Here is a 288,358-nt window from a genome sequence, read left to right on the forward strand (position 1 = left end):
ACAGTTTTACATGCGTTTGTAGAGGCAAGCAGCAAATTTTCCTGTATTACAGACCTTATTTTAAAAATCTAATACATTAGGTCTGCAAATTATATTGTTTGTTAATTTATATCACAATGATGGCATTTCCAGTACAGATATTGCAGTAGATGCCCTCTTGCCAATCACAATGTTTCTTTAGCATGGACGATATTGCGAAAACACACTACAATGCTATGAATATATTTTTTTGTTCAGTGGTTCACACACTGTGCTGCACTATATCCAATCAAACAAGACAAATCAAGACAGTATTCTTTAAGTACGGTGTCCAAAATATGCTCAGAACAGCATAATGTGACATAATATGACATTATTTATCAGGTTAATAATCAGTATCATTATATTGCTCACACCTAATCCTGGCAAATCTTTAACAATGCCACACGATTGGCAATTAGACATTTCTGGCAATCACAGTTGCATCACTAGTATACAACCATTCATAACTGCTGTTCAGAATGTCACGTATGAAATCATTACATCCAACTTGAGAAATGACACTGCTGGCAAGGCCAACTGATGAGAAAAAGCAATAATAGGCCTTTGAGGCAACAAAGACACTGAACACGCACACTTAGATGTATGGCAAAGATAGGGCACAAATATGCTCGGGGGAAACTGTTCTTGTGAACTGCATGCCAGCATTCTTATTCAAGTCTATCTGATTACTTCAGATAAGTCAAATCGCCACTGGCTTTTGGCGACAGTCGTCTGGCACTGCGTCATTCTACAAAACTGTTTTTTTTTTCTCCTCCCAGATGCTGAATTGTCAAGGCATGACAGGGTTTTCTTATGACTAGAGCAGCATCTTTAGAACTGAATTTTCATTGAGGCCTGGGGGCAAATGTCTTCTCACCTGAAATGCTGAAGATACGAACCTCCTAAATATTTGGTTATATTTGCATTAAACGTGTACTCCAGCCCATTGGCTTCTTTTGGAAGTGAGTTTCAAGCCAACAGGTTTTTAGTTCTTTTCTCAGTACAAGGAAACATTATGTGGCAGGTTGAAAAGATGAACTTCAGCATCTTTGTTGGAACATATATGTTGGAAGGTGAAGCATCTTCATGTGTCAATGTCAGTAAACTGAATATAAACAAAAATAAACAGGTAAGTTGGAAAAAAAAACATTAAATCTTCCTGACTGTGACCAGGTTTTCTTAGGATTATAGAGTTTGGGTTGGATGAAAAGGGGTCTGAAAAAGCCCAACTGCATTCTTGATGAGCAGTCTCGCTTTATCAAGCATTTTGCGTCACCAAAACGTAAGTGAGGCACATGTGACGGAAAGCCACTTACATTTACAACACAGAAAATGGTTAACATGGGCTACTAACACACAATAAAAATCAATGAAAATCTATTTACACTGAGAAATCATAGCACTAATGACAACATACTTAATAACCTTACATTAAGTGCATGCCTGGGGTTCTGTTTTTTTTTTTTGTTTCTTTTAAATAAAACAGAAAGGCACAATGGTTGTGCATGCTACACACTTGGCACACTTAAATAAAAGTGAAACGGAGAAAAGAAAAAAAAAAAAGAAAAATTCACAGCAATAACATTTATGAAGAAACCAACAGAGGCTCTCGATTTGTTACTGACCAGTTTCAAAACTGTCTTGTCAGTCTGAGTGCGGACACAAGCACAGTTCAGTGTGTCCACTGCTTTGTGCTGTCTATTCGGAGTCCATCTGCTAGAATAACAAACTTGTAATTGCATGTTTTGACCACAACGTCAAACGTCTAAGGTAGGCTACCTTTATCTACAGGCTAAAGACTATACGCTATACACTGCTTTTATATTCTGCAAAATATATCATTAATAATAAAAAGAAAACTGCAAAAAGTAATATGAAAAAAGAACAAATTACCAATATAATTTAAAAGAATACAAGATCAACAATGAAAAAATAGAAAATAAAAAGATTTTACACAATTACTGATTATAAGAAAGAACAAACTATATGATAAAAATGAGGACAACTATCAATATGTAAAATAATAGACAAATAGTGAGTAATCAGATGACAACTAAAAGAAACAACCACCAACATTAAAAGAATGGTGGAAAACACAGGTTTATTGTTTGCTGGAAGGCAGCTGATTCATGACTGTTGTTGTCAGCCCAGTTTCTGGCTAATGCAGTGGAAGCCCACGATTCCAAGGAAGCACTGTATAAGCCAAGCATGGCATGATGTGTGGAATTACAAGAATGCATCTGGTGTCCGAGCAGGCTGGCAGGTATCCATGTTTTCATAAGTATGCTGTACATTTGAATAAGAGAGACAGAGTCTACATAGGAAAATATAAAATTCCAGCACTGAGTGCTTGGACCCCTACAAAGATGAAAACAGAGGTAAAGAGAGACCAGACAGAAAAACAGAAAGTGTAGATCCTCTCTTTAAAAAGTTGAAAAGACTGTTAGATCACCTTGACCTGCACATGGGAATCTAAACTATTTCAAAAAGTGGTCAAATCAGTAAGAATAGTGAGGCTCATTGTTCCAATAGTGTTTTTTTTAAACCGGCCAGCTGCTTGTGTGCTTGACTGTATAGCTATGATCTCAGGTCCGATGCAGTTTCTCGTTGAAGCGGTGTATGGTGATGCAGCCATGGTAGGAGATGGGGCGGGGCATAGCAGCCACTCCTGTGATGATGCCAGAGGCAGGGTCATAGCACAGAATGCTATCAGAGGCTTCACCATTCTCTCCTCGTCCACCCAGGATGAAAATCTTTCCATTACACACTGACATACCGCAGCACTCCTGAACATAAACATACACATCATGATGAGTAAACATAGCAGCACAAATTAACGTGATAATACCTCACACAACTATGCTTTTAAAAGTAGCCCTAAATTCATAAATAAAACACAAAAATTCACAGATGTCAAATAATAAACTGTTGAATATGTTTATGTATTATTGTTATGCCCAAGCCCTGTGATGGATTGGCAACCTGTCCAGGGTGGATCCTGCCTACTGCCCAATGACCTGTGACCCATAAGGATAAGCGGTTTAGAAAGTGTGTGTGTGTGTGTGTGTGTGTGTGTGTGTGTGTGTGTGTGTGTGTGTGTGTGTGTTATGCCCAAGAAACTATTAAAATGGCATAGGTGTGTTCCTAAACTTCAACACTTAAACCTGTAAATGTAATTAGAAAAAGTGTCTTTCTGTCACTCCAGCACAAGTGCCCAGCAACACGGGCGCCAGACAATGCCATTCAACCTTGGTAGCATTGCAGTGGTACATGAAGGCTTGGGCAAAAGGGAGAGAAGCAATAAGTTCTCCCTCTTGGTTCATGGACTGACCTTACTGTGTTAATAATATGATGTATAATACCAAGTGTCTCCATATACAAGTCTTTTTTCTTTGTTTGATATGTTGCTTCCGCATTAGTAAAATAGAATACTGCACAGACTTATATAGAGATTCACCAGATCCATGATCCAAACTTCCATTTGCAGATATTTCCACAGGTTTAACTAGACAATAATAAATAAGCACAATACTAACGTGAATCTAGGCACAGAACAACCCTAGATATGTTCTACATATTATTTTCAACATTATTCTGAGATCCATTCTAATACATGTAATGGAACTCATTATCAGCACCTTCAGGTTGCATCAGGTTGTATAGTAAAGGAAAACTGGAAAGACCCCAAGATGCCCTGTTCTAGAGGCTGTGTTCTTATAAAGTTGTCTGATGACCAGCATGGTCAGAGAAGTACCTGTCTGCTGAAGGTGTTGACCACAGGCATCCAGAAGTCCTGCGCTGGGTCATAGCAGTAGATGCTCTTGGTCAAGCCTCCACACACATACACCAGGTTGTTCAGCGAGACAGCTGTGATGTTGCGCTTTGCGACTGGAACGCTGGCTCTTAGCAACCAGCTGTCCGCCTCTGGGTCATAACATTGTACCTGTAACACATGACAATTATAAGAGTCACAAAAACATCATGTGTGGGCCAAGACACTGTACCTGAGACACACAAATTGGCAAGATAAATATATGCACTTTGAGTCAGCAGTACTGATGAAAAATACTAGTTGTTGCCAGGGGTAACCAAGGCAAAGTGTGGTTTTATATTCACTCAAGTGCAGAAATTCTAGACACATTTGTGTTTGTAAGTAGGAGATTACATGCTGCAGTCTAGGAAATTTTAATTTCCAGAACGTTACACCATCAAAGTATGTCCTAATCAGAAAGATTGTTGGAATACTGAGAAATGCAGCCTACACTGACAATATGAGGACTCTGAATATCCTTCATAGTCTTTTGCTGCCCATTATCCTTTGTGCACATACACAATATTGCCAAAAGTATAAACCTCACCCATCCAAATCACTGAATTCAGGTGTTCCAATCACTTCCATGGCCACAGGTGTACAAAACTAAGCACCTAGGCATGCAGACCGCTTCTACATACATTAGTGAAAGAATAGGTCACTCTCAGGAGCTCAGTGAATTCCAGCGTGGTAATGTGATAGGATGCCACCTGTGTAACAATTCCAGCCATGAAATTTCCTCACTACTAAATATTCCACAGTCAACTGTCAGTGATATTATAACAAAGTGGAAGTGATTGGGAACGATAGCACGAAGTGGTCAGCCACATAAAATGACTGAGCGGGGTCAACGGATGCTGAGGCACATAGTGCGCAGAGGTCACCAACTCTCTGCAGAGTCAATCGCTACAGACCTCCAAACTTTATGTGGCCTTCAGATTAGCTCAAGAACAGTGTGTAGAGTTTAATGGAATGGATTTCCATGGCCGAGCAGTTGCACTCAAGCCTTACATCACCAAGTGCAATGCAAAGCGTCAAATGCAGTGGTGTAAAATTATGGTGTGGGGCTGTTTTTCAGCAGTTGGGCTGGGCCCCTTAGTTCCAGTGAAAGGAACTCTTAATGCTTCAGCAGACCAAGAAAGTTTGGACAATTTCATGCTCCAGACTTTGTGGGAACAGTTTGGGCATGGCCCCTTCCTGTTCCAACATGACTGTGCACCAGTGCACAAAGCAAGGTCCATAAAGGCATTGATGAGCGAGTCTGGAGTCCTGACCTCAACCCGAGAGAACACCTTTGGGTTGAATTAGTGTAGAGACTCTGAGTCAGGCCTTCTCATCCAACATCAGTCTCTGACCTCACAAATGCTTTTCTGGAAGAATGGTCAAAAATTCCCATAAACACACTCCTAAACCTTGTGGAAAGCCTTCCCAGAAGAGTTGAAGCTGTAATCCATATGGATTAAGAATGAGATGTCACTCAAGTTCATATGTGTGTGAAGGCAGATCAGTGAATACTTTTGGAAATATATTGCATCTAACCCAAAAAAGGTTCAGAGACTGTACATTACATCATTCATATCAGTGTCTACATCTTTACACATTTACATTTTGTCCACCAAATCTCGTGCTGCATGATGTAACAAAGACTGTTCCATTTTGCATTATGTAACATAAAGGAGTCTTCATAGGACAGTCCTACCGAGGACCCTCCTCTCTCATCTGTAGTCTAGATTTTGGAGCATCATAATAGAATCTCAGTTGTAGAGGTTAAACAAGTCAGGAATTTCTAGGTAGGAGGTATTGTATTTGAATTTGATGAAAGAAAGAAAACACATGAAGAAAAAAAACATCCATGCTGGGTGTAATTCACTGTAACTTACTGCGTGAAGTAAATACGTAATTACTTTTGAACAGAGTAGCAAAATGAAAGTAGTAACTCAAATTCTGAAGGCTGAATGGAAGTCTGTGCTTGAGACATGGGCACTGACTACACAGATGAGTCAGTTCTATGCTCCTTTGTCATTACATAAACATACAAGGTGTTACGAGAAATACAAGAAGCACACAGATCGTCAGGTAATACGTATGAGCACAGTGCAAAATGCACCTTGATACTACTGCAATACCCACCCACAACATGGCTGAGTAAGATTTACTAAGAATGCAGATTATCATGCAAATTGTATAGCTCCACCCACTAACTACTTACTTGTGAGGTGCAGGCTTTAAAAGATTTAGTGAAATTAATGGAGGTGTCAACAAGCTTGAGACAGAAAAAAAACAAACATTGAAGCTAACTGTGTTAATAAATACAGCTGTGCCCCATCAAAACCTCCTACAGGGGTGATATTCTACTCCGGTTAAGAAAAAAAGGGAAATGATAACACAGACTGCTCACACACACACTGCAGCCTCACTAATGCATATTAATTCTTCCCGAGAAGTCTCAAGAGGTTTAAACCATGTTATTCTGATAGTAAACATTCTTTCATCACTATGCATTATTCATGTCAATTTTTATTCATTTTATTACTGTTGCATTTGTTTTATTGCTTTAATTAATCTGCTTGTGTCTACTGTCTACAGCTTATGTGCGTAGTATTTATGTGCATGTCTGGTGTTGTGATTTTATTCTGCAGGTTTCTAGGTATAAGAAAAGCATGTTACAAATAAAATATATTATTTTTCTCCCTTTTTTTCTTCCTGTTACTACAGCAAAAACAGAAATACAAGGAACAGAAGCAAATCTGGTATGCGCATTTGCAAAGGATATCTTGGTTAACAGTCACTAAATGCTTCAAAAATAAAAATGAAAAATATGATGCTGTGAACATCATAAGCCTTTTGTCAATCTAGTGATTATCTTGCTCTAAAAGGCTCATTGCTGTCACGGTATGCCATGAAGCTACTCTAATACCATCAGTATGTTTTGGCTTGATCAGATAAAGGCACATTTTAATTTCCACTTTAGTAAACTGCTACCTGTTGTTTTTCGTCATGCTTTGTAGCTACAGCCAGACACGAGCATTTACGCATTTATTTGGCAAATGCATTCCCATCACAGTTTACCTCGTTTCTGTTCTCAAGAGAGTGTATAAACTTTTAACCAATGGAAGCCTTGTTGCTTTCACGGTGCAGACAACTGCCTGCTAAAGTATTTCATTTGTCAGACTGATAAAAACTGATGTACAGAAGTTGGAACTGCCATAATCGCGTTAGCTGTGGACAGCTTAGTGCAAAGGAGATCAGGTGGTCCATGGGCATCGGCTTCTGACGCTGAGCCTCGAGGACATATAACTTACTAGTAATGCTTTATACTTCGAAAGAAATGTTGTTCTTTGGAAAAGTGTAACTGTTTCTACAAGGACTGCCTGTGAACAGTGAAGACGCCCCAAAGCACAAAAAAGGATGGAATTAAACGGAATATGATCCTGGCTGTGGAAGGATTGACTGTCATATTTACTATAAGCTACTGTAGGAATGATGTGGGAAAGTGAAGAGTCAAATGAGATGACACTGAATACACATGCATACAGACACGTATTGTTTGAATATATCATATTATATCCATTAGAAACAGCTAGACAGAGACATGGCAAACACACATACATACGCTGGTCTTGGAAAACATATCACTTGACAGACGTTACATTGTAAACAAAACTGGGGCGAGAGACAATGCCCTTACATAAGGGAAGCAGGAATGTTCTGGGAAAAAAAACCTAGCAATCTGAAGATGTGATCTCTGTCCTGTAAACAAAATGGTATCTCTTTAGTGGAAATTGTCCATCTCCTTTCAATGCCTCATTTAGCGTGGCCCTATCTCACTCCATCTCTTGTTTTCTTTTCTCTAATCCCCTTACTTACACCTGCTGTCTCACATGTACTCATGTCTTTCCTTCCTCTCCTCAGCATTCATTAGTTTTCCATCCAGCTGTCAAAAGTCAGGTGTGTACAAGAAAATCCCTTTACGTCACATTTCTGAAACAGGCTTCAGGGATATGGAAAAAGATTAATAGAATTGTTGAGCAACTTTTTTGTTTAATTTTCGGGCTGTATTTTACATCATAAGAGTGGAAAGGTAAGACACACTGGCAAATAAGAGCAGCAGGCAACTTCATGTCTGTATACCTTCTAATATCACCACATTGTTTTTTTTTTTTTTTTTTTACCTCAAGCAAACGTTACTTTTTCTCAAGCAAGCGTACAAATGTTTACTCAAAGTCTGATTATCATCAAGTCTTTTTTTTTTTACACTTTTGATTTGTCAAAATACCTAGTGGGCAGCCTGGCAACACCCTCGGCAACATCCCCCGGGGAGTTATTTTCTGTTATACAAGAACAGACTCCTATTTCTATGAATGGGGAGAGACCCAAACTGAAACTGGAATGCTACATTAATGTTTCAAAAACATATTTGAAATCACTGATGAAATCTGACAAAACAGCCTAAAAAGTTTGTACTGTGCAGAAAAAAAAAGTGGCTTGTTCTGTCGCCCCAAAGAGGGAAAGCTTTTCCTGCTTGTGGCTTCTCCAGCAAGCTGATTGGCCGTTTTGACTGAGGGGCAGGAATATCTCTGGAAACAGACGGCATGCTTAGCATTTCATGCTTTACTGATCATCTGTCAAGCAGTGACTGGTGTCTTCTCTTCCTTTGTAATGTCTCTGGTGTAGTACAGCCTGTTTGGCGTATGTGGATATTTTTTTAAAGCATAGTTTTGGCTTTTCCTCCACGCACAAATTGTTTTAGGCCACTGAAAACAGAGCTTTAGGAAAATGCTCTTCAGGGTGTGGATTTTCTTTAGCTTTTGTGTGCTAAACATATCTTATGTTCTAACATCATACTGTCAACTTGTGCATGGGTTCTGTTGTACTGCTGTGCTGAGGGTGCTTCTGACATGATTTACAGTAACACGTTTCACTGTTGAAGATTCTGTGTATAAAAACCTTGAAAAAGAGTGAACTGTTTTGAAGTGATGTGGGAGGGTATGGACTTATGGACTCATGTTTCACTTTGGGAGGCTGTGTGTGTTAAAACTAACCCTGCTGTGTAGAGGCGGTACTATAGCCTGGCTAGGTCAACAGTACAGTTGTGTGTCTGTGATGTATACACAACCCAACAATCAAAAAATACTTATGAAGAAATTATTTGCAGACTTGAATCTGTGTAACTAAAAAAAAAATCTTGTTACTTTTTACCCCCCAGTGGTTTATGCCCTACTCTACCTTTCTACATCTTTACACCATCATGCCACACATATTAATCCCTTTTTTTGTCACACTTCATTTGGTTAAAATCTTTAGACTTGGCCATTGGGTTGTTGCTGTCTCTGAGTTTGTGCTTCACATTTTGCACAACACACATGCTCAGAACATTTTTCTCAAGGTGTTTGATATCAGATTTTAAAAGGTGCTAAATGGACAACGTGTTCTTTGGAGTGATGCTCCACAAGGACAACTTTTAGTTCCCTAAAGAACATTTCAATGGACAGCTCTTTAAAAACATTATTGCAAATGAGATTTGCGATTGTGAAGAACAGTTTTTTAGAGTTTAAAGAGTATACAATTGAATTGTTTCATAAAGCTAAGAAGCAATGATGAACCTGGTTTTGTGTGTGCAGAGAGAAGCTAAGCGTGGGGATTTTTAGTGTGGAGGGTAAATGCAGTTTCAGAAATATGTAAATGTGTGAAGGATTTATTTGCATATGTTTCTAAACCAGCAAACACGTAAGCCTCCTCAAGGAGATCTACCTTCATTCAAGTTTCACCTCCAACCTAAATCTAACACTTCTCATTCAGCTAATCATGGTTTCTGAAAGCAATCATTAGATGGATCAGATGGGGTGAATAAGGGTTGGGGTTAAAATCTGGATTTGAAAATCTAGACAAAACTCCCTCTCTCTCTCCTTTTTACCGTGTCCCTTTCTCTCTCTTCCTCTCTGCAGCAGATGGCTGGTAAAGAATGCAGAAATTAGATCAGAGGTGAAACAGGAGAGTCAGTGTGGGAGACATTATTGAAGACTGAGAGGACTCAGTGTGTGAGGTGTTATTTGATACCTGAAAGAGACAATCCAAGAAAAAAAGAATTCCTATCTGCCATCAATCACACACACACACACACACACACACACACACACACACACACACACACACACACACACACACACACACACACACACACACACACACACACACACACACACACGCCAGTCCTCCATATGCCATGACTGGGCTTAAATGGGATGTGTTCAGCTCCTGTTACAGAGACAGGTTATAGCTGAATAGCTGCTTTTTCCACAAACCAGTGGAAGTGAGATTACTTGAAAGAGCAGATGGTCCAACTGACTCAAACCAATAAAGCCAACTTTCAGCAAACAAATGACTGTATGGGGTTTGTGTGTTTACTTTGTCTACAATGACTTATCTTGCCTTGTGTCTTCACCTGTGCTACAATATGTACCATGGTAATATAGTAGACATTATTTATTATTATCATTACTGGTATTATCATTATTATTGTTATTATTATTAGTAGTAGTAGTAGTTGTAGTGATGATGGTAGAGTAGAACTAGTATTATCACTACTACTAGTATTACTATTACTACTGCCATCAGTAACAAAAACTGGAAACTGGTTTCCTATGGAAATCAAATGATTCTGATCTTAAGTTCATGTAAACTTTGCATTCACATGATGAAAACCATGTTATGAAAATACTGAAAGTAATAAATACATACTGATGAGCTTATTTTGTCCACCTGTACAGCTATAACCAAAAGCACTACTTGAATGGGGAAATAAATCTTTCTTTAGGTTCAAATTTGAGCACTAGATGATTAAATTTTGATCAACTACATGAAAGAATGACTCACTGCTATTTATTATTATTATTATTATTATTATTATTATTATTATTATTAGTAGTAGTAGTAGTAGTAGTAGTAGTAGTAGTAGTATTGTGCTGATATATGATTAGTGTTTGCCTTTTCTATCCTGATGAGAATTACACTCTGATCCTGATTAGCGCTCCAACTCTTAGAAACACGATACATCCAGGTCTCCAGCCCATCTGTTCTGGCAGGCCTAAATGTGACCATTTTGCTTGTCCTGAATCCTCTAAAAATAAATGCATTGCTAAAAAGAAAGCTCAGAAGCTTCTTGCTCACCATCTGCCTCTTCCATGGACAACAGAATACGAACAACAACCTGAGCTGATAAAGCGAGTTTCAAACAGATGGGGGTCTGTTTAAATAGCACACCGATGCTGAATGGAGCAGTGAGGTTCCCCTCGACTGATTGTGTGTAGGTTGCTTCATTCAGAGGAAAGGTGAAAGACAGAAAAGCTCATGCAGCAGCAGCTGTGTGTGCAAGCCGACATGGTGACGTAGGCTGGACCTCTGTCTGCTGTTACTGCAGTCGACAGCAACAGCATGAGTTAGTTTGATTTCCAAAGCAAACAGTTCTGTTTCTAAGATCTGATTGGCTGAGACATGGTCAAAGTTAAAATAAACAAGCATAAAAACTATTACCCCAAGTTATTTGAGGCCACGGTGCTGTTAATGCAATAATCTTTGACAGTTATGTGGCCAACAATGTTGCTAACAATTGCTTAGCAGAAGAACTGCTTATTGAGAATATTATTAATGACCAACTGAATTGCTCACTGAACATGTGTATTACCATATTGCATCTTCTTGTTTTGTCAAACCAGACAAGCTAAATTTTCATCTTGGAAGGTGATCAAGAAAGTCAACATTTATTAGCGTTTTTATAGTGTTTAAATGCTTTTTTGCTAGACTGCCGTCATACCCTACCAACACTACCAATATAAGGTTAACAATAATGAAAGAAAGCAGATTGAAACACATCATAGGTGAAAATATGATGAAATAACATAGCGGTGAGTATTTGCATTCGAGGTCGAGCTGTGTTTGACTTCAGGTGGATTTCATTCCTTTATCGTGCTGTTTAAGCAGCTTTATTTAGCTATTTACTCTTCCAGGTGATGATCAAGTCACCCAGCATTATGTGTTGACTACTACATTTAGAACTATCAGTTTGCTAGCTTTGAAGCTATAATGCCAGTGCTCTATTAGCAGGCATGCTAGCAGCTAAAGAACAAGTGTTTTTTTTGCTCAAACTTTAGTGTACAGTTTTGCTTGAATCTTCTATGTGATTCCCTTCTGTGTGAGAACCTTTCAATGGTTAACTCTTTAGGAAACAGAAGTGCAAATGAAACATATGATTGTAAAGAACTGTTTTAAATAATGGTAGTGGTTTTATACAGGTTTTATAAAGCCAAAAATCATTTAGGAACTTTTTAAAAAGTATATTATTAACTCCTACTTGGCTGGCATTGTTTTGTGAACAGTTTTGTGTGAACAGAGATTTTCAAAAATGCTGGGTGAGGATTTGGTGTGGAGGGGGAAAACACAGTTTCAGAAAAATCAGGATGTGTGTAAATGAAGTCTTATTGCTATGTATTCCTAGACCAGTGGTCACCAATCCTATACATGTGATTTATCAGTGTCTGAAATCATCATCTGTTAGATATGTTAGTACACTAATAACAGACTGTTATTATTCTGATTTAGACCTATCTGAAGACATAGTCAAATCTGTCTTCATAGGTTATCTCAGGACACAGCAGTAGACACCATTTGAGAATCATTAAATTAAATCAAATAATCCAGAGATTTATGCACTACTACTCCTTTGTCAGCACTGGATGACACTTGTGTAGCAGTGCTTTGTATGCCACTGCTACCATAATAAGAGTCCTCTATACTTGTACTGTTTAAATAAGGTAACTTGACCTACTTGAACAATTACTGAACATTCTTCTTCTTCTTCTTCTTCTTCTTCTTCTTCTTCTTCTTATCATCATTACAGTAGTAGTAGTAGTTGTATGATAGAAAAATGGTGCCTTGTCAAAAAGCATCTGGTAAAATTTGGGCTTCCATCAGTTTGAGGTGGACTAAAACAAAATGACTGATTTCCATTCTGCTGGCGTAATGGCGATTGGTGGGCCTTTGTAACATTGTAACATTATAATTGTAAAATGACCTGGTGTGGCTTACTGATTTAATCGATTATTTCTTACTAACAGTTCAGTGACTAGGCATATGCACAGACAGACCTGTCATCGGTATGTCATAGCAGTTTCTCTTTAAGAAAACACCACATTGCTTAATGTCGATATTTTGGATGACAACCAACCAAACAGCAGTAAGGGAAACCATTTCTTCTTATTGTACAAACAGGGATTTGTACAAGACTCTGAGAAGCTCTAACAGACATATAACTCTAAGGGTCATGCCAACTATATAGTATGGTGGGTAACATTACAGCCTGGCATGCTGGAGAGTGTGATTCAAATTTCTGTTTGGTCAGTAAAGCTAGCTTTTCTTGCCGCCTTGGGGGAAAACTTGTTCTCTGAAGCATGATCGGAATGCTTCTCTTGGTAAGAGTGTATGCTATATGCGGTTTATGATTACTTTAAATTGAATCCACATTCATGTTGCCTCCCATTCAAAATGCCTCTAGCGTAGTTTCCACATAGGGTTCATGAAGACAAAGCAGTTTACAAATAAAGATTGTAGTTGGGTTTAAGTCGGAGATGTCTACATCATATTAATTCATATTTTTGTATCTAAATTAGCCATATAAAAAGTAGAAGTTGTATAAAAATGCTTTTGTTCTCTTATCATATAGATGGATGGGCAGGCCAAACTTTGGCCCATGGGCCCCATTTTGGGAAGCCCTATACACTTAAAAATGATGGTTCTTCAAGGGTTTTTTAGTAAAGAAAATGGTTTTATATAGAACTATGAACACTCGGAGAACCCTTTGTATGGCTAAAGGGCTCTTTGCATCCCGAAATGGCTCTTCAGATTACTGGAAAATGTGCTGTAGATGGCTCTACAAAGAACTTTCTGGAAACCTAGAAGGTTCTCCATCAATCTGAAGAACCATTTCATGATGAAAAGAACACTTTCATCATCAAAAGGGTTCTTTGAGAATGTATGGTTCTATATAGAACCTTTTTCTTTACTTAAGTGCCCTTGAGGAACCTTCCTTTTTTTTGAGAGCATAGCTTTACATACTACAAGCAAGAACAATAAATTCTTTCATTATAAGGGTCTCAACATTGTTTGGAGTATTTTTTTAAAACTTAATGTATTTTAATCCAAACTCCAGTCCACTGGAATCGAAGCACAGCTGCATGAGAGCATAACAACAAGTGAGGATTGACAGACCAAAGTGGTCAAGCTATTTTCCCACAATATTCAGTCACTGCCTTAATTTACATTCATTATTATAAAACTACTGTGAATTTCCATCACCATCAAATGCAGCATGACCACTTCAGCAAGCCCTCTGCTGTGTTATTCACCCCTCCAACTCAACAGACTTGTTCAAAGAACATCAAGTGTTCTCTGTTCTTACCAGTCATCCTTTTAATCTTTTAATAATAGGGCCTATCTCATGACTAACAGTTCTTTTATATTCCAGCAGAGCAAAGCAATTTTCATTTTGCTTTCCATTGATTTCTATGGAGATCAGCAGCAGTTGTGCATGGTGGGAGTTGGAGTAGACTAAAGACGATTCAGGTGAAGAGAGATGAAAACGCTGAGAATTTCTGAGCTAAATCAGATGTTGATATGTGGTGTGGTTATGAGTCACATCCATATTCAAAAAAGACACTGTAATGTTTGTTGAGGAGATGGAAGAGATTGTTTAAAAACAAACAAACAAACAAAAAAAAACCCCACAAGGTTAGGCTATTTCTTACCTGAATTTCAGCAGAGCACTGGACTATAACTCCGCATTCTCTTTAACTCTGGACAACCAAATTTGCATTTTACACACCACAAAGCAACCAACGGTTGGGTGAGGTGAGCAAATCCACAACACCACAACAGTTTCCCCCCCTCACCTTGTCTGTGCAGCTGTTCTCGTCTGGCTCGCCACCGATGACAAAGAGTCTCCCTGCACAGCTGGCTACAGCTGGAGAGCTCACAGCTTCCTTCAGAGGGGCCACCTCCGTCCAGCGGTTGGAGAAAGAGTCATACACCTCCACATTACTGATACAAGACTGACCATCATATCCTCCTACTGCATACGCCTGTGAATATAAACACATACATAACATTGCTGTCATTATTTCGCAGAACTACCAACATATAAGTCACATGAACCTGCCAAGTTGGGAATCTGATGATCAGCAATTGGCCAAAATGTTATTATTATTGTGCATTTTTATGATGTAACTGTATGACCCTGTATTCAAATGCTTCTGCTACAACTGTGCCAACATGTTGTGGCATGATTATGTTTCTTACTTTCAATGCAGCACTTTATTTTACTTCATGTTATTTGAGGGGGCAACTGTTTGTTTTTTATTTAAAATGCCAGCTTGATCCATAAAAAGAAAATAATGTTATTCATGTTTAACTTTGGCTAATAGAAAGTAGTGTGTCTCCTGGCTGTCATAGTGGCCCTTATTTATCAAAGTTGCATATGGTCCAATCTGATTGTAAAAAAAAATGCAAAACACAGTTACTGCAAATGCATCTCACACACTGCAGTAATACAGCATTTAAATGTTATTTTAGGAAAATAATCACACCACACTATCACATCATTCTACTGTTTCTAAAAGACTAAAGTTCCATCCATCCATCCATTTTCTAAGCCGCTTTTCCGTCAGGGTCGCGGGGGGGGTGCTGGAGCCTATCCCAGCAGTCTTCGGGCGGAAGGCAGGATACACCCTGGACAGGTCGCCAGTCCATCGCAGGGCAGACAGACAGACACAGACAGTCACTTAAAAGACTAAGTTGTTTTATATATTTTACTTTCTCTCCAGTCACTTACTTTTACATTATAAAGTTTGTTCATTAGGGACAGCTGTGCATTTACTGCTCAACCTCAAACTCCACCTATGAGCTTAACCAGTGGCTCACAAGCTGCTAAAACGTTGCCATTTTACTGGCACCCTACAGAAACATCTGCATTGTGTGCACCATATAAATAATATGTAAATGAGGTCCTGGCAAACTGGCACTTCATTTCACAAACCGAAGCTTATTCTTCATTTGCAATCAAATCTCTTCTTCTTTCCAGTTCATAAGAAAGTTTCCTGAATCAGAGTAGCACTTATAGCATTAAAGTGGTTATATGCGTACTCTTTTTATGCAACTTTTATGAATAAGGGCCTGTGTGCAGTGACTAGATCAGTGCACTTCTAAATCATCTATTGAAATCTCAATATCTCAAAGCTCAGAAGGCAGTCAAACCTCCTATTTCGAACTATACACAGGTACATTCCAGAGTTGGCACAGTACTAGCATTTGGCAAATTCCAGATATTGGAAGGAAAAAAAAGAATGAATCTGATCCGATGCTTTAACAAATATAGCCCGAAATATCACAAAATTGCTTGTAGTGTAACGTAAAGCAAAGTAAATCTGTAACAACAGCAGCCACATACAACCTAATGTTACAGGTTACAAGTGGCAAGCTAAGCATCATACTAGAATTATGATTTCTTTAAGATGGTCTAATGTAAATGCTCTCATTGAGGAATTCCACATATTTTTTCCAATAATTAAGCTATTCGTACTGATTCCACGTGAAATGGTTCACACTCAGATTTCTTTAGAGTGCTGATTATAGAAACCAGGATCTGCTCAATCAGAATTTTTATTTTCATGTATTTCGTTTACTAATAACCAGCAAACCTGTACATGTATTCTATGTTTTTATATGTTGCTGGAAAAAATATCTGGTTACTATTTAGCCTCACAACAACCTGCATGTACCTTTCAGCCATGAATGCATTTCAAAATATACATTTTAGGTCAAAATGTTATCTGGAAACTTTTGCAAAACAATGTATAAGGCACTATATGTATACCCATTTCCTGTTAGAACTTTCTGTGAGGTAGTTTTTAGAGACATTCAACTTTTCAGACATCTGTTTCCCATTACCACCACTGTGAACAATGCTGACTTGGTCACTCTCTATAACCGCGTCTTTCACTTAATAATGCAGAAGTATGGAAAAAGGTGGGGAAGAGAAGCGCTTCAACTGAAACAGCTCATTTTAAATATCACACTGGCTTTGATATCCACTAATGCTGAAGGTTTCAGTATCACTTTGGGGAGAGTAGAAAATGGCATTGTGCCATTTCTGGTACGCACACATGCTCATGTGTCTGCATACAGACAAAAAACACAAGCAAGTATGAGATCTGATAGCCATCAACCACTTCTTGCTCAAGCCCTGTAGTTATTCATACTGCTGTCTGTCAAAGTAACGTTCTTTTCATCTATTTATGCTGTTTGCGTTTTGTTAAAGCAATTCCAAAGCACTAAGCAACTGGCTGCATTCCAGCTCATGAGTGCAAACACGCACATACACGTATTTATACAAGAATGCAGAATGAATAAACACACATATGCACACAGAGATATGATCTGAATGAAGCTCTGGAGAAAAAAATCTCAATTCGAAACCACAGGAGCACGAGGATACTGCAGATCATTTTTGTCGGCATATGAAAAGTTTAGGTATGTATGTAAGACGAATTTCACCAGACCCCAATAAAGTGGTTTAAAAATGAATAAATAAAATTAAATAACGAAAACAATAAAATATTTATTTAGCTATTTTACATTCATGTTGCCCCTTTGGTACCCTTCGGCTGCCTGTGAATGGGCCTGACTGAAACAAACTGCTCCTACCAAAGTCCATAAACAAGGCCCATAAAGCAAAACAGAGAGAAAAAGACAAAGAGATAAAAACAGAGGAAGGAAAACGTGATGCCTTTAAATCCATCCATCCATCCATCCATCCATCCATCCATCCATCCATCCATCCATCCATTATCTTCCACTTCACCGGGGTTCGGGTCGTGGGGGCAGCATCCTAAGCAATGAAGCCCAGACCTCCCTTTCCCCAGCCACTTACACCAGCTCTCCAAGGGGGATTCCGAGGCGCGTGTCCAGCGTGTCCTGGGTCTTCCCCGGGGTCTCCTCCCAGGTGGACTCGCCTGTGACACCTCCCGAGGGAGGCGTCCAGGAGGCATCCTAACCAGATGCCCGAACCACCTCAGCTGGCTCCTCTCGACGTGAAGAAGCAGCGGCTCTACTCCGAGTCCCTCCCGGATGACTGAACTTCTCACCCTATCTCTAAGGGAGAGTCCAGACACCCTGCGGAGGAAACTCATTTCGGCCGCTTGTATTCGCGATCTTATTCTTTCGGTCATTACCCAAAGCTCATGACCATAGGTGAGGGTGGGAACGTAGATCGACCGGTAAATCGAGAGCCTTGCCTTATGGCTCAGCTCTTTCTTCACCACAACAGATCGGTAAAGAGCCCGCATCACTGCTGACCCAGCACCAATCCGCCTGTCAATCTCCCGCTCCCTTGTACCATCACTCGTGAACAAGACCCCGAGATACTTGAACTCCTCCACTTGAGGCAAGAGCCTATCCCCGACCCAGAGAGGGCTCTCCACCCTTTTCCGCCTGAGAACCATGGTCTCGGATTTAGAGGTACTGATTCTCATCCCAGCCGCTTCACACTCGGCTGCAAACCGATCCAGCAAAAGCTGAAGTTCGCGGCCTGATGTCCCCAATAGGACCACATCATCTGCAAACAGCAGCGATGTGACCCTGAGGTCACCAAACCGGACACCCTCCATCCCTTGACTGCGCCTAGAAATTCTATCCATAAAAATTATGAATAGAATCGGTGACAAAGGGCAGCCCGGACGGAGTCCAACTCTCACTGGGAACGAGTCTGACTTACTGCCGGCTATGCGAACCAAACTCCAGCTTTGTTTGTACAGGGCCTGAATGGCTCGTAGCAAAGAGCCATGTACCCCGTACTCCCGAAGCACCTCCCACAGAATACCCCGGGGAACACAGTCGAATGCCTTCTCCAGATCCACAAAGCACATGTGGACTGGTTGGGCAAACTCCCATGAACCCTCCAGAATCCTGGAGAGGGTGAAGAGTTGGTCCAGTGTTCCACGACCAGGGCGGAACCCGCACTGTTCCTCCTGGATCCGAGGTTCGACTATAAGCTGGACTCTCTTCTCCAGTACCCCTGCATAGACCTTGCCAGGGAGGCTGAGGAGTGTGATTCCCCTGTAGTTGGAACACACCCTCCGGTCCCCTTTTTTAAAAAGAGGCACCACCACCCCAGTCTGCCAATCCAGTGGCACCGCCCCCGATGTCCACGCAATGTTGAAAAGGCGTGTCAGCCAAGACAGCCCCACAACATCCAGAGCCTTGAGGAACTCAGGGCGGATCTCATCCACCCCTGGAGCCTTGCCACCAAGGAGCTTCTTAACTACCTTAGCGACTTCGGCCTCAGTAATGGACAAGCCTATTCCCATGTCCCCAGACTCAGCCTCCTCACTGGAGAACGTGTCGGTGGGATTGAGAAGGTCCTCAAAGTATTCCTTCCACCACCCAATGACGTCTTCAGTCGAAGTCAGCAGCACACCATCTCCACTATATACAGTGCTAGTGGCACACTGCTTTCCCCTTCTGAGTCGCCTGACGGTTTGCCAGAATCTTTTCGGAGCCGACTTAAAGTCAGTTTCCAAGGCCTCACCAAACTCCTCCCATACACAGGTTTTTGCCTTGGCGACAACTGAAGCCGCAGATCGCTTGGCCTGTCGATACCTGCCAGCTGCCTCTGGTGTCCCACAGGCCAACCATGCCCGGTAGGACTCCTTCTTCAGCTTGACGGCATCTCTCACCTGGGGTGTCCACCACCGGGTTCGAGGATTACCGCCCCGACAGGCACCAACTACCTTACGGCCACAGCTACAGTCAGCCGCTTCAGCAATGGAGGAACAGAACATGGCCCATTCTGAGTCAATGTCCCCCACCTCCCCCGATATCTGGTCAAAGTTCTGACGGAGGTGTGAGTTGAAGATCAATCTGACAGGTTCTTCTGCTAGACGTTCCCAGCAAACCCTCACTATACGTTTGGGCTTGCGTGGTCTGACCGGCATCTTCCCCCACCACCTGATCCAACTCACCACCAGGTGGTGATCAGTTGACAGCTCAGCTCCTCTCTTTACCCGAGTGTCCAAAACACATGGCCGCAAGTCCGATGACACGACTACAAAGTCAGTCATTGAACTGCGGCCTAGGGTGTCCTGGTGCCATGTGCACTTATGGACATCCTTGTGTTCAAACATGGTGTTCGTGATGGACAACCTGTGGTTTGCGCAGAAGTCCAAAAACTGAACACCACTCGGGTTCAGATCAGAGAGGCCATTCCTCCCAATCACACCCCTCCAGGTCTCACTGTCATTGCCCACGTGAGCGTTGAAGTCCCCCAGTAGGACAATAGAGTCTCCAGGAGGAGCACTTTCAAGCACCCTTCCCAAGAACTCTAAGAAGGCTGGGTACTCTGAACTGCTGTTCGGTGCATAAGCACAGACAACAGTCAGGACCCGTTCCCCAACCCGAAGGCGTAGGGAAGCTACCCTCTCGTCCACCGGAGAAAACCCCAACATACAGGCACCGAGTCGAGGGGCTATGAGAAAGCCCACACCTGCCCGCCGCCTCTCACCATGGGCAACTCCAGAAAAGAATAAAGTCCAGCCCCTCTCAAGGAGATTGGACCCAGAGCCCAAGCTGTGTGTTGAGGTGAGCCCGACTATATCCAGCCGGTATCTCTCAACCTCGCGCACCAACTCAGGCTCCTTCCCCGCCAGTGAGGTAACGTTCCAAGTTCCAAAATCCAGTTTCAGCAACCGAGGATCAGAACGCCAAGGCCCACGCCTTCGGACACTGCCCGATCCACAACGCACCGAACCCCTACTACTGCCCCTCCGATTGGTGGTGGGTCGATGGGAGGGGGGACTCATGTAACTCCTTCGGGCTGGGCCCGGCTGGGCACCATGAGTAAATACCCGGCAACCAGACGCTCGCTGGCGAGCCCCTCCCCCAGGCCTGGCTCCAGGGTGGGGCCCCGGTAACCCTGTTCCGGGCAGGGTACACAAGTCCAGTTTTTGTGTCTTCATAGGGGTTATTATGGATCACACTTTGTCTGACCTGTCACCTAGGACCAGTTTGCCATGGGAGACCCTACCAGGAGCTTTTGCTCCAGACAACATAGCTCCTAAGATCATTCAAGCACGCAAACCCCTCCACCACAATAAGGTGGTGATCCAAGGAGAGGTGCCTTTAAATCATTCAAACAAAAACATAGCATCAACTAATTATTCTTTGCTGACCCTTATTATAATGTCAAAATGCCTCTGACTGGTCACACTACCAGTAAAGTGCAAAGATTAAAGCATCACAGTCAGCACTTTGTCAGAACACATAAACAGTTCTGTTTACAGGAACACCTTTTATTCCATTCATTTTAGAGCTAGATCACAATTGTTGATAGCATAGCTGCTGTTTACAAATGATGACTATTCCTGAGGACAGAGGCATAGATGTGATATGCAGACACACCACTGTTCCTAAGTTCAGAATCATAATTCAACATGGAGGAATCACTGTTTTCAAGAATAGAAAAAATCTTTTGAAGATATGTGTACGAAACGATTCTATTATGCTGCTACTACTTTACAACTTCATGCATTTCAACCAATTAGCAGGAAGCTATAAAAATGAAGTTTTAGATGTGTTTAATATGATGCACTAGGCTGTGGAGGATTTTGGAACGACTGAGAAAGCAGTAAAACTTTAGAATGAAATGAGCATTCACAGTCATTTAAAAACTTCTTGATAATTGTAAAAACCTTCTGGCGTCTAACAAAGTATATCGATCTACCCTGTATAAGTTATTATTAAATAAAGCACAGCAACTTAGCAAGTGATTCCAGCCTTTTGAATGGTAGTGTGTACCATTAACTTCCATTCACATTTAAGAATGTTTTCCCTTCTCCTGTGAAGTTTTCAGTTTGGAGACGCCTGATATTTTTAAGATAGTAACAGCATGCTATATACAAAGTAGGCTTTGTGTATGCCCACTTACAAAATGCACAATGGGCTTTATGATGCATTACTACCAGTGCATGTAAAAGGCATACCATTAAAAATAAATTAGCACAGAAACAAAACTGAACGGTCACAGAAATCAAAACCTTCCTCATTCCATGTCAAGCTACCTGAACTGAAATCAAAACCAGACTGCATGAGTCAAAACTGTGAATCAAACAGGCATTACAATGAGTTACTGCAAGAAAGGCTTCTATGATAACAACAACATTTACATTTACATTTATGGCATTTGATTGACGCTCTTATCCAGAGCGACTTACAATTTGATCATTTTACACAGGTAGGCCAAGGTGGTGTTAGGAGTCTTGCCCAAGTACCTTAATTGGTATACTGTAGGGTGCCTGCCCTGGTGGGGGATTGAACCCCAGTCTACAGCTTAGAAGGCAAAGGTGTTAACCACTACACTAACCAACAACAACAACATGTTTTGCTGTTGCCAGAAAACACTGGTGGATATTGCTTGCATGGTCCCTTACAGTGTCGTTAATGTTAGCTACCAGTAGCTACGTTAACCAGCCTTGTAGGCTGCAGCTTCATTTGCCTGGTAAAGAAAATGAACAGAACTCAAGTAAATGAGTGCAAAACATTCAGAAGTGAAAAGTGAAATTACACCTTGAATTTCACTGGTTTTAAATATTTATACAGGTACATAAGGGTGTGGTATACATTGCTATGCTAAGGCTAAGCTTGCTAAGTATAGGCAACAAGTGACTGTTGCCTTTTGTACATATCTACCTTTGGGCACCTAGTCACAGTATACAAACTACTGCCACATGCCACAGTGACTGGCCATTAAGTTCATGTCAAGTTTGCAAAAATAAAACGAGGGGCAAATAAAATAGAATAAAAACTGGAATTATATAATTACACAAATAATTCTCACCCCTGCTCTTGGTGTGCAAAACAGTATTTCTAAATGTGTTCAAATTCATTTACTGACTTTCAAATAAATCACACAAACAAATCATTCTCGATATGTAAAGGCATTTAGTCTTTCCACTATCAAAGATTAGAAACGATAAATGTGAAATTAAAAAAAAAAATTGTTGCACAATGTAACCGGGTTTTGGAGGAAAAACTTAAAATGCATTTAATGTCTTAATTTATTTAGTTGTAGTTAAAACTTTTATTGAATAAATGCAACACTGACTAATTTTCTCTATAGTCATGTTTCCTTTCATTAGCACTGTTTTTTTCCTTCTCCACAGGTTAGATATTTGTTCATGATTCATTCATGATCTTTTGGATACTCCAATATCAAAATCAGTTGGCCTGCTCTACAATAACCCGGAATGTTGCGCTAGATGATAATATTTAGCTCATGATATGAGCCACAGTGTTTTTGTCAACAGTGGTTCGTGATGGACGCCCAAAATAACCTTATCAATATTCAAGCCACAGTCTGACACCAGATGTGTGTGTGTGTGTGTGTGGGTGTGTGTGTGGGTGGCACTGTTCATGTTAGCAGGGCAGGGTGGCACAGACAAAAGGTTGCACAAGGACGTACACTCCTCACCCTGCTCAAAACAAACGAGGGCTCTGTTAAAGCCTTGCATGCTGAGGTCATGAACTTTCAAGTTCTCAAACACACACACACACACACACACACACACTGCCCTCATATTGTCCTCTGTTCTGAGCACGTGAATGCAGTTCATCAAGCAGCTCTGAGGGGAAAAACAGCCAGCTGGCCCACATTAGTCCATCAGACAGGAAACCAGTCCAACAGGAAGAGGAGAGGGGGAGGGGATAAGGGAGATGGGTAAAAAGAATGGAGGAGAATGAGAGCAAAAGAAAGAAAGCAGAGAACATTTAAAGTTTTGAATTTTTTCAAAAATTGTGAAAAGACTGATTAATAGTAAAAATTATCATCTGATTATTTATATTCAATAGTGAGCGCACAAAATGAACCCAATTAGAAAAATGACTTACAGTAACCTCTAGGATTTCTAGTAGTATGTCAGTACTGAATTGATGCTTGTGCACATGAATATTTTTAGCTGTTCTAGATTGAACACTGAACACATCTGTAGCTGTTTTACTTTAAGCTTCAAACAGACTTTATCATTTTATCCTACAGCAGTTTTACAGTGACTTTCAATACTATTCTTCACACTCAAGTCAGTGACGTATCTGAGACTTCCAGAAGGCCTAAAGTGATGTTTTTCCTACACTCGAACCAAAACATGATTCTCCTGTTATTTCCTAAATATGCTGGTAGTTAATATAAGGGAGAGAATGGAATAGAGAGACATAAAATCAGGGGAAGAATTCACTGTAGAGTGCAGTTGGAGTGCGTGAAGTGTTTAGAACTCTGAGGTCAGGCTTGCAAAACCATGCATGTCCTTTTCCTCTGCCCCGTACAGTCACCCTGAAAAATGTTGCCCTTCTAATGCAGAGGATGAGCGGAAGCTTTGGGCAGACCAGCAGGAGAGAGGAAGGAAACAACAATGTTGGATGATGCCATGCCCATCCTGCTGCGAGGATCATCTAAATTAGAGGCGTCCAGAATTTAGGCATGAGGCAAATAATGAACTAAAATGATTCTAAATAAATAATTGCAGCACAGCATTTGTCATTTAATAACTCCTGTTGTTCCAAAATACTTAAAACAATATTGATCAAACAATACTGAATGTCTTAAAATGAATATTTTGGTATTAATAACATGTAAACCTACATTACAAATAATTTTTTATAGTTTCCATCCAATAAACACATCAGCTAATCAATCTTTCATTAAAGTAAATCTGGTGCTGATGGAATTGAGAAATTGTAGTTGCTGAGTCCAGCAAGAAGTCACGAACCAGACCTACATTCTTCTAACTGTTTCATTCATTTTACAGTATTAATGTATACATTCTAATGCTACAGGGTGTTTTTACTCACTTGCATCCCTGATCAAATTACATGCTTTGTCGATTTTCTGTGTGAAATTAAGTTGACATGTCTACAGAAATCACACTTAAATAGGTCAGAGATTAACATATTGGTTAAAAGTAAAACAAATATATAAATATATAAAATATGCTTTAACATTCACATTATTTAGGTTTTATTTTTCCACCAATATGTCAAATTCGGGAAATAAATAGTGACTGTGCAATGTTCAGAACTTTTTTTTCAGTTTGAAAATCAACAAAATGTGTCATATACTATTTGTAGGTCTCTATTCAATTGGGCAGATTTGAGTCATTGACCATGTCAGGACATTCATACAAAAATGTCAGATTTTTTTCTACTGAAACTTGTGTCCAGACCACTCTCGGGGAATTAGATCTACAGGGTGGACCATTTATATGAATATACCCAAATAAAATGGGAATGGTTGGTGATATTAACTTCCTGTTTGTGGCACATTAGTATATGGGAGGGCCCACGACGACCAATCCACTTTGGAAACTGGCACGTTTCCTGAGTTTTTCCAGCAAGATGGTGCACCACCATATTATGGGTGTCAGGTCCGAGCATTCCTAGATGGATTGGTCATCGTGGGCCAGTTGAATGGCCCCCAAGGTCTCCTGATCTGACCCCCTTAGACTTTTATCTTTGGGGTCATCTGAAGGCAATTGTCTATGCTGTGAAGATACGAGATGTGCAGCACCTGAAACTACGGATACTGGAAGCCTGTGCTAGCATTTCTTCTGCAGTGTTGCTATCAGCGTGTGAAGAGTGGGAGAAGAGGGTTGGATCCTAAATGGCCGGCTTCAAAATGGATGCAACCATGGTCACCAGCCATCTTGAAATATTTTCCCCCTCCTTCAAGCTTCAAACTTGGAGCACACAGAGCCGGGACAGAGAAAAGATTAAGTGACCCTTATTAGCCACACAACAGGGAAATTTCACCTCCGTGTTTGACCCGTCTGTGAAATGAAACACCACATACACACTAGTGAGCACACACACACTAGGGGGCAGTGAGTAAACTTGCCTGGAGCGGTGGACAGCCCAATCGGCAGTGCCCAGGGAGCAGTTGGGGGTTAGGTGCCTTGCTCAAGGACACCTCAGTCATGTACTGTCAGCTCTGGGGATTGAACCGGCGACCTTCTGGTCACAGAGCCGGTTCCCTAACCTCCAGCCCATGACTACCCCAAACAGCGTGTAGTTGTTAGTGTATAGTGGAGAGATGAGGAGGCTGAAGAACAATACTCTTCATTTTAAGACAATCACAAGGGAATTTCTTAACCCGAAATGATTGATGTTTTTACTAAAATGCCACTTTTTAGTTTTAAATGAATCAAAAGTCACATCAGGCTTCTGTTGTCTTTAGATTGTCAAACCCTGTACATTTCTTCCAAAATGTAAACCTATGCAATTATCGCAGTGGTGTCACTGATAAAAATAATAACGGCATTACCAAGCTTATTATGAAGAGAGATGGGAAAAAAGGAAGCTCTGTATCTTAGACAGTTTATCTTTTGTATCAAAAGCAAGTCAGAGATGTCTCCAAGGACCTCAGTAATTGTGTAAAAGAGCACCAGAGTGCTCTAAAAGTACACATGGCACATCTGCACAGTGGCGTCATTACTGAAAGCCAATGGCCAAAGACAATGTTATTAGTACAGAACAAGGAAAAAGAACCCTACAACAATGGAAAGACAGAGAAAAGTGACCAAGCATTTCAAATTCAAACAGATTTTTAGCACTTATTTCCCTGAAACGGTGCAATAGTCACCCCTAGAATTAACATTTACAAAATAGCACTGCTAGTTGCCATTATGGGCCATGTGACACTGGATAGACCGGCCAAAATGCACTTAGAGGTTTTCACTCAGAGGGAAAGGCATTTTAAACAGTGGCATGGGGGGAATTGGGTAAGAGTTAGCACGAGTCTCGAGTAGAACAGAAAGTCATGGAAGAGACAGAAACAAACAGGACCGTTCCAGGAACAGGCCTTCAGAGGACTGACTGGCCCACTGTTTTTACATGTATTAATAAACCATGATGTATTCAGACTTTAGATATAGAAGACTAAGCTTTTGGTGCTATATAAGAGATGTTATTATCTATTTCAACCCTTTCTATTAAATTGTGAAAATAATATTTCCTTTCTGTGTTTATAAAAAACTAAATAGTAATCAAAAATGAAAGATTTAGATTTTTTATAAGTAACATTTTTGAACAGAAATTTTATTTTAAAAACGCATCAAACATTTTCATGTTGCTACCAAACGAACCTGCATTTTAAAACAGGAAGTGAGATTGTATTCCTGTCCCTCACAGCCACAGGGTGAGCGGTTAGATCCCACTTACTGAAGCAAATGTGTGCCAAATATGAACATCAGTGTGTGATACTAAAGAACTTTCAGTACTTAAACGTTTTCCGCATTTTAAACATGTAAACATTTTTTGTTTGTTAATGAAAAACATGACTTGTGTGCAACTGTCTAGGTGTGTAATGTTATGTTCAAAATTAGCTTAAATTATTAATACGCAAACAGTCACTACCAAAACATGTCGTAAGGTTTTAGTAATGTCATGATTGTTTTGGTAGTGTTACAATGGAATATTCAATCATTCGATAATAGAGGAATAGGGTCACTCAAAGCAAAAGGATTTTAAAAGTCCAAGTCAGTTAAAAGGTAGGAAGATCCATATATATTACTTTCCTTTACAACACTGAGCAATCCCAACTAGTAATTTTCATGTTTTCTAATTTAGTCATTAAGGCTTTTGTGTAATTACCTGTTAAATATGTTTTCTACTTCTATTTCCTGATGCTGAAATGGAAAATGGCCATTTTGACTGGAAATTGCACGCATGCATTCTCGGACCTTTGCGCAGTAACGCATCACCCATATGTTTTTGTGACTTAATCCAACAAAATCCTCACAACGTTTCTACATCTAGTTTAAAGTCTTCCAAGAAGAGCAGATGCTACTACTGCAGCAAAGGTGGGACGAACTCCCTGTTAATACTCTTGATTTCAGAAGAAACACTGGAAGAGCAGGTGTCTACAAACTTTAAGACTCTTAAAAAAGTGGCTCTTCAAGGTTTCTTTGTTCAAGCAATAATTATTTACAGAACTATGAAAACTCCGATAACCAATGGTTGCATGGTTAAACTTGTCTCCTCTATGACAGAAAACCTACTGCATATGGTTCTATGCAAGTTCTTCTCCTATATAGCACCAAAAGAGTTCTGCTATTGTTAGAAGTCACTTTATTTGGTTCTTGAGCATGGAGCATGGCTTATGTTTAGTCATGCGGCTTAGTTACACACACACACACACACACACACACACACACACACACACACACACACACGTGCCATTCTGTGTGGGAAGAATTTACCAGTGTCCGCAGATTGTAGCAGAAACATGTAAACAAAACATCTAGGGAGGGACTGCTGTTGAAAAATTTTGTTGCATTACAAGCTGGCAACAATTTTCATAACTAAAACCACAAAAGGGTGAAGGAAAGCAACATGGGTTATATTACACAGATTAGCTCAAAACAATCAGCTCCCTAAAGCTTTAGGCAAACAGAAATGAAAAAGAAAGCATGCTCGGGACAATCCCAAACATGGATTAACATGAATGAATATTACCCAACCCCAGAGTCCACAGGGGGTTGGATCATTTCAACATCCATTCCACAACATTAACAAACAGCTTTTATATTATATTCTTGATTTACTGTTTCAACCAAATGAAAACTACACTGGCAAACATTTTCTGTAAGCAAACACAAAGGCAAATTTAATTGTGTGCAATTTGACCGGTCCCCAGGGACCCCTGGGTGGTCCATATATATTTGCTCCAGCATATCTCAATACAGATCAGGGTATAGGAACAATGTGGACCATCTGTGAGACCCTGAGGACAAGTTTGAGAATCACTGCATTAGCATATCTAAAACACATGGTTGAAGAGCTTTATGCTACAACATATTGTGCTGTGCAAAAGTCTTTGCCACCTAAACACACCATGTAAAACCTTTTATCTCAGCAGTAAGTGTGAAATTTATCACTAGAATATATAGAAATAAACAAATACAGCAAAATTCAACACTGTTTGTTTTCAAAAAAGTCATTGATATCTTGTGAGCTGGTCAGAAGAATAAAATTTGGTTTAGAATTTCTCCTGAAGGCTTCCAGCCATCTCATAGGCCTAAATAGGCTTCATAACAAGAGCATCTGATTTAACTTAATGAACCAATCAGCCAAACCAAACACTGGATGATAACTACAAATAATAGTGGGTCGCCATGAGGACCGGTTTAGAATTGGTTAAATAGCACACAGACATACATAAATCCAGAACTTCTATTCATGTATTAAGTACTTCTGTTCTAGTGTTCTATTAATATCATAAATACATAAATAGACCAATATAATTTTCTCAGGTGCCTGAAACACAGCTCTGTATAACCTTATGTTCTTAGAAATGATATAATCCACTTTGCATTTGTTTTGAACACAGTCTAAAGAATACGTGGCTATATTGTGTTTTAGGGCTCAACTGCTTGATGTGTATGAAACCAGCTTAAAGGGGTTAAAACCTCTGATAACAAAATCAGCTGATACAGTTTTATATTTACATTTTAAATGTATATTTCAATAGTTTTAGTTAAATAGTGACTGACAAAACTGTCACACTTTCTACAAACAACAGAAACTTGCAATGTTAAATACCATGTAGAAATAATAAATAATATAATTACTGTAGCACTGGGAAGGAAGCCTCCCATGATTCTTTGTTAATTACCTCTTATTTTCCTTAATATCTATTAGTTCTCTCTATAAAAAAGGCAGCTTGTGTTAGTCATACTCATGTTTAATGTTACATTTGACCTCTTTTTGTTGTTCTAACAACGATAGTGTTTTGTGTTCAGATTCACAGGTTCAGCCTGCATTGCTATGATCTAGCTAAACAGAACGTGACTTATATTGACTCTCAGGGGTCTGAGGTCTAAGGCTTTGTCTTACCATCAAAAGCCTGCATGTTTGAATTACCGGCATGTTACTAACAATACTTTTGCAGATACTGTTAAAACCACAGGTTGTCAATATGACGTGATATTTTCAGCCAATTCACATATCGTTTGGGCTCTACTGTGTGTAACCGTCTCACTGTTGTCTTTCTTTTCCTAACATGCTGAATGCGGTCATGTTTTAATAAGTAAGTTACGTATTCTATTTATTTATTTAACATCTAAGTTTTGTATCAATAAAGAAAGAGACTGAATTTGAACATCATAGATGGACCAATCTGAATGTTTTGATACTCTTCTAGTATTAAGCATTGTGATACTACACTTGACATCAGTATGAAAGTGAATATCCTGATATCGTGACAACCCTAAACTCTTGAAAATAAGGTTCTTTTGAGTGATGCAGCAAAAGAACCACTTTTGATTCCCTTAATTAGCGTTTAATGGATGAATCTTCTAAAACGAAACAACTCAATTCACTCAACTGAAGGGCTCATTAGGGAGCCAACAGGTATCCTGCTACATATCAGAAATTCAAGAGTAGTGCCAGTCTATACCTTCCCAAGCAGCACAGACATCTTGTGTCTCCAGCGGCCCTTATTCAGTGAGGCCACCCTGATCCACAGGTTCAGCTGAGAGTTGTACATCCAAACGTAGCTGCTGTTGATGCGCCCGCCTGTAAAGAGCAACAAAAACAACAAGAAGTTAACAAAAGCAGATAAGCATCTCCCAGGTACAAGTTAAAAGTTCTTGTTGACAGCTCAGCTTTCAAACAGACTAAACTCTCAGGAACTTCAAAGTAATGACGATGCATTCCTCAATAAACACCAGTGTAGCCAAGAGCTTGAAGTGTACTTGTTTCATGTGACCACAAAGCTGGCACCAGTAATTGTACAGGCAGGAAATGCATGCTATTTAACTTGTCAATAAAGTGCTTCATACCAGTGACACAAGATTCTTTCACATTGTTTCCTTTTCCTAATAATTTTGAAGCTATGAAGACAACCCATGCTCTCTTCTTAATAAATAATTCGGGGGTTGTTCTGGCCTTTTAATTTGGCACAGCTAATTGATCTATTCATGCTTTGGAAACCACTGATGCTGGGCTGGACAAACTTCACGAAAAATCCAAAAGAAGCTAGGAGATTTAGGCTGGATTTTATACCTGTTATATCTGGTTGTGTTACCAGTTTAAAAGGCTACTCTTGAGGTGCACTACTAGCTCTTTGATACTAGTCAGGTTGGAAACAAACAAATTTGCCACCATGCCAACATTAATTACACTCAATTACACAGCAAAAAGAAGAAAAACCATCCTAATGCTGTGACCTTTCATGGACATAAAACACAACCCCATTTCCAAGGTGGGATGCTGTGCAAAATATAAATAAAAACTAAATACAATGATGTGCAAATCATTTAAACCCTATATTTGTTTGATAATAGTACTGAGAGCATATCAAACGTTGAAACCGAAAAATTTTATTGTTTTGTGAAAAATATGCCCATTTTGAATTTGATGCTAACAACACGTTCTCTCTCAAGTTGGGACGGGGGCATGTTTACCTCATACACCTCTTTCATACACCTCTGTAAGTGTTTGGGAACTAAGGAGACCAACTGCTGTAGTTTCGAAAAAGAAATGTTTTCCCATTTTTGCTTAATATAGGATTTCAGCTGCTCATTTAGGGTCTCCTTTGTCAAAATTTTCATTTAATTTCTTTTCAGTTTTCATTTCATGCACCGATTATTAATTATTTTATTTTAATTATTTTATTTATGTAAGTGTTTGTCAGATACCGTGCAGTGTGAGCTAGTGTAACCAAAACCAAATTCCTTGTATATGTAAGCATAACTGGCCAATAAAGCTTGATTCTGATTCAAATGTTTTCAGTGGGTGACAGACCTGGACTGCAGCCAGGCCAGCTTAGCGCCCGGATACAGTGCCATGGTGTTGTAATACATACAAAATGTGGTTTGACATCATCTTGCTGAAATAATCAAGGTCTTCCCTGAAAAAGATGTCATCTAGATGGCACACATGTTGCCAAAACATGTATATATCATTCAGCATTAATGGTGCCTTCACAGATGTGCCAGTCACCAATACCATGTGCATTAATGCACCACTATACCATCATGTACACTGGCTTTTGAACTGCGCACTGACAGCAAAATTATTTTAAAAAAAATTCAAATGTTGATTTGTTGGACCACAGAATGCAGCATTTGTGGATGCAGCGACAAACTGTTCTCAAAGCGTTTTTCAGAAGTGTTTCTGAGCCCATACAGTGATTTTCACTAGAAGGTCATGTCTGTTTTTAATGCAGTGCCGTCTGAGGGGCCCAAAGATCATGGCCAGCAAATACTGGTTTTTGCCCTTGTCCCTTGCATACAGAGATTTCTCCAGATACTCTGTACTGTAGATGATGAAAGCTCTTGACTATTTTATGTTGAGAAACTTTATTCTTGAATTGTTCATGCATCATGCACCACAGAGTGGTGAACCCCTCCTCATCTTTACTTCTGAAAGACTCAGCCTCTCTGGGATGCCCATTTTATATCCAATCATGTTTCTGACCTGTTGCCAATCAACCACCAGTTTTTTTTTGTTTTTTTTTTAAGAATTACACAACTTTACCAGCCTTATGTGGCCCTGTTTCAACTTTTTTTGGAATGCGTTGATGGCATCAAGTTCAAAATGAGCTTATATTTTTCAAAATTAAACATTTTTAATTTTCATCATCTGATAAGTTGTCTTTGAAACATTTTAATGCAATATAGGGTTTAAATGATTTGCACATCGTATTATTTACATCCCAACTTGGAAATGGGGTTGTAAATATGATTTTAAATTAATAATGCACTCAATTTTTTAAAATTTTGATTGGAGACTGAAAGGGATTTTTGCCAATATCCAATAATACAGCTTGTCTAAGCTTGGTAGGTCAGCTAGGTCAGTTATAATCTAGATGCTGATGTAACGGTTCTCTCATTTGTTCAGATGCTAAAGAGACTGTAGAGTCAAAAATCAGCACTTAATAACAATATTATATCTACTTCTCTGGAACAAGTGGTTGCCAGAATATTTGTATATGAGAGTGTTTTATAGATACAAGCTGAAGCTTTGCGTTTATCCCCCTGTAAAAATCAGCCTATGTTCGTCATTTTTCTATACTGGATGAACTTCCTTGTCATGTGCGCTAGACTGAGCGTGCCCAAGTGCTGTTTTTCCCCTCTCCTGCTACTTTGCTGAGCCAACTAGATTCAAACAAGCCCTGACACTATTCTTTTCACCCCTCCTTCTCCCACTCTTTCACCTTATTGCTCCCTGTTTTCCTCTCATAAACATGCAGTCTGTTACTAATAGCACTGTGACGAAATCTGCTGTTTTGGCTTAAGCACGGTAAATCTGAATATGTCACTGGAAGCGAGTGCCCAGATGTGAGTGCGTAATGTCAGCTTATTCTGAACTTTTTCTCAACATTACAGATTCATTAAAGACCTCCTACAAATGTCATGTAATATATATATATATAGTCCCAGACACCAACTGTCACTCCAACTCTGGTCACTGAACTTTTGCTCTTGAGACATTAGTTTTTATCGTCAACGTTATACCTGTTTCAGCAGAGCAGCAGGCAGAATCAAACCTGTACTTTGGTGTGAGGCAATGTTTGGGTCCGCAGCCTGCTCGCTAAGCTAGAATTAAGTTAGCCAAGCTAGTCAGGCTATGGATCGAAACACCACAGAAAAGGCTTCATTTCACCTCCCTTCAGAAGGAGTTGCTCGTTTTCACTCCCTCGGATTTGAATCATTATCCTCTAAACTTGTGTCAATGCCTTAGGGGGCTTTCTCTACCTTGTCTGGTCCAGAGATTTAGAATTTTTTGTTTGGCCCGAACCAAAACAGCAGCTATGAAAGGTGCCTCGGACTACGGTGCAGACCAAAGGAGCAATTTTTGGTCAGATTTGGTCCAACTAAAAGAAGTTGTCTTGGTCCAAATCAAGTGGTTCAGCTTTCAGCTTGAAATTTTTTTTTTTGAATGGTTCAGATTTTCTGACCAAGTACAGTGAAACCAAAACTAACCAGATCAAATGCATACAATGTAACAAAAACATGAACCTTAGTTTGCCTCTTGGTCTGGACTTTAGTATTTACCATTTAGTTAATATTTAGCAATTGTTAGACAGTCATAGATAAACAGACATTTATTAAATGATAGCTCAAAATCCTGCACTGCTGTTGACCATATAAGCAAAGTAAACTTTCTGGTTCATTTCTGATTGTGGAATAACACACGTTGAGACGGAACAAAACTTTAATATTTTTATGAAACTTAAGACACATTTATGCTTTATACCCCCAGGTAATACTGTATAGTCTGGTATTATTTGCAGATGGTTGAAAGCTATGCAATAAGTGGATACCGCCGGATCTTAGTGAGACGCACTTTGAAAAACTTTAACAATGCTTGTATAATACACAAAACTCTAATGTAAAACAGGCAAGGGCATTTTGGTGACATGGGCCCTTTCATTTTATGGCTCCTGTTGCTTTGTGAGGCTCATGTGAGATAATGATAATGAACTGTACAGACAGGATGCACTGGCTTTGTCCATTAATCTAGAACTGACAAGAAGAGTCTTTTATATGTAAGGCTTTTAGCTCACTGATGCTGGTCACAGCTAGTTCCAGAACAAAGACAGCAGGAGCAGAATGACCATCTGTTACAGGGCAGCCAGATCAACAGAGCACCGCAGAGTGTCACAGTGTCCATTGGTTTCATGCAATTCACACCTCACAAAGATATATATTGGGCTATTATATGCAGAGGAAACACACCTGTCAAAGATGTTTATAACATACGTGGTCACATTCTAACAGTATTACATATATAACAGTAAAAATGCAGCATTTTATGATGCATCTCAGCACTTGCAGCTCAGCTGATGCGTGTTACGTTACAAGAGCTACGGGTTCCCCGTGTACACTGTATCTGCACCTTATCTTTACTCTTTCAAAGAAACATTGCAGTCTCTTTACTGTTAACTTGGTACACTCATGGAATGTCAACTAGATTTTTCACTCTACTGAAAAATATACTGTTCCTGCATCTTATCTCCATTCTTTCATAGCCAAGCTTTATCTTTAGCTTTACTATTGTATGCTTGTTTAACATGAACTATATATTTACCGATTTATTTTTGTAACATACAGTGCTGTACAAAAGTCACAGAGCAGTCAAGATAAGTACAAGTTTTTCAGGAGATATTTCTGAGGAGACTAGACATAAGACAGTCCACTTGCGTAAGGAAGCGGAAAGTCAAAGAAAAATAAGTGAAAAAACAGAACTGTCAACACTATTTAACATCAGGACTGGAACTGTGCACCACTGCTATAGCAAATCTATCCTAAAATATCACGGACTCAAATTGTGTGCTGTGATGATGTTAGCTGTGTATTTCTGTGCTGTGGAGTAGTAGAGTGTTTGAGCAGGTGGAGCATGGTTGTCCACAGTCAGTGGAGCGATATGAGCGGAAAAAGCAGGATCAGTATTGTAATAGGCCAAAATGCAACATTACACCGCTGGTATTAGTATCGGAGAGAAACAGTGGTACTGCGCCATCTCCATTTCCAAACTTCTGAAAAGTATGAACACATGTATGAGGCACACAAGATCCAGGGCCAGCATGGATCTCCTGATTTAGTTAGGGTTGCTCTGTTTTTCTGCCCGAGGGCCTTCACACATGCAGCAGGAAAGATGAAAAAAAGAAGAAGAAGGAAAAAAAAAAAGAGAGATAAAGAGTGAAAAAAAGAGAGAGAAACGTGACATGAAGGTTACGCAGAAACACTACACTCTATTCATGGAAAGCACAAGCACAAGCATGTACACACACTGATACACTCAAGCAGAGTTCGGTGTGCACACGTTACACAACAGAAAGTTTACCACATTTTTATCAGAGTCTCATATCTTAACTATTTCTGTGAATTTCAGGGAGCTGGAGTTTCTTTGCAATCAAATAAGAGGCCATACATCAGACAGGCGATATAGATCAACAGCCGAAACTAGAAGCGGGGCAAGGGGGAGGTGTTCAGGTATTACTCAGAACTGGAATGTATCCATCAATACAAACCCAAAAGGAGGAAACATCAGAATAATGGACAATTTTCAATTTCCTCATAGCTCTGCTGGAACAGTTTCAAGCCACATTTTCAAACAAATCAAAAGAGCCTTGGCAGAACACATGGCAGGAAACCAGTATTCGGTCTTTAAATGATTCGGACGCACGTTATCGAAATTTCTAAATAAAAAACTCATACAAGTGTCTTTCTTCCCTGTTTAGAGTCTGACTAGGAGCAGCATGAATCCTTGAAAGTCTGGTGATGCTGTCAATTTGCTTTATATCTAAATTCATATATTGGTCATTGACATGACGCATTTTTTGTGTTCATTATTTCCAAGCAAAATAATTGAATAAATATGACATTTATCAAATAATTCAACAATACCTCCATTATCTGACAGAATTTTCAGTTCATGCACATAAAATTTATTTTATTTGCTTTTTGCCTCCAAATGTCTAAAGACTGTCCACATGTTGTTTAAGTAAAATATCAAAAAAGGTAATTTAGTTATACAGTAATTTAGTAAGATTTTATGCTTGAAAGCTTTAAAATAAAAACCTTGTTGCAAAATAAAGCAACTTTAAAAGTATTCCACTCACTGAAAAAAAAATCCTAAAAGTTCTTACTCCCTCACATGTCATGCAGCAAAACAAAGGTCTTTTATTTTGGCATGCTTTTAGGAAAGACAGGCCAGCATACTACATCATAAAGATGCCATTTGACCTTTATGGTGCAATCAAGCCAGTAGCCCTTTTATGAATTTTGTAAAAAAAAAACAGTTATGGTTAGAATGGTCAGTTGGTGTATGACCTCAAGCAAACAAGACTGCAACACAGTGCTTTCGAGAGAATCTGTCCACAGAAAAAATGAGAAATAATAATTGTATCTTGCATTGTGTTAAAATAATACTAAGGAACTTCACTGATGCACACATAAACATCTGAAATCCGAGCTTAACTAAAAATGTTATAGCAATATGGGCCAGAATGCGGTTTCACCCCCAGAATGCAGGCATGATGTGATTTGCTGATTCCTCTCCAACACACGCTGCCAAACAACTTGCTTGGAATGCTGCTGGAATCGGCCTGGAACCCAAACCTCTGCAAAACTCCACTGGCCAATCAGAGTTAACTTTTGTCTGACTCTCAACCAATACGACACCTGGACTTGCCAAAGAGGACTTCCCCGGGTAACCCCTTCTGAGTTCACAGAAACAGATGTGATTTCCTTTTTTCCTCAAACTGTGCCTGAAAATCCTGAGTGTAAACAAGCCATGGAGGCCCAACTTTTTGGAAATAGTCAAACCAGGCTAACCACTAAACTGGAACTTGACTTACCACAGTTCTTTTATCCTAAATTTCAAAACAAGAGTACTGTAACCTACTACATTTTTGGTACCTACAGACTCAAAATACAGATACACAGACAAAAATGTCATTTTATTAAGTACAGGAAAATGTGTGGAAAGTGTTTTCAACTGATTACAAGTTACGCTGATAAATACTGGAGTATTCCTGTAACATGTTTAACTCCTACTCTTGCTCCTATAATAATTACCTTGAAGGGAAGCATAATATGGGTAATATCTGTGCTAATACACAAACATGGCAGGCCAGGTCTTTCAGGGTTCACTCAAATAGTAGTCATTACATTTCACCTGTGCCATCATTAGTTTTTGAACAACAAGGCCAATTTAGCTAATGAACAATGGAAGTTTATACACTACCGGTCCGATGCCTTGGACATTTAAATGATTATTTCAGGCTTTACAGGCCACTCACAGTAGCACACACACAATATATTAGCATGTTTTTTCTCCAGCAATGCTACTTCTTTCAATTTTAACAAAAAAGATCTTACACAGTGGCACTTTAAACGTGCCTGTGCTTTCTTCTGCTCCAACTAATCAAACCTTAAAAAAACAACATATCTTGATATGTTGCGCATTACGAAAAAGTCCTTCAAGAGTTGTGATACTGTAATGTTGTCATATTGCCCCAGTCAAAACTGTTTCACACAATCAACCAAGCAACATCAACTTTGACAGAGGATAACTACAACAAATGGCCCTTCTTGTCATCATTAATTCATTACCACCACTACATTTCTACCACGTTTTTCTGTTGCACTGGATCAAACCTTCCTTCTTGAAATCGTATCCAGAGAATGTCCACAAAATGGTCCCCAGGAACACAAAAACAGATTCATATCTCTACACAAAGCTCAATAATCATAAAATAGTCCCAGGTTCAAATAGACAGGGTACACTTTTATGTTCAGCATGGAACTCTACAGTGCTCCGAGTGCTTCAGGAGCTTACCTGAGACGAGGATGTCGTTGCGCAGGGCACACACTGCGTACTCTGACTTGGTGAATTCTGGATGCTTGGCCAAAGACTTCCATTCACCCGTAACTGGGTCATAACACTCTGTGTAGGGCAGGTTGAAACCCCCTAACCTCTCGCACCCTCCCACCACCACAATCACCTCTGAAAAACCAGTCGACCTGCAGCAGAGAGAAAGAACAGGGCACAACAGATTACTATCAGAATATACTAGAACTGTGTAATAGACTGTGCCAATTGTATCATTGAAAGCAGAAAATGAAGTACAAAAAGGCATTTATGAGCTATGGATGCACTGACGTAGAATACATGGACCAACAACAACAACCAATAACAATATTAAACATGTTTTGCATACAGGTTTACCCTTTAATCCATATAGGAAGTGTACTGAGAACATCAGGTCTTTAAAGATGGATCACTGATTAAATTTATAAGGTTATAATAAAGCCAAATGAGACAAGTTAGTGTAAACATCTCTATACTGAACAGACACTCCAACCAAACTCATTTATCGTACAGCAGTGGTGTGCCTGTCTTTTTGGGAATCAAAACACAGTCTGTGTGTGGCTATTAAAGAAGTACCTGATTAAAAAAAACTTTCTCCATAAATAAACTTGGTTCATTATTTGAAAGATAAACAGGGGGTCAGCGGGTCTGCAGGTCATTACATAGCTATGTTCAGCAGATTCTCCACAGGGATGTGCTATTAGCACTCATTTTTGTGAACTCTCTGAAAAAGAAGAAACCCACACCAGCAGGATCTCACAAATGCATGTATGTTTGTAATCACAAATGACATGTTAATGATGTAAAATTACAGTATATTGACACAAACTGCACATACATAAAGAATTCACTGTAAAACTACAAATTAACATATACAAAGAAAATCTTGATAAATATAATCAATTGTGACAGCCTGCAAACTTTCTCCAGTGAACATCAAATACTCTAATATTAGCTGTTAGCTTCAGACAGTACTGTAAAAGAATGGAAAGGCTAAATTAAGTAGTGTGAACAGGGTAAAGAATCACAGGAACAACACTCACACTGCATTGACACCAACCCAGTGTTATGATTCGTGGTTCACTTTAGGGAAGTAGCTCTTAATTTGTTCTCTAATACCAACAATGGATCGAACAGAAAGACAATTATGTGACAAACACTTCCTCTTTAAATAATGACCCCTGTGTGGCCTTTTTGGACAAAACCGAACACCACAAGCAAAACAGGAGGAGATCACATGCACCTTCCTTTGTTTATTTGAGAGATGAGATGAGAAAGATGAGGGTGGGAATGAGTGTGTGTATGTGCTGTGCGGGTAGTTCGGACACATCAACTAATGACAGGCAACAGGAACATAAACACTCAACGAGATGTAGACCAAAGTGCTGCCTGCCAAGAGACTGAGGAGATGGTTACGTCACGAAATAAACAAAGGAGAAGGGAGAGACACACACACACACACACACACACACACACACACACACACACACACACACACACACACACACACGAACAGACCTAATCTGCCTGGAAACTGCCTTAACCAGAGTTGCTAGCACAGTGTGAATGCTAATTTCAAATCACTGCCAAACACAACAATAACAAAGAACAGGTTCAGTGCAACTGACTGACAGATGCTGTTCGTTTGTGTGTGTGTGTGTGTGTGTGTGTGTGTGTGTGTGTGTGTGTGTGTGTGTGTGTGTGTGTGTAGTTGTTGCAGTTGTCAGCTTTCACAATCCTACGTTTTTGTCACGACAAATAGTGCTTTCTCACCAATCGGTCAAGGCAAACAAATGTAAAAGAAAACAGAAAATGCATTTATTGAGACATGTCATGGCTCTCAGGTCACCATCGTTTGTTTCTTTGACATTTGTGAACATTTGTTAATGCCACCCTTGGAGGGCAGCAGTGAGTAACCTTTGTTTATTTGAGCTCCAACTCTTTCTGTCATCAGTTGTACTGACAGCTAAGAGGCAAGACGGCCAATTACGCCATTTTTAACTACTTTATCTGTTCACGAACTCTTATGGATACTCTCATATCAAAAGGTGGAACACACATCCTTATATTATATCATTAATAATTGCTACATTTTCCCAGCTAACAGTGAATAACATAGTAGTCACGAAATTAAGAAAGCCCAGTATTTTGTGTAGCTATCATCCAACACCTGATTTGGCTAAAAAGTGTGCTGGTGACAAAATTCAACAAATCCATGCAACAGCTGGGCTTATATCAACTAGCTTATATCATTTTTAAAAAATTCTTGTTACTTTATACTATGTTTATAATATTTAGTTATATTATATAATCACCTGACCCCAATTATTTGAACTTATTGCAATAATGTAAGCTGAATTCTATCACTTTCAGTTGTGAGCCGGTACTGACAGCTAAAAAGTAAGACAGCTTATTAGGCAATTTAGCCACTTTAATGCTATTTAAATGTTAGGCGCAATTATTTAAAAGGCAATTAATTGTCAGATAAAATGTTATGATTGTGACAGGGAAGTGTCCCGATAAAGAACCATACAAATACAAACTATGTCACTGTTGAAAGGAACAGTATCTTCACTGCCACATCAGATTATGAAGAGTCTTTGACAGAGTCACACCTGAGTGGCTCTATTTGCGGAAAACACTCACGCAGTGGAAACAAGCTTTTCTGATAATATCGGTCACTTATGCTTATCTACATTTCTCTTTCGCAAAAACAAGGAAGAGTAGTTGTACATGGTTCTGTATGGCTGTCATATTAGTCTATGCAATATATAATAAAGAATCACGCATAAACGTAATCATAATTAAATACTTCTTCATTATCTTTCATGTTACCATAACCTTAGAGTTCAGATGATACTGTACCTGCGTGGTCTGGTTCGTGGTGACATCATCTCATTACCGAGCACATGGTAGCGCCGAGCCTCGTGCAGCAGCTGGTAACATTCCGGGGCATTCTGGATCAGCTGATCACCCTCCACCTGCAAAAACATTACAGACTGTACGTTATACATTGTAACACTGACATTACACACTGTAACAGGAACATCAAATACTGTAATAGAGAGATTATACATTGTCACATGACATTACACATTGTAGAAAAGACACTGTAAAGAGGACTTCGTACATTGTAACAGGTACACTACATGCAAAAATGTTACACACTGTAGTGCAGACTTTACATTGTAACAGTGCCATGAGATGCTCTAAGAGAGACATGACACATTGTGACATGAACATTAAACTACAGGGACATGCACCTTAAAAATATACACAGTACTGAGAACACCGGTTAATTAATATTTACTAAAAATTTGAATGGGTCATTTTTCTTTAGAAAAAGTCTTTTTAAAGAATTACTTTTTGTTCCTGTTTATATGTAAATGTAACACTGCACATATTTCAACGCTGACTTCGTACACTGTCATTAGGACTATATGCCGTAACACTGATTTTATACATTATGAATAGGTTATTATGCATTGTCACAAGGATATTAAGGACATTCTACTGACCCAGGTATGTCACATACACACAGGGATAGCTGGTCCATATTTTTGCTCACTCCCACACCTCAACCAAACGTCAAAAACGAAATACCTAGATCAGGTGTACTTTTACCTGGGAGTGAACAAATACATGGACCAGCTACAGGGTGTATTTTGTTATTTAGTGACGTAATTAGTTCACCCACCGTCTGTACAAAGTAGTTGGGGTGCAGGAGTGGTAGCCTCACATGCTGAAGGAGATCCTTCAGCAGAGGCCTGCGGCAGTCCACAGCATGGTAGACCCACCTCATCACAGCTTCAAACACCACCTCCTCCCTGCCTACACACAGCTCATCACTGGCTATATACTCCTCCAGTTCCTCCCTCCTCAAGTCCAGGAATTCCTCATGCTGGGCAACTTCTGGAAAGTTCTGCAGGGCATAACCTCGGCACCGGCTGGCCAGTTGTTTGAGGGAGTGGGCATCAGCGAAGCGTTGCATCCCGAGGCAGTTGCAGGGGTCCAGCTGGTCCTCCAAGAATTTGGCACAGGCATCCCTCAGGATGGCGATCTGGAAGAGGCTGGAGGTTTCAAAGAGGTACTGGACATTCTGAGTGGTGATCTTGGCACGTCCAGTGTAGACATACTGCAGAAAGACATCCATAGCATCAGCCTGGATGCCATTGATTTCCACCAGCATCTGCCGGCTCTCACGGTGGTCGTTGCAGAACATGGCACGGAAGTAGCCACTGCAGGCGGACAGGACAGCGCGGTGGCTGGGGAACTCACGGCCCTGCACGCTGATCACTACGTCTGTGAACAGCCGGGTCTCACGGAACTCGTTGAACACCTGCAGCACGCTCTCGGAGTGTGACGGCCCTGAGGAGAAGTCGAATACGTCACCTGGGTTCTTGGGCTCCATCTCAAACACCTTGCGCTTGATGGCAGGGGAGTCGCGGATGCCCGCTGACTCCTCGCGGTTCAGACGTCGGCCCAGAATCAACACCATGGCTGCGTCTGCAGAGGACCACTCACAGCACTGTTCAATTTACAGCCAAAATCTATGGATAAACACATCAACACTCAGTATGATGATGGTAATACCTAGAGGTGTAAAACCTTCAAATCGATGCATCTCGCCATGCTCTGAAGGAGGTTATCTGCATCAATTTTAGAAAATAAGAGTTGATCAGAATAAATTATAATTTTGGCTAAAATAACATTTTAAAAGGCTATTAACAAGCTCCCAACTTCCTCTGCTTTATGAGAAAAAAACTGGTGTATTGTTTTTACTCCATTACTGTGTAAATATTTCCTCAGTCACATTTATATTTTCAGGGTTTCATTGAAATAGTCCATACCTCAACAATCAAATCAATTACGGTGAAACACATGATTTAATGATGCACTGAATGTAATGTACTACTAATGTGCTATTGATAGACATTTTAGATCAATTTATACAGATCTTTCTACATACTGCAGTCTAGAACTGAGACAGAACTGATAAGAAAATAGGAGATAAATCTTACTACCTAAATTATATTATCTAAATTACTATGCCTACTTTTCTAGCTGTACAAGTTGTTTAACTCAACATATTTCCAATGTTGATGTATCCATGTATTATACGGTTCACTTCTGTTCTGTTCTAACTCCCCTGTTTCCACTTACGATGCCATCACAGCTACATAATGTACTGAAGAGGGCATGTTTGAGCAGGGAAACACTGTCTCAGATATTAAATTGCTGAGACTGGGAAAGAATTTCTCAAACACTAAACTCAATCCAAACAAACTCCAGGTACAATCTGAGTGTAACCCATCTTGTGGCATCCTTACTTTAAAAAATTACGTATTGTGTTGCTGTGAATTGAAATCAAGTGTTACTGCTCTGCATAGTTTTCTTCTCTGAGTTCTACTGACAGACTAATATTTTATAACACAATATCAATATATTTTGAGCCCAGTGTTGTATACTTGTGTCTTTAAGCATCTTATCACTAACCCAACACTCTTATGACTCACAGTTATCTAAACAAATAAGAACACAATGTAACCTGCAGTTTATTGCATCACTAAAGTGGAATAGACCTGTACGTTAATTGCGCAAGCTTTTTTATTGTGCCACTGTTTTGGCTTTTTAGAGACGATCTGTCCCAGGAACTTGCAGTTGCGTAATATTGACTACCTGCCACAGACTCAGACACATTTCACCAGGGGGTATTCCACAAAGCAGGATTCCTCATTTTAGAAAATTTTATAGAAAAAGAGCTGCCCTTTGGGGACAGGACAGATCTTTGGGCTCAAGTAATCTGGCTAACTGAGAAATACTGCTTTGTGGAATAATGCCCAGATCAGAGTCAAACCATCTGGATTGCAATTAGCTTCACTAAGAAAACACAGCAAACGATACAGACATAGTGTATGTGCCATCTGCCACTCTCATTTAAATAAGATACATGTAGAAGAATGAGGATGGTGATGGTATGAATCAGTATTAGTAATACTTTGTATATGTACAGTAAAATGTTGTACTTAAGCTCAAAATTGTTGTAACAAACTATATCCAATGTCACATCTCAATGCAGGCTGGAAATTTCAGAGAAAAGCATAAGATGTAGTAGCAAAGCAGCTTCCTGTGAAAAAGTACTAGCTACTCAGCATTCATGTTTTAAGACTTGTCATGAATCAGATTTCCTGAAACTCTATACACCAACTGCACATCAGCTGGGGACCAAAAGAGGCAGAGCAGCACAAGTGGCTTATTAATGAAACTACATTATAGAGGAAAAGGCAGGTAGGAACCAAAATATGGAAGCAGAAGTGGTGCTTTTCATTAAGCCGCAACGTTAAGGGTCCATAAACACAGAGCGTAGGCCTGCAGGGCATAACGTCCTGCCTAATAATGCTGTTCTAAAAGCATCACTTTTAACTTGATTCCAGTAAATAGCCGAACTGCTTGGTAGACAATCTCCGTGAAACTAAATAAAAGTCCGTCAAACATCGTTGGGACCCAATAACATCAATTTATGCTTCTTCCAACAGATGTAACCCACAGCCACCTGTTGAGACACAACTTGATACTCTTTAAATTCACCAGGAAAAGACAGAAAAACAAACTAAAAACGATAGTTCATATTTGAGAGCTATTTAGAGAATATAAAACGTTCAAACGTGAATATTTCAACAGTAGATGAAACAGTTCGAGTTAGGCCTCGAATAAGACTTTGGACTTACCTCACACAAAGAAGGCAAAAGTCCACATTAGCACTTAAAAAAACAAAAGATGTCTGAGGAAAACATGGTTCGTCCATATGCCATAAGAGAAAAGAGACGTAATTAAGTAAGTTTAAACTATTCTAACTTTTAAAAACAACACCTTCGTTAAACCGCTGTGCAACGTGTAACGCCGGTGCTCACACAAAGAATTCTGTTATTGTCAATATCGCACCGAGTGTTTAACGCCACATCCTAAAAGAATCTCAACCGTCAGCTGTTGGGAATAGGCGCCACTGGGTAATGTAGTTGACTAGAGTTCCGACAGGGGGGCTGATCGCGACGTCAGAACTCCATTTCCCACAATTCTTAACAGTGTGTCTTTCCATGTGACAGACTTTTGTTTGCAAACAAAACAGGGATAGCCGGACTTTTTCCTTGTGCACATACGTAGGTCTGGGTTTAACTGTCTGGAAGTACATATACACTTTATATACGTTCAACTTCTCAGTCCTTCTAATATTTCAAGTTTATAGAGCAATATTTTTGAAATAGTTCGGTTTCTGGTCGAAGTTTATAACTTTGAAAGGCTAGGTGTCCTTAGTTGCTACGAGACTGAATCTTCATATTTGCCAACCTGAGGCGCCAGAATGCTTCACCGTTTAAGGTGGAACGGAAGAATCTCGCGGAAGCGTCGTTGGTTTACTGCGAAATAACCGCAAACAGGCTAAAGAGCTTATATAATGTGGCTTATTAAGATGTCTTCTTTTCTTTACACATTTGTCAAAAAAGTTGGTTTTATATAACTGGTCCTAAACCCGGTGGAATAGTTGCATCTGGCGTGAAGCTGTAAAAGCAAAAATTGATTAAAAAGAACTTAACAAGTTGGCTAAACACAAAATGCTATAAAACATACCAGCGTTGAAGTGTTTAGAATCACTGTTCTCATTACAATAAAACCTCTTTTGTTGAAGATAAATGAACAAAATCATTTTACTGTGATGCTACTTTACTACGGACATTTCAACTAATCAGTAGGAAGCAAATAAGTTTAAAACAGTTTGGAAAAAAGGAAAAACAAACTAAAACGTATGAAACGTTGTTAATAAGTTAATAATTACTTTGGGTGTCAGCCCCCGCACCCCCCCCTCAATCCCACACGTTCTGCATCCCAAGACAGTACTGCCCTCTGGTGGTTATTTAAAGGCTTTTCTAAGGAATGCTGTGTTATTGCTCAATGTGAAATATGCTAATTTATGAACACTAGCGCGGGCGTTTCATTTTTACCCGTTTACTCGTAGATTACATTATTATACATTAATCAGCTCGATTATTAACATATTATTAACATGGCAATACCCCTATCTGGCAGGATAGGTTATCTTATTTACATTTGATTTAAAACTGCTTAGACAAACATCAAAAAAGTATAACATATTAATTTAGAGAAATTATAACATGATCAGATACTTTGCTTTTTAAGGAATTGGCCCCCTGTGCTGCTAATTAGTGAAGATTGGGGACGGATGTAACAAAGTTGTAAAAGGCTTATAGACCTACTACTGGAGTTTTAGATGATTCCCTTACTGGAAAATCAATCCAAGACTTAAACAATACCTCCTGGTGAAGCAGCCAGTCTGTGATCCAAATCTGGTTTAAAAAAGCCTATGACGACACAGATCTTGACAGGAGCCCCAGTGTCTTTAGAATAATCACACATCCACCACCATACTTCACAGAGCATATTAGGTGTTTTCGACATGTCACGGAATGCTTTTGCACCAAACCTACCTCTGGTTCTTCTTGCTAAATAGCAACACTTTCGGTGTTGTTTAGTGAGCTGCAGGTGTTTACGGCTCAAAGGACATCTCATTTTGGGCAGTTGTGGGCTGGTGGTTAGGAGACCAGCCCTGTGACCAGAAGGTGAACCCCTCGGCTAACAGTCCATGACTGAAGTGCCCTTGAGCAAGGCACCTAACCCCCAATTGCTCCCTGGGCGCCATGGATAGGGCTGCCCACCGCTCAGGGCAAGTCTGCTCACTGCCCCCTAGTGTGTATGTTGTGGGTGGTTCACTGCACAGATGGGTTAAATGCAGAGGTCTAATTCCACAGTGTGCAAACACAGTTGGCTGATGGTTATCAGCCTGATGGTTAAGTCAATTTATGCTTTATGTTGAACAGCTGTCAATAACAGCAACAACAACAAAACGTCAAACTCAATCGTTTGTTGGCATGGAGGTTGCTTTTAGTTCAACTCCTGCAGTAGTCCCAATGTCATCTTTGGAGGAAGAAGAAGAACCATTGAGATCGCTTTGTGTGGGGCAAAATACACTCATATCCACTTCCAGAAAGATTCATCACAGCTCCACTTGTAATTGTGCCCCAGTAATGGATATGGGTATTTTTCCAGCTGTGAAACTGTCTTGTTACAGAGGATAATTTCTCATTTCTATGCTTAATTGCGACAATTTTAAGAGGGGAAAAATATCTACATTTTTTCATTGACGTTGCATTTCACTCATATATGCTCAGTATGAAAGTGAAAATGAAAGTATTATGTTTCAGTTTTATTCAAATAAAAAAATGATAGTAAAATATCTGTTTATATTCTAATTGTTTCATGCTCATGTTACTATAGCTCTACCTTTTCTTCTGAGAGATGTTGTGTATATGTTTTAGTGAAATTCCTCAAACCCCAATTAGCTTTTGGCATACACGGTTTATTTTATAAATAAAAAGAAAAAAAAAAGATCAGATGATCAGACAGTTTTCCTCCTTCTCCACTATATGATGATTAGATGCTATTGGATTTTTCTCCATTATCACATCTTTTTCTTTCATTGTTATTGGACATGTAGGAGCCAAACTAGATCTCCTCACTAGACTTAACATGCTCAGAATGTGAAAGAAAGCCAGTTAAGTGGCTTAGGTTAGTCTTTTCAGTGTGCAGTTCATCTTGCTGATTTACCCGAGAGGTCCATGTAAAACCAACGGTCCATGTAAAATTGATGGGAGCTTACACAGCTGCTGACACAGATGTTTGTAAAACAATAAAAAAAAATCTCTAAAATTTGTATCAAAACATACAGGGTACATGGAAAACAAGTATTCAGACACTTTTGTTTTTGTTATTTAATATACTTCCAGAGCATATATCCACTTTAAATGTACACACATAATATCTTATACTTATAAATACACACACAAAATGCACAAATAAACAAAGATATATATGTAAAGGTTAAACATGAAAATTTTACATATTCTGCAAAAAATAAAAACATTCTCATGCAAACCGCACCTGATGTTATTAAAAAAGACGTTGCCATTGGTGGGGAACATTCCATGCAACAAGAAGCAAACATGGTGAAGGTGAAGCAGTTTTCTAAAGTTCTCAGGGACAAAATAGGTTAAACAACACTTGACTGGACTAGGTTAGAGCCAAAGACCTTAAACATCTCTATCAGCACAGGTAATTCAATAATAATTTGTGAACAGGTGCGGCATCCAAGATTTCTTTCAAACTATAATAAGGAAGGTAAGAGAAGCGAGTAGTCACTTGAAAAGAGGTTGCAGAATGACTTGAAACCAGTGAGAACAACAATTATACAGAGAACAATAAGGAATGAACTGCACATCTTCATTCGTACACCATGTGCAAAACACTTCTGCTAAAAAAAGCCTAGAAATGCATGTTTACAACTTAGAATCAGAACTCTGATTCTGGAACGGTTTACTCCAGGCAGACAAAACAAAAACAGAATGCTTTGGCAACAATTCAGTACATGATGTTTAGAGAAAGAAGGGTTGCTCATATGATCCCAAGAACACTTCACCCACAGTGAAGTATGGAGGTGGGAGTATCATGATATGAGGCTGCTCCTCTGCAAATGATGCTGTGGCAATGGGCATTGATGCACTTGGACATACTGGAGGAGAATTTGATCTCATCAGCCAAGATACTGAATCGGGGTAGGAGATAACACAATACCTTTGCCTGTCTCCTACAATAACCATGTTTTCAGTAATCTCCTGACAGTCAGGATACAGATGTGTCTAAGTCTATGAATTTTAAGATATATATATATCCATCCATTTTCTAAGCCGCTTCTCCGTCAGGGTCGCGGGGGGATATATATATATATATATATATATACACATATATTTGAATTTTCTCATTTTTTCCACAATCTCACAAGAAATGTTTTATCAGTTATCTATACCAGATTATTGTGTCCAAAATCAAACCAACTAAATATTTCTAGGATCACTTAATGTGGTATTTTTTTCAAAAATGATCAGAATTCTAAATATTCCAAATAATTAAAAAGCTAAACAATATTTTGGAGCGTTGGTGTCGTGTCTTTGAGCACAGAAATAATGCTGCCTTTGATGTTCGCCAATGTAACCTAGATGCTGAAAGCCACTGTAGATCTCTGTAGAAAAAGAAAACTACAACATTGTTTTACTCTTGCGTGCATTAGGTATGTTCAGTTCAATGGAAAGTAATTTCATGCATTTCTTTGTGCTTACAAAAGAAACATGTAAATAGAAACAAGAAAAAAGCCCTTATAGTAGAGGTCATTGGGCAGTTGCTAAATTCCACAAGTAAACCTTTATGCACAACATATTTTTATGGAACACTTTTATGAATCAAATCACAAATTCTTCCAGCAAATGCTGTTTGTAAATTAGGCTATATCTGTTCATCTGTATAATTTATACTTTCTGAGATGGGACAAGTTGTCTAGAGGTAAGAATCTGTGTTAATATTTTCCAAGTGGAGACTTCTGACTCCTTTACGAATGCAAATGTAGCCAGAAGTGTTTTACATTGTGTTCAAACACTGGATAAAAAACAGCTTTGCTAAGAGATTCTCATGATTATGCCCATCTAACAATTGTTTGTTTTAGAGAGCAAAGATCATAGTTTTCTATTTGTGTTATATATATAGTCATATGAAAATATCTGGACACCCCACTCAAATTCATGTGTAATTATTAACAGATTTTTCAATGTAACAAATCCTCTACAGTAAAAAACTTAAATATGGTATGTTTCTATGAATTCCAGAGTACAATTTATATATTGTAAATTTATTATATTGAAAAAATAACATATAACATTACACATACTATAATTTTCCATACTATATTAGTTATAGATTTATGTTGTTTATTGATAGAATGCCACAACCCAAGAAACACATGGATATGATCATTTGTAATCAACAAAATGAAACAGATGAAGCTGATATAGATGACGTTGAAAAATGCTGTTGTATTACTTGGCCCTAAACCAGAACCCTAAACTGATCCTTGTGGTCCTCCAGACACTCCATTCTTGCTTTGCCCTAGCTCCTATTACACCTGAAGTAAACAGGTGCTTTGATTTCCTAAACCTAACCTAATACTCTATAGGACGATCTGGTCATTAGGACCAAGTGTGTTGGATCTGAGCAAGAACTAAAATCTTCAATAGATCACTTTCCAGGAACACAGATGTGCATCCCTGATCTGCACAGCCTCCAGCTAGTAAACAATCTATCTCCGCAGTTACGTTATAGGTGTGATAGCCCTTGGTTTATTCAATCCAAAGAAATCCAGCAGAGATCCTCGGAGGTCTCTGTACCTGAGCCCATAAAAGTAAGGCGCCAGGCCTTTGGGTAGGACCACCAGTATGTTGCACACCACTAGAGAAACCCAAAGATCAGCACTAGGGTTTAGCTGAGTGCTGTTGCTGTACAGCAGCAGCTCAATGAACAGCAGCAGCATGGGACACACTGACAGGAACAAGTGGAGGTAGTGAATGAGGAAGGTTCCTTTAGCGCGTGATGCCTGCTGTCCTCGCCACACCCCAGACTTTCTGCTCTGACAGTACAGTACCACATATCCAGAAATCACCAGCAGTAACATGACCAGGATGGTCGTAACTGTTAGCAACATGCAGACTTGCAGGGGTCTCGAGTGGCTAACGGTTAGTGCTAGCACCAGAGGCAGAGAGCAGATGAGCTGGGTGCAAGGACCTGTGGCATGGTACCACAGGAAGGCACCCACAGATACAGAAGGAAAAACAACAGACACAGCCCAGGTAGCAGCGATAGCTCCGTAGGTTCTGGAGATGGGCCACAGTGTAGTATAGCGTAATGGTACTAATATAGCCAAGCAAGTGTCCAGCACTATGGCGGTGGCACTGAAGACACCAACACTGTACAGCAGTCCCATCAGGAAGAGTATGGTAGCACAAGTCCTGTTTGACATCAACACAGCGGCTGCTTTCATAGCTGTACTTAGCAGAAGTACAGCCACGAAGAGAAGGTCACTAAGCAATGCGTTGGCCAGGAGAAGGTAGCGTGTCTGCTGCCGCAAGTGAGCTCGGGTTAGGATACGGAAAAGGATAATAGGTGTGGTCAGAAACACGGCTATAAATCCCAGGATGGGGCAGATCTGCAGTGTCCTCATATGGCGAGGAGGTAAAAATACCTCCCACTCCTGAACAAACAGCTCCATTGCAGCATAAGAGGAGTTAACCTGTCGTTCATGATGCTCTGCCTGTCCAGAGCTGGTGTACCAGTCATTAAACATACACAGGAGCGAGAGCAAAAGATCTTCCCCAGCCACGAAGAAAGCCTGTGATCTCTCCTGAAAAAGAGTCTCCATCGCTGCTTGAATCTTCGAGTTCTCAGCCTTGACCCAAACGTGCAGATAGATAGCCCTCTCTACTCTCCACAAAATGAGAGCAGAGATGTGAGCAAGGCACCGGATGAAATCTAGCAATATTGATTGTCTCTGTCATGTCCGTTCATGGTTTCCGCGGAGATGGAGATGAAGGTAAACATCACTTTGCAGGTAAATGGAGTTGAGGGAACTCTCTCACTCTGCACACAGGTATCAAAACAGACAGCTTAGCTGTAACTATGTCTGTTATACAACTTAATCTACTTCTGTGGATACACTACTTTAGTTTGCTGACATCTTTATTAAAAAAACATTGTAATTATCAGAAGAAGGAGATAAGTGTATTATATTGATACTATAACTACCAAGACATATTAGTTTTGCCAGGTTCAATGAGGGAAACCGTTCCCTGTAAAATATTCTCATGGTACACAAACGCAAGCAAATCAATATAAAAAAATTTGACTGAATACATTTGAATCTGATTTGGTTACAGCAGAAACAGTACTCCATCCATCCATCCATCCATTTTCAAAGCCGCTTCTCCCTCAGGGTCGCAGGAAACAGTACTCCATTAGGAAAATTATATGGTTACAAATAGAACTTTTAAGTACAAATGGTTTATGTTTGTTTAAAGTCAGTATCCTACTGCTGACATACTGCTGAGCATTTTTATAAATGCACCTGTACATTCTAAGAGCGGCTTCTCTGACTCCATACGTGTCAAATGTTATCTTGCATTGTTTGTTGATGAACCTTATCTTTAAAGAGCACATTCTTTAAATCCCCATTGGAATTAGAGGTGCTAGCATGTCTATTGAGTCAAAGAAGTACTTCACGCGCACGTTAATACATGCTCATAATGAATCAAGGTATGCGTTACGAAGCATAACACAAATGTTAATTCTTCCCCATATAACCTCCAAACAGGTTGCCCACTTGACTAGTAGCAAAATTTAGCAGGGCCAGAATCCCAGCACTAACTGCCACTTAACAGATTAGCTTGCTAGCCAGCTTGCTATTGTGTCGCACCGTGTTACCTTACATTTATGCTTAGCCATGTGAGTATTTTTATCCCTTTATGAGGCCTGGGCCTGTTGGCTCTGTGTTACTGAACTAAGACATCTTCTCCTCAGCAATACTTGCACTGTATCATAGAGCTTACGATACCGGAGGCCATACAAGTAGGGAGCGCAAGCGCGTGGCAGCAGCATCAGCACAGACAAGTTCACAGTATTGAGCCATACTTTAAATGTAACATTTTTGTCAAACAGTCCCAGCTGTGCTGTATAAATTAGCCCAGGTACAAAGTACATCAGCAACATCAGAGCATGTGCGAGCAGAGTCAGCCGTGCTCGTGAGTAGCGGCTACTCCATATTCCTGAGCTCTTGGTGATGGTGTAGAGACGGATGTAACAGTAGAAGATCAGCACCATGCAGACAATCACCCATGAGTTAATGTAAATGTACAATGGTACCTTTACATTGTTCCCCAAGGAACCCAGAGTGATGAGAACCACACACACCTTCAGTCTCTGGGGGATGCCCTTTTCGCTGACCTCCATCACCACCAACAGAATGAGTGGGTATAGTGCAGCAACTGCCCAAACAAACCCAATGAGCTTTATCGCCCGAGATGGTGGCAGAATCTGGTTGTAGCGCAGCGGCCAGCGCACCGCTAGAAATGTGTCGATGACCATCAGTGTGACTGTTAACACTGAGGAACAGTATGTTGTCATTGTGGTGACAGTGATGACCTCACAGACTGTAAAGTGCATCTCCAAGTTTGCAGCGTTGGATGACAAATTGGCGAGGTTGAACACGAGGAAGAGCGCGTCTGACAGGAGGGTGTTGGCGAGTAGAAGGTAACGTGTTTCCTGACGGAAAGATTGGTTGCGGAGGATGCAGAAGAGGAGTAAGGGGTCAATCAGTAGTGTGACAGTCGTGAAGACAGTAGCAGGGATGAGGAAGAAATCCAATCTTTTACTCTGCATCATATTATGCCACTCCATGGAGGTCAGAGCTAAAGAAGAATAATTCATCTCTGTATGCTGATAATGTGTTACTGCCTATAATAAAAGCCTAGGATCTTCTTTGAAGCTCTTTTGAAGCTTATTTCATGCCTTCTTCTTTCACACACGAGCTTCTAGGATGAACATAAACGCTTCACTACCTACAAGAGAGATAAAGAGCTACATTTACTGTAGGGATCAAAAAAATAACTGAACTGTTAAAATTTTTCATTGCTTTGGCTCCACACTCCAGGAAATTGGATTTCAAACGGCAGGTTAATGTGTAGACTAGCTGCAGTCATTTTAAATTAAATCATCTGGAAGATCACCACAGCTGGAAAGTTGGACAGGGTCGATTTTAAGCCTAGTCCTAAACTATGTTAAATTTTCAATGGAAAATCTCTTTTCAGAAAGTTATGTAGTCCAGGACTAGGCTTAATCCCTGTCTGAAGAACACCAAACAAGTAAATCTCTATGAAGTGTTAGAAAATAGACCATCAGACTATCTGAGTTGCAGTTTGCTAGAAAAAACAGAATGAAAATGGTTTAAGGACAAATTGATGGCCCACATTAACCTCTACCACGGTGATGGCAAATGTGGGGGAAGGAAGGAAACCATGTCATCAGTGAAACATACTTGTATGGCCATGGATGAGTGCCACTGTGACTGAATGACCCATCTCTTAATGATATGATTATTGAAAGTAGCAGTAGCCAGTAAAAAAAAAAACATCAAAGCCTGGTGTCTGAAAGGAAGTGGATATTGTTTAGTACTGCAAGAGAAATATATAGCAATATGGCAATATACTCTAACTGGTCACTTTGTTATGTACACCCCCTTGTAGCTACACTCACTGTCCATTTTATCAGGTCCACATACCAATCGGTGCACTTTGTAGTTCTACGATCACAGACTGTTTCTCTGCATACTTTGTAAGCCCCCTTTCATCCTGTTCTTCAATGATCACGCCACAGAGCAGGTATTACTTGGGTGGTGGATCATTCTCAGCACTTCAGTATCAACTGACATGGTGATAACACAACTAGTACAAGTAGACACATCAGTGCCGTTGGAGTTTTTAAACACTGTTCACTTTCTGTTTATTAGACACACTTCCCTTTTGTTGTAGATGTAAAGTCAGAGTTGACAGCTCATCTGTTGCTGCACAGTTTGTGCTGCTTATCCTCTAGTTATTCATTAGTGGTCACAGGACGCTGTTGACTGGACGACTATTCTCAGTCCAGCAGTGACATTGAGGTGCAGCACTGCTGTGTCTGATCCACTCCTACCAGCACATCAGTGTCACTGCAGTGCCGAGAATGAACCCACCCATATAATACCTGCTCTGTGGTGGTCCTGTGGGGGTCCTGAACATTGAAGAGCAGGGTAAAAGAGCGCTAAAAGTATGCAGAGAAACAGATGGACTACAGTTTGTAATTATAGAACTACAAAGGGCACCTGTATGGTAATTGGGGCTAATAAAAGGGACAGATACAAGCAGGTGTATTTGATTTAGAGGCTAGTAGCCATATATGATATGCAAAACATCTGCAACCACCAGTTTCTGCATGTGATATTTGCCTGTCCAACAACTCAGAGCTCTTTTACTGCCTTTGTAACTCTCTACAAATAAGTCATAGAGAAGACTTACTTACAGAGGTAAGACTGCATCCCAATATCTACATTTGACAAATGTTCATGTACTGGCAATGGCAGATGTGTACATAAAAATATCAGACATAGGCATTAGGCCATGATTATCACAGTGGTGCATAACTGGTGCACAAGTACCATTTACAATCCCCTCAGTGGATGAGGTCTGTAGATAGAAGAACGCATCCATGCAGAGAATTAATCCATTGAAAAGAGAATGAAAATTCATGTTCAACACTCGCGTTTATGGACAAACCTTCGTACCACTCGAAGCGACACTCATTCACTTACCTTTGACTCCTCACAGGAGGCCGGTGAGCTAACCTTAACCCTCTCCTCGGTCCGTCGCGCTGAGGCGGTGGTTTTTCCCGCTCTAACAGCCTTTATTGACGCGCGCGGCAACACGCGGGTCTCAACCTCTTCAGCTCCTCGTGACTACCGACCGGATCACAGCCGCTCTCATTCACAAACAGCTCCCACCGCGGGGCAGAGACCCCCTTCACCGGCGGACGCCACTGACCCGCACACGGTGAGAGTCATTCAGCATCGATACGGTCTCTAAACCCTCCGCGCTGAAGGTTACAGCACCTGCTCAGCGCCCATTTGAATAAAGTTTCCGTGGACGCGAACGCCGCCTATTTCACGCAAGAGTTGATCTATCACGACCACCTTCTCCTGCAGGTTCCTGCTTTTTTTCTTTTTTGTTTACATACCTGATTTACATGCAACCACAAACAGCTGTGAAAACATAGCACATAGCTTTTATTTGGAAAATAATTCTCTGATGCAGTGGCTGAAGATGAAGGTGCTGATTCTCTTTTTCGTTGATGCAGTTATTCATCACTATTACACTAAATGGGTAAATTAACAGCAGCAAAAAAACAAAACAAGGAATATTCCTTTCTATCATATATATATATGACAATCAGAATTTGGGGAATAGAAGTATAGTGCAAAGCTGAAGATACCTGAGAAAAGTGCTCATCTTGGCTGTATAATATTTCGTTTCTATTTTAAAATTTTTTTAGGAATTGAATTAGAAAATGTTTTTCTAAATAAAATGCTTTGCAAATAAAATTCAACAACAGTATTAGAATTTATATAAAAACAAACATCTTTAGGCTGGTGAAATTTTCAGCAGTAACACATCAGAGTGGGTCATAACGCTCCATAACATGACGGCAGCATACCCACATAACTGACCCACACCTGAGATTAGACTGTATATTCATACCACTCTTGACTCTACAAATAGAAAAGCTGTGAAAACAACTGCGAATCACTAGAAGTGCATTTTTTAGTCCATTATATTCATTTAGTTATTGCCATTGTTTTGCCACCTCCTGCTGAATAAATGGAAAAAAAAATACAGAACTGACACACTAAACCTCTGATTCACACCCTGATTTCCCCAGTTATATCCATCTGCAGAACCGCTGAAGTGCAGCTTTAGCCCCCCACACTTTCAGACCCTCACTCCCAACTCCTGTGCATGTATAAAAAAAAAAAACATTGCTGCACTTTCAGCTCATGAGTGCACCCGATGTCCATTTTATCAGCTTCATTTGCCATGCAGGTGCACTTTGTAGCTCCGCAATTACTGACTGTAGTCCATCTGTTTCTCTGCATACTTTGCACCCTCTCATCTTGTTCTTCAAGGGTCAGGACTGCCACAGGACCACCACAGAGCAGGTATTATTTGGGTGCTGCATCATTCTTAGTAACACAGTGACAGTAAGTGGATAACACACAGCACAGCTGCTGGAGTTTTAAACATCTCAGTGTCACTGCTGGACTGAGAATAGTCCACTGCTCAAAAATATCCAGTCAACAGGGACCTGTGACCACTGATGAAAAGACTAAAGGATGACCCACACAACATCAGATGAGCTACCGTCGCTAACTTTACAAGGTGGACCAACAAGGTATGGGTGTCCAACAGAGTGGACAGTTTGTAAAAACTCCAGCAGCACTGCTGTGCCTGATCCACTCGTACCAGCGCAACATAAACTAATACACCACTGCCATGTCAGTGTCGCTGCAGAGCTGAGAATAATCCACCACCCAGATCGTCCTGTGGTGGTCCTGACTTTAAAGGACAGGGTGAAAGGGGGCTGACAAAGTATGCAGGGAAACAGATGGTTTATAGTCTGTAATTGTTGAACTACAAAGTGCACCTATAAGGTAAGTGGAGCTTAAAAAAAAGGCAGTAAGTGTGGAAACAAGGTGTTCCTAATAAAATGCTCGGTGACATGTAAATGAACAGTGCTATTAAACATGCCATTTATATTCAGCCATCAGCTGCAGGACTTCCTGTACTTTATATCTGGGTCTGAGGGTGAGGTACTGTGGCTCTGCAGTGTCCGAAACTGAAGGCAGCTCTCTCGATGTCTTTATGCCCATGCTGTCTTATATGTCAGTGCCTTTGAAGGCAGCATTGTCCACTTTATCAGTTCTGGTGTTTTCTGATATTTTTTTTGAACCGCATTGGCACAGACTTAAAGGTTTATGGGATATGCAAGACACTGAAGGACGCCTCTATGCTGCCTTCAAAAAAAGGGCGGAATGGAGGAACCTCAGCAGCCAGCCATTCTCCACAAATATTCAGTTCGGACATGACTGGCTGCCTTCCTGCCTCAGAATACCACACATGTAGGCAGCGTTTATTTCCACACACAGCCAATTTCTCTGCTCTCTCTTTTTCTGGATGAACTTCCAATGAGACTGCGTGGCACAGTAGCTGATTGCATCACGCCCACAGTCGCACACTTGAATGCCTTCTTTGCACCTCAACCTGTGTGTGTTTTACGACATGCACCCAAAGTAGCCTGCAGGGGGCGAGGGAAGCGATTCAGCTGACTCTAAAACTAACCGAACATACACCATCAATGCAGACAGTGTGGCTACTGCAGTTTTATAAATATATAAACTGAAAACTAAAAACAAATCTAAAACAAGCAGATATGAGTCTTTACTATGTTTAAATTAGTCTCAAGTTCAGATATTATTATTAATTTTAGCTGTTCCAACTAACCAACCCTGAAATCTGGGGGTGCTGCCGTTCCCTCCTTCTTGCTTTGATATACTAAAATACATATACACTGGCTCTCAAAAGTTTGGAACCATAATTCAAACATGGGAGATTAAAGTATTTTATGATGATGCAATGTCTCTACAACTAATTAGCATGAAGCTGTAGTTTTGAAATTTATACCAAACACCTTGTATTTGATACATGATCATTTCAGGCAAATAATGAAGAGATTACTACAAATAAAAAGTACAGTGTGTTATATCCTTTAGTACATGATATAGTACATAACACATATGAAATATAACAGCAATTACTGATTCCAATCATTTGAACACTAATAAAATGAGAAAATTAACAGTATGATGCTGATATTTACTTATGACTCTCTTCTTTGTTTTCTCTTCTTATTGTAACCAGCGTTCTGACCTTTGTCCCACTCTTCCTCCTCCTCCTCCTCCTCTCCATCAACATCATCATCATCATCATCATCATCATCATCATCATCATCGCCATGCTCCTGCTTTCTCTCTTCCTCCTGCTCTCTTGCCATGAGTTTCCGGAACACGTCAAACTCCTCCTGAGTCGCCATGGCGATTTTGCTAAGATACGTTTCCTCGGAGATGAGCAGAAAGTCTTTGAGCCGAGGGTTAAGGATCAGCGTCTGGCCCTTCTTGTCAGGCGTTTGGTAGAGTCCTCTGCGCTCCAGGAAACCATGGCGACACTGCAGCTCCTCCATAGAAAGCCGGAAAAGTTTAGCCTTCACCATCTCGGCCTGCAGGCAGCCCATGCGGAAAAATGCATACTGCAATGAGATGAGATGGCAGAGGATAGCAATAATCATAATGAAATACAAAACATAGGTCAACAATCCTGCAGCTCAGAGCTATATTTGTGTGTTTCCCTGAGATACACTTTTGCATAAACATAAAAAAAAACCCTTTTATTTCACACAAACTACCAGCCATACAACTCCTATAACAGTGGCAGCTTACTATCCAGGGCCCTGTTTGTCCAAAGCATTGCACTGTAGATTTGAGATGAGCGTAAATACTCCAGAAATTATTTAGAGAGAAAAGAGGGAGCTTGAGTGTGAGTGAAGCAGTGTCTCAAGTAGGCCTGGGTGATAGGGTGATGCAATCGGATATCATCGATGAATGACAAGTAACTTCATAATGATGCTTAAAAGGCGATGATCACCATGTTGGGAAGCTGTCAAGGAACTAAAGGGGACAAATTAACCATTAAACAGCTTGCTAAATATACAGAGAAATCGGAGGTTCACGTTCATTTAAAAAGTGTGTGGGTGTGCGCCCCAAGAGTTTGTTAAAAAGTTGCCTGTTATTTCTCTCTGCTACATACTGTAAGCTAGCTTTACCTTGACCATGGCTCTTGCCCTTATACTCATTTTACTTTTTATTTTACATCTAGCTTGAGTGCATTCAACTGTAAATAAATGCCAACATGCTGTGGAACTCCAGTTTGCTTCAGTCTGACTCGCTGCAGAAAAACATCCACATTAAAGTGACTGAGTACTACCTTCAGTCAAGAATCAGAAAAAGGTAACAAAGAAAGTGTTCTGGTGTTTTAGAGGAGTTAAACTACTAAAATTGTGAAAATATAATACTACATGCAAAGGCATCTATAGCTGAATTCCAGAGTGACTCTGCGGTAACAGAGACCACCTTTTTTCCCCCCATGTAAAGCAAATGAGCATGACTTTGGAAATCACTTGCAGTCCGAAGTTTCTTGAGCAAGGGACCGCTAGAAGCATGCGCGTTGACATGAACCTACACCAGATGGACCTTATAAATGCTCATTTGTAGTAACATCTGTTAAAATGGCAGGTGAAGTCGTTTTCAAAAGATGGTAAGTTACTTAGTATTATATTATTGTGATATTTATTAAAATTTTTCATTAAAACCTTTAATGTAAAAAAAAGTATATAAATTAAAATAGAATAAAAAAGTAGGTCAAAGCTGCAGTGGACTGCTTGTCCCGGATCATGTAATCAATAATCACAATTTTTTCAATGAAAATATAGAGCTAATTTTTAGATATTGTGAAGACCTAGTCTGTAGACAGTTCCTTTAATCCTTAGAAGCCAGTGATAATAAAAGCTTTATTTCATATGAATTAGTTCTCTCTCATGAGAGACGGCGGGCAGGTGTGGGCTCTCATAGCCCCTCGACTCGGTGCCTGTATGTTGGGGTTTTCTCCGGTGGACGAGAGGGTAGCTTCCCTACGCCTTCGGGTTGGGGAACGGGTCCTGACTGTTGTCTGTGCTTATGCACCGAACAGCAGTTCAGAGTACCCAGCCTTCTTAGAGTTCTTGGGAAGGGTGCTTGAAAGTGCTCCTCCTGGAGACTCTATTGTCCTACTGGGGGACTTCAACGCTCACGTGGGCAATGACAGTGAGACCTGGAGGGGTGTGATTGGGAGGAATGGCCTCTCTGATCTGAACCCGAGTGGTGTTCAGTTTTTGGACTTCTGCGCAAACCACAGGTTGTCCATCACGAACACCATGTTTGAACACAAGGATGTCCATAAGTGCACATGGCACCAGGACACCCTAGGCCGCAGTTCAATGACTGACTTTGTAGTCGTGTCATCGGACTTGCGGCCATGTGTTTTGGACACTCGGGTAAAGAGAGGAGCTGAGCTGTCAACTGATCACCACCTGGTGGTGAGTTGGATCAGGTGGTGGGGGAAGATGCCGGTCAGACCACGCAAGCCCAAACGTATAGTGAGGGTTTGCTGGGAACGTCTAGCAGAAGAACCTGTCAGATTGATCTTCAACTCACACCTCCGTCAGAACTTTGACCAGATATCGGGGGAGGTGGGGGACATTGACTCAGAATGGGCCATGTTCTGTTCCTCCATTGCTGAAGCGGCTGACTGTAGCTGTGGCCGTAAGGTAGTTGGTGCCTGTCGGGGCGGTAATCCTCGAACCCGGTGGTGGACACCCCAGGTGAGAGATGCCGTCAAGCTGAAGAAGGAGTCCTACCGGGCATGGTTGGCCTGTGGGACACCAGAGGCAGCTGGCAGGTATCGACAGGCCAAGCGATCTGCGGCTTCAGTTGTCGCCAAGGCAAAAACCTGTGTATGGGAGGAGTTTGGTGAGGCCTTGGAAACTGACTTTAAGTCGGCTCCGAAAAGATTCTGGCAAACCGTCAGGCGACTCAGAAGGGGAAAGCAGTGTGCCACTAGCACTGTATATAGTGGAGATGGTGTGCTGCTGACTTCGACTGAAGACGTCATTGGGTGGTGGAAGGAATACTTTGAGGACCTTCTCAATCCCACCGACACGTTCTCCAGTGAGGAGGCTGAGTCTGGGGACATGGGAATAGGCTTGTCCATTACTGAGGCCGAAGTCGCTAAGGTAGTTAAGAAGCTCCTTGGTGGCAAGGCTCCAGGGGTGGATGAGATCCGCCCTGAGTTCCTCAAGGCTCTGGATGTTGTGGGGCTGTCTTGGCTGACACGCCTTTTCAACATTGCGTGGACATCGGGGGCGGTGCCACTGGATTGGCAGACTGGGGTGGTGGTGCCTCTTTTTAAAAAAGGGGACCGGAGGGTGTGTTCCAACTACAGGGGAATCACACTCCTCAGCCTCCCTGGCAAGGTCTATGCAGGGGTACTGGAGAAGAGAGTCCAGCTTATAGTCGAACCTCGGATCCAGGAGGAACAGTGCGGGTTCCGCCCTGGTCGTGGAACACTGGACCAACTCTTCACCCTCTCCAGGATTCTGGAGGGTTCATGGGAGTTTGCCCAACCAGTCCACATGTGCTTTGTGGATCTGGAGAAGGCATTCGACTGTGTTCCCCGGGGTATTCTGTGGGAGGTGCTTCGGGAGTACGGGGTACATGGCTCTTTGCTACGAGCCATTCAGGCCCTGTACAAACAAAGCTGGAGTTTGGTTCGCATAGCCGGCAGTAAGTCAGACTCGTTCCCAATGAGAGTTGGACTCCGTCAGGGCTGCCCTTTGTCACCGATTCTATTCATAATTTTTATGGATAGAATTTCTAGGTGCAGTCAAGGGATGGAGGGTGTCCGGTTTGGTGACCTCAGGGTCACATCGCTGCTGTTTGCAGATGATGTGGTCCTATTGGGGACATCAGGCCGCGAACTTCAGCTTTCGCTGGATCGGTTTGCAGCCGAGTGTGAAGCGGCTGGGATGAGAATCAGTACCTCTAAATCCGAGACCATGGTTCTCAGGCGGAAAAGGGTGGAGAGCCCTCTCTGGGTCGGGGATAGGCTCTTGCCTCAAGTGGAGGAGTTCAAGTATCTCGGGGTCTTGTTCACGAGTGATGGTACAAGGGAGCGGGAGATTGACAGGCGGATTGGTGCTGGGTCAGCAGTGATGCGGGCTCTTTACCGGTCTGTTGTGGTAAAGAAAGAGCTGAGCCATAAGGCAAGGCTCTCGATTTACCGGTCGATCTACTTTCCCACCCTCACCTATGGTCATGAGCTTTGGGTAATGACCGAAAGAATAAGATCGCGAATACAAGCGGCCGAAATGAGTTTCCTCCGCAGGGTGTCTGGACTCTCCCTTAGAGATAGGGTGAGAAGTTCAGTCATCCGGGAGGGACTCGGAGTAGAGCCGCTGCTTCTTCACGTCGAGAGGAGCCAGCTGAGGTGGTTCGGGCATCTGGTTAGGATGCCTCCTGGACGCCTCCCTCGGGAGGTGTCACAGGCGAGTCCACATGGGAGGAGACCCCGGGGAAGAACCAGGACACGCTGGCGCGACTATATCGCCCAGCTGGCCTGGGAGCGCCTCGGAATCCCCCTTGGAGAGCTGGTGGAAGTGGCTGGGGAAAGGGAGGTCTGGGCTTCATTGCTTAGGATGCTGCCCCCGCGACCCGAACCCCGGAGAAGCGGAAGATAATGGATGGATGGATGGATAGTTCTCTCTCATACTTTGTTATGCAGAGAAATTCAGTTTAAAGAAAATGGTTTTTGTTTAGACTTTGGGGCTGATTTTCTTAGCTAGAACAAGGTCAGTCAGCCAAGCCATGTAACAGACTAAAAGACAGCAAACATGCTAAACAACCCCATCATTAATATCTCTGGCCTGAGTTAAAATGCACAATAAAGTGTTAAAATGCACATATCATAAAACTGTAGTACAAAAAACTAAAGAATGTAACTTGAGTGGATAACAAACTCATGCTTCAAATGTCCATGTTTTAGTCACACCTGCCTGAAGTAGCATCAAATCCAGGCTGAATGTCAGATAGCTCTGTACTCCTTAAACAGCATGTTATGTAAGTTTGAAAATTCTAGCTTCTTCAGCCAAAGAGTGCACTATTCGTCGAGTATGGATGTGGCTGAATATCAAATGCCCATGCTTTAGCTATATTATGCACTGCTGGGGAGCAGGAGCCAGTATTTATATTTCTACGTAGTGCACTGTGTATGGAGCAGGGAGCCATTTAAGATTTAGCCCAGGCATGGGAAATGGGGCACAGCATTTAGCTTGGTGCTAAATAAGACTGGAAAGATTAGCATTGTCATTGCAGTGGTAATTTGGTGAGCTCAAAGTACTTATTATGCAAAGGTTTTCGCATTAAACAGTGCTATGCTATGACGTTCATTATTATATGAAAAAAATTAAAAGGTTAATGAAATGACCACAATATACAGTGATGGAGGAATCAAACCACCTTCTCATTCATCAATCCATGGCTGCTTGGTAAAAAATACCATAGTCTAAATGAATAACGTTTCCTATACCCATTTACATTGTTTATTAGAAATAATTTTAGGCACTCCACTTCACATCATGCCTAAGAGCACCCTTTGCCATGATAAAATCGCAGTTAAACCTGACCTCTTGTGGCTTATTGCTTAAGTAATTAATGTTTGAATAGGATCTTTTTTTATTTATTAATTTGCATTTAATGAAAAAAATATTGCTGTTCATACAGTCTTTACTTTGTCCATCAGAAATGAAACACAGAATGTAAATCAGGTATAAACTTTAATATGCAACTACCTACGTAATTATCTAACTTTGCATTTACATTTGAGTAATGTAACGTAAAGCTAACATATATTAAAATGACTTTTAAGGGTCAACATATGTTGTGACGGCCTTAGTATTGGAAACATGGACCTTCAACCTTAAACGTTAAAAATAATGTAGAACTCCACATACTTGAAACATATACTCCAAACGTGTGTGCTCTTCCTGCACAACGTGAGGGGAGTCTCGGAGGACGTCAGTCACCTGCTGAGTCGTGAATTGGCACTTTTCTCTTAGGAGCCGAGAGACAGCGCTCACTCTCTTCACAGGTAGAGTCAGGATCTGAGGGTAGTGGCTTATCACCCTCTGCAAACTGCCTGATGATAGAAGACCAGAGTTTAGAATCTGCTTAAGCAACATAATAGAAACAAAGACCCAAACACTGCATCAAATATCTGCGTAACACTCGCAATTACACACCCTTCTTACGAAATATACCAATGCATCAATGCTTCTTTTGTTAAAGGTTATCCAACCGTTAGTTCCACAAACAGAAATCAGCCTCTACCAGCGTTACATCTGATAGCATGACTATGTGACTACTCATATCATTCCCCTGACTGCGGGTCACTCGTCAACAGCAGCAGCAGCAGCAGCAATCATTTTTGTTGGAAGGACTTGCAAGTATTGAAAACATATTGGAAGCAAAGTGCAGAGCTTTTTGTTGTAGTTGTGGGCTACAAAAGTTAACCAGTGTACTGCTTGAAATTCTTTATTAGGTACGAGTTTTGTCATAACTGTTACACTAGTATGCCACAAATAAGCACAAAGCACAGATAACACGATACACAAACAGTTCGTTTAGCTAAAGTCATTGGTGTTTGTCACTTTTCAAATGAAAAAAAGTAGCAAACCCTCAAGTGCCTTCTGCCACTGTTCTGTCCAGTTAGTTGTATCTAAAGTAGGCCACTTTGTTTTTAAGGCAGAGGACATATAGATAGGAATGGCTGGACTTTTGGGATTAGTCTGACATGAACACCCGACCGATAAGGACGAACTGTGGACCAGCAGTTACTGAAACTTAAATAACTTATATTTTCCACATTCTAGCAGTGCCTGACAGTCACAATGCACATGCTCCCACAGTGATATACACACGTTGTCAGTCATTTTAATTATACTGTCATATAATTTTTTAGCCATACTGCCCACTATTGCTTTGTTGTGCATTTTTTTTTACCTTTGCAAAATTGTACAAAGAAGCAATAATATTTAAGGTTGTGCACTTGTGCCTGGGACCAAATTACAGCATTGATGTTAACATACATTCTGTTACTTAAACTACTAATTATGAGCAACACCTTGGAGTAAAGAAACTACTGTTGCTTCATAGGTACTGGTGTTCAGTGTAATGATACAGGTATAGTTTAAAAAAAATACAGCCCTGCTAGGAAACTTTTCAAATCTTCAAATAAACATGTAGATGTAGGTCACGTGGACAGACAATACATTATAAAAATAAACGTCTCCTGTGAGAGAAAACCAGCTAGCTAACGATAGTGTTTCACTGGCTAGATTGTTTTGCTTGTGTTATTGATTGTACACCAGACATCAAGAGTGCTAGAAGACTCCGGGGTGGGTTTTATAGGGGCACACCTTTGTTAGAGGGTGATTTTGCAGCACCAAAATTCAACCAGTTGTCCCCAGATGTGTATTAACTTTACAATTCAGCATTTGGCTTACAAGACTAAGCATGGACACTCCCATCAAGATGATGAAGAGCTGCAAAACCAAAGCAAAGTTTTTTAGGATTTTACAAAATGTAACAGATATACTCAGTGTCATTTAAGAGGTCATACAAAGTTTTAGCATAACTCTGTCTAGCATTAATACACAAGCATTAGTTTTTCCTCAAAACAAATTCTCAATTTTTTTGAATTAAAAAAAAGTTAGTTTTCCCCCACCCATTGATTTCTGTGGGGCAGAGAGCTGCTTGTTTTCTTGTTTGCAATGCTCTTGTGGAGGGTACCCAATCCTGGTTTAGGAGATCTACTGTCCTGCAGAGTTTTGCTCCAACCCTGATCTACCACACCTAATCCAGGTAATTTGAAAGCATCTGAACATCAGTGCCAGGTGTACTAGATGTGAACTCACCAGGATGGTAGATCTCTAGGAACAGGATTGGGCACAATGCACAATGGCAAGCAGTAAAACAGTTCAACAGCATTATGTCCTGAGGTTACTGTATGAATTATGCATTAGTATTTAAATGTATTAAAATCTTTAGCATAAGATTAGAATTATGTAAAAGCAGGGACTATGAATACACTGTGTGCACAATTATTAGGCAAGTGAGTATTATCATTTTTAGGCATATTTTCTAACTCCAAGCTGGATAAACTTGAATGCTTAATGGATTTAAGCATAGCAGGTGATGTGTATCAGTGTAATGAGGGAGGGTGTGGCCTAAGGAGGGCAACGCCCTATATCAAGATGTGCATAATTATTAGGCAGCTTTTTTCTTTAGGCAAAATGGGCCAAAAAGAGATTGAACTGACTCTGACAAGTTAAAAATTACCAAAAGTCTCTCAGAGGGATGCAGAACTCTTGAAATTGCTAAGATATTGGGGTGTGATCACAGAACCATCAAATGTTTTGTTGCAAATAGTCAACAGGGTCGCAAGAAACGTGCTGAGAAAAAAAGACGCAAATTAACTGCCAAGGATTTGAGAAGAATCAAGCATGAAGCTACCAGGAACCCATTATCTTCCAGTTCTGTCATATTCCAGAACTGCCAACTAGCTGGAGTATCAAGAAGTACAAGATGTTCAGCGCTCAGAGACATGGCCAAGGTAAGGAAGGCTGAAACCCGACCACCAATGAACAAGACACATAAGCTGAAGTGTCTAGACTGGTCCAAGAAGAATCTGAAGACAGATTTTTCAAAGGTTTTATGGACTGATGAAATGAGAGTGACTCTTGACGGACCAGATGGATGGGCCTGTGGCTGGATCAGTAACGGGACAGAGCTCCACTTCGAGTCAGACGCCAGCGAGGTGGAGGTGGGGTACTGCTATGGGCTGGTATTATTAAAGATGAGCTGGTTGGACCTTTTCGGGTTGAAGATGGGCTCACAATCAACTCTCAAGCCTACTGCCAGTTTTTAGAAGACACTTTCTTTAAGCAGTGGTACAGAAAGAATCTGCATCTTTCAAAAAGACGATGATTTTGATGCAGGACATGCTCCATCACATGCATCCAAGTACTCCTCTGCATGGCTCGCCAGTAAAGGCATTAAAGATGAAAAACTTATGACATGGCCCCCTTCCTCACCTGACCTGAACCCAACTGAGAACTTGTGGGCAATTCTTAAACAGGAGATTTACAGTGAAGGAAAACAGTACACCTCTCTGAACAGGGTCTGGGAGGCTGTGGTTGCTGCTGCACAAACAGTTGATCGTCAACAGATCAAGAAACTGACAGACTCCATGAATGGAAGGCTTATCACTGTTATTGAAAAGAAGGGTGGCTACATTGGTCACTAATTTTTCTTTATTTCTTAGAAATGTTCTCATTGGAAAGCTTTGAGTTGTTTGTTTATAATTCTCACTTGAATGGATGAAAATAAAGTGAGATGGGAAAATGTGTGTTTTTCATTTAGTTGCGTAATAATTCTGCACCATTATAGTTGCCCAATTAATGTGCACATATAGATATTCTCCTTAGAAAGCCAAAACCTCACTTTATTTTTCTTAAACATTCATGTTTGAGGTTTATTAACATTTTGGATTAACCGAGAGCACTGGAGTTGGTCATTAATAAAAAATAATCCTCAAAAATAAGACTTGCCTATGTGCACACAGTGTACAATTCCATGGTAGAAAGTGAAAAATCCTGATTGGACCAATAGGACAGTGTCTGACCATGAAAAAGCCAAGCGTAAACTCAAACAAGATGCGGAGGAGTGGGAATGCTGTCTATTTATTCAGACCGCTGAAGGTGATTCTGCTGATCTGAGATGCACTGACGATCACGTGTAAACATTTGTAGGTAATCTTTACTCTTACAGCTCCTAATACAGCTCCTTTACTCCTAATGCTAACTGCATTTTCTCAGGTGATTCCCGAAAAGAATTCTTTGGATTTGCATGTAAGGGAAAAAGCAGCGCTCATGCAAAATTAGACTGCAGTCTGTCTAACACAGGTGTATGTGTGTTCAGATATAAATAAAAATGTGGTCAAACCTTTTCTGGATGCATATTGCATGACAGAACAGACTTTGTAAAAGCATTCGTCATGTTCTGGGGGGAGGGGGAGGGGTGTTACAGAGGGGGGGGGGGGTTATTATTTTTGTGCTGTATGTCACTTTAGAAGTGGCAGTTTCAAAATAAACATTTCAAGCTCTTAAAACAAACAAACAAAGAAATATTAAGTCACTTCACCTTCATGTAGACCAAGTTTCCTCAGATTTGTAATTCGCTGCTGTAACTGAGACCCTTTCACAGCGTACAGCTCTGGACACTTCTCCAAGATCTTGACCACACTGGTGGGGTTTAAGTCAAGGGCAAACAAACCTACCAGTATAGGTGCATCATGTTTGCATCTGTGTTTTTTTGCACCATCATACACCATCTCAGCCTGGGTCTCTGAGAAGCCCATTTCAGCCAAAGATCGCAACGTTAACTCTTTTCCAGGATGCTTTATGAGTTGAGGAGGCAAAGGAGTGGAACACAGCGCTCGACAAAAGCCCACTAACGCTGCTGTGTCTGACTCTTTCGCAGGAAGAGTCCATCGTTTCCAAGTCCATCGTAGAATCTGTCACAAAAGATAAAGAAAAACACTTACTGAATAGTTGGTTTCCATTATTAAAATATTGCAAGACCTGGACAAGTGTATGGCCTCAATAAATGGCCACTTCCTCTCGCCAAGCAATCAGCCATTCAATTCAATTCATTTTCGGTCCCTGTCAGGGAGGGCACACCATGATTAGTCAAATCACAGTGGCACGAAATAACCTGCTTTTCGGACCAAGATGGATCATGCAAAAAATGACGAGCCTGTATACTTATGACTACATTCAGTTAAGTCCAGAAATATTAAGATGCCAACAGAGTTTTTGTTGCTTTCTACCACAGCAAATTAGAGTTGAAATTAAATAATGAATATGAGCTCAAAGTGTCGACCTCCAGCTTTAAAGGTATTTACATCCAAATCAGGTGAATGCTGTAGAACATACGACAAACCTCCCACTCACATTTTTAAGGGCCTCTAAAGTAATAGGACAAACTAACAATCTTAATTTCAATCGGTCATTTTTAATACTTGGTTGTCAATGACTGCCTGAATCTGAAACCCACAGACATAACCAGATGCCGTTTCTTCAGTGTTGATGTTCTGCCAGGCCTTTACTGTAGCTGTCCTCAGTTCCTGCTTATTCTTGGTGTTTTACATTCAGGTTTGCCTTCAGAAAGTGAAATGCATGTTTGATTGGATTGAAGTCAGGTGATTGACAGCCATTGAAGGACAAAAGTCTTGGGCTGCTTTCATAGTATGCTTCAGGTCATTGCCCATCTGCACTGTGAAGTTCCATCCAAGGGGTTTTGAAGCACTTGGCTGTTCTACTGGCAGCCAAACATGCCCTTGCTGTAACACTACCTCCATCATGCTTGACAGATGAGATATCCTTTGGATCACTTTGGATTAGCATTTCCTTCCTTTCTCCATCTTCTTCTCTTCCCATTATTCTGGTAGAAGCCGATCTTTATTTCATCCCTCCATATGCTGTTGTTTCAGAGCTGTCCATACATTTTTAAAAATGTTTTTGGCAAAATCTTTCTGTTTTTGAGGCTTAACAATGACTTACATTTTTCAGTAAACACTATCTTTTGTTTAAGAGGCCCAATGATTTTTCAAAACTTCTACATAATTAAATGGCTAACGTTAACAAAATCATTCAGAGTCGTTTAAACTCTTCATTGTAGAGAAACCTACAGCTGTTCACAGCAGCAGTGATAGGAACCAGACGTCTGTAGTGTTTAATGCCTTCAATCATACAGAAAACTATTTGATGAAACGGTCGGCTGATTTGATGATTTGTAGAAGACAACACACCTCTTTCGTCTGTCACATGATTAGTGCAGTATTAGACTACATTTTGGAAAAAGTCACTCATGGTATATGGCAGGCTACTACAATAAAGTTTGCTGAATCAAATTATACCAGTTGCTGCTCATTGTGTAGCGTTACAGCCCACATGAGGCAGTCAGTCTATCTTTGCACTCAGTAACTCTGCTGTTTGTACTATGCACATGGTGAACGAGGCAAATCTCTAACCAACATTAACCTGGATTTAGATGGAGGCTAGAGATGCTTTCACGTTGATCTAATTGATATAATTATGCATTTTACATGGCTTGCAAAACTGTATACCTGCTAATGCATTTATTTGGTTAAATTCTGATTAATCTTGACTTTTTTTTTCATCAGATTTCAACCTGGACTATGTCAGAAAAAAGGACTTTGAATAGGCCTAATTTTCATTTAAACTGGAGGAAGAAAAGCAACCTATTCGCAAGAATTGGCTTCAAAATTAACCAACTGTTTATTTATTATAGATAGTGGTGGACAGTAACTAAGTAAATGTAATTTGTTACTGTACTTAAGTAGTTTTTTGTGTATCTGTACTTTACTTAAGTATTTCCATTTTGGGCAACTTTTTACTTTCACTCCACTACATTTCAAAGTCAAATCTCTTACTTTTCACTCCACTACATTTTGAGAAATCTGTCATTCTGTGTGTATAAAATGTAACATGTCAAAGCAAAAGAAGTGCAAAGCAAGAACACCAATCAGGGCACAGCGGTCACTTTGTTCTGAGCTTGTTTTGACCTGTTGGTCATGCAAACCCAGTGCAGCACACAGTTCAACGTCAGTGCAGCAGCGTAAAAATTTGGGAGCACATACGTCACCTAAATGATGAACTACCCTAACTTTGTGTAAATAGACCACAATATAGAAATATGTCCACATATTCACTTTTTTTCTGAATTCATACAAACACTTTCATTTTATAGTAAATTAGTTTCGGTTAGTTTATGTTTATGAACAGAGACCAACAGATCAATATAGTAAAGAAAACCTTTTGTGATTCTGAGTTTAAAGCCAGTTTTTATTCAACTTGTAACTAATTTACAAAGTAATCTTAAACTGAAACTTTGCTTGTGTGTAAAAAGTGATTTCAGAGCCACTCGGTTCTCCCTGATGGAAACTGCTTGCCTTCAGTGTTTTGTGCTTATGATCATTTTAATAGACGTCAGCGTCACTAATTAATAACATTCTATTAAAAGACTGCTTTACCAAGAGAGACACTGGAGGATTTTCACCTGAAATGAGTTCATGAAGCGAGTCTTGTTACAAAAATGATAACAGGACATCAGAGCCAGAATTACTCTTTTAGTACTTTTACTTTCGATACTTAAGTACATTTGAAGCCAAATACTTTTGTACTTTTACTCAAGTTGAGGTCTGGAGTAAGGACTTCTACTTTTACTGGAGTAATATTTTACTTTGGGTATCTCTACTTTAACTCAAGTACATGATTTGTGTACTCTGTCCACCTCTGTTTATAGACAGATAGATATGTATACTCGATATTAGGACTAGTAAAATTCCACGGTCGAATCACAGGTTTTACTAGAAACTGCATTACAGATCTCTCGTATTTGAGTTACAACTTGTATCGCTGGTGTCATTTTAAAACGCCTTGCCTGTCACCATGGCTGTAACATGAGTTTCTCTATAAATGAACCAAATTCATCAAATCATCTCAACCACCGAGTTACGCAAATACTTAGAAAAACTGCTGAAACGGCCCGTCAAAAGGTTCTCTACAGACGGACTAGTCCATCAAACAGACAACAGGGCAACACTCCTCTCCAACAGGACACAGAGCCCGTGACGTGCTGAACTCCGAGGCTCACAGTGCGGGTCCTGTTTCTCTGCCAAACATGAGAAAAACTAAACCAGCGGCTCACTCATAACACCTTACTCTATTTTCAGCTGTGCATGACCGACCCCGCAGTGAGGGAAGCCCCCCACAGAGTAAAGACGTTGAGAAAACACGTTTAAACTGTCTAACCTACCCGTAACGTTACCCCACAACCCTGGGCGGTCATGTTCGTGCGACTTCAAACTGCTCCCCTGAACACATCGGTGTTACCATAATGGTTCCGACCACAATCACGGTGTTGCCTCTTGGAGAATTGCGCGGGTTTCTCGAAATTTCTCCATAATTAAATGGACAATGTGTAAACAAGGTCTTTCAGAGTTATTAAGCATTGATGTGAAATGCTCTTTTTCAAAGAAACTGAGAATCAGAATAGGGTCCTGATATTAGTGTTGGTGTGTCTGATTCCTCAGATGTGGTTTAATGCTAGTTTTGAGATAGGATTTTGGCCTAACATGTATTTTTAACATCACTTCATAGCCATATTCGCACGGTCTCTTTCACCTACTTGGTAAACGTTTAGGAGCTAAAGAGTCTGTTGTAGTTCTGAAATTGAAATGTTCTCTCATTCCTGCTTGATAAAGGATTTCAGTTGCTGAACAGTTCAGGGTCTGCTTTTTTGTATTTTTTTTCAAATGGGTGACAAGTTTCTGGATGGCAGCTTATGTCACTCCAAAAACCTGTATAGATCGTTCAGCATTGATTGTGCCTTCACAGATGGGCAAGTCACCCATGCCATGTGTATTAACGCACTCCTGCACCATTCACGTGTGCTGGCTTTTCAACTGTGCACTGATAAGCCAGGCAGTCCTTCCCCTCTTTAGCCTAAGGACGCAGCGCACATGATTTCCAAAAAGAATTAAACATTTTAGATTTGCCAGAAAACAGGGTGCTTTTCCACTTCGCCTAAGTTAAACGAGCTTGGGCCCAGAGAAGGTGGCGGCGTTTCTGGATCTTGTTCATGTATGGTTTGTTCTTTGCACAATAGAGTTTTAACTTGGTGTGTGGATGCAGCAAAGAACTGTGTTCATAGACAGTGGTTTTTGGAAGTGTTCCTGGGCCCATGCAGTGATTTCCAATACAGAATCATGTCTGGTTTTAATGCAGTGCTGCCTGAGGGCCTGAAGATTGTGACCAGCCAATATTGGCTATGAGCCTTGTTCTTTTCTGCATCATCAATATTATGCATCATAGATGGTGAAATCCCCAAGTGTTTTTACTATTTTACATTGAGAAATGTTGTCCTTACAGTCTTACAGAGTGGCGAACCCCTCCTTTTTACTTCTGAAAGCCTCATCCTCAATGGGATGCTTTTCTTGCTCCCAATCATGTTACAGACCTGTTGCCGGTTAGCCTAATAGTTGGGAGATGTTGCACCAGGTGTTTTTTTTTCCTCTAGTCTTACACAACTTCATCAGCTTTTTGTTGCCCCCATCCCAACTTTTTTGAAAGGTGTTGCTGGCATCAAATTCAAAACGGGCATATATTTTTCAAAAAACAATAAAATGTCTCAGTTTTGACATTTCACATGTCATTTTCAATTCGATATTATGCATTAAAGTAATTTGCATATCATTGCATTGTTTTTATTTACATTTTTGCACAGCATATCAACTTTATACATTACATATGAAAATTTACACAAAAGTGTAGCTTCACTAGCCGTTTTGCTAGTAAATAAAATGGCTATATCTGTGTTTAGACTTTCCATTTTAAGATTTGGAAGCAAAAAAAGCAAAGAGACATGCTCTGTTAGATTTCTTTTATTAAAAGTTCTGCCTTCTGAAATATTTCAAGATACATTTCTGGCTTTACAAAGCCCATGTTTTATTTTGGAAAATAAAAAGTAACAAAATTCCAAAACCAAAATAAATCAATGCTAAACACTTTATTCGTGTAAATACATTGCAATCAAAATATTTAAAATGTGAATAATTTAGAGTTTAAAAATCAGCTTAGAATTTGTTGTTTACACAACATTCTTTTAAATTATTTTTGTCCAGGGTTCTTCATTAAGAGGTCAGAGCAAAACATACAAACAGTAGATTAACATCTGAAAACAGCAAAGCTTTATTAATTGCTTTTATAATCTTACTTATGTATTAATAAACAATTACGTTCAAAAACGAGTAACATCTTTAAATATGAAAATACAACATTCTGATAAGCAAGAGTGCAATGTTACATTTAAGGCCTCTTTAATTTGTAATTTAGAGACATTTCACTCACACCACATGATACAAGATCCTTTGACATTCACCACAGACAGGATTTATAGTGTTTAAAGAAACAGACAGACAGTTTTGTTCAAGCAAGACTTCATTTGAAAAGTAAACAGGTCAACCAACACAACTTCATGGAAGAAAAATGAAGATATAATTAGTGCAAAGTGCAAATTTTCCACCTTGTTTCCTTCTGTTGCCACTTTAGCCTGGTGAAGTTACCTCAGCCCAAAAGTACTTCCCAGCTTCCCCAGTCTTCATTCATCATTGAGATACTTCAGAAGTTCAGATTTCAGTGCTGCCATCATTCTCCTCTGTTCTTCATCTTCTTCCTCCTCCTCTTCATCATCTTCATACTGCAGAGATTTCTGGTCACCAGCCTGAGACTTAATGTCCCCCTGCTGAACACCTGGAACGCACTCGGCATGATCAGCAGAATCTGTATTCACAAATCGAAAAAGAGATAAAGCAGAGTTAATATTACAGCATGCGTCTTAACAGAAAGCTGGAGAATGCTTGGTCAATACTTTGCTGTTTAAGCTGTGTGCATCTTTTAGGGGTGTAACAAGGCACTGTGATACTGTAACACTGAAATGCGAAACTGACATTGTGGAGAATAGACAATCTGTTAATTACAGCATCTAATGCAAAACTAACACTTTTAAAATGACCATCTACTTCAGATATATTCCACAGTCCTTGTTACAGTGGATGTTTTCACAAAAACAGCTTTATAGAAATCTGGGCCCCAAGCCCCAGCTGAGAAGCCTATTTGACAATTAGAAATGGATCTACGAAAATCAGTGACCACGGTCAAGAGCTCAAGAGTGAGAACGAAAAATAAATCTATGAACACCAATGACTACTGTTAGAAGTATCGTGATGACATGTCACTATGAATATGTAGAGAATCCAGTGTGCGGCAGGTGAATAATAACTAGGACTGAACAGTTCTAGTTTGAGTCTGTGCAGGCTCCAATCAGGAGCATGAGTGGGATACAGGAAAGGCTTTCTGGCACAGCAGAAAGATAAATGGGTCATGCTTTTGGCTACAATGTGGTGGAACTGGACTCCAGCACCTGTCTCCCAGCTCTGGTGTCACTGTGCAACAGCATAATTACTCTAATAATTTTTAATATGAATCATCATGAGAATATCAAATAGTGCACCCAGTAGCATGAATCAAATCTGGAGCTGAGGCACTTTTACAGCTATAGTATCCTTTGTGCTCACCGTGGCTGCCAGGAAACACTTCCCACCAGCTGTACTCTGCCAGGTTAATGGGCTGCCGGATCCACGACTCCTGGAGCAGCTCCTCTAGAGTGATCCTTTGAGTCGGCACAGGATGGAGCAAGCCAACCAGCAGACCATACAACTCTGACAACAGACACATATAGACCCATCATGTCAGAACTAACACTCCTCTGATCACTCATCACTAGTTTACACATTTCAGCCCATTGCTGCTTGAAGAACGGGGTTGAGTTGGCGCTTAATTAGGTCAGGCTGCTTATGTCCAAAAAACAGGCCACTGACAGATATTCAAGCTCAGAGGCAGAACCAATTAAAATCTTCACTTCAATTTTGTGGTGGGCCCAAAAAACAACCAACCAAGCAAACTGTGCAACCACTGTGCATTATATATTAAATCACAGTTGCAACATTTCTTTCTTGCTAACCTAGGGTTTAATATTTTTCACAGATTCTAGATAGCAAAATTAAGCTACACTCCACACTGACTAGCCACTTCATGAATTTTTCTTAATAGAGGCAAGCCCCTCCGTGTGCAGCTCTTCCACCTTCTCCATCCAAGTTATACAGATGGTAACCAAACCATTTTGACCACTTTTGAAGATGTGTACCATCAATGTTTCAGCAAGCCATTTACAGCTGTGATGCAACACAGCACCAGAGATTTGAACATCACCTTCTGTCACTTATGACAGAACTTATGTCACATGTTAAACTGAAACTAGTTTATAAATTGGGATGAAATGTTGCCCATACAAGCACACAGAGCTCTCAAGTTGCATGTCATTCTGTAGTCAGCATGAAGCCCTGGTCTAAGCTGGATTTCTTTATGGCAGAAAATTCATGAGCGGATTTTGAAAAATCACTTATCTGGAGAACAAGGGTTCCAAACCAAACTTGTCACCTGAATTTCACCGGATTCTTACAAGGTCATTAAGGCGTTGAAATATGAACACTGCTGTATCTGTGCTAAAAGCACACTTAATGATCTTAATGCACAAGTAACTACCCTAATTGACAAAGTCTGCTGGTTTTGTTCTGTGTGTTTTCGTGAACTTTAATGTCTTATGATGTCAGTTCAGTGTACAGCGGTGCTAGATCATATGTAGTAAACTCATTTTCTGTTTAACGACCTCATAATTCAGTGGATTCAATGGCATTTTGTGGAACTATTTACGAAGGCTAGAACGTATCGTGTTTGGAACCATTTTGTTGCCCACAGGACATGAAAATGGCGATTTTCAAAAATGCCATTTAGTTTTGCTCTTGAGAAATCCAGCTTACACAGTTTTCCAACTTATTATGCAAATTGGATTTAAGTGTCAAAGATTACATTTTTTGTTTTTCAACTAAACCCATGGATGCCATTGTGTCTCAGGGATCTTTGGATCACTGAAATCAATTTCAGGCACCTGTGTTTGCCAGGTGAGCCCAATTAAACAAAAACTACTTAAGAAGGACATTCGACATTATTAAGCGGGCCACAGGTTTCAAGCAATATGGGAAAGAAAAAGTATCTCTCTACTGCCGAAAAGCATCAGATAGTGCAAAGCCTTTAGGGTCCCCGATTGCGTGAAAATGACCTCGGCAAAGTATACAGAGTTTCTGACTGACCACTTTCTTCCAAGTAAAAAGAAGTACAAAAAGAAGGACCGTGCCTTCCATAGCAAAATCATCTTCAAGCATGACAACGCACCATCTCATGCTGCAAAGAACATCTCCGTGTCATTGGCTGCCATGGGCATAAAAGGAGATAAACTCATGTTGTGGCCATCATCCTCCCCTGACCTCAACCCTATTGAGAACCTTTGGAGTAACCTCAAGCAAATGATCTATGCGGGTGAGAGGCAGTTCACATCAAAACAGATAAAATGTTTTGAAACTCTGGTGCATAATAATTTGGAAAAGTCATTTTGAGTTTTTTTATTTTTGAAAAGATACTGTTATCATTGTGAGGTTTGTTCAGTAAAATTCAATTTACACTGCAACGGTTGAGGACTTTCAAATTATACTGTCATTTGCATCGACCATTTAGGAAAAATCAGAGAAAAATACCATTTACATAATTTGGAATGCGGTATAGACATGAAGTTCATTGTGCTATTTACTAGGCTTGTCAATAAAATTATTGTGGCATCAAGAGTCCTGCTCAATGTTACAAAAGTGAGGCTTTGAGACAGAGGGAACTGCAAAGGAAATCGCAACTTCTCCCACAATGCAAGCTGTTTCTTTTAAAGATATATGAGAACATCTGACCATGAGCAGGTGTTGAATGAAACCATTCAATGTCAGTGGGGTTTTAATAGATTTATATTACTTTTCTATTTTAAACGAGTGTCTCTCTTGATAATGATATTTACATCTGTCCCACACACACACACACACACACACACACACACACACACACACACACACACACACACACACACACACACACACACACACACACACACACACACACACACACACACACACACACACACACACACACACACACACACACCTGTCGAGATGTCGCAGGGAGGGTTGAGTTTGGCTTGCAGAGTCTCCTCCACACTACAGAAAGGGTTCTCACTGAACAGCAGCGTATAGAGAAGCACTCCCAAAGACCACATCTCCAGCTCTGGTCCTTCATACCTACACATGCAAAATAGTCTTAGACCAGCAAGTATCTACAAAACACCATGGAAGCAGGCACAATGAATCAATACAATTTCTATGAGCCTGCCTGTTCCACTGTGTTCCAATATAATGTTATAATGCAGTAACTACCTTAAACAGTTAATGTAAACAGTTTGCTTTGCACCACTAAGAGTACAACAATAAAGACTGTAGAAGGAGATTCAACAGCACTGAATTTTAGAACATTAGAACAAATGATGTAGTTTTGATTGACCACTTTATAGAACCTTTTTGAAAAGGGTGGCACTAAAGCACTAAAAAGTTACTATTGTAACAAGCTCAACATCGTAACCACCTACAGTACATTCCCCTAAACCATCCGTCTCATCTTTCAGTGATTGCTTGGACGCTAAACTACAGGCAACTACCTCAATGTCATCATACAGTCTTCACCCTGACTTCATCTGGAAGGGAATGAAATGCTGTCTGGAGGAGCAGGTTTAGTGTAGAAGTAAAAGTAGAGGTTAATGCTTCAGTACATACGGGTTTCCCTGTAGCACCTCAGGGGAGCAGTACTCCAGTGTGCCACAGAACGTGTGGAACAGCTTGCCTGGCTGCAGCTTGGTGGCAGAGCCAAAATCGATCAGTTTGATGTGAAAATCCGTGTTTATGATGATGTTCTCATCTTTTATGTCCCTATGCAAAACACTTTTCCCATGCAGGTAAGTCACCGCCGACACCAGCTGGAACACAAACACACACTTCACATTAGGGGTGTGAAGATGCATATCTTTTCAAATTTGATAGGACTTTCGATTCTGACAAAGTCTGGGTTTCTGATATTTTAATGTGGTTATAAAAAATAAGTAAAAAAAAAATAAAATAAAAAAATTACAGTGCTCTTATTATACACACACACACACACACACACACACACACACACACACACACACACACACACACACTACACTGATTGGTTTGGCTCAGATAAAGTTCTCAAACAGAACCATCTTCGGTGCCTGGCACTCAAAATATTATGGCTGGGAAAAATAAATTCTTAGATGCGATTCATGATTCGCTATTGAAAGATTGTCAATCAATTTGCAAAGCTTCATAATTGGGTTTTTATATAGACTCTGTGTAGTAGTGGGCAGTATATCGGTTGAAATTCCACCTCAGGTATGAGTTTTGACAACCTTTATACTGGTGTGCCACAAAAAGATGGATATAACGCAGCATACAAACAATGAAAACCTAACATTAGCCTGATTAGCTGAGTCAGGGATGTCAGAGAAGTTTAAGTGAAAATGCAGCAGACCCTCTGTCATCTTCATCCATCTCATGAAAGACTCTCAGAAGTGAGAGGCATTTCAATGATACAGTTTCACATTTTGAAACACTTCAAATTCGATTTTTGCCAGTCTAGTATATTTTGATTAACTTATGAGCACCATTACTTGGTTCTCCCTGGACTAAATTAAACTCCTAATTCCCTGGTTCAGCCAAGTTGCAATCTACTACAAAACAGAAATCTGGCCTGAAGACTGCATTGAAAATGTCTAATGTTTATAAGAACACTTTAGCTCTTTTTCATTGTGAATTTTGTGAAATACACTAAATAGTATTATTTCCTTCTCTGGCAGTCTACTCCTATTTCCAGGCAACTATACCTCAAATGCACAGACCTGTCTAAAGATATAGCTGGCCAGGGGTTCGTCCAGTCTGGGTTGCATGTCGATAAAGTCAAATAGGTCAAGCCCATCTCCGTGTTTCTCCATCACCATCTGGAAGAAGCTCTCATTCTCAAATACCTCCAATACCTGCCCCATAAAACACAGCAGGTTGAGCATGTCACAGTCCATGATTCCTTAATGAAACACTGCATTTCTTCACAAGCACCATATTATAAATGACAAGTCGATTTCATCTCATACATTTGGGCACTAAAAAACATTCAGTACTAGGAGTATTCAACCACTGTTTTAGCCACAGATTACAGTTCATACCATACCATACATATCAGTGCCAGCTTGGCCTCAGTTTCAGTCTTAAGCTGAAAATTGGTAAATACACTAAGAGAAGAGGAAACTATCTAGAACAGCATGCATACCTTCACAATGTTGGGATGGCTCAGTCGGGCAAGTATGGCTATCTCCTGAGTGACCCGACCCAGTTCAGGGTCCTCCACCCAACACTCCCTCACCACCCTGCTTTTCCTGATAAATTTCACCACCACCTGAGACAGAGAGAAAAGAAGAAAGAAGGCATATAAAAGAGGGCTGAACTCAAAGTAGCTTTGTGCAATATCAATGTGAAATCTACTATTCTTTGATAAAAGGGAGAAACGGAATTATTATCTGTCCAAAAATAGCCAATAATTACAACTTGAGAGTTATTGCCTTATTTTTAGCATTCGCATCCACTGTGTAGTCACTAGAGATGGGCACTTCCATTCTCGCATGAACAGTGTAGTGTTTAACTATATACTTTAGACACTTAATTTCTCGCCTAATCAGAAACGCCATGGCTATACAAACTCAGAGCAGTATTCGCTTGTCTGCCTTCACACGCATATGAACATGGGTGACAGCCCACTCATAATTCACAGGGTTTAATATGTTTTTGGCCACCCATTGCAGCTATAACAGCTTCAATTCTTCTGGGAAGGTTTTCCACAAGGCTCAGGAGAGTGTTTATGGGAATTTTTGACCATTCTTCCAGAAGCACATTTGTGAGGTCAGACACTGATGTTGGACGAGAAGGCCTGGCTTGTAATCTCTGCACTAATTCATCCCAATGGTGTTCTATTGGGTTTAGGTCAGGACTCTGTGCAGGTGTTCTTGAGCTAATCTGAAGGCCAAGTGAAGTTTGGAGGTCTGTAGCGATTGACTCTATGCGTCTCAGCATCCGCTGACCCTGCTGTCATTTTACGTGGCCGACCACTTTGTGGCAGAGTTGCTGTCGTTCCTAATCGCTCTCACTTTGTTATAATACCACTGACCGTTGACTGTGGCATATTTAGTACAGAGAACATTTTACGACTGGACTTGTTACACAGGTGGCATCCCATCATAGTACCATGCTGGAATTCACCAAGCTCCTGAGAGTGACCCAGTCTTTCATAAATGTTTGTAGAAGCAGTCTACAGGCCTAGGTGCTTGGGTTTATACACCTGTGGCCATGGAAGTGATTGGAACACCTGAATTAAATTATCTGGATGGGTGAGTGAATACTTATGGCAATATAGTGTATGAATGTCAATTTTTGCATTCATGACAAGAGTGCCTGTGAAATAGCTACATCAAATAATGTGTGTTTACAGTAACTGACCTGGCTATGCAAAATTAGGTAATGTTTGTTTGCGCTAATCAAATTAAGAGGGCGAGTTATGTTTATTTATTTGATGCTTGTGAACACATTTGGTGGGCTTTACTGAGTAATATTTAGTTATTTCATGTAAATAACTAAACAGGGCAGCAAAGCGTAATTTTTTAGCTCAAGCTCAATGTGGACCATTATGAAGCAAGATAGCTAATCAGTCTGGCCACTGTAACTGTACTGTAACTACTGTAGCACAAAGGCAAACTGTCAACTGCAATTACTTACATGACAATGGTCAGCTAATACTTCAGGACTGTGAAAATACTACATATCAGTTCAGCCATACAAGGATGTTTTTCTGACAAATCTGTAATTAAGTTTAGAAATCACAGATTAGGAGTCCTCAATTTAAATGACTGGAGTCTCTGATGACCCTGCTCCTGTCTCTCACCTCCTGTCCATCACAGCGTCGGGAGGCGAGCCAGACAAAGCCGAAGGCTCCTTTTCCCACGGTGCGCAGCGGCTGGTAGTCCTCCTCAAACTGTCCTTCACATGCTCCAGACTGCTCCAGGTCCACTGAGGAGCACAAGCCCTCGGCTCGGGCTGCCACGCTTATTGCCTAAACAATGTTCAAATATAAAAAGGAGAGGTAGTCAGTCCAAATTCATGGGAAAAACACACTGCATAGTAGTCACGCATGCACCAACACTACAGATATAGCTCACAAAGAACTTCATTTCATACCTTGGTGTGTGAAAACAGGAAAAGGAAAAAAGGTACAGTGAGCTTAAAGTGTTGTGAGTGCCAGACCAGTCGCAGACACAAATATTGAAGAGCTAAAAATACAGACAACCAACACCAGCTGATATCATTTAGATTGTGAAAACACCAGAATTGGACCAACTCCAACAGTTGCGAAATGTTTCAGTTCTCAGCTGTCAAATTTCTCAAGTTAACATTCACAGATTGAGAACCAATTCCTTTAATATACTCAAGTCAGGGGATATAGAACCTAAAACAAAATGATTGTTTGCTGTAGTCAAAAGCCAAACTGTAAGGCAATTTGCCAAACTAAATGTCAACAGTGGCCCATGGCAATTCAATTTCTTCAGTAAGTTTGTTTTGACAAACAATATTAAAATGAATCAAGAAACACAGCAAAAATTAAGAAACAGCTAAATTAGAAGTGGAAGTAAAGAAATAACTTTCATATTGCATTTGATATTATCTATCACTCACATTTTGCAGGCTGGAATGGCGCATATTTGATTCAAATCAGATTTGAGCCACTTTCATTTGCGGTCCTAATCAGATACCAATCAGCTTTGATTCCATGCAACCTTAATGAGAATGGTCAGATTTTTTTTCCCCACTGTGTATACCCCAAACTTTGTGTTAACGTGGCAGCAACACCCAAGTTGAAGTAAGTGTTTACTGCAAAAATATTCTTTTCTGTTAATTAGTTTGGTTGAACAGTGTTGTGAACGACATTCACGTGACGTTGTGGACTTGGAGGTGCAGATGAGGTTCATTTCAGGGCGCAGATTAATTTGTGTTAATCCAAAATCGAGCAAAGAGACTTGCAATGTGAACGTAGCCTTTGACTCACCTCTCCCAGGCTGTAAGCAGAGTTGTCTTGAATTGAGAACTCTGATGTGGGGGACTGTGTACTCTGCAGTGTCTCCTGCTGCTGGAGGAGGAGATGACTCCCACTCAACCACACACAGTACAAAGCACGTCCGCTGGAGAGAGTGGCTCTGCGCACGTCATACTGCACCTCTACAGCAGAACACACAGAGACAGACATCAGACCTGACTAATGATCAAATATGGGCTGTTTGATGCCAACAGTTCAGATTAATATGACTGCTATACTCAACTAGTAGGGGAGTAACACTAAACCTTGATTCGACTCTATTCATGATGCTGGGCTTAAGGTTCTGTATTTTCACAGTATTTTGAACATGACTGAAAAATGAAAACAAATCAGGTTCTGATTTTATGCCATTTTTAAACTTAACAGTCCTCTAAAGGCTAAAAGCAGGTAAGGGTTCCATACCAATGGGTCTTCCATCCCTGTGATAGCAGTTGGCCTGAAACATGCCCTCCTGTATGAGGGGTAGCGGAGAGAGGGGTGTGGAAGGAGCATTCTGTGGCTTCTTTGGAGTTGAGGTCGCTGGAGTGTCACCCAACAACAGCATTCCACCACTCTGGGGATCGAGAACATGGCCTTTACTGAACTCTGAGAATGGAGTCCATGGTTCTGGATTCCAGTGATCTGGATTCTTCTCTAGGCGATTCAAAACTGTCTGCTGGGGGCTGATACAGCCTTCTTGATCTTTCAGCTTAGGGAGCGCACATTTTGGAGGGTTAACTGTCTCAGTTTCAGGGTCTGACTCCACGACGTAGGGTGAGGGTGTGCGCAGCAGCTCGGCTGTGTCGCATGAGGTCAGTGATTGGTCAAGGCCACCAGGAGGGTCTTGAATCTCCACACTCTCGTTCAGGTCCAGGTGTGCTAGGGCCTGTGCAATCACCTCACCATTAGTGTCCAGGTGCAAAAAGCAGCTGCCAGAGTCCAACACTTCTGCTTGTGTGTCGTCTGGCCTCCCAGGCCCTGCCCACTTCTCACAGAATCCAGAGGAAGACCGACTTCCGAGAGAGATCACCTCAAAACTGGAGTCCTGAAGGCCACCATCTGAACACAGGCTGCCCACTGCTGTACACTCTTTTCCTAAGCACTGGTCAGACCTGACTGGGTCCTGGATCTCATTGGAAAGCTGGTGCCTGGTTTGGAGTGAGGAATCTTGGGACTCCACCAAGGTGAAGGTCTGCAGAAGGGCCATGGTGGACTCAGCTGGGACAGATTCACTGCAGTGGGCTACTACTGCAGCTGCCTCTGCACAGAGATCTGCTGTGTCCTCCAGTCTGCATAAAGAACATCATTAATCATTAAAAGATTCGGGCCAGGCATGGAAAAGTCAGGCCCTGTAAGGCAACAGCAGTGTAACTGTTTAGTGTTAAACCGGCACTAATGGCTCCAGTTCAACTCATCAAGGCTGCGTCCAGAAATTTTTGCTACATTCCTTTGCCTCCCTTCTCACCAAGTACAATGTACACGATACAATGAATATATAAGCATAAATTTAACAACATTTAAATTATGGTTGAACTATGTTTGTGTCTGCAGTGAGGTCTCTCTAAAATCTGTTAAATGTCTCCCTGGGTAGCTTATACCTGTGTGACTTCCACTGCAAACCGCTTTGACAGGTATTTTAAACGGCATCTCTCGTGTCCTCTGGTATTTGGACAGCTAGTAAGACGAGGTCACAAAAAGGTTTCCAAGTCATGGAGAAGGAAGAGCAGCAGGAAAAAGCAGTAACATTTAGGGTTCCTGAACGCAGTCTAAGAGACAAGTCAAATGTCCAAAAGAATATCCACATACAAGAACACAGTAGAATCAAACTGATCTTCCTGAGCACTGCTGTTCCTGCGTTTACTGAACCTGAACCATTACGGTAATAATTTCTTATTAGACTAGCTATTAGACTTTTCTTATAAAGACTAACTGACTAACAAATATACTTTCAAAAATTGGACTTTCATGTTTTTGTTAAAAATATTTTTGCTTACCATGACATAAGAAATTTGACAAATCTACTTTCGTGACCCCATATCTATTATAAACCAAGGCCATTCTAAAAACTTTGTGCAACAATAGTGTTCTACTGGTTCCATAATGGTGCACTTTGCTTGGACGCTGGTCATTGCTTGTGATGTACATGGTCACTATGCTCTCATAGCGGTTATGCCAGCTCACAGAAATCAATTAGTTCCACATAAATTTCAGACAAAATTTACAGAAGCAGATCATCTTATTAGCGAACATATACAATTGTACACAACCAAAATGTTACACAGACCTGTGAAAAAGTATTTCTTCTATTTTTGCATATTTGTCACACTTATGTTTCAGGTCATTAGACTACTTTTAATATTGGACAAAGATAACCCAAGCAAACAAAAAAATTCTGTTTTTAAAATGATGATTCTATGGGTTCAATTTCACAAGCCACAACCAGGCTTATGCCATGTTCTAAAGGGATTCAAATACAAATGTGAAACAATTCATTGAAATCTACCAGTCTGGAAAGGGTTACAAAGACACTACTCAGGCTCTGGGACTCAGTGAACTACAGTGAGATCCATTATCACACACTGAGAAAACAGTGGTGTACCTTCCCAGGAGTGGCAGGCCTACCAAAATTTCTCCAAGACCATATCTAGAACTCAGAAGTCAGAGAACAAGGCCAAAAGCTAAAGAACTGCAGGCCTCACTTGCCTCAAAAAGAACACAAAGGCTCACCTTGCACTTGCCAGGGAAAAAAAAAAAAAAAACCCTCAACAGATAATATTGCGTGGACTGATCAGTTAAAGGTGGAACTACTTGGAAGACATGGGACCTGATACATCTGATGTAAACCGAACACTGCATTTCACCATAAGTGCATCACACCAACAGTAAAGCTCCTGTGTGGTTCCTTTTCTTCTGTATTACGTGTTATAATTTATGGAACCATTCTGTTCTCCAATAGAAAATCCTGAAGGAGAATGTCTGCTCGTTAGTTTGAGACCTAATGCTCAAGTGCAGTTGGGTTACGCAGCGGGACACTGATCTGAAGCACAAAACCAAGTCCACTTCTGAACGGTTCACACACACACACACACACACACACACACACACACACACACACACACACACACACACACACACACACACTCTAAAGGTACTGAAGAAAGGAAACCAAATATGAGAAAAACATGAAATGGGGCTCTTTCGTAGTTCTGATCGTTCAGCCAGCTCACAGATATAGTGTAGAATTTTTATGAACTAAAGTCTGAACTGCTGCTGTGCTTAAGGGATATTCTCTCTCCCTCAGCATTCTCTGTTAGCATTAGACCTTCCTGCATTCTAAAATCAATCAAACTTGTTAGAGAAATCTATGCAGCACCAGCTGCACTTTTACCTGTCCAGAGGCATGGAGGGGACTGCAGGGGAGTTATTGGTGCAGGGAGCTTTGCCTTGCTGTTCCAGTTTAGCCCGGACCCCAGCAAAGGCTCTTCTCGCTCTGCCAACACCTTCTCTCCTTTGCATGGCATGGTACTTGATGCTGTCACCAGCCAGCACTGGATTTAGATCTGCAGATGCACACATTTTCATTTAATTTCTATATAATACACTGTATATTATGAGCTCAATGACCAATCACCTGCACAATGCTATGCTGCTGTTACAGTTTACGTATAATTTACACAGTAAATCTACTCAGGAATGGACTCACAATTCAGATTCTAATACACCTTATTTTCTGTCTCACAGTCTTGTTTGCAACATAATCTAGGTCTTTATGACTTGTACTGTATGCTCCTGTAAAGGCCATGAGGGTATGTTTGTATACTGTACACTCCCATTCCAAAAAAAAAAAAAAAAAAAAAAGGCCCAAGTCCAAAATACAGATATTTTTCACTAATGGTTCTGGCCTAGTCAGAGTCAAGATTTAAACTGCATAGAGAATAATTGGTCTGGACACTAGCTTGGCAATGTTCTTCAACCGTTTGAAGCCACCAGTGCTGAGTGGAACAATCTGGTCCCTCCTTTCTGTCTGCAAGTTTGCTTTGTTTAAATCTGGAAGGTTTTGTTGCTCAATGTGGCCAAGAACTGACTACTCTGCCAGGAAGGGGCCATTTGACCTCTTTTTTTTTTTTCCTAACAACTGCTTCTTTTGAATAACCTAAAAAAAAAAAAAAAATATATATATATATATATATATATATATATATATATATATATATATATAAAATACTGAGATTTTTTTTCTTCCAGTCCAGCACACAAACCAGGACAGCCCAATACTAGTGTTGTCGATCTGCTGCCATGGAGAGCTCAGATCCGATGCATCTAACTCAATATTCATATGAATGTACCCATGAAGGCCTTCATTACCTCAATCAGGTGTTACATTAGGCTTGGATGTAAACTCTGCAGGGTGGTAGATCTTTAGGTTCAGGATCAAGCACCCCTGGCATAAACAAAGTTTGTCCAAAAGACAACTGCTATGTCAACATTTCTTTATAAAATCAAGGACAGTAATAGCAAATTTGACCCTGACCTCCCTTGGCTTTGTTATGGTGAGTAATTACCTCAGAGTAATAAACAGTATACAGAAGAATTCAGATAGCTGTGGCCACCATGATGTACAAAAAATATCAGATCAGCCAAACTGGCCACTATAGGCTCATACTTTAATAGCTGCATACAAACATTTACAAAATTATTTACAATCTTCTCTGAAAGTATTGGAAAGTATTAGAATGTTGCTTTGCCTGTACATTAAGGCAGTTGAGCTTGAGATTAAAAAACAAGTTAAACAAGTTAAACAATTTAGAACATGGTGCTTAAACACATCTAGATGAAAATATCAGAATGTTAGTTTTTGTTTCCTGATCTCTCTTATCTTTTGTTTTCAAACATTAATGTCTTCAGTGTATAGAAAAAATAAAAGAATCGGCCTTGCCGATGTAATATTTACGGATGTATTTGGTGATTAAGTTCCAGCTAAATTTTCACTAAAACTTTGTGCCCATGTGCATAAACATACATGATGTCAAGTACTTACCACACGTATCTTGCTGATCCTCCTTTGCTGACACAGCATCTGCAGACAGGCTTGAAGCACTGCCTTCAACATCATTAAGGCATTTACAGGAGTCTGAGAGAATAACAGAGACAATTGGAGCAAGAAAGAAACCATTTAACATTGGCACTTTATTATGAGTAAAGAACAATGTCTACAGTTTGTTGTATGGTATAGAGTGCTTTCCCAGCTCCGATTCAGCAAATGAGGAGCTTAAAGGATGGTTCAGTGAAAAATCAAGATTATATCACTTTCCGTCTGGTTCAGATATAGTAAATCAAGCAAGGCATGTTTGGTGTCCAGATTTTGCCTCTGTAATTTAGCACTAGGACTACAAGGCTAACAAACACTTTGTCAAGAGCCACCCAAAAATTTCTGTAAATACATCTGCAAATCCGCTTAGAGGTCTGCATTAAAGTTGTGTAGACTTGACATATCGGTTTTATACACAATATGACTTATAAAACAACCAAAACGTTTAGGTAGCCGAAGGTTGTGGGCCTTCACCTTGGACAATATGCGTTGCAAGTGGAGACATTTGTAGACCTGCATTTCCAAACTGAATCTAATGTCCATGTGTCTGCGTGACGTCTGTGCATGCGAAATGGAGCAAGCTTCTGCCTAGATGTGTTCTGAGAGTTTTGGGGAGGTATTTATTTAAAAAAAAAAAAAAAAAAAAAAAAAAAAAAAAGGACTTGTGTGACTTAACTTTTAGTGATTTGTAGTAACACTAGCCATGCAGCTCCAGCCCCAACATAAAGAGGTAAAATTAGGACACCAAACATTTCTCAGCTGATCAACTGCATCCTTTAATAATGCACTGATGGCTTATATTGTAGATTCCTGGCAGAGGCTGACTGGACAGAAAGAGCATGTACCTGTGTTGGAGTGGTTGGACACAGACTCATCTTGTGAGTGAGGTACAAGACTAGTGCTTCTGTCAAAAGCACACATCCTCTCATAAAAAGCTGGTATCAGGAAGGTGATATTCTAATACAACACACACACACACACACACACACACACACACACACACACGATAATCAAAAACAATTTCTCTGAAGATGTGTATTCTAACAGTTTGTTCATGTAAGAAATCATTCAGAATTAAAGCATATGACATGGCATAAACTGCATACATAAAACTAAAACACGTGCCTTTATTTGAAAAAGTTAGGGTTTTAGGAGAGTACCTTGCCAAGTAGCTGGGCCATGCTGTAACCCAGCAGTAGGGGGCAGTAAATGCTGCTGATGCTGTTAATGGTGCCGTTAGGATGGAGAGTCAGAAGGCTGCTCGAAGGAGCAAATGCCCACAGTGATCCAGTATACACCACACCCAAGCCAGGTGAGCAGACGCCATCTCTATTGCCCTCTTTGCCACCTGCAGAGCAAGAGAATGACTTGGTGTGATGTTTCTGTACTGGGCATCTTTAACAGGTTATTGACTAGCACTCATCTGAAGACCTTCAGAGTTTGAGATCATGCTACAATGCTCATATGGGCTTGAAAATTAGCCAACACCACAAACTTGGTAGGCCTCCAAGACTGCAAATAGGAAACACCGTCTTAGATTTAAAGTAGAAGACTGGTCTGAATTATATGTATACCTATTCGGAATGTTGGTATTTGTTTCACTATTTGGCTTACTCTTATGAAACCACCTCAAAACATGTTCTTCTGTTGCAACACATGCAGAATGTGGCTTGGTTTTGTCTTGTTGAAATAAGTATGGGTGTTCCTGAAAAAAGACATCATCTAGAAGGCAGCACACAATGCTCCAAAATGTGTTCAGAGTAAATGGTGCTGTCACTGATGTACAGGTTACCCTCTAATACACACCCTATGCCATAACAGAGTATGTCATTTCATTTTACAATAGTACATATCTGGACGTTCTTTTCTTCTTTGGCCTGGAGAACACAAAGTTCATAATTTCCATAAATAATCTGAAAAGTCTGCATTTACCTACTGTCTCAACTTTAACAGTATACAGACCATGAAAGAAAAAGCTGCAAAAAATATACACATACATGTTCAAATCTTACCACGTTGTGGTCCCATAAACAGGAAAATGTTCTTAAAACTCAAATAATTCAGGTTTACTTTTTATCATTAAAGTAGGCATCAGTATAATGCCTTTGGGTACATCACAAAAATAAATGCTTAAATCAATACTTAAATAAATCAACCACTACTTTTTACTCATTTTAATCTCTTACGTTTTTTCCCCCGGTATTTGTATTATATATTTGTGAAAAATAACCAATTTACAAATATTGACAAAGCTGCCTTAGTAAAGACGTTTTAGTTGTTGAATCGTAATACTTTGTAGCAATGAACAGGCAGACCTTAGCGGGGAAAATATTGAAACTACAAGAATATCTTAAATAGAACAGCTATTATTAATATGCATAAGAAATATGTTATAAGAACGGCATCTTGGCGAGTTTAATTGAATGCCTCATAAATGAATGCCATAGATCCATGTCTGCTTGCATAAGAGCACAATAAAATGCGCTTTCCACAAGTCTCCTGAATTTAGAAGTGCAAAGAGGTCAGTTTCAGCACTAATCTGAAGACCTTTGATGCACACCTGTCTCACCCTGTGAGACCCCCTGCACTGATCATAAGGGATTGAAAATGAATTAGGAAATATGTGGTCAAAAGTATGTGGTCACCTGATCATCACACCTATATGAGCTTGTTGGCCCTCTCTTTCCATTACATGAGCATTAATGTGCAACCTCAAACTTTGTAATGAGTGATGCAACAGAGGACAGGCATTTTAACATGCTTTGTGCTTCAGCACTCAGTGGCCCCGCTCTATAAGTCTACATGGTCTACCACTAAATGGCTGAGCTGCTGACACTTCCACTTCACGTAAACGGCATGGGGGCAGAACCAAGAGTACAGAAACTGTATGACTGTGCCATGTTTAATGTCACATGTTTAAAGTTCTGTACGATCCATTCTACATCCATGCTTATGGAGATTGCTTGGCTATGTGCTTGAATTCATTCACCTGTTAGAAACAAGTATGGCTGAAACACTGTAATTGGAAGGGGTTTCCACATACTTTTGCTCATATAGTGTATGACTTCAGTGGAGAAAACAAACTTGCAGTGCTACAGGCCTTCAGGACTGCATTTAGAAAACACTGACCAAAACTAAACATGAATTAAAGCAGAAGACTGCCTACTAACATTGATATAATAATGTAGGTTATTCTAAGATGAGGCTTAAAATCTAGAAGCCATGATGCAAAACAATCTAAAAAGAAATGCATGAACACAGACCTGGTCCAGCAGGACTGTGTTCTGTAATGTCAGCAAGTGAATTCTCATTGAGATCAGCTTTCCCTGATCCGTTTATTCTTCCTGAAGGGCTCCCACAGGATACAGCAGCCCGCAAACGGACACACACACGCAGTGCTGTACTGCTGCTGCCTTGTACACACAATCTCTGCACACGCAACATCTAAGAAAAGACACAACACACATATGCCACAACATAAAAACAGTTACACATTCATAATCATAAACCCAACAAGACTGTCATTTGTCATAGCAAAGCTGCATTTACGTTCTGTACTACATAGTGCATTAGCTATTAGCACACATCAACACTGCAACCCTACATGAAGTACTTTTTTCCCAGTCAGTGTGCAGGCTATAAATCAGCCTTCATAAGACCCAGTAAGGGTTAGTAGGAGTAGGAGTGAGAAATATAATGGAATTTAGCCTAATGACAAAGCTTTTCTGAGCATATAACAGATATCAGTACATAAAGAACACTGAAAAGCTGCATGCTTAATACAAAAGAGTCTAAACAGAATTTACTGAAGCGCAGCATGTAAAATTGTAAATTATTTACTAAACTGTTCATGTTTTAACTGGGACCTTGTGTTGGTTCCAGCTTACAGGGATATGCAAAAGACTTCCAGTGAGATCAAATGATTTGTTGATTTTCTCATAAAAAAAATTCTCCACAGGGAACACACTCAAATGTGGCTTTATTTCTGCTAATTTTAGAGCACAATTTAAATTTATTTGCTGTTGAGTTTAACATACATATATATATATATAAAATTTTTGCAATCATTTTGCACAGGCCACATTTTATTTTATTCTCCCAACATGCTAAACTCAGCGAATTCCTTAATTGTGCATTCAAATGTGCAGAAGCGTGTTCTCTTAAAAGAATGCATTAACTACTTTTCTTTTACTTTTAAAAAAAAAAAAAAAAAAAAAAAGTCAACGTATCACTTGACATACAAACAAATGTATTAACCTCTTTATACTCATGTATGATGGAAATGTCTTCAAACATCTCAATATCTTTGGGCCATGTTGCCTACTCCTACATTTGAATGGTGTGATACAGACCTTAGGTACGGTCTTGCAGTGCAGTGGAACATGCAGTGATGGCATCAGCAAAGTGACCGACAGCCCAGTCACCTCATCAGGGTCACAGTAACCATTGAGATGAGCAAAGGCAGAATCACAGCTGAGGATCCCACCCTAAAACAAAAAAGGAACATTAAGCTTAAACCTGCCACAGGAACAGCAAGAATTGAAACTACTGTTAGAAAGTCAGTTTTCTCTGACATAAGCTCAATAAAGGTAAAGTCAAGGCTGCACTGACCTCAAAACGAATAGATTAGGATTCTCTACAACCCAACTAAATAAATTGTCAAATCACACCACAATGTGGTTCATTTAGAGTTATGATTATTTTAAAACATAAAACATGATTTATTTAAACCATAATGATCATACAAGTGGAGGAGCTATTTACACATTAGGTAAATTAAGACAACAGAACATATTTTTTGCATATTATTAGAATAAACTGTAACATTACTTAATCTATGCAGTCATTGGTTGTGATGATTTATGTTCCCTTGTTCCCTTCCACACATTCACAAAACGGCACACTGGAGATGTGTGTCATAAAGGTGTCTGTGCGGTCTCTGGTCCCCAGAGGGATGACTGGATCCATTCTATACGTGTTTTATATTTTTATAATATAATATAATATACATACATACATACATACATACATCACACACACACAGTCTGTGCACTCAACACTCTTAAGTTCAATATGTTGTATCTGAAACCAAATTTGCAAATTTTAGTACCTATGCTTTAAGCTATGCAGTGGCAGGATTCTCCTGTTCCAGAGCTGAAGAATTAACTACTTTAAATAGCCCCCATTTCTTCTGTTTAATGAATTCCTTCATCAACAATACTCTACACAACCCATTTGAACTGAGAGACAGTTTGCACCAACAAAATGCTTTGAACTACCCCACAAACATCAAGAATCTGACCTCCTGAGAGAAGGAGAAGTGGGCTGATATCCTGTCCACTCTCTCCAGGAGTAGCACACAGGTGTGGTGGTCACATGACAGTGTCCACACAGACACAGGCAACTCTGCCCCAGTCTTACTTACTGCATTTACCTGCAAAGAGAAATAGGTAGGAATGTCTTAGTTCTACAGACAGTGAACTAGATCGTTGAATCGTTGAATGTCTCTTATTGGTTAAAACACAAGTTTTTGTACCACTTTTCCAAACACAGTGAACAAGTTCCCAGCAGAGTCAAGATTTTCTTCACCCAAGACATCCTCAGTCATTTGATGGGTCTTCAGGATAGATGTCAGCGATTGACCAATGAGATCACTGCGATGACATTCCAACAGCCTGCAAGCTTGCTTGTTCACATCCACCACCTACAATTGAGATACATAAACACAAAATTGCTCCAAACTGCTGGTGGCTTGTATGTGAGCAAAAATACACATTTCAGCCTTAACACAGAAATCATTTCACACCTCTCATTCATGTGAGCTGTTACATTTCTACTGAAGTTCAACAGACTGGTAGCATTTTTAAGATCTAAAACAACTCTCAGCTACCCAGGTTTTAAAATTAAATTGCAAATCCTTGGAGGTATACCTCTGCTGTGTTCCAATCCACAGTCACAGTGGCCTTATTAGGGTTGTGTATAAGCTGTGAACCCTTCTTTCCAGCGCAGTGACTCTGAGGAGATCCAGAGACCAAATGCCTGAGCAATGAGCTCTCCAGTCCTGCAGAGGACAAACCTGGAGCCCGGCACCGGCCAGGAGAGCTAGGCAGGCCGGACATGACAACGTCTTTCACTACTGATGGGCTTGTTTTGGCATCGCCTACAAATAAAGAGTCACGTTGTTACATGTATATATGAATACTGCAGATTAATTCTGTACATTCAGAATTTTCAGCCTGTATTAAAAACACAATTGTAGAATTCGGTAACTACTGTTAGCTAGCTTTTCTAACTTATCTTTCCGATAAGTCAGTCAACAGTCAAAATAGTCTTAGATTGCAAATAGGTACTAAAAACCTTTAGGGCATTTTTTTTCATATCTTCATGCTTAGGCATGCTAAAACAACGATCACTACAGCTAACATCAGGACGTTATCAACAACAAGTAAAAGCCAGTCCTGTTCAGTCTCTCCGTCTTCTTTTCCTGCTAAAACATCTGCAGTCTTCTGGCAGCCTCTGCCATGATGTCCATCCTGGGAATAGCGAGCAGGCTTTTCATGTCTAGCTGTAGCCATAGTTGTTGATGTGTGACGTGGTACCGTAAACCATCACGTAATTCTCGTCAGAAGTTTTGTGCCCACTCCTCCACAGTTACAAAGCACTACAGCAGGCGTACCGAATCAGAAGTGGCAATGACAGAGATTCTGTTCTATTATTCTATTATAAATCAGTGAAACATCAAAATGATTTTGAAGCTTGTCTTTTAAGTTAAAATTGACATAAATTGTTGAACTGTAGAGAAAAGCAACTGTCAAAGATTTCTTCACAGTGGTGGTGACAGGAACCAGGGGTTATGTCTACAATGCAAATACAGTCATTTTGTTATACGATTCAAAATGACCAGTGAACCTACATGTGTCATCTGAGTTTAGAAGTGTTATACTGATAACAATTAAATGGTGGTAAAGAAACAGGGAAAAAACTATTTTCTTTGGGCAATGTGTTACTTTACAAGACTCTGCATGTACCCTTCAGTCATGAACTGATCTTTTAAAATATGTTACCATAAAACTACATATCAAATATAACTAAACTACATATGAAATAATATAAAATATCAACTATAACAGTAAAATAATGTCCCAGGCACCAGGAAGCAGATTTGTATTCGTTTTGTGTAATAATTCAATGTGAATAATTAAATGGCTTTCATGGCCATCAAGTGCTTCGGATTCCCATCAGCACCACCTATAAGACTTCTGTTTCACATCAAACTACTCTGAATGACTGAGTAATCGGTGGAGTTCTCCTTTGAAAGAAACCCAAGCAGTTCCTTGTGATGGGACCACAGCTAAACCGACAGGTTATTGGTGATGAGCGTAATATAAACAGCATGTTTATGAAGAGCTATACAGACAGAACTTCCGAAACGTTACATGTTACGACTGTTCTTGTTGAAGCAGCAGATGATCTGCATCTTGTCTCACGAGGGCTAAATCTCTAACCGTTCAGCGTCTTATGGGAAACTGTGATCACCATCGCTACTAAACTTCTTTAAAGCAACAAGCAAGCGGTTACCTGCAGCAGAGCGTGGACTGTGCTGGCTGAAGTTCCTCTTTGCTGTAGGTCTCAGACAGGGATGAGTCTGGCTCGTGTTTGATGAGTCATCTCCCGCTAGGCCGGAGCTGTCGTTGGGAACCGAACACACACGGTCGCCCTGGGCACCGCCAGCACTGCCAGCACTGCCCTTCTGTTTATCAATGATGTGGCGCCACAGCGACATCGTCTGCACTCGGAACGCACAAGAACCACACGAGTATCATTTTAAAGGGAATCCCACCGATTTTCAGAATTTCTTTATAATGTAATCTTAAAAGGTGTAAACATAGCCGTTCAGACTGCTATGGTGTGAAATAGTCAATTCTACAGAAATCTGCTAAGCTAGTTATGTGAGAACTGTTCACTGTGATCGCTTTAATGTCTCAAACTCCCTCACATTAAGCTTCTACCTGAAATAGCGACCAACATGTTACCCGATGCCGATAGGTTGAGTTACGGTTTTGGTCTAAAGTGTGTTTTTAAAATACATACAGGACGGGTATATAAATGCAAGGTGTTGTAAGGCAAAAAAGGGCGATTTTAGTGACTTTACATATAAAAGCATATAAAACACGCATTCACCGGTTGATTTGGAAAAGTAAATAAAACTGCCATATTGGTGTTGTAGGCATTATGCCTCTCGGTCGGGAAGTTCCTCAGCAATAAACCACTCTGAATGATTTATGTGGAAATGTTGAAGAATCGGCGGAACCTCGCTTTAACCACATTAACTAGCTAGTTAGCTACTAATTCTGGCCTTTAACGCTCTATTGTAAATATTAAGTTACAAACACTATTTGAAACCCGTAATGTTGCTTCAGAGCAGATTTTATTTCTGCTAGCTAACTGGTTGGATACTTGGGCTCCGCTACGTTAACTGAAAAGATCTGACAAACAGAAAACGCCAAAAGCAGTGTTGCTTACCAGCGCCGCTAGTTAGATAGCATGTTAGCTAGCTACCAAACAAACAAGCGGATCTGAATGAATCCGGAGTCAGATTTTATTTCCTCTAGAGAGTTCGCTCGACTCACCTGCTGCTGTATCTTTACTTAAAACCGAAAGCTCCTCTGCCTGGCTGACCGTTTGTCTGCCAGGCCGCCACGACACGACGACCCCTTGGAGACACAAAACAAGCCGCTTTACTCCAAACTTAAAGCTATTGAAACGGTTTCGCAAAAGCGAGAGCGTTTAATGGAACGAGCGAGTGACATAAAGTAGCAAAAGTAATACGTTAAGAAGTTTGGTCAAAAGAGAAGTGAACTCAGTTTCTCTTGTGTTGAAAGCTGTTTTTTTCCGTGTTTGGCGCGGATGTAATTGAATGAATGTGACGTAGAATGAGCAGCCAATGAAAAAGCCTGTTTTTCAAGCGGGGCGGTCAATTCGTCCAATGACGTTTCAGTAGGCGGGACCGTCCTTGTTAGGATTGTAAACTGAAGTATCCATGGAAACAGGCATCGGGCAGCATATTCGTAACCATGTGGTGTAATAGCTTTCTGTGAAGAAGCTTTTAGAGGCGTTAAGCTCTTAAGATGTCTGGTTCCTATCACCACCACTGGAATAATCCTCTAGAAAGGAGCATTCCACTCTATCGGAGTTACTTAGCATCATGCCATTGGGGCAGTCGTGGGCTGGAAGTTAGGGAACTAGCCCTGTGACCGGAAGGTTGCCGGTTCGATCCCCAGTGCCGACAGCACACGACTGAGGTGTCCTTGAGCAAGACACCTAACCCACAATTGCTGTGGATAGGGCTGCCCACTGCTCGGGGCAAGTGTTCTCACTGCCCCCTAGTGTGTGTGTGTATTCACTAGTGTGTATGTGGTATTTCACTTAACGGATGGGTTAAATGTGGAGGTGGAATTTCCCTGTTTGTGGGATTAATAAAGTATCACTTAACTTATTGATTTAATTATACAGAAAACTGGGGGGATAACAGTGGAATGACCTTTTATTATCACAACCTTCTTAATCTGCATAAATCACTGAAGGCACAAATGTGTGGTGAGGAGCCGTTTTATTTCAGCGCTAAAAACAAACTCTACAATGATGTATTACAGCCTAATCATTTCACGAATTTGTAAACCCTGACCATTTCATCTGAATGGTCAGCCGTAAACAAATTGCATAATCTATGCATCATACCAAATGCCAGCCTACCACAACCCTTTGCAAGTATATATTTTTTTTCATTTTCTGAAGCTCAAATGCTAGCGAACACAGCAGCATGGCCATTGCTGTCCATAGCAAAGCCAATGATTAAATACAAAGCATACAGTCTTAGGATTTAAGCTTCAAACCCAACAGCAGAAATAGCAGGTTCCTTGGAACAGGTTCATATCCATCTATGGTAACATAGACCACAGTACAACTTTGATCAGACAACATGTTTACAATGGGTAAAGGACACATTTCTTGAACTGAGAATATTGGTTTTTCTGTGGGGGAATAATATTTGGAGCACAGTTTGTAGAACACAGTAACAGTCCACAGCACTGTTTGCATGTTTTTTTCCATCTTGTTTGGTCACCCACCGATGAATCCAGCTACCACAACTCAATCCCATAGGCACTGCACCTGCTAGATTGATGCTTTATTTTGTCAGGCTAGACTATTCACACAAACCAGTTTCAACTGCCCTTTGAGGATAAGTCCAGTGTGGTTAAAGAGTCAAAAGAGGGTTGACTTTGGTATATATGGATGACGAACCGCTAATTGTGTCTTAATATACCCATTAGCATATTTAGAATATGGGCTTTCACGGTTCAGGTGTTTGTCCACAGGGGTCTTCACACATACACACTGACACACAGTAGATCTTGGGATTGAGGGCTAGAGGAGGCATGCATGGCTCTGTTGACTGGCCCTGAATACACCAGAACGCTGAGAATGACACCTCTGGAAGAGCAGGTGAGGGACACCCGGGTTGAAAACAACAGACAGGTCCATCCTCCTCAGTCCCAGAAATCCAGGCGTCAGCACTACTGGGCCTCAGTGGTGGTAGTCTTTCTTACTGTGGGGTTTGTTACCCAGGATTTTGTCGATCTCTGAGGCAATGTGAGGAGTAATCTTTGGGAGAACCTGAAAAGAAAGGTAAAATCTTCTGAATATTTGGTACATATAAACAAAGTCAACAGACTTAAGTTTAAGGTTGCTGCTCAATTGAGATATATGCATGACATAAATTTAAGGGACTTTTGACTTCATCAGTTCTGTCGTCGTCTAGTTCTTCATCAGTGGTCAGTTTCTGATCCTGTCAGCTGGATATATTTGTTGGTTGACGGACTGTTCTTATCTTTTTTGTGGGTTGAACATTTTGTAATGTCATTTGTGAGGGAACCCTTCCCTCAAAGTCAAAACTTGGTAAAAGACGTGTCTTCTGAGGATGTAAGTGAGTAATCTGCTATTATCATCATGTCTTCGTTCATATAATGTTCCTTTTGTAATTGAGGCCTAAACATTAAATCAGACCTTCTTTTTGAGTCTGTGTGTGCTACATTAATAAGTAAAGATGTATTACATGGTCCAAAAACCCCTGCGAAATCCAACCCAACGTCTCTGATTTTTACATTATTATTTCAGACTTTACAAGGTAGCTCACTGCTGCTCACATGCATGATATTTTAGTGTTTTTGTATTATTCAGTAACACTACCTTTCAATTTGAACAAAACGTCTAACACAGTGCAGCTTTGGCTAATAAAGCTATTTCTTTCATTTTATAACTCATTTAACTCATTTCCCATGACCATTTTTCAACCTCATTTTTTTATGTAGAATGATACAGGTTGTAAACTGTGCCTTAAGAAAACCAGTCAGTATCTGGTGTGAACATCATATGCCTCACATAGTGCAACATATCTCCTTTGCATAGAGTTGATCAGGTTGTTGATTGTGGCCTGTGGAATGTTGATCCACTCCTCTTCAATGGCTGTGCGAAGTTGCTGGATATTGGCAGGAACTGGAACACACTGTCATATACGCTGATCCAGAGTATCCCAAACATGCTGTCTGGTGAGTATGCTGGCCACGCAAGAACTGGAATGTTTTCAGCTTCCAGGAATTGGGTACAGATCCTTGCAACATGGAGCCGTGCATTATCATGCTGCAACATGAGGTGATGGTCGTGGATGAATGGCACAACAACTGGCCTCAGGATCTCGTCACGGTATCTCTGTGCATTCAAAATGTCATCGATAAAATGCACCTGTGTTCATTGTCCATAACATATGCCTGCCTATACCATAACCCCACCGCCACCATGGGCCACTCGATTCACCACGTTGACGTCAACCAACTGCTCACCCACACAATGGCATACAAGCGGTCTTGTACAGTGAAAACCGGGATTCATCTGTGAAGAGAACACCTCTGCAACGTGCCAGACACCATCGATGTGAGCATTTGCCCACTCAAGTCGGTTACGACGACAAACTACAGTCAGGTGGTGACCCCGATGACGACGACAAGCATGCAGATGAGCTTCCCTGAGACAGTTTCTGACAGTTTGTGCAGAAATTCTTTGGTTATGCAAACCAATCGTGGCTGGTCTCAGACGATCTTGGAGGTGAAGATGCTGGGTGTGGAGGTCCTGGGCTGGTGTGGTTACACGTGATCTGCGATTGTGAGGCCGGTTGGATGTACTGCCAAATTCTCTGAAATGCCTTTGGAGATGGCTTATGGTAGAGAAATAAACATTCAATTCATGGGCAACAGCTGTGGTGGACATTACTGCAGTCAGCATGCCAATTGCACACTCCCTCAAAACCTGCGACATCTGTGGCATTGTGCTGTGTGATAAAACTGTACATTTTAGAGTGGCCTTTTATTGTGGCCAGCCTAAGGCACACCTGTGCAATAATCAACATCTTGATATTCCACACCTCTGAGGTGGATGGATTATCTCAGTGAAGGAGAGGTGCTCACTAACACAGATTTAGACACATTTGTGAACAATATTTGAGAGAAAATGGCCTTTTGTGTACATAGAAAAAGTCTTAGACCTTTGAGTTCAGCTCATGACAAATGGGAGCAAAAACAAAAGTGTTGCATTTATATTTTTGTTCAGTGTATATTGCTGCTGTTGGAACAAAACCTCCAATTTTGTTGTTTTTCAGTTTTTGACATAGTTTGAAAATGCCCATTGCTCTTTATATTATGTATACATTTCATCATGAATGGTCCAAAAGAAATGGCCTAATATAACTTTGAAAAAAGTCTGGCTCCATTGACCTATTTTGAAAGTAATGTAAGTTTTTTATTTCTCCTGTACAGCTAGCATTTTGGAGATAAGAGGTTTTGTTTCGACAGCGGCGACTTTTAGTTTCAGTGCATCTGTACAGTGCTGGCCGAATCATAATAAGAGCTTGTCGTGCCTGTATTGCACCCAGGTTCTCTGTGAGCTGTGCAGGGTTGGACGTCCCTAAAAGAACTGAACTGACTCCCTCGTTCCGTAGGCACCAGGCTGCAGCAGAGGAGAAGAGAGGAATGTCAGTGAGTCATTAATGTTGTTAAATAATGCAGTAACAGTTCTGTGAAGTATGTGAGGCAAAGGGTTTGTGTTTTGGACTCACCGACGGCGAGTTGTGGCAGTGTACAGTTGAGTTTTTCAGTGATATGTCTCAGCTCCTTCAGCTTAGCCTGCTGTTTCCTCCCATCCTCACTCACTATCTTATCCTTCAGCCACTGGTACGACTGCACACACACATACACACACAACAGAAACAGCACAAATTAGTTTGGTTTAAGTTCCAGTGAACCTGATTTCTTTCTAATTAGATTTACATTACACAAAGGGTATCCTATGAATAACATTCTAAAGGCTAATAGATGGCTGATTTCTCCTCTCTCAATGTAAATTGGTCAGCCCTAATCTTGGGTAAAGCTTATGTTAGCATTGCACGAACCAATCACAATGCAGATCTGGTTTGTACACCCAAACAGCGTTAACAACATCATGCATTCCTCATAATCTCATAGGTAGCAACAGATACAGTGGGGGAAATAAATATTCAATGTGTTGACAATGTTTTTATGAAACATATTACCAATGCAGCTATTCACATTAAATTTAGGCCGGACATTGGTATGAACTCAATGCTGCCCAGCAAAGTAGAATGACACAGGAAAAAAGTATTGAATGTAGTAAGTATTATATCTCGGGCGGCACGGTGGCGTGGTGGGTAGCGCTGTCGCCTCACAGCGAGGAGGGCCTGGGTTCGATTCCCTGGCCGGGTGACCAGGGTCCTCTCTGTGTGGAGTTTGCATGTTCTCCCCGTGTCTGCGTGGGTTTCCTCCGGGTTCTCCGGTTTCCTCCCACAGTCCAAAGACATGCAGTCAGGCCAATTGGACATGCTAAATTACCCCTAGGTGTGAGTGTGTGAGTGACTGTCTGTGTCTGTGTGTCTGCCCTGCGATGGACTGGCGACCTGTCCAGGGTGTATCCTGCCTTCCGCCTGAAGACTGCTGGGATAGGCTCCCCGCGACCCTGACGGAGAAGCGGCTTAGAAAATGGATGGATGGATGGATGGATGGATGGAAGTATTATATCTCCCACCTGTGCTAATTAAAATCAGCTGGGTTAGTGTGTTGGTAGGTCAGTACCTCCATTCTTTGAAAACAAAATCCTTTGTCACCAAGCTGTCATGCAAGAAACATCTCATGATGTTCAGAGATAATGAGCTCACTCAAGACGTTTGCACAAGAGTGATGAGCAGCATAGCAATGGCACTGGTTATGGATGGATTTGAAAACTTCTAAATGTTAATATGAGCACCACTGAGGCAATTATCAGCAAGTAGAAAGAACACCACTCGACCATCAGCTGGCCACATGCAGGAGTTCATTTCATGTAAATAGCTGCATTTGGAATTATGTTTCATAAAAAAAAACATGTTAAGATTAGTGACTGTCAGCGGTTGTTGCACTCTAGCACATTCATAAGACATACATTTATATACATAGTTACTTATCTGTCTGACTATCTATGAGTCTATTTATCAGGGCTGGGCTTCTCAAAAGCATCTTAGCACAAAGATCATTGGTAAATGATAAAGACAGCATCACATCAAACACTCTCTCTACCAGTTAAGATGATCTTAATACTACAAAACTTTTGGGAAACTGGGCCCTGTTCTTTTGAGCTTTGTGTAAAGTCTAAACATTGGACCACTGGTGCAGGCCAACCTTCATGGATGCCCTGGAGGATTCTGGGACACCGTTCTCGTATTTTCCTGTGATGATTCCGCAGGCCAGAGGAGACCAGGACACCACACCCACACCTACAATGGAAACACATAGAAAACAACGATGCAAGAGCATATCTATAGCAGTGCCTGTGTATTTTGGCATGTCCTTTGCATGCTTACATGCTTTATTGGTCATGTAAATCATAGGTGTCAACTCAAACACCATTTTGGAGGTTTACATCCATATAAGGCTGGTAGATGGGAAATCCAGTCTAATCCAGGTTCCCATTAAACTCTGGCCAATACATCTTTTATGCTTGCCTTTGTGTTTTTTACCTTCTGTTTTTTAAGACTTACTGGCCTGAAAAGTAATTTGCTCAAACTCTGGGTTATGGTATAGTAGCATATTAGCTAATGACACTGGGCAAAGACCTGTGTTCCTGAGATAACACTGTGCAATACGTGTCAAAACAAACTTCACTGCTGTGAGACTGCAGCCAAAGCAAAAAACAAGTCTCTCACTTGCTGCTCTGTACAAAACAATCATTTGTGAAAGTTATGCAGGTTTGTTATTTAACCGGTTAGTTAGTCTTCTTGTGACCCAAGTAGGTTCATTTTCTCATGATATCCTATTAAAATAGTAGTGCTTGATTTTTCTAGTGCATCCCACACATTTTTATTTACACACAACAAATACGTGGTTAGCTAGTCAGGTCAAAATGTTTTCTTATGCACGTGGGCCTCAATCAAAATTCTGCTCACATTTCTGAAAAAGAAAGAAGCAAAAATATTGCTTTCACTGTAAAAATAGATTTATTTCATCTACAAAAAACGGGAAGTGCTTTAATAATAACATATGATGTATCATTTAAGGATGGATTGACACAATGAATTTGCATTTTCTCTTGTTTTGTCAAAAAATAGCTTTTTAGCTCTTGATCCCTTTGACTGACCAAGGGAAATGTAACATTAATAGATTAATTCACTGCATTACTTTGTCAGTGGGGGCTACATATAGCCGTACCTATCTTATGATAGAGCTCAGGCAGCTGCACCTCCACTTTGTCTCTCTGGAAGAAATGATACTCAGCCTGCTCGCACACTGGAGGAATCAGGTTAAACTGCCTAGCCACAGAATACGCCTCCTGGAGAGACAGAGAGAGAGAGAGAGAGAGAGAGAGAGAGAGAGAGACACAGAGAGAGAGAATAAATCTAGGGTTTGTGAATAATGTTAGTGCATAAAAATATGCAAATAGGGCGGGCAATATCTCACTATTTTATTGTTATCATGATAAATGATAAACATATAGTCGTATGCAAATGTTTGAACACACCTGCTCAAATGAAACATTTTGTGGATTATCTATGCAAAAATAAGTGAACACATCCTTACCTGCACTTTTTCTATATCCTTTAATCATTTTTATTTTTTATTATTTCCACACAATGTAAAGACAAAGAACTAAAAATAGCAAAAAATGGAGATGCTTGCTTTTTTAGATTGTAGCATTATGCAAGTGGGTTGCCTTCTATCTAATCTCCTGAGAAATATCTCCTGAAAAATGAATGACTTGTACGTAGTGGAAATTTGGACACAGTATGAACTTTTGCACAGTATTATATGTTAAAGTAGATTTTATTCCAAGTGATTTTAGAATATTTCTGTTCGTCCATTCATCATGAAATGTTCACACAATGGAAATGGCAGCTGACTTTAAAATATACAAAACCATTTATGAGGTTTTGATGTGACAGTGATGACATTTTCACACAAATGAATTATTAATGCACATTTTGTAACCAAAATGTATGGCACTCATTACATAACTTTATTACATTGAGGTAAACTGACTGACAGATAGTTAGTCATATGCAAAAGTTTAGGCACTCCTAGTTTAATGACACGGCTGTTTCTTTGAAGTGAATATAAATGAAAACATCCTCTACAGAGAACACACATCTGCACATTTTAAAGCACCATTACTGTTTATTTGCTGAACATATTGGGAAATAAAATAAAATATAAAATGTGTCCAGTGCAAAAGTTCCCTAATATATTAAACTCATCCAACATATAGAAATGTATTACTGTTTGCTCATACAGAGGAAGTGTTCATTTATTTTGACTTAGAAATGCAACAAATTGTAATTTGTAAGCAGAAATGCCCAACTTTAGCATATGACTGTATACGACAACAAAAGTATTATAAAAATAAAATGTTCAACTGACCATGATCTCCATGGCGGTCCAGCGTGACGTCCCCCAGTACATGGCCATTCCCTGGTTAATAGCGTGAGTCATCGCCCTCACAATTTCTGGGAAAAAATTACAAGCATCACCGTATATACACAGCTCTCCAAATGATGACCGCAAGATAATCCATAACACACACAACCACTGTGCTCACTCTGTCTGCAAACACATGGTTTGTGTTTATGGCTTTGCCATTTATATTCAACACATTGGCAATTCATTATAATTATATTCCACTTTCATATGGAATATAATGGTAATATCATCATGTAATACATGTAATTCATATTTTCAACTTGTAAATCAATGTCGAAAGAGTCTGACTATTTAAGGAATTTTCCATGTGCCACTAAAATGATATATGCTAAAAAATTGGCCAAATATGGACTATAGACACTTCACCCATCCCCTTTGCCAGAGAGGTTGAGGTGTGGGCGAAAGGTGTGGGCGAAAGTGAGGTGTGGGCGAAAGTGTGCACTTGCACCTTGTTCACTACACTTATCTAGTGCACTTCATTAGAACGTCAGCAAACGTACATTCCCTAAAATGAGGACACTACATGAGCTTATGTGATCCACTTAGGCTACTTCAGGATTTAGCAAAGTACAGTTTGACTGCTCTCTGTGTAGAAGCAAGTGCTCTGCAGTCAAGGTGATAATCTGTGTGATTTTTACTGATGCAGTTAATTAAAATGCTTGTAATGACTGAAGTACCTGGGATGGGGTCAGTTAGAATGGAGCAATATGTAGCCAAACTGTTCTCTGGGTTTAGTGTTTTTGGCTTGAACTACTATTTCGTCCTCCTGTTTACTCTCTCTTTCTCTCCCTCTATCTTTCTTGTTTTCTCTCTCTTATATATGTATATACACACACACACATACAAAATTGAACTACTGAACATATTTGCTGAATTTAACCAATTGAAAAAAATAAAACATGTGGCCATGTGCAACATATAGGGTCCATTTTTTATGTTATCTGTGAAACTCAGTAATTAAATAGAAATTGTACACAAACATTTGAGAGAAGTGCCATTTTTAAGTCCCTGGTGAGGAGCATACACCCCTTCTAGTCAGTATTAACTTATTTTCACTCAGAAGCTGTCAAAGTTGCTGCTGGAAATGCTTGCTGTAGGGCAATGACAGGTCCAGAATTTGCTTTCACACTCTTCTTCAGAATCTGACCAAACAGACTACAGGTCAAATATTATCTTTTACACATCTTTAGTAGTACTTGGGATTAGTTTTACATGGGGAGGTGAAGTGATGTAATTTGTACCAGTGTTTCTCAGTGATTTTAGTCCCATCTGAATATCAGTCGTTTTTACGCACTGTGTGCTGTCACATCAGTAGAGATTCTGACATCTTTTACCTTCTGAGGTTATATTAATCTCCTGCGAATCGATATCCAATCATATTCTTAAGTTTCTTCAGCATGGAGGCACTCAAAGAAGCATTTATTTGTGTTCTCTGTGGCAAAAGTCAAGCCCATAAGTACTGTTCCACCTCAAGCGTACAACTCAGAACTTGAAAACGTAAAAATCACAGAAGAAATGTTTGATTTGTACTAATGTTGACTGTTAGCTGTGAATTCCCCAGTTGATGATTATGCTAGTGACACTATATTCACTTAAGACAGCAAGACAGATGAACAGGGTAAACTAAATAATGTCTTGCATCAGTGCAATAGTGCTTAGTGGATATACTGGGCAAAGAATGTTGGAGATGGAGCTGCCGGGTAGAAGGAGAAGAGGTAGACCTCAGAGAAGGTTTATGGATGTAGTGAAGGTGGACATGGAGATGGTTGGTGTAAAAGTAGAGGAGACAGTGGATAGGGCAAGATGGAGGCGGATGATCCGCTGTGGCGACCCCTAAAGGGAGCAGCCGAAAGAAGAAGAAGATCAGTGCAATAGTGCTGTTGTCTAATCTATCATTTCTGTATTTGCGTGGGATAAAGTAGGAAATTGGTAATGATTCGCTGTGTTTCATATATTTATTTGTTTTTATTCTAATGTTATATTTTTTCTAATGTGTTTTTACTTTACACACTTAAATAATTTGTAACCCCTTAAAATCTCAGGCTTATTCTTATTATAGATAGATAAAGGTGTGTAATACAACTTTGGGCCTACTGGTGGGCCCTGGCCGTTTAAGAGGTTAAACAATTTTCATGGCTGCCTGACTTTTGTAGACTAGTTACGCAGTCTCTGTCTCTCTCTCTCTCTGTCTCTCTCTCTCTCTCTCTCTTACTGTCCCTTTATATTTACACACATACATAATAATATTAATTATAATTACACTTGCAATTCTAAAAATGAATTTGACTTGTGAACGACAAAAAAACCCAAGTCTTGTTTTTTTTGTTAGGTGCTCTAGATGGCGTATTTTCTCAGAATTGAAGCTGCTTGCTCTGCAGGTTGCTGACGCAGTAGGGATAATGCGGGAAGTCCCGGTTATCCCACACACCACGTACACACAACACACTAGACTAGAGCTGAGTAACAGCACTGGTGATGAAGAGTGACACTATAAACAGAACTGCTCAGATTTAGTCAAACATAGTTATTGAATACCAAATAAAAAACGCAACTACTAGGGTGAAAATTCCTGTGTGCACTGAAAGTGAACACTGCAACTACTCCACTGCAAAGAAATACGAAATAGAACAGATGTTGAGTACACAGTGCAAATGCATCCTCTTATGTTGGTACCTGGATCAGAATTTCGTACCGTTTTGTCTGTCTATGCATTTCCCGGAGGACCTCTGACACCTCCCTGCAGTGTTTTCGGAAAATTAAGTGCTGGCTTGCCAATTTGTTATGAAATCTGTCACTGCGACTGTACTGCGGAAAACAATGAGCTGTGCATAGACTCACACATGCATCCGTCACTTTATTAGGAACATCTACCTTGCAGCTTTTTGGTGTACAGTTATCTTATTTGTATTAGACTTCCTGTAGCTCTTGACTGAATGTTTGGGTGGTGTGGTACACCCATACCAGCACCACACACACTTTTATTTCACACAAATAATCTGATCAACAAAGCCACTGTAGTCAGAAACTGACCACTGATGAATAGAATAGAGAACAAGTGACAAATTACATATGACAACAGACAGTAGTACTCTTGCAGTACTGGACACAAAGTCAGAGACAACCTTTTTTATTTCTAGTCAAAACTGCCAATAAAAGTTATTCATTTTTCAGTGTTGGGAATAAGGCAGGAAACATATAATTAACAGATAATTACACAGGAAAAAATCATCTCAAATCTATCAGTATTTAACTTATTTTCTCTTGACTTTTGTACATTCTACTGCCACTTCAACTCTTCCATTCTCCCATCTTTAAACTTAACCAGTTAGTGCTTTGTACTCCCAACAAAAGCTGTTCCCAAATCTACCACTGACATTATGTTCCCCTTCAAAAAGACACTTAGAGTCACACAAGCAACTACCCAAACTCATCATAGCAGCCTTACAAATCTCTTTCTCATGGGCATCTAAATTGGAGCTATTTCTGGTTAGATTAGATGATTAGATTTAAGATAATCCATTTGCAGAAGGAAAAGAAAAGGAACAGAAAAAAATAGAATTTTCAAATCTGTAAAGAAAACAATAATGAAAGCTATATAGAAAATGGTTCTCCTAACAGACCTGATTGTTCACTAAAACTAAAAACAGCGCTTAAAGCTGTCATCTTTGAGAGATAAGAGAAAATAAAGCTTCACTCTTACTTTAGATCTAAAACATTTTTTGGTCTGTCCTTCGTTTTGGTCTGTCCTTCCACTGTGAGAAGACAACTCAGCACTATGGGTCTGAAAGGATGTGTAGCTGACAAGAAGCTGTTACTGAGAAAAGAAGAAATATTGCACTAGAAAACCAAAACTGGAGATTTGAAGGAACTGACATATGGAGTAAGCTTATGTCCTGATGAATCAAAATTTTGAATTCTGAGATTGCCTTGGATTATGATTATCTTAAAATGCAACCAATTTCTAAGACTGAATTTAGGAGGCGTGGAAAAATATCCTTGCAGACCTCTTTAAAAAACTATATTTAGTTGTTGAGATATAAATGTTCTGCTTTTTCCTGATACTGAAAAATGAACATTTCATACTTCATGGCTGTGGAATTGAATTAAATGAAAGAGTGGTTTTGCAAAGTATTGTACCTAAAGGGCATATAGGGTCACTGTTTCTAATAAAGTGGCCAGTGAGAGGAAGTACACAGTTGGTGTTTCTAATAAAGCAGACAGTGTGCATGAGTTAACAGACCACATGCTGTGCGCTTAGTGTAAAATAATTAGTTCCTTTTAATTACTTCCAGAGCCGTCAAAAGAGACTCTAACAAAAGCTGTGATCGTCTCAAAATGCCGTCAGTCATTTTGATGTCAGCAAGCTTGTGAATGATGTAACTGTTTGTGGCCATCTGTTCTTGAACGGTTCCAGCATTTCACCTATGTCTCTTTTTCACAGCAGTTTGAGTGATCCAGAACTAATCATCCAACATCATTGCATTAATTTTTTGTCAAATAAACTAATATATTCAATATATATTTGAATACACTATTTACACTATAGTAAGAAAATAAGTAACATGCCTAACTGCAGCAAATGCTCTATCAAGTAAATTTTCAGCATCCTCAAAAGTGACAAGTACAAACAAGTGACCTCAACCTGAGCGCAGCAGGACAGTTGCTGAAACTGTTGTACATAGGCCTCTTGTGGTGCTTTTTTCAAAATTACTTTTCTGTAAAATCTACTACACTGAAGGAAATCCTACCTTATAAATATCCCAGGATTATTAGCTACTATGCTACAAAGCATATAACTATGCTAGAAAAAGTCTGCTACCTCAGGCAAACCATTCAGTTACATCAAACAAGAACAAATTTCTGCCTCTTAGCATTACTTAGCTTATACAATTACCATCTATCATCCCAGTTTCCAAAAAAGTTGGGCAGAAGCTTGGCTGTGTCTGTGAATGAGAGAGAAATTCTGATGGTGCTTTGGCGTTATATGATTTTAACTCTTTTGTTTCCAAACAAAACTTAACAATAAGGGTATGACTACAATGTTTAAAATTTTGCAAAATATTTGTGTATGTTCCCAGAAATCATTAGGGCTTCCTTGTTCCCTGAATATTACCACATTTATTAAAGAGTTGAAAAGAGTTACTTTATTTTATGACAAAATGTGCTGTATATCAGCTATTATTCTTTTCATACACACACACACACACACACACACACACACACACACACACACACACACACACACACACACACACACACACACACACACATACATACATACACACACACACACATATATATATATATATAAGAAACGTGCTGAGAAGAAAAGACGCAAATTAACTGCCAAGGATTTGAGAAGAATCAAGCATGAAGCTACCAGGAACCCATTATCTTCCAGTTCTGTCATATTCCAGAACTGTAACCTAGCTGGAGTATCAAGAAGTACAAGATGTTCAGCGCTCTGAGACACGGCCAAGGTAAGGAAGGCTGAAACCCGACCACCACTGAACAAGACACATAAGCTGAAGTGTCTAGACTGGTCCAAGAAGAATCTGAAGACAGATTTTTCAAAGGTTTTATGGACTGATTAAATGAGAGTGACTCTTGATGGACCAGATGGATGGGCCCATGGCTGGATCAGTAACGGGACAGAGTTCCACTTCGAGTCAGACGCCAGCGAGGTGGAGGTGGGGTACTGCTATGGGCTGGTATTATTAAAGATGAGCTGGTTGGACCTTTTCGGGTTGAAGATGGGCTCAAAATCAACTCCCAAGCCTACTGCCAGTTTTTAGAAGACACTTTGTTTAAGCAGTGGTACAGGAAGAATCTGCTTAAGAATCGGCTCGCCAGTAAAGGCATTAAAGATGAAAAACTTATGACATGGCCCCCTTCCTCACCTGACCTGAACCCAACTGAGAACTTGTGGGCAATTCTTAAACAGGAGATTTACAGTGAAGGAAAACAGTACACCTCTCTGAACAGGGTCTGGGAGGCTGTAGTTGCTGCTGCACAGAAAGTTGATCGTCAACAGATCAAGAAACTGACAGACTTCATGAATGGAAGGCTTATCACTGTTATTGAAAAGAAGGGTGGCTACATTGGTCACTCATTTTTCTTTATTTCTTAGAAATGTTCTCATTGGAAAGCTTTGAGTTGTTTGTTTATAATTCTCACTTGAACGGATGAAAATAAGTGAGATGGGAAAATGTGTGTTTTTCATTTAGTTGCGTAATAATTCTGCACCATTATAGTTGCCCAATTAATGTGCACATATAGATATTCTCCTTAGAAAGCCAAAACCTCACTTTATTTTTCTTAAACATTCATGTTTGAGGTTTATTAACATTTTGGATTAACCGAGAGCACTGTAGCCTAATAATTGTGCACACAGTGTGGCATATAGGTTTGATATTTCTACATTTCTATAATAATGGGATATAATAGTAGGACTATTCATAATATAGGTTTGATATTCAATGTAAAGCCCAATGCCAACAACGACAATGCATCATGGAAAAAAAAATGTATTTCAAAGGAAATGAAAAATGAAATATAATGAAAGTGAAATTTCAAGTATTTGTTCTGGGAAGGAAATACATAGACATGAGCTTTAGATTCGTGTTTGATTTGGCTTTTAGATCAAAATGTCTTCGCATTCAACAACCCTGGCTGGTTCTGTACATCTGTACATGTTTGAATGCCCTGCCTGTATAAAGCAGTCACTCTGTGTCAGAGAATACCGGCATTGCATTTCTCGGTGCCACTGCTGTGTTGTTTATTTTGGTACACTGGGCACGCTCTAGGCATTCTTTGCCCATTATTCAACTAGCAGCAGAGTCCACTGACTTCACCATCCATCTTAAGGACACAATGCAGGAGACAAGGACCATTAATGTTTTTTTTTCCATCTCTCAGTGCTGTCATGATAACAATGTTTAAGAGGAGCATTTCAATATCAATGACATAAGAGGTAAGGGAAGTTGATGAAAACAGGCTTTGTTGAAAAGCATAATGAAAGTCAAAGAGACATTAACATTTGATGCTTTATAGATTTCTTTCTCATATGCATTGATGGCTAAAGTAGGTTAGATCTAAGATTGTCTAGTTAAGGACAGGGAAAGCCAACAGAAATTATGTAAAGAAACAGGAGTTCAAAAAGTGATGAAAAGATTTAGAGACAATGTGACTCATGCAGGGCCTGGCAGACCACTAAACCTGTCACTATCAGATGAACACCACTTAAAGCTCTTATCTTTGAAAAATCCACAGGGTTTTCCGTCCATCCTTCTGCTGTAAGAAGGCAACTCAGAGCTATGCATCTGAAAGGATCTGATAGCTGCTTAAGAAACTGTTACTGAGAAAAGAAAACAAAAAAGAAGAAGAATTCCACTAAAGCACCAAAACTGGAGAGGTGAGATGTATCTAAAGGTTGGATTGTGGGAAGCACAAAATGAAACCAACTTCAAAGACTGAACTGGACGTGGAAAGCGCTGTGGTAAGACAGTATATAAGTGGAACATTTGAACATCAAAAAGTGTGAGGGAAAAAAAGAGAGAGCTGAAAATAGCAAGCTTTGTTTTAAAGTGTAATGAATAAAAGTCCTCTACCCACTCGTTCATTAGCAAACGTGTGTGTGTCCAAACTGCGGCACGGTGCCATAAGTGTGTGTGTGTAGGAGAGAACAGTGGGAGGAAGTAATGAGAGGATGTCAGCTGAGCACAATACATCTGTTCCTACAGAGAGAGAGAGAGAGAGAGAGAGAGAGAGAGAGAGAGCAGGAGAGAGAGAGAAAGAGAAAGAGAGAGAGAAAGAGAGGGAGGGAGAGAGGCAAAGAGAGAGAGAAAGAGAGAGAGAGAGAGAAAGAGAAAGAAAGAGAGAGAGAGAAAGAGAGATAGAAGAGGCCAAATGCCCACTGCCTCTCCAGCTATAAGCTTCAAAGTTTGTTCGTTCATGTCACACTCTTGATAACAAGCAGCCTCTCCAGAGACATCAGCACACGACTGCATGCTGACTGAGGTCTGTCCTGTCTGACCACACTCATACTTCTTTGGTTACTTTTGTATTAGCAAAAGTCATTGTACTCACCGAAGCGGTTCAAGTTTTCTCCTGTTTAATTCCTGTTTCCAAGGCTGTGTTCTTCAGCTGTATTTCTCTCCTCATTTCCAACTTCAAAATTCAGTTCTCCTCTCTACAGCAGCATATCCTGTTTGCAGGCCTTGTCAATCTCAACCTGAGCTGTATCATATGCTTCTCTTCGCTTGCATTGCTTGACTGACAGCAGTCGATTATTTACAGTTTTTTAACATCACTGTCCAAAAAAGTTCCTCCAAAGTAGTAACTGTGCAAAAGAAGGCAAAACCTTTTCTTTTAAGGTAAGACAATGTAATGAGATTTTGTTTTTAGTCATTCTGAAGCATTTCTATTGTTCCATTCATCATGACATTTAGACATTTTGTGAAGGACACCTGCAGTGCTTAAAGGAGCTGTAGATGTTGTGTTCTCCTGATTTAAAGTGTTCTAATCTGGTCGATTTAAGTTTGCTGAGCTCTAGGATGCTCATTTATTTGCATGTTTACTTCCAGCTTACCATTGTTTTTACTCTGCACATTCCAAGTTCTGACTGACATTTAGTTTTTGCAGCTTTGAATTCTCTTTTCTCGCTTGTAAACATCAGCAATTAAACGTCTAAGGCTTTAACATAAAAGGCTTTAATCTATCTGCATCATACACACAAGCTGTGCTCAGAGGAATCATTAGGTCCTCTTCCATTATATCACTTGTGCCTTCCAACCTGCATCTTCTACTGCAATCACAGTCTTGAAAAACATTCTGCTGCACCTATCAACATTTCACAGCCTTTCACAACCTTGCTGCAGGCTTCAATTTCAGAATGTGTGATAAGTCGATAAGATAAAAAAATCCTGTCTTTGTACTGATTTTAATTACAGGTCATAGGGGATTTACATTGCATTCTGTTTTTATTTCAATGTCCCAACATGAGAAATTGAAGTTATACATAATGTTTTCCCAGCCCAGAGGTTCAGACCTTGTACCCACATTGTTAAAAAAGTTAATATTTATTCTGCATAAAGAATCCTGCCCCCGCCTGCAGTGGACTGGTTACCCACCCGCTCCTGTGCACAACACTAAAAATTAGTCCCACACAGGACCCATGCAGGCCTCTAGTTTTAAGCTCAATTGACAACTTTTTAAGCTTTTTAAGCAATATTTGTATTTTTTAACGACCTTGTAATTCAGAGGATCCAGTGGTAATGGAGAGAGGAAAGTTCACAGGACAAAACGTATCGGGTTCTGAACATTTGTATTTAACACAGGATGCGATAGAGGCGACTTTTCGAAAACCCTATTCATTCTGCCCATAGAGAAATGGAGCTTAGACCCGGAGTTCCTAATATGGACACAAGAACATGGTGCCGAATACAAAATGACGACATGACTACAGTGGTCTATTGATGACATGTCAGATAGATGATGAGTTTAGGATTAATTTAACCTTCACTTAGCTTTATGGTCTTCAGCTGGATTTCTCGTCTAAGCTGGACAAAGAAAGGGGGAAATGTAGGGGGTTTCGGACTGCAATGCAGAGACTGCAGTCCTGGTGTATGTGTGTGTGTAGATAGCTCAGTGACTGTGTATATGTGCATGTGCGCCTGAATAACTGTCCATGTATGTGTGTGTGTGTGTGTGTGTGTGTGTGTGTGTGTGTGCGCGTTAAATAACCTGTCATTTTCTAATAATGTGTAGGAGGGCAAGGAGGTGCTGCAGTACTGCTGAAAGGTTTGTGTATGTGTATGTACATATGTGTGTGTGGGGGGTGGGAGGAAGGGAAACTTCTTATCCTGTTTGAGTAGAGATGACTGTTCCTAATGCATCTGTGATGTGTGCTGAGCTCTAAATGAACAGTTATAATAAAGATTATTTTACTAAAGAAATATGTACATTTTCACTTCTGTTAAAGCAGATGCAAACTCCAAGCCAGAACTGATGAAGAACAGGCAAAACTAGAGATGGGCAATATGACAAAAATATGTTTTCAAGATATTTTTAAAATATGCACTATATATTACAATAACAGACGCAATATACCAGTAGTGCCACATCAGCATAATGTCAGCGAAAACTATAAATACAGATATTTCCTTTCAGCGTCTCACACACTGCACTTCAGTTAAACAGGGCTATTGGTGCTCTCTCTGTAGACACAAGCAGTCGTTCAGTGCTCTTTATGTGGCCCATATCATGGAGAAACCAATTTTCCTCAATTTATTTTTATAAAATAAAAAGTTTAGTTTAATATGTACACATTGCTGAAGTTTTTCAGTCATTATTTTTGTGGTCATACCTTTGCAGCCTACAGCAGTTTAGCCCTGCCCATTCACATTGAAGGTTTATTGACATCTGTATTTTGAGATTATGAAATATGTCTAACACTTGTGGAATAGATATATTGTTCAATACTGCTTTCCTAATTAATGAAAAGTATGCTCACTTGTTAATTTGGCATTTTATGTCCCATTCAATGTCCCTGAAGCCTTTATGGGACATTTATGCAATTTGTGGCCACCACTACATCCGAATGAACCTGAAACTACAACAAGAACAGGAATGTTACGAGTACAAACCTCTCAAGGAAACACAATGCCAGCATGGTTTGAAAGACTCCAGGTGTTGTTGAAATCCGTTCAACATAAAATGCAATCAGATGACGAATTGCCGGTGGAACATTGCCGGTGGAACATTGCCGGTGGAACATTGCCAGTGGTTGCTGCTAATAGACTCTGTGTTACTGGTTAACACTTTATACTCTCTAGAACTAGATGTATTCTGCCTATGTTAGAGTGGCACAGCAAGTTAACAGAAAGCTAAGCGGCTAACAGGCTAATGCTGCGATAATAAAAGCAATACTTTGTGTTCAAGCCTTTAAAGAAAGACTTAAAATATGTGATATACAAAGTAAGGAAGATGGTTCTTACATACTTGTTACAAGCCACAATGTCTTTATTTAAACTACACCTGATATCAAAATCCAACAGAATGCTGTGCTAAATCCATTAGCTTCGTGCTAACATATCATGTGAGGATTATTTTACAAATAAGTGCATTGACAGATTTTTACATAAAACATCATGCTGCCTTTTGCTTGAGACACCTCCTGAATGGACGGCACCAACAGTCTCCCCACCGTAAGTTGAGGGCACGATCTGAACTCGCAAACTATTATTTAAAATAGACCAAAGTACAGGCTTTAATCACAGAAACAAGCCTATTTGAGAGCTGCTTTGAGGCACAGTTTGAATGATGCTAATTGGTGCGCTAGCAGCTTCTGTTACATTGTTAGCTACATCAGCTTTGTATCTCCAGTGAAAAACAGTCATGGCTGATTGACCTTCATTGGGGGTAAAATTGGCTGAAACAAATTTGAAAGCACCATAATTAATGACCACTGCTGAAAGTAGCTCATTTACTTCTTTCTGCCTTTTCATGAGGTCTTTGCTTCCTTCTTCCCTAATTATCCTAAATCTTAGTTTTAGTTGCAAACGGCTCAACAGGTCAGAACAGACAGGAGAGGACTGTGAACATGCAGAGTCAAGCATTTTTCATGTTAAGTTTCATTTGGGCTTTCAAAATAAAAGCCACATTTTAAAAAGTAGAAATCCCTATAAACTCATATTAGGCTCCTGTAACTGCTTCCTTAGAACCTGCTGCAGTTTGGTTCCCTTCACCAGCTGAAATGCACATAAAGCTGTACCTTCTGGAACACTACTGAAGATTCAGTACTGAAGAATTCACACTGTGTAATTGCTCTCAGCAATGAAAAACATATTTATGCTTATTCAGTGCAATATGCATATCAATTCTAAAGCTCTCTGAGGTTCACCCACTTCAAATGTAATTCAAGCCTTGCCTCTCATCTCGAGTAGCTCTATGGACATAACCTGGGGAATTGATTCATTTGTGTAGCAAGGAGCAGACAGAGAGAGAGAGAGTGTGTGTGTGTGTGTGTGTGTGTATGATTTTTTTTTGGATTTTACATTGTGTAAACTTAAACATGTAGTTACAATTGTGTGGGCATGATTTTGTTAAATGAGTACAGGAGCATGTTTCTGAACACTACACTGATACAGACACACATAGCATTGCACTGCATGTCTAACATACACCATCCTTACAGGCCAATGTAATCACACCACAATCACTTTAGCCTTTAGTTGATTCACATACTGCATAAATGATCCTGAAAACTGACCCGTAATGGAGCTGCTTCACATACTTGGGGCAGATACAGTTGCAGAGTGTATACATATATATATATATATATATATATGCAACTGTATCATTCAATTCACTCAATTTAACAGAACAGTCTTAAAGGGCCCATATCCAGTTTTTCCCGTTTTTGGACATAGCGTGAAAAAGAAAAGTTTCTTTGGGGACCTTTTTTGCCCTTCAACACTCTGAATGTAACTCTTCCCTTATGAATGTATTTCTTAAAAAACTGATATGCCAAAATCTGACCTTTTTTAGTAAATCGTGCATCAGACACCCCAGCTGTCATTGGTCGCCAGTCCATCACAGGGCGTGTACTAGGCAGCATATTCATAATCATTCCATGCAATAGTTTTCTGTTAGATAGATTTTAGGGGCATTAAACACTTTGGATGTCTGGTTCCTATCACCAACACCGTGAAGAATTCTCATGCAGTATGTTTCTCTACATTAGCAGATTGGAGTTACATCTAAATAAGTCAGTAAGTGATACTTTTTTTGACCCAACAACCAGGGAAATTCCACCTCTGCATTTAACCCATCCGTGAAGTGAAACACCACACACACACACACACTCACACACACACACACACACACACACACGGGCAGTGAGAACACTTGCCCAGAGCCATGGACTGTCATGAGAGTCATGAACTGTCGGCCCTGGGGATCAAACTGGTAACCTTCCAGTCACAGGGCCAGCTCGCTAACCTCCAGCCCACGACTGCCCCCCAACCCACGACTGCCCCCAAATGAGTTACACATGTAATCTGCATCAACAGCTTTAGGTCTGCAATTGACTTTTTCCTTATGATTTTAAGGATTAAAAAGTTTTCTGTTAAATTTTCTAGACCTAAAACTCTACTAACACTTATTCTGAATATTAAAAAACATTTGTTGAGGGCATTTAAAAAACAAACTTGTGTGTTGGACATACATTTATTTTTAAAAAAGTCTGATGCACTATGTAAACAAAAACTACAAATACAGCCTGTACTAAATTCATTTTTTGCGTGTCAAAAACAACATATTATCACACATACGCCTATTCAAGCAACAGCAGTTTAGTCCAGTGTTTCCACACAGAAAGGCTTAATTTGATTGCCGCTCCAAATATACTGACAGTCATCCAAACATATTTTATCCCATTTTACAGATTCCAAAGTCTTTTATTCTGTATATAAATAGTTCTATTAAACTAGTTCAAAGTCAGATTTTAAAACATATTATGGACTTTTAATTGACTTGGACCTTAGAGAAAAATCTTTTAGACTTTGGGACACATTTACTTCCAAACAATGGGTTCCAACTGTTTATGTGGCCATGAGGGACAGGAATGCAGTCTCACTTCCTACTCTAATACGAAGGTGTGGCTAAATAAGGCTCTGCCTATGGATTAAATGTCACAGTTGGCTCCTCTCACTACTCCATGTGCCCCTTTGTTTTGATCTTCCATGTGCATTTGTTTTGGTTTTCTAGTCCTGCCCCCTCGTTTCACGACTCCACCCCTGATTGTCTCCACCTGTGTTTGCACCTGTCCCTTGTTACCCTTATGTATTTAAGGCCTATGTTTTCCCCAGTCTGGTTACTGGTCTTTGTTTGAATCTCTGTCTGTGTTTGGATGTTATCTTTTTTGTTGGTTGTGTTGTTTATACTAGTCTTTGTACTGTTCTGCTTCTTGGATTCTGGTGTCTGTCATGTCTGTCCTCTGATCAATGTGTGTTGGATCTCTGACCATGGACTGTCTCAACTATGACCCTGGATTTGCCCTTAATAAATCTCGCTTATCTCAGCACGTGTGTCCACCTCCTCGCTCCCCGTTACATTAAAACTGTAAAACACACTAATTGTGTGTCGATAAAAATTTTAGTTTTAAAAATACCAAAAATGTATGTATTAATTTAACATGTTGAATTTAAAGTGTTGAGAGTAATTTTGGAGCATTTCTATTTGTCCATTCACCATGAATTTTTCACACAATGTAAAAGGCAGGTGCAGCGCCCAAATGACATAGGAAAAAATGAAGATACTTGTTTGTTTTCTGTTTAGTTTTTTTTGGATATAGTTTGTATATAATTTAATATAATAACATACAGTGTAGTTTTAAATAGAAGAATACTGAGGTGAGTTTGGTTACCTGTATATATCAGAACAACACCGCCCAACCTACCTGTGTCTGCCTCTCATGATGCTCCCCCAAATGTTTATGTCAGACGTATGGGGGACACTGTTTTAGCCCCACTGTGTCACTCGTGGAGGTTATAAGGAGTGTTTCAGCCGGGGCTGATTTTTGAATGAAGCATAACACAGGGTAGTCAATCAAAAATTTAAAGAAAGATGCAGGAAACAAGCTCTTTAAGATTCTGAAAAGCATACACTCAATCAGGTTTCCAAACTCTTGACTGATGCTGTAGATTTCTCTACAGAAGGAGGAGAGGGAATGCAGGTGGGATGCTGGCAAAATTGACTCCTTCAGTATTTATCATGATACAATCCTTTAAATAAACTTGAACTTCCTTTATGAAACTTTAAATTGAATCTGCACTTTAAAAACTCCAGCATGTAGGTGCTTTAGTGTTAATTAGTCTTTATTATAACTTTTTAGAATATGCATAGTGACTACAGAGCATATTAACATTAAGGTTTCCCATTCAAAGTCTGTGCTAGCATATCTTTAGAAATGTTCTAAAACTCAGAGGCCTCAAATCACAAAAGATTATCCGCTGCATTTATGATCTGAAATGTGTTCGTGTGTTGATAAGGTACTTTAGAAGTGCAGAGAAAAGCTCTTCTGCACTGTTGGGGTTGAGTTTAAGTGGTTTGTGGTAGCTTATCATTGAGTCATTGAGTGGTGGGACGTGGGACAGATCTTGGCTGGTGTATAAGTGTGTGTGTGTGTGTGTGTGTGTGTGAGTGGGTGTAGGGAGTCAGAAGTGAAGGTTGAGCTTACAGTCACAGCAGGGTCTCTCTCTCTCTCTTCTCTCTCTCTCTCTCTCTCTCTCTCTCTCTCTCTCTCTCTCTCTCTCTCTCACTCTCCAAGCCTTGACACAGATCAGCCCAAAAATACACCATCTATTCCCCACAGGACCTACAGGGCCTACTCTAATCCCCTCTGCTTGAGAGAGAGACAGAGAAAGAAAGAGAAACCATAGGCTTTACAGTTTTTTACAATTGCTAAAAAGCATTTTCAGTACTGAGTTCTCTTTTTCAAAACTCTTCACACAATTAACATAACAACCCTTGTGTTTGTGTAGCTTAATGTACAAATGCTTTGTCTACACTGTAAGACAACTGTTACACATATTGTCAGGGCTAGACCGGGAACTAAATTCAGCTCTAGACTTGTCCAAACCAGCCCACTACAACCACAATGACCTCCACTCCAAAATGACCCTCAGAAAACACAAAGCCCTTCTCCTCACGCCGAGACAAAGCTTGCTATCACACTTACAATTTCTAACAACAGCAAACACAGTTTATCTCCTTAAAATACATGAGCGCGAACATGTCAAAGATGCTGCAGTTTTCCTAAGAACTGGGTAATTATCCGGTGTGTGATAGTACATTAATTTTAAGCTAGCTGAGTGTGGCCTTGAACTGACTCTTACTCCTCCTGCTCTTTGGCCCTCTGGTTCCTTGCTCTGCTATCCAAAGAAATCATGTACTTATGCTTACCCTTATGCTTTTTCAACGTTTTCTCCATCTCTCATGGTTAAACATTCCCATCTGTTATATGTTATCACTTTTTTCTTTGCTAAGTAATGTAAAGTTTAGGTTTTTAACATTTATTTTACTTCACTTGTTCCTATACAACAACATATACCATTCTGATTTGTAAAGTTTTTCTGTTGTATTTGTGTCTCTGCCTTAACAGCAGCAGCTGTTAGTGCTTCTGAGGTGACTATACTGTGATTGACATGGTATTCTTTATGTAAGGACACAATTGTTGAAGTTTTGATTGTAACAAACTGTAATATAGAGTTTAACTCCCCCCCCCCTTCCCCCCCTTGCAGCTATTGCAGTCTCCACTCTTCTGGTAAGGCTTTCCAGCAGATTTTGAACTGCGTCTCTGGGAATTTGTGGCCATTCAGTCAAAAGAGCGTTTGTGAGGCCAGGCCTGGTTCACAATTGACAAATTCATCCCAAAGGTGTTTGGTAATGACTTTACATCTACAAGGTGGACTGACAAGGTAGGAGTGTGTAAAAGAGTGGACAGTGAGCAGACACTGTTTAAAAACTCCAGCAGCAGTGCCCACTGACCACTGAAGAACAGGGTAAAAAGGGGCTAACAAAGTATTCAGATAAACAGATGGACTACAGTCTGTAATGGTAGAACTACAAAGTGCACCTATATAGTAAGTGGAGCTGATAAAATGGACAATTAGTGTAGAAACAAGGTCATAATGTTATGCTTGATCGGTGTGGCGTTGGTGGATGGAGCGAGACATGATGTCCCAGATGTGATCAATCGGATTCAGGTCTGAGGAACGGGCGGGCCAGTCCATAGCTTCAATGCCTTCATCTTACAGGGACTGCTGACACACTCCAGCCACATGAGGTCTAGCATTGTCCTGCATTAGGAGGAACCCAGGGCCAACCGCACCAGCTCATCTGAATAGGCAGTACTAGAGGCCCATGTTAATTTCAGCCAAGGTCTACTTGTTTTTTCCTTTAGCCGAATAGCAGTTTATTAACTTTTATGGATGCTTGAATATCAAAATGAGTTAGAATGCACATCCCTATCTAACAGCACTAACACTACTACTACTACACTACTAACACAACTGACAGATTTTTCATGCATAGAAATGGTCAGAGAACCATTTTTGTGCTGATTTTCAGGTGTGCTTTGATTACTGAACTGCTGTAAGATCCAATCATGGTCCAGTGAAGCTCCCAGCCTGAGGCAGTCAGGTTTTGAATGAATGTCCACTGATACTTATTGTCTGAACAAGTTGTCTAGAGCCTTTGGAAGAAAAACAGTCCCACATCACAAATTCACCTGTATTTCCTATGCCAAACCAACCTCTGGTGTCTGTTGTCATACATCTCTATTTTGGTCTCATCTGACCAACATGGTGCCACTTAAAGTTCAAGTAATGTCTGGCAAACTGTAGGGGCTTGACTTTATGGGTCTGGCATCGTCTGAAAAGGCAGATTGATGGAATAAACTGATTATGCCTATAACATGTCAGATAATGTTGTTTTGCACATTGTTTGAGCTAAATTGATGGTCAAATTCATCAATAATGACTCATTTAACCACCCTTTTCTTTGATGAACCTGGCCAATAGCTTGTGTAATTACACGTTATTGGCTATCAGCTGCTTTGGGGAGAATCAGGATTAATCAGTAAGGACTGTGCATTGTTCCTACGAAAGTAATTCAGTTTAAAATGGAAGGTCAGCCACACAGATGTTAAAAAATTACAGCCATAAAGTCATTTAGTGTTTTTTACAAATGCTAATGTTGCTGATATGGCAAGGCAGGCTGACAGTAAAGTGAGTCTTAAATAATTCAAAGATGAATTCTAAATACCACCACTTGCTCTCTGCATTCAACTACAGTCTGGCATCGATCCAAAACAAATGAGCACATCAGATTGATCAATTTAGGGTCACATATTGCAGTGATTAGTCTTTAGCTGTGTCTCAAAGCTGAGGACGCAGCCGAAGAAGGATGCATTTCTTGGCCTTTATATCATCAAGGGCTGTTCGCTTTTGTATTATCCTTTCAATGCTGCCAAGAAATGCATCCTTCGTTTGTGAGAAATGGAAGGACGCAGCTGGTGTATCCTTTGAGACCCGCAATGTCCCAAAATCTTTCACGCATAGCTCAAAACAATTTGAAACATAACAAAAAAAGCCACAAGTGGTGAGACACTGCAGCCCCACAGTTTGGAATGAAATGTAATGAAGTGAACATTTTAATATTCCTAAATATAAGAATTAAGTGTGTCATGTTGCTTGTATCAGAAAGCTGTGACTCTTGATACAGCCTGCTCAGGTTGACTCAAATGTCCATGAGTGAAAACTGCAGAGGATCCTTCGTATACCAGTGCTAGGAAGGCTGCTCCTACCTCAACTGCATCCTCTATTTATACAACAGTTAGTTCTGAAGACACAATCTGATTTATCGAGCAGCGTTCTACCCATTCTAACAACATTAACTATATGAGTGTATCCAGTGGCGTCTCTGTCACAGAAAGCCTGGTTGGGCACAAATTCCTCAGTGAAACACACAAACCTGATCCAAACACAAATGCTCTCCATCAGTATTATCACATATTAACATAATGTGGTGATATGATAACAGAATTAGATCTCACAAAACCTTGTTATACGGCATCCCATTACAAATCAAAGTTATCTAGCTGTGTACAATCATTGTGGTCTGCTACTACATATCCGAAGGAACATTTCAGAGCAAGGCAAACACATTGCTTTCCGGACATTCGGAATAATGCGCCCTGTAATAATGCAAAATGACTCACCAGTGATGTTCAGACTTTTCTCTCCACCAATGCATGAATGAATAAAGTGATAACATAGAAAGGGCATGAAAAGTGCAGGCAAGGAAAAGCAGAAGAGTGTTTTTGTAGCTACTCTCGTAGAGATCCATGTTTTTTTCTTGACCCACTCCGGATTGCAGGAGCAGTGTCTGTCCTTTCCAGGCTGAATAATGGTGAAATCCTTTAGTTGGTCTGGTACCAAATTGAACTTTTATTACATTTTTTGACTTGACTAGTTGCTTTGCCTTGCTATTAGGAGTGGCTATCACAACTGATGAGGAACGATGACTAGCTGCGCAGCAACACCCATACCGTAAATGATGTTTACGAAACTTGTGGATGTTTGTAAATTTTCTTATTGGCTGCTCTGAGCATGGGGCCAATGTGATCGAGCCCCACCGCTGGTTATTAAAAGTGTGTTGAATATCTGCACAGCGTTTTTAACTGCTTACTTAGTTAGATGAATGCTAATGGCTGGCCCCGTGCTAGGAGAAGTGGCATTTAAAAAACAGGTACAGTATCAGGAAACCCTTCCAATGTCATATATAATAAATGTGCAACAATGTCGGCTACAATACATATATATATATATATATATATATATATATATATATATATATATATATTGGCCTAATCACTGTCATTGGGGACAGCAGTGGATGCTAATTTATGCTAACAATTCTGTTAGCATAATTATGGCAAAGTTTCTACTTTAGCATATACCAAAACAGAAAATAATACATTAGATAAGTTCTACAAGATAATATTTGCCCTGCAGCCTGTTTGATCAGAATCTGAACAAATGTGTGATGAAGAGCTTCAATGCCCCAAAGCAAGCTTTTCAGTTGGCAGATGTGGAGGCAGAACTACTGAACAAACTGGAATTAGTCAGACATGCACAGAAAACATTTGAGGAAATAAGATGGTTCTGAAATGCTTTACAGACTGGAACAAAACAACATGCAGTTTAATCTAGCTAATCTAATTGATGAAAGGTGTAGATTAAGATACAATTTCGACGGCTTAAAATACACAAATCTTTTGAATACTAATGCTTTTCAATACATCAAATTTTCCAGGCAACCATGAAATATGTGGAATTATATTTTAAGTTGTGTTTCCAGTGGAAGAGCCTCATAAGTACACTCTTAAAAAAGATCATTCTTCAAGGACATAGAACCATGAACAGTCAAAGAACCATTTGCATGATTAAAGGGTTCTTTGCATCAGGAAACGTTCTTCAGATTGATAGAGAATGTGTTGTAGATGGTTGTATATACAACATTTTTGAAGAGGGTTTTTAACTAGGGCTCTTCTGTTGTTACAAGCTTGTATCATAATAACAGTTGAATGCTTTTTGGTGACATATAGAACCCTATTTTCTATTTATAGAACCATCGACAGCACAATCTCCATCAGCGTGAAGAACCTTTCAGGAATTAAAGGACTCTTTTGTTCTTTTCTTGGTTCTGAACCATATTTTACTAAAGAACCCTTGAAAAACCATCTTAGTGTAAGCAGGTCCTACAAGAGCATGCTAAGTTTTGGTAAATAACATTTTGTGCCTTTTCCTGTGTGATTATGTGTATATATATATATATATATATATATATATATATATATATACACCCCCAGATTTAGAAATTGCAACTGCCAAAAAGAATAATAATAATAATAATAATAAAAATTAAAAATAAGTAAATTGAACATTGTAAAGATATGTGTGTTCTTGTTTTAGAGTGAGGTTTATATTTATTTATTAAAGTTAATGCTGATTTTTTTTTTATAGTGAACTGAATCACTTCTCTTAACTGCTGGCTGCTTTGGTGGTTTGTCATTAAAACACAAACAAACTGCTTTCACTTAAAAACTAACTGTGTATGTCCTGTGTGTGATTTTTTTTTTTTTATCAATTTCCATAGCGTCTACTTGGTGTGTGTGGACTCTCAGCATATGCCTATGGTAGCAATGCAGTCACTTACAGTGATACACACAACAATCTGATTGGTCACCACTCAACCAGAAGAGAGAGAACAGAGAGGAGGGTGTTCATCAGTGGTCTGATGTGTCAGTTTTATGTATATGTATGTAGTCTAGTCTAGTCTCCCTGCAGTATATCATGTTACGACATGTTTATATAAACTATCAAAAATGAATGAATCAATTTATTTAATGGAAAGAAGCATGATGTCACAGCTCACTTCATGTATATGCTGCTCAAACCAAACTTGAAACAACTTGCATCCCTGTATACAGTCAAACAATATGATCATGTAAAACTCTAAAACCTCTACAAAAAACAAAAAGGTTTCTACAAAAGGTTTTAATTTGTTCCAATTATGTACTTGCTATTTAGCTGAGACTACAGTGCTGAGCTTTGAGGAACTGAAAAGCCTGAAAACCCTCTGTACTACCTTGAAAAAACTGTACAGCCAACATGCTGATGTGTCTAACAGTGAATGCAAGCTAGTGGGCACTTGTTAGCATAACCTTAATTGCGTATTGCTTACCGGACCCTACAGGCCTATATTCATTGTAGCAATGTCAACTTGAGAAGATATTCACTTAAGCTGAGAATGGGGCCATACAAACACGCAAACACACTCAAATAATCACACACACTCACCCTCCATAGGAGTGTTGTTGTCAGGCCTATTGGCAAAGACCACGTCCACATATTCCAGCTGTAACCTCTGTAAAGAACCCTTCAGGCCTGAGGGGAGAGAGAGAGAGAGAGAGAGAGAGAGAGAGAGAGAGAGAGAGAGAGAGATAGAGAGAGAGAGAGAGAGAGAGAGAGAGAGAGAGAGAGATAGAGAGAGAGAGAGAGAGAGAGAGAGAGAGAGAGAGAGAGAGAGGGGTTAAAAGCACAAAATGGAACAAATAGAGAAAGAAAAAGACAAAATGTGTGATTTGGGATGGGAAATATGATGAAGTCATGCGTATTGTAATAAATTATGCACCATCAGTACTTTTGAACAGCAACAAGAAAAGACTGATTTAGACCAATTATAGAGAGCCTGTAAACATAAGTGTACATATATATATATATTTTTCTGGAAACGTTAGAGATCACCCTTTGTTTATTTAATTTTCAGGCAAAATGGTCATGAAGTACTACTCATTTTTCAGGAGCTATGTCTATAGAGATTAGACATAAAATAATCCACAAGCGAAAAATGGGAATAGAAAAAATGGGTCAAATGTCAAGAAGCTGTTACTGAGAAAAGGAAATAAAACAAAGAAGATGCTTGTGTTCTCAGAACAATGGACTGACGACTCCAGACCTCAACATCACTGAATGTGTTTGGGAGTATTTGGATCGTGAGAAGTAGAAAATGCAACCAACTTCCAAGATTGAACTTTGGAGGTATAGAAAAACATCCCTGCAAATTTCTTTGAAAAACTGAAAAGAATGAAAGCTGAAAAAAGGTAAAGAGTAGATAAACAAAATACTGGTAAAAGGTTTTTAGGCTTTTGAGTGATTTTTTGCTGAACATATGCTGTTTTTTCCTAATGCTAAATAATGAATAACTGGTATCTTATATATGTATATAGCAATAACACACAGTGTATACAGCTAGACACTAAAAGCTGTTTTATACGTTTTATTTAATACTTCCAAATTAATTATGCATTCACAATTACTTTTTGTCAAGTTTTCTGCCTCAAGATTTAAAAACAACTCCCTTAATTTTATTCCTTAACTTGATGCTCTACAGCTTCTGTAGCATCTATTTTTTTTACCAACTTCCTGTTCTTAGGACTAAATTTGTGTTAGATTGCTAATGTTGCATAGAGCCCTTGTAATGTGGAGAACAGGTGTTGCTGTTTTGCTGGTGCATTTTATCTCTTCCAATTCATTTGCAAACCTCAGGAAGACTTGAGATTCTGATCATATAGCATTTATTGTGAAAACGCCCTCAAGTGTTACAATAAATCACCCACTACAATGTACTATATGTAGAACACCAATGCAGTACAGAGTAGAAGCTCTACTTCAGCATGTAGAGTCATATGCAAAAGAATTGGCATCCGTGGTCAGACTAAATTGCAGTTTACTTATTGCACAAGTACTGTGGGTTGCTTAGTTAGTTTAACAAATTGGAGAAAATATAAAATGTGTCTTGTGCAGAAGTTACTTAATAGATTTTAGATATTTTTTTCAATATGTTATATTCTGCAAATACATAGAAATTGCATACTAAAATTAGAAGAAAAATACCATATTTATGTTTTTTTTCTACAGAGGATGAGTTTTTTTTTTAACTTCAAAAAATCAGCAAAAGGTAATTTAACTATGGTTGTCCAAAGCTTTGCATGTGACTGTATATATGACAGAGGGAAAATAGGAAAAATTATCCATTCTGTTTCACTTATCACCTATTTTTACCTTTGGCATAAACACAGCGTGCAGAAAATGCAGAGGAGGAGGAAAAGAGAGAATAGCTAGAATAGCTTAAGAGGATAGAAGAAAGGAAAAGAAATAGATAAAAGATGAATGGAGGATTCAATCTGTCTGCCTGGATCACTGGTTCATTCACATATGAGAAGGAGAGGCAGAGAGAATGAAAGGGATTAAGAGAGAGAGAGAGAGAGAGAGAGGGAACGAGAGAGAAAGACATCAAAAACAGTCAGACAAAGTTGTCAGATAATCGGACGCTGTGTTGGATGCTCTAATTAATCTCATAAATAAACTGCTGTCTTGTCGCTGCCTTTTCATGCTGTGTAATCCCACACACTCTCGGCGGCAATAATCTGGTGAACACACCTTCACGCCTGCCGAGTGCATCCAGCCAGGCGGAGTTTTCTGGGTCTTCCTGCCTCCGTGCAGCAGGTATTATTAGCAGAGTGCTATTTCTGGAGCTCACTGAGGATAAACAAGAGATTTCAGGCTTGCTAACACTGTCAGAAAAGCTGAAGGAGGTGAACTGAACTGAACTAACTCTCCCTCTGTGGATACATGCATGTTTGGACGAATCAATGAGCGCCTCACGATACAATATGAGCCATGAAATGATTTGATTGAGATTTCATATTTGAAATATTTCATATTATTATTACACTGAACGCATGTTGCTGCTGTTTCTCTGCCTGAACGCTTTCAGTTTCTGTCTGACTACGCTCAATTTTTACAGCATGGAGGCAGGGATGCCTCTTTTATTTGTTATGTGTGGGAATAAATATAAAGCAGCATTCAAAAGTTTGGGCACCCCTGGTCAAGAGTTAATATTGTGAATCTCCAAAAGGAATGAAGTTGAAGATGACATATTTCTTTAATATTTTAAGCAAGATTACTTTTTCATTTGCATCTTTTATATCTTCAAAATAACAAAAAGGAAAAGGGCCTGAAGCAAAAGTTTGTTTTTTTGTAGCCAGTTAAGAGTCTTTCTTGTTAGCCTACTTTTTTGGAAAGGCTTCTAGTTGTGTGAAATTCTTGGGCTGTCTTGCATACATTGCTCTTTTAAGGTCTATCCATAGTCTTTCAATGATGTTTCAATCACGGGACTGTGAGGGCCATGGAAAAACCACCTTTTGAGGTAGTCAACTGTGGATTTTGATATGTGTTTAGGATCATTGTCTTGTTGTAGAAGCTATCCTCTTTTTACCTTCAGATTTTTTACAGACAGTGTGATGCTTTTAGATTTTGCTGGTATTTAATTGAATGCATCCTTCCCTCCAGCAGTGAACATTCGCTGTGTCACTAGATGCAACAGTGAACAGTTGGAGATGTGTCCTTCTCATGAAATTCTGCACCTTTTTTTCTCCAAACATACTTTTGCTTGTTGCCACAGGACTTATTTTCAAAATGCATCAGTCTTGTGTAGATGTTTCTTTTGCAAACTTGGTGAGGACTTTGGGAAGGTTTTGGAAGGTTTTCTTAATGACTCTTCCTGAAGGTCTTTTGTAGGCAAATGGGGATTTTAATTTGCCTTTCTAGCAATCCTACGAGTAGTTCTCTCATAAAGTTTTCTTTGTCTTCCAGACATCAACTTGACCTCCTCTGTTCTTGTTAATTTCTTAATTGCATTATGAACAGCGGAAATGGCAACATGAAAATGTTATACTTTGTGGGCATCCATCCATCCATATTCTAAGCCACTTCTCCGTCAGGGTCGCATCAATTATTTTAATTTTAGCTGAATGCTAGATAGGTGCTTAGAGGAGCCCATGGCTGTTGATTATTGGAACAGGCTTTGAGGAGCTTTTTTAAGCTTAAAATTTGCATCACCTGGTCTTTTTTCACAACGATTGTGAACAAGCCATAACACTAACAAGCTAATTAAAGTCTGAGACCTTGGTAAAAGATATCTAAGAGCTCAAATCTAGGGGTTCCCAAACCTTTGCATGGTGCTCCTTTCCTTTTTTTAATCTAAAATTGTACAAAACAAAAATAATTCACTAATATTGCTTAAAATGTTGAAAAGAAGGTTTCATCTTTATGCTTTTTGGCATCTTCTGCTCAAGTATTCACAGTGACACAAAAATGTCGATCAGGGGTGCCCAAACTTTTGCATGCAACTGTACAATGATAAGCCCAAATATTAAGACCACCCACAGATTAATTGAAAAACATTATAACCTAAATTTAAATTTTAATATTCACTGTTAATTGAATAACATTGGCTATCTCATATCAAGGTCTAAGATATATTAAATGATGAGTAAACTTTCTGTAGTGAATATGTTGGTTGTGGGAGAAATGGTCTGGCACGAAGACCTGTGCAACGTTGACAAGGTCCAAATTGTCGACTTCAGTTGACTGGGTCAGAGCATCTCTGAAATGGCAAGGCTTAAAGGGTGCTCGATGGCACCAGCAGTACCTACCGACAGTGGACTGAGGAGAGACAAACCATGATCCAGTGACAGTGTGTTGGGTGCCCAAGGCTTGTAGATGCAAGAGGGCTACTGTGGCACAATTAACAAAAAAATGTTAATAATGACTACAAAAGGAATGTGTGTCACCACACACAGGGCATTGCACTCTCCTGCATATGAGGCAGCGGAGCTGCAGACTTGTGCCCATGTTAAACCCTGGCCCAACACTGAAAGCTCTTACAATGGACATGTGAGCATCTGAGTTGGGCATAAAAGCAATGGAAGAAGGCAGTCTGGTCTGACTCCCATTTTCTTTTACATCCTAAATGGCTATTTCTTAGACATGCAATGCATTGTTTGGTTGCAGGAGCCAGTATTTTAAGTCCTATGTATTGCAAAACATAGACAATAGAGAGCCACAAAAGATTCTGCCCCAGCATGGGAAAAGGGGACACACAACACCTTTAGCTCAGTGCTAAATAAGATTGGAAATTGAATACAGGTGCCAATGGAAATCAGCATTCTTGTCATGGTGGTAATTCGGTGGGATAAAAGTACTTAGAAAGTGAACGTTTTTGCATTAACAGTGCTATAGGTTTATTATTATTGATAATGAAAAAAAGATTATTACTCTACACAAACTACATCTCAGATGAATGATTGTTTATCTCGATTATTATTAATATCAAGGTAAATTATTTAATGAAAAATTTTATATTTATATACCTCATTATACCTCATTTTTTCTTACCAATGATAAAATCATTGCAATGGCCTCTAGTGGATTATTGCTTTGTTGCACTTTATCACACTTCAGTCTTTTTTGTCAACGCAAAAAAGATTTGTGAAGTAGACAGAGTAACTTCCACTTACATATTTAGCAGATACCCTTATCCAGAGTAGTTTAAAATGAATGGTGGCTGTAACATTAGGAGAGTTGGCCATAGCCTGTTATTAATATAACAGGTCTAATATATTTTGCCTTAGGCATGAATGAGATCCTGAACTTCTGTGTGCTGGATGATGGTATTATTCACAATGCTGTGCAAGCCTTCCCTTCACTGCCACCACTCCCGGTAGCATAAGTCTCAGCAAAAAGAAGAAATAATACTTCTCAGCACCAACTCTGGGCAAGGAGTTGTATGCTATTAGCAGAAGGGAATCCTCAAGGCCTTCTAAGCATTCAGAGAAGGCCTAATGATCTTTGGGAATTAAACAAATACATTTATGTAATTTTCACTGAATAGATCATCATGCTTTTTTGTTTAAACTCTGCAAGTATTATTTTAAATGCTTCAAATGTCCATGTTTAAACTAGAACAGCCAAAAAACTTTAATATGTACCAGGATAAGTTTAGTTCTAACAAAATATTAGAAATCCCATAAGGATGCTAGCATTATTTTAGATGTACACAGCATCACTACCGTGTCTGATCCACTTGTACCAGCACAACACACACTATCACCATGTCAGTGACCACGCAAATAATACCTGCTCTGTGGTAGACCAACCAGAACAGGGTAAAAGGGGGCTAACAAAGTAACCAGTAAAACAGATGGACTACAGCCTGTAATTGTAGACCTACTAAGTGCTGTCAGCATTTTGGTGTTCATTTAGTGGAACTATATTAGTCTTAGTGTGCTAATGCCAGATACACTTTTGGCCTTGTTAGCATTAATAGACGGATAGCTTGCATGAATACCAAGTGGGCCTATAAGTGAAGTAGGACAGACTGCTGACTGAGGTGAACAAGATGTGTGCTCATTATTGTATGCTTATTTATAACAGAGCAAATTATGCACAAAACCCTACAGACCCAATTACTGCACTGGAAGAATACTAGTGTAGGTTTTATGTGCCAATCCATCATTGCCTACAGGTCATGAATATAGATTTAGCCTGTTAACTCTAGACCAGTGGATCGCAGGTCTGGTTCTGGAGTGCTCTTGCCCTGCAAGTCTCAATGTTTGCCCTACTGTAACACACAGTTGGACCCAGGAATGGCTGGTTAATTGGCTGATGAATGTGATCAGACGTGTTTCAGCAGGGAAAGTGCAGTTCTGCAAAGCCACAGTACTGTCCAGTTGAGTGTTTTCCTATTTAACACAACTGATTTAACTTGGTAATTAGTACTGCTATAAATCATTGATGTTGGCAGTTCATTATCTGTTGAATAAAATGCGGCGACCATGTGATGTATCAGTACCATTTACACTATTGGCATTTTTCCATGGTCATGCATTTTGTGGTCATTTCCACTGCCAAGTGAGCCGTACTACACTGTACTGAAGATCAATGCTGAATTAGATTAATCTTCTTCTAAGGGTTGCAAACATACCATCCTGGATAGAATGCTGTAAAGAATTTTGTAGAATAACGTACTAGGTTCAAGTATGATACTTTTAATGTTTTATAATTTCATACAGCATCTTGTGTTACATTTTAGGAAAATATTTATAGTAAAGGCAGATTATACTGTATCAAACATACTCTATGTCTACTGTAATTTTACTATAACATTATAATGTAATATTATAATGATACTTCAACACATACAGTCTCATCAGCTTTACTATTAAGCTTTTACTGTAGTTTTCTACTCCAGTACTCCAGTTTTCTACAGAGAAAATGTACAGATTTTGCTGTAACTTTAGGAGAGATGAGGAGGCAGGATGCAAGTCCTTTTTTTTATTGAAAGCCATGAAGATCAATCCAGAAAGTAACAAAGCAATAAGAACACTCACAAACAAAAGAATACAACAAAAGAAACAAGACCAAAGAACAGACTAGAAAACAAATGGAAGATGACAACACAAAAAAGGTGAGCCAGATGACAAGAAGGCAAGACAAGTTAGGTGACAAAGACCAGAGCAACAGCACCTGGCCTATGTAAACAAAAAGCACAAGGAACAAGAAGGCAAAGGCAGAAAGGGATGGGTAGAAAGGGGTGTGTTGGATTGTTGAAAGATCACACTAGATCTTTCCTCTTGCTTATTAAGGTCACCCAAGTATGTTACTCATTTCTTCAGTAGCAGCAGAAGCAAGAGGAATTTGGGTTCAACCTGTGGGTCTACCTGTTGATCAGTGGAGGGTGGATGCCGTTCTCAGCCAGGTACAGTCATTTTCACAAAAATAACTTAGTTGCAGTTAGGTGTGTAGAGGGTATATATTGATGACACTTTCCTGCTGTAATACGCCCCTTCAGTCAGAGCAAGTGGCAAAACATTCTGCAATATGGCCGTCTCCCAGCAATAAAGGAGTTATTATCTGCTTAAATAAAAGGCAGTTGGATATGACAGGGATCCATCCAAATTACGAAAAAAACCATGGTCCATGAACATCAACGTGCAGCCAGGAATTGCGTTTCCTGACACTGACAGGCACCATGTACCTTGTTGATTTTACTTTTTTTGATTTTGACACTAGGGAAAGCCATGCAAAGCCTGAAGGCGTCTAAAAGCCTTGATGCTTGGTCATACTTCAAAGCAGGGTTTGTTAGTGAAATGAAAGTGCTGAGGACACCAATGGATGTTTGTATGTGAACAGCTAGGTTTACTTTGTTCATTGCTAACGTTGCCACTCAGTAAGGCTGTACACTCACTGAACACTTTTTGGAACACCTCCTTGTTTCTACACTCAACATCCATTTTATCAGCTCCTCTTATCATATATGAGCACTTTGTAGTTCTACAATTACAGACTGTAGACCTTTTTTAGACCCCTTTCGCCCTCTTCTTCAATAATTAGGACCCCCAGAGGACCATCACAGAGCAGGTATTATTTGGGTGGTGGATCATTCTCAGCACTGCAGTAACACTGAAGTGGTGGTGGTGGTATGGTAGTGTGAGTTGTGCTGGTCTGAGTGGATGAGACACAGCAGTGCTGCTGGAGTTTATAAACACCTCAGTGTCACTGCTGCACTAAAAACAGTCCACTAACCAAATGTCCAGCCAACAGCATCCTGTGACCACTGATGAAGGACTAGAGGATGACCAAAACAAACTGCAGCAACAGATAAGCTATCATCTCTGACTTTACTTCTACAAGGTGGACCAACAAGGTAGGAGGGTCTCATAGAGTGGACAGTGAGTGAACACAGCGTTTAAAAACTCCAGCAGCACTGCTGTGTCGGATCTGCTTGTGCAGACCCAAGGAAATGTTCTTAATTAGGTGCTCAGAGAGGGTATATCTGTGCAGATAAAACACAGTCAGAGAAGGAATGACCCCACTGAAAGCTTGGACAGCTGCTGAGAAGACAGGGACAGTTTTGACAGTCCATATGGCAGGACTTGGAGGAACATGTTCGAATGCAGCAGCGTTGATGTTTGTAGTTATGATGGGTGGCGACTGTGGCATTTACAGTCAACTCTGTCATTCAGTCTTTCTAATCCTTAGTGCGTGTAACCAAAGTGACTCCCACCAATTGTGACATGCATACCCTCATATTAGATATGTACAGACGTTTTTCCCAGCATTTTCTATCACTCAAGTCAAGTGCTTAGTAACAAAGCAAAGCATTGCACAACCGTCTGTGATAATCAGCTTCTGTTAATATTGGTGTGTGTGAGTGGGTGTGGATTTCACACAAGAGTACCAGTTGGACTGGGTCTCAAACTCAATCTTAAATTGTTCACAATGTTAATGTATGGTAGGTTTGGATTCACAGTCTGCATGATTTGTTAAGATTCTAGAAAAGCCAGGTGTAAAATAATGTTTATGTATGTGATCCAAAAAAACAAGCATTTTACAATACACTGTTTGTAGCAGTCGTACAGTATCAAACTGCCAGTCACAGGAAATAATTTGAACAGAATGCATTTATGTTACTATAGAGGGCAAGTGAGTTACTGAAAAAAGCCAACAATACAACAAGAAAACAACAATTACTTATTTCATATCATTGCATTCGTTCATGTATATAGCATGAAAGTAAGTGGGGAAATGAGATTTGAGAGAATACAATCTCATAATGGACCTCAGCACTGATGTGATCAGAATAAAACTTGCTGTTGGTGTTACTATAGTATTACAGTCACATCCAGCTTTATGCTTTTTCATTAATTCCAAAAATGCACTTCACCTACACTACTGCCATAGCTAGCTAGCTACTGCTAGATTTGAGCACACAAAGGACAATCTTCAGCCTCTGTCTGCCAGTCCCCTGCCTTTGTCCCCCATGCTGGCTGTCTCACCTCTGCTCCCATGCTCATCTCACCATTAACAAGCAGAACATTAACAGGCTTTTCATCAGACAAAAGGTGAGAAAAGCTCCAGGGCCTCTGAGTTTCTCAATCTACCTTAAAGCACTACTGTATCCAACTAATGGTTCCGTGGCAGGTAGCTGCAGCGGCCGCTTCGGGAACAGCAGAACTGTGCTTTTTTGCTATTTTTTTGTTTACTATCTGTTCACATGGTGCATGTGGCAGGGCATCCAGGCAATAACCAACTACAAGTCACCTTCACCTGCTTGTGACAGTGATGCCCCCCTTCCAGACACGCTTAATAACTGCTATGCTTGGTTTGGAGCACAGAACGGCATGACAGCGAGGAAAACCACACCTCCTCCAAGTAAACATGTACTGTGTCTGTCTACGGTTGATGTGCGGAGAACTCTACACAGAGTCAACCTACGAAAAACATCAGGATCTGACAGCATACCGGGCAGAGTGCTCAGAGAATGCGCCGAACAGCTGGCTGATGTTCTCAAGGACATATTCAACATCTCTCTGAGCACTGCAGTCGTTCCACTGTGCTTCAAGTCCACCATCATCATCCCTGTGCCGAAGAAGTCTCCATGACTACCGTCCCATTGCAATGACTCCCATCATTATGAAGTGCTTCGACAGGCTTGTTATGAGGCACATTAAAGACCAGCCTCCTTCTTCATTGGACCCACTGCAATTCGCATATCGCCCCAAATGCTCAACAGACATCGCCATCTCCACCACACTCCACCTGGCTCTCACCCACCTGGACAATAAAGACACCTATGTCGGAATGCTGTTCAGCATTCAACACCATCATCCCTCAGCAGCTGATTTGAAAACTGAGCCTGCTGGGCCTGAATGCCTCCCTCTATAACTGGGTCCTGGATTTCCTGACAGAGAGACCTCAGCATGTCAGGATAGGTAATAGCATATCCAGCATCACCATACTGAGCACCGGTCTGATCAGCAAGAATGATAAGTCAGCGTACAGAGAGGAGGTGTAGCAGCTAACAGACTAGTGTGGACAAAACTATGGAGATGGTTGTTGACTTCCGAAGAGTGCGAGGTGACCACTCCCCATTTATCACTGACTCATCACTGACTCTGCTGGAAATGGTGGATTTTGGGGATGAGCCAGCAGAACGTAAGAGAGTATGCCAGTATGAATATGAGCAGGGCTACAGAGAAGTAGATTATCAATCAGGTTGAATGGAGCACAGCAGGCAGAACTAACCAAAGATTCTGCACTATGCAGTACTAAAACCCACTTAGGAGAGAAATAGAAAAGCTACCTTCAATAATGTGCTTCCTCGAAAGGCCTCTTTCAGTTTCTGCTCTGGGGAGAGAGAGAGAGAGAGAGAGAGAGAGAGAGAGAGAAAGAGAGAGAGAGAGCGGTGAGACAGGCAAATATAAGTGTTGAGCGATTTCAGACCTCCAGGCATCACATTATTAAACCTCTTGCTTTTGGATTCTACCAAGTAAGCTGCATTTAAGATTAGCGAGCAGTGGAAAGACATACGACAAGCTCTCTCTATCTCTCTCTTCCTCTTTGTCTCTCAGTGTCTCTCTCTCTCTCCTTAACTCTCTGTAACTCAAATGCTCACTGGCTCTCTCTCGTCCTCTGTCTTTAACGCTCACTATCTCTCTCTCTCACTCCTCTCTCATTAAATCTTTCTGTCTTACTCTTTTTCTGTCACTGTCTCTATCTGTTTGTTTTTCTCTGTTCTCTCTTACTCTGTCCACTCCCTCTTGCTGTCTCTCTCTTTAACTTTCTCTCACTGTCTCTCTCTCTCTCTCTCTCTCTAACTCTCATGCTCTCTGGCTCTCTCTACCTCATTCTTTAACTCTGTCCCTTAAAACTGTCTGTCATTATAAGTGTAACACTGTCTCTCTCCCTCTCTAAGGGGCTTACGTTATGAAAAAAACTTTTTCCTTGACTTCATTGCTCTTGTGATGTCATGAAAAGCAGCACATTTAAATATTCTCTGCCGAGTCGGCCTACAGCAGTTTAGGTTCTCCCATTCACTTTGAAGTGATAAGGAGTGTTTCAGCCCAGACTGCTTTTGGAGAAAGACACAATGCAGTGCGCCACTCAGAACAGTGTAATTTACATATATCAGCCTTAAAGGTGCAGTCACAGAAAAAGCCTGTCTGATTTTAACACATAAAAATAGGTTGCAAAATAGTCATGTAAAACTAATTAAGACCATTTTTGGTACATAAAACCACACAAATATTATAAGTGGACATCAGTGAAAAAATTACATATGTAAAAAATTTTAAATACAAAATAGCTTTTAACCACCATAGCTTTTTAACCATTAACAACATGGCTGTTCATCTTGAACCTCTACTCACTCTCAGCTCTTTTAGATCAGGTGTTAATGTGTGAAGTCTACATATATGCAGTCAACCGTTTGGATACACATAAAGGAGCAAGCAAGCAAAGTTTATTTATATTGTGCTTTTTACAATAGATGTTGTCACAAAGCAGCTTTACAGAAAGAAAATCTGGGTCCAAGCCCCCATGAGCAAGCCAGTGGTGACAGTGGCAAGAAAGAACTCCCAGCAAGAAAACTTGAGAGGAACCAAGACTCAGAACCCATCCTCCTCTGTTGGTTGAGTGTATAAATGTGAAGTAATTGTTCTCTGTGGCCTGGTTTGTCAGCTTGCCAGCTAACTGATGAGTGGATATTGAAAATTGAGCCTTGAAGAATAAATAGAGATTAGTCACAAATTCAGTGCAGCAGTATGAATTCGGTACCGGTTGACACAACAGGCAGCAATTTCATACACAAAGCATGCAGATAAATAATAGTGGCAAAAAGCAAAAAAACAAAAGGCAGTGCCAAGAAGGCAAAAGAGCATGTGATGAGTATGCAGCAGAACACTTCAAGATATTGTAAATATCTGAGCAGCTGGGCCGTGCAAAATACTAGCATTAGTCTGTAGTATATAAGCTGTCATAATCATCAAATTTAACATAAAAGGTTTCTCCAGTTGTCAATTTACTGGCCATCTTGGCTGTCTCACTCTAGCAAATGAAGAAGAGTAGGCAATGACCTACTCTGGCCACAAAAAGCTGTTTGGTAAACAAATTTGGACACTGTTTTTTTCTCTGTTCTGGTAGCTTATGGTAAATTAGCTATATTAGCAATTTTCAGAAATAAGGAATTGAATTGTTGTAGTTTTTTTGTTTCTTGACAAAAAAGAAGCAGCCGGTATTTCCATTTTGTGCGACTTTTTACTTTCACTCCACTACATTTCAAAGTCTAATATCTTTCCTTTCTCTCCACTACATTGTGCGAAATCTGTTGTTCCTTTTGGCTTATATGTGTATAAAAACATAACATGTCAAAACAAAAGGGGCGTGTAGCAAGAACACCAATCAGGGCACAGTGCACACTTTATTTTGAGCTTGTTTTGACCTGTTGAACAAATACGGATACAGTTCAATGTCAGTGCAGCAGCCCAAAACTTTTGGAATGTCTATTCCTACACAAATGATGGAACTAACCTAACTATGTGTAAATACAGCACAATATAGAAATATGTACACATATGCAACACAAGTTGTGACTGGCATGTATCTTTAGTCTGAATTTATACAAACATTATTTCATTTTATAGTAAAGTTGATTTGCTAGTTAATGTTTATGAACAGAGACCTATAGACACAATATAGTAAAGGAAAACTCATCTGTGAAGCTGTGCTTAAAACAAGCTTTTATTAAACTTAAACTTGTAACTAAGTTGCATTAAGTTAATTAATCTTTTAGTACTTTTACTTTCTATACTTAAGTACATTTCACTTTTGTACTTTTACTCAAATGAAGGTCTAAAGGGAGGACTTCTACTTTTACTGGAGTAATATTTTACCTTGGGTATCTCAACTTTAACTCAAGCACATGATTTGTGTACCTCGTCCACCGCTGGCTGTAGCTGTACAGCCAGTTGTACTGGACATATTGAATGAGTAGATGGAAAAATGGATTCCACCAAATATTAGCAAATTTGAAAGCAAATGTGACAAAGGAAGTCACATACTTTTACAACGGGACAATCATTGAGAACATACCTCAAAATCCACGCTATAGCTTTTAGAAAGGCTTCCACAGTCCTCTGACATCACTTACAATCTGTGGGTAGATCTCAGACATGCTGTGTATGCAAGATGGCCCAAGACTAATGCAGAACTAGAAGTGTTTTACAAGGAAGAGTGGGTGATAATTCCTACAACAAGTATAGAAAGGTTCCTAGCTGGCTACAAAAAGCATTTGCAAGCTGCGATATCTGCCAAAGGGTGTATTACTAAGTAATGACTTAGGGTAGCCAAACTTTTTCACATGTCACAATTACTATTTTATTTCATTTTATTTTAAGTAAATTCAATATGAAGCAACTGTGCATTCACATTTGCAGTCTCAGTTTAGTCCTTCCACTTCAAGAACCAACAAAATATGTCAGTTGTGCAGGGGTGCACATACTTTTTCATACAACTATGAATCATATGTATCATAATTTAGTGCCAATGATAGCACGAAAAGGACTGCACTGTTTTCAGCTGTTGGAAACTAGAGAGCTACACATTTGGTAGTTGCATATTTTTGTCTTCACCAGTTGTAAGACAGAGTTAGTGGGTTCAGAAGCATGTGCCTGGTCTTGGCTTTTTCTTTGTTTCTGCCGTGTGTCTGCTCTGAATGGAGGAGCCGCTCTAACTCTGTTGGATCTAATCGATCGTCAGCTTAGCAGCTAATGCATATAGATTAGCATCTCTGCCCTCCCACAGCAGGTCAATTCACACACAGACAAGCCTGTATTCCTGTCTTTGTGGTTTCCATTGACCTACGGATGATCACAGCTCAGTGCTGCTGTGCAAGAGATTACCCACCCATAACTTTAAACTTAGCGACCACAAGCAAATCTTGCTGTTCTGTTTTTGGTTTTCAAATAAATAAATAAATATAACCCTTTTTTCATAGGGATCTGTAAAAATACTTGGAGACTCATCCATCCATCCATCCATTGTCATCTGCTTATCCGAGTCCGGGTCGCGGGGGCAGCAGCCTAAGCAGAGAGGCCCGGGCCTCCCTCTCCCCTGCCACCTCCTCCAGCTCTTCCGGAGGGATACAGAGGCGTTCCCAAGACATTTGAGAGATATAATCCCTCCAACGTGTTCTGGGTCTTCCCTGGGGTCTCCTCCCCATCGGACATGTCTAAAACACCTACCTGGGGAGGCGTCCAGAGGCCATCATTACCAGGTGCCCGAACCACCTCAACTGGCTTCTCTCAACGTGGAGGAGCAGTGGCTCTACTCCGAGCCTCTCCCGAATTGCCGAGCTTCTCACCCTATCTCTAAGGGAGAGCCCAGCGACTCTGCAGAGAAAGCTTACTTTGGCCCCTTGTATCCGCGATCTCGTTCTTTCAGTCACTACCCAAAGCTTGTGACCATAGGTGAGAGTCGGAACGTAGATTGACCTGTAAATTGATAGCTTTGTCTTATGGCTCAGCTCTCTCTTCACCATGATGGACTGGTGCGGCGTTTGCAGTAATGCGGACCCTATACCAGTCCGTCACGGTGAAGAGAGAGCTGAGCCAGAAGACAAAGCTATCAATTTAAATAAATAAATAAAATGACATCAGCATAAACACTGTGCACTGGGAGCTTTGTGGTATGGGCTTCCATGGCCAAGCAACTGCATGCAAGCCTTACTTCACCAAGCACAATGCCAAGCGTCAGAGGGAGTGTTGTAAAGCATGCTACCACTGGACCCTGGAGCAGTGGAAACATATTCTGTGGAGTGATGAATCACACTTCTCTATATGGCAGTCTGACGGACAGGTCTGGGTTTGGCCAATGGCAGGAGAACATTTCCTGCCTGGCTGCATTGTGCCACCTGTAAACTTTGGTGGAGGAGGGATAATGCTATGGGGTTGTTTTCAGGGGTTGGCCTAGATCCCTTAGTTCCAGGGAAAGGAACTCTTAATGCTTCAGCATACTGAAACATTTTAGACAGTTCTGTACTTCCAACTCTGTGGTAACATTTTGGGGAAGGCCCTTTTCTGTTCCAGCATGACTCTGCTTCAGTGCACAAAGCAAGGTCCATAAAGGCATGGCTGCCCTTGTGAAAGGGAAGTATACTTAAGAACTCTAGAAGTATATTCAGATTGTGTAAACACTAATAATACATTTTTCTTTTCATGTTCTTTGTAAAAATACACATTAAATATACTTTTTCTGTATTCTACAAAATATATTTAGATGAAATACATTTAAAAGTATACTTTAATGTGTTGGAAATAACTTAGAGCACATGCACTTCCAAACATACTTGTCTTAAAAGTATATTTATTTGTTATGACAACTGAAGTGCATTATTTAAAAGTATATTTTAAAGAAAAGTATTTTAAAGTATGTTTGAATACAACTTCACAAATACAATTCAATTGATATATTTTTTCTCATACAAAAGTACACCTAAACAAAAGCATATCTAATTTTCATGTCAACTTAAATTTATTAAAAAAAGTATATTTTAAGAAATTCCTTTTAAAATATACTTTAGTACAACTTAGGAAGTACACTTTAATAAATGTATTTATTCACATACTAAAGCACACTTAACCAAAAATATATATGCATTGTCATGCTATTTAAGTGTATTATATAAAATAGAATTTTTGATTTAATGTATGCTTTAGTACAACTTAGGAAGTACGCTTGAGTGAAAGCATTTCATTCACATACTAAAACATATTTCAAAAACTGTCAAATTGACTTAAGATTAATTTATGTCTAACCAAATTTAGGCAATAAAGTGTATTTCTTTCACATAATCTTTAGATTATCCATGCTTTGTAAAAAATATGCTTACTTAATCATAAAATTCACATGGTTATCATGTTAACTTATCATTGTAGTTTAAAGTATTGCATTATTGTATTATGTATTGTAGTTTAAATTGTACTTTGTCATCCTTTAAACATGAACAAAGTATAATTAATGTGTGCTTAAAAATAATGGAACCAAAGTGATATTTATCATTGATTTATTAGCACATAAATGTAGAACAAATTAAAACAAAACAAAACAAAAACATTTTCTCACATTATAAAAATCTCAAGGTAAAGCTCATAAGCATTTGATTATAGTCCTTTAACAGGCCTTTTAAATGCAACAAAAATTGTTTTATTTCACAAAATAACCATACATTATTTCATGCATGAACTTAAAAATAAATAAAATGTAATAAAAATGTTTAACGGACTGTCTCTACAAGTTTTTTTTCCCTTTTTTTCACCTGCATCTCCTGATTTATGGGCGAGCAACAGAGTTTGGGCTACATATAAGTAAAAACACCCTAGACCTCTGCTCTCTGGATCCTTCAAAGTTATATTACCTGTTTCTTTTAAGTGTGACAAAAGTCCCATTTTAGACCTATGAAGTCTTTTCAGTCTCTCTCGACATTATTAGGGAGTGGAGTGGCATATGTTTTATCTTTGCTCGTTTTCTGCATTTTGCATGTATTGCATAGACATCATTTGACTCAGACACTTCATGCATGAAGTTGGGTGAAATGTGTAGCTGAATATCTTTACAGAGTTGCCTTCTTGACTTAACAAGCTCCTTCACCACCATGCAGCACTTTTTTCATCAACCAATTCATAAACTACGAGACTCAGGACTTTGCACAATGTTCCATCTTGTAATTTTGCAACAGAATTTTTTCTCTTCTGCAACCTGTTGATGGATTACATCACCTACATTTGCTATTTTGGCGCTTTTGGTTTCAAGGCTTTGCGCTCGAAGTTTTAAATCAAACCAGGCAATTAACATGCAGCCTTGTTGTGGGAGCGCAGAAGAACTTTGCGGAGCTGCATTGGAGGAGCAGAGCACTTCTAACCTGTTAGGTAAGTTCTTTTATGTATGCCATATAAAAACAATGTTATGACATTATATGATGCTGGAACAGTAAAGAAGTAGCACACATACTTCAGAAAATGTTCTCTCAACACAAAATTAAAATAAGAGTCCACGTTTTTAGCTTTAGGCTACGGTCGTAAATGTTTATTTTTAACTTAAAAAACCAAAGGAAAAAACCACGAGAATCACACACACTACTATGTCAGTGTCACTGCTATACTGAGATGAAACACCACCTATTCTGGTTAACAGTTGGGCAGTGGTGGTCCTTAACAGCTTGTTTTTGTTTTTGGGAACACTAGACAAGCATTAAAAGGCAACTGTATTGAGTTTATAAACTGCTGTAAAGTAATTTGTGTGGGGGAAAAAATACGCACTGGTGGACACTTATGTCATGCTATCACTTTTTGTCCAAAAGGTTACCAGATTAAGATTTTTTTACATTACTTTGAAATTTGGTAAATCAGTTTCAAAAAGCTATAAAACACATTAGTAAATACTGTAAGAATGCTGACACTTGGGGACCAGTATTTATCACAGTGTTTTGGCTAGTACTGTTTGAAAGTGATGCAAGGGCAACATGGTGATGTGTGTCTTGTCAATGTATTATGCACAGCAGTTAGTAAACTGTAATATTCACTGTGTAGTAAACACTTCGGCTGTTTTTATAGTTTGTAATGGCAGAATTACATTTTTAAAGTGACTTTGTCCCTGTAATCCTACAACAGCCCCTGTTTCTTTCTTTTCTGATCAGGTACTGACATAAAAGGCAGCCAAGCACAAGGATGAGGTTCTTAAAGAAGATCTCAAAAAAAGAAAACACCCTAACACAACACCACCACTTTATGATACAGACACAGACTCTGACATAACAGCTCCTGACCTGGAATCCACACCCGTAAATCAGTCACTAGAAATTGTGAGTTTCAGCGGTCTTTACTACAAAAATGGTTATTTTATTTATGCTTTTAGAGAAGAGATCTCTAATAAAACTCATAAAGTGCATAAACATTACTCAACCTTTCTGCTATCCAGCTCTAAAGTGACAATCATTAACTGATAGATCAGTTGCTTAACACAGTAGAGGTTGCAGCACTTTCAGCTGGATTGAGCACATTCTTCCTCAGCTGTGTAAGAGAGCTCTTGTGCCTTACAAAGGCAATTAGATAGAAAAACCTACAATACAGAAACTTTGTTAGTAATCACTTCCTTCATTCCTTACTTCAGAATTCAGTCCGTTGTTGTATATTTGTTGTGTTAAAGAGTCTGATAGATGCTGAAAATGCTTCTTGAAGTCTCCCAAAAACAGAGCTATGATCAGTGATAAAATAGTTCCAGCCTTGGAAAGTATGTAACAGTATATGTATTATGGGTTTGCCTGACAGTTTGTTAACAAAAACAATTTATAAAACATTTTTCATGTGTGCATGCATATATAGCCCTTTTGTCGCCTACTATATTTTTGTATTCTTTGAATTTCGGAACAGGTCAATAATAAATCTCGCTTATCTCAGCACTTGCATCCGCCTCTTCGCTCCCTGTTACACAATAAATGTGTAAATATCACTGTATGTCTACATTTTAGTGGAAGTATAATTCAAATTAAGTAGCAAGTTAGTGCATGTATAGTATGTTCAGTGGTGTATTTAAAAATAATATAGTAAGTGTAAGTATACATTTGTGTGGTAATAATGAATAATTCAGTGAAATTGTAAAATATGTTTTTCCAGTTTATAACAGAAAAGCACATTAGGGCATCACTTAAATATAACTGAATTTAAATGTTCCATAGCAATCTACACTTAAATATGCATTGCATTAAAGTGCACTTAAATGCATTATTTATTAAGTAAATACATATATTTAGTGATAATAAAATAGAATTCATAGTACACTTAAGTTTATTTTACTTGCAGTATATTATAAATAAAGTAGCATGGACATGCATGCAGTACATAAAGAAACACATTTATAATGTATTCCAAGTGTAATAACAATTGTGTTTAAAATCACACCTTTAAATCTACTTAAGTTAACTGAAGTTGTCCGAAAAAAGCACTCAAAAGGACAACCTAATGCTTTTAAGGTATATTTAAACATAACAATTGCAATTTAAATACACTTAAGCTGTCATGTTGTTCCAAAATAATACATTTAGTATGTATTTAAGCATATATGAACACTAAAAGCATGTACTTTTCAAATGAAGTATACTTAATACTTAAATACATTTTCTTTTTAGAAGGGTGGGTGAGTTTGGTGTGGAAGAACTTGATTGGCACACACAGAGCCCTGACCTCAACCCCATCAAACACCTTTGGTATGAACTAGAATGGAGATTACAAGCCAAACCATCAAAGGTGAACAAGAGGCTTTACTTGTTTATCCACAATCAAGGCCAAAAAACAGGTGAAGGTCAGATCCAGAATGAACAAACCATATACAAACCTGAGGCCAGGCAGCAGAGTCCCAAAAGGGAACAGGCAAAGGGCAAAGTCGATAGATACAATCAAACGGTCAGATACACAAGGAATAAATCAAAACATGGACAAGAACACTCAATAGTTTGGTAGAAGATGCAATACCTTCCTACTAACTAAGCCTAAGGTCCAGGTCTATAAGCTAACACTTTGGTTACTGGTTACAGCCACACGATCAAATATACAGGTGAAAAACATGAATACTCAGATGAAGCTGATCTCTGATAGGTGGAACCAAGTAGCCTAGACTTCACTTGATCAACCAGGGGGTTCTGGGAATTGGAGTCCTGGCTGGAGGGATATGTGACACTTAACTTGAGATAAGATATAAATTAAAATAAGATTTACTTCTGTAATACAAATGTGTAAAAAATCTTATCTTGACCTTGTCAGTTCTTAACTTAAGACTGAAGATAGAATGTTTCTGCACAGCCCCTGATCCTAACATTGAGCTAAACAGATGACTACTGTTCCTGTTGCACACACACACACACACACACACAAATGAATTGTGAGCTCAAATGAAACTAATCATTTGTAAAACTGAAATATTGATAACTGTTCAAGTGGACAGTTCAGCTACATCATATTTTATTGCCTAAATGAAAACTGAACTGAATAAAAAAGAATGGAATTGTGCCCACAAATGCCAAACTTGTTGGTGGTAAGAGTGCAGATCTACAGGCAGTTGTCAACATGGACATTAGATGTAATGGATTCATTAGATACAAAAGGCAAATACTGGGTGAAGGAATGTATTGATGCATTGATCTGCAGTTGGTGGTCTGTCAATTTTATAATGTTAGAATAAATTAGAATCATTATAATACTAGTCACTAACTTATGCATTCATTAGTAACAAAGTAAAATGATCAGGCTTTTTTATTGTTTATATTCTGCTACTGTGCAAAAACAGATGGACTATAAGAAAAATCAACACAAAGTGTCTTAATAAGGTATTATAAGCTGCCAGAAAATGGAATAGATTCTAGAAGTCTCTGGAACTGTGCTGGAGATATGAAAGCTCATTCTCGCAAAAGATATTCCATCAGTTGTTGTTTTGATGTTGGTGCTGGAGCCTTGTGCCCTGTAGATGGGGTCATCCTGGAAGAGACCCCTCCCACATGACATATGTTCCATCAGAGGATAAAGGTGATCAGTCAGAATAACAATGCACTGATTTGTAGCAACACTTCTAAGGGGACAACTGGACCCAAATCGTACCAGCAAAATGTCTCCACAGCATAACAGCTACTGGACAAGCCATTCAGACCTGTACTAGAGAGTTACCCTGTACCCAGCCTGTCTCTGATCTCCAACACCATTTCCAACCCGTCCCCATTTGACCCAAAATTATTCCACCCCTGCATTACCCAACATCATTAATGGGTAATGGTGGATTACTTGGGGTGAGGGAATGACTTGACCTTAGCTGCTGTAAAATCTAAAAGTGGGAATTTCATTACTGTTCATGTGGTGTTAATAGACAATTCATTACGTTTCCCACAGGGATGCTGTAAAGTTTATCACCATTATCATTGTCACTGTGGGAAAAAATAAATAGTAACCCCCTGGAATGCTGTGATACACATTCCTGTGCAGCTTTCTAGTCAGTCCCACGTGTGGAGAATGTGGTGAAGAATCTTTTTATCACATCTCTGTAGATCAGTGCCTGTGGCTTTTTACTCTACTGAGCTCTCAAATATAAATGTGTCTTTGTAATGAGGGGCTTATGCACTGCAGCCTGATTAGAATATCCTTATTTATGTAGCTATGGATGGGCTGTTCTTGCTGATACTGTTTAATCACAGACTGCGTTGACATTCTCAGTCACCTGAGGAGCATCCTACACATTGTTTCTACACTTACTTATCCTTCTTTGTCGCCCATCTGTACCTCCTGCAGTCACAAATTTTGAGTATTTTTACTGTAATTCTGGTGGGCCATGTTGGCCCTGTCATCAAGAGGAAGCATTCAGGTCTGTTCTCTTAGTGGTTTGGATGTTTACGAATCTACATGTATGACATGCTCATTTACTTACTTTCCTCCCCAGTAAAGTTTGGTAGTGATGACTAGACTGGATCTCCTGGAAAAGAAACAACACACAAACAGTAGAGGCATTCAGTCAGCTACAGCCTCACACATCTCAAATCAAACAGTCTGTATTCAGATTCAAGCTGCAGAATTGTGTATTCCTTTGTAAAATTCCCTCCCACACACACTCCCCAACCAAAAATCTCCAGCTGCATACTTTATGGAACTTTCCACATCGCCATGGTAACTGATCGCTTCGATGTAACTAGCTTAGTTATGGATATTTTTTTAGCAATAAGTGATGTTATTTTAATTCAACCCTCCGTCTGTCAGTCTATCTCTCTCTCTCTCTCTCTCTCTCACACACACACACACACACGCACACACACACACACACACAAACACGCTCCCAAGTGGTTCCGTACCTCCAGCATTTCTTCTTGATGATGTTTCCGAGGATGATTTCAGCTCTGCAGAGATGAGAACACAGAAATTAAAACTCATAAACTTGTTCAGTTACACCTACTTTTACAGTTCCATATGTTCTAGGTGTTAACCAGGTAAATGTGTGGTAGGTAAGTACTAGGTAATACAAATTATCCATGTATTTTGTGCTGTCATTTTAGGCTCTATTAGTACTTATTAGTACATGGAGGTGTTTCTGACTTACTTTCCTGTTTAAACATGTGACAATACAGTGAAATTTACTGTATGTTTATCCTCATCATAGTGTAACTCCAAATAGATATTTGACTACGCTGTTTATCAGGAAAGGACACTTTTAGTGTGAAGTTGAATTTGAAAATCCAGAAACAGACATTTTAGGACATGTTTTCATTTAAAAAAGAGTAAAGTCCATTTACACTTCTGTCTATAACGATCTAGTTCTTTGAAGTTTGGAGTTACCTAGTTAACTTAAGTGAAAGTGAATTGTTTCTGCCTGTGTGTGTATGTGTGAGTGTGTTTTGTGAGTGTGTTGTGTGAATGTGTTGTGTGTGTATTTTTGTTGTGTGTGTGTCTTGTGTATGTGTGTGTGTTTGTTTGTTGTGTGTGTTGTGTATGTAGGTGGGCATGTTTAAGAGTGTGCATGTGTGTATGTGTGCTTGTTAAAGTTTGTGTGTGTGTGTGTGTGAGTTGTGCTGTGGGTGTGTGTATGTGTGTATATTTAAGAGTGTGTATGCATCTGTGTATGTGTGCATGTTAACGTGTGTGTGTGTGTGTGTGTGTGTGTGTGTGTGTGTGTGTGTGTGTGAATTGTGCTGTGGGTGTATGTGTGTGTGTATGTGTATGTGTGTGTTCAACAGAAATGAACCTTTGTGAACCTCTCAGAAAAGTGCAAATCACATTTATATTTATGACATTGTGCTGAAAATATCTGCAGCTGTGCTGTCAGAGGCTTGACATTCCGACATTGCGTATTCATTTTCTAAGAACCACTGTAAAGTTTGAAACTTGCAGTGAAAGGTGTGTGCGCTTGCACATTAGTTGGGAGATAAGTATAATCGGATTTAGCTCCGTTCTGAAATGCAGGTGTGGTACTCAGGCTCAGTTTGCTGTGGTAATTCCACTCTGTGACTGCAGTATGCAGGACTTTCAACTCCAGCATTGTTACGCTCTCAAGCAGGACCTGAATGACATATTGTTTCATTTGACTATGACTATTAATCTAGATATAAGCACTCAGACTAGAATTAATCCAGTTTAAATATTAAGGCTAAGACTCATTCAGGTTTAGATATTCAAACTGTGATTAATCTAAATTTACATACTCAGACTATGGTAATCTAGGTTGAAATTCTTAGACTGTAATTAATCTAGGTTTACATACTATGGTTATGATTAACCCACGGTTACACATTCACACTGTGATAAATCCAGGTTTAGTCTCAGGCTGTAAGTAATGCAGGTTTAGATATTCAGTCTGTGATTAATCCATGTTTACATAATAAGGTTGCAATAATCCAGGTTTAAATACTCAGACAGTGATTAATCCAGGTTTACATAGTCAAGCTGTGATTAATCTAGGTTTACATACTCAAGCTGTGATAGGTTTACTTACTGAAGCTGTGCACTCTGGCTGTAATTAATCTAGGTTTAGGCACTCTGGCTGTGATGCTTGTTCTATCATAAAACAGCCTTGAGATTTTTGAATGGTCTGGGTCACCACTTCAGAAGCAGCGGGACATTTTTAATCCACTACAGTGAACCAGTAAATGAAATTATGATTTGACTATGCAGAACAGAGAAAGAACTGGTTAAGGTTAGTGCTCAACATGGTTTACTTTTCTTACTTTTCTTTATTTGTATGAAATCCAAGATTTGAGTTTTCATTCTTCGTGAGGTCATCTATTAAAACACATGGGAGCTAAACGACAGGTTTCAGGTCCTTGACTTTCATGCTGAAGATGGTACAATTGCTAAATGCCTGGGGATTTTTGAGTGGACTACATCAGCACTGTACAAGTCAGTGTTAAATCCAGCACAGTCAGATAGAAATGGAAGTTATAATGAAATAGGCAAAATGGAGACTGGGGGCTTTGGTTATACTCACTTTCCGCCTGAGTACACCTCAGCCGTATCAAAGAGATTCACCCCATTCTCATAGGCTATAGTCATGAGCTGCTCTGCAACCTACACATGAACAAACTCACATTATTATGCATACAAGAATATTATATACATGATAAATTATGAGGACGTATTTCACTGCTACTAGCTTTGGAAATCAGTTGTTCAGTCAGCACTTCATATACATAATAAGAACAGTCCTGATAAAGCTACTGACACATCTACTCTTTATGTAGAGGCCTGTCCTAATGTGAGATTAATGTAAATGGCTTTAACTGTACATTTCAGTTCAGTTCAGTTCATCTCAGATCACTTTAACTCAGTTCATTTGAACTCAATTCAATCCATGAATTCACCTCTACTCAATGCAATTGAATTCAGATAAACTCAACTTGAAAAAAATCCATTGATAAAATTAGTTAATTCAATTGAGATCAGTTCAGCTTAACGCAGTTCAGCTCAGCGTCAAGTTAACTCGGCTCAATCATCCTCAACTTAGCTCAACTCAACTTAGCTCAATTCAATCAACTCAGTTCAACTCAGTTTTACTCTGCTCAATTCAGCTCAACTTGACTTCAACTTCACACAAATCAACTCAGATCTGTTCAACTCAGCTCAACTTCATTCTGTTTATTTCAGCTTTAGTTGACTCAGCTCAACTCAACTTCACACAGCTCAGGGTAGTTCAACTCACATCTGTTAATCTGAAATTGATTCAGTTCTGTTCAACTTACTTTGACACAGCTCAACTCCACTTGGATCTGTTCAGCTCCACTTAACTTAAGCTAACTTGACTCATTTCAGTTCAACTCAACTAGACTCAGCTCAGTTTAGACCAACATCTTTCAGCTCAATCAAACTCTAGTTCAGTGCAATTCACTTAATTTCAATTCACTTCAAATCATTTCAACTCAGTGTAACTATAATTGATTTGATTCGGCACAATTCAGTTCAGTCAAGTTCAAAAGTGTTGAGTTTATGTTCTTCATGTCCTATACTCTATAATGTAATGGGATAGGATACAGCTGCTTTGTTCATTAATGTATGCTTAGCAAGTGTCAGAGCAAAATATGCAAAATATTTGTGGTTTTAACTGAAAGTGATCTGACGTCTTCACATTACAATGGATAAGAATAGATGTATGTCTAATGTAACATTAATTAGTCAAATTTATTTGAGCTAAAACCACAGATGCTCATTCTGCATGTGTTCCGGCGCTTACGATGCTTTGTCAGAACGAATGATACAGATGACTGAACTGAACTCAAGGCCTAACTATTTAGCCATCTGTCCATCTTTCCCATTCTCTTTCTTTTTTCCTCTCGTTCTCTTTCTCTCTCTTTCTCTCTCAAACTGAAAATCTCTCCCTCTAATTCTTTTTTGTAAGAGACCTCCCGTCACTGTTTCTCTCTCTCTCGTTCTTTCTCTCTCTCTTTCTGACAAGCTGATGTGCGGTTGTCACTTTGATAGACAGTGAGGGGCAATGACTGTAGGGTGGTATGTGGGTTCTGACCGCACAGGCAAAAGCGTATGTTAAACAATTCCAGACATTATTAACTCCGACAGCTGAGTAAAGGGCGACAGAAAGGGTGGGGGCTATGAGAGGGGTGTGTGTTGGTCTTTCCATAATATGATTGGACAAACAACGTGATGTGATTGGACACCACAGCAGACCCCGCCTCGGGGGACAGTGAGGGTTGCCTGAATGTTGTTGCCACGGGGGCTTCAGTGATGGATGATTGGCTAATGGTGTTGTTCATATGCCCCGGTGCATGTCAGAAACAGGAAGTGCCCACGCAGAAGGCAGTTATTGTTAGTAGGAGAAGGCCACAGTGATTCATTTTGCTGTGTTACTACAGCAGCGCTGGATTCTAGCAGTGTGGATAAGGGATGATTAGTTGATTTTTACCTGCTCTTATATTGCTATTTTATCTCAGGTTTGGCATGTGTATGTGTGGCTAGTCAATCATTAATTCACCTCACCTCATCAGAAACCTGACCACCAAATGTCACCCATGTTCCTAGAAATGAGAGAGAGAGGCAGTAAGTGTTTGCAGTTTTTCACAATTTAACAGGCATAAGAAAAGCAGCAAGACCATCTGTGAGAGCCCTAAAAGCACATCTATTAGGAGAGAATGCTTTACACACAATATGAATTTGGTTTACAATAAACAACTGCTATTATAAGCCGTATCAGCAGGTCTTTCATTGGTTGTCAGTTGAAAACATTGGTCTTTTTTTTCTATTGGTAAAAATTTCCTTTATAGCTGAATTAATTTAATTCAATGTAATTCAAAATGACAATGTAACCATTGTTATATCTAATGTAAACATGTCTATTCGCATCCTACACAGATGTCACGGTATTGCTTTGAGGTAGATTTTTGGGGGTGGGCTGTTTTTTTTCTGTGCAGGTAAGATTTCATTGGCTTGATCAATGGGTAACAATCAAAACTGGTTGACACCACAGTGGCTGCCAATGGTTGTATGATGTATTTGTGTAAAGTGTACTGAGTGTGAACAAAAATGTTGAATTCTGTGAAACCACTCAAGCTGTGGGAAGACAAATAACACATCAAAATGTCCGTTTAGGCTGGAATACCCCTTTAAATTAATACCTAATCTAAATCCAGTGCAGATCTTATGTGGATCATTCTGTACAATTGGTTGAAAGTGCAACACAAACTTTGAACTGACTTGGACCTTATCACTACCTGAACAATCAAAACACTATCAAAACTTTACCAAATGTTTCGGTAGTGACAATTTCAGCCAATTTTGAGCATAACTTAAACACTGCTTTGAACGGATGTACACATATATCATCATGATATTTTTGTTAAAGCACAAAAAAGTGTGCAGAAAGTGTGATTTTTGGTACTTGCAGTTCTTATTATTATATGGGGACACACTTTCTTCAAAACAGTGGGATTTAACTGTTCACCATGTTGCCATGATGGACAGTGAAACAGTCTCACTTCCTGCCTCACTTCCACACTACCTGTCCCACAGCCCAAAATGATGTGGAAAAATGTCTGGTTCCATTGACTTGCATTAGAAGTAAAGCAGGTTTTTTCCTTCTCCTGTAAAGTTACCATTTTGGAGATATGAGGTTTTGTTCCGACAACAGCGATTTGCTGTTCATGAATATACTACACTACCAACAGGAGATTTGTTGGAGGGTTTGACCCTCCTCTGCGTTTCCCTGAGAGACCTCTGTTATTTTTATTTTGACTCACACACTGCCGGCGGACTACACCACCCATGATTCATAGCCGCCAGTGGCCCTGGGCAGAAGTGTTGGGTCTCTGTGGTAACAATCTTTGTCCCTGTCAGAACCACCTAATGTCACCTGAGACATCAGGAGCAGGGTCCTCTGACCACAACCATCATCATCCTCCCATTAACCTCCTTAACTCTTAGAAATCAATTGTCACCAAAACAAACACACACATTTAATTGTTCCTCACTCATTGGATTTCTAAATGTTTGATTGGCACATTTGTGTTTGTAGAACAGGCATACTTTATGATGATTTGAACTTGAAAATTTACTGTTCTGTTCTGATGTGAAAAGTTACTGTTGTGTACAGTCTTAGTTTGAAGAAAAATGATCCACTCCAGCAGGATTTTTCCCCCACATTTTTGTAAAAATACAGCAAAAGTATAAATACAGACTTGAAACTGTGGATACTGAATGTAAGTCCAATGTAAATGTAATTAATTGTGTTAATTACTGTGTAATAACTATGTAATTAAGTCATTATATTTGAATAGAAATTACTCAACTTCAAAAGATTTTGTATTTAAACTGTAAAGGCCTACTCTAAATAATGGGAACAGATTATTGAAATAAAATCTTGTGGATTTACTAAGGCTGAATGTCTTATTTTTGGTGCAAACATGGCTGCCATTGTTGTTGCTGAGAGAGAAAGATTTTATCACACACATTTATGTAATTTCAATTTTGATTAAAAAAAAATAAAATTATTAATTTGCTGAAAGCAATAAAAATGGAACTATCTAGTTTTATAAACCCCCCAAAAATTCCAAAAAACCTGGGAAAGAGGCAGCAAAGATTTTTGACCTGTATTCACTTGAAAACAGTACAAAGATAAGATATTTAATGTTTCAACTAAAACATTCTTTACTTTCAATGCAAATTAATGTAAAATTAAAATAGGATTTTCTTCCAACAATTTTGGTGCATTTCCATTAGTCCATTTATCACGAAATTTTCACTTAATGTAAAAGACAGCTGCCATGCTCAAAAGATGTAGAAAAGTAAGAATGGAAACAAATGGAGATATATGTTTTCTTTTTGGACAGCAAAGATATGATTATAATTTGATGCTTGCAATATGTAGCAAAATAGTTGGGGCAGGAGCATGTTTACCACTGTGTTACACCACCTTTCCTTTTAACAGTGTTCAGTAATGGTTTGGGAACTGAGGACACCAATGGCTATAGTTGTGAAAGTGTATTTTTTCCAACTCTTGTTTAATATAACCTTTCAGCTCCTCAATGGTCCGGGGTCTCCATTGTTATATATGACATTCAGGCACCACACGTTTTTAATGGGACACAGGAGGCCAGTCTAGCACCTGCATTCTCTTGCTAAGAAGCCACGCCATTGTAATATATGCAGAATGTGGCTTGGCATTGTTTTGCTGAAAATCAGGAATGTCCCTAAAAAAGACATCACCTAGATGGCAGCACATGCTGCTCCAAAATATGTATATATCTTTCAGTGTTTCAGTGTTGACTGCCTTTTATTAGAGGCAAAATCGGAAAACAGCAATATGAAGGGTCTAATAAAGACTTAAAGGAGCCCAGCCTCCATGGCTTACAGCTACAGGCCCAAGTATGACTGCCCCACTTGTACTGCATATAGTTATACCACTGATATGAACACAGGTGGGTCCAATCGTGCAGCCTGAGGCCCTTAAATAGCAGTGGCTCTGCTAACTGGTGTCGCTCATGCAGCTGAAATGAGAGGAGACTAACCAGAGTGTATGGACCACTGTCCACATCAACGGGCATGACACCATGCCAACTAGCAACAATAGCTTTCTCTTTTCATTACTCTCATTAGTGTTGCTTGTTTGAACTATCTGTTTAGAATCTGCCTCAGAAAGACTTTCTCGGGTAAAAAGTCATTTTCATTGTGCTGCCAGGATCCAGAGGCTCGATGTGATGTCTTAGCCTACAGCCAGTAACCGCTGTGCAGTCTGTTCTGTTCATAAGTCTGTTCAAGTCTTATGACTAATATGTCTTGGTCTATTGTCTAACAGTTTGTAAATGCTTGTGTGAGGGCTTCGATAGACAATGCACAGATAACCCAGCATGACTTTAGCATTTTAATATGCCTCTGTGACGTTATCCTCAAAGGGAAGTCAGCTAAAGCATTAAACTGCCATGCTGGAGGCCAAGTAATTGATTATGTGTTGATGGGTCTGGTTAGTCCATTGGGTTTTATGACTTGTTGTTGAGGACACTGGGACAACAACCCTCACTGTCAATCTGTTTCTGCCCTGCTGTGTCTTAGCTGTGTGAGCTAATTGCTGCCAAACATTTCATATCTATCATGCATTACAAATTAAATGTCAATATGGGAGAGATTAACATTGGGAAGATTAGCTGAGCAAATGCCAGTTAAGTCATTGAATTATGCAACACTTGAAACACTGAACAAACACTGCAGTCTGGGGGTTGGACTGGCTGGAAAACAGGCAAAGGGACTTCATTCATAAAACTGCTGCTTTGGACTCAAATGAGTTCTCACTTGACTAATAAGGACATCCTTTATTTTTTATTTCGATGATTTGCTAGTTTTAAAATGCAAACTGGCTCATTATCTTTATCTCATAAAGCGGTTGATTAGAGGAACACTGAGAGAGAGAGAAAGAGAGGGGATAGTTAGAGAAAGAGAGACAGAGAAAAAAAAATTTAAAAAGAGAGAGAGAGATGAGAGAAAGACAGATGATTAAAAAGAGAGGGATAAATAAGGAAAGAGAAAGATGGCTAAACAGATAAAAAAGAAAGAAAGAAAGGGAAAGATGGTTAGAGAAAGAGAAAGAGAGAGACAGGTGTTTAAAATGAGAGAGTTAAGAAAAAGAGCACGAGTTAAAAGAGGGAGCAAGAGAGAAGGATAGAGAAAGATGGCTGAACAGGGAGAGAGAAGGACAGAGAGAGGGAGAGAGAGAGAGAGAGAGAGAGAGAAAGTGAGAGACACAGAGAGAGATAGATAGAGAGATAAAGAGAGACAGAGCGAAGGAGAGAGAGGGAGAAAGAGAGACAGAGAGAGAGAAAGAGAGAGAGAGAGAGGGAGACAGAGGGAGAGACAGAGAGAGAGAAGGAGAGAGAAAGAGAGACAGAGAGGTGGAGAGAGAGAGAGAGGGGGACAGAGAAGAGGGTGATCTGCTGTAAAGTGGAAAATGAAGTACTCAAGCTCTCAGTTAGGCTCTTCTGACAGTGTTATTATCTGCTAAACACTCACCGAGCCCCAAACACGATACTCGCAGTCCTGACTTCCCAAGATTCCTGTGAAAAGAGAAAGAAAAGGAGTTACAACCTGAGACAATGCAGTAACGCTGACACTTTGTCCACCTGCTGTGTAAGACTCCACGTCATCACCTCTTCCAGCTTTACTTAGTGAGCAAAATAGGTCTGGGATCATTGGTGGAGTGAATATTGCACTTACATTTCGGCATTTGGCAGATACTTTAATCAGAAGTGAAGTGGAGAGAGTATAATCTGTACAGCTATCACAGGAAGTCAGCCAGCAGTGCTGTTTCCAAATATACATATATATATATATATATGCTTGACTGTAGGCAAGAGACAGTTGTCTCCAGCGTGCCACCACACACGCTGCACATAACTGAGACAAAGTTTATCTTGGTCTCCTCAGACAACAGGACATGGTTACAGTAATCCATGTTCTTGGACTGCTTGTCTTCAGCAAACTGTTTATGGGCTTTCTTGTGCGTCAGCTTCAGAAGAGGCTTCCTTCTGGAATGACGGCCATGCAGACCGAGTTGATGTATTATGTGACATATGGTCTGAGCACTGATTAGCTATTTGTGTTAACAAGCAACTGAACAGTGTACAGTGGCCAGTATGAGCAAATTGTACCCAAAACACCAAATTTAGCAGCGCTGCTCCCCATTCACATCTTAAACGAGTCACATGACACCAGGGAGGGACAACGACACAATTGGGCACAATTTGGACATGCTCACTGTGAGGTGTACTCACTTTTGCTGCCAGCTATTTAGACATTGAATTATTTTCAGAGGACAATAAATCTATCCTGCTATACCAACTACTTTAAGTTATATCCAAGTTTCATTTCATTTCAAGGCCCACCCTTTGCAGCTATAACAGCTTCAACTCTTCTGGGAAGGCTTTCTGAAAGGTTTAGGTGTGTGTTTATGGGAATTTTTGACTATTCTTGAGTGTTGACTGTTGAGATCAGGACTCTATGAAGGCAAGTCAAGTTCTTCCACACCAAACTCGCTCATCTATGTCTTCATGCACCTTGCTTTGTGCACTGGTACGCAGTCATGTGCACTGATGCAGCTGCTCCAGCTTGGAAACTCATTCCATGAAGCTCTCTACACACTGTTCTTGAGCTAATCTGAAGCCTACATGAAGTTTGGAGCGATTGTTGGCGACCTCTGCGCACTACACGCCTCAGCATTCACTAACCCCGCTCTGTCATTTTACGTGGCTCAGTTGTTGTCGTTCCTAATTGATTACACTTTGGTTCCACAGACCGCTGAACTCTTAAAGGATCTGAACTGCTGCTGGTGGCGGCAGAATTTTCCACCACGACTCTGAAACTTAAATTAATTGACCATACATTTTTACTGTTGTCTGCCAACTGCAAACATGTGAACGCAGCACAAGTGTGTTTTGACAAGGACAGAATCACAATATTGCACACTACAAGACATTGTCATATAATAAAGCATAAAGCAGTAAGAGTAAACTGGATGAGAGGATCAAACCATCAAATGTTCATGGAGGAGAAGCTTCTTGAAGGTTGCAAGAGTATCTTGGATGGAGGTGAGAGTAAGTAAGCTTGTATCTCAGAGCACAAGAGAAGTGTTTGACATGCATCCATCCATCCAGACATTTTCTAAGCCGCTTCTCCCTCAGGGTCATGGACTGTGGGAGGAACCCCACGCAGACACAGGGAGAACATGCAAACTCCACACATAGAGGACCCCGGTCATGGAATCGAACCCAGGCCCCCCTCGCTGTGGGGTGACAGCACTACCCACCACGCCACCATGCCGCCATTTGCTATGCAATGATGGCAAATTTAACTGATGTTACAGAACTTAGAAGACTCTTGGTTCCCTAAAGCAGCAGTTCTCTGACATATTTAGTCTTAGTGCCCTTTTGTAGATAATGAGCACCACTGCAACCCCCCCATGCAAGTGACTAGAAGGATGAAAGTCTAAAATAATGAGAGGAAAGCAAAGTTTTAAGGTGATTCTTAAAGCAGGAGAAAGAAGAACAGTCACAGAAGTCCAAGGGGATGCAGTTCCAAAGTCTAGAGGCCATAGCACTATGTCTCCCATTTATGGTTTCTTTCTAGCATGTGCTCTATAGGGCTGTAGGAGCACATAGTTAAGGAGAGTGGACTCCATGTTGTGCTTTAAATATGAAAAAATGACATAATTTGCTGAGAAGGAAGCCAGTGTAACTGACTGAGAATGATTGTGATATGAGCCAAATGCTTGGTATAAGCAAAGACTCTGAGTTGAATGTTGAGTAAAGTACAATTGATTTTTACGAGGAATGCCAATGAAAAGGGAATTATAGTAGTCTAAGAGATTATGAAAGCATAAACAATCATTTTAGCATCTTTCAGACTTATAAAATCAAAGTAGGGTAATGTTGTAACTAATGAAATTTTGGTAAGTAACCTGATATGTGGTTCAAGACCATGTCAAGATAGAGGGTTTGATTGTGGCACCATATGTGAATTGAACATTTAAGAGTTTTGGAGGGCAGAATTTTGGGATCAACATGCATGGTAAGCAAGTATGATGAAAAGCAGGGGGCCAAGGACTGAACCTTAAGGTACACCTAATCTAGAGAATTCAGCTATTTAGATGTACGTAAAGTGGGATCTTCCAGAAATGTATATACCCTGTTTTCATTGTTTCCCCTATGAAATCTTGTGAGTTTATGCCTTGTTTTCTGAGTAATTCTACTTTCCTAGCTCCTTGTCTAGTGTTGGTCCTTGTTGAAACCTTGTTCTTCATTGTGTTTTTGTGCTCTTTCTGGTTTTGACCCTCTCTAACTTTTTTTGACGCTGATCCTGCCTAGGCCTACTTTGACTTTCACTGTCTGTACTTTGACCCCTGCTGTGAATGACAACCTTGGATGCTGGAAAAAGCCATATAAAGTGACTTTGTACTTTTGTCCTACTGCCTCAAGCTCTCTGTTGTTACAAATGTGCTTCTGATTGCCATGGTGTCCCCAGCTGGGCTCTGCCCAGTGCTCTATCTCCATGTCACCTTGGATCCCCACCCCCCCATGATGTGTGTCACCTATGTCTAGTCTGTAGTTGCAACTAATAATATCAGTATCTGCACCTGTGTCACAACAGCATATTTATGGTGCATTTGGATGGTTAGGAACTTCAGAGTTTACCACATAGAAGTTGTAAATTCTGGTGGTAAACCTGTTTTTACCAGCTGTAGTGAAACCACAAACTGTACGTTCTCTGATATTACATTTCAACAGGTCAAGCTGGCAGAGCATTCGATCCATCAAGTTAGCGGTACATACATCAGTAACACTTTAATTTCTCTTTCATGATGCAAGCAGATGATTGTAATATTAATGATTGAAGGATTGAATGATTGAATATTAATGATGATGATTGTAATATTAATTCACCTGTAGTGAATGGCAGGCCCAGTCAGTTAGCATCCAACAATTTATTTTCAATGAATCATGTCATTGGTCCATCCTTATCCCTATACTTCTTACCACTCAAACAAATGGTAAGTATAACCCCATTTATCATTAGTTAGTTTCTGACAAATGACAGGACCACTGACCAGATTTGGATGGTGGACCATTCTCAACACAGTACTGACACTGACATGGGATAGGCAAAGCATGGTGATACGACAAATTTAACAACTTTAAGAGCTGACAAGTTTTTCTGAAAACTTCAGTATAGACACCTTTTGCTTTTGCTTTTGTGGATTTACTTGTAATGTTCTTCAGTCTGCCCAGTTTTGTTCTTTTTTATTTTCTGAATCTTCAGTTTAATCCTAAAGTGCTCAAAAAGTCATGTATTATTCATGAGTAACCTGTCTTGGAAAACCAAATTCAACCACATTCAACTCCCAATTTATATTGACTATATATGTATGAAAACAAAGCTTGAAAATCAGCCTGTTTTAAATTGTTTTGTGATGTCACAAAAACCAGCACGTTTACATATGACCACTATTTTGGCCTACAGCAGTTTAGCCCTGCCTGTTCACACTGAAGTTATAAGGAGTGTTTCACTTCATAATGCTTTTTATTAATCCCTTAATATGCCAGACATATTATATTAATTACAGGGACTTCAATGCAAACTGGCTGAGCTATTCTTAGGTTATAGAGCCTGCCGGCAGACCCTGGCCATTTAAGAGGTTAACTGTGGGACAGTACAGGGGAGCCCATCACAATATTATGACTATTGCTGGTACATAAACATATAGAACTACCCTAAGTGCACCTTTGAAAAAATGTTTTGCTTCAGTTAAACTCTTCAGTAATACTAATCACTCTGTGTTCCCGAGGTAATTACAGTGCTACTGCACCAATTTCCAGCTCCAAGGCTGGTGGAAGGAAACGTCTTTGTGTTTGCAGGTGGTTCTGAAAATGTTATCACCTTTCTGTTGAAATCGGCTTTCCTGAGCAGCACGGAGGCTCCACGCCTCACTGCTGCAGCAAATGTGCTTTGGGGTGTGGAAATGATTTAAGGGGATTTCAACTCTCTATTACCCTCCAAAGTCATTTGTCACTGATCACCCTGGATTGATGGTCAATGCAAATCACTTTGATGGTAAATGCTGCAGTTTAAGACAAGCTTTCAAGCATGAATCTCAGTGATCAGAAGGGAATGGTGCTCTTGCTCTTTCTCTGCCTGTCTCTCACACTGGTACTATTCATCACTTGAAATGTTACCATAAAACTTGGCATCGTCTATTGCACTTAAAGCACACTATAGCTCTGCAGTAGGAAACACATTAAGGAAAGTTATACTCTTTCTATTCATCAGGGCTCTACCAACAGTGGAGCTTTACCCCTAATACACTCACAGTCTCCAGGGCTTATCTTTCTGTCTACTCTGCAGTTGTTACAGCCTTAAACTGTAGTGCTCTGATGTATATATAGATATCTGCTATTGCAAGCTTTGGGCTGAAGGTAATACCCCATCTCCCTGGACTCAACCTGCTAATGCCCACACCTCAAAGCCTGAGACACAGAGACCTGCAATTAAATGATTGTGCAACGCAACGCAAAAGCAGTGACTTCAGTTTTGACTTCAATAGCTTGGAGTTTAAATAGGTTGATGTCAATTTAGGCTTTCTTTGTATTTGTTATTATTATAGACAGATATCATTATATGTTTGATTCAGATGTAACAGGAGAGGTTGCCTTATTAGAAATCCTTACACTGTAAAATACACACACACACACAAACAATATATATATATATATATATATATATATATATATATATATATACACACACACACACACATACATATGCTAAAGCACTGTAAAAATTATGGTCAATGCCTGTTTTTTGAGAAAGGTTTAAGCCATGTAAATAAAATGTGTGTGTACATATATAAAGTGCTGCATATATTGTCCATCTGATTGTCCATGACCTCATGCTGTCCTGTAGAATTTGTTGTACTGAGAACAGACAGCCTGTTAGGTCAGCAGAGCTCATAAAGTGGACAGTAAGTGTAAATATAAGGCAATATAATATATAATATTATATAATAAAGTGGACACTGCACGTATTGCGTTTACTTCCTAAAAACATTTAACCAGAGTTGTTTAACTTACAAAATGAAAATATGTAGATATTAAATAAATGAATTGTGTTGTCTTTCAGTAACTGGTTTATATGAATTGGACAAAAATTCAAGAAAGTACATTTCAATGAATGTAAACTGTTAACACGGATCTAAAGAGAATTTCTTTCTGCTGAAACTACAATAAATTTCAATGAAATGTTTCCATTTGCTCTAACAACAATTGAACTTATGAAGTAACACATTATGTGGAATGACTCTTCTCAGCTTGACTGAATGGACATGTGTGGCATAAACGAATGAAATTTCAATTCATATAATTTATTTTTAGATTTCTTTTAAGTGTAGAAACATCAGGATTTAACCAAGATAATGTACTGCTACATCATTCTGTTAGTAAAACATATTATAGCATTTTATGTTTCCCAACACCTGGAGAAGGTTAAATCACGTTAGTTGTGGTGTACAACTTTTATTTCAATCCTGCCACTGTGATCATATCTTTTGTTTCTAGGAACTCTTACTTCTTTAAAGAAACACGGTATGTAAATTATTGTAACCACATTAAGTGATCATTTTGCTTCCATCAAAGCATCTATTTCATGTATTTTTTTAGATTTTTTCTCTTTCATAGTACATCAGTCCAAATTCTTGCCACCCGTGCTGTGAGTGAGCTGCCACCTGCTGAACGCAACAGGCTGCGTGACGCACATTGCATGTTCACACGTTTCTGTCCATTATCGTTATGAAACAGGCAGGAGGAAAAAAACACTTTTATCCTGTCATTTATCCTGACAGAAGGGAATGGAAGATTTCCTGCCTTCTTATGCCCGTTTTTTCCTGAACAGGTGTACGTTCCTGCTGTCTGAATCCAAGTGTGGTGCCCTACTCAGATTTTTTTTTCTTAGAAGGAACAATTAGTTTGCCCTCTCAGACTGCTGGACCTACACACCCCAGTGACTTTGAGAGCTTTGACTCCTATTTTCCTACACTTTCAGGAAAAAAAACACACAGTCAAATCCAATATAGGCGCAATACTTGTCCCCTCTAAGGCACAGTCATTGTATCTCTACTGCAAAAGTTTGCACACCCTTGTCAAACTACAGAGCCCTGCTTTTGACATCCTGTATAAATAAAAATGATGTGTGGCCACCTAAGGCATAGGAACGAGATCCTAACATGTGGCCACAACTTAGTAAGGCATGATCTCATTCCCACACCTTATTAAGTTGTGGCCATGGCTTAATTATCTCATTCCCATGACTTACTAATTCGTGGCCACGCATTATTTTTGTTTATACAGAAGGGCTAGCAGGGCTCCGTATCAAACAATATGTTTTGTTGATTTTCAATGTTAAACTAAGAAAAGACATCCTCTTCTGCCTCTTCTAAAAGAAGACACACTTCTGCTCATTTTAAAAATGTGTATTTGCTGAATTTAACATTAAGAAAAAAAAGTATGACAAGAATCCTGTCCAAATGTTATGCCACATTTATATTTATGGAATGTTTTATTTTTTACAATATGCACTACATTGTGCAAGTAAATGCCATATTGAATAGTGTTGCCTGTAGAGAATGTCTTAAACTAGTTGAAAGAGTGGAACTAGTGAGATTTATAAGAAAGTAAACGATAAGGAACTGCATGGATAACTCAACCTTTACAGCCACGAATTTGATATTCATTACTACCTGGGGTCCTCTACACAGACATTTTAGGGCCTCAATGGAAAAGGGAATCATGAACATGACTGAAACTTAATTTAATTTACAGAACATTCTACGCACTCCTATTCAGAAAGACTGGATTTCTCAGCGGAAACCAAATGTAGTGTTAAGGGTTTTTCAAGGCTCCAAGCTTTACAGCCCAAACAGATATTTTTACCCCCAAAATCTTTTATGCAAAGCTACATTTTCTGCTACACTGAACTGAGCCAGTGAGTTATACTCAGCCAATGAGTTATACCTGTATTTAAGAGTTCACATTTTACGGTCCTGCTTTGGTCACTCAAACTGCAAATTTTGACTGTGAGTGCAGCTTCAGTCAGACTGTGAACCATTACTGAGATCACATCACAGAGTAACAGAGGACAGACGTTCACAGAAGCTGTGAACAAGGCCAGTAAACTGTCAGCACAAATGACAGAGACTGGAGAGAGAGAGAGAGAGAGAGAGAGAGAGAGAGAGAGAGAGAGAAAGAGAGAGCGAGAGAGAGAGAGAGAGAGAGAGAGAAAGAGAGAGCGAGAGAGAGAGAGAATAACAGAATAAATATCTAGAATCACAAAGAGCTGCAGCAATGCAGAACAGCCTGAGCTAAAGGAACGCTGAGTCGAGAGAGAGAGAGAGAGAGAGAGAAAGAGAGAAAAGAGAGAAAGAAGATAGAAGTAGTGAGAGAGAAACAGATAGACAGACATGAAGGGAGAACGAGTGTGGAAGAAGGAGAGAGAGAGGGTAGAGAGATAAAGAACAGACAGACAGAAGAAAAGGGAGAAGAGAGAGAGTGAAAGACAAAGAGAGAGGAGAGAGTAAGAGAGAGAGAGAGAGAGAGAGGGGGAGAGTAAAAGTGAATCAGTGAGAGATTAAGAAAAACAGAGGGAGTGAAAGAAAGAGGCACAGAGAAACAAAGTGAAAGAGGCAGTGAAAGAGACGAGGACTGAGGAGTGAAATAATGAAATGATGAAATAATTATACACACCTCAAAATGACATTTACAAACTTTGCAGCTGTGCTTGATATTGATTTTTAAAAAATATATTTTCAGAAACAAAACTGAAGAACTACAAGCTTCTGTTATGCGTGAGGTGCGTTTCTGTCCAAGTATCTGTCCAGATGTTTACTTAGCTCTGCAGTTCCCTTCAGGGGAGACACATCTGACTTGTTTTTATTTTGAAACAGGCACATCAGTATGCTCACTTCCCAGAGTGTGATTTTACTCCTGTTCCAAATTTGTGGATGTTGTTTCAAGTTCAGTCAGTTTTAAATGCCGCTGTAGGCCTGGAACTTCAGAAGTGAACTGAGGTGAATTAAGATGCATCTGTCTTGGATGCACAAAAAAAGTGTATTGATTTTGGCACTCTACATCCTCCATCTGCATTTCGAACTACACCCACCAGTAGTCAATATTCAGGCGTGAACACGGAATATTAATCAGCTGACATAAAGTGGAGTCTTTCACAAGTAGCAAAGATCTTTATGCAGAAAGCTGTTTACAATCCAATTTAGATTTTCTACAGAAAGTGTTTTGTGAGGTTAGTGCACCGCTTTCAAAGTCATTGAGCTGAGTTTCAATTTAAAGGTACAAGCTGCAGGTTGGTGGTCTTCTCACCTGCAGGGGTGGATTTATATTGCGACAAATTCTGAGCCATTTATAGCGCTACACTCTTATAAAATGATTTTCTAAATGTTCTTCAGTAAGGAAAGGCTATATGTTCAGTAGCATGTAAAAGTTAAAGACCACTTTTCATTCCTTTAATTTCCCATCAAAAATGGCCATTAAACTCACAAATGCATTTAAGAGAAAATGAAACAGAAGCCTCACCAACTAAATATAATATTATATTTTCAGTATTTGGTGTGTTTACTCAGCTTTATCAGAGCTTCCATTCTTTTCAAGGCACTTACTTTCAGTTTCCCACACCTCTAAAGTTCAGTCTTTGGTTGCATTTTCTGCTTCTTATGGTTCAAGTAATACCAAACACATTAAGTGATGTTGAGGTCTGGGCTCTGGGATGGCCAGTCAATTTTTCTGGGAATACTAACACTTTTGTTTTGAAAATGGTCTTCTTTTGTGCCTGTTTTCTTTTTTTTCTGACCCACAAGGTGTGTAACATGGTGCGATAAGGAGGCCGATGCACATGCGGAGAAAAGCAAGATTTATTCGGGTTAAATCCAGGGTCGTGGTCGATACAGTCCAGGTTTAGGTAGCCAACACGAAGAGCAGGATGGACAGACATGACAAAGAACACAGAAATCAATACTTATCAAAACACGTAGAACAGAACAAGCAAAACATCCAACACATCAAACAAACACCAGCAACCAGACAGGGGAAAACACAGGGCTTAAATACATGAGGGTAAACGAGGGACAGGTGGAAACACAGGTGGAGACAATCAGGGGTGGAGTCATGAAACAACAGGGCAGGACTGAAAACCAAAACAAAGCACATGGACAGGACTGGGAAGTAAACACAACACGGTCACATGGACAGGGACTGGGAGGGGCCAATTGTGACATTATGACATTAACTTAGCAGCTGTTCAGTCTCAGTTTAACACTAGTTTGGCAGCTGCACATTTAGGGCTGCCAGATTGCTTCTATAGTTTTCAGCCAAAAAAATATTTCAAAATCCACCAAAATGGATTTTCAGACTGGGAGTTATATAATGCAGACCAGCCCACACTCTACACACACACAAAGCAGTAACATCCTGCAATGTTATATCAGGCTACAGGCTGCTGCTAACAGCCTTGCAGTCATTACCCTACATATTCGAATACTTCTGACACAAAACAAAAGCAACCGATTAGAAAGCTGGATTCACACAAACAACCAACCCTGCAGCACCTTTCGCTCAGTATAGACACAATGTCTACACAGAGAAGATGACAAAGCTAAGTTCAAATCAGAAAGCTGGGATGTAAAATATTCAACCTATAAAGGTAAAGATGTACAAACTTAAACCTGATCATTGTAAGTTTTAAACCAAAAACACAGATTACTGCCACAGTGAGTTGGCCCAAATGAAGATGACATGAAAGTTACAACAAACAGCTGATGTGCAACATCAAACAAAACAGCTATCTTAAACACCTAAACCTCATCATCACTGTAGGCTAAAGTGTACTGCTGGGTGAGGGCATGAAACATGTTTATGGTTTATATATGTCTTACCTGTGATGAAGTAACTTACATGTAGATGTCCGAACGTTATGGTTTTGTTACATGATTTGAAGTGTAATGGGAAATGAAACTAACTTCAGCTTCATCTACTCTCTGTCCACTCTTGGTTACAGTCAGTAAACTGGGGCCATATCACTTGAGAGAGGAGTCGCTGGTTTAACCCCGAAATTACACACAAGTTTGATTGCTGTTGTGCTGTGACTTTATAGTCAATAAATAATTAGATAGAGAATAGATAAATTGATTGTTACAACTAAAATAACAAGCCTGTTTTGAAATTATAGTGAGTAAAAAGTACAGATTTTTCTTTTGAAATGTAATGAGTAAAAGTAAAAAGTATTCATTGACAGAAATAAAGTACAGATACCTAAAAAATGACTTAAGTACAGTAACAAAGTACTTCATTACTTAAAACCTCTGTTAAAACACATCAACTAAAATTAAACCAAAAACTTAATGACATGTCTCTGGCATTTTTTTAAATGATCAGCTGATATGTAACTGAATGAAATTGACAGGTGCTACTCTTTGGTACCTACTGACACCTGCTCTCTAAAAGGCTCACGTCACCTGCAAAGCTACATTTTAAAAGAAGCCGGAAAGCAAGCTGCAGCACTGAAAAGGCTTTCATTGTTGCTCATGCAGTACTCCACAATTTGGCAGTCGACTGGGATGAGTCCCGTGCCCCACACTCACAATGAGCTGCACAGCTGTCTGACTTTACTGCTGCACACTAACTCACAATTGAAGGCACTGCAGGCAACACATTCTGCTTAGCATTGCAAATCATTTTGAACCGTTCAGTCTGGCTAGTGCACTGATCTTCTTTCCTTCTTTCTTTCTTGTGTGGGTGGTATGTAAATGAAGAATAAATGTTTGCTGAGATGATGTTTCCCTTTTGCCTCAACAACAGGGGTAGACTAAACTCAGGTCATCTTCAGCTGCTCTGAACAACACAGAAGCCTAAACAAGAAACCAACGATTAATGCTTCTTCTAGTTAAATGTGTTTAACTGTGCAAGATAGCATTTAGTTAATGCCATGAAGTGAATCCACAAAATATTATGGCAAAAGTTTTGTAGGCCTATAGTTATGGAATCTTAAAACATGTGAGCTGAGGATGCATTTCAGTTACAATAATCTTGTCTTAAACCTCATTAAAACCTTGGATAATCCTCAGTTAAACCTCACATACAGCACCATATAGTGGCAGATATGTGATTTTGGGGTTAGTTTAAACAGAAGGTATGCTTTAAACTGCAGATTCCAAGGGCACAGCAATGGAGTTCAAGAACCCATGTGATTCATTCAGATTTAATCTCAGGTTAAACTCTAAACCACAGCTAAGCTGTGGATGGAGAGAAACGCCTGTGTATTTTTTCATATCTGAAGCAAGAGAGGAGCTTGACTTTTTCATATCTCTAAGATGAAAACTTTAGTAACAGTTTTGGTTGCTTATCAGGACCTGGATGGGTGTTTCTTTTAGCAATATTCTATTATTAATATTCTAACTTCTGTATTTTCATTGATCTACTTTGACTTTTTCCTTCCTTTTGCAATCAGATTATCCTGTATCTAATTTCCTCAGAAATATCTTGTAATTTTATAAAAAATTAAATAAATGACATGAACTCCAAGAACCATTTGAATACTTAAAAGTTTGCATGGTCAGTAGCTCTTCTCCATGAGGAAAAATAAGGTTATATAAAACAGGTCTTGGAATTCGTTCTTAGAATTAGTTCCTAGAAATCTAATTGGAACAGATTACATTACATATGCATCCACTTTATTAGAAACTCCTTGTTGGTCACATATATATATATATATATATATATATATATATATATATATATATATATATATATATATATGGCCAATATATAGTACAGTTATTGATTGTAGCCCATTAGTTTGTCAGCTACCTTCTTCTCCATTCAGCATTGGTCAGTTACTTCTAGCGGTTTCACGATCTGCATGTTAATATTCACTTTTTTCTGATACATTGGTCGTGAGACAACATACATTGTTAAACAGTGGAAAGTACAAAAAAAATATTTTTGGAATTTACAAAAAAGTTCTGAAGTTCTGTTATGTTTCTTTATGTTCCTTTTCTAATTCTGTGTCAGAAATGTTGTGTATCATGATAGAAAGATGGCAATACGTACTGTATCATGGAATATGCGTCAGTATCCCTTCTACTGACTAGTTTCTACAAGCTTAAAAATAAAGGTTCTTTAAAGGTTTTTTAGTAAATAAAACGGTTCTATATAATCCATGAACAGTTGAAGAACCCTTTGCATGATTAAAGGGATCTTGATGTCATGAAGTGGTTCTTCAGTTTGATGGAGAATGTGTTAGAAAAGCTTCTCCCATCATTACAGTTTGACATCATAACAATAGAAGAACCTGTTGATGCTATGTAGAACCCTTTTCAAAACGGTCCTAAATAGAACCATATACAACACATTCTACTTCAGTCTGAAGAACTATTTTCTGATGCAAAAAAACCCTTTAATCATTTCGAGTGTTCATGGTTCTACATAGAATCAATTTTTTTACTAAGAACTATCATTTTCAAGTGTGTAGATTTTCAGCATCAGCATCAGACAAATAACTGCTCTTGTCGGGGGACGGTGACATAACTTCTAAATGATGTTTAAAGCATTGAGTGACTTGTAACATATCACTATTTTTGAGTAATTTACACCAACATTGGAAAATAACCATTGATTAAGGGCTAGAGGATTGCAAATACCATGGGCAGTCTCTGCATCAGGCAAAGGTAGGCATCTGCCTAGGGCCCCCATGAGTTGAAAACCCCATAAAAAGAAAGAAACAGGCTACTTTATGAATTGAAAACAAAGTTTAGCACTACTCCCAAAACTAACTTTGTCTTTTCAGATAGAACAGAGAGCTGCACAGCACGGCCTTCACTACCACTAACTATGAGGTTATTTCAGAGGGTTTTCTCTTTAATGTGGAAACAACAGTGTTCTGATAATGTTGTAACCTATTCAGAAGTGCAGCCATGGTTTCACAGGCTTGCCCAGTCAATGGGGAATGGAGGATTTATAATGTTTACATCAGCTGTTCAGTTTAGGCTACAGGCCCCACATCCATTTGGCTTTATTAGTGATTAGATGAGAAATGTAAGTTGTATTGTTACCTACTCATAACATATTAGTGCCAGCCTGAGTGTTCACTGTTAACTTGCATATTGACAGCAAAGCATCATGTAACATGATTCAGTAATCAGCAGGTACACTGGGGTGTATTTTGTCTCGTTAACTACATGAGTATCTTCCTTTAGCTTGGATTTGGTGGACAAATAATTTTATAACATATGTTTAATGTGAGCTTTGTGAGAAAAGAGGACTGAGGAGCAAGAGGGAAATTAAGGAAAGCAGAGAGGGAGAGAAATTAAATGAAATCAATGTAGACCTATCACCCGATTTTATGTACAACCCAATTTCCAAATAAGCTGGGACACTGTGCAAAATGTAAATTAAAACAAAATGAAATGATGTGCAAATCATTTAAACCCTATATTTAATTAAAAATAGTGCAAAGAAAACACTTGGTAGTTGATTGGCAACAGGTCAGTAACATGATTGGGTATCAGCACACATTTCAAAAGCCAGCATTTATGATGGTATAGGGGTGCGTTAGTGTGCATGGCATGAAATCTTTTTCAGGGAAGGCTTTGATTCAGCAAAACAATGGCAAACCACATTCTGCATGTATTATAACAGCATTGCTCTGTATTAAAAGAGTCTGTATTAAAAGGTGCTTAACCAACCTCACTGTAGTCTAGTCCTGTCACCCACTGATAACATCTGGCACTTTATGAAATGAAAAATATGACAAAGGAGACATCAAACTGTTGAGCAGCTGAAATCCTATGTTAAGCAAGAATGGAAAACATTTTGCTTTAAAAACTACAGCAGTGTCTCCTCAGCTTCCAAACTCTTACAGTGTGTTGTTAAAAGAAGAGGTGATGAAACACAGAGGTAAACATGCCCCTGTCCCAACTTTTTTGGAAAGTGTTGTTGGCATCAAATTCAAAATGGGCATATATTTCTCAAAAAACAATAACATTTCTCAGTTTCAACATTTGATATGTTCTCTCTGTAGTATTCTCCTTTAAAAATATGGTTGACATGATTTGCATATCATTGCATCCTATCTTGATTTTCATTCTGCACAGCATCCCAACCTTTTTTTGAAATGCGGTTGTACATTTTCAGCTAAAGTAAAGATGTAAACTAAAGATGTAACTACATAGTTAAATTATTATCATCATCATCATCATCATCATCATCATCATTGACCGCTAGTCCATATAGGGTCACGGTAGCAGTTGGGAGAGCATAGAATCCCAGATGACCCTGTCCCCCCGCAACTTCCTCCAGCTCATTCCCGGGGACCCCAAGCCACTCCCAGGGCAACTTGGAGATATAATCCCTCCAGCAGGTCCTAGGACGACCCCGGGGTCTTGTCCTGGTAGGCCGTGCCTGGAACACCCCCACCCAGCACCCCATAATTCCGGAGGACCTCCCACAAGATATCTTGAGGAACACAGTCATAAGCCTTCTCCAAGTCCACAAAACACACGTAGACTGGGCTGGCAAACTCCCATGCCCCCTCAACAATCTGTGAGAGGGTGAAAAGCTGGTCCATTGTTCCACGGCCGGGACAGAATCCACATTGTTCCTCCTCAATCTGAGGTAAAATTATTAATTAAATAAAATTAAACAAGATATCAGGAGGTCAAATTAGTTTATGGAACAGTAATAGAAGTTTATGGAAAAATGGAAGGATGAGACAAGAATGAATGTATTTGCATTAGCAAATTAGCCAATGTAATGAGCAACTGCCTTAATAAAATGAGGCAATGTGTCTAAAAATATGTTAATCTTATAATATTCTTACAACACTCTCAAAATGAGACGTATTAGATATATGGACCTGATTTCTGTAGTGTAGATGATTGCATCTAAAAACGTGCATCTAAGGGCTCCGTTCCAGTCTTTTGCCTAGGGCCCCAGAATCACCAAATCCACCTCTGGCTAACACAAACTGTGCCTCAACAAATGACATATAGTCTAACTGTACATCAGCAAGGTGGAGCTACAATTTAGGTGTTTCTAATAAAGTGTCCAGTGAGTGCAACTATTTGGCAGAGCTGTGCATAAAAATGTGCAGTACAGCAGAGGCAATGTGATAAAAAGTGAGAGAAAAAGAGAGAGAATGTGAAAGGATTCATAACCTACAGAGAACAGCGCTGTCCTGAATTGATCTACTCCAGGAGTTACTGAGGGTAAACAAACATTTCATTGTGTAATAGCATTATAAGAACACCAACCTGGCCTGATTACTTCAGCAAGGGAGAAATTACTTGCAAGTGGATCCATTACAAAGTTCTAAAACACTTTATAATATACTTCTGCATTGCCACAGGGGCTCATACACATATGTTTTTCATTTATTTTCTGTTTTATCATTGCCTGAGATGGAATACTCCTATTTCCTACTCCTAGGTTATAGCATACATATGCTTCCTATAAATATAACATTTTAAATATAAATAACAGTTTTCTACATCTACACTCAAAATCATTATTTCACTAAACTTAATTGAAATATGGAAATTATAAAATGGCTTTCTTTCAAAATAAGATTCCGCTGATGCAACATAATTTACTTAATTAACTAAACTAATACTGATTTCCAATTTAACTCATAAAAGTCACTGAAATTGATTTACTAGTGATGATAACTTGTGCTGGTCCAACTTAATAATGATGCTCTAAATAATTTATCTACAGAGCACTTTTCATGCCGGTGGCAGCTCAAAGTAATATGTCGTGTTATTACAGACAAAAATAAGATGAGCGGTAATAACTGCAATAAAGTGATGTTAAATATTATGATATCCTAGCAATAATTAACAGTGGAGGAATACATACATCTAGCATTAAGCTAAAAACAAAATAGTTTTAGGAGTTAAAGGCTAACGCTGTAAATCTGATCTTGTATTCTTTTCACAGCAGGTAAATTTTAAAGGTTGATAGGTGTCATAATATCCCTGGCTAATTAGCATGAGTTTGGAGTCGCCTCAGGCAGCTGCTGTTTCTGTGACAAACTCATGACAATCAGCAACATACCCAATGCAACTTTGCTCAAGGGGAGACCCGCACCAAGAAAAGTCTAAAATCAGCTGTTGGTCTCCAGTAAAGAAAGAGAAAACGGTATCATGCACCAGCTACATGTACAGCTGTGCAATATGAAAATAAAGTTAATATTTACTTAAAGTTAATATATATAATATTTTAGCAAAATTCTTTAACAGCAAAAAGTGGAGAGTAATTATCTATTAGAAGTTGAGAGTTATTACTGCCATCTTGCTATACTGTTTACTTTAATTACACACTTATATAACTAATTAGGGCTGATTGTTTTTATATCATAAGAGCTAAATTTTTAAATCGCAAGAGCTGCAGGTTTTTATTCATTTGTTTATTTAAAGCCGGTGTTATCAAAAGTGTTGTCTTAAGTTTTAAGTGGGGAAATTTAACCTAATAACACAGAGTTTATGAACTGCCTGTGGATAAGTTTGACCAGTCAGAGGAAACCAAACCTTCATGTATTGTGACATCACAACCACAGCTTACTGGCAGTCTAACACACTACATTCAAGGTTCAAGCCTAAAGCCAGAAACAGTGGATATTGTAAACTTCTTGGCCAAAAAATAACAGGACTGAACATGATACCTTAATTTAATTTAATAATTTAAACCGCAGTCGCAATATTAGTCAGAAAAATCACAATTAGATGTTTTTCCCAAATTGTTCAGTCCTACTAATTTCATAGTTACAATAAGAATGAACAACATTCAGTTTACATTCTGTTTAGGTGAGCATTTTTGGCTTATTCTGTTTGTTTTGATGTAAACAAAAGATAAACGTGGCAATGTTTTTTGTCACTGTAAAACAAGACAGCAGGCACAGTAACTTTTCATAATATTCAAATGATAATAAATCTTGTACTTACAAACACAAATATGGTATAGATTAGGAATGCACAAGGATTTCAGAATTATATCAGTATTGGAAGATAATTGCTTAAAAGCATTTATCAGCATATTTTACAATGTATTTATCAGACTCCTGAATAGCAAAATATGTAGGTGATACTGGACTAATCTGCTAAAATACCTCCTTTTTTATTCAGCTCCCTGCTTTTGTTCATTTGTAATATTAGAGAAATAAACGGTAAATTTCTCCATAATCAGAGTTGGAATGTGACAGAACACATGGATTGTCAATATGTATTCAAAATACAGAAATTAAGCACTAAGTCCAGGTTATGTTTTGTAAGGGCAGTACTAAAAATACATAAGCTGTAACTGAGCCCTGCTAAAGCCTCAGTAAACTGATGAATCAATGTGAGTAGCCAATTATTAATCTTAGGATTAATATACTCTCTTGAAGGCTGATGGAACTGAACCATTCCCTCAGTAATGGACATGATCACGAATGACAAGTTACATGCATTTTTAACTGAAAATCACATCTATCTATCTATCTATCTATCTATCTATCTATCTATCTATCTATCTATCTATCTATCTATCTATCTATCTATCTATCTATCTATCTATCTATCTATCTTTTTTTTGTGAGATTTTCTTATGTGATTGCAGTGGTATTATGGCAAAATTGCCAACCAGTAACAATATAAATTACATTAAAATGACATCAGCAGAGTTTTTCCAATGTGACCTATTCATATGCATTCTGAATGTTTTCTGAATGTTTTCTGTAATGTAACAGTATATGTTACTCAATAGATTTAGGACGATGTACTCAATTTTCAAGCATTACTACTTTTTATTCCCTCCAGCACTGTCTGTAATGCTAATCCAGATATGTTTTTTATATCTATGTATCAGCATTAGCAAATATGTACATGAAAGATATTGGTAATGCATTGGCTTCAGTCCACAGTTGGGGTACGGAAAGTACCATACTGTAAACACCTCAGTAATTTTCTTGTAGCATTACTAGCGCTCATTGCATGAATGTATTAGTTGACTTCTGGTTGGTCTTTCCTGGCCATATGCATTTTAGCTTGGTTGCTTCATAAATGAGAAACCTATCTAAGTTAAGCCAAAGTTAACACTGTCATTTTTGCTATACAACTTAAGTATGAGTATGTAATTAAATGTTATATTACATAACAAGCTTTACATTTGATTAACATTTTGTAGGTTTGAGTTTGCACTTCAGATAAAAAATTCAGTAATCGGCTCAAGCTGCAAGCATCAGCTGACTGACGTTTTGATGCCTTTGGGGCGAATCATTGCCGTCTATTTCATTCTTCGTGAAGCTCAGTGTTTAATCTGACAGATTGATGTCGGATCATTACAGATGGCCATATCAAGGTCTCCATGGCTGGTGACAAGCGCTTTTCAGCTGTGTTATTGCTAAAAGTGGGTCACATTTGGTGGGTGTGTGGAGTGAAACTGTGAGTTTGCGAGTTTTTAGCTTGTCATTCATTCGACAACCAGATCCTGAAATGTCAGTACTCGGAGTACTGCTGCAGCGGAGAGCTTCTAAGTGGGTCACACATTCTATGGACTCCTTAGATCTCCCTGTGATTTATGTAGATGGACCCAATGCTGTGCATGTGTGTGCGTCTCATTACTCTGTGTTATCAGGGGGTCTCAGTTAAACGGAATAGGTAACGAGATCAGGAGACCCACGGGAGCGCCAGTAGACTTAGAGAGCGATGACTACTGGGGAGAGGAAGAGAGTATGTGTGCATGTGTCCCAGATCAGAGCGCCATTCGAGAGGTGAACAAGAACATGATTAGAGTTTTAGCATGTGTGCTTTGAGTGTGCGTGTGAGTTTGCCTTGAGCTTAAATGTGGTTCACGTGTCCTGTGCTGAAATTGGTTTAGTGATCAACACATCAAGTGTCAGTTGAACACTTTCCACTTTATTAGACACTACCACCTTGTACTTCCACTCACTTTCCACTCTATGAGCTTTGTTTATGTAACATTGGGAGAAACAATGAGGCAGGACGTAAATGCAAGTCCTCAGTTTTATTAAAAATCCCAGACACAAAGGTATCCACAAAGGTGAAAAAATAAAGACAGAGGGACATGAAGAAACTAGAAAGTGAATGAGAAACACCTGGGACTAATGAGAGGGCAGGGCCACAGACAACACACAGGTGAGACAAATAACAAGAAAGCAGGACCAGGGAGGAGACAAAGACAAAAACAACAACAAAAATTTTGGAAAGGAACAAAAAAAAACAAAGGCTGAAACAGAGAAAAATAAGGATAAAACCAGACAGGATGTTACAATTTACCTTACACATCCACTACTGAGTTGCCAGTCACTTACACAGGTGTGGTTGGTTAGTGTAGTGGTAAACACCTCTGCCTTCTATGCTGTAGACTAGGGTTCAATCCCCACCTGGGTAAACACCCTACACTACACCAATAAGATTCCTTGAGCAAGACTCCCAACACCACCTATGCCTACCTGTGTAAAATGAGCAAACTCTCAGTCGCTCTGGAAATACCATAAATGTAAATAAATGAGATTCGCTCCAAAGAGGCCCTGAATATGCTGTAATAAATCTCGCTAGGACAAAGCAATCTGAACAAAACAATATGCTATGTACTCCTCAGTATATGGAGCTTCGAAAAAGCTGGGATGCCCCTGCGTCAGAGCGATGAGATAGGCACTGGGCAGCCCTAGCAAAGTTTAACCTCTGTTTGCAACTTCCACATGGATACCCCTGTACCCTTCATGTGTCTGGCAGAAAATGGAGATCACTTCCAGCATCACATATAATTGTCAATTACACATAGTATGTCAAGATATGTAGCGTATGTTTTGATTCAGATTGTTTCATTCTAACGGGAGTCATAAAAGAATATTTAGGGCCTCTTTCAAGAGAATTTCCCTGTACTTCCCACCTTGTAACAAATTATATATTGCAGCATGTCATTTGTCAGTTAGTTGCCATTGTTTCAAAGCAAATGTGTCCCAAAATCTGAAAATCAGTGCATAAGATTAAAATTGCCACTATTGAGATGCATTTTCTGTAATTAGTTTCATTTTTGCAGACCTTCAAAGTGAATAAATTTTGCATGCGAAACTTTAGGTCAAGTCCAATTCTGATGAACTTTGACATGTGTATTTGCATATTCAACCTACATTGCAACTGCTTTGGCTGCATTAACCTTTGAAGGAATGAGGCTTTATACAGCAGCGTTGATGATGCAAAATTTTGGAAAGGCTAAGTGTTAACAATGTTTCAAATAGGTATGTGGAAAAATATGTATGGTCATCAGCTCACAGGTAGGGCACAAAAAATACTGCGTCTGCAAAGCTTTCTGGTAGCATTACCAGCACTTATTAAAGATCAAAAATTGTGGAAATGCTAATTGCTAGCAGTGTTTAAGCTCAGGTTTAAGCTCGGTTTGTGGTGGGCTCTGGGCTGGCTGCTTGATTTACACTACACAACAGCTATGAAGCTGCCTGGGAAAGCCACTTAGCTATGCTACAGTGCAGCTATGAGTCCTTCCAGGCTGAGAGAAACCTTCTTGAAGACAAAGGACGCTACACCTGGCTTGAGAAGGACCCTTCTTCATTACTGCAGACTCTTTCTGAGCCAGCTAAGTGACTGTATCCTGTGGTTCCCCCCGTGTGCGCATGTGAGTGCGGGTATTTTTGTTTATTGCTGATTGTGTATATTGTTGCTATTGTAAAAGTTCCTTGGGTTTAAGAAAGGCACTATATCAATTAACCATGGCATTCTGAAACAATCAGCAGGCAATAGTGTTGTTAGCTCCACCCTAAAGAATCAATATGTACTGTTGGTACCAATCTTTAACCTTCCATACTAGACTGATGGCCAGTGAACTAACTCAGTTCCAGTTTTCTGATGCCAACACTTCCAATGCTTGTGGAGTGAAAAAAAAAACCTTTAGTACTTTGTACTCTACATAGTTGGTGCTAGGCATGCCAGATCTACTTCTCTCAAAATAGTTGTCATCTGTTTCATGGTTTTACCAATAGTGGTACAGGAAAAAACCAAAAACTGATGCTTTTTAAGATTTCAGAATTTAGTTTTCAGCCTCAGACATTCATTTCAGGTTGGAGCCACATGAGTGCACTGAACACCTGACATATTAAGTGTGGGCTCAGCCTAAAACAAAGGGTAACCAACGTTGGGAAATGGTTGTGCTTTGGAATTGAACTCTCAACTGTTCCTCTGTTTCTGACTGTTGGGAGAGTCAAAATCCCAACTGGGCTTTCTATTTCTGTTTCTCTTGTATACCTTTGTGCATGGTTGGATTTTTGCCCGAGCGCCTATCCCATCAACTAATAAAACCAAAATACTGCTGCAAACTCTGCTTGAGCTGGCCAACCGCATGTTCATGGCTTGAGCAACCGCTTGGTTAGAAGGTCCAAACTGCAGGTGAGCTGGCTTTTGGATGGTTTTCAACCGTAGAAATAGGCACAGACTATATTACAGGCACATGTTCATGTTAAATTCATGCAAGAGCAGCTTTGTTAAATCCCATCAGGACCAGAAGTGGTTAGCTTAAGCCCAATACATCACTACTGTACTTCATTTGTTAGGAGTTCCTTGGCTTGTAACATACACCAATCCTGTGGATGAAACCAGTTTGTGGATGACAGAGGCTGCAAAAGAATAGCAAGGAAACAGTTGAGCCAAAACCAAATTCAACGTTGATGTGCAAAATGTAATTTCAGAGTGCACCACTTGTCGGACTTTGTCAAGTGGGTTACAATAGCCAAAGAACATGTGCTGATGTGCTGAAGCTGTCAGTGAAGAACAAGAAAGCACATCTCCTGTGAGCTAAGAAGCATCAGAAGTGGACTGTTAAGGAGTGGGAAAAGTTGCTTTGTTTTTTTGCATCAGGCTGATGGAAGGATCAGAATTTGGCACAAGTCAATGAAGCCTTTATGGTGTGAAGAGTACAGGCTAGTGATGGAAGTGTGATGGTGTGGGGAATGTTTTTTTTTCTGGCAGCATTTGGGCTCTTTTTTCAGAAACTGACCTCTGATGAAGAACTAGAGAACTGCTCATACAAACTGTTATCAACAGTTGGGCTACCGTCTTTAATTGTGCACCAACTATGCAGAGCTATGAGGCAGGTGTAGGGGATGAGGGGGATGATTAGTGTTTCTTAATCCTGCTCCTGGGGACCCAAAAAGCTTCAGAGTCTCTATTTTTGTTCTTTTTTGTGTTTCTGTTGTTATAGGAGAATGAAAAAAATAAGATGAAGTAGGGAAGAAAAGAAAACAACAATAATAAATAAAGAGGAGGGCTCATGGGCACATATGATGGCAAGTGACTTTGAATATAAGACATATCAGATCAGGTCAGTTTGAGAACGGTAGCTCTATGGAATGGACTACATACTTTGAAATAGTTTGTTATAATTAAGTCAGCTTGAAAAAGCTAAGAGATGAACAAATACCACTTTTTCCCCTTTTCCCCAATACTGATACCAAGACTAAGAAACTAGCAGTTACAGTCCTTTTGGAAGACAAAACGTCCACCAGGGTTAATTCTTCCTACTCAGCCCATGCAAACGTTAGCAATGTTAGCAAGTGCCTGAAACATCACAACTAGCGAAGAGACACATATTTCTACATTAAACTACTCACTAAGCTACAGTGCTAAAGGTATACTCATCTAATTCAGGAAGAATACTTGTCAACTTCTCTGACTCAGCAGAAACAATGCTGAATGAGGTTTCACATCCAAATTTCTCAAACAGTCGGTCTCACAAGTTTCGTAGATTTGTTCTCCAGTCTCTGAGCATCAGATTCTGTTGGAGTTTAGTAAACATTGCATTATTCATGCTAACAGTATCATTTCAAGCAATTGCTTCAGTTTGCTTGAAGCAAAAGGCTGTGAGACCCTTCTGCTGTGTAATGCAGCTGACAGATGGAGGAACAACACAGGTGGGCCTTGTGGACACACTACCCTGACTAGCAGAGTGCTTTGCTAAATGCTAAACGAAGGCTAAAGTCTATCACTATCCTAAGAGACTGTGGTTCCTTCCATATGTCTCTCTTAACGTTCGCTCCCTCAATAACAACCTAGAATTTTTAATCACTCTCTTGTTGGATATAATACAGCACCACTTTGAAGCATATAAAGCACTTGCTCTCTTATGATAAACGAGAAGCATCACCACATCTTTTTTAACTGCCTTTAATGTAACATCATTGTACAGCTCAACACACTTGGAGGAGAATACTAACTACCAATTCTGTTACATAATCTAACAAACACCAACATTGGCTAGTGTGGTGTTAAGTGATGGGGGACAGGGAGGTCCATCCTACTCATCCAGAATGAGTGAGGCCAAATTTGGTCTCCTGGACTGGTGGACATGGATAATTTTGGCACCATCAGGTATTTGACTATCAATCTTCTGGCCATAGGGGGCAATGCTTTGACAATCGTACTACTCTGAAGCCTCTTTAATCAAATACTTTTAAAATGATTACAGGCTAGTACAGATGTCCAATACAGGAACATGTCCAAAGTATTGTTTGGCTCAACACATCTGATTGAGCTTATCAATCAATCAAGCCCCTCATGAGCTGATCTGCTAGAGTAGATAATTGAACTTTGCAGTGGGTCCCATGAGCAGGACAGAGACACATTACTGCAGATTGTGAGTTAACAGACTTTCCAATACTGGTACAAAAATATGTCCGTAATTCATTACTTTTGAAACTCTGCTGGACCAAGCAGCTGAAAGCAGACCAACACTGGCCCCTCTACCGCTCTGTGATCTAAACTCTTAATGAGCACTGAAGCCAACATTAGCTCCAAACTAAATGCAAGTCCAAGAATTCCCTATTTGAGTCTTGGCTCATCTCCATGCTTCTTTCTCACACTATCTCAGGGAGTCACCACCGCCCAATTAACAGCAGGTTGGCTGATGCTGAGCTGACCTGAGCGGTTGGCCTGACTCAGAGAGATGACTAAGATGCCACAATGATTTCATAGCCTTTTTTTTGGTGTGGTGTGTGTGTGCCTATGTTGGTCTTACTAATGCTGAATAGTTTCCTTTATAATCACATAGATCAGAGCTGCAGATCTCTGCAAGGTAGGAGAGGCTGAGTTTGAATGGCATATGCTGTTGGAGCGAGAATTAAATGAGTATATTTATAGGATAGGGGTGAAGGAGTTATTCAGAAGAAATGAATGGAAATTTAAAATAGAAGAAAAATACATGCAGGTCTGTTAGCTGTCTTGGCATCATGTGTAGGCGTAGTAGACTCTATATATATATATTCATAGTTTTATTTAGATATCACACTGCTTATCCATGGGTTGTATATCCAAAGCATAGTTTAGATGGAAGACTACAGAAAGGTCATCCACAGTTTCTACATGCTTCTTCCAAGTTGCTTGTGACTTAGTGGCAAAGCAAACATATTAAGTATATTGTGGATTAAACAAACACACTGACGCATCACTTCTTTTTTGTTTGTAACTCATGTAGCATTCAAAATCTACTTTTTTTGAGACAGGAAGAGCTTAATGAAGCTGAAAGGATGGGAACCGTTTCACTCGGCCCATCAAACCTAAGCCTGTTAAATGTATCATGAGGTTGGTAGGAATAAAAATGGCATTTTTCAATTGGACATTTCTGTATATTTGAAACTACACTAATGGTTTTAAAAGAAGGACTACAGGATATGACAGTTTATTAAGGTTAATTGTTATTGACAATCCTCAGACATGACATTTTGTTTTTTTTCTAAATGAAAATAAGAGAACACATCCTCTACAAATTGAATTAACTGTCAGGTCCTGGATATCATGAGAAAACTACAGGAAATCTCTGTACTGGAGTAACACTGACATGGTGGTGATGTGTTATTGTGTATTGTGGTGGTACAAGTGCATCAGACACAGCAGTGCTGCTGGTGTTAAGTACCTTAGTGCCACTGCTGCACTGAAAATAGCCCACCAACCAAAAATATCTAATGGACAGGGTGCTGTGGGCAGCATCCTGTGACCTGTGTAACAACAGATGACAACATCGTCTCTGACTTTACATCTACAAAGTGGACCAACAAGGAAAGAGTGTCTAATATATTTCAATAATACATTTCATAATAGATACCATAATAGATAGAGACTCTGCATTTTCAACAGAATTTGTCGGCATGACTATGACAAGTATTGTCAGTATTGAGGGCGATGTAGTACAAAATAACATGAAAATGCAATACGAAGCCATGTGTTATAATAGTGTAATTCATTTTGTAGTTGTACAGTGCATTACAGTTTAAATTCTTGTAATCACACTTGTAGTCACAGTTAGTGACTTAACAAGAATTACGTATGTTATGAGTCAAAGGGACCAAGACTGAGTCAAGGTTGAGTGCAAAAAAGCATGAAACCAAGTCAAATGTCATGTCATATGTCAGAGCAATATCAACTATCCAATTAAATTGTATGCAAATATAGTACATACAGTAGTATGCAAATATTTGGAAGCTGAAGTGAATATGAGTACACATCTTTACACACAGTTCTGGACATTTTCGTGCACAATTACTGTTTATTTGCTGAGTTTAACAAATTGTAAAAAAACATGAATTAACATGAGTTATGACATTTAATGTATGTTTTATTTTTCTAAAATGTTAAACTCAGCAATAAACAGAAATTGTGCACTAAATTGCACCGAACAAGACCACATTTAAGTTGTCAAATCTCTGCTGAGAATGTTAACTTATTAGAAAATCAACAGAACATGTAATTAGACTGTAATTAGACTGATAGTAATTGTTCAAACCATATATAACAAACTGTTTATATTGTCTATGTCTGTCCTTGTTAATTAACATGTGTGGGCTTTCTGTATCAAGTGACTTTATGACTTTGACTGTGAATGTGAGCAGTGCTTGCACTGGAAGTGCTGTAAACCCTGGCAAACTATCAAAAACATAAAAAAGTCTAAAAGCAACTATTTATACATAGATGACATTGATAGATTAAGAGTACCATGCTGAAGAAAAGCGAGACCCAACCTTATCTAAACAAATCAGAGACTGTATTCATGAAGCTTCTCAGAGTAGGAGTGCTGATCTAAGATCTCTCAGTAAAGTCATAGTAAATAAAAGGATTTAGAGATATCAACATGCCTTTTAAATGTCTATATCTTTCTAAATAAAGTACTAAACAAGGACTATTGGATCTTCACTTGTACTTTCTGCTACTGCAGATTCGTATGGTTTTTAGAGAGTAATATAGAAGTACAAAGGAGGGCTGCAATCAAGTCCACCTTTGTCGAGTCCAAGACAAATACAACATCATGAATAGACGAGACCTAGTCAAGACCAAGATCCAAGTCCAAATGAGAGTGAGACAGTCAAGATTTAATCCAAATGAGAGTGCGACTGAGTCAAGGCCAAGTCCAAATGAGAGTGAGACAGAGTCAAGATTGAGCCCAAATGAGAGCAAGACTGAGTCAAGGCCAAGTCCAAATGAAAGTGAGACAGAGTCAAGATTGAGTCCAAAAGAGAGCAAGACCGAGTCAAGACTGAGTCTAATGGAAACCTAGAAAAAGAGTCAAGGCCAAGTCCAAATTAGAGGGAAAGCCCTCCCTGTCATTTTACCTACTTGGATCAGCTGCCTCTTTTTTTAAAGAGACTAAGGGTAGAGACAATAGAGTTTATAACACTTGGGAACATGCAAAGCTCAGATGAGCACAGAGCCATTGAACATGTACAAATGAGTAAACAAAGGAAATAAATAAAACAAGTTATGTTCTCAAGTTTTTTTTATTATTATTATTAATTAATTAATGGGATATTTTAGACAGACCTGTCCAGGGTATATCCTGCCATCCACCCAATGACTGCTGGGATAGGCTCCAGCTCCCTCCGTGACCCAGAGGGATAAGCGTCTTAGAAGATGAAACAGATTCCCAGCGTTGCTCAAGGTGGACATAAACTAACACGTGTTTAGCCTCACTTTGTTTTTAAATCCAAACACTCTCGTGACTTTTGTGACTCTCCACAGACTCTTGCGCCCAGGGATCGCACAAGAGGATTATCTGTCTCTGTGTGAAGATAGTATGTATAAATGCCAGTTCGTTTGATTTATAGTATAATGACAACATCCTGCTGGGCCTGCATATATTTTTGTCATTCCATATCGTTTTGTATGTGTGGGTGTGTGTTTGTGTGAATATATATGTCAAGTGGTGTTGGCCTGGAACTTTTATTAAGCCTATAAATCTCACTGCAGGGTTGCAAAGCCATGACAATAGGGTGAGTTTGAAGATATCTGACAGTGTATGCCTGCTGGTTGTGAGTACTGAAGGCATGTGTGTGTCTGTGTGTGTGTGTGTGTGTGTGTGTGTGTGTGTGTGTGTGTGTGTGTGTGTGTGTGTGTGTGTGTGTTTGTTTTGCAGTCTAGAGAGCTTAGTGTCTGGAGCGAGACAGACAAATGTTAACAATTACTCGGGTTTGGTGAAGTAGGAGACATGGAGATGTTTATCCGTTAATCTGTTGTCTTGCCACTGATTCAAAGTGTTTTGGAGCCCTTAACACATTTCCAGCCGCCAAAAACACTCGTTCTGTTACTCACTGACTTTCCAACTGGTTCCAAGTTGGCTGTAAGAATATGTGAAAGTGATCACTCAAAAGAGAGAGAGAGAGAGAGAGAGAGAGAGAGAGAGAGAGAGAAAGAGAGAGAAAACTGATCATAAGCCATCATGGAACAAATTAGGAATCTCCAGGGAGCACAAAACGCTAAGGTAACACAGTGAGAATGTTAATAAGCACTCAACAAAAATACTCTAGAGCTATTTTCAGAAATCATCAAGGGATTATCCTGAATAGGACCATGATCAGGATTTTTGAGTTTCCAGCTAGAAAATAAGAACAGCATCTCAGACTCAACTTCAATTTGCAAAGGGCTTTTAGATATCTGTTAGAGTACTTTCAGATAATAATAGATATTTTGACAAAGAAGCTTTAGAAGGAATCTAGTTCCAGACCCTGAATGATCAGGTTAACTCCTTAAAACCCCAGGCTTATTACATGCTAAGACTTATTAATTTATAACTACATGGATGCACATTGTATGAGCTAATCTTAGGTTATAGAAGTATTTAATAAAACTTTGGGTGTGCTGGTGGGCCCTGGCCATTCAAGGGGGTTTAAGGAATGGCTTGGTGAAAAAAACTCATTTGCTTCTACATACAGGAATTTACATTGATGTGGCTTGAGAGGAATTTGGGGCATGCATTTACTGACTGTTAGCAACATTAGCAATAAAGTGTAATTATGTATCAAAAATGTATCATTTTGTGATACAAAAAAATATTAATATGTATCAGGAAATCTATGGATCTTTACAATATAATAGCAATATCATCTGGGAGTGGAAAATACAATGAGGCAAACGCTGAACTTAAATAGTTGGAAAACTCACTCCTACCTTCAGACCCTATGCCACTGCTGTAAGAGGTGACTATATTATTGTATTGTATGTAAGAGGTGACTTATGTATTATTACAACAGACATAGCAATGGTTAATTTTATATTTTGACTGTGTCTTTACATATTGCCTTCATTTACAATTTACTCAATCAAACAAGTGCTAAATGATCAGACAGTGGCAAAGAAACAAGCTTTGGGTTATACAAGCAAACAACCATGATATTCAAGCATTTGTAATAATAAAGACAAAACCTTACACGTCACACCAAATGGAATACTGACAGAATGATCAATGGGGTTTGGGGTTTGTCAAAACTTGGTACAGCACAGTGTGCTGCTACACCTGCCCCACAAAACGCACATAAATACACACACACACACACACACACACACACACACACACACACACACACACACACACACACACACACCTGTTGGTGTCTGATATATGAAAGGCCAAACCAGCAGGGCAGACTGCACTCCCACACAAAACACACACACACACAAACGCACACACACACACACAGGCACACGCACACACACACACACACACACACACACACACACACACACACACACACGCACGCACACGCACACACACACACACACACACACACACACACACACACACACACACACACACACACACACACAAACATGCACAGTTGGCCTGAGAGACTGCTCATCTGCACTGCAGCACTGGGCACTGAGGCATGAAGCAAACAAACACTGCGGAAAACCCCACTGTGTGCAGTTATTCTTGAAAAACAGAGTCCTCTATTAAACAGCATGACCATCCCAAATGCATATAGATTAATCAGTTGACATGTATTTGAAGTTAAGACACAAGCCATTTAACAAAAACTACAGTTCAGTGTTTGTATGATAAGCTAAAATTCTATGTTCAGCCTAGATGAGTCAGACTTATTTAATAGTCATGAATCATATAGTAAATTAAAACATTTGCTAAAGAAATTAGCTTCTCTCTAACACTACACATTCTCATATTGAAAACCATGAGATGTTCTAGCTCTACTCCACAGGGACAATGAGGAAACATTGCATCTTACATTTTGGTCAGAGGTTGTAATCTGTTTAGTCCACAGAAGGAAGCACAGAAAGACTAATGCAGCCAGTCAAAGCCTCCCCTATACCCTATAGCACTGCTATACATCATTTATTGAATATAACACATTCGGTATCCGTTAACTAACTCTAAATGAACTCCTTCTTTTCAGCTAAAAGGTATTTTCAAGTGATGATTAGGCTAGTAATGTTAGCTGATGATTAGAATGTGTCTGTTTATCTTAAAACATCTTGATTGATACACTTCTCTGTGTAAATTTTAAGCTACCTGTCAACTATGGATTTGGGCTCTGTTTTTGGGTTTAACATAGTAATGCAATAGTAAGATGCTGAGGTGTGCTCAGTGTGCGGTAGCTGGAGTCCTAACCTAATTTTAGGGTACCACTACAATAATTTTTGAAAAATGGCTTGAACATTTTCAGTGCTGGACCATGACAATTAGAGCTAGGCTTCCAAATCGCGATGTAAATATAAGAATTTGGTTGAAACATGAGGAAAAACCCACCTCTATGGTAATTCTAACTTCTGCTATCAGCTCTATAAGGATTCTACTAGCCCGTTAGCACTCTGAGGGTTCCCTTTTGCACACTATAATAAAACTGCCCATCCTAAATCTGGATAATCTCATCATACAAACTATACCCTGACAGAATTTTTTTCTTCAGTTTGATTTTTAATTACAAAAGCAATAGATGGTACTCTCTAATTTTCTGCATCAATTTTTACCAAAACAAGTTGGCAACATTCCAGTGTTCAGCACCAATTATTAACAGTTAACCAATTATTAACACTTATTACCAATCAGATGCTGTGTGGCGTCTATAATCTGGGTCAAATATATGTTAATCTAACCTAAATCTAATCTATGTATCCTAGTTATTTGGCTAATGGGTATCAGACAGCTAAATATGACATATAATTATTGCGATCTAGTTAAGTGGTCTAATATAACAGTTAGCTTGTGAGTGGATTAACGTGCATTTACGGCATACTACTGTTTTTTATTTATCGAAAGTTATTTTAGTATGAAGGGACATTACTTTTTGTTTTCTGCCATAAGATCCTAGTTATGCTACTGGTCTGATGCTAGTTTTGCCAGTATGCCTTGGACTCGCTAGTCAGGGATGAAGGTCAGGTTGCCGAGGTGGAAAAAATTGGCTTTTGATAAATGAATTGATATGGGACTTGAATGTCAGAGGCTGGATGTAATTCCAGAACCAAGGCCAGCAACCTCACCGAAATTCTAAGACCAAGCCAAGTAGCTTCTGTTGGAAACTACTTCAGCAACTACAGCTTTGGGAAAGATAAATCTCAGCTTTGATAATACTGGCTTTGTTCTGATAGGGTCCTGAAGACGCCATGTTCTGTATATTGTTACAATTTCCTGGCTTATATCTTATTCACCTTTGACAGTTCTCAGAATGCAAACCTTGACCATTTGCAACTGGTTTGGAGGCAGGTTTAGTGAACTTAACTCCTCTTAAATGTATATGTAATCCAAATTGCTCTCAGTCTTTATATTTTTCACAAATTCTTAGTGATATCAGTTTATGGATGTGATATTGATATAAACCTGCTATCATCTGGATATTAGTAATAATTAAAAGCATAGTTGCTAATAACTTAACCATAGGAAATCATTTATATTATGAACAGAGAGGCCCAATAAATGATCCCTGAGGACCTCCATACTAGACAAAGGCAAACAACTGTTTGCAAATAGTGGTGAAGTCAAATGATGAACTAGGCAAAGCAATGTCAGCATCTCTCTCAGCAAAGACACAAGAGGGAGATCTGTGTCATGAGAAACTGCATCAAAAGCAGTGCTAAGGTCAAGGAGAAGGAGAATATTAATAGGATAGGAGACAGGATAAGGTCACATGACTCCTACAGGAGAAGGTCATATGACGAGATCTCGCTCAGTACTGTGTAGTAAGTGCAACTGCACTGGAAAGGCTCAAAGACACTGTGACCAGGGCCAGTATTCATGAAGCTTCTCAGAGTGGGACGGTTGATCAGATTCCTCTCTCATTTACTGACCTTACTAACAGAAACTAGATCAGCACTTCTATTCTGAGAAGCTTTATGAATACAGACCCAGGTGGGCTTTTATTGTAGGTGTGAGGCAAGAAATCTCTATCTCTTCCTTTTGAAAGGTGAGATCATGAGATTATGTTAAAGGGTGCTCATTCCAGACTTCCTAAGAACCAGTGAGACATCAGCAGTTCATGCAGATAAAGAAAGAGGGCTAAGTATGCTATTCAAATGAGAGGTAAGGGCATTTAAGTCAGATAAACATGCTTTAAGGGGGTGTTTGGGAAGGACTGAGCTAACAAGAATAGATAGATTATTACATGGACTCTATTTTGAATGTTACATAACAACATACCATCTAAAATACATAGCATGTAGGCTTGTTTCTAATTTATTCTACTAAAACATGTAGATGACAGGGTGGACAATAGCTTCATCTTGACAAAAATTGCTTAATTAACTAATGTCCATGATAAACACCTAAGCTTACATTTGACAGTGAAGAGTGGTTTTGGGTGTGTGTGATTGAGTGTGTCTGTGTTTTGGTTATTATTTAAGGGCCCTTGTAGCAGTGTGATGAATGGCAGGAGATAAAATTAGCCTATTTTGAAAACAACAATTTGCCTTTTAACATTAATGTTAAACAGTTAATAGGAACTACTTTTCTATTATAATAGGGTGAACAACTTTAGCTAAAGTTAGCATGTGATGAACACATGGTTGACCTACAGTTGCAGACAAGCTGAACTGTTTGAGTTGACATTGTTTAATATCATTAATCAATATTTCACCACGCCAGTGTGGACGTCTTAAGCTTGCCTGCAGCTTAGCATGGAGACAATGTGAGAAATATTGAGATGAAATGAGGTTATAGACTTACTGACATGCAGCAGGTATTAAATCCATTGAAGATAAAACAATACAGAGTTTGTGATGTCACTGATGTGGAAGGTTACATTCTTAAAGGGGAAGTTATCTCAAGATGACAGGGTGGACAGCGATTCTTTGACATGTTTAAACTGTAGGGGTGTAATGATTCTCCAAATCCACAGTTCAGTGTAGACCTTGAATTTTTGAGCTATGGTTTGGTTCATGCCTTTTGTTTATAAGTTTTTTTGTTTTGTTTTGTGAGGGAGGTTGGGGTGAATATGAAAAAAAACAGGAAAAAAATCTGTTTTAACAAATTACCAACAATAAAGAACACTAAAGAACATGGTACACAACTTGTCCTAACTTAGAATAGAATAATAATAACATTCTAATAGCTTAGAATAACTTACCAGTGTTATAGTGGGGAGTGGGGGAGGTTTTAGGAGATTAAAAAAGTGTTATTTACTGTTTAAAAGATACGTTATCCATGCAGCACCTTGGGCATGACAAAATTCCCATCTCCACATCAAAGACAATTGTATAAAGTGTAATACAGCCTGTATTTTGAAATGAAGGTTAATATTCCTTTGCACTAGTAATCATGTGTTCATCCAGAGTAAAACTTGAGAAACTAATTGTTTCACATTCTTTGTAAGATGTTTACTATACTGAGGCTGCCAAAGGCACATTACATTGATATTGACCCGGATTTGGTTTTAGCTTTTGAAATGATTTTTCCTAAGTTTGCATTTAAATCCCCAGCTCATGTTTTTCATAGTCTTTTATAAATTCACTTCTTTTCAAATTCACAATTTTTGGAAGGTCAAAATACTGTAATCTTTTCATCTAACTGCACTATCACTATACTCTCAGTTCTCTCGCCACGCTTTGATTCTGGCCTCGGGTAGAAACACACATGTACAGACACACGTACACATTGTATTTATATCCCTGGACTAAGAAAGTAGCTTTCATAAAGATTTGGACATCAAAAGCTCCTACTGTTAAGTGGAGAACAAGGGAAGAGCAAGAGCTTGAGTGAAACACAGAGAGAAAGAGAGAAAGAAAGCAACGAGATCATTATTCTGATTACATGACTAAAGCTCTGAGGCTTCAGTCAAAGAAAAGAGAGATAGAGAAAGAAAAATAAATGAAATGAATGAAAGGAGAAAGGAAAACAGAACAAGAAAGGAAGTGAGAGCTCACAGGACCCATTTTCATACAAAACATGAATCTGTGCAGAACTCTGTAAAGACACTGACTCAAAGGCTTGAATCCAGAACACACCATGTGAGCACTGCTCAAGGAACTCCAACAAACCCGCATGTCAGATCAGGTGTCCTCTACTGGTGAGGGATTCTTGTGAAATCTCTAAAATGTTTTATGGCATTTATATTGATATACTGAATCTGGGTTCTTAGTTCTGGATATTCTTCAGCTGATGAGTGACATTAACGTTGCTGTTTGCTGAAGAGCAGTGTTCGTTCAAGAATGTTATTTTTCAGGAGAAAACTGGAGGAGTGTGACTGAAAGTGATCTGCATTTTAAGTCACATTTATGTAAGCTGACCTTTTTTCCTCTTTGTGTCCTAATTGTAAAATGGAAATGTGTGAAGTGGAAAAGTGATTTTGAGGGCTACATTTCCCCAGAATGTTAATATCTAGTGAACAACATTGCTCACTACAGGCACTGCAAATCTCTTTACTATGCAAGGGACAGAGTACATTGCCAGTCACCCTAAATCTCATTGACATATGTAAGCAAGTAATCTACTGTGATACTTAAAACAAACAAACAAACAAACAAACAAAAATAAATGAAAAAAGATGTGCATACAACTGGTTAAGCTGTGTGGTACAACTGGTTATTGTTTAGTGTATATTGATGAGAAAGCAGCTGATTTGTTTTTTCATACCTGTTTAATTTTTCATCTGTTTATATTAGAGAATATTAGTGTAAACTGGTGTTGGAGAATATTATTGTAAACTGGTGTTGGAGAATATTAGTGTAAACTGGTGTTGAAGAATATTAGTGTAAACTGGTGTTGAAGAATATTAGTGTAAACTGGTGTTTGAGAATATTGGAGTAAAGTGATATTCGAGAATATTGGTGTAAACTGGTGTTGGAGAATGTTGGAGTAAACTGGTGTTTGAGAATATTGGTGTAAACTGGTGTTTGAGAATATTGGTGTAAACTGTTGTTGGAGAATATTGGACTAACTGGTATTGGGGAATATTGGTGTAAACTGGTGTTTGAGAATATTGGTGTAAACTGTTGTTGGAGAATATTGGACTAACTGGTGTTGGGGAATATTGGTGTAAACTGGTGTTTGAGAATATTGGTGTAAACTGTTGTTGGAGAATATTGGACTAACTGGTGTTGGGGAATATTGGTGTAAACTGGTGTTTGAGAATATTGGTGTAAACTGTTGTTGGAGAATATTGGACTAACTGGTGTTGGGGAATATTGGTGTAAACTGGTGTTTGAGAATGTTGTAGTAAACTTGTTGGAGAATATTGGACTAACTATTGTTGGGGAATATTGGTGTAAACTGGTGTTTGAGAATATTGGTGTAAACTGTTGTTGGAGAATATTGGACTAACTGGTGTTGGGGAATATTGGTGTAAACTGGTGTTTGAGAATGTTGGAGTAAACTGTTGTTGGAGAATATTGGACTAACTGGTGTTGGGGAATATTGGTGTAAACTGGTGTTTGAGAATGTTGGAGTAAACTGTTGTTGGAGAATATTGGACTAACTGGTGTTGGGGAATATTGGTGTAAACTGGTGTTTGAGAATGTTGTAGTAAACTGTTGTTGGAGAATATTGGACTAACTGGTGTTGGGGAATATTGGTGTAAACTGGTGTTTGAGAATGTTGTAGTAAACTTGTTGGAGAATATTGGACTAACTGGTGTTGGGGAATATTGGTGTAAACTGGTGTTTGAGAATATTGGTGTAGACTGTTGTTGGAGAATATTGGACTAACTGGTGTTGGGGAATATTGGTGTAAACTGGTGTTTGAGAATATTGGTGTAAACTGTTGTTGGAGAATATTGGACTAACTGGTGTTGGGGAATATTGGACTAACTGGTATTGGGGAATATTGGTGTAAACTGGTTTTGGAGAATATTTGTGAAAAATGATTTTTGAGAATATTGACAAAAACTGGTTATAAGAAGTGGTTTTTTTTTTTGTCCCTGTCTGATCCCACCAGAGAGAGCGAGGTTAAGGCGGGATCAAAGAGGGACAAAGGAAATAATTTTTTACACTAGTGTTGGAGAACACTGGAGTAAACTGGTGTTTGAGAATACTGGGAAAAACATGTGCTTGTTGGAGAATGCTGTTGTTTCTTGGAGACAAGCTGGAGTTTGTTGAAGAACATTCATGTTGGAGATTAGTGGAAACTGGTGCAAATCTTTAAAATTGTAGAGCCCCACTAGCGATTTCCATGTTGTTATGGAGACTGGCTGATATGTGTTAAGAGTTGCATGCTTACGGTAATGTTGTGCTTCTACTTGACAGATTACTCACGCGCAATGAATTATTCCAACACGAAAAACCATTATTTCTCACCTCCCCCTCACTCTGTACCCCCTTCCCCTTGCTCTGTCTATCTCCCTCTCTAACTCTGTGTCCCTCTATCGCTTTTTTGCTTGCAGGCTAGTGCCAGAATGGCTCCAGATGGATGAGATGATTTTCAGCTCTTAACACACTCTTTTCATTTTCCTCTTTGTCTGGAACACACATCTCCTCTTTATTCAGGAGTCTGGATTCTCTTCTTCAAATGATTTACTTTGGAAAGTCGTCATTTCCACTGCAGAGTAATTAGTCTTACTGATGTGCTTGTACACTTCTCTTGCATCTCTTCATCTTCTGTGTTTAAACTTTTAGAAAACACTAAACTTTCAGTTGATATTCAGGGCTGGACAGTAATGCTACACATTTATTTGATTACTGTACTTCAGTACTTTTTTTAATATCTGTACTTTATTGAAGTATTTCCATTTTTTGCTATGTTTACCTTCGCTTCACTACATTTCAAACTAAAACATTGTGGCATTGGCAAAGAAGAAATTGTGGGAAACAAAGCACTTTATTGAGTGCAGTAGCAGTACCTACTGGCTCTGCTCAGGCACTGTGGATAAGATCTGTAGGTCCGTGGAATGTGTTTACTGGGACAGTGTACATTCTGAAACCCATGCCGCAGGGAGAGTGCAAGGGGTGGGCAATGTGCCCCCCATACCCCAGGGACTCTGGGCAGACTTTATGGGCCACTCTTTTGAAAAGTGGGGCTATGTAGCGAGAAGTGGGAGGAGTGGCCATGCAGAGCACTGAGCGGCACTTCTCCCCTGCTGCTGTGTTCAATAAAAGAGCTATGTTTGCAATGTCACAACATTCTACTTTTCTTTTAGTTTCTACACAAATGTTGTTACTCGTTACTCAGAAGTGAAAGAAAACTTTCAAAATTTAGATGATGTGCTTGCAAATTTAAGTGGACCAATCATAGCACACTTTTCCCTCAACTCCTCCCCCTAACTTTCAATTGTCCAGTCATAGCTTACTGTGTTATACAGAGAGATTCACTCGAAAGAGGCCCTGGATATTCTGTAATAACTCTCGCTAGGATGAACCAATCTGAACCAAACTACGTGCAATGTGGTCCTCAGTATATGCAGCTTTGAACAAGCTGGGATGCCCCTGCATTGGAGTGATGAGGTGGGCCCCGGACAGCCGTTGCAACATTTAACCTCCGTTTGCAGCTTCCTGGTACAGACCCCTGTACCCCTTCATGTGTCTGGCAGAAAACGGAAATCACTTCCAGCATCACATGTTATCAATTACACATACAGATTGTTTCAGTTCAGATTGTTTCTCCTAACGGAAGTTACAACAGAACACTCTTTCAAGTGAATCTCCCTGTATTATATATGGAGAAAATATAGTCCAAATTGGTGAAAAGTGATTTTACCCATTTATTGAAATGAAAACACAAGAGGGGATATAGTGCCTAAGGATTAAACAGTGTGGAAGAACACATTTCTAGTTAAACCTGTCAAAAATCATACAGAACAGGTGCATCTGCATGAAGGTACATTACATCTAGCTGCAGCACAGAATGTGAATGTGAATGTGCGCCTTCTCCTGAATATCAATTTTGCAGATGCGTAGAATCATATATTTAACATCTCTCTTCCGCTTTCTGGTTAATGTTCATGGATTTTGTCTTTCTGCCTGTGTTATATAGGCTTTAGCCTGTTGTATGCAGCTTTCTATTGTATGCTAGAAATACTGGAGACTGTCTGAAACAGTTGTTCAATGTCATCAATAATGACAGCAGTAAAAAATCATAGACAAATATTTCCGTTGATGACTTTTTGTTTATGTTTTCAAATTGCCTTCCAATGTAGAGTGATGTCACAGCTTCACTTGAAGAGAGCCACAAGTCACTTATAGCGTTGTACATATGTGAGCAGAGAGCAAAAGAGCAAGAGCTTGTCACATACAACATGTGCAGATCTGATACATAAAGTTACCTTTGACCACCAGAAACGAAAATATGGTGGTGTCCATTCTGAAGCAGCAGAATGGTCAGTAAATGGACAAACACTTTACAAAAATCATTAAAGCTCATCATGTTACTTTATTAACATTAGTCACTGAAATATCCTAAGCCATATCATAAATAAATTCTTTGTCCAAGCAATGTAGTTCTTTAATGGAAGGTTATAGATGGCAAGCAATGTCTTAATCCATAAACAAAACAATTATTTTATTAACTTGGCCCACCAAAGTCAAAAGTCCAAAAAATCCAAAAGTATCCACACACTAGATCTGTCAGATGGCATTACAAATCAAATGCAAATTTTATCATTGCTTATTTATTTAATATTTACATTTTTAAATATATTATTTTACAAAATGCAGTATAGAACATTACATCATTTTGCAAAGATGACAAATAAGCAGGATGCATAACTGCAGTAAGTGCCAGACTTCAAACTCATTGTTATGTTCCTTAAATCCACCAGGGGATGCTCAGCACAATTTGCCATCTGTCCCTAATCATAGGGACGTAATGTTTAAATCAGTGATTCTCTAGAGCAGTGGAGCCCAACTCTGATCCTAAAAGGGCGGTGTCCAGCGCAGTTTAAAGGTTTCCCTACTGAAACGCACCTACTAAAGATGACAAATAGCAGGTAAATGATGGTTTGGTTAGATACATCACCTCCAGGACAAGAGTTGCGCACTCCTGCTCTATTGTGCTTTGACTCACGAGATGGTCATCAAACAGAAGCACTGGCCAATTTTGATGAATCGTTGAGAATGACTAATCCATAAAATCTTCATAATATCCTTCTAATATTCAACTCTCATTACAACTTAAATATTATAGCTCCACTGAAGACATTAGGGTAGTAAATGAAAAGGCGGCAACACTATCTGTGTTGGAGGTTTTCCACGCAGATTCACTAACCTATAAATATTAGATGGTCATAGACTTTATTAAACAGCAATTAGTGTTATTCAGCTTTTAAAGCAATATATTATATAGCACCTTGTTCAGAGAAGCTAGTTGCTAAAATGCCAAGAAATATCTGCAAATATCCCTGTATAGTTTTAAACCTTACGCAATTGTAATTAAAACCAAAATAAATTACTGCTGTTTTGTTATGGTCTGCATTGCACTGGGACAATATTGTAGGAATTTTATTAGGTGGGGACAAAATGGGGCTACAGTTCCCTTTCAAAGGCCAAATAAATATATATGTATTTATAATAGTGGTGTGGTGGGTAGCGCTGACGCCTCACAGCAAGAAGGGCCTGGGTTCAAGTCCCTGGCCGGGCGACCAGGGTCCTCTCTGTGTGCAGTTTGCATGTTCTTCCCCTGTCTGTGTGGGATTCCTCTAATTGGACTTGTTAAATTGCCCCTAGGTGTGATTGTGTATGTCTGTCTGCCCTGCGATGGATTGGTGACCTGTCCAGGGTTTATCCTGCCTTTCACCCAAGGACAGCTGGGATAGGCTCCAGCACCCTCCGTGACTCAGAAGGAGAAGCGACTTGGAAGGTGTGTGTATATCTATCTTGCCAAATTTATTTATTTCTTACTTTGTTTATTTAACTGTTGTATAAAAGCAATAGAACACTTAAGGTCCTGGTATTATGTGTGGTTTTTTTTTTTAATTATGTGTTACTATTTTGCGATAACACACTCCCTCTCATGCTCTATTGCTTAAATATAATATTTGTATACATTATTCACATTCTATACATGTATTATTCAGTGTATTTTACATTCAGCAGCAAACATGGTAAAACTGAATCATGAGGCTAATAACGTCCAAATACAGACAAAATGCCAAAAACTGTGCTGCTTTGCAGGTATTTGGATTGCTTACCACACCAATGTCAGTGTGTACAAAATGTGTCCAACATCTCCTTTTAAGATCCCTCTACAACAATTATTATAAATAGAACCCATTCTAAAAACTCGCTGCCATTTGTGTTTTATCTGCTTGAAGGTCTATACTAGCACCATAAGGTGCATAGTGCTTGAACCCCTATGATTGCCAGTTGTGGATGATCACTAGGGAGTACAGTCCACAGAGATTATCATGTTCTACATAAATTTCAGACATGAAAACCAAGCGGGAACTGACAGTCTTTGTTGGAAACAATTACAATTTATTCATACTATTCTTTTTAACGCCCTGTGATTGACTGCCGACCTGCTGTGGGTATACACTGCGTTCTGCCCAATGACTGCTGGGATAGGCTCCAGCTTCCCCCGTGACCTCAAACTTTTGGAAAAGTCATTTAAAATCAAGCAAAAAATTGGTCAATCATTTATTTTGAGATGTTAAACATTAATTGAGATCCAACTGACCCCAAAGATAAAAAGAGGGTTAAAGTATTTGAATGCACACTTTCTACATTTACATTCTATATTTACATTTGAATGTTGAATTTTATTTTGACAGTCCTCCCACACATCCTTTCTAATTAGTGAATTCAAGTGACTTAAGTTCAAATTGCAAAGCATTTTCAACAAAAGATATTTTGACAATAACGTTTCAGAAGGAATCAACAATCAGAATGATTTGTCCAAAAAAAACCTAATTTCCTCCAATGTACCAAAATTTTGCTTGTTTATTTTAAGTGAGTTGAGTGAAATAAGAACTTAAGCAAGTTTTGATGCCAAACATGTCTTGATTGATGGACTATATATGACATTCCCAGCATAAAACTATCCACCAAAATACACTGTATGTTCAAAAGTATCTTGAACTCTCCTATTATGTGAATGTAGCTACTTTAAGAGGCACACATTGTTAACACAGGTGTTCAACTGCACATACAGCTTGTCTAATCTCCAACAAAAAGTATTTATAATCGAATGAAACACTCTGGAGCAGCTGCACATGAACCTAAGATGATCATAACCAATGCCAAGCACCGGCTAGAGCTGTGGATTGATGGAGCTTCATTCAATACCTGTAAGATGAGTTAGAGTTGTGTTTACGGTCCAGATCTAATCATCCAACATGAGTACCCGACCTAATGCTATTGTAGCTCTTCTTCTTCTTTCGGCTGCTCCCTTTAGGGGTCGCCACAGCGGACCTAATGCTATTGTAGCTGAATGCAATAAAATCCTTACAATAATGTTTCAACATCTACTGAAAAGCCTGAGTAGAACAGAAGTTGTTTCTACGGTAATAGTGCAGAAGTAGAATACAATCATTGCTGATGCAGAAGGAGTGAGGAAACCTCTCTGTCACAAAGTTAAAGTGCTGGATCAAACATATCAGTATGTGTAACTGTGGTGATCAATCAGGTTTCGATTTACATCACACAGAGCTCATTCAGAGCAGGCTGTTCAAACACTCAGATGGTAGATGGTTGAAAGCATTTCAATTCTCTTTTCAAATTACACAACTCACTGCACAGAGAAAAGACTCCAGGGTTAAACGAACTCCTATAGGGTTCACACGAACCTATTATTGTCAGTTAATTTGGCACAGGAAAAAAGACTCAATATCAAGTGCGTAATTAATTTCTATAGAGTACATCCGCTTCCATTCAGTGGTTTGGAATCACTCATTATATTAGTATTTTTGTTATTTAACAGGACAGTGCAAATGTCAAAGACCACCTTTCATTCATAGATCAATCAAAATGGTCAATAATACAAATGCTTTAATGTCTCAGCATCAGAGAAAAAAGCAGAAGAACTATTTAACAGAAAAGCCTCCACAACTTAAAATAATATGAGGTTCAGTATTCAGTAACAGAAACCTTTTCAGCATTAAGTGGTATGTGCGCTCTCTTCCATACTTCAGTCTTAGAGGTTAGAAGTAGAGATTTAAGATAATCAGCAATAAGTAATAAATAATAAGTAATACATATTAGAATAAAGAGAACTAAACCTAGAAACCACAATAGGGCAAATCATACAGTGTACAACTAGAGAAAAAGGTAAAAAGCTGAAGTAAAAATAATAGACAGTGATCCTGTGTTTGATGATGTTAGACATCGTTGTGGAGCGTATTCGGTATGTAGGCAAGTGCCGGTTTTTTTACGATACAAGGTTTTCATCCTGCTATATATATATATATATCTCATATTTATATTGCAGTATGTATATATACACACACATATCAGTAGTCCTGTGACCCTGAGGCTTAGAAAATGGATGGACGGATGGATATCAGTGGTGGACAGTAACTAAGTAAATGTAAGTCATGACTGTACTTAAGTCGTTTTTTTCATGTATCTGTAGTTTACTGAAGTATTTCCATTTTGGGTGACTTTTTATTTTCACTCCACTACATTTCAAAGTCAAATATTTTACTTTTTACTCCACTACATTATTCTAAATCTGTCATTCCTTTCGGCTTTTGTGAGCATAAAAACATATCAAAACAAAAGAAGTGCAAAGCAATCGCACCAATCAGGGCACAGTGCTCCCTTTGATTTGAGCTTTTCTTGACCTGTTAGATGCAGCTACCCAGTGCAAGTGTACGGTTCAACATCAGTGCAGCAGCGTAAAATTTTGGGAGTGTCTATTCCAGCATGAATGTGGGAACCAACCTAACCTTGTGTAAATAGACCACAATAGAAAAATACGTATGCAGTTGTGACTGATGTGGGCCTTTTTCTGAATTTATACAAACATTATTTCATTTTATAGTCAATTTGTTTTTGCTAGTTTATGTTTATGAACAGAGACCTACAGACACAATATAGTAAAGGAAAACTAATTTGTGAACCTGTGCTTAAAACAAGTTTTTATTAAACTTAACTTTGTAACTATGTTGCAAATAAATCTTAAACTGAAACTTTGCAGTTATTTCAGAGCTACTTAATTCTATCTAATAGAAATTGTTTGCCTTCAGTGTTTTGTGCTTATGATAGTTTTAATAGACATCAGTGTCAGACTAATTAATGGCATTCTATTAAAAGATTGGTTTACCAAGAGTAACACTAAAGTATTTTCACCTAAAACAAGTTAATGAAGCAAGAGTCTTGTTACAGAAATGATAATAGGAGATTAGTGGCCTAATTAATCTTTTAGTACTTTTACTTTCGATACTTCAGTACATTTGAAGGCAAATACTTTTGTACTTTTACTCAAGTGGAGGTCTAAAGGGAGGACTTCTACTTTTACTGGAGTAATATTTTACTCTCTACTAAACTCAAGTACTTCGTCCACCACTGATATACACATATACGTATACATATTATCAGTGCTACAAAGTTTCCTCAGCTCTTTTAGAATCATCTTCAACAGAAGTGTTTTACTTCGAAATAGTAGTGTATGTGAGCCTATTGTACCTAGAGTGGCCCTAAATACAGAGTTGAACATGCTGGTAAAAAGAACGCTGTACCTGTACTTCATGCCAGTGAGTTTGCCAGTGGATTCCTTCAAGGAGATGTGGTGACGATGTGTAAAGGAGCCCAGGCTGCGGGCGATCAGCGCCACTGTCCTGAAGCGGGCACGTGCAGCGCTGGCTGTATTGGGACTGGCCGTGTTCTGCTTGGTTGGCTCGTTGGCCCGTGGGGCCTTGAGCCCATGGTCTGTGCAAGCGAAAGACACCTGCATGGCTAGGACTGGACTTTAAAGTAGACCTGTCGTGGGTCAGGCAATGGATAGAATCCTGGGCAGGAATGAGACAAACCAGAGGAGGAGTGTAGAATTAGAAGCTGGTCGCGTCCAGGTGAGAACTTTATATTTCTTTGACCCATATTGAAGCAATAGTTAGGCAAAAAAATCTAATGTACACAAGTTACCCCTCACTCCAAACACAGACGATCAGTCAAGGCAGGTTTGGTGTTTGAAATTTGTTTGTACCTTGTTGTATCAAATATATTTGTTTATTTATGACAGAGAGTCACAGTCTCATTCAAAAGGTTCAGTACTCCCAGTCAAATTACATGTTTTGTTGATTTTCTATGTGAAAGTAAATTAACACAACCTCTACAGAGAACACACTTCAATATGACATATTTCTGCAAATTCTAGCGTACAGTTTGTACTTATTAGCTGGGTTTAACACATAAAAAAAACATATAATGTGCCATCATTTTTGACCAGTCCACATTTTTATGTTCTTTCCCCCCCCCAGTAAGTTAAATTCATCAAAAAAACAGTAATTATGATAAACATGAGCTGGAGTGTGTCCTCTGTAAAGGATATGTTCACTTATTTTCACTTCAAAAATTGAGAAAATTTGGTGTAATGCTAAGAAAAGCATAGCAGCAACCAAGAAGGATGTTAGTTAGTTAGTAACACTCATTTGCCCTAGGAAGCACTGCTACACTCCTCCCAGACTGGGCAAGGATAGGCAGTTTCCCTTGTAACTGGACAACAGCGTAATGTAACGCTTGGAATCATTGGTTTCAATAATATTGAATTGATTTTGTTGCAGATACATATATAAAATATTTGTAATGACGCAAATATACTAAACGCTTCAAAAAAGTGGTAAAAATGTAAAATGTAAATGAAAACCAAGTGTAAATAGCTGTAAAAAATGTAAAAAAATGTTATGACTGGAGCTGTAGATGATAGCATAATCGTTTCGAAAGCCGTATATCATCGAGAATTACTTTATAACAAAAATAATATCAAGAATGCCTCATATTTGAAAAGAAGTGACCAAATCTGATCGAAAAGCTCTTCATACTAATTTTGACAAGAAATTACTTTAAGTAGATAATAACAATTAACATGTACTACTGTCTTTTATAACTGTGTCAAATTTCTAAAATACTTTAAATTATTAAGAAATCATCAGTTTATGCTTTGGATAAGTTTATAGCAGTCTACATGAGTACATAGCATAAGTTATTATTAAATAACTATTGAATGGTGTCTACAAAAATAGACAAATGCACTATGATTATGTAAGAACTCAGCGCAGTTTGAGACAAGCATATGTTAATTTACTCATAGAGTTTACATTATGCAAATTGGTGGCCATTAACGTTCATCACCATTAACTGCAGAAGCCTCATAGCTAAAACTAAAGCAAAACTAAAGAAGGAAACTTCAGACACCAAACACGGCTGACTGACTATATTTGGAGTAAAAGGAAAATTTGTAAGTTTTAAATTATGAGACTGTCCAGAAAACCAGCTATAGAAGATCCAGATTAGGACTTACCAGTCCTTATGAAGTGATTGCCTCAGAGACTGCAGGTCTTAGAAAAGCCAGAGGCAGCACAGGGTCATAGGTGCTCAGTCCTTCAGTTTATGTGTGTGGAGAAATGAGGATGACTGCGGATGTCAAAGAACAGAAGTGCCTTGGAAAGTCTTGAAGGAGTCCAGAGATCAACGCTTACTGCTTTCTACATGTATTACATGTGACTCTCTCCCTCTCCCTCTCCGCTCTAGGGACAGCAAGCTGTTTCAGTCTCTGCTGAGCAATAATCGTCTTCTTCTTCTTCTCCCGGAGTGCTTCTGCTCCACTTCTCCTTCACTTCCCTTCTTTCTTCCTTCTACTGCTCTGTCTTCATCCTGCAATCTTCTTCACCCCCAGTTAGCTCAGCAGAGCCTCAGCAGCCCCTTAAACAACTCCCGGAGACAATAGAACCCACTAAACCAGAACACAGTTGCAAACTCTCTGAGAGAAATTCACACTGAGGGTTGTAGCTAAAAAAAAAAAAAAAAAAAAAAGGTGATTGTTACCTGAAATCAACTCAAAGACTCGTCCCAGTGAAATGTGTTCCCACTGGAGAAAGTGTCCCGTCGAAGAGAGACAGGTCATGGAGAAGGATTCCCTAACTAGCGCAGCGCAGGATTCGGAAGGAACTCCTCTTTGATGAACGAAAGAGAATGGGCATTGAGCGAGAGAGAGAGAGAGGGAGAAGTGAAGGAGGCATAATTGCAATGCCTGGCGGTGGAGGAATGGAGAGAACGAGTGCGAGAGAGGGAGGGATGAAAGCAGAGCTCTTCGGTGCCTACTCAGAGAGAAGGGGTGGGGGGAAGAGAGAGGGAGAGAAAGAGAGAGAGAATGGAAAAGAGGGTATAAATAGAAAGAGAGAATAAGGGTGAGAAAAGTGAGAAAGAGGGAGAGAGTCATGGACAGAGAAGGCGAGAGAGAGAGCTGCACGATGACTGAAATAACTGCAATCTCTCACCAGTGGCTCATTTCAGCTGAGGAGAATCCATCTGGATGTGAGTGTGTGTGTGTGTGTGTGTGTGTGTGTGTGTGTGTGTGTGTGTGTGTGTGTGTATGTGTGCGTGCGTGTGTGTGTGTGCATGCGTGAGTGTGTGTGCTCACGCTTGTGTAAGTGTGTGACTGAAACAGAGGGACATGTCTCAATGTCTGAGTGGCTACGCTTGTCCGTGTGCGTTTGTGTCAGAGGGTGCCAAAGCAGAAGATGAACAGCGTCTGTGCAGCGTTTATCTGTGTGTGTATGTGTGTGTGTGTGTGTGTGTGTGTGTGTGACAGTGACAGTGACTCTAAGAATGTATGTACACACTACAGGGATTGTTCAGGGATGTAATCTAGGTCACAAGCATTACAAAGCACTTACATGCACACTAGCACTGTTATTTTCCAGTGAAGGACGTAATGCTTACCCTCTAAAAATAATGTAAGCCTCTCACTACTCTGTGTACTCAATGCCTTCTCAATTATTCAAGTATTTCACAAAGAGGGAAACCTGATGCCAAGGAAAAGACTATGTGTCGTCACGTCTGCACACGGGGGGCACACAAGGTCAAGCGGTGTGGTGCTCCGAGTAAGCTGGGAAAGTGATTGAGGCTGGGAATCTTTTCCTGCTTTCAAGTGCAAATCAAGCAGAAAGTTTTCTCTGAGGTTGAACTCCTTCATGAGATGCTTTCATGTAAAAATCGTGCAGATTGTGGAATGGCTGTTTATAGCAGGCAATGAGCTTTATTTTAGAGATGATTTGAAGAGAAATATAAGAAAAATAAAATGAAAGTTCATTTAAAATGACTTTACCATTGATTTATCTTTATAGAGTATTTTTTGCTTATTTGCTGTTCTGGGAGAGTGTTTCTTTCCTCATTTCTTTTCTCAGCCATGATGAAAACAGCACTGACAGCACAACTCAGGACAGAACAACTGCCTATCCATGCTCCACCTTTTTTCGTAGTTACTATAAAAGGCGGGCAAAATCTTATTAAGCCTATAGAGAAAGTCACATTTGTTAGTAGATAGGATTGCTAATACGTATATGTAAGTAAGTAAGTAAGTAAGTAAACATTTATTTATATAGCACTTTTCTAAGCACAGCTACAAAGTGCTTCACAAACAACAAGTACTAAAAATAGAATGATAAAACAAAACAGATACATATAACTATAAAAACAGTACAGCTATATTCATAAACAACATAAAACTGACATAAAACCATAAAAACAATGCAGCACTATCCAATAAATAACAAAAGCATCACCTGTGACCAAAAGCTAATGAATAGAGATGCGTTTTGAGTCTTCCTTTAAAAATGTCCTTTGATCCAGCTAGTCTAACATCCAAAGGCAGAGCATTCCACAACTTGGGGGCATACACAGAAAAAGCACAATCTCCCTTTCGTTTCCGTTTTGTCCTAGGGACCACTAAGAGCCCCTGACTAGATGACCTTAGTGATCTGGTACTAGGATACGGTGATAATAACTCTGAAATATATTTTGGCACATCACCGTGCACCGCCTGGTATGTTAAAACCAAAATTTTGAACTAAATTCTAAAAACAACAGGCAACCAATGTAGAGATGCCAGTACAGGGGTAATATGCTCCCTTCTTTTAGTCCCGGTAAGTACCCGGGCACTAAAATATGTGGAGCACATGGAGCAACAGTCCCAGTTTACTTAACCTCATGCTGTTCAGAAGCTAATGGTGCATTCAGGGAAAAGGTATTAAGTTCAGATAGTAACTGTAAAACCACTCCATGAAAAGTAATAAATATGCTACTGCACAATCGCTAGATTTAACCAAGTAAAATGTTGCATGGGGGCATGTGGGGATTTTTAAGATCTTTGCACAGATTTAAGTCAGTGGACTGTGAGTGCCATTCCAGAATTTCAGTTTGCATTTCTTGAAGTACTTCATGGTGGATTTTGTTGGTGGATATGTTTTGGAGCAATAGTTAAGTAACAAGCTATTTTTAATTAGTTAATGAGCATCGGAACAGTTCTGTCTCTGTCTTGGTTTTCCAGATCTCGCCCAGTTCCCCTTAACTGCCATTTCTTACTGAGATTCCAGAGAATGGAAATTGTGAGCTGAAAGCACTTTGATGTTTTTTTTATAGCCTTCTGCTTCGTATGCAGCAATTCATTTCAGTTTTAGATCCTCAGCCAGCTGTTTAGAGGAACCCAAGATTATTGAATGTTAACACAAGGTTTAAAGAGTCAGAGAATTTATAATGCATCAGCTGACAGTTCTTAAATGCCAATTCCTGACCTGTCTAACTAGTCCTAAGAAGTCAATTAAGGCATAACAAGTTCTGTGACGTTACAAGCAGAATGGTGTCCAAACTTTAGCACATGCCCCAACGACAATTTTATTTTTTTCTGTTTGTTAAAAAAATACAAAGTAACTGTGAAATGTTATTTTTAAGAGTTTGCTGTATAGGTTGTGTTTACTTCTTTTATAAAGTTTTAAAGTCTTTTAAAGTTTTAAAAGTCTTTTAAAGTTTATATTCAAAGTTCTAATGGTATGTACTGGAATTTCTGCTATGTCTCTTTATAGCGGGCTATGGTGCCCAGGAGTGATTCAGTTTTTTGGTTATATGGGTTAAATATATTCATGTTCATGTACCTCAGAACAGTACTGTGATCTGTGTTTGTGTCCACTGTCAACTTACAGTCAAATGTACCTAAAGTCTCTGAGCATATTGATATGTGCTCCAGTTTGTTAAATGTAAAAGTATACAAATCTCTCTCCTTTCACACCACAGAAGTCCAGTTTTAAAGTGGCTTGAACAGCAAACCATAGAGTGTTCATTAAACCTTGGGGCCATTTTATTGTTTATGTGTATTTACAAGTAAATTCCTTCATTGATCACCAAGTCAGTAAGCATGCTTTGTTTTTTTAAATAATATATGCCCATTTCAAATGGGCATTTCAAATGGGCATGTCAGTAAGCATGCTTTGACTCCCTTAAATGAGCAAATAAAGTTTATGTAGACAACATTTGAGCATAGCTATTAATAATTGTTTGACAGAGGGAAAACAAAGTAAAATCGCAGTGACTATTCGTAGTCTGCTGTAGCAGTTCAGTACATTTAAACAATTAGAAACTACATTACTTTCAGCATAATTAACAGCCTAGTAGTTCCAGATAGTACTGTTCTTAAAATACAGAACAGTATGGGAGTGGTGTGGATGATTGGATGAATGATTGGATCATTTTGTTTACAAATAATTTTAAACAAGGATTATAATATACAGGTCAAATAATTGTAACGGACACCCTGGTATGTATGTACATATACACATAAACCTTCACTAAGGTGTAAAGCACTAATAGGCGTATATGCATCTCATACTTTTTAATGTTCATTTCAGTATGTTGTATTATGTTTTCTTGTTTTTTACGGTGCTGTTCGGTTTTCAGGTTTAAAACTGTCAAAAATATATTTTTTTTAGTCTGACAAGAGAGCAGACCAGACAACATTCTAGCATTTTAGGACTAAACCAGTGTATCTTTAAGTTTATCTTACTTATTCACAGTGTCTAGTTTTTCTTCGTCACCAATCGCAGTGCTGAGGTGACTTTAAGTAAACTGTGTTCCTGAACATTCTCTCTGTGAAAAGCTCACTGAGTTAAAGCTAACCATCTAGCATATCCTAACTTAGCAAGCACAACTGAGCTGTCAGGCTTGCTCATCTGTCTGCCTATTCATATTTGCTCAGCTGCCTAATCTAGCATTCCCTGGATCCATATCTAGCAGTAAAGAGAATTAGAACCTCACCCTCCCATATGTATGCCTGTGTCACTCATTTCCTCTTGCTCACACTGTTGTAATTAGGTCTGCTTCAGAGGTTTAACAGGCTGGAAGTGTCGAACTTAGGGCCATCATTCACGGGTACTCATCAGAACTTTAGCACCACACTCAGACAGTTCTCAAAGAGGCCTGTTCGATGATTTTTAAGATGTTTTAATATACAAACCCATTTCCAAAAATGTTGGGACAAGTATAAATAAAATGCAATGATGTGCAAATCACTGAAACTCTATATATAACTGAAAATAGTACAAAGACAACTTATCAAATGCTGAAACTGTGAAATTTCATTGTTTTTTTAAAATAATATAAGCCCATTTCAAATTTGATGCCAACAACACGTTTCAGAAAAGTTGAGACGGAGGCTGGTAAAGTTGTGTAATGCTTGTAACATGATTGGGTTTGAAAAAGCATCTCAGAGTGGCTGAATCTTTCAGAAGTAAAGATGAGAAGAGGTTCACCACTCTGTAAGTGGGCAAAGAACTTTGCTTTTCAACATCTTTGGTACATAATATCATTAAAAAATTCAGAGAATCTGGAGAAATCTCTGAATGCAAGGGACAAGGCCAAAAACCAGTATGTGCTGGTCATGATCTTTCGGCCCTCAAGTGGCACTGCATTAAAAGCAGACATGATTCTGTAGTGAAATCACTATATGGCCTCAGAACCTCTAGAGAAACATATATAAAGAGAACCCAGGAATGTCGGGCCCAAGCTCATGACTGAGGGGAGGTGGAATACTGTCCTGTGGTCTGACAAATCAACATTTAAAATGTGTCCTCCAGGTTAAAGACCATTCAGCTTGTTATCAGCTTGTTATCAGCGCACCATTCAAAAGCTAGTATTCGTGATGGTATAGGGGTGCATTAGTGCACATGGCATACCTGACATGCACATCTATATTCTCTACTGAGTCACATTCACAGCATCCCAACTTTTTTAGAAATGGGTTTGATTTACTTTTTTTTTTTCATTCAAACTTTGTTTGATGATTAATATACACAATTGTAGTATGATATAAACATTTTTAACATTTTACATTTAATTTTATGTTTTATGTTTAATTTTATGTATTAAGTTTATTAAAGTATAATTAGTTATAAATAGTTAATTATGGATGTGAAACAATTACTAAACCTCATTTAGGAGTATTGTTTTAATTAGGGCTGCATAATGCAATATCGTATCACAATATTTCCTTGATAAACACATGCCCAGGGGCTGCAAAGACAGATTGGGTCACACATGCAGTACAGAAATAATGTAATTAGATGGGTAAGAAAGTGTCTTTAGAAGCTGAAGAAGTCTTTCTTCATGCTGGGGTTGAAGCAAAAAACTTCATTCATTCATTCATTGAGCTAAACAGCCAGATAGAAAATATGCACACACAGCTGAAACACTACTCTATCCTGAATTACTAACCTGGAAAAGGCTTAAAACACGATTAATATTTTTTCTCTTAGTATTGTATGTAAAAGGCAAAGGCTATGTGTTATGATGTATAAGGCAGCAATGGCTACTGTCAATATATCTGCATCATTGCATGAATCTTTTTATAGAATTTCAAACATATTTTAATTGATTTGGAGCTCTATATTTAAAATACAGATAAATTACACAATTACCCATAGAAAAAGCTGTTCGGGAGATCTTCACAGTTATTAACAGAAACTCATGGAACTCCCATTTCACAGGCTGCAAATTCTTCACAAGAGGGTGCCGTTAGCAGTCAAATAGCTTTTGAAGGCTCTTAAGAGTAGCACTTCGTGTTAGTGGCACTGTGTGTTCTTACTCAGCTTAACAGTGCACAGAAATGTTTTTGCAGGTCTGGTGTAACCAGTCATTAGCATTTCAATCTTTTTAACAACAGTAAAAGGTGGTTAACGGAGAAGTTCTGCAAACACACACACAAAAAAGCAAATCTTATCAAAGGCACACTATTCTACTAATAATGTACTGCTTCATATGTCATTAGCATTAACTCCAACAGTTTTCACAAACATATTTTATGTCCATATAGTGCAGACCTACTTCTAATTATTCTCTACCTTTCAATATTTAGTCACGGTGTTGGGGGGCTTGGGTAAAAGAGTGGAGGAGCAGATGAGAGAGAGTGGTGGGCTTGAGCTGCACACGCTCCGGGGAAACCCGCTTCATCTCACAATCCTGCGCCGCCTTGCAGGGTTCCCCCATGCCCCTCCCCCAGGCTCTACTCCGCGTGGTACAGCGCGTGATGATGTGGATCAGTGAGCGTGACGCTACCCTTTAGCGAAAACAGAGTTATTTTCATCTCGCTCAGTTCGTTCGAGAGCTGTTCCCTTCCACGTCCCCATCTGCTCTGCTGCCTGACTGCTTGGCCTGTTTGAGACCTTTAGCGCTTTACTAATTTCTGCTATGGGATTAAAACAAGGCTTCTTTCATAATTAAATGAAGGCGTTCCACTTCATCACTCTAAACAAGATTGCTGCACTCATTCATTTCAATGGACCTCAATTATATTTGTGTTTCGCTTTTTACAGGTCCAGACCCCTAATGAGGGTCATGGTGGAGGAGAAACTCCCCGAGAGCATGAGGGAAAAACACTGAGAGGAATTAAAACAAGTCTACACCTGATGGTACAAGCAGAATAAGTCAGAGATCAGACAGAGGGAAAGTCTGTGAGGCGAGCCGACGGCCAGTGTTAAATGTGTCAGAAAACTGTCAGAAAAAAAAGACAGTTGGCACACACCCTGCGGTCCCCTTTTTTGAAAATGGGGACCACCACCCCGGTCTGCCAGTCCAAGGGTACTGTTCCCAAGGCCCCACAATATCCAGAGCCTTAAGCATCTCTGGACGAATATCATGTACCCCCAGTGCCTTGCCACTGAAGGTCTTGCCAATTACCTCAGTGACCTCCACCAGGGAAATGAAGCTTGACACCGGCCCTGACTTCCATGAGGGAGGCATGTCTACCGGATTAAGGAGTTCTTCAAAGTGCTCCTTCCACCGACCGACAATATCCTCACTTGAAGTCAGAGTTTCTCCACCCTTGCCAAATACAGCTTGGGTGCAGCCACCCCGACCACATCTGAGTCATCCAGAACCTCCTTGAAGCTGACTGAAAGTCTTTTTCCATGGCTTCACCAAACTCCTCCCACACCCTGGATTTTGCTTCTGCCACCATTGCGGCTGCTACCTTTTTCTCCTGTCAGTACCTATCTGCTGAGTTGGGAGTCCTTTGGGCCATCCAGTCCCTAAAAAGGCCTCTTTCTTTAGCTTGACGGCCTCCCTCACCACTGGTGTCCACCATGGGGTTCTTGGGTTACCGCCCTGATAGGCACCCACAAGCTTTTGTGCACAGTTATGCCTGGCAGCTTCCACAATGGAGGTTTTGAACAGGATTGATTCAGACTCCATGTCCCCTACATCCCCCAGGACATGAGAAAAGCTTTCCCAGAGGTGGGAGTTAAAATCATTCTAAACAGGGGCCTCCGACAGTCATTGCCAGCACATCCTCACTATTTGCTTGAGCCTACCAGCTCTGACCATCAGTCTTGCTTGCCATCTGATCCAACTCACCACCAGATGGTGATCAGTTGACAGCTCAGCACCTCTCTTTACCCGAGTGTCCTGAGCATATGATCCAAAGTCAGATGAAACGACAACAAAGTCGATCATTAACCTCTGACCCAAGGAACTCTGGTACCATGTACACTTATGAACATCTTTGTGTTCGAACGTGGTGTTTGTTATGGACAATCAGTGCCTGGAACAGAAGTTCAATAACAATTCACCATTCAGGTTTAGATCGGGCAGGCTGTTCTTCCCAATCACGCCTCTCCAGGTATCCCAGTTATTGCCAACATGAGCATTGAAGTTCCCCAGTAAGACTATGGAGTCTGAATACTCTGACCTGTTGTTTGGTGCATAAGCACACACAGTCAGAGTTTTCCTCTCTGCGATTTTAACTCGCATTGAGGCAACCCTCTCGTCCACTGGACCAAACTTCAACTGCATGGCCACCAGCCAGAGACTCTTGAGTATCCCCACTCCCACCCGGCGTCTCTCACCCTGTGCAGCTCTTGAGTAGGAGAGGGACCAACCCCTATCCAGAAGTTTGGTTCCAGAGCTGACACTGTGGGTGGAGGTGAGCCCAACTATTTCTAGTTGGTACCTCTCAACCTCCTGCACAAGCTCCAACTCCTTCCCCCCCAGTGAAGTTACATTATATGTGTCAAGAGCCAGTTTCTGCCACAAGGGCCTAGGCCACCAAGGGCCTCCCTGCAATCTCCCACTGCCTGTGCAGCATTGTACCGCTCCCCAGTGCTGGACCTTGCGGGTGGTGGGCCCACATGGTCTCCCCACATTGCCTCTTCGGGCTGAGCCCGGCCGGGTTACATGGGCTGTCCGGGCAGGGTACATGATTTTCTGTGCCTGTTTTTCATGGTGGGTTTTTGGATTGCGTTAGTCTGGGTCTTCAGTCCAGACCTATTCGCCCTGGGAGACCCTACCAGGAGCATATTGCTCCTGACAACTTAGCTCTGAAGATCCCTAGACCACACAAGCCCTTCTGTTACGACAAGGTCCCAGTCCAGGAAGGGTGACCTTTCCCTTCCAAATGAACTCAAAGTTTTTAATGTGAAAAGTGGTTGGTTAGTGTAGTGGTTAACACCTTTGCCTTCTACACTGTAGACTAGGGTTCAATCCCCGACCAGGGCAAACACCCTACACTATACCAATAAGAGTCCTTGGGCAAGACTCCTAACACTGCCTTGGCTTACCTGTGTAAAATGATCAAATTGTAAGTCGCCCTGGATAAGAGCGTCAGCCAAATGCCATAAATGTAAATGTAAACACTGGCTTAAGCAGAAAGAAACCTTTGAACATTGCACAAGTTTTAGTTAATAAATGGACATAGATGCATTCATTAGAAATAAAGTCATATTTTAGGGATGCATGTTTTATGTATTTTATGTATTTACTCCACATGTTGTGCTATTCGTTTCTTTCTTTTTTTAAAAGCCTTACCAGTGCTGGGGCTGCAAAGTAGCTTAAACTAGATGTCCTATATACATTACATGTGCTGCATACTATGTGAAAAAATGTTGTCTCTGTATCATCCCTGTCAAATAAATAAATAAAATAAAATAAACAAAATTAGCTTCTCGCATTTATATGGTATGAGATGATAGGAATAAAATCTGGGGTGAATTCTCTGGAACACTAATATAATTTCAGATTATATCTTAAGGATTCTCTGATGATCTATGATGCCTTGATGCAAGAAAATAACCACATTCTATTTGTTTTCTCTATCAAAGTCAGAGATTCTGGCCCAAATTTCTGTTACTAGAACTTTGTCACAGGCTATTTTTGGTTACAAAGCTCTGAAGCATTTTTTCTTTAAATGATATACATAAAAGTAGCTACAAGTACAGCATCCCCTTAAGACTGTCACACATACAAGAGAAAATGAATTCCAAAGCCATGTTTACATGCCTTCAGTGTATAAATCATTGTTGCACTTACGCTGTATGGGAAATGCTCACAATGAAACAGTGGGAAAACAGCTATTTAAGGTCACATCATAATCCATTATCTTAACAGCAAAAGGGAATAAAATATGAAATGTACTAATTTATATATATTATGCCCTGCGATGGACTGGCGACCTGTCCAGGGTGTATCCTGCCTTCCGCCCAGTGACCGCTGAGATAGGCTCCAAACATCGTAGGTTTACTTGTCGTTTACCGTTGATATCTGATTACCTTGTATAGTCATAGGCCTAGAGTGTATATCTGCCTTTAGGCAAGACCAAAATTTCAAGTAGTTAGGGGTTCATGCAGGGGATTGGCGCTCATGTAGATCATTACACACCAGAAGAGAGGTTTGAGAGGGACATGATGATAGACTATTCATTAAAATCGCTGAAGCAACCAGGTCAGACTTAACATTTCCAAGACTTTCTCACACAAAAGTGTTCGTCTTGTTTGGATTTCACGTTGGCGTGTGACTTTGGCAGCCCTATCTACCTTATTATTATGAAAAATGCATGAACTTGAGCCGGACATTCTGGCTAAGGCCAGCTCAGGACATTAATATTTCTTAACAAGGATCTTTATCTTTTGCATAAACACACCCCCCTCCCCAATTTCATCACTCTGTGGACAATTAGAAAGGCTGATCAGTCTTGGCTGGACTTCACTCCTTCACTTCAGACTCATCTGTTTTCATAGAAACCAGTTAATTAGTGGGTGACTGGAATGGAATGAATCAAAAAAATAAACAAAAACAAAATAAACAATAACAATCAGCCAGTCCTGCCAAGTCAATCTAAGAAGTTCCTAAAGTTTTGAAGTGTTGCTGCAGGCAGTTGATTCCAGACTGAAATTATTATTATAATAATAATTTAAAATTAGCCTGGCAAAGTTCAGAAGAGAGCAGAGTATGCAGTTCGAGATCACTTTGTTGCCAGAAAAAAACTTTCTTACTGAAATGTTCAGAGAGAGTTCTGTCTACACGAGTGGCAAACCATGACTATTAGAGCTGGGCCTATGTCCATACAGTGTCAAAAATGATAATGCTAATTTCTGCTAGCACAACTATAGCATTTCTAATAGTATGTTAGCACTAAGCTATTGCTGGTGCTCATGAACATCCTTGACAATCTGTGTTTGCAATTAGTGACTTATCTAATACTTTCAGAAGGCCTAGAGTATGTGTGTGGTTGATTCCACTGTCACTTCCTATTTGTGATGATAGATAATTTAATGTGCAACTGTTTGGCGAGCAAACAAGTGTATCCCATTTTCCACTTACTCCAGATGTAGTCAGTGAGCTAATTCATGTTTGGAGTCCAAAATTTGCTTCTTTAGTTTGAAGCTATAATGCTAATGTTGCTTATACATTCTCAATAGTCACCCACATAGATCAAATAATTTCTGTAATAATACATCCCTAAAACTTTTCTCTGCTCACTCAACCTGCATCCAGGTCTTCATTAAAGTTGTTCAGATTTGCTGATGGTTTCGAGCACACTGTGAGCCATAAAAATAAAAAAACTTTCACCAGGTTGGACAGTGATTTCAGGCAACACCAGAGCTGCATTGTCAGAAACATTTTATATCAGCACTACTTCTGCTGAGGTGGTTTGTATATGCTGGCCCTGTTGCGGCTGCCCACAGTTTTGTTTATTATTGCAGTTCACAGTAAATCACACTGTAAATCTTAAATCTAAAACCACATCAACAAGTCTGTGAGAGAATAAAACTGGACATGTTGAGAGAAGTTTTAATGGTGTAATTTTACAGAGACAGTTTGGGCTGTTTGGGTGCCATTGATTTGTGCTTGTTAGCAAAGTTTGCCTTGCAGCTCCTAAACTAAAGAGGCAAAATTTGGACTCAGAGCGACTACCTCTGGGCTAAGTGGAAAATTGTATAAATTGGATCTTTTGCCAAACCATTCCAGCCCAGCTCCCAAAGTGCTAAGTGATGGAGCAGCTTGCTGCAAGGATCTAACTTTTTTGTTTCCAATCTAAAGTTAACAATGACATACAAGAGTATTGCTAAAATACTTGCAAAGTTATACAATGAGTCCCATCTCTAAAGACCTAGAAGGCCCTGAGGGTTCTCCACTGGTCCGCACAAAAAGAGGATAAGCTAAACAAGGCTGACGTGCTTTCTGTAGCTTTTTCCAACTTGAACTTGATGTGCCTGCATTTAATTTGCAAATACAATGGCAAGATAGACTGAGTTGTTTTGGCATTTATACGGCTTCAGAACTACAGTAGAGGACAGGCTGAAAGCGTGCTTGACTGTGTGTGGGCCACTGGCTTCCTCATTACTGTCCTCTACCACAGTTGGGTCAAAAATGTGGAGCAAATATGCAGCTAACACTGTGACAGCATTGTTCTCACTCTCAGTTTAGAATAGCAGACAGAATGTCTGTGAGAATGAAAGAAATGAAGCACATACCATCTGATTGTGTGGGTTCAGAGGTTTGCTTGTGTATGTGCGAGTGTTGTAAAGGAGGGCTGCTTCTGGGTCTGCCTTCAAAGATATTCGTGCTGACCTAGAGCTGTCCATAGTGCTATAGAGAGACCAGACAGAGTCCATACAAGTGGTTTTGTAGGCTCATGCACAGACATTTTGGGATGCAGGGGCTCAAGGGACAAAAAGGGCAATGAGAAGGTGATTTAAACTTAATTAATTTACAGCATGTTGCAGACACTGTAGTCAATAGAGGCAGTATAATTATGTTTCAGAGGACACCAAATGTAATATTATGAGTTTTTCCCAAGGCTGCAAATACAAGCTTTACTGCAAGACCAGGGATTTTAATCATCTTTTTCACCCAAAGCTGCTACCCACAATGCAATCCTATTATTATGATGCAGTTACATATGAAGTTATAACTCTTTAAGAACTACATACATCCCTGGTTGTGTCCAAAGCTGCACACTTCCATACTAAAAAGTAAAGAAAAAACAGTACAAGACCATTGGAAATGCATTCATTAGTATAGTAGTGTTTCCGCACTACTATTGGACTACTATAGGACACTACTATAGGACGCTCACATATGTGGGCTCCCAGCCAAATGTATGTCGATCCATTTTTAAAAATGTGCATCATTTTTATTAATCTGTTTTTAAAAACAACATGCATTAAATTAAACCACCAGAGAGTGACCAGCGACAACAGCAGTAGCAGAAAGTGAACTAGCTACTACATGTGATTATCAAAGCTGTCCTGGGGTGCCTTTCCTAAACAATGATGCAAGTCACTGCTAAACCAATATTGATCAGTAAACTGATGAAAATCCAGCTAATGACTGTTTCCCAAAACCATACCATCGGTTGGGTAGTTTGAACCATGTCCATTGCAACCACCTTAGTTTGAACTACAGTGGTTTGCCCTGTGTCTTTAATGGAATTTGCAGCAAATAACTAAAGAAAATGCCTATGAGCAGTAGCCTAACATGTGCAGATGAAAAGGAACTTACTGTATCATGAATGAGAGTGAAAATGAAACTTTAATTAAAGTTAGTTATAGTTTAATTGACATTTTTTGCCGTTTTTTTTTTCACTAGTTCTTCGCCACTTTCCTCGGCAATGCATACAAACTAGCTGGGCCTCATGCTGTTATTGCATAGCACAGTAATGCTGTACACTGTAAAAAATGAGGCATTAAAATTACTTAAAAAAATTAAGGCAATAGTTTGCATGGTTCTTTCTGAGTTGAATTAACTTTCTGTTCTATTAAGTAAATGCAACCTATCTAAGCCACTTAAAATATACTTAAATAAATTATCACAGTATAACTAAAATTACTATTTTAACTTAACCCCCCCCCAATCAACACAAAATATTTAAGTTAAATCTACTCACGTTTTCTAATAAACTCAACTAAATAAAATAAAAATTAATGACTACAAATTCAAGTTGTCCTAATGGATTTTTTTAAGTTCTACCAACATAGAAAGATCCATGCAAACTATTGCCTTAATTTTGTTGCCTTTGTATTTCTTAAAATATAAGCCTACTTAACAACCACTCAAATAAATCAATTTCCATACATCAAATATATCTGCATTTATTAAAAGTGCAAACAATAAACATGCAGCAAAAGGACTTGCATATGCAGTCCTTAATTCTGTTTACATGGAACATAAAATGTATTGCTTTCATAAATAATAATATACAAATGTTGGTCACCTGAAAGTCACCATCATTGACTGTGCTGTGCATAACTGCTTTCTTTTTTTGTTCCCTCACATTTACTGAATGCATATCATTGCTGTTCAATGAAAAACATGCATCTCCAAAATAATGACTTTACAGGAGAAGACAAAAATCTTCTTAATCTTCTTTGAATGGAAATTAATCCAAGTCATTTGAAAGCAAGGAGGGGGGGTGCTGGAACCTATCCCAGCAGTCATCGGGTGGCAGGATACACCCTGGTCAGGTCTCCAAATTGCACATTAAAAATGAAATATGTGCGTTTATAACAGCCCTCTGCGTCCACACATCGAGTCAGCTCGCTAGCATTTAGCTACTTAGCTCGCTAGCAAAACGGCCTCAGCAGACTGAAAATCCAGCCCCCCCCATCGAGTTAGCGTTTAGCATTTAGCTACCTAGCTTGGAAACAAGACTTACCGAAATACTTTTATCCAGAGAAAAGCATAGTCATATATATCGATAGGTTAACTCATCTATATACGTTTATGCATACGAGCACCAAAAAGCACGACATTTAAGGAGCTTATCAACCTCGCAATATGAGCAAAAGGGCTTCAACAGAAAGTCAAACGAGAGGAAAAATAACCTCACAATTTAGAAAGCAAATCCGTAAGCCAGCTATGGCTTTAATGCCGACATAAATCTGCAAATACACTCTTACAAAGTTATTTTACATGTAGAAATTAGGTTATGATATTCTAATATTTGAGGTGATAAGAAACTTACCGTATATCAAACGTTTACGATGGCGCCCGTTTCGCAGCTTGCCTTGATTTAAACTGAACGAAAGTAAGTTGCCCCGACCGAGTTCACCAATGTTGCTCTGACGTCTAGAAAAATTAAATAGATTTTGATGAGCTTGTTGAGTTCAGTTTATACTGCAAACTATAGGTTCATTAAGCATAAAAATATTTAGAAACAGCGTAAACATGTTTATTTTGTGTGAATTTTAATAAAATTTTAAGTATAATTTGCTTTGAGTCAGAATCAGTTTTTACAGTGTAATAACATTTAATGTACCGAAAGTAAAACAACAAAAATAAAGGTAAAGCACCAGATTTGTCTCTAGCAGTAAATTATTGTAAACCATGTGTTCGATATATCTATACATTAATCTTTCTTCATGTGGTCAATATCAGATTGTTTTTCATTTCAAAGCAGTTCTGTAAAATTCATGTATTAGAATTTGGGACAACTTAAAAAAAAAAAGTGAAGTACAAATAATAAAATATTGTAGCCAGTGTTTGTTCCTACATTTTGTGCACCTATTTCCACTAGGTTATCTACGTCTCATGTAAAGGTAATATAACTTATAATGTGACTACTATTATTTTACCAGGCCTACATTTCCTTTCTCAACATATTTTATTTTCAATACAAAGCTGGATCACTACCAGGCTACATTTGGCGTATAAGCGCAGTTAAAGCCTAAGAAGCTTCTAGTGGAAAAAGTTGGAAGTTCACTTCTCCCCCACATTATTCTCTATTACACGACTTTTGTTAAGTATGTGAATATTAAGTAAATTACAGCTCTTAATAATTACATTTTTAACAGTGCTGACACTGGAACCAACAACAGAATTAGGAAAAATAAAATTAGCTTTCACAATAAATAAACATTTTACACAACAACCTCTGACAATTACCTACACAGGAACCAAAATCACTACTTATGCCTCATTTTATCAGAGGAGCTATGGGGCTCCTTATGTGATGTTCACAGTTATTCCTAATTAGCCATGCAAAAAAGCCACTATTTCCATAAATACAACACACATATATGAAGAACAGTTTGTCATAGCAAGAATGTGGTCTAAGTAAGAGATAATAAATAGACAAGTTATTATTTTAAGAGCCAGATTGTGAACATAATGCACAAACCTCTGGAATCAATGATGTATTCATCAGGAACTAACAGGAAATTAAGCTGCTAAGTACAGCATCATAGCTGACATTCAAACTTCTCAGCTCTTTGATGCTGGCTGTAAATGTTCTTTCAAGTTGAGGTTATGGGCAGCACTTGCTGGTCTAATGATGGTTCTTCCAACAGAACTTGCCAACATAGTTAGACAACTACAAGCACCCCGGGCTATAATTAGCTTTCTCTTGGTTCTAATGAATGCCTAGAGGCGATTACACTACTGATTCATCTAAAATTTGCTTAACAGATGAGTAGTGGGAAATATTTTATCAAGAAGTATGAGGAGGAGGAGAGACTTGTAGCACAGTTACTGTGATGTTTGCAAACTCACAGAGTGGGCAGTGCAGTGATTAAGCTCACATGAACTGACACAGTAAGAAAAAATGGGCACGTTTTAGAGAAGTGCATTTTGGTCATTTTCATGGTTGTTCAGGTAAATAATGTCATTTGAGTCTTCTATGGTTTTTTTGCTTCCAATGTCTTTAAAATACTTAATTCAAAGTAAAGCAAATATTGAAATGGAGAAGTTTGATTAATTTGGGAAAAATTCCCTTTGATTATTAAATATTAGTAAATTATGAATTTGCCAGCAACATGTTTCAAAAAAGCTGGCACAGTTTACCACTGTGTTGCCTCACCTTTTCTTTTAACAACATTCTCTAAGCATTTGGGGACTGAGGAGACCAACTGCTGTAATTTTGATGGTGAAATGATTCCTCATTCTTGCTTGATGTTGGATTTCAGCTGCAGTTCGGGGTTTCCTTTACTGTATTTTTCATTTCATAGAGCACCAAATGTTTTTAAGGTCTGGACTCCAGTTTAGTACCTGGACTCTTTCACTACAGAGCCATGCTGTTGTAATATGTGCAGAATGTGGTTTGGCATTGCCTCACTGACGTAAGCAAGGCCTTCCCTAAAAAGACCTCATCTTTATATGTTGCTTTAAAAACATGTATATTTTGTTGCATTAATGGTGTCTTCACAGATGTGCAAGTCACCCTTGCCATGTGCACTAGTTCTCCCCCAATACCATCACAGATTCTTGTTTTTTCGAACTGTGCACTGATAACAACAATTGGTCCATCTCCTCTTTGGATCAGAGGATGCGAGGTCCATGATTTCTAAACAGAATTTCAAATTTTGATTCATAGAACCACAAGGACACTTTTTCCACACAGTTCATCTTAAATGAGCTCAGGCCTTGTTTCAAGATCCTGTTTGTTTCCTTTTTTTGCATTGTAGAGTTTTAACTTGCATTTGTGGGTGCAGTGACAAACTGTGCTCACAGACAGTGTTTTTCAAAAGTGTTTCTGAGCCCATTCAGTGATTTCCACTACACAATCATGTCTGTTTTTAATTCAGTGCCATCTGAGGGCCTGAAGATCATGGCCAGCCAAAACTGGTTTTCAGCCTGGTCCCTTGCATACAAAGATTTCTCTGGATTCTCTGAATCTTTTAATGATACTATGTGCCATAGATTATGAAATCGCCAAGTTCTTTGCTTTTTCAAAGTTGAAAATGTCCTTTGCTTCCTGTCTGAGCATCAAAGTATATTTCAAATCTGTGTGATATACTCTCATAGTAGAATAATATTAAGCAGTGTCACAGCCCCTGTTTTTTTTCTCATTTCAAAAACTTAATTTAGCAGGTTATTAGCACCCCTTACTGCAGAAATGTTTAGTTATCCACATTATAACCATAATATGTAGTGTGACACAGAGATTATCAGTGCTTTATCAGCAGGATTTCAAGTGCTGTAGTGATGCGGCATCCGAGGCAGGCTGGAGTTACTGTGATGAATTCTCCATAGGCGGTCAATACTGCACCAGAGAAAGCGCCCAAGAGTAATGAAATAAGTGGAACTAAAGCTGACCTATGAACCCTATTACCAGAGCGAGGCTGAGCCTCACCTTGCCTCGCCTCGCTGAGACATGAAGAATGGCCATATAAAACAATTACACAACAACAGAGAGGGCTCTTGTATAGTTGGAGGGCAAGGGCAGGGACTCAAGCCCCTTTGGGGTCTCTCTGTGCACATGCCATGGTTTTGGATAGCAGCTGCACAATGCTGCCAAGGGAAAGGGACTCAAAAGAACCACTGGCAACTACCTCATAAACTGTAACACCTGCCACCATTCAAAAGATGATCACTCTGGCCACAAGAGGAGCCTGAGCATAAGATAAACCATGCTCAAATAAGAACTCTCCCACTCATCTACTCTCAATAGACCCTGGCATCCATATCACCTCAAGCTAAGCTAAGCAGAGCTATACACAGCTGCTAGAGCACTGCAGCCAACCAGTACAATGTACTCCACAGTCAAAAAATGTACCCAAAATGAACCATAGAGGTCTGATTTACAAACGGAACATATGTTGATGCTAACAGGTCTATTTCATGCCTTATCCTGAAATAAAAGAGTCATGTGAACATGGTGAATTCTGAGGCTAATTACAACCTGAGACTTATTATTTAGTAATTACATGGAAAACAATGCAAACTAACTTTATTTATTATACTTAAAATATATTTTATGTAATGGGAGTGCAGAACAGAAGGTTGGAGGAATCCAGTTATTTAAAGGCTTAAAGTTTCAAAATTTTCCATTCACTCCCTGGTCCTTACAGTTTTAATGTTCACTGATTTCATCATGTCATGAAAACCAATGCATTTACATGCACCCACCTATTCAATGTGGGCAATGAGAGCAGTTGATCAGAACAGACATAATTTACATGCCAATCTTAAAGGCCCAGGATTTAACAAGTCTTAGCAGCTCCTTTTGGATGAAGTGCTCAGCTGATCGCACCACTTTCTAGACGGCCTGCCTGACCTGCTTGGTGCTGTTCCCAAACCATGCTGTAGCACTTCCCATCAAGATTCTCTCAATGGTGCAGGTGCCAAAGATCTTTAACATCGTGGTGAAGAAGATGCTGATGGGTACTGTCTGCTCACTCCAGTAGAGCACCATTGTTCCTGAGGGGGTTGTAGTTTGTCAGCTGCTTCTTGCTGAAGTCCGGTATCAGCTCCTTCGTCTTGCAGACTTTCTCCTTGCATCAGTTCTCCAGGTGCTTAATCTTCCTGAGGCCAGTCTTCTCCTCATTCTCAGAGATCAGGCCCACCACAACAGTATCATCAATGCTGGCAGAGTTGGAAGTAGCCACATGGTCATAAGTGTACAATGAGTACAGGCACTCAGGACACAACCCTATGGAGTGTCAGTGCTGAGGGTGAGGGAGGGTGAGATGTGTCTGCCCCCCTGTATTGCTTATGATCTGCCTGTCAGGAAACTGGAGATCCACTGACTCATGGATGGGTTTAGATTCAGAGTCTCAGGCACTGAAGAGGTGAAGTCTCTGACCAGGCTTTCAAAGCACTTCATCACAACTGAGGTCAGGGCTACTGAGTGATAATAAGTGAGACAGGAAGGCTGGGGTTTCTTTGGGACAAGAATGATAAATGGGCTGTTCGAAGCATGTGGGAATTACAGACTGTGACAGGGATTGGTTAAAAATGACCATGAACACCGGTGCTAGCCGGTCAGAACAGGCTTTGAGGACCTTACCAGAGGTGCTGTCTAGTCCTGTTACCTTTCTGGTGTTCACTTTACTGAAAGGTTTTCTCATGACATGTTCTGTGATGGTATGTCCCGTTCTGGTGTGTTCCACATGCATACTGCCATCAGCGCTGTTGACGCCATTAGCACCATTTGCGCTGCTGGCTGCAGCCTTGGAACGAGCATAAAAGATGTTCAGCTATTCCACCAGAGACACGTCTACATTCACCATTCTGGGGGGTGGTGATTTATAGTTTGTCATAGTTTCTCAGTCCCTGCCACAGGCTTCTTGAACCATATTGTTGGAACTGTGAGTTTACTCAAGACTTAGTTTAAAATAGTTTACTTTTTATACTATACTTACATTTTTGTTTTGATGTATGTCTGTAAAAGCACCTGGAGGGCCAAAAAAAGAATTGCAGATTATAAATCATATCAACAACAGTTAGAAGCAGCTGGCAGGGCTCTATTTGCTGCAGTGCCCTTTTAGATTCCAAACCATCCATAAGATTTTAGCCTTTAGCCAATCAGACACATAGAAAAATACTGGCTGTACAGCTGTTTCTTCAAGTGTTTTTATGTACACCTCATGGACCTGGCTTGTTACTCACACTCACTTAAGTTCAGCTGGCTGAAGGTTCTCCACAAGGGAAAGCTGTTAGCACTAACAGAGCTTTTGTGTGTATTATTTAAACTTGCATAAATAAAGGTTAAGGAAGCAATTAGGATTAGGATTATTCATAATATCCCTTCAGGTCATCAGATTGATAGTAAATAAGCACAGGTAAACAACAGCTCAAAAACATGTATAGGAAGTTAAGTCACATATTAGTCTTGCTTTATCTTTACTCTGATTGAACTAATCAATAATCTAGTAGTCTGAATGAGCTCACACAGTGCATCCAATAATAAAGGAAACATAGTAGCACACAGAAAGTGTTGGTTTCATGTTGACACATTTCACTTTGGTCAGTGTAGACATGCATGCATCGTAACTCCTCTGGTGTCTGATTTGACCGAGTGAGGGGTCATTACCAAACTGTCATATTTTTTTTTCACTGTGTGTTTTGTCTCGCAAGCCAGATTTCTGACTATAATCATAGAGTCTGGTAGGTTTGGTGGCTCAGTGTGGCCAAGAACCACCTACTGTAACAGGACAGAACCAATGGAGCTACAACAAAAACACCCACAATAAACACATGAGGATCTCTCAATAAATCAATTTACTGACTGCTTAAAGTTTATTAATCTCACAGTGTGAAGGTCAACTGCATGGTGACTAGCTAGAATTTAGCTTTGTAAGCAAAAGAAATTGAACCCTTTTGTGTGTTTTCTTTTCTGTCATACTCACTGGGTACCACTATGCCAGAGCATAAATTGCATTTTTAGTGTTATGTTTGAGCCTGTTTGGAGTGAGGCATCCATGTTTAGCTGAGAGTATAATTCATGTCAATGTCTTTATTTTTGAACATAGTTCTTTACTGGATTTCCAACACACTGGTCATACGTGATGTCACAGCAAATCGCAGCTCAGGAAAAGTCCAGGATCCATTTATGTCCATTCAGTGATGTTGTATAGTCCGTGAAATCCACTTGATGATCTTTAATTATCTGGCACAATTAGTGGTTTGAGTCTCTGACTTTACACTTATTTGATTAGATTATGATTCAATTATGTTATTTTCTAAAGGTATGAAAACACTGGCTTGGAGGAACTATTTACACCGAAGTACAGACAGTAGAATCAGTGTCACAAGCATTTTTTTCTATGCTTGAAAATAGCCAAGAATATTATTTTGGACAAAAATGAGGGCATACATTATTATTATTATACTGGCTGACTGTTATTGCAGTTGCAATTATTGCAACTGAACAGAAGAAACTTGTTCATCAGTATAAATGTCTCTTTGTCAGTCTTAAGTGAGTTTAAGTGTGCCACTCGAGTGAGCCATCAGAGACTGTCATACTTTGAGGTCCCTGCTGGGACACTATTCTGGTGGCCTGAAGTGACAATCTCCCCAAAATTCCCTCCGTTAATGAGACTCGGAAGCAGAGCAATGAGAGTCACATGGTGCTTTTAAGAACAAGCACACAAACCAAATGAGTTTAGTAAAACACCATTGTTAGAGGGGATCTCCTGGGACACCCTCAATTTAACCAGGAACACTGTCAGGAATTCAGCTGGTTAAGATTGATCTCACTCTCTAAGAATGGCCTAATATGTGAACTAAGGGAAACTTTTCAGCATGGCATCACTTTTGTGTTACTAAAAGGCCCCTGTTCTGTATTTTTGTGATATATATACATATAACGTACATATAATGCCCTCCATAAATTGTGATTTTTCATTAAAAATATTATCAAAAAATCTAACCTTTATTTAAAGTATAATGACTGAATGAAAAAATAAATCTTGTCATGAAATAAACATTATTCTTAAATCTATCTACAATTCTTAGGTGAGAAGTATATTCCCAATAATATTTCATATTTTAAAGTTCACCTGAGTTATTAGAAACACTTAAATGGTCAGACATGACTTAATTTACTAGGGAATATAAATGAGATGAAACACAGGCCACATTCCCTCAGTCATTGGTATAAAAAAGAGCAGAGAAAACAGCAGTGTTGAGCTGCACAAATTCAGGAAATGACCTCATGTAAAACCTATAGGAAACCTGTGGGCTGAGCTGAAGAGGAGCATCCACAGTGTGGACCTCAGGATCTGTGTAATCTCAGAATCCTCAAAATCTCGGAATTTGCAGGGATTCGAATCAAATCAAATCATGTTCATTGGTGTGAAGATGAGTGAATATCTGTATGCAGGATTTGTATATTCCTTCTGTGTGGAGGAATGGTCTCAGATCACTTGCCATGTGTTCTGCAGTCTCATTAAGTATTATATTAAGTATTAAATGAAGGGGTGCCAACAATTGTGGCACAAACAGGTTTAAGAAAAATATTTATTTTCTGATGAGATTTAAGGTTTTTTCAATCATACTTCAAAAGTATGTTTTATAATATAATGGAGTCAGATCTCTTTACATGTTTCATCTCCTTCTGTGAAGTTTGTCTTATTGGAGATTTTTGGCTTTCTTATTTTTGGACAGTGACAAAATTTTCTGTGGTGCACTTATAATGCTTGTGTGGGTCATAACTCATTTTTATAAACCCCTTCAACCTCTCTTTATCCCTTAAACAGGTATTTTTTCACTGTGCCTTAAATGTGTTGTTTATATGTTGGCATTAGGGTTGCTAGATTTTAGCCATGTCAAAACAAGACAGCATTGTTGGGGTGGATGAGGGGGTTAGAACAGTCTGTTGATTGCCTTGTTTGTTTTGTTTTGTATTTTACATTTCTTCATACTTGAAAAAATATGCAAAAAATGCATAAACATAAGAGGTTAAACTTGTTAACTGATTAACAAATACATTTTCCAGTCTAGTATTTGTTCTGCCATTGCCATTGGGTGATGAACAGAGGAAGTCGTTGCTTGGATGGCAGCATATGTTGCTCCAAAACCTTTCAGCATTAATGGTGCCTTCACAGATGTGCAAGTTACCCATGCCATGGGCACTAACACACCCCCATACCATCAGAGATGCTGGCTTTTGAACTTTGTACTGACAACAATCCAGGCAGTCCTTTTCCTCTTTGGCCCGGAGGACACGACGTCCATGATTTCCAAAAGCAATCAGACAACAGGACACTTTTCCACTTTGCGTCAGTCCATCTCAGATTACCTCAGGCCCAGAGAAGCCGGCGGCGTTTCTGGGTGTTGTTGATATATGGCTTTCGCTTTGCATGGCAGAGTTTTAACTTGCACTTGTAGATGGAGCGACAAACTGTGTTCACTGACAGTGGTTTTCTGAAGTGTTCCTGAGCCCATGTGGTAATATCCGTTACAGAATGATGTCAGTTTTTAATGCAGTGCTGCCTTAGGGATCGAAGGTCACCGGCATTCAGTGTTGGTTTTCTGCCTTGCCGCTGACTTGCAGAGATTTCTCCAGATTCTCTGAATCTTTTAATGATATTATGGACTGTAGATGATGAAATCCCTAAATTCCTGGCAATTGCATGTTGAGAAATGTTGTTCTTAAACTGTTGTTCACAAAATGGTGAACCTCGCCAAAATGGTGAACTCCTTGCTTGTGAACAACTGAGCCTTTCAGGGATGCTCCCTTTATACACAATCATGACACTCACCTGTTTCCAATTAACCTGTTCACCTGTGGAATGTTCCAAACAGGTGTTTTTTGAGCATTCCTCAGCTTTCCCAGTCTTTTTTTGCCCCTGTCCCAACTTCTTTGGAACATGTTGCAGGCATCAAATTCAAAATGAGTAAATATTTGCAAAAAACAATAAAGTTTATCCGTTTGAACATTAAATGTCTTGTCTTTGTAGTGTATTCAGTTGAATATAGGTTGAAAAGGATTAGCAAATCATCGTATTCTGTTTTTATTTATTTTTTACACAACGTCCCAACTTCATTGGAATTGGGGTTGTATAATACTGGACTTCAACAATGAGGCGTTTGCCTTCTGTAGCTTCAAAAAAATCAACATCCAGTTTATTCTATTGCTCCAGTCAACAGCAAAAAAGCAATGGAATATATTGTTTGCCATCGACTGCCTGCCACTAATATGTAAATACAGCATAAAACTGACTAAGTGACTTCTTCTGACTGGCTGCTCTGAATTGTCTAAGCTGAAACATAGTTTCTTATAAACCTTATAACTTCATAATGAATATAAAGTTCTGTGAAAAAGTGTTTACTCCCTTGCCCATTTCTTCTATTTTTGCATATCTGTCACACTGACATGTTTCATTCTGAAATCCTGAAGGAGAAAGTTTTGGAGTGGCTGAGTCAAGGTCTTGACTTTAATCCTATTGAGATGCTGTGGCGAGACCTTAAACGTGCAGTTCATGCTCGAAAACTCTCCAATGTAGTCGAATTAAAACAATTCTGCAAAGAAAAGTGGGGCCAAGATTCCACCATAGCAATGTAAAAGACTTAAGTTTGATTGCAGTTGTTACTGCAAAGGGTGGTATAGCCAGTCATTAGATTTAGGGGGCAATTACTTTTTTACAAGGGTGATATAGGTCTCGAATAAAACTTTGTCCTCAATAAATAGAATGATCATTTAAATTGTTGTTTTTATCTTATATCAAAATTAGTTGAATGACCTGAAACATTTAAATGTCACAAATCAGCAAAACTACAAGAAATACTTTTTCACAGTGCTGTATATATGAATATAGATGTAAGTAAATGCAGTTGTTTTTGGAATATAGTTTCCATATATGGTCCTTTTAAGATGCAGTGAAAGGTGATATGGCTTGATGGATGGGTCAAATGCTGGTTCCACATCTTGCTTTCCCACTCTCTTGCGTTCTATCCTTCTCTTGCCAAATCCAAAAGGGGATAGTGAAGGATCATAGTTCACAGTTCTGAAACAGACAAAGGCCCCCTCCTCTCTCTCCCTGTCTCCATCTCTTTGCTGGAGAATCAAGCTCAACAACTCTTCCCCCCCCTTCATTACAGTGCCTGGCCTTTGAGATTAGGTTTAGCTCACATCATTAGCATTCTGCCTGAGTACGAGTGAATGTGGAGCAAACATGGAGCTAATCAGAGTCAGTGGCTTTACACTGCATAACAGCAGTCCTAATGCTTACTCTGATGACATGAGACTCATGGGCTTATACGAGCAGAGGACGGTAAATATGCAGAGGTTTAGAGTTTTGATAATGAAACAGTTATGAAGTTTCAGGACTGATAACATTCCAGATGAAGTCACTGCAATTTATCATGATTATTATTACTATTAATATTGTTGTTGTTTTGTTGATGTCAATGCTCATACTCATATTCAGTTCTAATTTATGTTTAGTTATAGATCATTTTAAGATTTATCCTATTCCTGACAACAGAACAAGCATCACTCTACCTATTATAATGCTCCTGCTCTATGGTGACACAAAACAATAGAAAGACTGTGTACACATCACCCAAAATGCTGGAATCACAAAAATACAACCAACAATGCAATAACCTTCACTATAAAGTGTGCATCCACTTACCACAGGCACATTGTTTGCTTAATAAAGATGGCATAACCGAGTTAAATAGGAAAGCAGAGATGTTGAGGACAAACAAAGCAGCAAAATTAGAAACTAACCTAACCATTCTAGGCCAAAGAATAGTCCCACAACAGGCATGAAAAAGTATATGAACCACTTATATCTTATCTTTGATGACTGCAAATAAAGTTTTGATTATTTTTTTCTTAAACCTTCTCACACAGTCTGTTTTAGCTTTTGTAGCAAAAGAGCATTGTAAGGACCAAAATCACAAAGCACTAATAACAACATTTCAAATTTTGATTTTGGTTTTGAATGGGTTAAAAATGAGATTTTGTTTCAAGTACAATGTCCCACTTTTACAGATCATCTGGGTGAATGTTTTGACTGTAGCTGTAGCTTCAAATTCTAACACATCTGCATTGATGACTAACTGAAGTCTTGAAGCAGTGGAGAATACCAATGGTTGCTAAGCAGTAATTGGAGGGCTGAAAAAATAAGGCAGAGTGTTATTTTGGGGGAGAGTGTAAATATTTTGTTTGGCCATAATACAGTGACAGCACTGACAGAAAGCAAATCAAATTCATTTATCTTAAAAAAATGCAGCTTAACATGTATTCGTTCCTCATTAGATAACGTATTCCTGTGATCAGCCGGGCCTACCTGTGGTTGTGCACCAGGGTGGGACAAATCTTCTTCTGGACCCCTCTGGAAGTCTGTGATCCCTTTTTGAGCAGTGCATTTCAGTCACTTGTTGAGAATTGAATACTAAAAGAGTTATTGTCAAATGGCTAAAAGGTAAAATATATGTTAAAATGGCTGCAGGTTTCAAATAAAATGTAGAATGTCTTATACAAACTTCAAATATTTGTGTATAATCTAGAATGGCCAAGTAATGTTTATATGAATTGCTGTTAACTTAACACTAACATATTACTATCATCCTAGGTATGCTAGCAGACATTAGCATAATCATAACATAATCATTTTTCATGTATTGCCCAAACTTAAGGTCTTGTTGTTATAGCCACTGTTCGCAATTCAAGAAAGGCAGGATAGTTTTCAGAATTTCAACAACAGCCACACCACATTCAAATGTATAACAGGTACATTTACTGTTTTCTGTTAATTCAGAGCTGAACCTGGGGCAACTGTGGCACTGCTGTAGTTATTTCTCACTGGGGTTCAACTGACAGAGTAAATAACTACCTTCAATCCAAAAGTGCTCCCGGAAATGACATGATGGAAACATCCAAACATGACGTTTGGAAATAGCTGCTGGTGTTTAGGACAGGGCCTATTTTTCTTTCTCTCCACACAGTCATTCCCCCACAGTATAAGAAATAGCCTTTCTGAACCATGATTGCACCATTTTACACCTCATGAAGTTATTCGTTTATCAACCTTAATCTTTTTATACATATGAATTGCTAAACGGTGTGGACGAGTTACAGCTGCCTGGGAGCACTGTGTGTATTCTTCAGTACAAACAGCTTTAAATATTTAACACAGTGTCTGCTGAGAGGCAAGAGAGTAGCATAATAACATTCACAAGGTTAAATAGTCCCACCTGAGGCACAAACCACAAAGACCTACGTCTGAGCTCCATGGATAATGACTCACCTTTCAGCTGTCACTGTCTTCTGCTGCATTTGCGAAAATGCACTGGCATCCTTCATGCATAGCAGTTTTTGGCTATGCAAGTGTTTATGCAGGTTTTTAACGCTTACAGAAGGAATTTCCAAGCTATAGCATTTCAGCAATGCTTGGGTTGCTTTGATGTCCACCTAAATTAGCCACTACAGCTTCTAACAAACATACACTGTATGGACACCCCTCTGAAATATTTACTTCAGTTGTGAGTTCAATTGCTAATGGATGCATAAAATTAAGCACATAGGCATGTTATCTCCATAATTGATTGAAAAAACTGAAAAAATGGATTGTTCTGAAGAGCTCAGTGAATTTAATGTGGCAGTGTCAAAGGATATCTTTGCCATAATTCTCGCAGCAACAGTTTAGCAACAGATTAGTCACAAAGCACTAAACCACACAAGTGGGTCCAACAAGTGCTGAAACACATAGCACTGAAAAACATGAAAAAACACACAGGTTCTGTTGCATCACTCACTACCGTTCCAAAGTGCCTCTGAAGGCAACATCACCACAAGAACTGTGCATCATGAGCTTCATAAAAAGAGTTTGTGTGGGTTTCCATGGTCAAGCAACTATACACAAGCTGGAGACTGCCATGAACAATGCCAAGCATTGGCTGGAGTGGTGTAAAGCACTGGAAATGTGTTCTCTAAAGTGATGAATTACACTTCATCTGGCAGTCTGATAGATGAATCTGAGTTTGGTATATGCCACGCTGTAAAAAACAATATTCAGTGTTTTAACTTAGGAAGTAATTAACCTGGTTACCTTAGAATTTTTATTTCATTGAACTTCTATTAATCAGATAAAATAACAATAATATGTGTTTTGCATTCTGTTACCTTACTAGTTGCCATTGAAGGAACTCAAAATTTTAAGGCTGACTGTTTTTACAATGCAGGAAAATACTACTTACCAGAATATCTAGTGTCAACAGTAAAATTTGGTGGAGGAGGGATAATAGTCTGGGGCTGTTTTTCAGAGTTTGGGTTCATCTTCTACAGTGAAGGTTGATATTAATGCTACAGCCTACAAAAAACATTTTAGACAATTATTTGCTTCCAACATTGTTTTAGGTAAGACCATTTACTCTTCCCATGTGACTGTGGTCCTGTCAACAGAGCAAGATCCATAAAAACATGCTCTGATGAACTTGGTGTGAAGGACCTCAGGAGGTCTGCACAGAGCCCAACCCCACTGAACACTTTTGGAATGAATCGGAATGTCAGCTGTGAGCCAGGCCTCTTCATCCAGCATCAGTGTCTGACCTCACAAATGCTCTTTTTCGAATCTCATAAAATTAACTCTTTCCCCCAAACGCTCCTAAACCTTGTGGAAATCCTTCACAGAAGAGTGGAGCCACAAAAGTGTTGTGTCTCATGGTCCCATTAATACCCTTGTGTGTTTTAGAATGTGATGACTAAGAAGCTCATAGAGGTGTGCCAGGTGTCCGCATACTTTTGGTCATGTAGTGTACTAACAACATAAAGGTCAGTACATAGAAACTCACCATCGTCACCCTGAAATAAGATACACTTTTCACACTTACCCTGAGGACTGCAATGCTTAGTGAATAAAGTTGACAGAACATCACTGACGATATTTTCTATGGAGAGATTTGGCCCGTGTTGTTAAAAACAAAAGGACTATAAAGTTCAGATGACATGCAGTCATTCTGACAGATAGCAATCCACTACAGAAAGTGTAGAGGGTGATTTCTTTTATGTTGCACCGTGAAAGAAACTGTTTATTGGAACTTTCATGTTGGCAGCGCTGTGACAAAGGGGAAATCACAGAGGGGATAATGGTTTGATCAGTCAAGTAATTGAATAGTAGTTGATAGATCATTCCATTATAGAAATAGTGATTGGTTGCAACTCCTCTCCAACCTTCCACTCACTGGCCACTTTATGATCTACGATCTTTATTCTTCTATTTTACTGCTCTCACTAGAAAGATGTGCAATAATAGACTGTAGCCCATCTGCTGCTGCAGATAGAGCCAAATGGTTCCCCTGGCTGTATTGTGCTGTTCCATGCTAACGTGGCTTTGTAAAACTGGTTAGTGTTTCTTTTTCTATTGGATGTGCTCTTAAACCAGGAGCAATTGAAAATAGCTATGCATGACAGTGACTCCAACATGGCTAATAGCTAGATACACCATAGAATACATTTGTTTTTGTTGGTCACTTCAAGGCCAGCCCCCTTTGTTCTGTGTAAATCTTTTATTTTTTCTCTAAATGTATCTCATTTGAACACCAGTTTGTTGCAGGAATCAAGCCAGCAGTCTGGTGTGTGGCACTGTTAGCCTGCTTACTAAACTAGGCTACTGCTACAAACACCACAGAAGAGGTTCAATATCGTCTCTACAACATCAGCCACTTGACTCCAGAGTTTATACTATCTACACTTGCATCAGATGATCACCAGTGGATATTAAACCAGTTCTTTGGAGAGCAGAACTGGTAGTACACTAAATGAATGCTAACCAGCTCCTGTCTTCTACTAACACTAAAGACCTGAAGAAGCTCCACTTTGCTTTTAACACCACCCCATACATGCTTGAGAGAGCTGGTTGTGTTGTAAAATATAAAACAGGTCAATGTTAGTGAGACAATGAGACAATGTAGAAACTCCTGAGACAACATAAGACAACAAATACACAGTGCTGAGTGCTCGTCTAGTTTGAGAGTTGGCTAGTTAAGTCACCTCATCTTACTCGACATAAAAACAGACTTTTGTTGTTATGGAAGCCCATTTCTGCCATGGGAAGAAAATATATAGCTATTTAAAAAGTCATACTAATGAGAAAGCTTTCCATAATTATGACACGGTGGCTCATCATTATATGTTACATCTCATTATTATGACTTTGTATCTCAATGTTATAAGATTCTGTCTTACAATTGTGACATACGATCTCATAATAATGAGAACATTTTGTGATAACACACGACCTTGAGTGTTCTATTGCTTTTATACAGCAGTTAAAAAATAAATAATGTAAGAAATTAATACATTGGGCCGTGAACCTAGCATTTAATATGCTTTAATGTTAGCAGTTCCCTCCGCCAATTTATAGCTCCTTAACAAGCAGCTTGTTGCTACGTCAGAGTAACGAGCTCCACTCACTCGCTGCACAGCCGGCAATTCGTTCTCCAGCTCCTTTCACTAAATTCCGAAACTGTCATCACCACTGAGCACCTTCTTTGTTTTTTATTGCGGTAGTTTTATGGATCTGAAGACGAGACTTTTGGTGAATGGTATTTGGTTTATGTATAGCTAATTCCAGGTTGTTTAGGTTTTCTTCTTCTGTTGCTTAGTGGCAGCGAGTCAGCAGAGTGATACAGGGCTATTATATAATGTCAGATATCATCATGGTCAGAACGCTTCTCAACCAATCAGCTTGCATGGCCAGAACTAACTGTTGTATAATAGATATCAAGTCATAATTACGAGATGCTATGTCATAATTATGAGATACTAAGTTATAATTATGGAAGAAGTTTCTCATTATTATGACTTTCTAATTGGCTGTACATTTATTTCCAGTGGCACAAACGAGGCCTCTACATTTTAACTGCTTTTCAAGGGTGAATTTTGTGATTCTGGAGGTTCTGGCTGGGCAGAGGCACAATCATCTTAGATCTTGTCATTATATATATTTCTCAATTTGAGACTGTAGTAAGAATATTATAGCATTACTTATGTTATTTCTAGATCTTTTATAAGTGATGTCATTAAGCGATTAAGCAATCTCGAGTGATCTCATTGCATTTTGAGAGAAGTAATTAGTGACTTGCACTGGATTATTATCCTATACTAACATTATCCCTGGCGTCATGTAGGTCTGCTGAGCCTGTGAAGCGCTCTGTTCTGAAAAAAAAGTGAAGAAAAAAATGAGGACAAATTGTGCTCTCCTCCCTCTTTTTGCGTTTCTCTGCTGCACTTGGGTAACTTTTCCCTCTCAACACTCCAAAGGGTTTCCATAAAGTACATTATCGCTTAGCTGCCTTTTTTACACCTGTCTGTCTTCACCTTCATCAGTAAGGAACAACATGGAATACACCATTTTTAACCATGACCTGAGGAGGAGGCCTTACTATATGTTACGAATTGAGCATGTTTATAATAAAGCATGTTTAAACGAAATTAAGAAAAAAAACTTAAACCTACTAGATCATCTGACTACTCATAAAATGCTAGAGAATGACACACATGCCTCAGCATGCGGGACATAGTCTCCATATACAAACAGGGTGGAGTTACAAGAGAAGGGTTTAATTTAGTGGTTGGTGTGGGAATGTTGTTCTAGTGTAGGGGTCTTTGATGAATTAAGGTTCATTCAGTAGTGACATGGAGAAACAACAGCAACTGAATGACCTTTTGGGTTTCAGTGCGCTTTTACAAGACTAGCCATACGTATCCATCATGTTCATAGTTCATGGCCTAACACTCTTAAAAATAAATGATTTTTTTTTTCAACTGATGTCAAATTCAATAAATGTTTCTTCGAAGAGCCATTTTTCTAAGTGAGTTGTGTTACCTTGATGCACCTTTTTAAAGTTTAAAGAACTTCTACATAAAGGTTCTAGACATACTGAAGCTTTTTCCTAGAACCATACGTCAAAGCCAAGAACCAGAACCACTCCACCACCTCTTAAGCTTAATCCTAGACTGAAAAGATTTTTCCAAGGAATTTCCGCAATTTGCCTTGCAACTTAGTCCAATACTAGACTTCATCCATATCTGGGAAACCAGCCTATAAGCTTTGAAGAGTGTAACATGTACCTGTATGGCATCCTGGTCCTGGCTGTTACTGTGTCTTGCAGAGAAAGGCAGTGGTGCTCCAGAAAGACCTCCAGCAGCTGGACCTCAGAGTGGGATTTAGCTCTTGCTGACCAGCAGAGGCATCCTGACCTGGAGTCTAGGCCCTTGCCCTGCTTATGGACAGTGGCGCTGGTGCCATTCTCCACACGCTGAGACGCTCTTTGTCTGTGGATGGGGAGCTCACTGCATGCGGCTTTATATAGGTACATCTCAACTGCACAATCTAACACACTTAACACCATTAGCATCAAAAGTATCCCAGATTCATATTTCGTTGAATGAGAAGTGAATATGCTGCAGTAAGTTACTCTTCTTGGCCTAACAGCACTGATAGCTGTGGTACACATTACCCTTTGGCATGTCTTTATATATCTGAGGGGTGTTTTGTTACACCTGGCCTGAATTCAGAGCCACGTCCCAAAAATGTTCATCCTATGACACTGTCCCACAATGGAATTCTGACTTCACAGCTTTCCAATGCATGATGAGAAAAAGTATCTCATCTAAATCCGCATGTGACTACATTTTGTAGCACACACATGGACACACACACACATACACATACATTCTCACACAGCTCCTCAGCACTGACAGAAGCAGCTGGCCCTATTGTTCACATTGTTCTATGGCTCCATAATCTCGTGACCCAAGTATTTTTAGCAATTTGTTAAATTAAATAACAAAGGCAGCTTTGGAAGAGGGCTTTAAGTGTTCTCTCAGGTATTAGCGCTGCCTGCTGCCTCGCTGCCCTGCTGAGCTGTGAAAAGCTACCGGCGCATCTGTGACTGCAGTCAGATCAGACAGTACGCTGTGAGCTGAAGCAACGCCAAGGCAAGTATGAGACATAACCTAAATAAATAAATAAACAAACAAAAAACACCCTGCAGGATGGCACACTCTGTTGCCTTCTTAAACTCACACGCAGATGTAGACAGTTATTGCACAAGAATCCACAGAATCCCTCATCATTTTAGTCAGATATGTGCTTTTTAAATCATATGGTGATTTGGTCAAACTTTATTTTAGTGGTTCCCTGTAGCTGATCTTACTTGATTTTAAGTGCAGAAAATGTCCTCTTTGCAAACAATATTGATGAGCACATCATCGCCCTCTACTTTCAGTTCCACTCTTGGTTTGTTCCCATCATTTAGCAAACATTCTAATGGTTACTCCCCTCCCTCTGTGAGACAAAAAAATCAATCCTGTGCTGCAGGTCATTGTGTGCACATGTGTATTAAGTTGTATTCTATTATATATATTCAGTTATTTGTGAGTTGTTCTAACTATGTGGCCTGTGCAATATCAAATATTTAGTCATGCAAGCTGCAACTCAGGATAAGTTCTAGTGTTTATGGTAATTGTAGTCCATCAGGTAATACAACCACTAGAGAACAAATACAAATGTTTGCAAATAAAAGGCTAAAAGCTAAGCTAAAGCTACCTCTTCTGTACCTACAGACTTTACTATCTATGTTTTTGATAATAATCAGCTGACTAAATTTTAAAAATGCTTCTGATTTTCCACAGCTAAAATGAGAGCTTATTTCAGTCAATGACGTTTTTTTTTTAGAAACATGTTAAGTAGTTTCAATCTTGTTGCATAAGAAAATGTAATTTGTACTATATTTTATAGCACCAGTGCAAAATGCTAAAAACGTTTTTACATACAGGTGCTTTTTCTAATTTAGTCAGTCAACCAAGATATCTGGTGATATTTGGTGTCTGAATTTTGCTTCTTTAGTTTTAGAGCTACATAGCTAATGCCGTTAAAAGCTTAAAAGCTTGTATTGCTTTTAAGTCTGTCTCAGTTTTATCAGAAAAACAGGTTTTTCACCACAAAGCATCACATGGACACCCTTTGAAGTCAGATGAGGATGTCTGGTGCATCAGACTTTTCTATGCAGCAAGAATTCACTGAGGGTGACGTCAATTCTATTTTTATCACGGTGAGAAACAAACCATCTTGCAGTGTAAGGCAATCAAATAACATTGTGCAAATGCAGACACAGGCTGCTTCATTAGGAACACCATTCTAATGCTGTGTAGAGTCCCACTTTGCTCTAAGGACAGCCAGAATTCTATGTGGTATTGATTCAACAAGGTGCTGGAAACATTCCGGTCAATGTTGAAATGATTGCATCATGTAATTGCTTCACATTTGTCAGTGGCATATTCATACTGCAAAATTTCCCACATCCTGAAGGTGCCCTATTGGATTCAGATCTGCTGACTGTGGAAGCCTTTGAAGTGCACTCAACTCCAGGAAACAGCCATTAGAAGATGGGTAAGTTGTGGCCATGGGATGCACATGGCCAGCAGCAATGCAGCACATATATGATAATTGATTAGGATTTGAGGGCCCAGTGTGTTATAAGAAAACATTCCCCACACCTTTACACCATCACCATCACATTGCTGGGTCCTTGGATTCATTATGTTTATATCAAATTCTGACTCTGTTTACAAACAAACCTAATCCCAGCTAGCTAATAAAGCTCAACAACCATTTCACATGCTTCACGTTGTAATGGTGGGTGAAGCGGATGCATGAAGCTGATGCATATGCTAAGATAAGCGCCTTTTATTATGGGCAAATCCAGGGTCATAGTCGAAATGGTTCAGGTTCAAACAGCCAACACGAACAGATTGGGGTGCAGACATGATAAACAACACAGAACCTCAAACAAGACCCAAACATGAGAATACAATGCATACATCCAACAAACATCAAACATCCAAACACCATCAAACATCAAACAACAAACAAAGACCTGCCAACACACAGGGGAAAACACAGGGCTTAAGTACATGAGGGCTAACAAGGGATCACAAGACACAGGTGGAAACACAGGCGGGAACAATCAGGGGCTGGACTGGGTTCAAAGCAAAAAGCATGTGGACTAAACCAAAACACAACACGAACACATGGACAGGACCGGGAGGGGCCAATTGTGACACACGTTTTGTTTACCTTCCACATAAACCACTTGTGTGCACATGTCAGTATTATACCCTAATTATTTAGTATTGTGTGAAATGGCAGCCCTAAATCATCACATCATCACCATCATCATCATCATTAACCACTTAGTCCAGATAGGGTCACCGTAGTAGTTGGGAGAGCAGAGAATCCTGGACGACCCTGTCCCCCGCAGCTTCCTCCAGGTCTTGTGGCCATGCCTGGTTCACCCCCACTGGGAGGGTATCAGACGCCTGAACCACCTAAGCTGGCTCTTTTCAATGCGGCAGAGTAGTGGCTCTACTCCAAGCTCCTTCCGGATGACTGAGCTCCTCACCTTATCAAGTTGTGTAGCCTGCCACCCTGCATAGAAAGCTAATTTCCGCCACTTGTATTCACAATCTTGCTCTTTTGGTGACTCAAGACCATAGATGAGGGTCAGGATGTAGACCAACAGGTAAACAGACACCACTATTCACTATTCACTACAGTCCAGTACAATGACCACATTACTGCTGCCGCCTGTCCCAGCCTGCAGCCGATCTCACGATCCCTCTTCCCATCACTCATGAACAAGACCCTGACATACTTAAACTCCTCCAACTGGGGGAAAGCCTTTACCCTTACCTGGAGTGGGTGTGCCATCCTTTTCCGAGTTAGGACCAAGGACTTGGAGGTGCTGATCCACATACCCACCGCTTCACACTCAGTTGCAAACCATATAAGATGCCATTACTTGTTAGCTACATTAACGTTGTGGCTTCAAAGCAAAAAGAAGCTGTAAATTGTGGTCATCAAATACAATTCTGATTAATAATTTGAAATAGTTTGGAAATGTTATCTCTTTAAGGGAAGAATTACATTGAATATAAGTCAACCTGAAATCAAAATGGACTTTGTTTAACCTGGTTAGTTCACATCCCTCACTATATTAAGCACAATTCACCGCATGTTCACAAATCATGTACTGTATGGCCGAAAGTATGTGGACAGTGCTTCTATTTAGTGAATGATTTTCAGGCTTACTGCTTCTCCCACAATCATCAGAGAGATTTATCAGTCTTCTCAGGCTTCAGTTGATAAAGAAGCCATTAATTGAAGTCCTCTTTAGAGTCCATCAAACCAGCATATCTGCTACATGCTGTGCACTGGTTATCAAATAGTTAATAAATAAGCATGGGTGGCGTTTCTCTTAAACATGGTATATATTTTTTTAATTTACTGGTTGTGTACTCTAAAAGTATTCTCCTAAAGATGTAAAACGTAACTGTATTCTGCAACATTTAACATTTAACATGCGACATTGGACTGAATACAGATACTTAACATCTGTATTCTGAATACATATTCCCAATACTTATATTCCATTACATCCAAACACTGGGAACGGTGAGTCATGCGTCACTATCTTGCAGACAGATGGATGAACCTGGGTTGGAGGATACCAGGAGAACACTACCAACTGGAATAGTGTTCTCCTGGTAGTAGTGCCAGCAGTAAAGTTTGGGGGAGGAGGGACATTGGTTTGGGGCTGTTTTTTCAGAAGAGAGAAAGCTGTTATTACCACAAACAAGGACCTATTCCATAGTAATGCATATAGTTTTTGAACAGGTTTCCCAACAAGCTCATATAGTTATGATGGTCAGGTCTCAACAGGCTTTTGGCTAGTATCATACAGTACCTTTGGCCTATCGGTAGTGTATCATATCAAGTAAAGTTAGATAAAATTCTTTTTTCAATTTTTAATTTTTAATGTAAATAATTTTGTCCACCTGTAAACCTCTGTGCACCAATGAGTGTTTTTCATCCAGTAAAAACACTCAGCCAGTTCAGAGACCCTGATACTGTGTTTCTCATTCAAGCTGACATTAAATAAATGTTCGGTTGACTGTATGTTAAAGATAAAACAAGCATCTACAATGCGTCTACAATTGGCTGTAAATCTAAAGTTCTATGGGTCCCTTTTGATATTCTGTGTGTTTCTGAGTGTCATGCAGTGGCGAGCGTTGGTACGTGTCGCAGCGAAATGCTTTGAGGTGTTATTAAAGTTTCAAGAGGGTGGATGTAGCAGAGACAGATGCAGAACTCTGCTGCTTTCCCTCCAGGGCAATGGGAAATGGAGGTGGCAGTCTGAGGAACCGCCGCTCTGCAGGAGTGACTGAAGAAAGGACGCAGTGGCTGGAACTACTCCAAAAACCCTCCACAACCTGACTGCGGCCAAACACTCTCACTGAAACGCTCCTGGGTTCTGGCAAGCAGCTAAAGAAAAAGAGAAAGAAAGAACGGAAGAAAAAGGCTGGCGTAGTTATGATAGGACAGTTATAAAAGAATAGAGCATGAGATAAGGAAAAAAAGAGGAGAGTTGGAGAGGGGAAGGAAGAGGAAGACGTGAGCAACAGAGAGAATATTAGAAACAGAGAAAGAGGGAATCAGCATGAGGGGATTACTGATCTCTCTTCTCTATTGTGAGATTGCCTGCAGGCTTCAGCCTCAGCTATAACATTCACACTAGCGCAAAGCTCGCAATGGGGGTGCCGGTGTCGCCCTGGTTCCAGCAGCAAGCAATCGGCCAATCTGACAGGAAAACATGACAAGGACTTTGTATCTCAACATTTTATTCATTCAAATGACAACTGATATCGTTCTTTACTTTCCAAGGTCTAACACCAACCCTCCCCAGCAATGACTATGCAGTGCAGATTCATCATTGGCTGACTTTCTATCAAATCATAAGGCAAAAAATGGTTCAGTGACATAGCTAGAACTTTTAGAATTAGGGTGCCAGGTGAGATGCAGAGATTTTATTGGGATGGCACACTGCTAGAAAAAAAGTTAAGTAAAATAGCGCTACCATGATGAATTACATAAACAGTAATGCAATGTTCTTACTCTGTACAAAAGCAAATTTGTTCATCATTTCCACCATCCATCAATAAAATAATGCATTCATTACAACTACTGCTGAAAGTAAACTGAAAGACAAAAAACTGTTGATGTAACCTATTTTAGTCATTCGTGAGGAAATGGTGCATTTAAATTGATCAAATTCAATAAAAAAATGTTTTCCCTGTATAATGTAACTTACAACACATGCACATATTCAACTGTGAAATGAAATTAGTGTAAAAGGCAAGTATTAACTGGACCAGTCATCATTGCATAGCTTACTTCATGATGTAGTTCACAGAGTAGCTCTCCCGTTTGCACAGCAAATGAATCTATTCCAGCCAGATGACGAGATCCACTTCCTATTAAATGCAGCATCATTAAATCCTTATTACTTGTTGGTAAGTAACCTGTAGCAGAATTTCACCATAAGCACATTTGATGTTTTACTGATGATGGCTGACTGTCTCAATTTCTATAATTGGGGTGGCCAGAAGGGTGGCCATGCTTCATTGTAGGATAAAACAGGCCACCACTAAACTACGTTTCTGTGTGATAATGAGTAATTTGGATTTATTAATCGCAGGTCAATGTCAGCTCTACCTAATAAGCTACATAAGCAGGTTCCATATCCACTAGGGGGTCCCCTAATATCTTTTGGGTAATTCCTGCACTGTTATGTTATCTAAGTTGCTTGCGTGAGGTAAGAAAAGCAACTAGTTACTCATGCCTCAAAAAAGAAAATGAAGAAGAAAAAGGTATGTTTAGTTTTTTTGTGGTGATAGTTATGTCTTTTATTTTGGCTTGTAGAAGGACAACAAGAAGTAGTGGATCCACCTAACAGAGCAAGTTCAACTTAGACAGGCTTTCTGATTAAGTTTTAGATTGACAAAACATAACGAACAGACATAGTTAACTTGTTTCTCAACAGCAGTGAACAACTTTCTCTGTTAATCCAGGTTTAGATACTTAGGCTGTGATTGATCCTAGTCCAAAGTAGCTTTTTATTTAAATAATTAATTACCTGAAACTTGATAAGAACTTCTACTTGTATTCACTGTTAGCAATGCAGAGCAGGATTGCTTCTCAGTTCCTTCCGGGCCACAGCTTTGCAGAGATTAGCATTTTCCCTCTACAAACACTCTAAATTCAATTTCTAAAAGTTTTGGGAATTTGTGGATTAGTTTAATCAGATGTGTTTAATGAGGCAGAATGCTGCAGCAGAAGTCTGCAGTGTATTGGCCCATGAGGACTGGAATCTGACACGTGGCCTTTTTTCTCTCCAGTTGGTCCCACCTACTGTATATCAAAACATGATTTGTTGATGGTTCTGTCATTTACAAATTATGCTACTAGTTAATTTGACATGTAAGGTCTTCAGTCCAGATCCTGAAGACCTAAACAATGGGAGAATTCACTTGGCTTTTTCTACCTAGATAACACAGGGGAAATTCCGGAAGGGGTGTTCCATGACTTTAACCTTTGGGTTTCTAATCAAAACTTTATGTAAGTAAGAATACTTGCAGAGTTTAAATACAGCAAGCAGGGTTACTCTATTCACTAAAAACGAGATAAATACACACACATCTTCTAAACCACATTTCCCTCAGATTCGCTGGAGCCTATCCCAGCGGTCACCAGGCGGAAGGTAGGAAACATTTTATCATTTGATCATTTTACACAGGTAGACAAAGGCGGTGTTAGGAGTCTTGCCCAAGGACTCTTATTGGTGTAGTGTAGGGGGTTTACCTAAACTGGGGTTCAGTCCCCCACCTGGGTAAACCCCCTACACTACACCAATAAGAGTCCTTGGGCAAGACTCCTAACACCGCCTTCGCCTACCTGTGTAAAATGATCAAATTGTAAGTCGCTCTGGATAAGAGCGTCAGCCAAATGCCGTAAATGTAAATGTAAACACCCAGTCCATCGCAGGGTGCTATGAGGTATAATGATGTATAATTTGTTTATGTATTCATTAGGGTTGGTAGTACCCAAGCTATAACATTAAAACCCATAGGGTGAAGTCTTTTCTGGTGAGGATGGTGATCTGGAATCTGTGTAAGATTGAATTACAACTTCTGACCCTCATCAGTACTATATCTTTTGCAGTTGTCACCACCCCTCCTCCTGGAGATCTACTTTACTGTAGCATTCAGTTCCAACTTGCATCTAACATGCTCCCACTAACCTAACACTAATGCTACTGATTCAGCCTGGAACGAGACTCTGCAGGAAGCGCTGGTGACCACTAATTTAGAATATCATGGACTGAATGTGAAAGGGTTAACTCTGCTCTAACTCTGCTCTAAGCAGACTTTGCAGCAAGCATAGCTACTGTCCTTGGCAGTTTGCACAAACAACTTGCTCCTCTTATCGGGACAACATTTTGTCCAGAACCATTTGTTCTCTTTCGTAGGTAAGATTATCGTACACAGAGCAGAAGCCCCCCTCCTTTGGGCAGTTCCGGTGGTCCGTGAGTGTCAGCTTAGCATTTCATGACTGTTAGACAACTTATTTGGGTCCACCCTGTTTGCTTGTACGCAACAGGGCAGGACGTGTTTGTATAAAAGAAGGAGTGCCCTTCTTTCTTTGTGCAGAAGACTTAATAAACTCTTTGATTGGTTAAGAGAGTCGTTCTGTCTTCCTGCACCGAGCGCTCCCGCTGCGACTGAGGCTTTCCACAGGACAGGTGATCCACTCTCTGGTTCCTCTTCATGAACGGACCAAAAACGGCCGGTCCTTTCAGAATGTTACTAGGAACGAAAGTAAATGCTGTTCAAGATTTTATTTTAAAAAATGAAAAACATTACATATTGATGTATGAAATGAAATGAAAACAATATGCCATCAACAAATAGTTTATTTTCAGATTCTAGAATAAATCATCAGTTTAGAAGCTATTTGCAATGGAAGAGACATATTTGTAAAAAATTCAATGAATGTATTTTATTTTGGGGTTTGTGATTTAATGTTGCTTTTAGTCTTGCCAGTATATTGTGATGATTCTGCCATCTGCTGGCTGAAGCATGTTAGTAATGTCTGTCTCATGTGTACAGTCACTCACTACTTTATTAGGAACACTATTCAAATACTGGGTAGGATCTTCTTTGCTGGCCCTGAATTATTTATGGTGTGGTGTGCAGGGTGCTTGAAACATTCCTTAGAGATTCCAGTCCATGTTGACATGAATTATAGAACTTCCCAAATATGCTTTCCTGTATTCAGATCTGGTGAGTGTGAAGGCCATTGAACTCACTGAGATCATTTTCATGCTCATGAAACCATATGGTGCTGGAAGTAACTTTTAGTAGATGGGTAAATTGTGGCCATAAAGGGATGCACAATGTCAGCAACAATATTTGATTGGGGTATAATTGGTATTAGAGAACCCAATGTGTGTCAAGACAACATTTCTACACGAATACACTACATCCACTAGCTAAAACCACTGACACAAGGAAGGTTGGGTCCATGGTTTCCTGCTGTTTACACCAAATTCTAACTCCACTCTTTGCATTTCACAGCAGAAACCAAGATTCATCAGACCTGGCGATGTTATTTTAATCTTCAGCTGTCTAATTTGGATGACCTTGTTTTTACTGCATTGTGTGATTCTTGTTCTTAGCGGACATGATGGGATCCTGAAGTGATCTGCTGTTGAAACCCATCCACCTCAAGGTTCCCTGTGTGTTTACAGGGGATTTGCATATTGCTGTTGTAATTAGTGGTTATTCAAATTACTGTAGCTTTCCTGTCAGCTTCAAAAAGTCTAGTCATTGTAGATAGCTATTACATGAAATGGTTTTGAATATCCTGCCTGATGCCTGACATTGTTTTACCATAGTTTTGAGAATGTTTGGATCTAAAATATATATATATATATATATAAATCCATTCATAACAGAGAGATGAATGCTGGGCTTTGTAATGTAAAATATAACACTAAACCTTTTTTTTTCCCACTTTTTTTTAACCACTATTTTAGTATCATCAACATTACATATAAAACTAGTGAATAAAAGGGATATATTTGTATTGTAGACATCAGAACCTCTGGTTCTTATTACCACCACTGTGAACAAATCCAAGGCATGCTTCTCTAGAATGGTGTGTTTCGCATCTTACGACTGTTAAAGATTTTGTTAACATCTCAGCCAATGATTGGATAACTGCATGACAGAGCAGCTGTATAGGTGTTCCTAATAAAGTGGCTGGTGAGTGAATAATTGTACAGCAACAGTAAACAACAGCAAAAGTTAGAAAGTTGCTGAAAAGTTGGACATGCACAAACACCATAAAGCATCTTTACAAGCACATGAAAAAAAATAGAAAGTGCATGTAGCAGGAACCTCCAGAAACAGAATTCAGAAGATATGCAATAATATCATTGACATTTTGATAAATAATTGCTCTCAAAACTCAGTGAACCCTTTAGATTACAAAAAAATAGTAATAGTAATGTGAAGCATGAAAGGAGCTATTGGCTGACACAGCTGATTAGCCTAATACGATTCTGGAATCAATCTTATACAGAATGCTACATCGCATAGAAAAAAAAAGAAGGTTGTGATGAAGATGCCTCATTTTGCAGCATCAGCGTAGACAGAGGCGGATAGTTGTTGTCCACTCCCTTCATTTCGTGTTTGTGGTCTAAGCCAACCTTCTTTAACACGTGGTGGCCTATGTATCCGGCCACATGTCCACTTACTTTGCAAGATAATTTCAGGTGTAATGGTGGCATGTAAGAGCACAACAGGACTGGTTTTAAATATATCTATATATCTATCTATATGTCTATACCTATATCTATATATACACATACAAATAAAGTTGTAAAATGTATACCATTATTTTTTCCTCATTAACTGACCAATAACATGTAATCAGTGTAACAAATCACTGTTAGAATTAAGGGTTTTGTGCATGTATATGTTCCATTTATCAAGTTACAAACAATGCAAATATACTGTCAAAGGTACAACTGTGGTTTTAAGGTCCACTTGTGTACCTTAAGTTTTTCCCTGTGGAAAAGTATGTATTTGTACCTTCATATTGTCACGAATGGCTCCTCCCAGTCCTTTCCATGTGATTTTGTTTTACTTCATTCCCAGTCCTGCCCCTTTGTTTCCAGCCCCTGCCCTTGATTGATAACCACCTGTGTCTTTACCTGTCCCTGTATTTAAGCCTTGTGTTTTCCCTGGTCTCTAGCTGGTCTTTGTATTGTTTGAAGTGTATGTTTGATATTGTTTGTGTTTGTTTGTTCATCCTATGTTCCTTTGCATTGATCCTGTCTGTCCCTCTTTTTCTCCATGTTGGCTCTGTGACCCTGGACTGTTCTGACCCCAAGTTTGGATTTGCCCATAATAAATCTCGCTTCTCTTTGCACATGCGTCCGCCTCTTCATCGCTCCACAATGTTACACATATAATCTAATGTTTTAAATCAGAACAATAAAATAAAACTCCTGGAGAAGAGACAGGGTGTGTGTAGTCAATACAACTGAAATATCATTTCAATGGACTATGGTACAATTATGTTCTGTGACTAAAGGTACTGAGATGTAGTCTTCAGGGTACCAGCCCAGTGACAAGAGGGGTAGTGCCCCAGTGACAGATTCACACCATTTTTCTAAAGAGTGTGATAATAACAACAAACAGATAAATGCTGAAATCTGATAATGGTCACATTATTAAGTGCATGTAAATACACTCAAGGTTCACCTGCTGTTGTCCTTATGCACTTAATGAAAAACAAACAAAAACAAGGCACCAAAACTCTAGCTGGACTTCATCTAGAAGTTCAGACATATCCAGTGACCTGTTCTGTGATTGTGTGACTGATAGAATTCAGTTTCCAGTGCATACAAAGTCGCAGCCCTTGCTGGCTATCTTTGCTCCTGCTTTAATTTTCTCACCTATCTGCATAAGATATACAAACCTGAGAGATTCAGATTCACAACTGCCTTAAAAAAGTTTAGAGCATTGTTGCCACAAATAAATCCACAAACACTGCATTTTTTAAATGTTTTACATTATTAAAAAATATTAGCTGACTTTTCTATTACACTTCAGCGAGAACTGAGAATTGGACTAAGAGAGAATTTCTCTCTTTAAAGAAAGTCTAGAAAATGGTGCTTGTTAGCATATGATATGGAAATATGATAGCACTTAAAAAACAGACCTAAGCAACTTATCTAATATTTTTCTAATGATAGTTAAAAATGATATACAGTTACATGTGCATTAATAAGTGGTACCATGTGGTATTACTAACCATTTACTTTGAAAATACTTCATAAGAATAATTATAAATGAGTGATCTACATTCTGTTTTAATTGATTAAATTATTCATTGTCTTGCTTTTGCATTCAAGAAATAAATATAAACTGTGTACAAATATTTGTAGAAAAATGTCATGTTTAAGCTCAGGATCCCTGTGATTAGGGCTTTGGAATCATTGTCATACTATTGCACTTTCAATAAACAATATAGAGTGAAATATTATTTCCTAAAACATTGTTAGTTGCACAGAACAAACATATTAGAAGTAGTTCTTTATATTATTGAAAATAAATGTAAAATTTTGAAGTGATTCTACATTTTTGAACTGTAACATCAGCTATAATTAATGTCCTCTGACTGAATAAATCATTCTGAGTTATTCTGTAGGATAAAATATGGGGTCTACACAAATCTAATACTTGTCTCATAGCTGCAGTACACACTTTTCATAATTGACCGTGGAGAATTTTCTCCATCTCTGGTCAGCACAAACAGGCTCATATGGATAAATGTGGTGACCAGCAGGAACTTTGTTTTCAGGGTTGTCATCTTGCTGTAGCCAAAAAATGACAGATGTCTGAAGGAAAAGAATTAAACACACTAGTGGCATTTTAACACAGATGCCTGAAACCTGGTTAATAAGTCATTAGTCTAATTTTAGTGTTAAAAAAGTGTAACATAAGTGTATACAAAAGATTGTATTTCTGATAGTTGCAAATACTGAGCAATCTAGAAAACAAAAAAAGCTGCAGAGGCAGAAAAGACTCTAAATGAAAAGGAACTGAAGATGCTTAATTGAGGACTAAAATGTTCTTATAGGTGATTCTTCTGTTTTAGGCATCTCATGTGTCCTTAAGAACACAATTGCAGCCGTAAGAACACAATTTTTTTAACTGGCTGAAAGTCAGACACAGTCTAACTACATGTAAATTAGACCACATGAAAATGAGGAGCTCAAATGTCCATCACATTTCCATACAGTTTTGCATGCAAAGTTTTACTAATGCAAAACTCTTGTAAGCTGTTGTAATCCAAAACTTTGATAGATAGATAGATAGATAGATAGATAGATAGATAGATAGATAGATAGATAGATAGATAGATAGATAGATAGATAGATAGATAGATAGAAGTAATTTTAAATTCTAATAATTTAAAGTAATGCAAAACTCTAGCAAGTTGCTGTAATCCAAAACTCTGGTAAGCTACAGCAATTCAAATCTCTAATAAGTTGTAGAAATGTCAAATTTTAGTAAGTTGAAATAATGTAAAACTCTAATACGTTGTAGTAATGCAAAAATCCAGTAAGTCATAGTAATGCAATATTGTAGAAAGTTGTAGTATTGCAAAATTCTAGTAAGTTGTAGTATTGCAAAAAAATCTAGTAAGATGTGGTAACTCTAGTAAGTTGTTGTAGTAAAAACTACAATATGTTTTAATGCAAAACTATTAATTTGTAGTAATGCCAAACTCTAATAAGTCATGGTCATTTTAAACTCTAGTTAAAGTTATCAAATGATCTAGCACGATCCAACAATTTAGCAACACAAAACTCTAGTAGGTGTAATGATGCAAAACCATAGTCAGTTGTAGTAATGCAAAAAATCTACTAAGTTATATAAATGCAAAGCTCCATTAAGTCATAGTAATGCAAAACTCTGGTATGGTGTAGAAATGCAAATCTCTAGTCAGCTGTAGTGTGGCAAAATTGTAGAAATGCAAAATTCTAATAAGTGGTGATAATTTTAAACTCCAGCAAGTTGCTGTAATAAACTGTAATAAGTTAATGTAATGCAAAACTCTAGTATGCTGAGCAATGCAAAACTCTAGCAAGTATTAGCCATGTTAAGCTGTAGTAAATTTAAGTCATCCAAAACTCTAGTAAGATGAAGTAGGAAAAAACTCTACTATACACAGACTATACATTAATCCTATATTCAATCATATAAGTTTTGTCCTCAAACTCATAGTTTAAAAATATTAAAAGTTAAAAAGTGCAATTTGCAAGAGACATTGACCAAAACTTTGAAAAGCTCGTACCGATATTGAAAAGGAAGGAGGTTAGACAGTAGTGGACTTCATGGCAAAGCTGTGGCTATAGTAAAATGTAGTAGGGATGATAAGCTGCCATTCTTTCAGTGGAAGCCAAAGAGAATGAAAAAAGCATGTGCAGTATAGTACAATGCAATACAATATATTTTTTTACAATATAATAGACAAATATTATGAGTTACTAAAATGCTATTAATAAATCACATAATGGAACAATTACCTATATTTAAACAACTTACTAGTTAGTTAATAATGGTACTGCATGCCTCTCTTTCACCAGCCACAATCAGGCAAACACTTAAGAATAGTATATTTGGAATGATAGCATGGAGAAACCCACTATTCTCCAGGAAGAACATTTCTGTCAGTTTAAAGTTTCTACATGGATGAGTCAGAAGACTGACCACTGAAATAATGCTATGTGGATGGATAAGGCAAAAATGGATCTTTATAGCTTAAATGAGAGAAGGTATGTTTGGCAAAACTTTCCAGCATAAGAACCTTATCTCTACTTTGCAACACATTGGTGGCAGTATCATAATTTGGGACTGTTTTGCTTCTGTTGGAGCAGGACAGCTTACCATCATTTGATGGAGCTGTGAATTCTGGAGAATGTTAGGGGATCCATCCTGTGAACTGAATCTCAGCAATGTGGGTCCTTCAGAAAGACAACAATCCTACAAACACATAAATAATGATTTAAACAGAAGAAATGGCAGAGTCTAGACATCTAGACCTTTAGGCCTTAAAATTCCAGGTTTTTTTACATACTAAGGCTTATTATTCAGCAACGACAGGGACTTCAATGCAAAATGGTTGAGCTATTGCTGGATCATAGACATGTGTATTAAAACATTGACCCTACTCTTAGACAGTGGACATTTAACGGGTTAGTCTTGTTGAGGCTGAACTTAAGGGTGGTGATCATGCAAGAAAGTCAACGTGCACGGCTGGTCAATAGTTAAAGAAGGGTCACACTATTTACTGAAGGGTCACACTATTTACTGAAAGCAAAGGTTCACATGTGCTTGCATACAGAAAAATGTACAAATAGGCAAAGGCACAAAATCCCAATAGACAAATAAAATGACTCAAAAGAAACTTGAGATATGTGTAAACTATAGTGTGTATAAACGTCAACGCTATATTATGAATGTGATTCATCTAAGAAAAAGGGATATTTATGCTTAGACTCTGTATGGGAAGCCAGCTATAGGACACTTTAATTTATTTAATATCTAACATTTTTTGTCATTTTTTAGATGCAAGCAATATGTATTACTGAAAGACGTCCCGTCTTTTTGTGCATACCCTACTGTCATGCATGAAACAAATCATACCCTGCCAGTAAAAGCAGCACAGACCAGCATACCTGATCACCAGCAAAACCAATTTTTGTTGTGTTTTTTGGATGCTGCTATGCTGGTCAGCAGCAATAGAAGTTAATATGCTGACCACCAGAAAAACCAGCAAATGTGCTGGGTGACCAGATATACCAGCACCAGACCAGCTTAGACCAATTCGGTTTTTTTTTATTTGTGGAAGAAAACATTTTGCATTATCTTGTAATTTGCCATATTATACAAATGTATTGGGTTGTTCTTCTTGTATGCATGCTTTTTTATATTGTGCAGCAGCGTATCATCATGATTTAATCTGTGTGCAATTGATGATAGCTGCTTGTAAGCTAAAGTACAGAAGTAATGCACTGACTGCAAAAACTCACCACAATTTCATACAACCTGCCGTTTCATACACTGATCCTAATTGAACAGACAGCTTTCCCCCAACAGACTGCACTGAAATACATAGCCTGACTTAAAATGCACTTTGAAAACAAAGTTTAAATCAGATTGACTTATGGCTTCAATGTGGTCTGTGATTATACCAATGTCTCCTAATCTTGCAGCTTGTCATAAATTTTGTTAAAGGTTAAAGTTAAACGTTAAAAGGTTTAGAGCAAAAATTCTGATTCCCTTTGGTGATTATGAATGGGATTTTTCCAACCAGATTGTTCGGCTCAGTCTCTTATGTCTGATCAGTACAAAAGGGAACAAAGGTGGCTTGACATGGTTGTGAAGGCTGTGAATTCCAAGTACAGAATTTCATTCCCTGTCAGTGACTGAAAATGGACTTCTAGGTTTCAACATAGCAGCTTACAAAATGTTGCTGCTGAACTCATCTTTCTGAACATTAACTTACTGTTTTAACAAACAACTACTAGTTACATTACTACATTACTACTATCTTTACTTGGAAGTAGGAAGTTAGAGCTCGGAATCATGTGATTTTTCACTCTTCGCATGGATGGATCACATTAAAAGAGGATATAGTCTGTCTGTAAATTGTTCATATGACCATTCTGTGTTATGATTTAGTTATGTGTTTACTCCTTTGATCATACCTGACTCATTTCTGCTGTCTAAATAAATAAATAGATAAATAAATACATAAATACATAAATAAATCCAACATTAAAATCAACCTTGGTGCAATACCCTTTTATTGTGAAACTAGTGGTCATTTTTTTATAATATAGTATCAATATAGTACAACCTCACTAGTTGGAAATGAACAATCAATGGCAGTTGAATACTTGTATGGCTTTCTGAGACCTCTCAGAGGATGGAAGTTTGTGGCCACATTTGGGGCAAGGCTGGGCCAGTGCTCTGGACAGCAGGCTGCTCATGCATAGCTCATGCATAATGAGATCCAGTAAGCCCAGGGTGGTCTTGAACTGGGCAGTGCTCAGGCCTTCAGCAGTGGAGATTGGGGAAGATCAGTGACCTGGGCTAGGGGTAGACAGCAGTCACAGCAGGCTGGACCCAGAGGTGACCTCTTGGCTTCTCTCTGAGGCTGTGCAAATTCAAAAAATTCAAAAAACATTGAATATCAGTGACTACTGTCATGGTGATATGTTAGTATGAGTGTGAGAAGAAAGTGTCTTGTGAGGAAGGAGAAAACTGACTCTGAATATATAGCTCTAGTTTCAGTCTGTGCAGGCAGAAGTATCATCAGGAGGGTGAGTGGGACAGCAGAATGCTCAGTGGTAGTCAAACTTACCTAGAAGGTGGGCAAGCAGAGGCACCTGATTGAGGCAGAGGAAGCCAGGGTTGTATAGCAAAGTTTGAAATCTATAGTGTACACAACCACAGAATTATAGAGACACCAAGACAAAAAGTGTTGTGATCCCCTCCACAGCCTCCCTCACATGGTTTTGTGATATTTCAGTGTTCTAAAATAAAAAAGGCAGTTTGCAATTAGTGTGCTTATAAATACTGAGCTATAACATGAAATATTAAAAAACATATGTGTATTGAACATATTATAAACATAGCCTCACCGGCCACTTTATTTGGTACACCTTGCTAGTAAAAGGTTGGACCCCCTTTTGCCTTCAGAAGTGCCTTATTTCTTCGTGGCAGACTTTCAACAAGGTGTTGGAAACATTCCTCAGATATTTTGATTGGTTATTTGAGTTACTGTTGCCTTTCTATCATCTCGAACCAGTCTGCCCATTCTCCTCTGACCTCTCACATCAACAAGGCATTTTCGTCCACACAACTGCCGCTCACTGGATGTTTTCTCTTTTTCGGACCATTCTATGTAAACCCTAGAGATGGTTGTGCGTGAAAATCCCAGGAGATCAGCAGTTTCTGAAATACTCAGACCAGCCCGTCTGGCACCAACAACCACGCCACATTCAAAGTCACTTAAATCACCTTTCTTCCCCATTCTGGTCCTCGGTCTGCACTTCAGCAAGTTGTCAAGACAAAGGAGCTGATAGTGGACATGAGGAAGGAGAGGAGACCTCATCGGCCACTTTTCATCCGGGAGCTCGAGGTGGAGAGGGTGAGCAGCTTTAAATACCTGGGTGTTCACATCAGTGAAGACCTCACATGGTCACTGAACACCAAGCAGCTAGTCAGAAAGGCTCAACAGCGGCTGTACTTCCTGAGGAGGCTAAGGAGGTTTGGGATGTCTCCGGTGATCCTCAGCAACTTCTACAACTGCGTCATTGAGAGCCTCCTGACCAGCTGCATCACCGTGTGGTACGGCAGCTTGACCGTGATGGATCGTAAATGCCTACAGAGAGTGGTGAAGACTGCAGAGAAGATCACCAATTCTCCACTGCACTCTCTGCAGAACATTTACAACCACAGAGTCCAAAGGAAAGCTGCCTCCATCATCAAAGACCCCACCCACCCCCAGCACGGTCTGTTCAAACCTCTGCCCTCAGGACGGAGGTATAGGAGTATGATGTGCAAGACCTCCAGGCTAAAGAACTCCTTCTTCCCCACCGCAATCAGAGTTCTGAACCAGAAATAACTATTCACACTTCGGTCTGCCAGACTTGGGTACAGACGTGTGATGTGTACCCCACTGGTAAAGAACTCTTTCCTCAGGAATAACCTGCAACTACTGTCACTTTAACTGTAGCACATGTTTACAATTGCACTATCGCACTTTACTACTCATTTCTGCTGCAGATAATCATGTTCCCGGCAAGGCACAGCACTATTTATCCATACCACTGTAATTTATACATTGCACTATTTCTTGATTAATATATATGGTTGTATATATACTCTTTATATTCTTAATGTTATATCTGGCATTCTTAGCGAGGAGCAAAGTAAGCTTTTCATTGTATATAAGGAAACCTGTTTCCTCTGTACATATGACAATAAACACTTTGAAAAAAAAAAGTTCAAGTTCAAGTTCAAGTTGAACTTGAACTTGAACTTGAACTTGACCACCTCTACATGCCTAAATGCAATGAGTTGTGGCCATGTGATTGGCTGATTAGCTATTTGTGTTAGCAGTCAGCTGAACATAATAATGTTCATAACATAATGTACCTAATAAAGTGGCCGGTGTGTATTATATTGACTATTTTTAAAAGATGCAAGATAAATCACAAGTGAAATTCCAGGGGAAAAAAAGCACTAGTGAAATGCAGGAGGATGACAAGCTGTCTTTCATTCAGTGGAAGCATGAATCAGTCCTTATACAGGTAATAAGAAAAGTGCAGTGCAGGTCTAGAAAGTAACAGACAAGAGTTATTAGTTAATTAAGATGCTATTGGTGCAGCACATAAACGACAATACATATTTGTGACATTCATTCTGGTGTACCTAAAGGGGAGAACTCCAGTGAAGTTAACAGGGTAGTTTAGCACAGAGGTTGGTTGGTAACCTTTGGGTAAGCGGAGTCACATAGAAATGACTGCCTACTTGACCAACATTGATCCATTTTGTCAAGAGAGCTGAATGTTAAAACAAAAATGTCTAACTTTGTAATACATTTAAAAATGTCAGCTGATTTTTTAATGATAAGTGACGCTAGCAAGATAATATGAAGTAAATACAAAGTTAAGTCCTGATGTGGATGGGGTTGGCTGGCACATCGATTCTGAGGATGGTTGGCACACGTCATTCTGCCCAGGTGTAGGGCCATTGCCACAAACAAATGCTGTTTTATATCATAAGCTGCATACATACTAAATAGCAAACCAACTCAACTTAAAAACACTACTGCTCTATATCACTGTTTATATGCAATTTACATTGCATATGAACAATACAAACTTACAAACTTTGTTCTTACTTATAAGCCGTTTGATGACAAATCTTAAGTATATCTCAAGATGAAAATAACTTTGAACCCAAATGATTTACAAAAATGTTTATTAGCAAAGATTTAATTTTATTGGTTGTGTAATATGAATTTGAATAAAAGGTATTCATGAAGTTGCCTGGTTTCTTTTTCTTCTGATTGCTCTTCAATACAAGCCAGTGATAAATGAAACATTTCTAAGACGAAAAATGATTTAAAAATATGTTTGGTGCTTAAATCTTTGAAACTGCAGCTTTTTATGTTGTGCTACTCATATCATGTACTAACCAACCCCATGATGGGCCTGGCTTGTACAAGTGTACTACATGAACTTCCTCATGAATGCGCTAAATCCAGGAAATACTTTCTGACACTGAAAAAAAAAATTTTAAGCTGAGATTATCTTAATGTATGGTGTGCCTTGGACATGGAGGGTAGAGGGTGAAAACTGTGTCAACCAACCCACTCTTCTCTACCTTTAAAGAGTTTAAAGCCCCTGTCAACATGGTTTCAAATGCTGAAATTTTTGTTTTGATAGTAAAGATGTGCTGTGGAAAAGCACTGACTAGAGTTATGTTCAAGAAATGTATATAAATGAATGGACACAGTAGATAAACACTTTGAAAGTTCTGAGCTCCTGTCTGCTCTATTATTTTTGAGGTGGTTGGGAGATCACGGCAGTATTATATTATTTATTAGTATAATAACATAGAGGACCAAAACTAGAAACCAAAATCCATTTATTTGCAAAGCTTTTGGAGGGCTCCCCATTCAGGGAGGGGCCTGGCTAGTCAAGTCCATCATTACCTGCCATCTTACGCCCCTGCTTGGAGCAGTGGGAGAGCAGTGACTTTGGCCCAATCCCATATCAGCCCTTGCCACTACCACTTAGCCCTTAGCACTCTGTTTTGCATATTCATGTCTAGGGATAGGGTGTCCCAATTTTTGTTAAGATGAAGGGGTAGGGCAAAGTGTTAGGGCTACATGGCCCTCCAAACTGAGATTTTTCAGAGACTCCCTCCAAACAAAGTGTTATCAGAAAAAAAGAAAAGCCTGAAAGATAGTTGTGCAAGTGACCAAAGAAACCCACAACTGTAGTTAAATATTTTCTCTGTTTAAAATTACAATAACTATCATATTATCTTAGGTTAATGTTGTTTCAATATGTTATGGTCGTTTTCATTATAACAAGCATAAATAATTGCTAATAGCATGCTAATATTTCAGTAGCTAGCTAGTTAACTTTCTAGTTCTACCTTAAATAGTCCTGCAGTATTGACGCCTGAAGCGCTAGAATGTAACTGCTGCATCATTTAAAGTGGACCAGGAAAATTTGAACAAGAAGCTGGTGAATTGCTGACTTCAGCTTTGCATCACCAAAGAATTAGCGGTGATAAATAATAAATATATAATAATATAATATATAATATAATATAATATAATAAATAATTATCTTACATCCCCTCTTTGAAAGCATGTCATGCCCTAAATATAACTAAAGCCCAGCAGCAAGAGGAGCTGAACCTTTCCCTTCTCTGCTATCACTGAAGACGGGCTGGGTCGCCTACAGATCACCACTAGTAGCTGTTCCTGAAGCGATTTTATTATTATTTTTGTGCCATTTCGTAGGGCAAGATTTCAAGCACTACCCCATGTAACTCCAAGTGGTTAGGATGACACTCGAAAATAAGGGGTAGGGGTATAAAGAAGAAATGGGAAATCATATCAAATAGAAGAAAATGACAAAAAAAAACTAATTTCAAAAATCTCTCAATACAAAAAACATCATTCTTTTTCCTGTTTGAAGTAAAACATCACAAAAATTTTGAAGAAAATAATGAAAATTGGTCGACGTTTTGCACCCAAGATACTGCTATGAATTGTGCCTCATAGTTTGTCTTGGAAATCAGTCATTTTTATTCTACCAAGCAACACCATGTGTCTAGCTCAAGCTGCTTTATTGCTAGTTATGAATGTATTAGCATTAATAAAACCCTAAGAGACAGTCCCTTAAGAATCTGGAGAGATCATTTAAAAAGAGAAAGATACAACACAAGCTCATTTTCAATTCAAATCCATTTTGATTTTTATTAATTTTCAATTCATAACAGCGAGAGTCAATTATAACAATAATAAATGTGCATAAAACATTTTTTTTAAAACATAGTTACAAGATCTTACAGCAACTGTAAGCAAAGAGTGGGCGTGAGATTACATGGTGAGCGTTAAGCGTCCATTAAAGCGGGTGCTTTCAGCAGGTAGGACCACCTGTGGTTTAGCTGTGGCAGACGCAACGCAGCACATAGCACTGCGTCTGTTTGAGGGGAGTGATGCTTTGGTTTATTAGCACTTGTGCAGCAGCCTTAGAGTGAGTAAAAACCTCAAATGGAGATCAGGAGGTTACATTCATCTGTGTTTCCTTAGTTTTGGTGGGTGTCCATGTCCTGCTGAAGGCACAGTTGCCTACTATAACACAAGGGAACGTACTGTGTGTGCGCGCAGTATGTTGTGTAAGGCTTATGCTAGCATATCGGGTCTTTTGGAAGTTATTACCTTTTTGTTTTTTATCACATCTACCATTATGGTCGAATGGATTCGGGTGAACGTGTTTTAATTCGGATTTAAAACATTGAATGTATGCTGATACTTGTCAGTAGTAGACTATTATTATTATTACTCTTTTACTGTTATTATTTTGCACTGTTTACATAATTTGTGACTATGAATTGAAGTATTGTGAGAGCTTACTGACCTACCTACTTATCTATAATGTGGGTTTTATCATGTTAAATCTTCTCTACATGCAGTTAACAATGTCCAGGCTCAAGTCAAATACACTTTTTTGTTGTTTTTTTTTTGTAAGAGTTACAGAAATCTTTTCTTTTCCCCCACAGAGGAGCACAACAATGAGACACAATGCTAGCATGTGGTAAAGAGGGAGAAAGGCCTGCTGCCAACTTCAGAAGGAACTCCAGTCCTCAGATTTCACAGGAATGACATGCAATAAAGACACTTTACATATTTAAGACTTTCTGTCAGAAATTTAGCAAGATGTAACTTCATACCAGCCAGCCAGCTGCATAAATCTATCACTACAGAAATACATATTGAATATATCCATATTTGGATGCAGTGAAGCAGATATATTAAAGGTGAAATCCTTCAGTTTTCTGCATAATTAAATGTTTGAGACATAGACAAAGTCATTCAGAGTCATTTGGTGTGAAATCTGTTCTAGAGAAACACATGGAGTCAGAATTGGTTACAGTGGTGGTGATAGGAACAAACAACACATCCATCTATAAAAGCTCCCTCATTAAAAGTTATTACATGAAATTCTGCCTGATGCCTGAAACATTTTTCATGATTTTTCGGAGTTTTGCGATAACATTTTGGCCTAAAACGTATTTTTTAAGTAGATGCTCCATGGAGAGATGTGGGTGGGGTGTTATAAGGCAGTGGTATCCAAAGATTTCAGATTTACCAATATTTTATTATCATTAAGTCCATTAAGACTCAAATGTTTGGATGTTAAATAAAATGTTGTTGCAGACATTATTACCTCCATTTCCTATCACCGCTACTGCAAAGAAAGATTCTAAGTTTAGCTAGTTTTTCTAGAGCAGAGCATTTCACATCAAACTGCAGAAGCTTGAATGTACTTTTATGGTTACTTTGTTTATTATTGAGTTATTTTGGGAAATTTCTCACAGAAAGAAAGGATTTGTGTTAAGTGTCTGCTTTTCTTGCATGACATACATGTAAAACATGAGATTACTCACCAAAATCAGGTTGGCACTGACCTTCAAATGACAGGCAGCACATGTAATTAAGGCGGAGCAACGCTTAGCTTTTTTTTTTCTTTTCTTTCCTTTTTTTAAGCGATGATCTGAAGTAATAATAAAAACAGCTGTGCCACTTCTGCAAGCATAGTCTGTTAGCTGGTCTATTACTCTATTCCTTAAATTATCCTAACAAAATTTCTCATAGAATCTTTTATTATTCAAAATAAGATCTCCATATTATACATGTTTCTTTTCTTTGTTTTATATTGACTATGTACAGAAGTGCAAAAAGTCAACCTTTGTCCCTTGGGTTATGGCTCTCTCTCTTGCTTGCAGCCAAAGTCCCTGCCCTCGGAGGCACAACCCTACAACATCATCATCTTAGCATCTTAGTAAATATTCAAAATTCTCTGGATATATGCTGCTGCTCATTTTTCTTTTTCTTTTTTTTTTTCTTTTTTTTGGCCTGACATTCAGGGATGCTTGAACTATATCAAAATACGATTTTATGTCTCTGAAATGGATACAGTAGAAAATAATGTTTTTTTTGTCTGTTTTTTTACTCTAGCACATATGATCAACATGTTAACTAAATATTTTGAAACGATCTCGATTTGTTACATACAAAATGAAATTCGTTAAATTAACAACTGCCATACTGCCTCCGTTCAATAAGTACGACTCAAAATCAATATCCAAACAATCAATATCAGATTCAACAGAGAATTCAGAAAAGAGAAATGTCAAACATTCTAACATCAATCTTCAATAAAAAGTTAAATGTACAACATAAATCGCTAAAAGTCCCTAAACATGAATTATTTGAAAAAAAAATGAGAACAAAAAAAAAATATATAGTAGAATACATATCTTACGGTCTAAAACAGTTCTATGACAATATTATCAAATACAAAATAAATGAGTTCCACAAACTAAACATGCAAACATGTAGCAATATGTTTCTATCTAAGGTTTTTTTTTAAGTAAAAGAAAAGAGTGAGCGGTAAGTGTAGTATGATTAATAATAACAGAAAATATACGTGAACTAGAGCATTTGTGATTTGAGAGAACACTAACTGAAATCTAAGGCCTCAGTGAAGGAACAGCGAGAACACCAGAGTTGGAGTCAATTCCATTTCAATTCAGTCGATTCTGTTTCAACTTACAATTGACAACATTCGTTTATGTATTTTTAAAGCATTAATATTTTAAATAATTTAAATCACTTTGTGCATTAAACTGATCAAACTGATCCCTAACCCTTTCGTACACCAAAAAAAGAAAAATTTCAATGTCTCTACAACATTGTTCTATGTCTAGAACCAATCGAGAGTCTGGAATTTTTTCAGAAGAACCATATCTTTGAAATCTAACGTAATGGAACTTCATATCTCTGATAACCAGGCTTGGCTTTGGCTAAACCTACTGAGATAAAGAGTGCACTAAAATAAAGAGGAGAATAACTTTGGCACAACTTAACAGTGACTTAATGTTTGACATTATTCATCTTTTTTGCTGTACATAGGCTAAAGGCTGTTTTTAGAAATCATAAAATAAAAACACAAATGGCACGAAATCAGTACAAAAAAGAAAAGCCCCCCCCCCCCCCCCCCCCCCCAAAAAAAAACAAAAAAAAACGGAACCAAATATATATCTGGTCTTCCCATATACAAAACAAATCTAAAGTCTAAACACAGTCAATCTGTAACCAACCACATCATTTCAAGCAGTGCTTTTTTCAGCGTTTTAGAGTCCCTGCACTGGGGACTGGAAACAGTCTCTAAACTCCGAGACAGCTGCAAGAGCTTGAAGAGTCTGTCTTTGTTAACTTGAAAATGTAAAGACATGCGGTGATTACCGAGACCCATTCTCCATTTCATCATCAATAAAAAGACACTCCATCAGATGAGGCTATATATATATATATATATATATATATATATATATATATATATATATATATATATATATATATATGGCAACAGGAAGGAAAAGGCAACCCTGTTTTCATGCAAGTTGATAGGCCTAATAAGAACTACAAGGCTGAATGGAGAAGCCATCACAAGCATTACAGACAAATAACAATAAAATTTCATTAAAAACAAAACAAAACAAAACAAAAATCTCACACGGTTATGAAATTATGTATAAAAGTAAGAGCCTTAAAAACAATCTCTGGTAAACAGAATAACACTGCCGATATAACACTTTCTGACTTTCTGTTTTTGTGATGGGTAGCCCATGTGAAGCTTGGTAAGATGTGCTTTGAAAAGGTCAGAAGGATTCTGCATTATTATTTTTTAACCCAAAACATTCATTAGTCTTCTTTAATCCTGATCTTTTGTCCACTACCTAGCTCGACTGGAGGTCAGAACTGTAAATGCAGCAAACTACTTGACTATTTTGCTGAATGTATTGTGCCATATAGAATTGTAATTAGCTTTAAATTCAAGGTGCATCTTTCCAAATTGTGTAAACCACATGGTAAATCAGTAACGCTTCACTTGACGTTACAATTAACGCATCTTATAAACAATTATAATACACCTATAATGGCTAAAAGTATTTTGTTGTGACTACTTACAAAACAAATGATGATCTATAATTAAGCACAGATCAATATGCATCGACATAGAGGCATTGAATGTATGGTTCAATAGGCATAATGTGTTAAAAATGCAGTACACCACACTAGGGGGTGTCCAAACTAATGTGCTGTAATGGGCGAACTTCACATGTACTCTAATTCAGACTGGAAGGTGGACTGTAAGTGCTGTTACGGCACACAGTACAAACATGGACCTACTTCTTTCATTTACATTTGAAGAAACACTGCTTCTGTATATTCTTATCGTTAACCCACACTCTAGTCTCAAGGGATCTCGTAACAAGAACATCTTGGGACAACTATGAGAAATTTTGGGCTTAATGTTGGTGAGACTGTGGACTTATTAGGGTATAAACACATTCACATTTCTAAACCCTACCAACACCAAATGAAGGTGGAGCTTAAAGCTTAGAGAGCAATGGTGTGATCTTCTACACTGTCCACCCAACAAGTTTGTTGTTAGCCAGTTAGGCCTTTGGACCTTAGCATGACTGAAGTGTCACCCAAGAAGCTCCAGTTAAGCATGTAGATGTGCAGAGAACAAATTCATGCAGTAAAAATAAACATTACCATTCCATTAGCTAACAATAGCGCTTCGCTAGCTAGCTTATTTTACTTTTGTTGTTGTTGATTGGACTCTGGATGTTAAAAGACCACAGACTAGAGGAATGTGGGTGCAAATTTTAGAGGCAGTGTTGGACCCAAACTTTGGTTGGTTTCATCCGCCTTCCAACTCAACCTCTCGGCCTACTCATGTTTACAGCAGATTTTGTCTCAATCCAACACCAAAATTTTAAAAAGTTGTCCCCAAGTTGTGATCTTGTAACAAGAATCTACATCTGACCCAGCAAGACTGTTCACACGGTACTTCGTAAATCACTTAATAGTGATTTTAACCACTACAATGGACATGTTACATAATTCACTACAAGATACTGTGTCTGTCTGTCTTTCTAAGACATTTTAATACTTTACTCCAGTTTCCTGGACTTGAACTAAGCCTGTATTTTGTCTAAATTTCAATGCCAGTGGTATTCACTAAAAATCTAGGCCTGAGCCTAATCTGGATCTGGAAAACCAGCTCTATAATTTTAACGTTAAGTAAAGTGTTACTGACGAATCGATTTCAACATGAATTTGCAAAAAAAAGTCAATAAAAAAGAATCTCTTGGTCTGTCAATGTACCAGCACTTTACATGTTAGACACGATGCCAGTAGACTGCTTTTGTGTGCATCTGTGTCTCAGCCGGTTGTATGTACAGCTGTTCTTCCAAGTTCTACATATCACATCTAAGGGCACTCCATTTTTCTGCTGATAAGTGTACTGTAGACTAGTCCTTTAAATGTTCTTATCAGTGAACTAGTAATACCACAAGAAGGTATATTTGATTAGTATAAATGTTCTAATATTTGAAATGTTAACATTTACATTTGTGGCCGTTATGATGTTTGTGTTTGTCCCAGGTAATAGGTCAGCACATTCATTTGATCTGAAAAAAAAACAAACAAACAAACAAGCATTTAAAAAATAAGTAAAATCACTAACACTTTAAACTGAATCTTATTGTTGCTGTCACAACTTGTAACTTGTAACAAAAACTTGTATCTCCAAAATAGAGTTCTAAATTTTGAATCATTTAATGTAATGAGATTTTATTCTAATGTAATAAGTGATTTTGGACCATTTCGATTAAATGTTCAGACAATGTACAAGGCAGCCTGCATTTTGAATTAAACAAGGACACTGATGTGTCACTAATGCAAAGCACTGCTCTTATGAAGCATCAAAAGCTATTTGATATTTGATGTTTATGGCGCCTCCTTGTGGAAGACTCTCTGTCTGCCAAACATGACTGTGGGAATCTAAGTGCCTGATTTACATGTAAAAATGACCAAAATGGACTTGTGAGGTTTTGATACGACAGCGACAATATTCAACACTTCATTGGTGTCAAAAACAACTGCCTCATTCAATTATTTTTTGGAAGAATGTTGGCCAAAAAGGGCTGCTAATGCATGTACTCAAAGTAGAAGTGCTAGAATAGAATCTCAGAACAGCACAGTTGAAGTTGAAGCTCACAAGATTCATGATGGCAGAATCAAGCTGCTTAACATCAGCCATCCTCATCTGCTAAATGCATTAACCCGGAGGTGTCAAACTGGGTTCCTTCTGAGTCAGTACTCTACAGAGGTTCGTGGATTTCCTCATCTAAACTTTGTCCAGCGAGTGCAAGAGCACTGATGTTCTACCCTGAAATTGATGGAGAAATAAAACCAGGAGACGGAGAACGGAACTGTACAACCCTTTCTTTAATACAGGTGTTTATCCAAAGGAACTGTCTTGTCAGTAATCCTTTCTGAGAATTTGGAGATGGCCTTTCAAATTCCTTTAAATCTACCACCAGAGGAGTTATGTCACATGTCCTCGCTGGCCACAGTGAAATGTATCAGTATGTACAATCAGAGGCTTCTCTATATATCTGGCATTGAACCAAAGATAAGCAGATTTAACTGGATAAGAATCATAAGACAACTAAATAAAATAACTAAAACTAACAAAATTTTATTTTAACTAAATAAAAATACAAGCGACATTTTTTGGCTGAGATGTGACATCATATTCTTAACATATCAAATAAATGCAACAACGGCGTTGACACATCATGTTACGATTGGAGAAGAATAAACAGCAGAAATAGCTATTTTTGCTTCAGCCTTAACAAGTTAAGGGAAATTATATGATTCAAAGGGAAATCACTTAAGAGCTAAATCTTCAGGCAGTAATACTTTTTTGTGTTTGTGATTTTCTGTATGCTACTGATATTGCATTTAAATGCACTACAGAGATGTAAAATATGTAGCTAAAACACCCTAATCTTAAAACACGGATTTAGGTTGAAGACAAGACATGCTTCATTTGTAACTGAAGTCTTGAGCTACTGGCTGAGACAATTATACATTAAAACTGAGCATGTGCTAAACTCAGCTGTATGACTTTATCAGAGGGACAGCTCACTGGCCAGAACACTCTTATTCACACACAGAAATGAATGCAGTGGACTGAATGCTAGTTAGCTAGTAAGAAATGTGTTTGGACTGAACCAGGCGATGACAGCTGAAAGTATCACCTCAAATTAGAGCTCTAGGAATGCAGTCTCGATATCCAGACCTCTGGCTATGGCTGATATACCACTGTGGCTTGACGGGACCAGTTAACTCATAAGAAAAAGGACTAACCATAAATCACTGTTTTTGTGTGACCTGCAGGCAGATGTCTTGTGCTTTTTAAATGTGCTGGTGGCTCACTAGCATTTAGATTCCTAAACAAAAGTTTGTTTCCTGTTACACTGATAAAAAACCTATGCACAGGTGCATGAGCTTTTGTAAAAACGGAGTAAACCAGTTAGCCAAGTTGCTTTTCAATTTTAAAATATTTGAAATTCATTTTAATTATTGAATATTCATTGCAACACTAGTTGAATCAGTTGTGTTTAATGAGGAGTCTGCAGTGCTGTGGCCTTGAAGGAACCCAGTTCTGACAACCCTGCATTAAACAATACACATAACTGGAAACATTTAGAAATAAAACTGTTTAGAAATAAAACTAAAGCATTACACTCACTGGTCTGGACTGTGACTACATCTGAGTCAAGTACTTGTGACTAGTCAGATGCTCTGCAGATATTATTGGAATCTAAGGAAGGATACAAAAATACATATACAATAAAATACAAATACAATAAAAGTACAAACAGGTATTTTGAACACAGTTAACACCACAAAAGTCTAACACTTTTTCCAAACATTTTCTGTTTTAAAAGCTGAAAATAAACAGTGTGGAATTAAACTTGACCAAGCACCAAAAAGGGGACACATTTAAGGCCTGTTGCTTATTAGTACAAAAAGCTTTTTTTTTTTTTAAGGGAGGAGGCAGGTGTTCTACATGCACATTGCAGTCTTCCTGCTTGTTGACCTGGGCAATGAAACCTGACTCTGTAGCATGTGGATATCAATGTAATAATTAAATTCACCATGACATATATACCTGCAGCACCAAACGTGTTTGACCAGGGCTGCTCAACAGCTGCGTTTATCTGCATTAGGTTTATTAAATGTGGTACTGACATAGGACATTAATTCACCCAACATACAGAGCCTTGTAGACATATTTTAAGTATCCTCCTTAAAATTCATCAGATTTGTCTCTTTACAAAGGACACTTTGATATTTTTTGTTGTGTCATATTTAAAAAGGTGGACTCTCAAAATGAATTAATTTAATGTGATATTTTCTATATGTAGGAAAATATTCTGTAATAAAAATGAGTAACTGAAAAGTGCTGTTTGCATAAGTATTCAACCCCCTTCTTTGAAAGCTCCTAGTTTACACTAAGGAAAGAAATTGCCATAACCAGGACACAACTGGCTTAAAATTGGCCTCTACTTGTGAACCATTAAAAAAAGTTCACCTCTTCTACACAAAAGGTGCAAGGTGCAAGAAGGGGGCATGTGAGGGAGGCCACAGAGAGGCCAACAATCAATCCAAAGGAGCTACATATTTCAGAGGCTGAAACTGGAGTGAGGCTACACAAGTCAAAGACATCAAGAGTTCTACATACAACTCACTTGTACTGGATAGTGGCTAGAAAGAAGCCATTACTGAAGAAAAAACACATCAAAGCACATCTTGAGTTTGCCAGAGAGCATCAGAGTTGCCCAGTTAAAACGTGGGATAAGGTTTTGCAGTCAGATGAGACAAAAATGGAGGTTTCAGCCAAAATTCAAAATGCTATGCATGCTGCAAACCAAACACTGCCCGCTTCTCAACAAACACCATCCCAACAGTGAAGTATGGAGGTGGGAGCATCCTGTTATGTGGATGCTGTTCCTCAGTGGGGACTGGGCATCTAGATTAAACTGAAGGACAGATGAATGGTACAAAATATAGTGAGATACTGGAGATAAAACAACCCACTTAAAAAAATTAAAAAGCTAAAGCTTGGGGGGGACTTCACCTTCCAGCATGGCAGTGATCCTAAGCACAAGGCCAAAGTAACAAAGGAGTGGCTGAACAACAAAAAGGTGAATTTTCTACAAATGGCCAAATTGAAGCTAATCGAGGGTCTGTGGCACTATTTGAAAAATGCCATCCAATAAACCTAAATAACCTGGAGCAAATCTGCCAGGAAGAATGGGCAGAAATCACTCCCAAACAGTTTGCAAAGGTGATGGAAACACTCCAACAGACTCAAAGCTGTTAATGTAGCAAAAGGTGGCCCTAACAAGTACTAGTCTGGAGGGTTGAACACTTATTCAAGCAGCATTTTTCAGTTTTTTGAAAGAACTGCTAGCATTGACTTTTTTTACTTTAAAAATTCAGAGAGCATGAGAGCATGTTAGTTTGCAATAAACAATACTGACTGGAACAGTCCGTGACATTCACATGGTAGTACACTGGTTGACTGACACCTGGCACAGGCCTAGGTAAATGTGCCACTGAGAACAGTGCAAAGCTTTTGGTGTCTACTTGATTATTGATGGGGAAAAAAACTTTTATCACAACCTGAATGCAACTAAAATGATCAATTTCTTTTGTATGAAAAACTACCATATACATACCAATTGCATGTATTCGTTGGTAGTCAGCTTTGATAGAGAAGAGTCCTCAAAGTGAAAAGGACAAGAAGGACAATATTAAAATGCTATTCCCCATTGCAAACAGATCAAAAAGCAATTTTACCAAACAAATTAACCAAAAAAATCACAAGTAGTGTTAACATTATGATAGATAAACTGGAGTCTTTAGCTTAAAACAATCCATCATGAATAAATACTTTGATAACTGCAATAATTTCCTCATTATTAATGATGTATTGAACAACTCTTTTGTGATTTGGTGACCAAATACGTTTTATTTTGAAACTGATAACAATAAATAATAGATTTAAAAAGAAGTTTAGGCCAACAAGAGGGAGAGATGAGAGATGACCCTCCAAACAGTCTGAATCATCCCTCGGGGTGTGTAGACTGTGAGAGAGAGAGAGAGAGAGAGAGAGAGAGAGAGGGAGGGAAAAAAAGGAAAAAAGAGATAGCCATAAAGGGGGCAAACCTGATTGGCTGATGCAGATGCGAAGGGAACACTAGTGGCGGACGTGGTTGCTGCAGACACAGCAGCTGGTGAAGCGCCGTGCATCATGGGTACTTTTCAGAGGGAAAATCATGTAAGCACACATACAAAGGAGTGTGGCCAACAAGTGTATACATGTGAAGGGGAGAAAAAAGTGTGTATGAGTAGAAGGGGTTGGGAAAGGAGAGCGAGAAAGCCTCCCAACACAATAAAATCACCCAGGGTAAACCAAAAGACTAGCTACTTTGACAAAAACATGCTAATGTCGCTAACAAAAAATGAAATGTAGCAAATCCCAAAAGCATGGTCTCACTAGCCTCACAGCTTTTGACTATATTATGGACACGTTTACTGTTTCACCTCATTTAGTCTCATTTAGTGTTAGCCATATTAGCATTTTTAGTCAAACTAGCACCTACATGGAAAAAAACAGTAGTAACCAATAGAGCAGTTAAAAACAGTACTTTTTGATTTACTCTTGGTGATTTTGCTGTGTAGGGTTTACACTAGCAGAAAGCCAATATGTGGAAATTGGGGTAAACTTGTGTTTATTAGGAAACCATAGTGTCATGTGAGCTAATACATTTACAGCTGAACAGAAGAGAAATGCAGGGCACAACAGTTCATAAACACCCATTTCAAAGTAAACAATAAAGAAATTCTAACAAATCAATAGAATCTTCCAGCACATACAGCATTAAGAGTGCTATGCTAAAGTCAGTGATCACCCTTCATTTATGTTATTTTTAGAACAGCCATTAAAATGAAATATTAGATTATATATTATTAGATTAGGTATTTACATAAGGAAAGAAAATAATAAGTTTCCAAAACTGCAGTACTAAAAGATAGAGGAAATGAGACTCCTAACAACCATATAAGTGCTGTACCACAAAAACGGTCTCTGTCTGACAAACAGTAATTAGAGATAGGAGAAAATCAGGCTGCACTTGTTCCCATGTGACAAGATAACACAATGATATTGGTCTGAAAAGATGTGCAGCTGTCAAGAAGTTGTTACTGAGAAAGAAGTTCTTACTAAGATAGACACTGCTGGTGTTCTCAGAAAAAATGGACTGGCCACAACATGATTAAATGTGTCTTCTTCTAAGACTGAACTTAGGATGTATGGAAAATGATCCCTGCAGATTTCTTTGTCAAGATAAAAGCAAGGCTCTCAAAAAAGCTGTAAAAATCAAACTAAATACTGAAAAAAAATATTTTCAGTTGTTCAGTTGTCTTCTGTGTACAATTTGATTAAATTAGATTAAATACATTACATTTTTTTCTGATGCTGAAAAATTAGTAACTTGTACTGTAAATTAAATAAAGGAAGGGTAACCTCTGATTTTTGCACAGTACTGTAAGCGCTTGGACCCCTAAACATTTCCATTATCATTGATGTCAACACTGCAAATCAACACACTGCAAAATTCATCCTACAGAGTTAAGTCCCCATGATCTACCATGGGTAATACTTTATTTGGATGGTCCACTACAAATTCTTTGTACATTTTCAGTATACCTTTAAGTATCATTCAACTAAACAGCCATTAAATGCAAATGATTGTGAAGTTGAGTTTTTCTTAGGTGGTCCACTGTAGGTGTTTTGTAAATGTTCAGTCGCCCTTTAACTAACATTCAACTAAATATCCATAAAATTCATCTGAACTTCAAGTTCAGTGTGAGTTTATTAAATCTATGCTTAACCCTAAACCTAACCCTAACCTTAAACTCAAGGCAAACATACACCTACTTCCAACCCTAACTATAATGTTGTTGATAATCAAGTGAACATCACCAGAAAGTTTGTCAGCGATTTAAGTATCTGTAGAGCATCTATAGCGAACCATCAAAGTAAAGTGTGACCCAATCATGTTTCTCACAAACCACCAAAACCCACATTACTCAAAAACTGGTGGCTGTGGAGCTCATTTGTTTATGTGCTACGTACAGAATCCAAAAATTAGGGAGTCATCTGATGAGTCAGTGAGTGTAGGGCTGTATTATATGGAATTAGCATGAGTTGTGTGGATTTTGATGGTGTGAGTGCAGCTGAAAGGGAGGAAGGCTAGAGACCTACCCACACTCGCTGCAGGAGTCATGCACAATATTGAGCCTGCCCATCATGCATTGCAACAGGAAGTGGATTGGAAAAAGGGAGAAGAATCAAAACAGCCCATCACAAGGTTGGTTAGATCAAAGAGAGACGACAACACAAAGAAAAACATTAAAAAAACTATAGGGAATCATGACATTCACAAAGGTTGATTAGTTGTGGAACATGTGATCTACAGTGGGGAAGCGAGAGGGAAGTGAACTTGTGAGGCTGCTCAGCAAGACAACAATGAGCTTGTAAAACAGTGATGACACTATAAAGAACCTCAAACACAGAACTACTATATTTACTACTACAATTACAATTTTAGTAATGACATCAAAAAGACATTATTAGCCCATGTCACATGTCTCACAGTCATAGTCTGGGATCAGAGTCCATCATTATCAAGCATCTCAGAGTAAGAAGACATAGAGTAAGAATAAGAATATACACAACTGGGTCCATAATTGTCAAAAAGCGCAAAGTGAGCATGCTGATCTGGGATCAGGTTCCTGGCCCATCAGTATGAATGTATTCATTTGGGCATATAAGACAAACCCAGTCCTGGATCAGAGCTCTTACTCTCAGACATTTGTTAACCACAAGTTCAAAGGTATTTTCGTGTGAAATACAGTGAAGGATTCAGCATCCTTTGTCAAATGACATGTTTCATGGATTTTCTAAGTGAAAATAAATGAACTAAACTAGTAAACCTCTACAGAGAACTAACATCTACACAATTTAATACACAATAAAAAAATTCTGTTTTCTGAATTTAATATTGGGGGGAAAAATTAAAACACAAATTTTGGCCTGTGCAAAATGGCACAATTTATGTTTTATTTTTTTCCAGTATGCTAAAAATGTTAAATAGAAATTGTGCAATCAAATGTGGAGAAAATGTCATACGTGCCTCTAGAGGACAGGTTCCCTTATTTTCACTTAGTAAATAAACAAAACATTTAATTTAGCAGGGGCTGTTCAATTTTTTGCACATGCCTATATATGGACCTTTATAAATGGAGTAATTGTAGCTCAGAAGTAGTTGATCAGCCAAGATATGTTTAGCGTCCAAATTTTGTTTCTTTAGTTCAGCTTTGCAGCTACAAGGCTAGCATTACATTACTACTAACAAACTTAATATTCTTACTAACAAGCGCTACACATCAATAGTCACAAAAATCCTTTCTGTACATACATCTTCAAAACATCTCTCAACACACTCAAACCACATTCAGCTCTTCACTAAAGTTGCACATACATTATGTTTATATGAGAGAAATTTTGGGGATGTCTTTAAAGAAAAGATTTGGGTGACTATTGACTTCTTTCATTTGATAGCAACATTAGTGCCAGCACTAAACTAAAGAAGCAAATCTTCAGGTTCTATCTAGATAAGTAGAAAAATGTGTACATTTGATTCATTACTGAACCATATCTTTAATTATGACTGACAATCAAAGTATTTTTAAACATTGTTGAGCAACTGAATATTTACTATACACTAAAACACAGAAAAGCACTGAAATCACATTGTTAAAACATTTTTGTTTAATATACCTCACAGCTTAAACTTACCCACAGAATAATCAGCTTAGGAGTGCATGTGGTTTAAATCCTATAGAGCTCATGTGCTTTTTCAAACTAAATATAAATATAGTACAGAAATATAATGTGTACTGTCATATGTACATCATATGACAGGTTTCATTGATTTTCTGAGGTAATAAGTTAACACGTTCTGTACACACTTTTGTTCATTTTAATGCCCAATTACTGTTTATTTACTGAACTGAACATACTGGTAAGAAAATAAGACATAAAATGTGGCATGTGCAAAAGTTATGACAAATTGAATGTCTTATCTTTTATTTCTTTCCAATATGGTAAACATACAGAAATTATGTGCTAAAATTTGCTAATAAATTACTTATTTATTTTTAACGGATTCCTAAAACGTTAACTGATTTTCACTTTGAAAATCAACAAAACATGTAGTTTGACCAGAGGCCAAACTAGTGCATATTGCAACTAGGTTGGAAAAGCTTTACAGAATATTGGCTATTCTCAGTCAATCTAAAAAAATCTAACTAACCAGTTTACCTTAGCTGTTAGCTAACCGGATCTAGGCAGGTTGGCACTGAACTGGCTATTGACTATGCTAATGTTAACCTGATTACGCAACAAAAGTACATCTGATCTATCCTAACTGTGTCATTAACATGCATGTTAAATCAGTAGATATTTTTACAAAAACTAATGTTTGCGTTGCAATGTCCCTTAACTGAATGGTTAAGCTTGTCCAACCTTGCAGCAATTGGTAGTAAAGAATACATTTGTGGGTGAAGATTTGATAAGTCAATTCCTGAAAAAAGTTTTACAATGACAGGATCATGCTGGTGCGTTCGCATGTGGGCATCTTCATGAGCATCTGAAGTCGTCTTCTGCGCAACTCACTGCCTGCTTTGAATAGATTTAGCTATTTTAAAACCTTTTATTGTTTGCCCTGAGGTGAAAAGTCACGTCAGGGGTGACAGAAAGCCCTACCTGAAGGAATAAACGCTGCCTGCTGCTGAAACTGCATGTTGGCCAGAGCCTGTTGGTACTGCAGCATGCCAGCATTGAACATGGTGGTGGCACCGTTGGTTTTCTCAAGGGCTGGTCTCTTTGGCAAAGGAGGCATTACACTATGAGGGATGCCCTGCTCGGCATGAGGGGAAAAATCATGGGACAAAGATGGAGTGGACAATAACAAAAGAAAGGAAAGGGAAGAGAAAATAAACAAGAGTTATTGTCAGAAAACATGACAGTATAGCACAAAAACGGAAAAAAAACAAACCAAAACAAAAACTAAACAGCAGGCAAGCAGCAGCCTACACGCGACTACGCCACAAGCAGAAGCAATAGTGCCAAATCTGACTAGATATATACACGACAACATATATACGGCTTCAAACATACATGAACTACATTTGCATACTACTTCCACTATTAACGGGACTATTGCTAGCTAAGCTGGCTCCAGTGCAAATGAAGCAAGCGCTGCTCTACTAAAATGTACTGCAGACAAAGAGGGACAAAAAAGAAATAAATAAACAAATAAAAAAAGACAGAAACTGAAAAAAAAAACAAAGCTGCACTGCTTTCTCCATGATATCTGCGAAATATGAGACATAAGTTATTAATCTGTTGCTCAGGTGGCTACCACATAGCTGATACCCAGACTGCCAGAGTATTTACTCCCCAGTTACCCAGTTACCCATGCACTACAGAGTTACTGAACATGCATAATACACAGATGCTGAAGTAAACGTAGATACTGTACAGACACAAGAGCCGTGACACACCAGTTTAGTATGCCTGATCCTGACCTATATGCTGAAGGAGTAGGCTACATGTGATGACCTGATTGTGGTTTTTGTAAACTGCAAAATTCAATTTTGAATTTACAATGTTTTAGGTTTTTGTCCAGCCCTTAAAGACATTAAATCTGAAATGTTCAGTTTATTTTAGCTTCTAGGCAAGCAATGACCGTAGAAACTTACAATATGCTGGTAGCTGGACTGGAATAAAAGATACATACTGTATTTAGGGCTTTTAAGAATGTAGGGCATAAGGATGGGCATTTTAAACAACTTGGCTATTTGGAGATTTGCATGATTTACAGTCTTAGACAATGACAATAAGAATGTGTTATACTGTTATAAATACAATTATAATACGCATGATGAACATGTAACAGTGTACAAATCTTTTTGCTTTTAATGACCGTTTTCCAACCTCTATTTTCCCTTACATTTAAACAGGCTGTTTTTCTTATCGTACCTTTAAGGCTGATGTAAGGCTATATGTAAATTATGTTCTAATTGGCTGCGCTGCATTCATTTAAAAAGCACTCTGTGCTGAAACATTCCGTATAACTTCAATGTGAATGGGCGGAGCTCATATAGGTTAAAATATGCAATATGCAGATATATGCAAATGCATTGGTGTTCATGACACCACAGTAATGGTGAATTCAAAACAGGCTGTTTTTTGCAGCTTAGTTTCTGTAGGACTGTATGGACAAGGTAGTGAATGATATGATTCAAGATGAACATTATTTGCATACTCTGTAATATAAACCTACACTGTGTAAGATTTGGGGATTTGGAGACCTCTCCGGTAGAAAAGCGGAATTACATGCAATGTGCAAAAGAATATTTTGTAATGTAGGCTGTGCTTCAGACCTCTTTCCTGAGAGAAGGAATTTGATGATTGCAATTCATAAAATGGTGACGGTAAAATGACTACTTCAGGTTTTACAGGGCGACTTGCAGATGTGCGCACACACACACACACACACACACACACACACACACACCATATTTTAGTGTTTTTTTTACAATTTACTTTGTTTTTTACATGAAGTTACATGTGCTTTATTCAAATACCTTTCAGATGTCTATATATTTGATTACCCATCCTTACACGGGTATTTAGCGATACTATATTGCCTTGACAATCAGTACAATTCTCCACAATCAGCTGATCACAAACGTTATTAAAACAGCAGTAGGAAAGAACACAAAGCCAATAAATAAAACAGAAAGAAAAAAAAAAGTTCTACGCTTGCAAATTATCGTTTGTTAAGACACTACGACAAAGCAACATGCCAAGCAAAAAGGTGAAAGGTCATAGTACCAGGTCAAAGGTGGCCTCGAGGGGTCGCTTCAGTGATTTGACAGCCGTCTTAATTAGCAGGCAGCGAGCACATGATGGCAATGGGCCAATGGGGTTCAAGCGCATAAACATAAACAGCAAGCAGAGGTGCATCATGGGGCAGCAGTGCATTTTGGGTGGGTGAGAAAAAAAACAAATAAAAAACAAATCATTTGGAATGCAGTATACAAAGGGGATATCAGGACTATGACATGCACTTTAAAGTCATTTAGGAAAGTCTACTGCAGTATAGTAGATTAATACTATAGATTAATCAGCTATGTTGACTACAGTATCAGTATCACAGGGGTGCTGCCAACTACAGTATTCACATCTGAACAGCATCATGAATTTCACAGTTCTCAAAATGGAAATACAACACATAGCATTACACAGTGTTATACCAAACCACTTTAAGTACTATTGAGATGGGATTCGTTTTGCATGAGGACGTTTTACATCGGGCATAATGCAATGATCACTGGTGATTTTAGCCCTGTATGAATCCACTGTGTCAGCAATGATTTCAACAGCATTTATCTGTTATAGAACAAACTGCAGAAACAACCCCAGTTTATATGAATCCCGTCCTATAAAATGTACTATAGAACTATCCCCAAATTACATTAATCCTGTGCTAACTAATAGAGTGTTACAAAAGCATGGCTCTGGACATTAAAATATGAAAAATGAAAGAAAATAAGTGATTTTATGGGGTGATGCTGACTACTTACTGTAAATTCCCAAGCTAAGGACAATGAGAGTGACCCAGTGCCTTCACTTGAGAACAGGTAAATGAAATTATAATTAAATGTTTGTAATGATTTCTACTTGTGAGCCTTTGCAAATGGAACTCTTTTGATTTGAGTAGCCAGTCACATCTCTGTAATTTAGATGTTGATTTCTGATCCTATGCGAATAAATCATAAACATTACAGACATTCTGTGTTTTAATTACATTACACCTCATGTAAAACTGCTCCCATCCCAAGAGTACGTCAGTCTCTATTACATTAGAATGCTCATATCACCCCCTAGTGGACAGAAGTGAACGGGTGGACCTGTACATTCTCACACAACATTATAGGAATCAGTCTGTAGAACAGAATCATGAAACACAGAGTGCTCTCAAACATTATTTTAAGAGGCACTTTACTAGGATTATAATTGAAAGACATATTCACATGACACACACTATATGTCCAAAAATTTGTAGACACCTGCTGATCCAAAGTTTCTTCTGAAATGAAGTATTAATAGAGTTTGTCTCCGCATTGCTACGGTAACAGTTTCTGCTCTTCTGGGAAGGGTTTACACTAGATGTTGAAATGATTGCTTTCAGCCACAAGAGCATTCCTAAAGTCAGGTACTGATTTTGGATAATTAGATCTTGAACAAAAACGCCACTCTGACTCATACCTAAGGCATTGGATCGAGCTACATCACGCCAGAAAACTCAGTTTAACTGCTCCTCAGCCCAGTGCTTGGGGCTTTATGCTTTGTAGGCCTTTAACTGATGCATTGGGCACAGACGGTGGGCACAGTGATCTTAGGCTCATATGCAGTCCCATTCTACAAGTTAGTGTTTTTCTATGGCACTATCTGAGCTTAAAATCACGAAATTCATTAATTAAAATAGATGTCTGAATACTTTTGGACATATACTATATATTCGGTAAAGAGCTATTAAAGGAAATCTCTGGCATGTTTGCAGATAACATCACATTCCCCTTGCTAGACACAAAGTAAAGATTTCCATAAACTAGGAGTGAAATGGGTCGCTTTGTGAAAAACTTAAAAACTGTAAAAGCAGATCATCTGTCTTTTCCTTCATAACAGCACTTAGGTTAACTGAACCTGTTGAGGTCTGCATATATAACATTTTGTGTTATTCAGATGTTGTCATACATGTCAGATTACCAGTATTTAATCCATTAAAAGGCCATGGACTGACGTTTTATTACACATTTCTATAACCAAATAAAGTTCAGCCAGTTGCCAGACTGGTTATTTATATAACAACATAATATTCATTCTCACTCTAACATGAGACACACTCATGCACAGATGTTAGCATGAGCAATCATGACTTCTTTTGAGCTAATATTTGTGTTGACAATAGCTTTTGTAACTAGCCTTGTAGATGGTGAGTAAATAAATCAATAGTAAAATAAATAGGTACATTTTGCTTCAGTTTTGTAGACAGACCCATTTCACAATGAGAACACTGTAGCAAATGAATGACCATTCCGCTATTTCTGAAGCTATTGCCAAACTGAGTCCTTTAGGAATTATAAACGCAATGCAAGTTAAGTTGGTTTCCCAAACATAAGTATTGTGACAGAAAAATCCATAAAACGTAAGCATTTATGAATGTTTGAGCCTGCATTGTATGACTGGTGCGTGTCTATATGAACATACAGTAAATGTTTATCTGTCCTTGTATATTTAGATATGTTTGTAAGTCCTGTCCTTCAGTGGGCAGCTGCATGGACAGTACTCACCATGGCAGCGGTGGCTGTGGCCTGGTTCACCTGGTGCTGTGCTGCTTTGATCTTAGCCTGCAGGTTCGCTGGAGGGTGGAAGTATTTGCACTTGTCTCTGGAGCAGCGGCCCTTGATGTAGTCCATACACACGGTCACTGTGTTATCACTCGAGTCGATCATGGTGCTGTCTGCTGGATGGGCGAACCTGCAGTCTGTCTCACCGCGGGAGCAGTTACCACGCTGGTACTCACGACACACCTGTGCACAGACACACCCACACACATAAAAAGTTAGTTACAATGCATATCTTTAACTTTGAGATCACAAATAGGCAGACCGCGGTCCGAGTCCGGGCCCAGATGCTGTCCTATGCGGACCTGGACCTATAACTGATAGACTATTGAGAATTATTTCATTTCGATGGGGTGGTCCTATTTTAATTGGCATAACTTTTCTAGACTTTATGGTTCCACTTTAGCAGCCCGGGAGACTCACGGACCAATCGCATGTGTTGTAAATATCACACATGGAGCCATTCAGCCAATCAGATTTGTGCATTACGATGAGCACTGAAACTAGGGTGAGTGACGCACACACAGGGGAGGGACGAGGTGAGAAACAGCAGTCAGAGAAGAAAGTGAGTCAGAGGGAAGTTATTTTACATGGTGTTCTCTAAAAGGAGAAAACTGACAAATATTGTTAAAATATGTTGACTGCATAAGATGTTGATATACCTACCAGGCTACTTCAGTATGCAGTATATGGCACTGAATCATGGTGAAATTTAGACATTATGATGTTCCAGACCTTTGCTTAAAGGAAATTTTCTCTAATTGGACCTTATTGAATTTTAATTAAATACTCCTGTCCTACTGCAACCCAACAGATATGTGTTCATTACCAGCGGACTGACACCAGGGGGCAGCAATGCCCACAACATTGATGCTGTTTTGGCATTCAAGACTTTCTGAAACGTTCTCTAGAGAGCACTGTTGGCCTGTTCTTTCATATATAGGTATACTCATATGAAATATGATATATGCCCACATATACAAAGATCTAAAGGGCCATACATGTATTTTAAAATATGGACACATACGTTGTGTACATACTGTATATAAGGATCACTCATTGGACATCTTTGCATAATATATGGCTCACATATATATGTCTGATAGGTGGTGAACACTGCATGAGACTGGGATCATAGATACATCACTATTCTGTTATAACTGTTACTTTATTAACTGTTTGCTTTTTAATATTAAACTATTTAAATATGTCTAGGAAGAATATTCTCATTTATACGATATATAAAATAGTTTTTTTCTTTTACATTTTATATTTTTATTTCTTTATTTTATTGCACAGCTTTCTTTCAGTATGCAGGTTTTTAGAGCATTTAGAGTTTTTAGAGTTTTATGTAGCTGTATACTATTTTTTTCTTTAATTAGGAGGAAGAAACAAAGAAGATACATACAACTCTTATACCACATCAAGCATGTTAAATTAATATCTGCCATCCATATAAATAATGTTTATCATATTTTGATAAATATACTTGTTATACATACGTTTGCCTATGTTGATATATTTTTGACCAGTGAGCACACTCTCCCATGACCTAGAACAATAAGTGGCTTAGATGATGGGATAATGGCTAAAATGGATTCCCCATATTTAAAAATGGCCAGTTTCTAATAAGTTGGCATATATGTCACATATGTATGTCCACATGTGACTAAAATGAGCTGGATATAAGGGACATCCGTGGACGCTAATATACGTAATATATCTGAAATCCATATATTGCTATTTCCATATGAGTATACAGATATCTGTGCAAATGAGTCTTTTCCACATTTATGCACTATCAATCTCTCTTTCTCTCTCACTGTGGGCTTTTCATTCTATCTCTAAAGATGTAGCCTAATTTAGCTTGCAGCTAACTCACACAGTTTCCATGGCACTATTGTCTAGCTTAAATATTGACTTGAGTAAAAGTGTAAAATAATGAACTAAACTGTGTAGAATGTAAATGAGCTTGTAACTTACCAAGACTTATCATCTGACTAAAATGCTGATAGATATACTGTTTGTTGGCAAAGTAAAATAATGAGCTAAACTCTCTCTCTCTTTCAAGACTGTGACATAGTTTGTAGATGACTCTTAACACCTTTTCGGGAGATTCCATGATGGGGGTACCATTTAGCCTGTAGCTCTTAAAAGTCACCATTTTCAACATTGCATCTAAGAAAACATTATCCATTTAAAACCGTATTAACCAATCTTAGGAACAATGTCTCATTTTTGACAAGGTTACTTTGGTGGCAGTGGCTTAATTGAGTAACAGTGGACTTTTTAAACCATAGAATAAGCAAATGTAGGGATCAGGCCTAGTCCTGGACTATACAGCATTTTCAATGGTGGACAATATGTAGTCCAGGCTTAAACCTTTTCTGGGAAACCAACACAAAATTTGGTTAGCTAACATTCATGCTAATGGCCTGATTACATTGACATTCTAATGATTTACTGAAATGAACACTTTACTTTCAATCAATAATTGTGGTAACAAATATTAATCTATTATTTTGGGCAGATTTAAAAGTGACCTAATCAGTCAATTGTACAATGTTATTGAAAATAAAGAAAAAAAAAGTATAAGAAAACTTCATTACTTCTTCACATGATGTCCAGGAGATTAATTAATATAAACTACAATGCACATTTTCTTGACCCCTAATAGATGACTGATGAAAAGGGATGTTTCAGTCATGAGATGCTAAATGGATTCAAACATTAATGCAAAAATAATACGATTTTTAAGGCATTTTAATGGATATATTTCAAGGTAATCGGTGTAGTGTTCTTGGATAGACATAAATACCGTTTTCTAGGGGCTGTGATGTTTTATTAAGGTATGTATTTAAATTTCTGCATAATTCCATTGTTGAGCTGTAAACAAAGTAATTTGAGTGGTTTTTACTGGCTTGATTTTTTTTACAGCAGTGAAAGGAACCAGGATAACTACACTGCAAATATAAGCATTTGCTAAGCACAATGACCAGAGAACTCACATGTGTGTTATAGTGTTATAATCTAACATTTTTTAGATTTTTCTTTGGGGACTAGAATGCCTTGCAATGCCCTGCATGTACCTCTCCACCTACAAAATCTTTTCTCACAGCTACATCTCAAGCATCAAACAATCATGCATAACAATTTCATGTAATAACTTTCTGTGAAGTAGATTTTAGTGGCATTTAACTCTTCAGATGTCTGGCTCCTATCACCACCACTGTGAAAAATTCTTCTCCAGAACAGTGCATTTAACATTAAACCTCTCATATGACTTTGCCCTCATCAACAATGATTTAACTATGGACAAATTCAGAAAAATATTTGGACTTTTCCTTTAAGTTCCTGTAAATTCCTAAAATCATCTCACTCTGTGTCGCTTTTTGCCCATAGTTCCTATTTACTGGCATTTTAGTTGTTTTTTTGGTTGTAGGATTTTTTTTATTTTTGGTTGTAGGTAATCCCAGGCCTGGGGGGGGCTACATGTATTTCAGAGGGCCATGGAAAGCTAGCAATTTGGAAATCCCTCAAGACGGTGTCTGAAGAGTTGGTCACAGTTGTTTGAAAATGGTTGTTAAAAGTCTTCCTAAAATCAGGCAAAAGACCAGAATTGCTTGTCAAAGTACTTGTAATAAATGGCTGGGAGCAAGAATAGTCTTGATTGACTTTTTTCACATCCTCCCCAAGTTCATTCCTTCATTTAACCACCATTTACTTTTCACTGATGAGTGTTTAAATTGAGGGAAACTTAAAAGTCAAAAGTATCAGTCTCTCTTACCTCCAGGCGGTCGGTGCGCAGTAGTTTCTGTGCAGCAGCGGCGGAGGCAGCAGCAGCATTAGCAGTGGAGGGAACGGGTGCTACGCCGGGACTCCCGCCGATCAGCACGGGCGCACTGGGCAGAATCTCTGCAGGCATCAGTGCTGGAGACACGGGCCCCAGGTACGGGTTAAACGTAGCTGCGGCCGCTGCCGCTGCTGCCCCGGCGTTAGTGGCGAGATTTGGTGTGACGGAGAATAAAGGCTGCAGAGAAAAAGTAAGAAAGAAAGAGAGGGACAGAATATGAATGAGTGATGGGGATGTACCCTGATTTTCTTTTTGTTGTAATATCAAGTGATACTAATGCTAGTATTCAGATATCAGTAATAATACTGATCATTTTAGTTGTCTTGCACACATTAAAAGGGAAGATATGTCATTTCTACAGTGAAATTTCAAAACGTTCCTGACTCTTACCCACTTCAGAACTTCTCGCTATCAAAATGTTTGTAAGGATCAATGCTCATTGATGAACATTGAATCCACCCTAACCCAAAAGGGACCATTCTTTCTTCTCATTTGATCAAACTATAGAACCACAGTAAAAAAAAAAAACAATTAAGGATTCAGACCTTTGATATTTGCTTATATTATGATCTGTTTAAATTTAAATGTAACCATTTAAAAGTATAAAAGGATGAACTTGCTGGTAGTTGGACTTTTGCACAGCGCAGAGATGCAGGCAATTCCATAGACTCTTAATGTAAGCAATTATCTTGAGTTATTCCTTTTTACACCAGGGCTCTTGTTCTTTCCTCAAAAATGAATTCCATACCTTCTCAAAGCTGCTTTGAGGTTGCTTAAACTTTCTAAAATTATATGATCTTTTTTTCACTTCGTAAATGTCTATTAACTGTAGCACGGTGAAAGAAATCATGAAATATGGCTGCGTCAGAGTAGATAAAAAGTGAATACCCACAGACTTTAATTAGTTTGTTTGCCTGCAGCAGATTTGCAATTGCCACCTTGAATCTATCACATTACATCAATATAATAACAAAAAAAAACAACAACAACACATATTTTCTTATTTACTTTTCCAGTTCTGGACAGGAGTGCTAGTAGGTCACCTGTAGATGATATTAGTGATTAAATTGGAGCAACATGATTAAAATGGAATTGCTGGAAGTTCACTGACTTGGACTGGCCTGTTTGAACTTTGGGTACTCTTTACTGGTTTGTGGAGGGAATTTAAGCATTTCTGTAATTACATTATACTGTGCAGACTGTCTTCTATTCTGGAACATCTGGGAATGGAGCAGAGGAGGCGTGGTTAAAGTGGCAGGGAAATAAAGAAGACACTGGAAGCTCGCCTTTGATGCTGAAGTGGGTTAATGTTCTGTTCTGGATAATATTGTAATGTCTGTCTTCTGACCAAGGACTGAATAGACAAGAAGAAACAGTGCAGTTTAATAGCACACTGCACTCACAGTATCCACCAGCTAAACACAGTCCTGGTAGAGAAGTGTATAACACCACTAATATGTGTAGTTTGGAATCACTGTTCGATAGAATGTGTTTAATAAAATAAACTCAATGTGAAGATAATATATATAAAATGATCCTTAAAGTCACAGGTTTGAAATAATTAGCATAAATATATACACATTAATAAGTAATGATCAACAAATTAAAAGTGATGAACATCTTTTGTTGCTTTGAGAAATCAATCCAGCAAGCTTCACTACATTTCATACCTTCTCATTTTTCATACTAGTTTTTCTGTAGTACCGAGTTAGTTATTTACATTGATTTAACTGCAGGCAGAGCAGCTCTAAACACACACTGATTAAGACTTTACAGCGCTGCTTCTCCTTTAAGAGTGGCCCAGCTACAGGTGAGCCTCACCATTGGCTGAAGCTGGCTGCCAGGCATGATGGCATTGGCTAGCTGCATCTGCTGGGCAAGCATGGCCATGTTCTTCTGCTGGATCAGGTTGTTGCGGCCGTTTATCTCCAACTGCGTCTTCAGGTGGGGAGGCGGGTGCAGGTACTTACAGTTCTCTCTGGAACAGCGGCCCTGAAGGAAAGAGAGAAGGAGACAGGAGAGACAGAGGAAAACAGAGAGAGTGTATGAGAGATATTAGAGAGAGCAGAAAGGGGAGAGAGAGAGAGAGAGAGAGAGAGAGAGAGACATTAGTTACATTACAATCATTTAAAGTGAAATCATAAGATCTTTTGTTTTAGTTGCTAATGGAATCCAGTAATAAGCCATAATTCCTTTGTCATGTATTGTCTCTCTATCACTTTTCACAGCGGATGTGATTGATCCAGCCCTAAGCCAGTTTCCCTGTAGGGCTGAGAGAGTGCAGTGTCATCAACAAAACAGAGCTGTCAGGCTTTGTGCAAAATGACAGTATTGATTCATGATGTGTCTTTCTATTCTGTCTGTGGGATAGTAATGCATCTGATGAGTGTATAGGTCTGTGCCTGAGTGACCCACACATTCTCTAAGTCCACATCTCTTTTAAAGGGATTTTGCATGGATGTTAGGGTGTGTTCACATTCAGCAGGTTTGGCTCGATTAAAGTGAACCCTGCTTGCTTTGTTAGTGAGGTTTGTTAGAACTGACAATGCTGCCATATGAACCCTGGTGTGCACCAAATAAACAGCGGAGACCACGCCAAGGAAGTTGCTTCTAAACGAACTCTCGTACTCATTTGGAATATGCATGCAACACTAACTAAAGACATCTTAACAGGCCAAATCATCATCACTTCTCTACCTGTCTTCCTTGGTACGTGTAGAAGATGAATTTTTGATGCTGTTTTCCCACATGCGTGAGTTTCATCATCTTTTTATGAGCTCTGCATTGGTTCATCAGTTATACTGTATGTACCATCAGTATGAATGCTAAGTGAACCAGAACTAAAATGATCTAGACTACTAGATACTAGATACTACTACCTAGGCAACTGAACTAAAAATGTAAATGCACCCTAAATATGCTGATGCTGGGACAAAACCATATATCCAGAAGTGGTAACTGAGCAGGAAAAGCTGAAGATGATGCTATGATAACTGGGAAAGCTGTACAGCATTGAGAATTAAGTTATAGTTAAATTAACATCCACAACGCCTCATTTTCTAACAAACGTTGAGACAGATGATGATGATGACATGAAAAACTATAGATAATTACAGTATATTTTCTATCATGTAATGCCGCTTGGTGTCTAGTTTACAGTGTTCCTACAACAATTATGAATATAATTTGACATTCAGAAATCAAGGACATCTGAGTTGATTACCAATAATGATAATCAATACCAACGCCATTGCCAATATTAAGAAGCAAAATTTAGCCAATATTTATCTAATTATCTCATCATATCTCACTTTAATCCATACATGAAGTGCAGGGTGCATAAGACAGGTCATTTAAAATAGCCATGATGTCGCTAAAACAATATCAATTGTTTTAATCTCAATTTCAATTTCAACTTCAGTGAATAATATGCATTTATGGCTGGCAGCACTGTATGACCAAAAGTATTCTCCTAATAGCTCACAGCCAAGGCACTGCTTTTACCACAGACCAGCTAACAGCAAGTGCCTGTTGTGTTCCTGACTGACCCCGAGCGAGTGTCCTGTGTCTGCCTCTCTTTTTGGATGCCATCCGTTTAGCTTCGCCCCTCAGGGCCTCAGTGAACTGGAAAGCCCTTTACTATTGAGAAACTGAAAATCACTATCCGTCTACAGCTATTAATACACCCATCTGATGCTCTGTCTGTTGGCCAGCTAGTCGGACTGAGACTTCGGGGGGGACATTAGGTCAGAATAGACCTAAACAGGGACTGGTCTTATGTGCAGGCCACATTAGAATGACAGAATGAACAACTGAGGCCTTCAAAAACCTAAAGACTAAAATATACAATAGGTGCGTATACTCATATACAACAAAGCTGCTACTGGATGCAGACATGACAGTGATTTAACAGTTTTGACCTTTTTTACCTTATTATTTCATATTCAGCACAATCCATCCTATCCTAGTAACTAAGAGATAAAATTCTTATTGATTGAAGAATAATCACTTTTAGCAGCTTCAGAACATCTTTTGAGTTTTGATTACATCACTGTGTACCACCAGATATGTCACATGAAAAAAAATGTATTATAATTGCTGATTCAGGTTGAATCGGTTAATTGCAAACTACTGCTTCAGACACTCAGTCATGCAAGTTGGTTCTATTTTTAATAAACATATTGTCTGTTATTTCTTGATCTAGAGGTGTGGATGTAGAAGAACTGGTAGTGCTAGCTCATCAGTCAGAAAGTTAATGATTAATGAAACTAATGATTTTTTCTATGAGCGTATATGAATTTACCAACTATTCTTTGATTACCTGACTAATTACATCATAACTGCACAATAACATTTTAAGTTTCATCTGTGGAACAGACCATTTCTGCTTCTATGATGAAACAAAACAACACAAACCTTATCGCCCCAACACTCCCCGTAGTGCACTGCAGTCTGCGTTTGTTATTCATGTAAACAGCATCACGTATCAAGTCAGTTTAGACAACAATTACCGGCTGAATGACTATATCCTGGTCTGTATGGTGCAGTGGATGCAGCTGGTCAGTAACAACTCAGTGAAATTGAATGTTCCACGATGAGTCACGATGAACTTTTCCCCACAATGTCATAAAATAACATAATAAAGAAACAAAGACGCACAAACAGTATCTCCCTCACTTGTCTCTCACTAACTCTCATAGCAGCTATAATATGTGAAATGTTATATGAATGTTATATAAATATGTATTTATTATTTTCTATTTGAAATAGCCTGAGAAATTAATTTTGGGCAGAAGTTTAAGCATTGTTATAAAAAATGCACACACACGCATGCGCACACACACACACACACACACACACACACACACACATATACACACACACACACACACACATATACATATACATATATATATATATAATTAAATAAGGTCATTTGAGATGATGTGCTGAATCATTTCCTATAGAACTAGAACCAAATTAATGTAGGCCAAGAGATTTACCAGCTCTCAAATCAAGAAGCCCAAGGCTACTGGCAGAACAGTTAAACAGAACGAGTCCACTATGCTATTTGAAAAGGAATCATTGCTGCTCTGATTCAGTTTCCCAAACTCAGTGTAGCGCGATGAGTCATCATTAGACGCCAGGGCAAGAATCAATACAAGGACTTTCACTACTGCCTCACAGTGAATGCTACAAAACAACAATGTTGGGAAACCACACGTTTTATGATGGAGGGGTTTAGGTTCCTGCTAGCTTTCTGTTCTGTCGTACCAATGTCAATATCAGATATACCTGACCTGTCCATGCTCCGCCCACAAATGTGTTTTTTGTGGAAGCAGCTGCGAGGTTGGACAAGTTTTACAGAACACTGACATCCTAATACAACACTAGCACATAAACCATGTTTAAATTTGTATGTTTAGAGAGTGGTATTAGTTTGAGAAATGATCTTGATTTTGTGTACGTGTGAGAGGTCACTTCGTTTGGACAGACCAGGTTTGGTAGCTATTTTATCACTGCAGCCAGGCTAGCTCCTAAACTCTAGGATAGCACTCCAGAGATGATTAGTAAGGCAAGATCACTGAAGTGTTCTTAAATCCAGAATAGAAACTTTGTTTAGACTACGCCTAAACTGTAAAAAAATAGGTTTTTACATAATTAGTATTTAACCTGGTTTCCTTCAAATTTGGAGTTAATTATATGGGTTCAAGTAACACCAATTACTTATTTTATTTGATCTTTTCAATGTTTTACTAATAAAAAGCACAAAAAACAGTGTACAGACTTACAAACTGCATTTTTGAATGAGCTCTTGGAAAAAATCATAGTCTACCATTAAAGAAGTCTCATGCATATTTTATGCAGTGACAGAAAACACATTAGAACATGTGAGAAAGCTCAGATTCTCCAGGCTGATACATTTCACTGTTGCCACTGTGGCGTCGTAACATCACTGAAAGCAGATCGAATTCTCAGGATGGGTCACCAGCAATACTCTTGGTTCTTCTGGTTTATCTGAATGGGCTTTTTGCTACTATTCTGTAAAGCTTGTCTAATGTTGCAACAGTAGAAACATCAGGCCACATCTGTGGGTGGAGCATGGATGCCAAAAAGGTAGCTGTGAAAGTTGCTGTTATAATAAACACCCCTCGCAATCACAATATACTGAGCTTCCTTAAATGATTCACAGAAAATGCTGACGTATCTGAGCCGCTTCAGAGTTTATTGGTGTACCAGTCATGAATGCCTGAGTATCACTATATAAGATACAATTCATTTCAGGTAGATAATGTCAGTGAACTGATGGTGTCATTTTACAAAGAGCACTAAAGTAACCTGTGACCTACGAGTAAAGTTTGTGGTGCTCTTCTGGGCCAGCTGCTATATGGTGGTGCACCCTGCTCCAGTTAACACAGGAAGGAGCTTGGTAAGCACTGAGCAGCGTGGCCTATAACACAATAGCAGCAGACAAAAACATCCACCACCACAAAAACAGGTAGCACTAAAAAACAGCCAGCACTAGAAGTCCTATGACTCACTACGAGCAGATCAATGCAGACTCAAGTGTTACTTCTGAAATATTCTGTGTACTGTAGCTCTTTAAGGCTGCCCTTATCCGCTGTGCTGTCAGTCTCTTGAATTAATCACTATGTTTATGCAGATGGAAGAA

General features: G+C 39.0%; 7 protein-coding genes across 22 annotated transcripts in view; all 7 read right to left on the reverse strand.

Moving 5' to 3' along the window:
• klhl24a (kelch-like family member 24a) overlaps nucleotides 1-45,274 on the reverse strand; it is a 45,535-nt gene extending 261 nt beyond the window's left edge. The window contains exons 1-8 of the mRNA XM_017699191.2: nucleotides 45,031-45,274; nucleotides 42,000-42,852; nucleotides 41,168-41,283; nucleotides 38,270-38,454; nucleotides 30,375-30,493; nucleotides 14,773-14,961; nucleotides 3,776-3,964; nucleotides 1-2,807 (exon numbers count right to left, since the gene is read on the reverse strand). The exon at nucleotides 1-2,807 is cut by the window's left edge and continues 261 nt beyond it. Coding sequence (XP_017554680.2) covers nucleotides 2,607-2,807; nucleotides 3,776-3,964; nucleotides 14,773-14,961; nucleotides 30,375-30,493; nucleotides 38,270-38,454; nucleotides 41,168-41,283; nucleotides 42,000-42,800 — 1,800 coding nt within the window. The 5' untranslated portion in view covers nucleotides 42,801-42,852; nucleotides 45,031-45,274 and the 3' untranslated portion in view covers nucleotides 1-2,606. The remainder of the gene's footprint in view (nucleotides 2,808-3,775; nucleotides 3,965-14,772; nucleotides 14,962-30,374; nucleotides 30,494-38,269; nucleotides 38,455-41,167; nucleotides 41,284-41,999; nucleotides 42,853-45,030) is intronic.
• Nucleotides 45,275-50,193: 4,919 nt separating this feature from the next.
• Nucleotides 50,194-51,679, reverse strand: LOC108428274 (probable G-protein coupled receptor 148). The gene has a single exon (XM_017699148.2). The coding sequence runs from the start codon at nucleotides 51,666-51,668 to the stop codon at nucleotides 50,565-50,567; it is 1,104 nt and encodes a 367-aa protein (XP_017554637.1). The 5' UTR covers nucleotides 51,669-51,679; the 3' UTR covers nucleotides 50,194-50,564.
• A 1,051-nt stretch (nucleotides 51,680-52,730) lies between these two features.
• LOC108428258 (probable G-protein coupled receptor 148) lies at nucleotides 52,731-55,945 on the reverse strand. Its single transcript, XM_017699131.2, has 2 exons — nucleotides 55,644-55,945; nucleotides 52,731-53,859 (listed from the first exon to the last, which is right to left on the reverse strand). The coding sequence occupies exon 2, from the start codon at nucleotides 53,726-53,728 to the stop codon at nucleotides 52,766-52,768; it is 963 nt and encodes a 320-aa protein (XP_017554620.1). The 5' UTR covers nucleotides 53,729-53,859; nucleotides 55,644-55,945; the 3' UTR covers nucleotides 52,731-52,765.
• A 2,688-nt stretch (nucleotides 55,946-58,633) lies between these two features.
• Nucleotides 58,634-72,611, reverse strand: mterf4 (mitochondrial transcription termination factor 4). Of its 3 annotated transcripts, none has more exons than XM_017699193.2 (4): nucleotides 72,489-72,611; nucleotides 68,790-69,162; nucleotides 64,541-64,725; nucleotides 58,634-59,158 (listed from the first exon to the last, which is right to left on the reverse strand). In XM_017699193.2, exons 1-4 carry the CDS (start codon nucleotides 72,519-72,521, stop codon nucleotides 58,763-58,765), a joined length of 987 nt encoding a protein of 328 aa, XP_017554682.2. In that variant the 5' UTR covers nucleotides 72,522-72,611; the 3' UTR covers nucleotides 58,634-58,762. The 3 variants fall into 3 exon arrangements, with proteins under 3 accessions (XP_017554682.2, XP_017554681.2, XP_037403585.1); XM_017699192.2 differs by having other exon boundaries at nucleotides 58,634-59,188; XM_037547688.1 differs by lacking the exon at nucleotides 72,489-72,611 and having other exon boundaries at nucleotides 58,634-59,188; nucleotides 64,541-66,130; nucleotides 68,790-68,893.
• A 1,922-nt stretch (nucleotides 72,612-74,533) lies between these two features.
• pask (PAS domain containing serine/threonine kinase) lies at nucleotides 74,534-97,403 on the reverse strand. Of its 3 annotated transcripts, XM_017699197.2 has the most exons (21): nucleotides 97,323-97,394; nucleotides 97,124-97,207; nucleotides 96,072-96,279; nucleotides 94,424-94,653; nucleotides 94,030-94,197; nucleotides 93,796-93,927; nucleotides 92,846-92,980; nucleotides 91,757-91,937; nucleotides 89,654-89,841; nucleotides 89,339-89,450; nucleotides 88,443-88,535; nucleotides 86,793-86,964; nucleotides 83,828-84,693; nucleotides 83,378-83,547; nucleotides 82,220-82,387; nucleotides 80,558-80,683; nucleotides 80,133-80,267; nucleotides 78,991-79,190; nucleotides 78,329-78,462; nucleotides 75,808-75,951; nucleotides 74,534-75,013 (listed from the first exon to the last, which is right to left on the reverse strand). In XM_017699197.2, the coding sequence occupies exons 3-21, from the start codon at nucleotides 96,274-96,276 to the stop codon at nucleotides 74,832-74,834; spliced, it is 3,741 nt and encodes a 1,246-aa protein (XP_017554686.1). In that variant the 5' UTR covers nucleotides 96,277-96,279; nucleotides 97,124-97,207; nucleotides 97,323-97,394; the 3' UTR covers nucleotides 74,534-74,831. The 3 variants fall into 3 exon arrangements, with proteins under 3 accessions (XP_017554686.1, XP_017554684.1, XP_017554687.1); XM_017699195.2 differs by having other exon boundaries at nucleotides 97,124-97,403; XM_017699198.2 differs by lacking the exons at nucleotides 97,124-97,207; nucleotides 97,323-97,394 and adding an exon at nucleotides 97,017-97,072.
• A 683-nt stretch (nucleotides 97,404-98,086) lies between these two features.
• Nucleotides 98,087-204,625, reverse strand: kcnab1b (potassium voltage-gated channel, shaker-related subfamily, beta member 1 b). Of its 3 annotated transcripts, XM_037531251.1 has the most exons (17): nucleotides 204,552-204,625; nucleotides 204,100-204,371; nucleotides 203,576-204,007; nucleotides 201,798-202,067; nucleotides 157,893-157,936; nucleotides 153,378-153,415; nucleotides 151,378-151,457; nucleotides 149,252-149,296; nucleotides 148,834-148,878; nucleotides 137,681-137,724; nucleotides 126,991-127,077; nucleotides 105,503-105,588; nucleotides 104,297-104,417; nucleotides 103,271-103,365; nucleotides 101,659-101,779; nucleotides 101,461-101,549; nucleotides 98,087-99,167 (listed from the first exon to the last, which is right to left on the reverse strand). In XM_037531251.1, the coding sequence occupies exons 4-17, from the start codon at nucleotides 202,010-202,012 to the stop codon at nucleotides 99,078-99,080; spliced, it is 1,200 nt and encodes a 399-aa protein (XP_037387148.1). In that variant the 5' UTR covers nucleotides 202,013-202,067; nucleotides 203,576-204,007; nucleotides 204,100-204,371; nucleotides 204,552-204,625; the 3' UTR covers nucleotides 98,087-99,077. The 3 variants fall into 3 exon arrangements, with proteins under 3 accessions (XP_037387148.1, XP_037387149.1, XP_017554689.1); XM_037531252.1 differs by lacking the exon at nucleotides 204,552-204,625 and having other exon boundaries at nucleotides 203,576-203,985; nucleotides 204,100-204,505; XM_017699200.2 differs by lacking the exon at nucleotides 204,552-204,625 and having other exon boundaries at nucleotides 204,100-204,505.
• A 56,730-nt stretch (nucleotides 204,626-261,355) lies between these two features.
• mbnl1 (muscleblind-like splicing regulator 1) overlaps nucleotides 261,356-288,358 on the reverse strand; it is an 89,801-nt gene continuing 62,798 nt past the window's right edge. For 4 of the 10 annotated variants that reach the window (XM_017699203.2, XM_017699201.2, XM_017699202.2 and 1 more), the window contains 10 exons: nucleotides 283,507-283,677; nucleotides 281,620-281,862; nucleotides 277,779-278,018; nucleotides 275,257-275,304; nucleotides 273,121-273,274; nucleotides 270,556-270,591; nucleotides 268,455-268,546; nucleotides 267,965-268,009; nucleotides 265,969-266,040; nucleotides 261,356-263,836 (listed from right to left, as the gene is read on the reverse strand). In XM_017699203.2, the coding sequence (XP_017554692.1) occupies nucleotides 265,984-266,040; nucleotides 267,965-268,009; nucleotides 268,455-268,546; nucleotides 270,556-270,591; nucleotides 273,121-273,274; nucleotides 275,257-275,304; nucleotides 277,779-278,018; nucleotides 281,620-281,862; nucleotides 283,507-283,677 (1,086 nt within the window). In that variant the 3' untranslated portion in view covers nucleotides 261,356-263,836; nucleotides 265,969-265,983. Of the gene's footprint in view, nucleotides 263,837-265,968; nucleotides 266,041-267,964; nucleotides 268,010-268,039; nucleotides 268,373-268,454; nucleotides 268,547-270,555; nucleotides 270,592-273,120; nucleotides 273,275-275,256; nucleotides 275,305-277,778; nucleotides 278,019-281,619; nucleotides 281,863-283,506; nucleotides 283,678-288,358 lie in introns of those variants that run through there. The other 6 variants (XM_037531075.1, XM_037531078.1, XM_037531076.1 and 3 more) reach the window with 6 other exon arrangements.

This window comes from Pygocentrus nattereri, chromosome 19 (assembly GCF_015220715.1).
Source record: "Pygocentrus nattereri isolate fPygNat1 chromosome 19, fPygNat1.pri, whole genome shotgun sequence".
In the NCBI taxonomy this organism is placed as follows: domain Eukaryota; kingdom Metazoa; phylum Chordata; class Actinopteri; order Characiformes; family Serrasalmidae; genus Pygocentrus; species Pygocentrus nattereri.

What these genes read in the sequence shown, in the direction of transcription:
- LOC108428274 (XM_017699148.2), bottom strand. Translation starts at nt 51,668, where the DNA reads ATGGAGACTCTTTTTCAGGAGAGATCACAGGCTTTCTTCGTGGCTGGG.
- LOC108428258 (XM_017699131.2), bottom strand. Translation starts at nt 53,728, where the DNA reads ATGAATTATTCTTCTTTAGCTCTGACCTCCATGGAGTGGCATAATATG.
- mterf4 (XM_017699192.2), bottom strand. Translation starts at nt 72,521, where the DNA reads ATGACCGCCCAGGGTTGTGGGGTAACGTTACGG. An exon ending in GAAACTTGGTCTACATGAAG is followed by an intron (nt 64,726 to 68,789) that starts GTGAAGTGACTT and finishes TTCTATCATCAG; the next exon opens with GCAGTTTGCAGAGGGTGATA. An exon ending in GTTTGGAGTATATGTTTCAA is followed by an intron (nt 59,189 to 64,540) that starts GTATGTGGAGTT and finishes ATCTCATTGCAG; the next exon opens with TATGCATTTTTCCGCATGGG.
- pask (XM_017699195.2), bottom strand. Translation starts at nt 96,276, where the DNA reads ATGTCGCTGTGGCGCCACATCATTGATAAACAGAAGGGCAGTGCTGGC. An exon ending in ACTTCTCCTTCTCTCAGGAG is followed by an intron (nt 92,981 to 93,795) that starts GTCAGATTCTTG and finishes TTTTTGTTTTAG; the next exon opens with GGTGGGATCCTCAGCTGTGA. An exon ending in CAGGGATGGAAGACCCATTG is followed by an intron (nt 83,548 to 83,827) that starts GTATGGAACCCT and finishes GTTCTGCTGTAG; the next exon opens with AGGTGCAGTATGACGTGCGC.
- kcnab1b (XM_037531251.1), bottom strand. Translation starts at nt 202,012, where the DNA reads ATGCAGGTGTCTTTCGCTTGCACAGACCATGGGCTCAAGGCCCCACGG. An exon ending in GAGGTGTACTCAGGCGGAAA is followed by an intron (nt 149,297 to 151,377) that starts GTGAGTATAACC and finishes TCATCTCTGCAG; the next exon opens with AGCTGAAATCATCCTCGGAA. An exon ending in AGAACCTGGGTGCAATACAG is followed by an intron (nt 99,168 to 101,460) that starts GCACGACAAGCT and finishes CTTTCTTTTCAG; the next exon opens with GTTCTCCCAAAGATTACTCC.